Source organism: Lissotriton vulgaris, chromosome 5, assembly GCF_964263255.1.
Source record: "Lissotriton vulgaris chromosome 5, aLisVul1.2, whole genome shotgun sequence".
NCBI classification, from domain to species: domain Eukaryota; kingdom Metazoa; phylum Chordata; class Amphibia; order Caudata; family Salamandridae; genus Lissotriton; species Lissotriton vulgaris.
In genome coordinates, this window is record NC_141693.1 from 1421802188 (window position 1) to 1422045980 (window position 243793).

Here is a 243793-nt window from a genome sequence, read left to right on the forward strand (position 1 = left end):
CGAAAAGGGGTATAAGAGGAGGACCCCTGAACTAGGAAATCAGATCACTTCTGACAAGGAACCCTGTAACCAAGGACAAGAGGCCTGCTGATCTAAAGGACTGCCTACCCCTTCTGCCAGTGTGCTGTTGTTGGGGGAATCCTGCAGTGCTTCTTTATTTTTGCCAAGGAACCAGGAGAGAGGAACTGTGTGTGTACTCTCACGCTTGCTAAGAAAATCTCCAAGGACTGGAAGAGTGCCAGTCTCCTGCTGAAGTCACTGGGCTAAAGGACTTCACCTGCCAAAAGTGCTATTTGCTGGAAGTGTGAATCCAGCACCTCTGAAAGGACCAGCAATCACGACGATCGGACGCTGGGCCCGACCGACGCCAGCAGCAACGCCAGTGAGTGGGAGTACGGCTCTAACTCCAGAGGACTTTGTGTCTGCCCCGCTGCTGATCGCATCAACCGTGTGCCCTTCGACGCCGTGAGCGCTGCTCACTCTGTGCAACTGCATCATCGACAACGCCTGCTGAGGCCTGATCGACACCGAAGACGTGACGCCGGATTGCTCGACGCCGCTGATCATCGTGTGCTTCATTTTCCTAAGGTACTGTGTTGTTGGGGGTCCATGTGACTCCAGGCCCGACGTAGCGCTCCTCGCGGTCGACGCCGAACCTGTGGATTATCTTTGCCTCGACGTTGTGTAGCTCCCGTGTGAGTTACCCTGTTGCTAAGAACTGTGTTTCCAAGAAGAAGATTTGCTTGTTACTAAAAGACTTTTGTGCTACAGAAGAAACTACCTTTGAACTATCCTTTTTCCTTCCCGAACGTATTTATTCCGATTGTGTACAGTTTTGCCGTTATGTTGGTCTTGTGCTAAGCCTTATATAAAAATACTTATTTTTATAATACTACGGTGTTGTGTCCATTCGTAGCGTATTCACTGTATTACTGTATGTGGTCATAATTGCTTAACGCACAGCCTCTGAGATAGGCCTGTTCTGCTCTGCCAAGCTACCGAGGGGGTGAGCAGGGGTTATCGAAGGGTGTGATCCCCTTGCCCTGACTAGAAAAGGAGGGTCCCTATTTGTCAGAAGTGCATACCTCTGCCAACTAGAGACCGCCGGTTCTAACAGCCATACATTAAATATGATGCATCAGGAAGGAGTGCGCACTGAGAAGTGACGCATCGCTGCTTTCACGCAGCGGTGCATCAGTTCTCAAAAATGAGGCCTTAGGGGCGTAACAAAGGCCCCCAAAGCCCCCACAGTGCAGGGGGCCCCCTCAGCACAGTACTCTCGTCTGAGAGCTCCTGATATAATCTGGAGCGGGGGCCCTACATGCACCTTGCAGGCGGTCCCCCTCAAATTTCGTTATGCCACTGCACCACTTGACCTCGACCTTGTGCCGTGTCGTCGGGTGCAGGCTGTTACAGTATAGTGGAGTCTGAACTCTGATGGTTTAGTCTTTGGCTTGTGCAAATCCGGTGCTCACGGGAGACAGAGTCTGTTAGTTGAGGGCAGGGCATCTCCTCCGGACTCTGGGGTCTGCTGTGCGGGACATGCTGGTTTCTTCGCTGTAGGCCGGTTGTGTTTGGGACAGGCCGGGAGGGCGGGGGTCAAGTCAGTTTATGTCCTCTGTTTCTTCCTGGGTCTGCAAGGCTCTTTGGTCCTTCTTCCTTGAATCTCCCTTCCATGTTCAGGGCTGGACCCTAAATATTATATTTAGGGAGCATTTTAGGGGCTTTCAGGTAGTAGCCAATGGGCTACTGGCCTTAGGGTGACTACACCCTTGGTGTGCTCACCCCACGTGGGGGACTGGGTGCAAATCTTTATCCTGATGTGAGAGTGCTTGCCATCTGTAAGATGGCGGGCACTGAAGAGTGGGCATCACCTTGCCTCCCCTACCGGAGGGGTGGGGTTGGCAGAGGTGGCCAACCTTCTGGACTGATCTAATTGTTTCTGCCTCTCCTCCTGCTAAAAAGGAAGTGAGACAGTAAGGGAATCTGCTCCTGATAGCAGGGGAGGCTGGGGGACGCATTTCGAAGGCAGCAAGGCCTTTGAAGCTCCCCTGCCACAAATGGCTCTTCCTGACCTGAAAAGACACCTCTTCTTAGGAAAGGCTTTGTTTCTGGGCTAAGGGAGCAAAGGCTCCCATGCCAGGGTTCCAGAAAAATGTCTCGTGGTGGCAGGCTGGTGTTTACCAGTCAGGGAACCCACCAGAGGCTGGACGGTTTTCAGGGAGCATCTCTAAGATGCCCTTTTAGTGCATTGTATAATAAATCCCACACTGGCATTAGTGTGGGTTCATTATGCTGAGGAGTTTGCTACCAAACTTCCCTGAAAACAGTAAAGCCACTATAGTGCTGTAGAGTTCATAAGGACAAAGTCCTAGACCATATAATCTTTACGGCTTTACTGCACTTACAATGTCTAAGAATGGACTTAGAGACAGTAGGGGTACAGTGTTCATGCAACTGTATCCTCACCAGTGGTATAGTGCATCCAGCTAGAGGGGTGTCTTACATATACCATAGGCAGTGGGTTGCAAGTATGGCACCAGGTATGTGTGCCTTGTCTCTTCACTTTCCTCTGCACCAAAACACGCTGCCTTCAATGGCAGTGTGTGTGTGTGTGTTAAGGTACAGGACCTCTAAGGCCGGCATAATATGTGCTGCAGCCCTTAGAGACCTTCCCTGGTCCCAGTGACCATGGTACCCATTGAACCTTTTTACAAGGGACTTACATTTGGCCAGAGAGGTGTGAGTTGGGGGTTCAAATGTACAGTTTTGCAAAAGAACACAGGCCCTGGGAACCTAATTGGCAGGGTCCCAGGGCACATCAAACCAAAGTGTATCAGAAATCTGGCAGAAAGTGAGGGGGGTTACTGCAACACAAACTCACTTTCCTACACAAGTCTCCCCAGCCCAAAGGCCAGAAGACTCAGCCAAACCTAGGAGAGTCTTCCTAGTCAGAGTAGATGAAGTGGTTTGAAAGTTGCAGGGCCTACTCTGAATTAAACATCCTTCTGTCCAGGTCAGTCCCTTTGGGGAGCTGGGCTACCTCAACAGTTTCAGGACCTAATTCCCAATGCTCCTTTGCTTGCTCTTTAGTGTCTTTCACCCATCTTTTTAGTTTGGGTTCAGAGGTGCCTACCTTTGCCAATTCTAACTTATATAGGGCATTTCCCAGCTTACCCACAGAGGTTACCCACTTCTTGAGTAACCCCACCAGTACCAACAGGGTCAGGGGTCTAACTTGCTATTTAGCAAGGGGCTAGACCTCCATGCCAATGACAGTGCTGCCATGAAAGCTAACACCCAGCAAAGGCCACTGACAGCTGTCAGTGCCCAGAACCACACCTTTAGCTCTTCACTGGTAGGTGAAGTGGCTAACTTACAGGTATATGTGGGCTCTTCTGGCCTGTCTGCTGTTTTAGGGTAGGGGGCACTACACTTTGCAGTGAACACCCTTCTTCCACCCTCCGTTCTGTCAGTGGTGGAGCCACTAACTCAGGCTGGACAGTTGACTGACTAGTCAGGTATTTTTGTGGGCTAGGGAGGACTTCTCCAGTGCCAATTCTAGAGTTCTCCCTTAACTCCATGCGCGCTAGCGGAATTCCGCTCCTGCGCTGAGTTCTTATAAATCGCACTTTACGTGACGAGCTGGACTCGTCATCAGCGTGTGAGGAGGCTACGCCATGACGAGCCCAGCTCGTCATCAGCGTCGAAGGGGTTAATCGGGATAGAATCTCCGTGTCCCACTGGGACTGTGGCTAACTGCTGTCCACCTTTCCTATATAGTATCTTCTTTTTCTTTGGGGGCTTATCTGCACTAACTGCAGGGTCAGCCCTACGCTGATCCTTAGGTGGGACTGGCCTTGGGCCAGTACCCAACTTTGGTTCAAACCAACCTCTGGGGGTCATTACCAAGGAGACAATCACGTGGAAGGTCTTTCTTGACTACCATCTTTATTCATCTAAGGGACCTAGATATTTCTAAGGGCACTACAGCCACCGGCCTAACAGCGACCTTCCCTGGGATAGCCCTTACTCTTTTTGTCTCTCCTGGGGCATACTAGTATGAGAGTACCAACCTAATAAGCACCACAGTGTGACTGGCACGTATTCCTCACAGGGCAGTGGCTGGGATTCCATTCACCTGTATGTGGTGGAAGTGTCTACTCTGGAATCTCCAACTCACCTTTTGGGCCCATTTTCTATTTGAAGGCTAGGAAGACTTCCTCATTTGAGCAACCACCCTCAAAGATTACACAGGCAACACCTGGAGCTACACTAGGGGCTGTTTTTAGGACAGCTAGGGTCCTGTGATACTTTGATGAATATATAAATCAATGTCGACTAGCTAGTTTAGGGGGGAGGTTTTTAATGACTCAGGTACGTCAGACAATAATAAATAAGGAAAAAACACTGTTTTTCCTTATAAAGCCCTCACCCACCGACCTAGTCGGTGGCATGCTTCATCATCGGGCCCACCACAGTGGCACCGAATGTGCCCCGGGTGTGCTACAACGCCAGGTGACTGCGGAGCTGGTATATTGCTGAGTGTGCAGTGAAGGGGTGAGATAAGTGAAGTTTAAAAAGCTATACAGGAGGTCCCAGCACCCGAGGGTTAACAATATTTAATAAACTGGGCCTCTGTTAGCAAGTTAAAAAGGCAAGAGGACGTTAAAGGAGTGTTATGATGACCTCCGGCGTCCAGTGTGGTCTTCACTGCACACTCAGCAATATACCAGCTCCGCAGTCACCTGGCGTTGTAGCACACCCGGGGCACATTCGGTGCCACTGTGGTGGGCCCGATGATGAAGCATGCCACCGACTAGGTCGGTGGGTGAGGGCTTTATAAGGAAAAACAGTGTTTTTTCCTTATTTATTATTGTCTGACGTACCTGAGTCATTAAAAACCTCCCCCCTAAACTAGCTAGTCCACATTGATTTATATATATAACATTGGGGATACGGGCTAGCTTACCTAGTCCTCTCTCTCTCTTTGATCTGCATAATACTTTGATGAATGACAAGAGGAAATGGGCAGGGTTAAACAGAAAGTGTAATTCCTTTTATATCCCACAAGCTTTTCAGTCCGTCTTCCCGACAGCTGGTTGTCCTCTCCTCTGTGAGGGTTGACATCTCGTGGCTGGAGTTACCTTCGGGGAAGAGAAAGTCTTGATTGAGGTTAAAGGGTTCTGAATAACTAAATCAGGGAATGGGCAGGGAGGGGTTTCTGAAAATATGGTTATCCGTCACCAGTGATGCGCTAGTAGTAGAAAGCAACGCATTGAGCATTTTATTTTCATGCACCATGCACAATGCTAGCCTTTCTGCACTCTGTTCACCCCCTTCATCCCTTTGTCTTCTCCAAGCCCTTAGAGTTGGTGTGGTCCCATTTAAATAACCCTCTGAGGTGGCCACATACCTCCGTAAGCCATGGTCCTCCTGGAACGCTGCTGGCGAGCTCGTGTTGGCAGGTTGGATCCGGCTCCTGTCTTGACTCTGCCCACCGGATCCTCCGCTTTGGCTCCTGTGTTGCCTCTTCAGACCCTGGACATCAGACGCCATCCTCCACAATGCTCCTGCTCCTCGTGCTCCTTTCCTTGTTGGAGCTCCTCGCTGTACTCGGCAGCAACTCCCCCTCCTGATCCAGGACACCAGTGAAAAAGCAGCTTGACTGTCCTGCGGGGATTGTGATGGCCCCATATGACGGGGTCACATGCGTCGGGGTTGACGACAGGAAGTGCTCTGTCGGATTGGAGTCCTCCTCCTGAAATACAGCCACATCCAAGGGAGGCTAAAAATAGAGGAGAAGAGAGACCTAAGGGGGGAATACATATTCACTGTCTCCCTCACCCTCGGTCCGATCAGGTAAGTCGGGACAGGTCCTTGGTCGGGTGCCGTGTCTTTTGACTCTTGGGAAACCACACCTTGTTGGGATCCTAATTCTTACCTTGATACACACTTTTAGGTTGTAAGGTGTCTTTGGGCCCATTCTCCTGGACAGGTTTTTGGGGGACTTTAGAAGACTCTTGTGTTTTATTTTGGTGTTTCTCACCCTCGTTCACTTGAGGAGGTTTTGTGACCCCTTTCTTTTGGTCACCCCCAGTGGTTGTCTTGGTTACCCTTGTCATAACCCAGTTGTCTGCTTTCTTTCCCTATTCTTGGGGAGAATTGGACCTAGGTCTACCAGATGGTGATGTAACTTTTCATTTATGCGATTACTTAAAATGTGTTCTTTCATAAACAAATTATAAAGACTATCATAATCTTGCACTTTACTTCCAGTCAGTCTACGATTTCCACCCAGGACTGACTCTGGGGATTTCCGAACCCCCTGAACTTTATTCTGTACTCCTCAGTAGTGAGTCCAAATCCGTCAATCAGGGTGCCCTTCATGAGTTCATAGGAATCTGCTTCTTTCCCAGTAAGGATCAGAAGTCTGTCTCTGCACTTACCAGAGAACAGTTCCCATAGAAGTGCCACTCGGTGAGATTGCCTCAATTTTCTGGCTTCACAATCTCTCTCAAAGGCTGTGAAGCACTTGGTGATGTTATCACCAGGGAATTTTGCCACAAGATCAGTGATGTGGTACTTTGCAAAACAGTAGCAATGCATCATGGTACATGAAGTCATTTAATGAAAGACCATGTAATACAGTTAGGCAAATGATTGCAGACAAGGGCAGGCAGCATATAATAAGGGCATTTTCGCAAGTTTAATTGCAGTGGCAGTGAGACATTTGCACCTAGCTGACATGTGCTCGTATGTCCACAGGTCACACTTCAAGAAGGCAGTCACAGGAGGCAGAGGACACGGCACCCGAGAGGGATGACAGTAATGAGCCAGGTCCCAATGCAGCAGAGGACACAGGTGTACCGAGTGGGCAGCCACCTTCCCCAGCACCTGACAACAAAGAAGAACTGCAGACATCCCCAAGACCATCACAGTCACCACTATTGGTCTCCTTGCCAGAAATGGCAGCATCACAGGATAGCCAAACACCTGCAGCACAACGTAGCAGGAGGCATGTAGTGTCCCCACTGGTGAAAATGGAGACAGCTGATGGTGAAATGGTGGGTCAAGATTCACAGAACTTGCCTGGAGCTGACATCTTTGCCACACTGCAGCCCAGCGCAGAGCCTGTACCTACTGCCAGTAGACGCCGCACAGTTCCAGGAAGGAGTGTAGGTGCACGTGGGGAGGGGTCCAGTGTCTTCCAAGGCATGGAGGGATCCATGGTCAGGATTCAGAGGATGCAGGGGAAGGGCATCATGGCCTGCCAAAGACAAATGTGTAACCTCAACATTAACATGCAGGACATTGGTCAGGGCATCAGGGAACTGGTGGAAGTTAACAAGAGCATGGCCACGGGGATACACGACATGGCCCAAACCATGCAGCAACTGTGCACTAAACTGGACTCAGAAATGACATCAAGGCGCAGGGAGAAACAGCGTGCAGTGAGAACCGAGAAAGCCATACACCGGCTGGCAGCAGCCACATCCCTGCTATGTAGGCGCAGCATGACCAGTCAGGAAGTCCTGACTCAAAACAGTGATCAGCTGACGAGGGGCATAGCCGGAATGACCGGTGCGCTAGAGGCTCTAGTCAATGCACAGACAGCACAAACTGCAGCTATTTAAGTGCCGGAGAGTGAAGCTAGCACCAGTAGGAGCAGCACGGCAAGCCACCCTGTTGTAGAGACCAGGAGGAGCAGCAGGCGACTGGAGGTTACAGGCCAAATGCCAAGTGATCAGAGTGAGCCACATACACCTGGCAGTGCAAAGCGTGGCCGCAGATGAACAGTTATTACCATGGGCTACTGCCATTGGACAGGAATTGTTATTTTGAAAGTTAGTGTTGCACATTTGTGCCATTTCAACCTGCGTAGTGACAAACTACAACTACGGTGGTTGCATTCTACACCTGTCTGTGTGTTTAATCATTGTGAGCATTGCAGTGAAATGCTCACTGGTGCACTTTTGTTCTTTACCGTAACAGGATAGTTACTAGATTAAAACATAATTTTGTGCACTCAACATAGGTCTCAGTCTCATTACTTACTCAGAAATAGTTGCGTGTAATCTCCTCACGTCTGTATCTGCCATCACTTGGTGTTGACACTCCAGCAGGTTGTGTTTCAGGCACAGCAATGTCGTCGTCATGATCCTCATAGCCTGACAACTCCACCTCAGATCCCTTCTTCACTGCAAGGTTGTGCAACATCGCACAGGCAGCGATGATCTTACAGCAGGTGATGGGGGTATACTGCCTTGCACCTCCACTCATGTGCAAGCACCTAAATCTGCTTTTCCAGATCCCAAACGTACGCTCAACAACATTTCTTGTGCTCTTGTGGGCCCTGTTATATCTCCTTTGGCAGGGTGTTGAGGGGTTGATCAGGGGGTGAATATGAAGGAGCGGAGGGCATGTGCGCTGTCTCCTGAAATGATATGGGAATACATCACTCAAATGCATACATGTACTTCTGGCAGCTATAGGCGTTATGGGTGTCACAGACTGTGTCTTACCTAGCAGCTATCCTTCACCAAATTCCCCTGCAGTCAGCCGTGCATAGATGCCGCTGTTTTGAAATATGTATGAGTCGTGGGTACTCCCAGGGAATTTTGCCACAAGATCAGTGATGTGGTACTTTGCATTGCAGATCACCTGCACATTGATGGTGTGCGTAGACTTCCTATTCCTGTATATATATTCGGTGGCAGCAGGGGGACAAATGGGAATGTGCATGCCATCAATGCAGCCAATGATATTGGGGAATCGTGCCATCTGGTAAAAGTCTGATTTTGTTTGGACCAGTTCAGCATGGGTTGCAGGACATGATATGTAATGGTCCATCCTCTGTAACATGGCGTCAAGGAATTTGTGGAAAAACCTTGACAGGCTGCTCTGAATTACACCACCTACCACAGCAACCACACTCTGGTAGCTACCAGACGCAAGCAGGTGTAGGCTGCACAGCACCTTGACGTGGGGGGGAATAGTGTGTGCCCTTGGGGTAGTGTGCTCCAACAGTGTTTGGAGGTCCCTGATGAGGTCCAAGATGGTGTCTGAGTCCAACCTGTACCTCTGGAGTATCTCTGCCTCTGTGAGCATGAACAGGGTGATCCTCTGTCTGTACACCTGCTTCTCTCTCTGCCATTCCCTCTCTCCTTCCTCCTGTAGCCGTAGCCGTCTTGCAATGACATAAAATGCCGCCATTGTGCAAGAAGAATTGCATTTTGGGTCCATTTTTATTGGTTGCACCTGGTTACCACCTGATTCCAATCTTTGGTAAATACTGACTCTTACATACCGAATTTGAGGCAAATTCGGTATTTCAGTGCTTACCTACATCTCATTCTTCATTTTTACCAATTTTTATTTACCGATTCGGTAAATTTACCGATTCGTTAAATTTACAGAGTCGATAAATTTATCGATTAGGTATATTTTCCGATTCGGTAACTTACCGAATCGCTAATTTTTCCGATTCCGTATATTTACCGATTCGGTAATTTACCGATTCGGTAACTTTACCGATTCGGTATATTTACCGATTCGGACCATTTTCGGACTCCTACATCCCGTTCACTCTATACCGGTCGGTAACGGCCGAAAATCTGTATTTTCGGCCGTTACCGACCGGTATTGGGCCACCTACATCTGGCCCTAGGTCTCAAGCTCTAGTCTCGTGGCCTTCCTTACTAAAAGGAGATCCTCCTCAGTGAGGCTGTCCTCACTGTCTAATAGGGAGTTGGTCCTACCTCTGTAGGAGCCAGCCCCCAATCTTCTTGTCTATGGAAATTAAGACACACAGTTCCCTTCCTCCCTAAGTAGTTGAGAGGGTGGGTTTAAGACCTCATCCTCCTCATTACCTTCCCCATATTCCTGAAGGTCTTCACCTTCTTCAGTGGGGTGGTCCCTTACATGCCCTACCAGGAATTCCAGGAGTTGTAGTCTAGTAGGGTTTCACCCAGTTCTTATTTGGTTAGCTTTGCAGAGAAACTACCACTCTCTAACCTTTAGGTTGGACTAAGGGGTGAGTTCGAGCTCCTCAGCCATATTCCTTGGATTGCTCTTTATTTTTCTAAATAGAAGTTATTTTTTGGAAACTAATAGTTCTAGGTACTCCCCCCTAACTTTAGTGACTTTTACTTTTCTAAAAATTAAATGCTACAGAGACTTGACACAAGCCCCTAACAAGACTTTTAGAGTTTTTGAGAAACAATAGTCAAAAAGTGATTTGTACTAAAGACAATTTTTGGATTCTTGTCATGTGATCAGACGTCAACTAAGTTACTCCAATACATGCAAGGCTTTACATCCCACCACTGATCCACCAATGTAGGAAGCTGGCTCTAAATATACTATACCAAAGTAAGGTATAGTGTGCACAGTGTCCAGCGGATCCCCAGAGGTATAGCTAAAGCTAAATTAGACAATCACTAACAGCTCTATTTGAGGTAATGTGGTTGAGCAGTTAGGCTTATCAGGAGGGTGTATTAAGCATTTATTGTATTCACTCAATCAAAGCTAATGTCATACACTCAGAGACAAAATCCAGGCTAATTAGGTAAGTATAAATTTTTTTATCCTTATGGTTTATTTGTGGAACCAAGCAGGACTTGCTACAGATAAGTAAGAAATACTTTCAAGTGCACGACTGCCAAGGAAATGCAGTCGTTCTTGTAACAGATACAGGTAGATATCACTTTACAGAATACTTGGCATTACACATTGAATACTCCTTGTTTACTTTCGATTACGTTACAATAGTGCTCACTACTCCCCAAGCATTAGCAGTTCTATAATCAACACAATCTAGACCCAAACTCTCATACTATGAGTACCTGTGGGAGGAAAAATGGTTATCGATCTCTGAGGTAAGTATTGGACTTATGTTGGGAGGCCCTACGTTAGGCAATGGGCTAAGGGCATTTGGTTGGGGGCTGCGTTCAAGCAGGCCACGTGGGTGTGGGAGCAAAGCTCCCAAGTTTGCGGTTGGCACTGAAGGGGCCAACAACCGTCACAAGAACAGCACTGCTAGCGTCACTGTAGCAGCCGGACGTAGGAGGTAAAGCTGACATTGTGCTCCCTGGGCTTCTCAGTGGGGACCGTCGGTTTTGGAAAGGTGCAGCTCGGATTAGAGGACTTCTGAGAGGTGACCAAGGACTAGGAAGGTGACTGGGAATCTGGGTGGATGCCCGGAAACTGTGGGTTGGGCCATCCAAATCCAGGAAGGCGTTAAGGGCTGAGGTGTGTTAGGCATCGGTTTCCTTAGTCGAACAGATGTAGTCTGACTTCCTGGACCGCTTCGGTCAAGGGAGTAGTGTTCTTACCTCTTTCGTTTGCCTTCAGGGGGACCCTTCAAGCAAAGGCTGCAGGTTTAGCATCAAAGCTTGTTGGAGGTCAGGGGTCACCGGATCCCAACTTAAGATTGCTGGTAGGACCTCTTTGGAGTATGGGGCTATTCCACCTCTGGCTATGGCGGGCGAGTGCAGAGTGGGGCAGAATCGTGAAGCCCAGACTCTGACGGTTTAGTCTTTGGCTTGAGCAAATCCGGTGCTCACGGGAGGCAGAGTCTGTTAGTTGAGTGCAGGGCAGGTCCTTTGGGATCTGGGGGTCTGCTGCTGCGAGACAAGACAGTTTCTTTGCTGTAGGCAGGTTGTGGTTGGGACAGGCTGATAGGGCTTGGGCCAAGTCAGTTGGTGTCCTTTTCTTTTTTTTCTTTTTTATATTTCTGTTTATTGAAACAAACATCAGCAGAAAATCCACATTACAGAGGGTCAATCATCGAAGCCGTGCATACATCGTGGGGACACAGGATTAACAAAATTCAAAACACATAGCAGAACTTCACGGAGAGGGGGAATCATCAGGGACAACATTCATAGGCGGTGTACATATTTCTCCTCTGTAACTGTTCCAAGGCCCCTAAATCAAAGACCATTTCCGAGGGCGTCCCCTCACAAGGTACGTAGTTTTCTCCCTGAACATACACCAATCTAGATCGTTTTCCCATCTTTCCAAGGAGGGGGGCTGTTCCACTCCCCACAGCTGGGCAATATTCCGCTTGGCAATCATATAGCTCAGAGTGACCCATTGCATCTGCGAAGTGTTTAAGTCAGTCAGTTCCCATATATTAAGTAAGCATCTCCTTGCCTCTGGAGACAGGGAAATTCCTAGAACTCTGTGTAAAGTGTTGTGTATATTGCGCTAGTAAGTATTGATATACTCGCACTCCCAGATAATATGCATAAAGGTACCAATCAGACCACATTGTCTCTTGCATTGCCGCGCTGGGATTGCCACCTCTCTGGGAGAGGAGACAGCTGCCTGGCAATCTTCCTCATCCAGTTCTATACTGTCCTGCGTCCACTTAATTTTCAGTGCCTCCAAGGAATCAGTCCTATGGTTAATCAGTTTTTTGTATATAAGAGAAATCGTCTTGTCAGGAAGGTGTCCATCTAACACTCTGTCTTCCAAAGGGGAAGTTTCCAAAGGTTCCATCCTGTCGGGCAGTAATGAAAGAAGGGAATGCCGAATCTGCCCATACCGAAAAAATTCAGATTGTGCGAGTTTGTATTCCCCCTGCATTTCTTCAAATGATTTAATCTTCCCCTTATCCCAGATGTCTACGACCGTGGAAATGCCTATAAGTTCCCATCTGTCAAAGCCTTTCATCTTCCAGAGCTTACCAAGCCGTTCAGAGTCCCACAAGGGGGTAGTTTTGTAAAGAAGAGTCCTAGAAAGTTTGCAGTTATCTTGAAGTTTATTTGTAGGAAAGGACCCCAAGATGTCACCAGATGAACAGCATAACTCCAACTGCCTAACTACATTCTGATGCTGACCATGGATGTGCCAACATTCCACATGAATTAAAGGAGCAGTATATAATATGATATAAGAATGTAACACATCTTCCTTTCTATAAAAAAAACTAAAAAAAAAACTATATACAATCATGGTTACAACATGTAATCATTAAGCTTAACAGGTTTCACAATAATACGTCCTGATAATCTTCTTGGCCTAGGGACATCTTCTTTAAGAAGGGCAGACGACATCGGTTGAACTTGGGTGGGAAGAACAGGATTTGGAAACACCTCATCTAATTTGGAAGTCAGAACACGTGACTTTGGAACAGAAATGTCACGCTTCTCATTCAACCAAAGGTCACGCTCCAAATCATTGCATAGAACAATATTGCAAAGATTCCATTTGCGTCCATCATCTAATAATACACAATTACCCCTTACCTCTAGTACTTTCTTGGGATGGGACCATTTGGAAGAACCATCTTTTGACAACCCAAAACGTGAAGATCTCACCAAATCACCAACATGAAAATTGCTCACACCTTTCTTGATTTTATTATTGTGTCTATCCACATACTTTTGCTGGTAAGTATTCATCCTATTGATAAGATTTTCTTTATGGGTGTGACAAGAAGAAGTTTTAAGCATCCATGCAGGAGTTACCTTATTGCCAGCAGAACGCCCTTTGAGAAGATGGAATGGAGACACCAAAGTCGCAGAATGTGGAGTATTCCTATAGCTCCAAACCATATTTTTAACAGCAACCTTGCAATCATCTCCACCTACCACAGCTAACTGTATGCATTCTTTAAAGACACGGTTGAATCTTTCTACCATACCATTCTCCCTTGGACAATAAACAGCGGTGGTAACATGTTTTATTCCACACAAACGCAAATAACCTTGAAATTCTGAAGCGACAAATTGTGGGCCATTATCAGTAGTAATACTCTCAGGAAAACCTTCTCTATGGAAAAGCTCTTCACAAAAATTTACAATATTGGAAGCTTTAACCTCTCTAACAAACGCAACTTCTGGCCACTTACTGTAATAATCTATTAGGACAATGGCAAACTTTCCAGCAATATTACCAATGCTAAACGGATCACAGATATCCATAGCCAATTTCTGCCACGGTTTGTCTGGAAACGGAACAGAACTCATAGTAGATTCTTGGTAAATATGAGATTTATCCCTACAAGTGCACGCAGCACAATTCCTCACACACCTTTCAACATCCTTATCCATGCCCGGCCACCAGAAATCACATCTACACCTTCTCTTCATGCCGGACATGCCTGAATGCCCCTCATGCATAAGATCTAATAGCCTATTACGTAGAGTAGATGGTACTACAAGTTTATCAGCTCTTCTAACTATACCAACTGCAAGATCGTAAGAAAGTTCAGGCCACACTGTTTTATATTCAGATAGATCGGAATCACTCCAAGAAAAGTTATGGCACGGTGAGGTTAAACATACAATCACTTCCTTTAATACAACATCTTCCTGAACAGCTTGTTTCCACTCTTCCAAACTAATAGCACCATTACAAGCCTCATCCACTGTAGCTATTGACCAGTCTTCATCCTGGTCCACCACATTGTCATTATCACAAACCGGAAGACGAGATAAACAATCAGCATTAACATTTTTGATGCCTGGTACATATTCCATTGAAAAATCATATTCCTGTAATTTGTAAATCCATTTAGCAATTCTAGGGGTAGCTTTCCCTGCACCTTTAGTTGAAAAAATATCCACAAGGGGTTTATGGTCGGTTCTCAATTCAAAATTAGTGCCCCAGACATAATTCCTAAAATAATTCACACCCCAAAAACAAGCAAGAGCTTCCTTCTCTATGACTGAGTACGAAGGTTCTGCACCTTTCAATGTACGCGAAGCAAAAGCCACAACCCATTCCAACTTGCCTTTGCCTTGCATTAAAACAGCTCCTAAGCCATATGCACTAGCATCCACTACAATGATCGACTTCTTGTTGGGATCAAAAGGTTTAAGTGCAACTGCATTTATGGTCTCCTTTTTCACATCATCAAAAACTGATTGACACTCGGTATTCCACAAGAATTTCGCACCCTTTTTCATTAATGACCTTAAACAAAAAACTTTAGAAGCAAAGTTTGGCACAAATTTGGAATAATACTCCGCAAGTCCTAACAAGGAACGAAGTTGATCTTTATCAGATGGAGATGGAGCATTCTTGATGGCATCTAATAAATTCCTCTTGGGTTTAACACCCTCTGCTGATAAGGTGTGCCCAAGATATTCAATTTCATTAGTAGCAAATTTGCATTTTTCAGCAGCAACAGTTAAACCAGCTCTTTGGAGTTTGCACAATACATCTTTTAAAATTATGTCATGGTCAATTTTATCCTTCCCCCACACAAGTACATCATCTTGAAACACCAACATGTTGGGTATGCCATCCAGAACCTTGCACATGACTCTCTGAAAAACAGCTGATGCAGAGGATAAACCAAAAGGCATTCTTAACAATTGAAACGCCCCCTCAGGAGTGATAAAAGATGTCAAATGGCGAGACTCAGGATGTAATTTTATCTGATGATAAGCATTAGATAAATCAATTGATGAAAAATATTTAGCATCTTTAACAGATGCAACCATTTCATTAATTTTGGGTAAAGGGTAACGATCTACCCAAATATTTTTGTTTAAATCTCTTAAATCAACACACATGCGCAATTTGCCGTTAGGTTTTCGTGCCAAAACCACTGGACTAAGCCAATCAGATGCTTTGATTGGTTCAATGATGTTTTGATGACATAAGCGATCAAGTTCTACTTTAAGTTGAGATCTTAACACTAACGGAACATTGCGCACCTTATGAACAATAGGTACACAACCATGTTTAAGAATTATTCGATGCTCAAATTTTTTGAGACATCCCAATTTTGGGCTAAATAAATCAGGGAATTTTTTATGCCATTCCAAACCTGTATCATTATTTTGCGTTACTAAAACTTCGTCAGAAAGTTTTTTATGCCAATTAGGAGATAATAAAACTTGATCTGGATGATTAGGATCGAGAGTCATCCCTAAATTCCATAGTTCTTTCCATCCTAACAAAGCTCTGCCTTTTTCCACAACATACACAGTTCCAGAAGCATTCCTGTCCTTAAAAATGATTTCGGATGTAAAGCATCCAATTACAGGTAATTTAATGCCTAAGTAACCCACAGGAGTTCTTTGTGAACATATGAGATCTGGCTTACCACAAGTCTCCCACATGTTCTTGTCAATGATAGTATATAATGAACAAGAATCGGCCCAGAGAAATAACTTGTGATTGTTGATCATAACTTCACATTTGGGGGGTTGAATTTCCTCAGAAATTTGGTTAACTTCATTATTCCAAATTGCCATAACTTCAATGTTCACTGTCACTACTGGAATAAACAGATTAATCAATAAGGTTGACAGAATTTTTCCATGCATTAGGATTGTCAGATCTACACATTTTTGCAAAATGACCAGACTTATTACACTTGAAACAAGTAACATTTGATGCAGGACACCAAGAATTTTCAGTAGTATGTCTAGTATTCCCACACCTAAAACAAAATTGTTTGTTAAAATTTGATGTTTTACTAGACAATGGTTTGTTGTATGATACACTGTTTTTATTACTACTAGAAAATGTTCGAGGTTTAACCTTGATATCACGTTTAGCATTGTATCTACTGTCAAAAGATTTTGACTTATTAACCACGGCACATACATCACTGGAATCTTTGCTGTCAGAAAACTTACGGTCTTTACTATGTACACTGTTTAACTCTTTAACAAAACGAGAATTATTTTCAACTCTTCTAGCAATGGAAATAGTTTTATGGAGAGCAGGGTCTTTTAAATCTAATAACTTCTCTTGAATTTTGACATTATTGGTTCTGTTAATGAACTGATCTCGGATAATATCTTCATGTAAATCCTTAAACTTACACGTAACTGCTAACCTTCTTAAAACAGTAACATATTGTTCCACTGTTTCACCGGCTAATTGTGCTCTTGAAAAGAATTTATGTCTTTCTACAACAATACTGTTTTTTTTGCCAAAATTTTCCTCTAAAGCTTTCAGTGCATCAAGATATTCATCAGATGAATATGGTTCAGCTTTTGAACAATCAAATACAACCTCTTCATCACTGAGGTCTTCATCACCGCCTTCACACACTTTGGAAATAATGTTAGGTTGAATCGGTAATGTCTTTAACACTTTCCTACCTTCAACACCAAGGCTATGTTTAAGTAATGCTAATTTACATGAAGCTAAAAACACTTCCCCACCAATAGCTTCTAGGTATGTTTCAAAAGATTTGCGCCAGGTATACCAGGATCTTGTAAAAATTTTGGTGGAGCTAAAATATTATTAGTTTCCATGCTAAATATAAAGTTAATGAAACAATTAATATACAGGAAAAAAAAAAATTAAATAATTAACACAGTAATGTATGTGAGATGGTTAAAAATAAAAAAATTATCAAAAGAAAAGTAGTCACCGTTGTCTGCGTCGAATTCAAGGAAATAGATGAAGTTTTTCACTGTAAAATATAGAGTTAATGGTTGTTCGCCGTAAGATCTTAATAAAGTTTTTTTTTTAAGTAATCACCGTGAAACGCGCCCCAGAATGCATTGCATGTTATCCATAATGCATTGCGCGAGTGACGTACTTCCAGATCCTTGTACAAGGAACAATGGTCGTTTGATGAACGCGCTGCGTTAATCTTGCTGCTTTCACGAGCGTTGACTTGAAAAATGCGGGAGCGAGCGCTGACTCGAAAAATGACGGCAAGACGGGTAATCAATATTCACAGGACGCAGGTAATGCGAACACACACAGCACTTGTGTGAAAATAAATAAAATGACGAAACACACTGCGCTCACCTTTTTGAAGCGGTACAATTGTCTAAAAAAAATTATAACATAACGCTCAGTTTTTGGTTTACGGAAGAGTTAAGGAAACCAAGAGTTTAGAGAAAAGTCGTAAATCTTCTAGATGCACGCAATGTTTTACTCACATGAAGTTGAAGATAATAATAAATATTGGATCTTCTTGCAAGCATTTCTTGGTCTCTTTTTTTTTGTTCCTCTTCTTCTTTTTTTTAAATTCTTGAAATTCGTATGAAAACATCTCAGGGTCAAGATGGGTTGTTTTCTCCCTCGTCGCCACTTTTGTAAAGAAGAGTCCTAGAAAGTTTGTAGTTATCTTGAAGTTTATTTGTAGGAAAGGACCCCAAGATGTCACCAGATGAACAGCATAACTCCAACTGCCTAACTACATTCTGATGCTGACCATGGATGTGCCAACATTCCACATGAATTAAAGGAGCAGTATATAATATGATATAAGAATGTAACAGGTAGCCATAGTCAATTTGTTTCTCCAACCCAATGAGTCCGTGGCCACATGGCAGACATGAACGAAGTGCTTACTGGGACCCGTTAATGTCACCTTGTTATGTCGAGAATACAGGGCTCTGTTATAATTATTGCTGGGGAGAAGCCATTTATCCATGGCATAGCCAGGATCTTCAACCCTTCCGAAAGTGCAATGATTAATTGCCGCTAGATGGGCAGCCCAATAATATCTTTTGATATCAGGGAGGGAAATGCCTCCGTCATACCAAGAAAAAGTAAGTTTGTGTAGTGCGATACGAGGCCTGCCCTCCCACAGCAGACTCCGCTGTAGACTCTGAATTTCAGGGAAATAACTAGGTGGAACTGTCTCCAAGGTATTCTGCAGAGCATAAAGAAACCATCGGAGAGCCATCATTTTAAACAGGGCCGCTCTTCCTAATAATGAAAGAGGAAGTTTCTTCCATCCCAAGACATCGCTCCTAAGTCGATGGATGGGGGGAAGAAGGTTTCGAGAATACCGAACCGAAGGTTCCAGGGATACAAAAATCCCAAGATATTTAAACTCCTCAGCGCTAAACTGTATAGGACAGCCTCTAGGTGGCACCGGGGGGTCACCCTTCAATACAAACAAAACGGATTTCTTCCAATTAATCGAGAGTCCTGAATTCCTTCCGAAAGAGGCCAGGACATCAAACACCACAATAAGAGGTTTACGGGGAGAGGCCAATTAGAGCAAAATGTCATCTGCATAGAGAGATATGCGGTCCTCCCAATCAGGGGACCATCACAGACCCCTGATCGATGGCTCCCAATGTATCCAAGCGGCAAGGGGCTCTATAGCCAGAGAGAAAAGAATGGGGCATAGAGGGCAACCCTGTCTGTTACTCCGCCCCAATAAAAAGGAAGATGAGACTCTGTTGTTTACCACCACTTGAGCAAGCGGCTCCGAATACAGCAGACGTATCCAGCCAATGAATCTGAGCCCAAATCCAAACTTAGTCAATACGGCCCATAAATATGACCATTCAATCGCGTCGAATGCCATTGTTGCGTCAAGTGACGCAATTATAGCCGGTTCCTGCAGTGTATGAGCCCTAGCCAACACTCCGTGCAGCCTACCTAGATTTGAGGCCGTATTTCTGTGGGGCATAAAACCGGACTGGTCGAGGTGTACAAGGTCAGTGATTACCTTAACCAGCCTATTTGCCAATAGTTTGCCCAGAATTTTGGGCTCGGCATTGAGCAAAGAGATAGGACTGTATGAAGCGCAGTATGTTTTAATCTTACCCTCCTTATGTATGATGACTATCGATTCGACCCTCTGATCTCTGGGAAGGGTCCCACTATCTCTGGACTCCAGGAGCATATCCTTCAGAAAGGGGCAAGACGATCTGGCTTAAGCTTGTAAAGTTCTATAGGGAGTCCATTGGGTCCTAATGCCTTGCCGGAATTTAAGGAGCGGATAGCAAGGGCTATCTCATCAGCAGTAATCTCACTATCCATGAATTTCGTATCTTCAAGGGAGAGGCGCGGAAGTTGTATGTCACAAAGCAAGTGATGCGAGTCAGCCTCTGGGGGAGTAGAAACCGAAGTGTAAACGTCTGAAAATGTTTAGCAAACATATCTACAATATCTTGCGGGTCAGTGAGTCTCCCCCCTCCTCCGTCAGAACCTCAGGGATCAGTCGGCAAGCCCACTCCTTTTTATCTAACCATGCGATAAGCTTTCCTGCCTCATCACCCAAATCAAAAAGCCTACCCTGCTGTTCCCTACCAAGAGCTTTGGCCCTTTCCGTAACCATCGCTTTGTAATCATGTTGTTTCAGATGCAACTGGTGAAGCTTACAGTGCGTCACCTCCTGCTCCAATTCTCTCTCTAATCCCTCGATTTCAGTTTCTAACTCCGTCACCTCCCTATGCTTCTCTCTCTTCGAGCCCGCTATCAGTGACAGGGCGTGACCCCTGATGACGGTTTTGAAAGCCTCCCATAGGGACTCCGAAGAGGAAACAGACCCTACATTAGTTACAAAATATTCTTCCAACCTGGCAATAAGGTCCTTTTTAATTTTGGGATTGTGTAGATACCATGGGTTTATCGGGGCTACTCTCCCTGCCGAACCACGGTGTACAACTATATGAATCGATAGTGGAGAGTGATCCGAGATGCCTCTAGCTAAATGTGTGACCCCCACTACATATGAAACCTGTGCTGCTGGGACCAAACAGTAGTCTAGTCACGATGGACTGTTATGTGCTCTGGGATAGAAAGGAAATTGCTTACGATCAGGGTGGAACAGTTTACAGCAGTCAACAAGGCCCATTCCTTCTATAAAGTCAGAAAGCCATTGCGTCGCCCGCCCCATTTCTCTTGGGGGATGCCTGTCCATTGTCCCAGGGATGACTGCATTGAAGTCCTCCCAAGAATAAAAGACCCCCAGGGAGCTAGAGGAGGGCTGTTCCCAAATCCGCAAAAGTCGTGCCCTGCAGTCCGGGAGGGATATAAATGGAAAGGAAGGTTGTCTGGTGACCCTCCCATGTGCCCGTGACTCCAGCATACCTGCCCCTCCCATCTTCCCAAGTGGAGGTGCCTGCAAGGGGAAATGTCTTACGAACCAGCACCCCCACGCCCCTGGATCCCGAGGTACACCCTGAGTGCACAATTCATTTATATCCCATTCTATGTAACGCATGCATGAGTTACCAATTAGATGAGTCTCTTGAAGCAGGACCACGTGTGGTGCTTGCCTTTTGAGAAACTGAAGAACTACATTCCTTTTGATTTTGTCCTCCAACCTGTTAACGTTCCAACTCAATACTTTTATTTCACTACCCCCCATCATATACCCGGTACTGCAAGCTTAACCCTACATGTTGTCTATGAAACAATGCACAGTGCTGATGAAACGAACAAACCTATGACAATAAAGAACAAACATTCCCCCCAAATCCCCCCCTCCCTGCTGCCCTGCCCATTGGGCTCAAAACTACCCACTGATAACTGCGGAGTGCCTGTCGCCCCTAACACTTCAAAGAAAGAAAAAAGAAAAACTGGAGAAGGATTCCGCTCCACCACCCCTGCTTCGAACCTGAGTCACTACAAACGACCCCCCCCCCCGGAGCCCCTGACTTCTTCAACACCAAATTGCCAAAAGGCCACGCAATAGCACACAGTACCATGCTCCCAAGCTCCCACAAATATCAGACTACCCCAAACAATCAGAGACAGTCTCATTCACGTTCCGAAGCTGCCTCCTCATGAAACTGGTCCAGTGACTCTGCTCCGTCGTGAGAGAGTGTCAAGCCAATCAGCAACCACATCTGGATTATCAAAGAACCAAACCTTCCCACACACCTCCACACTCAATCGTGCAGGAAACATCATGGCATAATTCAAACCTCGGTCTCTCAATTTCTTCTTTACTGCCAGAAAGTTAAGTCGCTGCTTCTACACCGCCTGTATGAATTCCGGGGAAAACAAAACTGAACAAGGCCTCCTACTCTTGCGGTTTGGAGGATGATGTCTCTGTCCCTAAAATTTAAGACTATGGCGATCATAGGGCGGGGTGATGCTCCGGGCCTCGGCTTCCCCCCGGGAACTCTATTAGCGCGTTTAACGGTGAAAAATGTACTGAGGCTTTTAGGCTGGAGTCGTTTGAGGATAAGGTCCTCCACAAATAAGTCAGGGGCGGGACCCTCCGATCTCTCCGGTACACCCAGAATACGGACGTTGTTTCGCCGGGCCCTGCTTTCGTAGTCATCCAGCTTGCATTCCGCCAGCTCATGTGAGGCCTTGAGCATGCGCACATCCTGCTGAAGTTGAGCCACATCATCCACCAGGATGGATGTCTTGATGTCCAGCGACTTGACCTTCTCATTTACTTTAGTAAGGTCCACCCGTATGAGGTTGACTTCAATAGACACCGTATCCAATTTGGTATCCAGAGTCACCATTTGTTGTCCCAGGGAGGTTTTAACGCCATCTATAGCTCCCATAACATCATGCAGCGTAATGTCCCCTCCCCGATCCGGAAGTACATCAGAGTCCACAGCAGGAGATCCCGCTCCACCTGGCGAACCTTCATGCAGGGTATATCGGTCCAGCTTGTTGGACTGCACTGGCTTTGGAGTCCTCTGCCCCCTAGAGGAGTGCCGCTCACCGTCCTGCTTGGACGCCATCTCGCGTAGTATGTAGATCACAAATTCAGTTCCCCCGTGAACACACCACAAAGATATTGCTACCCACAGAGATCAGACTCGACGGTCTTCACGTGAGGTCCCAGGGCCGGTTCCATAGCCGGAGAGGCAAGTGGGGGTCTGGCACACCAGTGCCTAGTCAGCCTGGCCGGCCGCGACTCTTCTCACACTCCCCGCTCTTCCAGCATCTCTATACGGGGCCAACCAGCAGGGGAGAACCAGAAGATGCACTGTGCTGTCCTTGATACTCCCGGTGGACAGTCACTCAAGCAGCCAATATACAAAGTCTTCACCTCCGGTCAAGGTGGCCTTCTGTTGATTAATGACAGGGCCTGCCCTGCTGCCCCACTGATTCCCCCAAGCCAGAAACAGCAGCCCCACGAAGAGGACTTGGGGAAGGAAAAGGGGGGATGGGAGGGGGGCCCAGCAACGAAGCCCCCACATACACTCACCCCCAAGCCGGGTTTAGTCAGCAGTCCGGCGCTCCCGCCAGTGCGAGGCGACCCGCAGGTGCGAGGCGACCCGCAGGATAATGGGCTCTCCAGCACCGCGGTGCATCAGCAGGTCAAGAATGGAGAAGTGTAGGGGGTCAAGGTACCTCTGCGATAGCACCGCCCCTCCGCGCCGCCGCCGCTCCAGGAAATTTGCATCCGCGGCAGACCCAGCCGGCGACTTCCGGCCTTGGCCACCGCTGTTGATTAACCACGGTGCAGGTGACACAAGCACTCGAGTCCCCGGCTCCACCACTCCTTAGGCCAAAAACCAAAACGGGCACAGCTGTGGTCTGGGGCGGCCCCCGGTCCCCAGAGTCAGCTGCCGTTACACCGCGCGACCTCTGCCAAAAGATGCAGGGCTCAGGGGACAGGATAACAGCCAGGATAGTTGGGCCGGTGGACGGACTCGGTGGAGCTGAGAGTCTACGCGGCCATTTTAGGTCGCCGCGTAGCTCCTCCCTGGTGTCCTACTTTTCATTTCTGGGTCAGCACAACTCTTCGGTCCTTCCTCTTTCTTCCTCGAATCTCCCGTCCAGGTTGAGTGCTGCCCCCTAAATATTATATATTTAAGGAGCATTTTAGGGGTGTTGAGGTTGTAGTCAATGGGCTACTGATCTTAGGGTGGCTACACCCTTGGTATGCTCACTCCACGTGGGGGAGTGGGCAAAATCCTTCAACCTGATGGGACAGTGCCTGTCATCTGCACTTAAGAGTGTTAAGATGTGCACAAAGCAACACACGTGAAAACAGCAAAAACAAGGAGAAATTAAATATTCCTCCTTGCTTTGCTGAGTTAAGAACAGTTTTTCATGGTCTTAATTCGGGCACTGCCTCATATTTACTCCTCCCTTGTAAATAGGAGGTAGCGTCAGAATCAATGGGTTTTGCGGTGGAACGGCCACCGCAACACCCATTGCCCTCCCCTTTCACACTAAGCTTAGCGTGAAAGTGGGCCTTATTTAGAAGGCAGTGTTAAGCCACATTAAGTGGCTTAACGCTGCATTGTAAATAGGGCGAAGCCCCTATCAAAACAAGAACATCAAAAAAGTGACATTCCAGTGGCAATAGGGGATGTACATATGCCCATGTGTTTAAATGTCCCAGAATGCTGGGCAAGAGTGTTTTGCAGGGGTAGAGTGATGATGTAGTATCAAAATTGGGCAGAGGTTCCTACCTTTCATAACCTTCTACCCCCACTTATAAACCCCTGCACATGGAGAGGCACTTCAGAAGACACTGAACTTGGGAGAAATAAAGGCAAAAGAATGCCTAGCTGAAACGATAAGCCACTTGACCCCACTGAGAAGATGGACTGAAGGACTTTGACCTTAGCTGGGACCCAGGACTAGGATGTGTCTCTCCAGGGCCAATGACCTTGGCCCTGTAATGCCCCCTGAGTACATTTTGGTTGAATGGATCTGCAAGGTACTTGCCCACACCAGCTACCCTGAGTAGACCTTGAACTCCTCTGCTTTGCTACCCCGAGAATGGGGTACGTTTTTCCCAGGTAAGGGAAAGTTGCAGATGTTTTACTTGTGAAGAACTCACATCTTTCACAACTAATAACACACCTTCTTACACTATTACTTGATTCAGAAACTACAACTGATCCAGAATCATGCCATGCAGCCTGTAGCATAAACTACAGGAATGTAAATGCATCTATTTTGGCCATGGAACACATTCTTTTTAAATCAGTTTTCATAAGGAAGAGGTGTGGCGCAGCGGGCAGAGCATCTGATGCCAGAGCACAGGGCTCACAGTTCGATTGCCGATGGCAGCTCAGCATCATGTGACTATGGACAATAGCTCACTTACTTTCCCTGATGACCCCCAGCACCTGGATACCTTGAGGGGTGATAAGTTCATGCCTTACACATGTGGAATTATAATTATTTTTATTGATTTAAAATCTGCAAACCTTTATCTTCTGGTTAATCCAAAGTACGGCCAAAAAGTATGTACAGTAAAGCCTCTTTGATCAAAGTAGTAGGTAGATGGTATATGCTGCCTTTGTCCCACTGCTCTGAATCTGTTTTGATAAAACTCAGAATAGCACTGAAGAACTTGGTATTTCCCCAAATCTAGTGCCACTTGTTGTGTTTCTGTGCATTTCCGTAATTCTTAGTTTTGAGTGATTTGGCACCCTAAAAGGGCAATAGAGCGCAAAAATGCAAATACAAATAACTCTTCCAAATGAATCAGTAGTGAAGAGCATAGAGATGCATGAGGTAGGTAAAGGCAGAGTATTGAAAGAGAACAATAACTTGAGACCACTTGGGCAGGACCTGGTGCTGGGAGATAGGCTGAGCCCTGTGTGATGGACGCATTCAAGTAGAGGGCAGTGGGATTCATGCCGATTTTAGAAGGAAAAAGCACTTTTCGGTGGCACAGTCAGAGGAGTAGAGAGACAGGATCCTGTGTATAGCAATACAAAAACGAACAGTGAAGCTGGTGTACAACAGTCAGGAACAGACTAGCCATAGCGGGCACCGGGCATTTCTCTGGTAGGCTGCCAGGGTTGGGGGCCAGTTTTGGCCCCCTGTGGGCCCATTTTGTTACAGGGCTGCTCTTGCAGCATGGCTGCAATATCGGCTGCTGTTACGAAATCGGCAGAAACCGGCCCTGGTAAACAGCTCGGCCGCACCCACAAACCCCTGGGGGGCTGGCCAAGCACTTTACCAGGGCTGGTTTTGGGTTCCAGTCCGGCCCTGACAACAGTGAAGCTGCTGTATAGTCGATCAGTCAAGATGATTGTTTATTTAGACCACAGGTCCCTAAACATACACAAACCTATCAATCTTCCATTAAAAAAACACATCAAAATATAATCTATATAACAACTGTATAAAACTCCAATTCCATTAAAAATCTTCTATAAATATGATTGGTGTAGAAATTGTTTAAGTTCCAAATCCCATTAATAAAAACATAAACTTCCCTATTGCACATGCTACATCGAATGAGTGCATTTCAGTTAACAAGTCTGTTGCCTGTGCACAATTTCTAATATCATATTTTAACCACATCCATGCTGCTGACAAGCTCAGCTCGTCATGGAGTACAGTGGAGCTACACTCATGACGAGCTGAGCTCGTCACGGCCGTTGGAACGTTCGCACGTGGGCTAATTTCCCCGCTGTGCTGAATGTTCTAAAAACGGGTACGGCCGTGACGAGCTCAGCTCGTCATGAGGACAGCTCCACTGTACTCCATGACGAGCTCAGCTCGTCACCAGCATGGGGGCGCTGCACGTGGCACCCCTCCGCCCGCACAGGAGGTGAAGAACCCCCGCAGCGAAGGGGTTAAGAAGATTGGCCGTAGACAAAGTTTTCATGCATCAAGAACTTTTAGACAGTCTAATAAAATGTGCAAAGAATTGCATTTTGTGCCTAGGTTACAGGTGCACTTCCCTTTGCGGTCTATCATAGCCCTTTTAATCCTATCATTAACAAAACATGGATATTTTTGAATCCATACCTTTAATAGTTCTTTCCTAAGCCAACGATTGGGAAGTATATATGTTGGACTTAGCCCTTTTTGCAGGGTCATCCCTGAACTTTTTGCCTTCCTCCTCTATTTTGTCTGACCTGTTTTTGTTGATTTTATTACTCTGGGCACTTTACTACTGCTGATTAGTGCTAAAGTACATATGCTCTCCCTATAATAAATTAATGTATGAATTAGTGATTCCATGATTGGCTTATGTGGTTTACTGGTCAGACCCTAGCACAGTGTGCTGAGTGTGCACAGGGCGTGTAAACCAAATGCTGCTGGTGGGCTTGCAGCACTTGTTGTGCCACCCACAAAGCAGCCTGTAAAAGTGTGTCTAAGGCCTGCCATTGCAGAGCCTGTGTGTAGTCTGGTACTGTCATGCTGACTGGGCAAGTGCACCCACTTGCCAGTCCCTAAACCTTCCCTTTTCTTCATATCAGACACCCCTATGGTAGGCCCAAGGACAGGGTGAATTGTAAGTATAAGGTAGGACATACCCTGGTGTGTGTGTGGCATGTCCTAATAGTGAATTACAGCCATTTTCGTTTTTCACTATTGCAAGGCTACTTGTTCTCCATAGGCCAGAATGGACTGTTAGGTTATTACATTCTTATAATCCTAACTGACTCAGGGAACATAGTAGAAATTCAAGTTTAGTATGCCTGAACTCAGAATGATAAAATACATATTTTAGTGAACTTGGTTTTAACATTCTGTGTTTGAAAATACCACTTTTATAAAGTAGGTATTTTCTTGCCTAACCTTTCAAGCCTGCCTCTGCTATGTTGTGTTTTCCTTGTCTGGAGTTTGTGAGTGACAGGGCTGAGTCAGCCCAGTGGTGAATAGAGAGATCTCCATCTAGATGGGAGGGAGGAGTTGCACCTGGGACCTGAATATGACTGTGCCCGCCCCCCACAGTGCTGGCTCCACCCCCTGTGGTGCGGCTGATGTCTCTGCCCTGCACAGTAAAAGAAAAGAAGGAATCATGTAAACAAAGTGCTCCAGGGCTGTGCTTTCCCTCCACAATGCTGGATCCACCTCCTGTGGGGTGTCTGATGTTTCTGCCCTGCACTGCGAAAGGAAAGGAGGAGGCATGTAAACAGAGTGCTCCCGAACTGGTTTGGACTGGACAAAGGCCCCTCTCCCCTCAGAGGACAAAGGATTTTGGGGTATAAATAATGGGACCCTGATCCCAAGAAATTAGATCACTTTTGGACTACAAGAAGAAACCTTTTCTGAGGAGAGGAACCTAAAGAAACTGAGGAGATACTATCCCTAAGCTGAAGTGCTGCTTGGGTGATTGGCCTGCAGTGGTTGCCTGACTGCCAAAGAAAGGAGAAATAACTTTGTGTGGTCTTTTTTCAATTTGTGAAGGACCTCCAAGGGCTTGGAACAGATCTTACCTCCTGCGGAAGTCTCAGGGACAACAGACTTCAAACCCCAGCTCCTTAGAGTTCTTTGGCAGTGCCTGCTGCTCTTTTTGGGCCTTCTGAGGGACTGCGTGTCGCAAGGAGCTGGAAGCGCGACTCAAGAGGAAGAAGTGTGTCGATGTCGCAGCCGCTGCAGTAGCAACTCCGAAGGAGGGTGTCGCCGTTCTAGCTGACGCATTGCACCGCATCGAGAGAAGCGTTTTGCAACGAAGAGGACAGCCACGGCCCGTGGAGGGAGTTTTGGTGGGGTGGAGAGGCGGGGTGGGGGAGGGGCAGGGTGGGGGGTGCTAAAAACCGGAGTATGGATAATTGAAGGTAAGTAAACAATTTCATTAATAAAACGAATTTCGTAGCGCGCCCTGCATCGCAAAATGTGATGCAGGGTGCGCTACGAAATTTGTTTTATTAATTAAATTATTGGCCTAATGCAAGGCGCCACCCCCCTTCGGGGAGTGGCGTTGTTAGTGGCAGCCAAAGGGCCGACCCAGCAGAGGTTCATTTCCGGGTCAGCCGGCCCGGAAGTGGAAATGGGCGAAGACCAATGGAATCGAGGCTTATTGACGCCCTGGAAGTAGTTGAAGGGCGCGAGGCTTAAAAGCCTGCGTCCATCTTAGGGGCCCCCTCTTTTGTCCGCTGACCGCCCAGGAGTCGGACGTCGCGTGAAAAAGGCACCCACCCACCCATCCCTAAAATTAGGACTTCAGGCAAGGCAGTAGCGGGGTTCCGGACAAGAATACCACGGGAACTTCTTGTCCAGTGACAGTTTTACCTCTGAACAGGTTTTCTAAATCATCATGGACTCCCAGCTGGCGGGAGAGTTGGGGCTGACCTGCTGGTGGCCTTGGCTTCTCCAGCCCTACCCCGGAAGCCGCTGGTTGCCCAAGTGGTGGCACATTATTCACCTGCGGCTCTGTTGACCGGAAGGGGGTTAACGTAAAGAGAGCAGGCTATCTGGGTTGTGGCCTGCTGGCGCAACCCGAGGTTAAACCAAATGCCCATTGGAGAATGGGCGGTAAAAGAGTGTATATGTATATAAGTGTGAGTTTCTTAATACTGTGATGTAAAAATAATTTGGACTATAAATAAAGAACTGGAGGTCAATGAAGTAATTGACCTGTGAACTTGTTTAATAAACATGCACACTGCAGAAAATCAAGCAAGACTCCCGAGTTTAATTGTTGAAGGGGAGCCTCTCTTTAATGCATGCATTGGGGGGGAGAGTGCACTTTGTATGCCATCTATGCGCTGTACCCCTGACAAAGTGCATTAGTGCATTAGCAGGCAGGTAGCACACGAGTGGGGCAGCCACTGGTCTGTACTCAGTTATCAACATTAGAAAAGTGGGTGGCCGAAACAGCCATATCAGAATTCACATGCATGTGATGCTGGTAGCACCCACACGACTAACTCCCTAGTCTAGCTTACCAGTTGAAATCAAGGGACGGAGGGAGAGGAGATGGGAGGAAGAGGAGGAGTGAGCATGAGTGAGTGTGTTTGTGAGGCGCATACTTTTCCCAATTGCCAGTTATACTTGTCTCCACTAGTTTTATCTGTTGACCTTTTTTTCACCCCGTTTCTCCTTTCTCCAGTCTCCGTTCTGAAGATGCCACTGGTTGACCAGAGCTTGACGTTGATTATATAAATCGCATTTACAAAAGGGCACTCTTGGTTGTGTATAAAAAGATGATGTGAACTTTACTATTTCATGCTCGAAATGCCCCTAGCACAGCAGATTATTGGCCCTCGCGCTTTTCTCATTAGCTCAAAAGAAACGAAAAAGAACCACATCCCTCCCAGTTCCTTAAATTCACTTCCTTCGATGAAAGTTGCTGTCTCAACACCTCGGAGGGGATGTCACAAAGAAGAGATTCAAATTGGTGCTTGGGCCTCAGGTCATATTTTTATCCTGAAATGAAGGTTTTAGCGATCCTTGTGCTTCCAATATTAGCAGGTAAGCTGGACGGATTTAATACTATCTATGACTGTACTATATATAGCACTCTTGTCCTGTGATAGATGACTTGCAGTTACGCCCGTTAATATTACCCAGCACAAAGATATTCAGACTTTTGACCCTCACTACAGTGAAAGGGAAAACCTATAGTAGCCTAAAGGTGTCATGCAGGTGATCTTGCGCGCGCGCATGTGTGTCTCGCTTGTTTACCCTTTTGCAAGATGCCTCAGTCAGTTCTACCTAAACTCCTGACAAAATACGTGACCCATGGCTTCGGTTTAGGCTCTGGCAAGGCAAACTCAGACTTGCATCTTTGTGATGTCGTTTATTAACTACTAGTAAATTGGCCAATAATAACCTCTGTTTATTATATGAAGCGCTATACGAAAAGTATTGTTATATAGCAGGTACATAAGCCTACTGCGTTTCTAAGAAGGAAAGAATATATACATTTAGTAAAAGCATTTTTTAGATTGATCCAGGAACCCTAACGATTATCCCGCGCCTACTAAACGCCGGCTGTAGTGTCATGTATAGGTCACTGTAAAAGCCACGCTACTCAAAAAGAGCGTGAAATCGACATGTTTATTCTACCAAAATAGGAACCAGTGACGGAAGTCAACAGAAATACCAGCAGAGGCACAGAAATGTCACGGGGGAGGTCGCTCACTCCACTCATGGCGCACTTTAGTACCCACCCCCAAGCTGAGTTTAATAACTACACTCACATGTCGGATTCGAGATGTTTCGCCATTTCGGCCTAGGACACGTTTTGAACTATAAAAGTGCACGCACCGTAATTAAACGTGTTGCGAGTTTAAGTTAAAAGTTCGGAACTGATAAGGCACTTTTTAAAATGTCTGCTGAAATCGTGGAGACTGTTTCTAGTTGTTATGCTGTTGTGATGGGTGCCTCAGATCTCACAAAGCCTTGTGATGATCATTTGCCGGATATTTAAAATATGTACTTGTAATAATTGCTAATTTATGGACTCTCTCCAGACATTATTTAATCTGGAGGCGAGCAATTGTAATGTTCTTCTGACATTCCATTTCGTTTGGCTCCAACCACGATGGCCCATTAATTATGTTTTGTTAAAGAATTATGTTATGGGAGTAAAGTGTGATGTTTTCTCCCACGATGAGCAGCTGGAAAAACTTTATGCATATTGTGGGAGCAAAGAGCTCAAAAATGCTGTTTGTGCTTTGAGGAATGTGGAATAACATAACACACAGTATGAGTATTGCTCGAGAATGGAGAATAGTACTCAAAATTACACTCCACAGTTACTCAGTAATATGCATTTTTGAATGTTATTCCTGTAGAGTTTATCAGGGGCAGGGGATGCCTATGCCTCGTAGTGGGGCCTAATGTGCACTGCGCAAACAAATGACACAGACGCCTAGCTAGCTGTTAGGGGCTGAAGACCACAAGACGGTCTCGCGCCCGTTTATTTATACCTGAGGGCTTGACCCGCCCCCAGGCTATGTGCGTGCGTGTGTGGACGGGCCGGGTAGCTCCGTCAGTACATCCCTCCAAACTCACAGTTATTTAGTCCAGGCTACTTAGATGTTTCAGCGGCGTGGAGACCCCATGCTTAGTCCTTGAGTCTCTGACTGGGGGTCGGGTTTGGTCGGAGATGGTACCTTCGGTTTCGCTGCCCTGCGGCCATTTCCTCTCTCACTGGCTCTTCGGCGTTTCGTGCGGGACTTGCCTGGGTGAGACTTGGCTCTGTTTCTGGCCTGGGCGGCGACAGCTCCCGCTCTTGTTGGCTCTCCTGCATCTCAGGGAGAACTGGGTTGTCGTCACCACACTCCATATCTTCCGGCGTTGGTTCCCTCGTGGTCCCTTCTGCGGAGACACGCTTAAACCACGATACATTCCTTGTCACGGCTCTCGTGCCGTGGGAGGCTGACACCATAGTGCCGTGGATGTTCACGATCTCCCACACTTCGGGTTCGAACGTCTTCTGATACTTCCAGTTGCGGTGGCGGGTCTTCAGAACCACATGGTCTCCTACCGCCAGTGGCCTGACCCGGGCTCCTCGCGCTCAGCTTGCTCTTTCGTTAGTGTGTCGCCTTCTGTCTTGGGTGGCCTCGTGGTTCAGCTCTGGGGCTTGCCACGCTGGGATTGTTGGTATACAGTCTCGTGGTGCTCTCCGAAACATGACATGAGCCGGAGCACATTTGGTGGTACAGTGTGGTGTTTGCCGGTAGGCGCTCAGAAACTGCGCCAAACACTCCTCAGGCGCTTCCCCCTGTTCCACGCCGATTTGCAACGCCCGGTTCATTGTCCGCATGAACCTTTCGACCTCTTCGTTGGCTTGAGGCCACTGTGGCGTGATCTTCCGATGATTTATTCCTCGCCTACTTAGATATGCCCTGAAGTCACTGCCCTGAAAGGGTGGCCCATTGTCTGACCTGATCTCATCAGGGAAACCTAGCATGGCAAATGTCCAATCTAACGCTTGTTTAACATGGCTGAATGCCGTGGAAGGTATTACCTCCACCACCGGGAATCTGGAGCACGAGTCGATCAGCACCAGGTCCTGTCGTCCATCAGGAAATGAGCCAAAGTCAATGCTTATCCTCGACCAGGGAATGTCACATAGGTCCTCCGTGATGACGGGGTGCGGCGCTGGCTCCTGGCTTTTGATGACGCACGAGTGGCAGTTGCGGATTTCCTCCTCCACTGCACCGTCGATGCCCGGGAACCACACCCTGCCTCGCAATCGAGCTTTCGTCTTGGCCACTCCCTGGTGACCTTGATGAGCGAGGCGGACCACGTCCCGCTGTAGGCTCGAAGGGATGACAATGGTGGCACCTTGCAGGACCACACCGTGGGGCCCCGTGCAAAGCTCACTTTGGGCCCGCCACATCTGTTGGCGAAAAATTATGCTCCTCCTGCGTTAAAGCGCTGGCTCCATCCAGGAAATGCTTCCAGTTGCGATTCTCGAGCGTGTTCTTCACCCGACGGAGACTGCCCCAATCTCTTCCAGCGTGAGGGCCTTGGGGCAGGCATCTTGCGAACGCACCCTGACAAACTCCTCCACGTCTTCCAGATCGTCCAGCTCCGACGCCAGGGAAGAGTGTCCCGGATGGCGCGACAGGAAGTCCGCCGGGTTGTCTGCTCCTGGGCGGAAAACGACTTAGAATCTGTAAGTTTGAAGCTGGACAGCTCACCTCTCAATCTGGGGCGGCGCAAGCCTGGCCGACCCCGCGAACAGCGGCACCAGCGGTTTGTGGTACGTGACGACTTTGAACTTGTGACCGAAAAGGTACAAATGAAAATGTTGACATGCCCATTTTATGGCGAGCACCTCTCTTTCTATCTGCCCGTAGCGCATCTCCGTCGCTGTCAGCGCCCAGCTGGTGTAGGCCCTGGGTACCCACTCTCGGTCTTCTGTCCTCTGCATCAGGACTGCCCATAGTCCCACCAGGCTCGCATCTACGACAACCTCCGTCTGTCTGTGTGGCCTGAAGTATGCCATGACCTTATCGTCTACGAGGGCGTCTTTTACGGCACGGAATGCCTCGTCCTCCTTTGCGGACCACGTCCATGGGTGGCCCGCCTTGGTGAGTGCGTGCAGGCGTTCTGATAGGGACACCAGATTGGGGATGAAACGGCCACAATACGTGGCCATCCCTAAGAAGCTGCGGACTTCAGTTGCAGACGTCGGCCTGGGGGCCATCCGGATGGTGTCGGCCTTCTTCGGGTCCACTCTCAGGCCGTCGTGGGAAAATATGTACCCAAAGAACTCCACCGACTCATTGTAGAACGGCATTCCTCGCGGTGTAGTGTGAGTCCGTGGTCAGCCAACCGTCGAAGTGTGGCCCGAAGGTGTCCATGATGCTCTTCCAGAGTTTTTGAAAAGACCAGAATATCGTCACTTAAATTGATGACTCCGGGAAGCCCCGACAGCGTCTCCCTGATAGCATTTTGAAACAGTTCGGCGGCCGAGGAGACGCCGAAGCTCAGGCGCTTGTACCTGCCGAGAATAACGTGGGTCGAAAACATTGTGATATTCTGTCGGGGTGTAGCTCAAGCTGGTGGTAGCCCGCATTTAGATCCAGTTTGGAGAACCACCGGGCTCCATTTAAATCCGCCACTATATCGTCCATACTTTATGCATATTGTGGGAGCAAAGAGCTCAAAAATGCTGTTTGTGCTTTGAGGAATGTGGAATAAAATAACACACAGTATGAGTATTGCTCGAGAATGGAGAATAGTACTCAAAATTACACTCCACAGTTACTCAGTAATATGCATTTTTGAATGTTATTCCTGTAGAGTTTATCAGGGGCAGGGGATGCCTATGCCTCGTAGTGGGGCCTAATGTACACTGCGCAAACAAATGACACAGACGCCTAGCTAGCTGTTAGGGGCTGAAGACCACAAGACGGTCTCGCGCCCGTTTATTTATACCTGAGGGCTTGACCCGCCCCCAGGCTGTGTGCGTGCGTGTGTGGACGGGCCGGGTGGCTCCGTCAGCACATCCCTCCAAACTCACAGTTATTTAGTCCAGGCTACTTAGATGTTTCAGCAGCGTGGAGACCCCATGCGTAGTCCTTGAGTCTCTGACTGGGGGTCGGGTTTGGTCGGAGATGGTACCTTCGGTTTCGCTGCCCTGCGGCCATTTCCTCTCTCACTGGCTCTTCCGCGTTTCGTGCGGGACTTGCCTGGGTGACACTTGGCTCTGTTTCTGGCCTGGGCGGCGACAGCTCCCGGTCTTGTTGGCTCTCCTGCATCTCGGGGAGAACTGGGTTGTCGTCACCACACTCCATATCTTCCGGGGTTGGTTCCCTCGTGGTCCCTTCTGCGGAGACACGCTTAAACCACGATACATTCCTTGTCACGCCTCTCGTGCCGTGGGAGGCTGACACCATAGTGCCGTGGATGTTCACGATCTCCCACACTTCGGGTTCGAACGTCTTCTGATACTTCCAGTTGCGGTGGCGGGTCTTCAGAACCACATGGTCTCCTACCGCCAGTGGCCTGACCCGGGCTCCTCGCGCTCAGCTTGCTTTTTCCTTAGTGTGTCGCCTTCTGTCTTGGGTTGCCTCGTGGTTCAGGTCTGGGGCTTGCCACGCTGGGATTGTTGGTGTACAGTCTTGTGGTGCTCTCTGAAACATGACATGAGCCGGAGCACATTTGGTGGTACAGTGTGGTGTTTGCCGGTAGGCGCTCAGAAACTGCGCCAAACACTCCTCAGGCGCTTCCCCCTGTTCCACGCCGATTTGCAACGCCCGGTTCATTGTCCGCATGAACCTTTCGACCTCTTCGTTGGCTTGAGGCCACTGTGGCGTGATCTTCCGATGATTTATTCCTCGCCTACTTAGATATGCCCTGAAGTCACTGCCCTGAAAGGGTGGCCCATTGTCTGACCTGATCTCATCAGGGAAACCTAGCATGGCAAATGTCCAATCTAACGCTTGTTTAACATGGCTGAATGCCGTGGAAGGTATCACCTCCACCACCGGGAATCTGGAGCACGAGTCGATCAGCACCAGGGCATGTCGTCCATCAGGAAATGAGCCAAAGTCAATGCTTATCCTCGACCAGGGAATGTCACATAGGTCCTCCGTGATGACGGGGTGCGGCGCTGGCTCCTGGCTTTTGATGACGCACGAGTGGCAGTTGCGGATTTCCTCCTCCACTGCACCGTCGATGCCCGGGAACCAAACCCTGCCTCGCAATCGAGCTTTCATCTTGGCCACTCCCTGGTGACCTTGATGAGCGAGGCGGACCACCTCCCGCTGTAGGTTCGAAGGGATGACAATGGTGGCACCTTGCAGGACCATACCGTGGGGCCCCGTGCAAAGCTCACTTTGGGCCCGCCACATCTGTTGGCGAAAAATTATGCTCCTCCTGCGTTAAAGCACTGGCTCCATCCAGGAAACGCTTCCAGTTGCGATTCTCGAGCGTGTTCTTCACCCGACGGAGACTGCCCCAATATCTTCCAGCGTGAGGGCCTTGGGGCAGGCATCTTGCGAACGCACCCTGACAAACTCCTTCAGGTCTTCCAGATCGTCCAGCTCCGACGCCAGGGAAGAGTGTCCCGGATGGCGCGACATGAAGTCCGCCGGGTTGTCTGCTCCTGGGCGGAAAACGACTTAGAATCTGTAAGTTTGAAGCTGGACAGCCCATCTCTCAATCCGGGGCGGCGCAAGCCTGGCCGACCCCGCGAACAGCGGCACCAGCGGTTTGTGGTACGTGACGACTTTAAACTCGTGACCGAAAAGGTACAAATGAAAATGTTGACATGCCCATTTTATGGCGAGCGCCTCTCTTTCTATCTGCCCGTAGCGCATCTCCGTCGCTGTCAGCGCCCGGCTGGCGTAGGCCGTGGGTACCCACTCTTGGTCTTCTGTCCTCTGCATCAGGACTCCCCATAGTCCCACCAGGCTCGCATCTACGACAACCTCCGTCTGTCTGTGTGGCCTGAAGTATGCCATGACCTTATCGTCTACGAGGGCGTCTTTTACGGCACGGAATGCCTCGTCCTCCTTTGCGGACCACGTCCATGGGTGGCCCGCCTTGGTGAGTGCATGCAGGGGTTCTGATAGGGACGCCAGGTTGGGGATGAAACGGCCACAATACGTGGCCATCCCTAAGAAGCTGTGAACTTCGGTTGCAGACGTCGGCTTGGGCGCCATCCGGATGGCGTCGGCCTTCTTCGGGTCCACTCTCAGGCCGTTGCGGGAAAATATGTACCCAATGAACTCCACCGACTCATTGTAGAACGGCATTCCTCGCGGTGCAGTGTGAGTCCGTGGTCAGCCAACCGTCGAAGTGTGGCCCGAAGGTGTTCATGATGCTCTTCCAGAGTTTTTGAAAAGACCAGAATATCGTCACTTAAATTGATGACTCCGGGAAGCCCCGACAGCGTTTCCCTGATAGCATTTTGAAACACTTCGGCGGCCGAGGAGATGCCGAAGCTCAGGCGCTTGTACCTGCGGAGACCAACGTGGGTCGAAAACATTGTGATATTCTGTCGGGGTGTAGCTCAAGCTGGTGGTAGCCCGCATTTAGATCCAGTTTGGAGAACCACCGGGCTCCATTTAAATCCGCCACTATATCGTCCATACTTTATGCATATTGTGGGAGCAAAGAGCTCAAAAATGCTGTTTGTGCTTTGAGGAATGTGGAACAACATAACACACAGTATGAGTATTGCTCGAGAATGGAGAATAGTACTCAAAATTACACTCCACAGTTACTCAGTAATATGCATTTTTGAATGTTATTCCTGTAGAGTTTATCAGGGGCAGGGGATGACTATGCCTCGTAGTAGGGCCTAATGTACACTGCGCAAACAAATGACACAGACGCCTAGCTAGCTGTTAGGGGCTGAAGACCACAAGACGGTCTCGCGCCCGTTTATTTATACCTGAGGGCTTGACCCGCCCCCAGGCTGTGTGTGTGCGTGTGTGGACGGGCCGGGTGGCTCCGTCAGTACATCCCTCCAAACTCACAGTTATTTAGTCCAGGCTACTTAGATGTTTCAGCAGCGTGGAGACCCCATGCGTAGTCCTTGAGTCTCTGACTGGGGGTCGGGTTTGGTCGGAGATGGTACCTTCGGTTTCGCTGCCCTGCGGCCATTTCCTCTCTAACTGGCTCTTCGGCGTTTCGTGCAGGACTTGCCTGGGTGACACTTGGCTCTGTTTCTGGCCTGGGCAGCGACAGCTCCCGGTCTTGTTGGCTCTCCTGCATCTCGGGGAGAACTGGGTTGTCGTCACCACACTCCATATCTTCCAGCGTTGGTTCCCTCGTGGTCCCTTCTGCGGAGACACACTTAAACCACGATACATTCCTTGTCACGGCTCTCGTGCCGTGGGAGGCTGACACCATAGTGCCGTGGATGTTCACGATCTCCCACACTCCGGGTTCGAACGTCTTCTGATACTTCCAGTTGCGGTGGCGGGTCTTCAGAACCACATGGTCCCCTACCGCCAGTGGCCTGACCCGGGCTCCTCGCGCTCAGCTTGCTCTTTCGTTAGTGTGTCGCCTTCTGTCTTGGGTTGCCTCGTGGTTCAGCTCTGGGGCATGCCACGCTGGGATTGTTGGTATACAGTCTCGTGGTGCTCTCCGAAACATGACATGAGCCGGAGCACATTTGGTGGTACAGTGTGGTGTTTGCCGGTAGGCGCTCAGAAACTGCTCCAAACACTCCTCAGGCGCTTCCCCCTGTTCCACGCCGATTTGCAACGCCCGGTTCATTGTCCGCATGAACCTTTCGACCTCTTCGTTGGCTTGAGGCCACTGTGGCGTGATCATCCGATGATTTATTCCTCGCCTACTTAGATATGCCCTGAAGTCACTGCCCTGAAAGGGTGGCCCATTGTCTGACCTGATCTCATCAGGGAAACCTAGCATGACAAATGTCCAATCTAACGCTTGTTTAACATGGCTGAATGCCGTGGAAGGTATCACCTCCACCACCGGGAATCTGGAGCACGAGTCGATCAGCACCAGGGCCTGTCGTCCATCAGGAAATGAGCCAAAGTCAATGCTTATCCTCGACCAGGGAATGTCACATAGGTCCTCCGTGATGACGGGGTGCGGCGCTGGCTCCTGGCTTTTGATGACGCACGAGTGGCAGTTGCGGATTTCCTCCTCCACTGCACCGTCGATGCCCGGGAACCACACCCTGCCTCGCAATCAAGCTTTTGTCTTGGCCACTCCCTGGTGACCTTGATGAGCGAGGCGGACCACCTCCCGCTGTAGGCTCGAAGGGATGACAATGGTGGCACCGTGCAGGACCACACCGTGGGGCCCCGTGCAAAGCTCACTTTGGGCTCGCCACATCTGTTGGCGAAAAATTATGCTCCTCCTGCATTAAAGCGCTGGCTCCATCCAGGAAACGCTTCCAGTTGCGATTCTCGAGCGTGTTCTTCACCCGACGGAGACTGCCCCAATCTCTTCCAGCGTGCGGGCCTTGGGGCAGGCATCTTGCGAACGCACCCTGACAAACTCCTCCACGTCTTCCAGATCGTCCAGCTCCGACGCCAGGGAAGAGTGTCCCGGATGGCGCGACAGGAAGTCCGCCGGGTTGTCTGCTCCTGGGCGGAAAACGACTTAGAATCTGTAAGTTTGAAGCTGGACAGCCCACCTCTCAATCCGGGGCGGCGCAAGCCTGGCCGACCCCGCGAACAGCGGCACCAGCGGTTTGTGGTACGTGACGACTTTGAACTTGTGACCGAAAAGGTACAAATGAAAATGTTGACATGCCCATTTTATGGCGAGCGCCTCTCTTTCTATCTGCCCGTAGCGCATCTCCGTCGCTGTCAGCGCCCGGCTGGCGTAGGCCGTGGGTACCCACTCTTGGTCTTCTGTCCTCTGCATCAGGACTGCCCATAGTCCCACCAGGCTCGCATCTACGACAACCTCCGTCTGTCTGTGTGGCCTGAAGTATGCCATGACCTTATCGTCTACGAGGGTGTCTTTTACGGCACGGAATGCCTCGTCCTCCTTTGCGGACCACGTCCATGGGTGGCCCGCCTTGGTGAGTGCGTGCAGGGGTTCTGATAGGGACGCCAGGTTGGGGATGAAACGGCCACAATACGTGGCCATCCCTAAGAAGCTGCGGACTTCGGTTGCAGACGTCGGCTTGGGCGCCATCCGGATGGCGTCGGCCTTCTTCGGGTCCACTCTCAGGCCGTCGCGGGAAAATATGTACCCAAAGAACTCCACCGACTCATTGTAGAACGGCATTCCTCGCGGTGTAGTGTGAGTCCGTGGTCAGCCAACCGTCGAAGTGTGGCCCGAAGGTGTCCATGATGCTCTTCCAGAGTTTTTGAAAAGACCAGAATATCGTCACTTAAATTGATGGCTCCGGGAAGCCCCGACAGCGTCTTCCTGATAGCATTTTGAAACACTTCGGCGGCCGAGAAGACGCCGAAGCTCAGGCACTTGTACCTGCGGAGACCAACGTGGGTCGAACACATTGTGATATTCTGTCGGGGTGTAGCTCAAGCTGGTGGTAGCACGCATTTAGATCCAGTTTGGAGAACCACCGGGCTCCATTTAAATCCGCCACTATATCGTCCATAGTTGGTGTGAGATGTCGCTCCCTCTTGACTGCCTTGTTTGGGAGGCGCATGTCCACACAGAGTCTTATGGCGCCCGGTTGTTTGGGCCTGGGGGCCATCACAAGGGGCGACACCCAGGGTGTTGGGCCCGACACTTTTTCAATTACCCCAAGTTCCTCAAGCTTTTTCAGTTCTTCCTCCACCTGCGGCCGCAGGTGGAAGGGCACTGTCCTGTGTTGCAGTGCTGTCGGCTTCACAGTGTGGTCGATATGTAGCTTGAACACCTTCCCTTTCAGGCGGCCCAGTCCTTGGAAAAGCGCCGGGAAATCACTCAGCATCGCGTCCGCATGCCGTTCGTGTATTTGGTTGGCGAAAAATACTAGCCGGAGGTCTTCCGCCGTGTGGCAGCTGAGGAGCGTGCCACGCTTGCCTCCGGTCACGTGAAACTTCGTATTCACCTTTTTGCCGTTGCATGACACCATCACATCAATTACTCCTCGTAGAGGCAAGGGGTCGTCACTGTCGTACGTGTATATTCTGGCTTTTGAGGGTGACAGCGGCGGGCGAAGACAGCTGTTCATACTGTGAATTGTCCATCACGTTCAGGAACGCCCCGTGTCAATCAACGGTTGTAACTGGGAGCCTCCAATCTGGACTTCGCACATCAGCGGTGGTCATCTCCTCGAGCCATCACGACCCACGAAAGAGACGAAGAATACGTCATCGTCCTCCTCCTCGTCCATGTGGAATGCTGCTTGTGGCGTGTTGCCTCAAGGCCCGGAGTCTTCGAGCGAGATCTGGCGCACTCCTTGGCTAACGCTCCTTCCACTCGGTCCTTCCACTTTGCCACTGGATTCAAGCAAGCCGGGCTGAAGACGGCTGCAATGCCAGAAACCGGTCCTCGGAAGCTTGTTTCCGGTCCAGGGAAGACATGGCTTGGCAGTTCGGGCTGGACTGTTCCCATGAGGCACAGGGTGAGACTGATTTGCATATAGCCATGTCTGAACTGGGGTGGCAGAGTGGGCTAAAGAACGGTGATGGATTAAACCCAGATCTTTTGACTGGGTGTGAGTGTTTGATTGATTCAGATGCTCCGTCCATCACCACCCCCTTTTGTATCGCTTTTGGCCGCCATAAGTGTGGCAGGGTATGCTCAGACGTGAGTCCCTTGCTCACTTTGCCACTGGATTCAAGCAAGCCGGGCTGAAGACGGCTGGAATGCCAGAAACCGGTCCTCGGAAGCTTGTTTCCGGTCCAGGGAAGACATGGCTTGGCAGTTCGGGCTGGACTGTTTCCATGAGGCACAGGGTCAGACTGATTTGCATATAGCCATGTCTGATCTGGAGTGGCAGAGTGGGCTAAAGAACGGTGATAGATTAAACTCAGATCTTTTGACTGGGTGTGAGTGTTTGATTTATTCAGATTCTCCGTCCATCACCACCCCCTTTTGTACCGCTTTTGGCCGCCATAAGTGTGGCAGGGTATGCTCAGACGTGAGTCCCTTGCTCACTTTGCCACTGGATTCAAGCAAGCCGGGCTGAAGACGGCTGGAATGCCAGAAACCGGTCCTCGGAAGCTTGTTTCCGGTCCAGGGAAGACATGGCTTGGCAGTTCGGGCTGGACTGTTCCCATGAGCCACAGGGTCAGACTGATTTGCATATAGCCATGTCTGAACTGGGGTGGCAGAGTGGGCTAAAGAACGGTGATGGATTAAACCCAGATCTTTTGACTGGGTGTGAGTGTTTGATTGATTCAGATGCTCCGTCCATCACCACCCCCTTTTGTACTGCTTTTGGCCGCTATAAGTGTGGCAGGGTATGCTCAGATGTGAGTCCCTTGCTCACTTTGCCACTGGATTCAAGCAAGCTGGACTGAAGACGGCTGGAATGCCAGAAACCGGTCCTCGGAAGCTTGTTTCCGGTCCAGGGAAGACATGCTTGGCAGTTCGGGCTGGACTGATCCCATGAGGCACAGGGTCAGACTGATTTGCATATAGCCATGTCTGAACTGGGGTGGCAGAGTGGGCTAAAGAACGGTGATGGATTAAACCCAGATCTTTTGACTGGGTGTGAGTGTTTGATTGATTCAGATGCTCCGTCCATCACTACCCCCTTTTGTACCGCTTTTGGCCGCAATAAGTGTGGCAGGGTATGCTCAGACATGAGTCCCCTGCTCACTTTGCCACTGGATTCAAGCAAGCCGGGCTGAAGACAGCTGGAATGCCAGAAACCGGTCCTCTGAAGCTTTTTTCCGGTCCAGGGAAGACATGGCTTGGCAGTTCGGGCTGGACTGTTCCCATGAGGCACAGGGTCAGACTGATTTCCACATAGCCATGTCTGAACTGGGGTGGCAGAGTGGGCTAAAGAACGGTGATGGATTAACCCAGATCTTTTGACTGGGTGTGAGTGTTTGATTGATTCAGATGCTCCGTCCATCACCACCCCCTTTTGTACCTCTTCCACTCAGTCCGGCACGGCGACTGCCGCTGCTCCGGCATACTTTCGCAAAGTGATTCATTTTCCCACAGTTAGAGCACGTTTTCCCTCGTGCGAAGCACCGACTATTCGGAGGGTGGTCCATTCCGCAGTTCCAGCATGCGGAGCGCGAGGCTGCTGGCGGCTGGCTTCTCTGAGCGGACGGAAGTGGCCTTCTGCGGATGACGTCGACGTGCTTCTCTTTAACACACGTGTTTGGCTGGCATCGCAGGTCTGTCCAACGCGGCCTGCATCGTTTCTGCTCGGGCATTCGAAAGTTCGTGCGACCTTGCTAACACTAGAATCTCGTCCAGGCTTATTCGGGGCTGTCGTAAGATGAGGCGTCTCAGCTGAACTGACCTACAGCCTTGTATGAGCTGCGCTCTGATTTCCAGTGTTCTCTCCGGCAACTCACAGGAGGTCGCCAGCTTGCGAAGCCTCGCGTAGAAGACGTCGATTGATTCGCTTTCCGCTTGGCGGGCCTGGCGCAGCTTGAACCATTTATAATCCGGGTTTGCGCGGGGATCAAAATGGCGATTGAGCGCCGTGATGGCGGCCGTGTAATCATTGTCGTTCCCTCTGTCTGGTAGGATTTCGAATAGTTCATACAGCTTGTCGCCTCCGTAGCACATGAGCAACGAGCGCTTGACTTTGGCGTCTGGTTCTCAGACTCCCACGAAGTAGTGTTCTAGCCAGCCTAACCTGAGGCGCCACCGCGCAGCAGCCGTGGGGGGGTCCGACAGCTCACTGAATGGCGGGAGCATGGCGTGTCCCTGCTGGATTAGCGTGGCGTTGATGACGGGGACTGGAGCCTTTACATTTTGCGGTACCACTGGCTGTTGTGCTGGAGCTTGCAGGGCCGGGGCAGCTGCTGCATTGCCTGCATCTGCCTGTCGATTCATCGCTGGCACATGGCCACGTGTGGGCTACGTGCTGACGTAGGCCTGTGGTGATGGCACGTGGCTGGCTGCTGTGGCGGCAGTCTGGCAGACCCTCCACCGCCAACTCGGCGGGAGTGCACCCGCGAGGGATTCGGGCCGCAGCCGCGGGCTCAAGCGCAGGCAGCGCGAGCGCTGCACCCAGAACACCGCGGGACACGGCAAGCGCGTCCGCGGGGGCGAGGCGTGGGCAAGGTACCCGCCTCGTCACCAGTGTAGAGTTTATCAGGGGCAGGGGATGCCTAAGCCTCGTAGTGGGGCCTAATGTACACTGCGCAAACAAATGACACAGACGCTTAGCTAGTAGTTAGGGGCCGAAGACCACGAGACGGTCTCGAGCCCGTTTATTTATACCTGAGGGCTTGACCCGCCCCCAGGCTGTGTACGTGCGTGTGTGCGTGTGTGGACGGGCCGGGTGGCTCCGTCAGTACAATTCCCAATTCCATATTCCTGTGTGAATGAGCTACATTTCCACAGAGAAGACCTGATTTATAAAGGAAATTACACTTTTAAGTAATTTACACTTATGAGGAAGTTTACTGCTTTTTACTTATTCACGAATTCCGAGTGTAAGCTGGTACTTAAAAAAAAAGTAGTAAATCCAGTACTACACATTGCCAATTACTGGTACTACAACACTCTCCAGCCACGGACCATAAGGGAACATTCATTTTTCCTTTGCTTTACAATAGCGAGTTAAGGCGCTGATCCTATGCTTTACAATACCGATTTACGGCGGAGAAGTCCGGTAAAAAATAAAAAAGTTTATTTAACTCGAAAATAGATATTACAAATATTGTTATGTGAAATGGTATTCCTAGTTCAGGTAGACTGCTCTATAGCCAAGTACCACGAACAACAAGGCTTTAACCTATAGCTTTCGCCTTAGTGAACCTTGAAACGAAAAACGTTTAAGCCTTTGCCTAACTTCACTCACAGAGGCAGAGATTTTTTTGTTTTGAATCTAAAGAAGGGAGGGCATCCAGCGTTATGAGTAACATAATTTTTAAATGTTATCTTTGAGGAAACAGACATCAAATTCAGTCGTATCTCACAACTGAGAAATACGGGAGATTCTGGGAGTTTGAGCCTTCTTGCAGATATGCCCAAAACGTTTCTCTGTATCAGCATACATAATATTAAAGCCATCCAATTTAGCTCCAAAAATCGTATTAGCAATCGCAACTAGCATTCTCTGAAACAACAAGTCCTCTGGAACAACTTCAGGTAGGTGTTATGCACTACTAGGGTGAACATACAGAGAGAGGAATCGAAGAACACACGCAGGGTTTTCAGTTTGTATGCAGGCATGCTGCCAAAACCATCACATTTACAGCTTGGTAAGTGAGGTTTCCTGTAGCCAGCTTTCAATAGGAGGCACACAGCAAGATTTCTGATGCCACATCATTCTATCAATCCATGCCAATTTACTTTAATCCAGCTCCAAACTTGTACACGAGCATATGTTTGAAAGCACAGTCCAGGGCTCAGAGAAATCACTTGGAGTAACTACATAGACATCTGTAAATATGTAGGCGGCAGGCAGGATGTATGACATTACAAAGCATGCTTTTACCACACATGCTGTTACAACACAGTTTTTACAACGCATGCTGTTACAACGCATAGCGCTTTGGGGTGCTGGATAGTGAATAGTTGAATTTACTATTCCAACTCCAGTCCCCGTGGATAGTAGGGAAGGTGTTGGATAGTAAATTAAAACTATTCCCTATCCTAGAGCGCCCCCCCAGTGCAATGCTTTGTAATGGTTTTCGTTGTAAATCCTGCGTTGTAAAAGCACTGCTTTGTAAAAGTTTTGTTGTAAAGGATGTTTCCCGGCAGGCATGGCCCTATGAACGTCACAGGATGCAGGCAGAGACATTAGTGGAAGATGACTAGTTTCACCCCTATTCACAATCTTCATATCATTTTGGACTTCAACATGAGCCAGCTTTCTACCCTTCATATGCTGTATTACCTTTGTTCCTTCCAGGTGGTATATTTCCCCTCCCTGTTCCCACCTGTAACCCCTCTGACCTTGGAACATTCCATGTATTCAGCCATCAGCTGTCAACCTCAACTGTCACTATACTGCTTGCCTTTGAGTAGCCTAGCAATGGTGAGGATAAGCACTCTGGGATCGCTTTGTTGATGCTGGGTTTAATTATTTTGCAGCAATGGATGTTAAGGTTATTTAATAATGCAACGCCGAGATCTATAGCTGTGTTTTAAATCAACCAAGAGATGATTGTGAGTGCTGAAAATGGTTATTGTATAACATTAGTCAGCAGAACGTCTTCTGTCCAGGAAGTAGCTTTCATGTCATGCACGTGGACTAATATAGTTTCCACAGAAAAAGACTGGAGCTTGGATGGTGTCATTTATTTCAGCACTGCCAAGCTGTGATCCAAATAACAACACAACTGAACAATTGCCAATACCGCTAAATTGTTTGAACCCTCATTTGTAAGACACCATATTGAACATCCAACAATATGTACCTTTTAGCTTCCCATTCTGCCTAGAATAAATCTTTTATTTCTTTATTTTTTTGTTTTCACATAACAAAATTCAACTTCTTTTTACAAATACCTTACATAGTTCTCTTTGTACCTCATAACAAAATCTTTTACATACAAAATTCTAATAAATTACACTCTACATTTCCATACTCACTTCATACTCTCCTTTTTCTTTCATTCACCATTCGACACACTCACACATTCCTTAACTTACAAAATACTAAACCAAAACTTTTTCTAATATTATTTTGTGAACAACACCAGCCCATTGGTTCCTGATAGCGACGTTGCGAGGCCCCTGTCACATGAGAAAGAGGTCCCAGTGTATACCCTCTCTCCTCTATTTGTGGAAACCCTGATGTAAATCGTTATTTGAAATATTTCCCACGCTAAATAGCAACAGAATAAACCTCAGATTGAAACTCTTTGAGTGAAGCATATTTTGAAAAGTCAAACGGGTAAAGCACAGGATATCCGTGGGAGTCACACTACACAGATACCCCCACCCTACCCCCACCCTTGGTGGAGAAGAGTGGAGCCTAATAGCTGGACAAAGAGAAATGGGGTCCAACATCAGTTTAGGCAGAGAATAGCCAGCCCTATACACTGGATTGTAAATGAATGGCTGACAGAACAACATACAAGTCAGCTGCAGTGAACTGCAGGCCAGGGAAGCACTTCCACATGCTGGCATAAAGACAATGTTCAGATTCCCCAATGTTCACTTGTGACATATCAACACGTTATTGTTTATATCACTATATATAATTGAGGCCCTGAAGAAGATGGATAATAATTTCTAGATCCATCGAAACGTGCGTCGGCCAAGAGTGTTTGACATCCCAGAACTCAGCACAAAACTAGAGGAAAGCAATTATCTCCTCTTTACTTGCTTTTTTGAGCTTGATTAGTGGTTCAAGGGGGTGTGTCTGATTGATGAGGTGAGAATGTGGTATGATTGTGGAACGTTTTTGTGGATGGGATATATCTGAAGGGGAAGAGATGTGTTGTATTAATTGCAAATATCAATTAATAGTATCTGTAAAGAACAATTTCTATCATGTTGAGATGACAAGATGTTAAAGTGTTTGATGATATATATCGAGAAATGTACAAGCAAGCAACTATGTTATTGAGAATATTTTTGTATATCATGTGATGTTGAAAGAGGCATAAATATATATTTTGTAACTAATACTTAAAAAAAACCCTTTTATTATTATTAAAAAGCATAAACAAATGAACTAAAAAATTGTCATATGTGTTGAGAGCTAAATTACTTGGTTAGCTTCCCTATATTCTCCAAGTAGAAATGAGAATACGCTAGTAAAAGGAATATAGGTCAGGTGGGAGTTTGTCCTAGTGACTACATTCAACACCAGCCATAGTACATGAATTCACAAAACATAAATCAACAAATTCAATGCACTTCAACTCAATTGTTTAGATAATTTCTATAGCTGGAGGATAAGGTGACCCAAATAACAAGATCATTACTCTCCCACCAAGAGGGAGCATTACCACTGTATCAACATTTTCAGAGATAGTCCTGCAGTCACTGTAATTTGCTCCTAAAATAGACTCCAGCCTTGGAAGAGGAGAGTCTTAAAGAACAAAAAATCAGCCTCTAAGGTGGAAATATCTAAATATGGCACCCCAGCCCACAAAATTTAAATAATGCCCTTTGTCTTTCTTGAATGGCAGACAGCCCCTGTTCGAGATTTGTGTTTGGATCTTCATAATTCCTGATGAATAAAGTGACCATTATTGAGCTTTGTATATTTCGTATTAGTAGTGGCAAAAACTAGTAATCTTTTTTTTCTAAAAACATGTTAAAACAAGCATTTACAATGCAACGGTTTCGCCTTTCAAAAAGTTAGAGCTATTGACAATCTCCATGACAATTTTTTTTTTATGTTTGAAAACTGATGAGTAAATATCATTGTTGCCTGTAATTAATTTAAAAACGTGTCCGACACTGAGGTTCTAAAATGCGGTACATTCCCCCAAAAGTAAACGAACAGCAGTTTCGATGAAAACAGCAAGTCTACGAACTGTGATAAAGATGGCGGTTGCCTGTAATTAATTTAAAAACGTGTCCGACACTGATGTTCTAAAATGCGGTACATTCCCCCAAAAGTAAACGAACAGCAGTTTCGATGAAAACAGCAAGTCTTCAATGTAATAAACACTAAACTAATATGTACACAACAGCCAGGCACTACGGGAATAAACATGGCTTACCTCTAAGACGCGTAATGATACCGGGCAAAGGAATACATGCACGACGGGACACAGAAAGCCTAAAAAACATTAAAAGAAGAGTCAAAATAGCTTAACTCTAAAAAAAAAAGTTACTAAAAATAAATTATAAACACGGTTTATAAGACGCGTAATAAACACCAAAACAAAATGCCGTGACGAAAAAAGGGGCGGGTGATGAAAAAAGGGGGCGGGACTTAAAAAAAGGCATGGGAACGCCCCCGATTCGCGTCCTGAAGGGGAAAGAGTGACGGACAACAATGTCTTCCAATGGCTAGCCTCCATTTATGGAGCTAGCCAATGGTAGACAAAGGCGGGACATAGCCACATAGTGTAGATCAACAGATTTCGCCTGCGCGAACGCTGCTGCGCAGCGGACGCCAGGCGAAACCTAAAAATGTGTCATTTACAATACCAATAGCTCAAACTTTCTTAATGCGAGACCTATTGCATTGCAAATGCTTGTTTAGATTCTTTTTATGAGGAAATTGATCATATCCACCAACTGTGATGTTTTTTAATTGTTTTTACCTTGCTATGGTCATACAATTGATCGAATAAAATTTTACTTACTTTAACCTTTGTTTTTTTCAATGAATATATGTATATTACATAAATATATATCAGTTGTGTGGTAAAGAACCGCATAGTAATAAAACACGTTGTAAAGGTCAAAGTTGTGTATTACACACAGAAAATGCATTCATGGCAACAACTGATACTCCATGGCACCGGACGCAGCACTGAATGAAATACTGGTGAGAGAGGGAGCTTAAAAAATAGCTGTCTTGCAGGAGTAGATTTTTTGACGTGGGAGCTCCTGACTTAGAAAAAAAACTATGACTAGCTTCCGGAGAGGGGTATATGAAACTGATTGGGGTCCCATATTGGCCAATTTATTAGTATAGAAAAGTAACAGGTCCAAGATATCTCAGACCTCTCCGTTTGATTTCAGGAGATGTAATCAAATGTAACTGCAAGCAAGACAAGCGCCTAGGAGGAAAACACTGGCAGAATAAGATGCCACCCAAAGCTAGATGCTGTGTAGGGGAGGGGTGATATATTGGATTGGGAGCGGATTTGTTACTTTGTGTGTTTTCATGTTTCTTTTTCTAAGGCTTTTTGTTCTCTACTCTGTACTATCGCTTTTGTGCTTCAGTAATTTGCAGGTAAACCCTGAAGTACCTCTCGCCTTCCTACGGGTGCAGGCGAGAGTAGGTGCAAACTTAATTTAGTAAAATTTTTAAAAAAAGAGTGACATTTTAACAAAGAAGTGACCCGCTATATATCTGCGGAAAATAGGTTAAGAGGGCCTCGCCATAAACTTGTAACTGACCCCACACATCCAAAATGTCTTTGACAGCCCTGATAAAAGAAGATACCCTCTATACATTAAAACCTACTCTAAGTAGTAAGATACAAGAGACAGAGAGAATAAGAGAAAACAAAGAAACAGCATGTTGTTTTAATTTACAATTTGTTTTGTTCTGATAACAGGTCAGATTTTAAAGGGGCCGCTGCGATAAAATGACCATGCAGGTGTGTACCATTTATCGCTTATGGCTAGAACGTCCGTCATAAGGCCTTGCATGGCACATTTAGTTTTCCCGTTTACTTTAAGTTGTGTTGACACGAGCTAACAAATCCGTTTAAAACCAGCTCGTGTTCCATATAAGCTGCCAGGGGTTCCTGAAGCATGAAATGCAATCGAGCAACTGGCGGGACTCAGGAGGCAATCCGCTTTCCAAACATTCGCGGAGATGTGGAAATGATGTTTTGTTTGACAGCTGTTTGCATGTCAGAGAAGTGTGTGGTTGAACTTCCAGTCTTCAAATGACCGCCCACTGTGGTGTCAAGACCGATTTACATAATTGCTATCTTTAGTGGTTCGGGAAACAGGAGATGGGCTGAAATTGTCTGGGGTGAGTCAACAAAAAGAAAGAAACTTTGTTAACCTTCGTAAAAGTTTATAGTTAGTTAACACATGAGAAATAATTTTCTAAAAAAATCTTTAAAAGAAAGGAAGTGGTGGCAACATGTATGGTTTGCTAGCAAATATATAAAGGGGTACAAACAGAAAAAAATTTCTGTGCACAAACAAACCGGCGTAAGCAAAGACTGAGAGAAAATTCACACGAATTAATTGCAAGTATTTGCAGTGCTACTTCTATTTTTCCATTTCAAGTCCTGAGTATTTGACTAAATTAAGACTGCATCTTTGGCTAGCAGCAAAGAGGCTAGCACTGCTTAAGATGCAACTATTTTGAAATGTAAGTGCGATTCTGTTTAAGTACTTACTTGCTGAAATTGGGGAACTCTGTATTCTCGGAAGCACACAGAACGGAAATGCCAACTATGTGCTTAAATGAGGCAGACATTAAACACGGGACAAGCATCAAAAAATAGAATAATGCGATCAGAAACATCCTAAACGTAGACAGTGCAATAGGACTTACATATCAGTTTTGAGCATACGTTTCTTTCCTATGCTAATTGGCTTTGTGCCTTTGAGCTCCGGAGCACCCGAGTAACACACCAGACCTACAAGACGATTATTTATTTGTTATTTGCAGTTTTATATAGCGCTAACTCGACCAGACGTTAATGGAGCGCTTTACATGAGCACCAGTTACGTAACACAAGGAAGGACACATTCATTTATTTTGGGGGGCGAAGGGGGTGGGGATAGGCGCGGGGAGATTAAGTGATTTGCCCAGAATCACAGGCTGCTCAGGCGACGCCGAGACTCGAAACTGTTTCCCCAGCTCCAAAATCACTAGAATGTTATATTTGATGAATTACCTGTATACACGGCTTATCTGTTGATTTCCATTCTAAACAATTGTATGTATTTTTTAAACGTGTGTTATTGTGTGGCGCTCCGAATGAATAAGTGGCAATATTGCCTGGAGGCTGGAACACGCTTTCATGGACAGTCTCGGGGGGCGGAAGAGCCGAGGTAAATAGAAGTGGAGTGGGTGGGTGTGATGGAGAGAACGGGGCCAGGACGCTGACATTAAAAAGTAAGCATTTATGGTCATCGGAGAGTAGATTTGTACCAACATTTTGGAGCGACCGACTAATGTGATAATATAATTTTTGCACCAGCTGGTTGTTGTAAATGCTATTTTTCACAGAGTGAGCAGTCCAAAAGTTGTTCTTACACATCAGATATCAGTGCAAAACTGACTCACATCTGTGTAAATGATGCAATCTGGTCCCACATTTCCTGGAACCACGCCTGGGTGTGATCCAGTTCTTAAATTACAATTTATGAGGGCAGTAGACCCGAGTTCTCTTTCTCAGCTTCACCTTTAAACCATCTTGTGTGATCCTGGGCAGATGACTCCATCTTTCTGGGCTTCATTGCTTTCATCAACCTCAGTTATAGTGCTTAGAGTCCGCAATCCAAAGAGCGCTACAGAAAAACTGTTCATTTACGTTTACATCTGTGGGCTGGCAGCTGCTGGGGCGGGGTGGGGTGAACCTCCCCCCCCCTCCCCCAGAAGAGCAGGGCAGCACAGACAGGTCAGGCCATGTCCTGTGTGTGCCTCGGGCCCCCTGTGGTTAGGCAGACAGCAGGAGACGGATGTAGCCAGAATCGGTATTTATTTTGATAAAAATTACAAGGAAGCCGTGCATGTGAAGTGCTGGTTCAGCTCGGGACAGGGGTGTTTTTTCAACTCCTTAAAGCCACAGTGTTTCTAAAGAAAGCTATCTCCTGTCTCATTGGCCAACTCGATAATTTTATCTTACTGAAAAGGGAGTCCCTTTTCTTTTGCCAACTCACTTTCTGCCTCTAATTGCACCCAATATTTTTTTTTAAAGTGCTTGTGAACAGCACCGGCGCATCAAATGTATTCGAGCTCGAAATAGCGAGCATCGAGCATTGTGAACAAAATAAACAAGTCAGGTCCCGGGCCGCGCTGTGATTGGCTGACGTCACGGGGGTGTCCCGGGCCGGCAGCCAATCACAGCGCGGCCCGGGAATGACGTCACAGGGGTGTCCCGGGCCGGCAGCCAATCGCAGCGCGGCCCGGGACAAAGGGGCGGGGCTTAAAAAAAGCACCAGAAACGCCCCCGAATCGCGTTTTCAAGAGAAAGCGCGATTGACAGCCTCTGTCTCCCAATGGCTAGCCTCCATTTATGGAGCTAGCCAATGAGAGGCAGAGGCGGGGCCGACATCCCTACTGTAGACAATAGTTTTCGATCTGGGAGGGGCTTTGCCCCTCGCCAGGTCGAAACCTAAAAAGGCAGTCACTGCCCTGAAAATATATGATTTGAATGCACATGTGTGCAATGTAGAGTGGAGACAAGCACAAAGGGTTTGCTATTTGCCTCGGAGCAATAAGCTAAAACATGGCAAAATCTTACGGTACTTTAATGATTTTTTTCAGGTTTTGCACACATACGAGTTTTAAAGAATCTCGCGACCCAAGTACAGATGGGTGGAAGTCTCTTCTCATACTCCGGTGAGAGTTGAACTTCGGTTCCAGCATTTTTATTACCAACAGCTATTGTTGTATTTCATATAGGATCGTCTTTTACCCTTTACCCGTATTACACAGATTATTTACGCAGAGGCCCATGTTGCATATACAAGATGTAAGACTTTGCATCCATTGATTTGGGTAAGAGTCTTTTGAATACGATCAGTCGCACTAACGAGATCACAATAAGGCAAGACTTTATTTTTGAGTTTGTTTTTTTCTAATTTTGCAACTTGCAATTCACCACTGCCCATGGGAGGGTATGTGTTTGCGCCTGACACCCCACTTTAATCTTCACATTTCAACCTTTCATTTTAACATCACTAATTGTTAACAACACATTAGGTACAAACCTGGGTGATCTCTCCTGGGACGAGGCTTTATTTACTTAAAACTTTCTAGTTCATATCACTAAGCACTGGTAGCACGTCAATCTCTACACTTTCAGCTTTCACTGGACTATTTTACATACCGACTCACGTTATAGTCTTTAGAGTGCAAATTCTATATTATGCAGTAGGCTTATATACTGCATTTGTTGTGTTGTCGATTACTGCGGACAAAACCTACATTTGAACAACGCTACATCCGACAGAATTGAATTTTTTTCCCCTGAAGAAGGGTTCAGCCTCGAACCCGAAATGCATTGGGATTGTTAAGTCAAGAATTTCTTGTTCATTTGTATATTTATGTGTAATGTTATGGTATTGATGAATATCATGGTGAAATATTTGCAATGGTGACATTTTACTACTAGTATGTATAGAATACCGGTAGTTGCTGATCTATGTTTCATTGTCAGAATGATGATTCTCATTTGATAAAAAAATTCTTTTTCCTTAGAGCATTCGACTAATTTTTGAATGAATGTGTTCGCAACTTTTACATGAGACATTTTTTTTTCTAAATAGCTGTGCACCGCCTTGGCTGTAGGTACCCCACAGTCTCTTGTGGCAAAACCTTAAGGGAGTCATCACAAGCTACAGTTTATTCTCCAGCTTGGGTCGACATGGGCTGCTGCCATCGAAAAGCATGCTAAAAGTTGCCAACTCCTATTTTCTGTAGTCCAATCTGACGGGCACACCTAAACTTTCTGGTGGCTGTCCTGGAATAGACCACCAGGCGCAAGGGGGAGCTACCACTGATGCCTGCCTTAGAGCCGGGTACAGAGAAGGGGCAACTTTGCACATTATTACAGGACTCTGTAAGTCACAGACCCTCGCATGGATGTGCGAGCTACCACAGCACAATGTGACCTGCCACACAGCCACATCAAATCTGTTTTTATGTCCTTACAGCTACACAAGTGTGCTCAGATCAAATACCAAGTCGGCTACCAATACCTCTCTCCTAATTCCTCCAAACTGCACTACCATCCCATAGGCAGACGTAACCCATACTTTCCCGTCGGACCATCAGCTTTTTCAGAATGCCACCTTGTCCTAGCATTTCACGATCTGCTTTTCCCTGCACTTTCTCAGCGCAGGAAGTTAAAGGCATTTCTCAACCCCTTTTACTTCATTCATAAATAACCCTCCTCTCCTAGATGTCCACATGACATACATAAAACTTTCACCACCTCTCCTTGGAACTTGTTATCCGCTGCCTGTATATTATACCACTTGCTACTTTAATGTTGCTCTAATGATTTTTGTCCAATAAAGTAATTGGAGTCTGTGAGGGACGAAAAATCCTTTACATTGACAATGCCAATAGCTCAGAGCTCGGGCATTGCCGAGACCTATTGGCTTTGTCAATGCTTGTTTTTTTAAGCAATGAGGGAGAATGCCAACATTGTCACTAAAAAATATATCTCATGTGAAATTCTTCATCGTGCCCAAAAATTATGATTAGGCTTTCCTGTTTTCACTTTCTACATTTGGTAAGTTCTGGTGGGGTTTTTCAGTGTTCTCCAACAATTTCAATCCCTTAAAAAACAGTGGTTATCAGTGATTACACATTTGTGCATGATTGAAAACAACAGAAACAGTGATTTTTTCCAGTGTTTATGGAAAGTTTTGCTGTTATTTTTGCTTGCTTTCTGCACTGATTTTGCATGGTATATAGAAAGTGTACGTACTGTGTTTGTGATACTCTTAAGAAATCAAACTTATTGCACATTCACTCTTTCCTTCTCATGGAAACTTTTATCTGTGAAAAGACCCTCTCAGCATTGGCTCTTGAGAAGGGCTATGCCATAACAGCCAGTACACAATTTTCGAACTCTGGCCACTGACACAGCTTTCCTTGCCAATAATGTGCACCTGAAAGATTGCTATTCTATTGGACAGGTTCTGCAACCTATGCGGTGAACTGGGTGAATATAAACTCAGAGTTATTGAAGTAGTCAAAAATGAAGCAGTACTTTTCAAAGTACAGAGAAAATTCCCCTTTACGGAAGGGATCTAGAACTTGTGCAGAGTAACCACAGTGAAGCCTTATTGACTTCAAATGCTATGGTTGGTGATGGGACATTCCTATGCATCATTGCAAGCCATTTCCTATACATTGTAAAATAAAATTCCTGAATTGCTCCTCAACATTTCTCATCTTACCAAGTGGCAAGCACTCAAAAAATGGAACATGGTCTCCATAAGGCCCTTGTTCACAGCAACAGCTGCAAATGGTGACATTGGAATGCTGGACCTCCGGGCTTCTCCATGAAATTTGAAGCCCGGGGCACTCCATTGTTTTCAATGGAGCTTCCAGCATTCCAATGCTCTGATTAATATTCATTTAGGGGATAGTATTAGGTGTTGTTGCGTTTTGTTTTGAATTATGATTCACTGAGCCTATATAACATTTTGTGTACATGCTGACCGTGATTTTTACAGTGTATTTTCTTATTAAAGATGGTGAGTCAGAGATGGCTCACTGATTCTTATAGAACAGACTCACATTGGTCTATTTATTTATTAATTAGGGGCATTTGTAAAGCGCCTGGTGTACGCCTACAGGCGTGTCCCCACGCTATAAAAGTGGGGTAAGCAGTTAACAGCAAGCGCAACCAGCTACCGTCTGAATAGGTAGGTCTTAAGTTTCCTTCTAAACACGGATTCTGATGACTCCAGGCGTATCTCAGACGGAAGGTCATTCCAGTGCTTCGGTGCCAGGAATCTGAACGACCTTCCCCCCATACGCGCTTTCCTAATTCTAGGAATTTTCAGGAGGCCTGTACAGGAGGAGCGCAGAGTCCTTGTGGGCTCATACCTGGTCACCAGACTCTGAAGCGGGGCAGGGGCTTTGCCACCCAGAATCCGGTGACACGTGGCAAGGGCTTTGAATTCCACCCTACTCCTCACAGGCAGCCAGTGCAGAGCCTGAAGTGCTGCCCTAGAGGAAGATCTTCCTGGGAGCCTCAAGATAAGGCGAGCGGCAGCATTTTGCAGTACCTGTAGGCGATTGAGAGCCTTTCCCGTGGCCCCCAGATACAGCAAATTGCCGTAATCTAGGCGTGAGGTGACTAAGGCATGCACCAGCGTCCGACGAGCGGAAGTGGGCAGGAAATCCAAGACCTTTCTCAGAGTTCTTAGGACTCCAAAGCATGTCCCCACCACACGACCAATCTGGGATTCAAAGGCAAGGTTGGTATCTAGCCACATCCCAAGATTCCTGGCTTCCTGGCAGGGAACCGGTGTCTCTCCGAGGCAGGATGGCCACCACGCCGACGTCCACACAGACGGACATCCCCCCACCACGAGCACCTCGGTTTTACTGCCATTAAGTTTCAGGCAGTTGGCGGACATCCAGGCTGCCAGGTCTGTTGCATACTCTGGACTTAAACTAATTTTCAAATTCTTCTTGTTCTTAAGAGAGACCCAATAGGAATGAATTGGAAGCCATACCTTATTTGCGACTCGCAATTTGCGAGTCACAAATAAGGAATATGTAGGAATCGCTATTTTTATAGCGATTCCTACATGCATAGGATTTTGCGAGTCCTTAATTGCAATTCCTTAATATTCACAATTAAGGACTCGCAAAATCCTACCTTGATGCATGTGCCTGTAAGTCCGCTCTACATGGTAATTAGGCCCTATGTACGACCTCAAACCTCTATTTGTTACTATTAATATATGATGAACATAAAAGGTATCTCCAAAGAAAGCAGTGAAGTTCTGAGAGCAGATATTCTAGGCCCTAGTTCCCTGGAGTAGTAACACCTGGCCTTCTGCCATGACATTACGGGTGTTTGGACAAAATGTTTTAAAAAAAATATCAGGATACAGAAATATTGGATATTAAATATTGTGACGTACAAATATCATGATGTGCAAATATAATTGAAAAGAAAATCATTTTTGAGGTAAGTAATATCTTTGTGAATATTATTGATGTTTTTAATAATATTTTTCAACTAGTATGGTGGTTACAATATTGTTATTTTATTATTTTAATGTGTTTAATGTGTTTTAGTTGATATATGAATTTTCTCTGTTACTATTGTCTATGTAAATGTTTAAACTTTTTTCTAAATATAGCTTGTAATTTTAAGACTCTTCAGACTTATCAAGTAAAGAAACCGTAGGGTGAAAAAGTGTGCATGAACTACCGGACAGGCCCATAAGACTAACTACAAAGAGTATGTTGACAGAAGCAAAGAACCATACAGAACGAAAAATGCAGCTCCCTAAAAGTGTAGTGAACACTGAAGAAGTGAATAGGATTAAAACCCATACGGGTCCGGTTATAATTCATTGAGAAACAACCTGCGCGACAAACAAAGGAATAGATGACCGCAAAAGAACGGATATAGGTTTATCAATTCACAAGGAAAATAATGAACCTAGGAAAAATCAACAAGAAGGGGTCTTACAGAAAGGCACTCAAATAAACAGAGGCCCAAGTGACCGGACACTAAGAAGCATAAATTCGTATCTCGCCAACATGATGCAACAATCACCAAGACAATAGCCAGAAAAGACGGAGCCCTGTATGTATCCTCTCCCTCAGTCAAAAACTGAGGAGTAAGCACAACATCTAAATAATTAGATCATACTAACACCACAGTACATATTACAGGGCCTTCAGGATTACCTGAATAGAGGAAAAGTTCTAAGTTTAATGGCAGCAATACCAACTTTAAACCATCTCTCCTGCTCTACTATATATTGTGTTAATCATACAGGGAGATATAAATCAAAATGAACAAACTCTGTCCACCTGGAAGTTACCAGAGACTGTCTCATTAATTTTAAATGTAGCCCAAAGTTCAAAGACTGGGGTATAACACTTTCTAAGCCTGTAAGGCAATGCTACCCCTTACCCTTGTTACCACTGCACAACAATCGATCCTAAACATGCTTTATAACTCCAGTATATTCTGTATTACAAAACACAAGAGGTGACTCAAGAGGCATCGAGTCAGAACTACAAACACAAAGAAAAATCCTGGTTAATTATGGCAGACCCCAGATGGCTTCACATAGGGAATGATTTAATAGAAACAAAGGGAACCAGGTGTCACTAAATCCCTTATCCTGGAACATTGCAGGAGCAAAGCACGAACGCGAGCATAACTCACAACCAGACAAATGGAAAAATTATGACCTAATTGTCCTTCAAGAAACATAGCTGATCACTCCAGTTCAAGTAGCAGGCTACACTCTACACCACGTAAAAGCAACAAGATCCCAACGACATGGCAGGCCAATGGGTGACCTGGCCATTTACATCTCCACAGCATTACATATTACGTCTGTTCAAATGCTGCCACGACATTTGATATTCAATTGATTAACATCAACCTGGGGCACAGTAAAGTAGCAAATACAATCATTCTTATAAATGTTTATGCACATCCAAGGAGTGAGGGAAAAAACGCCCTATTTAACAATCTGACCTCCGTAATAACGGAAATAAGGTTTGAGAATCCATCCTGGCAAATAATAGTAACAGGCGATTTTAATTCTAACCTAATATATACACCAGAGGAAGATAACCACTTAACCGCAGTAAACACAATATGGGCAGTGCAATCCCAAGCACCCCAACCCTTAAATTATATGATTCAAGAGGACGCAAACCAGTGACAGATCTAGAGTACCTAGGCATGAGAGTAATAAATGGTAGAATCCAACAGGACAGACCTCCGAACTTCACATATTATGGTGTGAAGGCACGGTCCATAATGGACAACAGAATACTTACCTTACTGTTGCTCGCATCTAATAAAGGAGTTTTCTATTAAATATACCACTAGAAGTGATCATTCTTATCAGCATCTTAAGCTAATCGCCTCTCCACCAAGTTACATGACGGCCCCTCCAGAGGCCGAACAAATATCAACAACCAATCTGAAGAGCATAAGATGGTCGAGCAACACCCTCCTTTAAATAGCCACCAAAGCAAAGTGACTGATAATAAAACGCGAGCCCCTGTAGGAATCTCTAGTAGCTGCCTGGGTAGCCTTCCTAGCAAACCAGCTAAATGATGCCCCTACACTACTTCACAAGATCAGGTCACACACAGCTTAAATGTCTGGAAAAAAGCTTGGATTATAAGGAATGAATTAAGAGGCACAGTTTGATCCAAAGGGACAATGTTGTGTCTAAACCACTAGGAAAAAAATAAAATCCTCAAGAAGCAGTACAAAAAAGAAATCTGGGAGGACAAGAAAATGCAAACAGATAACTTTTGGTAGAAACTCCTTTTTATTGCAGACCATTCAAATGCCAGAGCTTTGTGGTAGCAGGTAAATAGCCTCACAATATCATTAAAAATATTTAATGTTGCCTGTGTTACAGAGCCAGCCTGGATACTTTACTTAACTAACACCTTTGTGAAAGAGGAACATAGAATGGACGCAGCTACAAGAACCCCTAAACATCCATCAATGATGGATGACAACACAATAACATGCTTAACTACAAGAAGGCCAAGTACCAATATTATCCTTCCGGATTCAAATAGTTCAACTGAATAGGCCGAAACAGTAGGCACATTTATCAAGACAGGGAAAGAGCCATAATATGCCCCGAAAGCAGCAAATTATATAACAACATTTTTTTCAATACAATAAATAGAAGACAAAGTTTTCAAAGTAATAAGTTCAGGCCGAATGGACACTGCCCCAGGTCCAAATGGTATCCTCCAGGTGATTTCTAAATCGGACCCCGATTTTTGAGCATTTCCGTTGTCTCATTTATACAATGAATTGAGCAGTTCAGGCATACTTCCAGAGAGCTGGAGAGGCTCTATAATTAACCATGTATACAAAGGAGGGTCCCGGATAGATCCAGCAAACTACAGAAGGATTGCTTTAATAGACTCGAATCAAAATGCCATGCCTCACTGGTTCTTAAAGACCTGGCAGACTGGTCAGATAATACCAACATAATCATTTTTAACCAGTCTGGATTTCGCAGAGGCTCTGGCCCAATCACAAACATTCTAGCTCTAGGATTAATGGCAGAAAAGATCCTTAGACAGCAGAAAAATCTGCATTTATCTTTCAAGGTGGCATTTGACTGAGTCACTAGAGGAATCTTATGGAACAAACTAAGGCAGTGGGGCCTTCCAGGTCCAACCCTCTGAGCCATAATGCAGCTGTACACAAATACGTGAAAGCAAGTGATTGTAGCAGATGGCACCAGACTCACGAGAAAAATGCACACCGAAGTTGGACTAAAACAAAGTTGCGTTTTAGCCCTCATTTGTGCAGTCTTTTTATCGCTGATCTCTCGTCAAACTTAGACCAGGTAAACTCGCATCCACCATGCCTAGGTCCATTACGACGTACGCACCTATACTATACAGACAATATAGTTCTGTTGAGTTACACAAGAGTAGGTCTTCAAAGAGGGATTAATGAACTGGAACACTTTGCCAAGGAAGACTTATTATAAATAAATATAGCAAAAACAAAAGTCGTGACCATAAGCCATAGTCTCCAAGCACAACAACCACTTAAACTAGGTAACACCAACCTGGAGGCAGTTACAAATTACAAATACCTCGGCTTACATATAGACAACTGACTTAACGTTCAAATACAAAACGATAATCTAACTAAGCTAGGAAATGGGTTGATATATGCCTTTTCCACCATAGCAAAGAGCTTAAATGGTCCATCGTTTAAACCATTATTAGCTGTTATTATAGCAAAACTCTTGCCGACCCTAGCTTACGAAAATGAAGTCCAACATGGTAAAGACGCATTAATCCTTGAAAGACTTCAAATAAAGATATACAAAACAGTATTCAGTTTACCACGGAACTCCTCTCCAGCACAGATCCACCTTCAATTTGGACTACTGCAGCATTATCTATCCAGAAGGTATGCAACAACAAAACTGGAGAGGTGTGGTGCAGCGTCCAGGGCAGCTGACTTGGGAGCACAGGGGTCACGGTTCGATACGCGGCTCCAGTGGCAGCGCAGCTCAGCACCATGTGACTCTGGGCAATAGTTCACTTAATTTCCACAACAGCCCCCAGTGCCCTGAAACCCGTAAGGGTGAATAGTTCGCGCTTTACAAATATGGATTTACAAAATCTGGTCAAATCGTCAGAATCCACTCAATACTTTTATCTGGAAGGCACAGGAAAATGATCTTCGATCAGCCTACAACAAGCACTTGTGTCATAAATAAAGTCAACGAATGACAGATCTTTGGCAACAGAACCTACTGTATTGGACATTTCAACAAACACTGCATAAAGTGACAAAAAGCACTCGCTAATTGAAGATAAAATCATATTTGCCAAGCGCTTCCATGCGTGGATGGTATTGCACTTGTATTCGGTACTACAACTTGAGCATAACAAACTCCCTATATTTAAAAAGAACGCTACTAGCAATACGTCTTGGGTCACTACTGACTAATGCTGATCAACCAGCCTGGGAATATATTGGGCCATTGTCTTGCACCTTTTGTGGTACAGCACAGTAGGACTTTGTTAATTTAATCTGCATATGTCCTGTTTTAAAACCAAATCGACTTTTAGTGCTAAAAAAACTCAAAACGCAAGGGGCATTCACACCTGCAGGTCTGCTATACTAAAGTGTCTTGATCCGAAGGATCCACAGCATAACTGCAAATGGGTAAATTTTTGACTTCTGAACGAGAGACTAAACTGAAAAAATATCTCGCCACACACCAATATGGTGTGAAAAGTACAAAAGCACTTTATGTCAAAAAATGTTTTTTAAATACTGTCTCTTTCTCCTGTGAGCAAGGGTACAGCCGGTGCCCGAAACGCTTTTGACGAGGCTTGCACCCTTTTATCACAAATCACTTTACGATTTCAAGACTGGCTCTGGCGTTTGATTGAGTGGTCCACGTACCTGTCGGCGCTGCACGCGCACTTGGAGACAAGTTGGAGTGTGTATATATATATATATAGATATATATATATATATACACACACACACATACAGACACATACACACACACATATATATATATATATATATATATATATATATATATATATATATATATATATATATATATATATATATATATATATATATATACACAAACACACAAATGTATATATATCGATCTCTGGCTTCGAGAAACAGACTTTTGAGCGAGTAAAGTATAATACAGCAATTGCAAGGGTTCGATGGGCCCGGTGCCACAGTACCAGCTGCACCAATGCCAGCTCCTCACCTGGATTCAGTCAGGTATGGTACATATTCAGATGTAAATGGGGGAGGGGGGGCCCAGCACCTCGCAGCAATGCAATTGCCATGCTGCCCAAGATCAGGCAGTTACCTAGAGTGAACTCTGCGTTTTGATTGGCCGCAGAGCATTAACGTACCATGGCCACTCTCCACTGGATAATAGAGTTGGCAAAACGCTCCAAAAAAAATAGACAAAGGACAATAACTGTCAAATAAGGTGTGCTTCCACGCCAACGAGGCCTCAAATACTGTACCGTTTTATTCTCCAGATGTTATTCGCCATCTTGACCACAAATTACATTATTCTCGGCCCCCTAGAGGAGTCTGCGCGGGGTGGCGGGATCTGACCAGTGAGGTTGGTACAGTTAGGAGACATATTACAAATTAAAGTATCCGGTTTCAAAAAGAGTTTTCTTTCCGCTTGGTGAGTTTACATACTAGCTTGTGTACTCGAAACGAGCGCGGTCTTCCGGTCGAGTTTGTGCTATATAAAACTGGAGGGGTGGGGGGGCATGGGAGTTGCATAATACACATGACAATCCCTGGAGCACATGAGCCACTATGTATGCGACATCTGTTTGGCATGTTTGTGTCCCATCTGTGATGACTGCGCGGTACCTGTCACATGTCTGAGAAGTATGCACACATACTGCCCATGCCAAACTCCCCAATAAAGCCAGAAGTTCTCGAACGTAAGAGGACCTTACCTTAAATTCTTATAGAAGCACAATATACGATCGCTTCTGTCTCTAACCAATTTCAATATCTGAACGCAGAGAAGGTAAAATAATAATGCTGCTTTAAAAGTACGGTCTAGGAGGCTGACCTTCTAAGTATATCTTGCGATTGGTTAGAAAAAACACATAACCGCCCGATAAAGCCGGATCACCAATCCTCAACGCAGTTGCTCCTGCCCCTGATAGACTGCTCGTTTGCTCCGGAAAACAGACAACACACAAACGCGCGTAGGCTGGTGTTTTTGGCTTTTTGTTGTGGCTTTGCACATTGTGTGATCTGAGGATTGGAAGAGCAGTCTAGAGCCGTATGTGCTGAAAAAAAATGTTCTTGGGAAAGCCGGTGGGCTTGTGTTTTCCCAGCCGGCAGCAGTAATGTTAGCAGAACAGCGTGGATTAGATTTACAGCAGGGACAGCGGGTTGGCTGTGTGAGGTGCCAGTGTTGTGTAATCCGTTTCTCTTCACTTTAGGATAGATAGTGGGAGAGAGAGAGAGTTATGCGTGCAGTTTATCTCTTTACTTGGACAGAATTGCTTTGTAATAAAGTGTCTCAGAGTGTCACACATAAGGAAGCTTATATCACTCATACACACACTAGAAATTTAAATCTCACACATGACCATTCTAACAATTAAAACAATGTAAACAAGTTAAATAAGATGACACGGCCTGGCGGCCGTGAAACTGAAAGCACGGCCAGCAGGCCGTGAAAGCCTTTGATGCAGCAGGGGGTGGAGCAGGAAGAGCTGCTGGCGGCACAAGTTAAATAAGGAGACACGGCCTGGCGTCCGTGAAACTGAAAGCACAGCCGGCCGTGAAAGCCTTTGATGCAGCAGGGGGTTTAGCTGGAAGAGCTGCTGGCGGCACCAAGCTGGGCAACAGATGGGTGGCGATTTGATGCTGTGCACGCGCATTTTAACTCATTGCGCTTGCGCATTGAGCTAAAAGCGCACATGCACTGCATCAAATCGCCAGTCTAGTTAAACTCTTGTTTAAGCCCCTATAGTCTCGCTCCGCTCAATGCGCATGCACATTGACAGGCGAGACCTAAAAAGATAGGGTACATAAGGCGCCGGGCTTGGCATCCTAGGAAGGCACTACTAGCCAGGCGGATATCAGGCTCAACATTGTCCTCTACCAACGCAAAGGCTGAGGCCTACCCAAAGTAATGTAACTGCTGACAGCGAGCTGGTCTGCACATGCTTTTGCTGGTAAAATAAGCTGGCCACCATGCTTTGAGGCACATACATGCAAAGCATGCAATATTCCTCACAAATCGGTGCACAGCAAAGGCATCACATGCTAGACTTCCCAGTGGGCCTTCTCCCGCATCAGTGGACACAATGCAATTCACTGAATGGATAGGACGCCAAGCATCGGTGGTTGATAATAAAGCAGGAAGTGTTTTACAATAAGAAAGAGATAGGAATGCTAAAGTGGAATGTGTCTGCCTAGAGCATCTAATTCTTCCTGCTTCTCCATGGGACAAAATATACATGCACCCATTCACCTACGAAATATTCTGAAGTTAGGGAACATTTACTCAAATCAAGTCATGAAGCTTTATTCGGTGCATAAAAAATGACCATAAAAGCACAAAACACACATTGCATAATAATTACAGTGGTTTACAGAATGGGGAGACTATCAAAATATAACAGACACAATAGTTTAAAAACACATACTTTTCCTGGCCTTAATAGGGTGAATTAAAAACGTAGCAGTTAAAAAACAGACATCGACATGTTGCAGGTTAAAAATAAGACTCATAACCTTGAATAACTGTGCGTACACCATATTTAAGAAACATAGGTTTTAAATAGGTTGTACGGAAATTCATATACAGTTTACAGATCAAAAGAAAGTGCAAAGTGCTTTGTTTGGATACACCATCACACATACATGGCCCCTGCGGATATTTCTTAAGAGTTGGCAGAGCTACTAAGTGATGTGCAACACAAAACCTCAGTCTGGTTAGCACAAACTTGTGTGATGGCCTTGTCACCCAGATTAAATAGGTGGGAAAACCTTCAACAATAGTATAACTATTGTAAAATGTGACAGTAGATAAAGATCCGTTAGCAACAGCTCGCTTTCCCACAGAGAAGGCCAAAAATTTGGATTTCAGCTCAGACTTTGAAATTAACATTTACTCATATTAATGATGGCCAATATGCAAACGAAGAATAAAAGAGGTGGTTCTCGACAACAGGACATTACATCAATATGTTCTCTTATGAGGAGCAGACAAGGAAATACCACAAATGGCTCATAATACAAGTGAATCCCCCACGCCACACAGTTCGCATTTTTTCCTCATCCTGGAGCTGTGAGGGGAAGACTCGTGCTGGTACTATTTCCCTCAGCTAGACTATCACCCCCAAGGCGCCAGAATCAGTAGTAGTGGGTTGAAAGCCACGCAGCACAGGCCAGTAGTATAACATGAACAGAAAACTGCACATTCTGAAGACATTTGGTATGAGCTGTGCAGCCTAGTTCACTGGCGCTGATAATTAATGCACCAGGGAATCTTTCCACCAGGGTCAGTATTCTGATCAATGTGTGCCGGCAAGATCAACATTTGTAACCTATCTGCAGAGCCTCTTGTGGCACAACCAGTGATCTCCTCGCCTATGCCGCCTACTGATCTCGGCTCATGCCCGGCTGGATCGCAAGCAGCATCTACCATTTCGTCCCAATTCAATGCCGGCCCATCTCACTCAACCTACGTACCTACCTGTTGATCCATACTTAACTCGAATGTCCTGAACCACTGAGTCACAATTTTTTGTTGGTGGCTGGAAGCCTCCTTTAGGGCCCATCCCAGTGAGGGTTGTTTTATTTAAAAATTATAGTGACAATTTCTTGTCCGTTTGTCCCGCATTAAAAAGTAAGCACTGATGAAAGGAAGTGGGTGAGAAGATAATGGTGCCTTTGCTAAGCACAACACTGATAACAAGTATGTTCTGCAGAGGCCTCAGTTTGCAAATGCACTCCAAATTGCAGTATAGAATACTCTAAAAACCCATGAGCTGGCATTGCGTAGAATTGATGTGCTCCCACTAGACTGACCAACGTCTTTAATGCAAAAATGTTTGGATAATTGTACACGTTTTCCACCTCTATTTTGCACAACACTGCATTCGGTGAAATGTTTAGGAACATTTAAGAACAATAAAGGAACTCACCTGTGCAAATTTAGGAATAATCATGGATGTCGGCAGTATGATGCTCTATGGCTGCTGTGCACTTAAACGTGTCGGATTATTGTCTGTGCAGTCTATAAATACCTATATTGGAGCCGGTGCATTAGAATGGCGGCGTTGGTCTGAACTTTTGGATAGTACAGAAGACAGTTTTTAATCTGACTACCTGAAGAACATTGCCTGTCTTTTTAAAATTCTTCCCTCTTAACTGATTTTGGTTATAATGAGTTTATCTTTTAATGGGGGTCTCTTTTGCAGATGATAATATGGAAAGATTTTCAGGGCTATATAACCTTCTTAAATTTGTCTCCCTTTTTATTAACTATTTACAAGTGATGGTCTCTTTGTTTTTTTTATAAACCATTGTCTGCTTTGAATCTATACCATGTTTTATAAGGTTGTATGGTACTATCTTTTTAAAAAACTCATTATTGTACATGTATTTGTATATTGGTTTTATTTGTAATGTACTTTTATGGTTGTAAAATACAAAATAAAGTATTTTGATGATGATGATGATGATGTAATAATCATGTCGTCTTTTGAATCCACAGATTGCTTAACAATCGAGGAGAAGCAGTACACTGGCAATAAAGGCAGCCCCATCAATGTTAAGTGCGACTATGATCCCGCGTACAAAGAGTATGTCAAATATTGGTGTAAAGGTTACTACCGCGCATCCTGCACGATACTACGTTACACTTCACAAACACCTGGTGGTGACATTATAATAAATGACCAAGCAACAGATGGAAAGATGACTGTCACCATGGAGAAGCTCAGAAGTGAAGACACTGGTTGGTACTGGTGCGGCATTGAAAGGAGCAACCTTCTCGACATCATGGACTACACCTACCTCACCGTGGCTGGTGAGTGACATTAGGAGTGACCCTTCAACCTACCTTTTCAATAGGAAACTGAAAAGACAACATTCTTCTGTCTGAATTCGTCATTCCTTTTGTGTTATGTTTTAGTGCATGCCTCTAGTTTTAGCTCAAGATGTTAAAAAACGGTGGGATATGATGACACAGCTGTTTGCTCAAGAGTTTTCAAAATACATCCAATTTGAGTCAAACTACACCTCTAGGCCACCCACAAATGCCACACACATCTCCAGGGCTAGACCCACAGTGTAGGACACAGTGAAAAGCAGCGGCGGTTGCCACTAACAAAGGGAGGTGAGGCGGGTGGGGAGAGCGCAGGGGTAGGAGCGATCTTGGGTGGGAGATGGTGGAATGACAGGCTAATAATATTTTGTTTTAATTACCTGACACCGGTCCCGCGTTGGGTCGCTACTGCTGACCTCTTCCTGGGTTACAGCAGCCCCTGGGACAGACTCCCAGCCAATCTGAGTGGGCTGAAAGGATGCCCTGCTCAGACTAGGGAGTCTGTGGGGTTTCTCCAGACTGCTGATGAAAGCGGCCGGCTGATGAAACTTAAGTGCACATGTGTGTTTTGGTCAGCCTGAGATGGCCGACTAATCACACATCAGTACTTCGGGAGTTGCACATGCACTCCTCCTGCACTCTTCCATGCCGCCCCTCCATGCACAAGCTGGCAAACAAAAAATAAAACAATGCTAGGGCATAATTTTATTTTTCGTTTCCTGGCTCTGCACCAGGTAGTGGGGCGACGCTCCTCCCCCATTGCAGAGGAGCCACCACTGGCAACAAGCCTCCTTATTTCGAGAACCTAAGGCTTCTTTTAGAGCTCGATGGACAGCGAAACCCTTAGATATTCCGTCAAATCAGCACTCAGGGGATGCATCCAAACTTATTATAGTCACTGGTGTAATTTGTTTCCCCAGGGTTCTTTTGTTGACTCTCTGCACTCACTCATATAATACAAGGCTGGTATGGACACATTTTCCAGGGCTGCTGGTAACTCCCAGTCCACAACTAGCTAGCTCTAGATCACTACTGCATCATTCCTTGACCTTCATACTTCAGTTTCTAGTCATCATTACACTGTTCCTTTTTTATAGAGTTGAACATCCTGTCTTCGTCTCTGAACAATTAGGTGTTTTTATTTCCTGCTTTCCATATTTTCTTCTGAAAATTAATCCACTCCACCCCAGTTCTGTACCCTTTGCCACTGTGCATTTCCCCTCAGTGTGCTACTAAGGGAAGCAAGGCTCTTACTCTCCTGGCCGCTGCCGCATACACCATAGGCTGAAGGGGCAATTGTATGTCATGAATATTAATTAATTCAGTCAGGTCGAATGTTTGGAGTTTGCAGATGAACAATGTCAATCCAGATACGAACAAAGTCTTAAAATTGTATTTATATAGTGCAAATCTGATCCAGTCGAAATTTCCCACTAGTTTGTAACCCAGGTCAATGTGGCAACTTCGTATAAACCAACCTCCGGTTAGCAGTGTCTAGACTGAAATTCATCATGAGCTGTTGGTTTGTACGGGTGTACGAAGATGGCCAACTTTACTAATGCCAATTTTGGGAGTTTTTCTTACAATCTTAAACTTTACAAGCTTCACACAGGTCATAATGCACGTACCATTGATATTATTTTGCTTTAATATTAATTTATATTTTTTTATCTGTTTAACTACTTTAAATATTTTCATTGTATTGTACACTATTTTCTATGTGGAGTTTGTTTAAGCCCCTACCTCCATTTATTTGATATATTTATATATTTTTCATGGGAGAGTGTTGTAATACCAGTGGTTGGCCATGTGTACTACTTGGTGTACAACAAAGTGTATGTTTCTACAAAAGTGTAAGTACTACTACAGTTAAATTATTTAAAAAAGTAAAAATTAGGAACAAGTTTATATAATTGCTAAATCGATATACAAAAATAGTACATATAATGTTTATATTGTCACTATTTAAAAAAATGTCTTTAATTTAACACTATTTCCTAGGGGGGTTTATTTTAAGTCCCTACCAGCATTCCTTTCTAATTGTTTGAAATATGAATACATTTCTAATAATGTCAAATGTTATGTTAGGGTGTCTTATATAGCGCAACAGCTGCCCCAGCAACAGGGCGTCCCGGCGCTCAAAGAAAACCAACAGATTGCAGATTGACACCAGCTAGTCAGTGGGGAAGAGCAGAGTCTTAATGGCCTTCCTGAATTCAAGATAATTCTCAAGGCCACGAATATGCACAGGGAGAGTGTTCCAGAGTGCGGCAGCTCTATCACGAAAAGAGTGGCCACCAGCCCGCACTCTGCGTATTCTGGGGACCACTACCAGGTGCTGACCCTCTGACCGAAGGGGACGTGAAGGGACATACGGTGAAAGCAAATTAGCCAAAATAGGCGGGGAGGCAAATTTCAAGGCCTTAAAAGAGATGCACAAAGCCTTGAATTCAATGCGCCTGGCCACCAGTAGCCAATGAAGGCCACAGATAGCACTCGACACAGAGCAGGACTTGCACAGACCTAACAATGTTCTGACTGCCACATTTTGTGTCCTTTGCAGCCTCTGAACCTCTGCTTTATTGGACCCCAAATAGAGGGAGCAGGGATAATCCAATCTAGACAATACCATAGCCTGAACAGTGATCTGGCTAGTGGAGGCATCAAAGAGGCTCATTAGCGGCCTGAGCCCCCGTAAAAGTCTAAAGCAGGTACCTGCAATATTTTTGGTTTGGACTTGGTAGTTTAAAGAGGTGTCGAGCCAGACCCCCAAGTTCTTAACCACTTGCTTGGGGGCAGGGGGCGTGCCGAGACTAGCTGGCCATCAGAGGTCACTCCACAGACCATGGTCTCTGGCGACCACCAAAACCTCTGATTTGTTGGAATTTAATTGGAGGCAGTGAGCAGTCATCCACTCGGCCACTGCCGCAAGATCGCTCTGAAACTTAAGGGTGTCTTGCTCGATGTTATTGGAGAGCGCCACCACTAACTGAGTGCCGCCGCATACGAGACCATGGTCAGGCCCCTACTCAAGGCTACAGCAGCCAACGGTTGAACATAGATATTAAATAGTAGGGGGCTAAGGGAGGAACCCTGTGGCACCCCTTGCTTGATACCATATTCCCTGGACATAAACAGGGGAGCTGATACTGAGAAAGACCTCTCATGAAGGAATGAGGCAAGCCACTCCAAAGCCTGACCCATAATTCCTACCTCCTCCAGACGACGTAGCAGAATGTCATGGGATACGGTATTGAACGCTGCGCTTAAGTCCAGAAGGATCAGAGCCGTGGTTTGACCACCCTCCAAGGCTGACCAAAGATGTTCTGTCACAGCCAGAAGAGCAGACTCCGTGCTGTGGCCGGGTCTAAAGCCATATTGAGAGGGGTCCAGTATGTTGTTAAGAGTAAGATGGTCTGACAGGAGAGAGTTCACATACGCCTTTGTAATCTTAGCTGCCCAGGGTAGCAGAGAGATAGGCCGATAGTTTTCTGCTTTGGTAGGATCCAGAACAGGCTTTTTGAGCAAAGGTATAACTTTGGCCTGTTTCCATACTCTGGGCACAGTAGCAATACTAAGGGAATTATTGATAACCTGCATCAAAGAGGGTAAAATGGTTGACAATACCTTCCTGAATTGGTCATGTTTAAGAGAGTCAGCAGGAGAGCCCGAGTTAATCCTACCACACAGCAATCGCAGCTGCTCGACTGAAATCGGAGAAAAGGAGTGGAGAGAATTTAGCTGCTGACCACACAATACCGCCGGCGCATTGGCGTGAATGGTCGGGAAGGAGCTGTAAATATCTTCTACCTTTTTAACAAAACAGGTGGCCAGCTCCTCACACTGTTTATTGGACTTGATAGTGGACCCAGTTGCGTTTTGCCGAGATTGCAGACTAGCAAGTATGGCAAACATGCTCTTAGCGTGATTGGTGCTTTCGGGGGTCTGGTTAGAGAGAAAAGCTGCGCAGGTCAAATAAATAGCTTTATGGTATTTTTTAATTGCTGCCCTATAGATATCCTTAGCTGTCTTGCAAAAATCCTTTCTCCAGATCCGCTCCAGCTTCTTACATCCTTTGCGCATGAGAGCGAGGTCCTCATTGTAACAAGGCTTTGTTTCAGTTTCACGACCGCCTGACCATTTCATAGGGATGAGGTTGTCTAATGGGCACCTGATCCATTCAGAGAACAGCCCATAAGCCTCATTAATATCATCCGGCAGATCGGGCCGAGTGGCCAAAAGGCCCACCTCAAATTGATCCCAATCCAATTTGTACCAGGGACGCTTCAATAGAGTCAACCGACCATAGGACTGGGCGGGAATGACTCCATGCAGTGACATAGAGACCAAGAAATGGTCCATCCAACCCATCCTGGCCGGAGCACATGTAGTGATATGGGAGATGTTGATGAAGACTGGGTCCAATAAGTGGCCTGCAGTATGCTTGGCCCCTGTGACCAACTGTCGCAGTTGACATGCTGCCAGGTCGGTTACAAAACTCGCTATTTCGGTGTCCTGAACATTCTCTAAGTGAAGGTTCAGGTCTCCCAACACAGTGAAATTAGCGATATTAACTGCTAGTGTGTTAACCATGTCTACCAGGGCCTCTCTACAACCTAGGGAGGGTCCCAGGGGTCGGTACACAAGAAGTCCCGACATGGTGTAATTAGGGCTCAGGGTAATCTTGAAATAGGCACTGTCGCAGCCAAAAATCAACTGTTTGGTGAAGGAGCAAGGATAGCATGATCTATAGATTATCTCAAACCCCCCCTCTCTAGATGCTCTATTCACTATTAAAATCCTGTAGCCCGCAGGGAGCGCCAATTTGGGTTCAGCTGTAGTGGCATCAGACAGCCATGTTTCTGTAAGAAAGAGAACATCCCGCGATGCCTCCTACAGCAAGTCAAAAATATTGGTGTGATGTTTGACTAGAGAGCGGCAATTCAAACTGAGAAAGCTCGTATGCTGTTTGGGCTTAGGTGGGCAATGGCACATAGGGACAGTGTATAAGGCTTGAAAGCCACATTTCAAGCAACAGAAAGGGCCTTCAGCAGTGAGCCCAACTGCCAGCTTGCATCCTCCTACCGGGATCCTCATCTTAAGCAGGGCTTCCCGAGCATAAGTGATGAGACCCCTCTTAGGGGAGGCAGCATGAATGGCGACTGTCGTTGTCCTGGCGCGGACGGGCGCAGATGGGCTTGCCTTTGGCGAGCCTTCGGTGAGCCGCTGGTGTGCCCGCTGCGTGCGTTCGCTGTGCGGCAGCGCCATGGTGCTCTTTTTATGGGGTGCAGCCGGAATCTGCCCAAGACTAGACCGCCACCCCAAAATGGCCGCCAAACTGGGGCCACAGGAAGAAAATATAATACGCATAGGCAAAGTCCATAGGTCTGGTCTATAACTGTAGAGGGCTTTGGGAGTTGAGTACTGACAAACCTAATCACAGTCCCAGCTGTAAGTGGATGGGAATTATTGATTTTTTGGGTATTGGTGGGTATTGCTAGAGCTAGATGGCAGAGAGGCTGAAAAGAAACTGGTAATACCAAGGGGGGAAGGAGAGAGAAACCTGTTGCAGAAGAGAAGGATGAGAATTGATGTTAAAAGAGGAGATGAAAAGGTGAGACCGGGGAACATCCATTATGAGGCGGTCTTTAAACCGCAATGCCATTACAATGCTGCTTTTACAACGCAAGTCATTACCATGACTTGCGCTGGAGGGCGCTCTACGCTAAGGAATAGTAGATTTACTATTCCAACACCTTCCCTACTGTACGTAGGCTGGAGTTGGAATAGTAAATGATACTATTCCTCAGTCCAGCACACTACAGCGCAAGTTGTGGTAATGACTTGCGTTGTAAAACCAGCGTTGTAATGGTAGTGCAGTGTAAAGACAGCGTAGTAACGTCATACATCCGGTGAGACCTAAGGCAGAAGTGAGTGTGTCAAGTAGGGGCAGGGACAGAGAAGTAGTGGACGGTGCACAGTAGAGTTCACAGTAAAATGAGAATTGGGGTGCAGGAGAGAAAGATGTGTGACACCTTGGGGTGTAGGAGCAGGACCTATGGCATCAGAATAGAAAGAGGCATAAGAGTTGGCGATACACGGTGCGTTGTCTCAAACAGCGCCTCCCTCAGACTGTCTTCCTCTATTTTATGCCAGCTCCATACCGTCCTCCAGATTGGGGGTAGGTACTTTGGTGGACTGGGCACAGGGATCACAAAACTGATCAGATAGAGATCTGACCAGCCGCATGGACTACACTCTATTAGCTGTGCAGCAGGCAGCGTAGTCAAGATTTGATCTAGGGTGTAGCCCTTCTCATGGGTGGGGATCTCCACAATGTGTTTCTGCTCCAGCATGGTCATTACCTCTCCGAGGTTGGTAGTCACGAGCTCTCTGGGTGCTTGGACCCAGCGATAATTAAAGACCTCCAACACTAGAATCTGCTGATATCTAGAGCAAAGATCGCTGACCACCTCGGTGAGCAGATCATTGAACAGAGGGGTTGACCGGGGTGGACGATATACTACCACTACTATCAGGCAAGAAGATGTTAGCCCTAGTCTTATCCCTCGGACCTCTGCTCTATCTAAGTTCTCAGCTACTATCCTCTCTGTGGTCAGGGTCCTTTGGCCAAATATCGCTACCCCAATATTTTTTTTCTGCCCTGTCTTTTATATGTCCGGACATGATAGTCTGGGGAAAGGAGGCAACTATATCGGGACCTGAGGCTTCCTCTAACCACGTTTCTAGCTCTTTCTCCTGGAGTAGTGTAAACATTTCCAGGTTGTGCTTCTAGAGCGACCGAGTGTTCAGCGGCCCTTAGTCTAGAGGGATCATCCGCCCCCATACCTTGTGCTCTTTGAACTTGAGTGCAGCTCCTCGCTGGCCCCTCCTTAGTGTCTAGCAGGTTGCCCATAAGAAGCTTCCCTTCTAGTGCTACCGGAAGAGCAGGTATGCAGAGCGACCCATTCAAATCTCAGAGTTCCTTCATGGAGTAAACCAGCCTTTGACCAGGGGTTCTGCCCCCTGGCCCCGGTGGGACGCGGATGGGTGCAGACAGGCTTGCCGTATGCATGCCTTCGGAGTGCCATCGGCGCACCCGCTCTGCGCGCCCACTGCACGTCCTCTCCATCTTGTTTAAATGCTCCCCCTCCGCCCTCCCAGCAGCCCTGCTGTGCAGCAGCTGATCAAACTAGACGGCTCACCGGCAAAACCACAGCCGGGGACGGAAGTCAGAAAATGCCTAAATGACAAAAAAAGGATCTGGCGGCGGTAAAGCAGTTAAGTATAATGGCAAATAGTAGCCCTCATACACATAAAAAAAAATCAGGCAGTACAATTTAAAAAAAAACATCAATGCACACGGGCACTCGTAACCCAGGTATGGTTACCTTTTCCTCTCTGGCTGCGCGTCCTTTCCAGCCTGTTTAAATGCTCCCCCTCCGCCCTCCCAGCATCCCTGTAATCTGTTTTTTTCCTGTTTATGTATCCCTACTGAATTTCATATGTACTTGAGTGCCCATTTTTCATTTATAAACACATGCTGCATCAGTGTTCATTGGACATGTACAATTTATAACATTTCTTTAGTACTGAATGGTAGCACATCAGTTATTAATGTATATGTATTCATGTTAATCATAATGTGTGATAGAGTTTAGTGAAAGTGCAGCAAGAGTAATTTGTTAATTCTTGCATTTAACATCATTTAATCTGAGCCATGCCATCTTCAAAAGGATCAGAAAAATTGTATTGAAACCCAGTACAGACAAGTATTAGGCAGAGAGGAATCTTCAGCATTCTTCCTGAGAGATGGATTTGCATGAGCTGAGCTACAAACATCACTAGTGACAACATAGGCTACTTGGAGCCTAGCACGGCCCTCCCAGCTCACACACAACACCACCAGCGAGGCAGAGATAGAAAGTGACCTTCTTAAAGAACAGAGCAATAGACTTGTTGCTCAGGCTAATGTACACTGGCCAGAGGTCACTTCAGATGCTCAGATTGACATTTCTGCTTCTAAAATAGCAGAGTTGTTCTGTGTTAATTAACAAAGACTGAGTTCATCATTCAGTGCAGTGAATATTTGAAATACATTAACAATTTAAAAAAAATGTTTTGCTTAGTACTTGTTTTTAGTGCCATTACATTGTTTCTTTTTATAGTTGTATTTATACATTTTATGAGCACTCTCTTAGGATCTCCATTTCAATACAGTCCTAGCAATGTATAGAGTGGCTTCTTGTGTGTGTGCCCATCTGTGGTGAAAGGAGTTTTCAGGATTCACTAACATAAAATAATCCTGTAGTCTCACAGGACTGATAATTGCCTACAACGCACCTTCTTCCAGTAATGAGCGGGTGGTTCGTGGGCTACATGATGGATCGTTGCCTAGAACACACCCTTCTCTTGCGTTGCACAGTTAGTTCGTGGGTTACACTCCTACAGGTTCCATTTCTCAGGTTAGTAGTTTGGCTATGAGCCTGCTCTGGGCCAGAGGGTCTAACGGATGTAAAACTGGTCCATATTTTGGATAAAGCTTCAAATTAATTATGTATCTTTTTGGAAAGTTACCCGATACCTCAATCAATCAATCAGGGGTTTATATAGCGTGGCTACTCACTCGTAGGCGCTGAGGGGGGAGGGGGGGGGGCATGGGGGCTGCTGATCCGCAGAAAATAAGCCTGCGTAACTTCCCCTTAGGGTTGGTGTTTGCAGATTAGTAACAAGAACCAGTTCATGCTCACCGGGCCAGCCTGGTGGATTTGCAGCTTTGTGATAGAAGGAGGCACTTTACTTGAATGGAACAAACTGATCTGTGTATTTATTGCAATAACATCGCTGGTTATTCGAGGAACTATTGAGAGGGTCATAATTTAGATGTGAAAAATGCATCTAACAGCAAATGATGTAAACCGTGCATCATCATGGGCAGTTAGCGAACAAGCTGCAACTTTACCTTGTGATCCAGACTTCTCGTTCCGGCGAATAACCACATATCCTGTCTTGTTCCTCTTACAAAATCTCCAGTCAACAACTAAAGGGTTGTGCCAGACTTCCTCTGAAACTGAAAATATCACAATTTCACCATATCAGGGAGGCTGAAGTGTTTCACAGATGAGCCCTCTTTTTGACTCATCATTTCTTTTATCACCCACTCAAGGTGCAGAATGTGACTATGAACCACTTTTCCATAGAAAAGCACCTTTGTTAAGAACACTTTTTAGGAGTAAAGTGGCTTCTTCAGAACCACCTATCACCACTTGATAATATGCATTGCAATAATTAATTGTTGCTGCAACTCAAATATAAATTATAGTTCTGATTTCACCCTAAAAGGTCAAGAGAAAAATATTATTTCCTTATATTGCTGGCACTTTACGTTTATCACAAATTAGGTATTTGGTCACAAGTACAATGTAGTTTCGTTTTCTATTCAGACCATTGTTGTTATTTGTAAAATTATAAAATGCCATGCTATTTCTATGGACCTCAATATTGGGGTTGGTTACTTGTCACCACTTCCAACTTGAGGAAAAAGTCAAATATGTCATAGGGTCTTTTCTTCTCTCTCTTTCTCTTTCGTTCTCTCTTTGGCATTTTTTTCTCTCCTTCTTTCTTTAAAAAAAAACATTCTTCTCTAATATAATATGCCCTCCCATATTTTTCACAGGTTATTTATGTGCCAGTACGTAGTTTAGTACTTTTTCTAATATGTATTTTTTTATTGGTTACTTTTTTAGGAATATTAATACAAATGTTCTGCATTATACTGTTTTTATATTCATTATCTCAATGATTTTATAGACGTTATTAATGTGTAACTATATACTTGCTTCTTTTTTCTGAACGAAATATTATACATGTATTCCTGTGTTCTTTTCTTTAATAAAAATTTAACTAAATAAATAAAAAAATATGTCAGAGGGAGATATAATGCTGTGCCATTTATTACACAATTTAAAAAAACGATTTGTATATTTAAATTGGGTCATTTGATTCTCAATTTATCTAACTACTATACAACCTATCCTCAACTCACATGTTGGCCGTCTCTCTGTATTACTCCATGATGCCAAAGAAATAGCAAATGTGTCAAAGCGTATCATTGATTAACGAGGAAAGTGAGAAGTCCATAGAAGCCAATTTAAAACAGCACTGTTGGGACATGAATGCCCCTTGCATAATAACACGCATGTACGCTAGCCCTTAGTGCCAACTGCATGTGAAACTGGAATTCTGACTTTTTGTTTGGTCCTGGCATCATACTAATCTAGCATGTAATCAGAGACTTAGGGCCAGATGTATCAAGTATTTTCCCGCTCGCAAACGGGCCGATTCGAGGAATCGGCACGTTTGCTAACGGGAAAGCGCCTTTTGGGATGTATCATCCCAAAAGGCAAATTGCAAAATAGGGAATGATAATTTGTGCGATTACCTATCTTGCGAATGCATTTAAGAAAATAGCAATTTGCTATTCTCTAAATGTAATGCAGGAAGCGCTTATTAAATTGCGACCCTGCTTTAAGGAATCGCAATTTACCACCAACTTCAAGTTGGTGGTCAATTGCAAATCCTTAGAAAAAGGCACAATTTTGCATTTTTCTAAGTGCCATGTGGCGCACATACATGCCTTTAGGGCATGTATATGTGCCACATGTGCACACATGCATATTTCAGGGGTGCAACTGTGTCCTTTTGGCACCATTGCACCCTTGAAATTGCATGCGCAATTTGCGAGTATCTCTTGGGTACTCGCAAATTGCGCATGCAATTTCCATTCATTCCTGTAGGTCTATAGGAATAAATGTGAAGTCCTTCCTTAATACCGAATCGCAATTTGCGACTCGCCATTAAGGAGTATGTAGGAATCGCAAAATATTTGCAGAAACTTACATACATTGCATTTGCGAGTCTATGATAGCTAATCAGTAACATTTGCTATTATAGACTCGCAAAATGTAATCTTAATACATCTGGCCCTTAGGCCTGTCCCTTAAAGAGTCATCTATAACAGGCCCTCTAGTGGGAAATGGACTACTGCCTAAGGCCTGGGTGCATCCTAATAGGAGGTGTTAACAGCATACTGTGGTTTTTAAGTCTTCAACGTGACCAAACCATTTTATCTATGTTATAGAGATTGCGGTCTACTGATCCCTCTTGAGTAAAGTTCTGCTGTTATGTGAACTTACAGAACCTTGGGCTGGCATTCCATGCTCATCTCATGTGCCCAAGTGTGCAGTCAATGTGTAGCTCCTGTATGGTAGTATGACTGTGTGTGTCTGAGTACTTGGACACGTGGGATCCATTTTGAATGGCCCTGATCTAGCATGGTCCAAGATGGAGGGTGAGGTCAGTTTCACAGACAGTGGAAGTGTATTGCCTCCATTTCTATTGCTGTAGGGTGGTGACGCAGGCACTGAAGTGGAGAATGATGGAGACAGGGATTTCTTTAGCTATGTACTGAGGGTCTTGCTGGCAAAAAGGTGCTTATTAATTCTCCCTAAGCACTGTTATTTGGTAGATGACAGGGGTAGAGGACGGGACTCCAGTTTCTGTAAATCTACTTAAAAGCATGTAGTAAAATGTAATTTAAAACACACCACCCCAAACCAACTCTGCAGCCTTTTAAACATTGGATACACCTCGCTTGTTTAAAAAATGTGTATAAAAGTTAGATCCTAGTCGCCTCACTTTGTTTTAGTTCCAAGTTCTTGACTAAGGAAAGGAGTACTCCACAGATTACTCAACAAGCTGATTTGCGACCAAGGCCGATTTCTGCCTGACAGGTAATCTACTAGAGGTGAGAGAACATCACTTGAAGTCCTCACTCTCTGCTGGAGGAGCTGAGGTTCCACATAACGTGCCTAGAACCATGCCAGCTTCTAAGTAATGGAAGGAATCTGTCAGGGTCTGCAGGACGAGTGATTATCCAGAAGCAGAAGCCCAGCATGTACATCAGTGGAATGAGTTCCCATGTCTCTCTGACTGGTTCTAATGTGTACTGCAACAAGACTTTTACAGAACAAGTATCCCTTTCTTGTACTGCAATTTTTCATGAGCCTGAGAGACTTGTGCAGTCACTACTGAAGTAAGGATGAAGAGTGCATTGCTTCCAAAGTCGAGATTCTTGATTGGCCAGGAGGCCACAAGCACTGAAGGCACAACCTCTTGTATGATGTGATCTGCTATACTTGAGCATACTTGAGCACCTGGCAGCACCCAGCCATGGAGGCAGCACCCAGCCATGGAGGCCGCCATTGTTGAAGGCGAGTGCAGGCCTCGAACACAGACTGCTTTCAGCGATCCTGATCCAACTGAGGCTGCTGCTGAGGCCCCAGGTCAGGTGGGGAACAGGAACCAGGCTAAAATATATGTTGAAATTAGTTGCACATTTGATCCATGGGGTATGAAAATCAGTGTGCACCAATGCCTTATCAATGCCTATGCCCACATAATACTGGGACTGTAGTCAGAAGATATCACCCACAGTGCACAGTGACCATAATGAAACGTGAGAATGTGGCTCCTTAATGAAGATCCTATCTGAGATTACTATAGCTGCACGTCCTATAGAACTGTGAAGAATTAGGTTGTGCTGTGATCTTAAAACACTTTCTTTTAACTAAAAGATAATGCCCTGGCTGGGCAACACGTTATGGTGTCTGTTGATTGACTGATGAGTTCTTTGCTCGGTGTGTTCCACCTACCTGTGAAGCCTTGGACTGCTTGCCCTAGCAAATCTGAGAGTCAAGTGCAGAAAGGGTTGTGCTTCACCCAGTTTGCCGAGCCATAGTTGGAAAGAGCACAGGAATCAAATCCTCAATCACTAGATTTGGTGGCCATCATCTCCTGTTTACGCAATATCAACCCCCCTCACTCATCTCATCATATAAACTTTATTCGGCATTAATACAATACCATAAAAGTATCAATAAAAAACCTTCAGTAACATAAATAACACAGTAAAACCAATCCCAGCAAGAAATACATGTACCGGACAGTCCATAAAAGGAATTGGCATCATTAGATAACATTTTAACACTCTTGCAAGAGTTCATATTCCTGACAGGTTGGCCCAATAAGTTTGCATTTCTTTAAAAAGTGCCCTTGCCCACACAATTCATTTGCAAGACTTCTGACCTAACGGTATTGGAGTTAGTATAATTATACCTCTCCTCTGGTATTTCTAAAGCGCATTGCCGACCTAAGGAAGTTAACAGTAGAAAAAAGGGTGAACACCTCTGAAGACAATTGGATGCAATCAAGGTATAGTTTCTAACCTAGGTACTATCATGGACATGAGTCCTTCTAATAAAACTTCACATTTCACAAACTCCACAAACTGCTTCTACAGTTGGGGATGCCACACTAAACCTATTCATTGTGGTTAGAACTCTGCTAACATCTGTTCCATCCACACCATCTTGCTCTCTTGGCTTCTTCCTAAAAATGCAGCTCTCACACCACAAACTCCATGTTCCTAATGTTGACAGTGCTCCTAATCTAGGAACACAAACAATGGTAAATATTACTCAAGGACCCCTTCGGATGAAAGATGATCTAATTGAATCTGCTATTCAGGCAAACATTGTGTAAAACTCTCTCAGTTTTTGCAACAAAATGAAAATTACTCAGAAATGTTCACTAGCAAAGCAAAACGCAAACTTCCTAACTATGCTTAGCAATGGTTAATCTTCCACCCATCATTAATGTACTGTTGGACAAGATGGTACTGTTTGAACAGGAACATTTGAAGGGGCGTATTGAGATGCATATTATTCAAGATTGTGAAAGTATGTTCTTCGCAATCTTTTTCGACTATCCACTCCCTATCAGGAATCCTTATCTATTGTACTGAGGGTCTTGCTGGCAAAAAGGTGCTTATTAATTCTCCCTGAGCACTGTTATTTGGTAGATGACAGGGGTAGAGGACGGGACTCCAGTTTCTGTAAATGTACTTAAAAACATGTAGTAAAATGTAATTTCAAACACACCACCCCAAACCAACTCTGCAGCCTTTTAAACATTGGATACACCTCGCTTGTCTAAAAAATGGTCCTGTGGGCAATTTCCAAAATCCCTTACAGATACAGCTGCTATGCTAGAAAGTGCCTAGCCCAACATTACCCTATTAGGCGACCTTAACCTGCACTAAGAGGACCCTCTTAAATCTGTTGCCTTGGATCGTACCCAAGACTAAATGGCTTTTCAACTAGTTCAAAAAGTCACTAACCCAACACATGGTAAAAGTCACATTTTGGACCCAGTCTTCTCAAATAATGAACAGCTTTTAGTAGGCAATCCAGCCCCGGTGCCATGGTTGGATCATTTTTTAATCCCGATCCAATGGAACACCCCTTCACAGCCCTCTAGCATCCCATCCTTTAAGAGCTGGGAACTTCACCAGAAGCATATGCCATGGCACTGACGAATACTAAACCTCTATGGTACCTTAAACCTATATAGCTACTGACAATTTCAATCATTGGATTGAATCATCCTTGGATGCCACCATACTGATTAAATGGAGCCAGACAGGCCTATGGAGAAAACAACACACTGATATTCACCTAAACTTCGGAAACTTAAAAAAAATTGCAAAAGACTAGAGAACTTGAAGGAAAGAATATAGCACCTTAAAAAACAGAAATATAGAGTCCATCAAAACTTACCAAACAGAAATAAAGAGAGCACAAGCACAGCATTTTGAGGAAAAAATTACATCAGCTGTCAATGCTCCCAGGGAAATCTTCCAAATAGCAAAAAATCTCACAAAGTGCCCTTCGCATGAGATATCGCCTGACTTCTCTCAGTTGCACTGTATTGAACTTGCAGTTTTTTAAACAAGAAAACTTTAGATATATACAACACTTTTCTCGAGGCCCTCTGTCCTGATAACACTGCCCTGGAAGCAGATACTCCATTGGGCAGTACTCCACGACTGGAGGAACTTCCAACTATGAACCTGTCCACCTTATCTCAACTCTTTGCCCAGGTCAAATCTGGTTCCACTTATTCATATGCTTCGCAAGGTAAAGGAAACCATACTTCCAGTTTTACTAGAAGTGTTAAATTCATCTATATCCACCTGTCAAGATTCCTCGTCCTGGAAACATGCCATGATAAGAGCACTGTTAAAAAACCTAATCTTAACTCTGAGGTATGTTATGTTATGTTATGTTATTTTTGTCTTGTATAGCGCACGGCTACTCAAAGAGTGTCCCAGCGCTTTATTGCAAACCTGTATCACAACATAACGGAAAAAAACAGACAGGTGGGAAGATCCCTAACTAACAGTAAGACTGATATCTACAAAGTAAAAAGCCAGGTTTTAAGCCCTTCCTGAACGCCAGTAGATTGGAGGTACTACGCAGTGTCACTGGCAGAGTATTCCAAAGCTGCGGAGCCAACAGTCTGAAAGATCGACCTCCTATACGTGCCCTTTTTATACGAGGGACCACGGCAAGAAACAAAGACCCCGACCTCAGGGACCTAGCAGGATGGTAAAAAGCTAGGGCCTTATTTATGAAGGACTTGCGCCGCCGGTGAGTCACTTTTTCCCATGTTAAAAGTGACGCACCGGCGGCGCAAGTCCTTCATAAATAAGGCCCCTAGCCTTTTTTGTAGATATTTTGCTTCTGAAGCATGTAGAGCTTTATGAGCCAAGGTCAGGGCCTTGAAGACTATCCGCTTCCGGATGGGGAGCCAAAGGAGTGACTGCAGGAGGCCCGAGGTTCTAGCACAGCCGGGTAATCCAAAAAAGGCCCGCGCTGCCGAGTTCTGGACCACCTGCAGTCGTTGCAGCAGATACTCCGGCAGGCCGAGATAGAGGATATTTGAATAATCCATTCTCGAACCGATTATAGCCTGAACGTTATCTTCCTGTGATCCTCCGATAGTATGGGAAGAAACTTGCGGAGCATCCATAGAAGACCAAAACAGGTGCCAGTAATACCAAGAATCTGGGATCGCAGTGTCAGGCCATTATTGATCTTGATCCCCAGGTTCTTGGCTAACTGGGAGGAGCCTGCAGGAGGAAACATATTCGTAGGCCACCATTCCTGCCAGTCTGGATCCGATCTGCAGCCGAAGAAAAGTACCTCCGATTTATCCGAGTTGCACTTGAGGCTGTTAAGCTGGAACCAATTAAAACAGCCCCAAGGCAACCCCGGATACTCTCTCCATCAAAATCCGCTCCTTTCCCGCAAGTAAAGAGGAGCTGGGTGTCATCGGCATAGGAAACGATCTGGGCCCCGAAAGATTCCACCAGTGCCGCCAGAGGGGTCATAAAGATGTTAAAAAGAGTCGGGCTCAGCACTGAGCCCTGAGGGACTCCGACACCCAGTGACGGCATCTCGGCGGAGCTGGAGGAGGCCCAGACCGTTTGTCGACGGCCAGCCAAAAATGATCGAAACCAGCTGAACACCGTCCCCCTCAGATCGATCTCATAAAGTCTGGCGAGGAGACCCTCGTGGGGGACGGTGTCAAAGGCCGCCGACAGATCGAGCATCGCTTTGCCTCCTGAATCCAGCACCTCCTTAATTGCCTCAGAAACTTTCAAAAGCGCTGTTTCGGTGCTTAAGTTGGTGCGGAAGCCGGATTGAGTGGAGTGCAGTAGATCATGGGATTCCAGATAATCGGAGAGCACCTTATGCACGTGCTTCTCGAGGATCTTGGCATAGGCGGGCAGAAGCGAGATAGGCCTGTAATTAGCCAATACCTCCGAGTCCAGCCCGGCTTTTTAAGCAGAGGAATGATCATCGCCTGCTTCCAGGCCTGAGGGAATACCCCCTCACTGAGAGAGCGGTTCAAAAGAGGATTCACAATGGGATTAATTACTTCAGCCATTTTAGCCAAAAATGCAGGGCATGCGTCAAGAGGTGATCCTGATTTAAGGCCATCAGGTCCAAGGACGAGGAAGCTGAAAGTGGTGGATAGTCTGCCAGAATCGGGTCTGCACTAGCTGGTAAAACAGAGACACCCTCTGAATAGTAAGACACTTCAGAGCCCTTCAAGGGAAAAGAGTCCTGAATCAACTTGATCTTGGAGGTGAAGAAATTGGCAAGGGCACTCACCCATGCCTCCGTGGGGGGTACCTGGGTCAAGGAAGCACGAGGGGCCATGAATTCCCTCACGATGGCAAATACCTCCTTAAATGAATTGGAGGCAGTCTCAATTCTCCTTGAAAAATAGCCTCTTTTCTCAGAGAGAATGTCGCGATGGTATGCTTTGACAGAGGCTCTGTAGGCGAGTTTAGCCGCCGGATCATATTGCGAACGCCACGCTCTCTCTGCCACCTTGCACTGCCGTCGTGAGGCCACCAATGCTTTGGTAAACCAGGGGGCGGAGGCCCGTTACAGTATTGCGAGGAGGCCTCACCGGGGCAAGATCATCCAGCCTCTCCGTAAGCCACAATTGCAACAGCTCTGAATCCCTTTCTAGGTCCCCTGTCAAGAGGCAAGGGTGAGCCAGACATGCCTGTGCCAGCAGTTCTGGAGTCACCCGATGGAACACCCTCGATCCTTGGCAAAGCTGCCGGGGAGGAGCACTAGATGGTTTTCTTGCCTCCGACACATAGTACTTGACCAGCCTGTGATCCGACCATAGCACCTGTAAAGGTACTGACATCTCTATAGAAGTCGTCGAGAAGATCAGATCCAGGATATGGCCCTTTTCATGCGTCGGTCCACAATGATATGGAGAAAGGCCGAGAGGCGCCGTCACATCATTTTGATCGTGTCTACATCCGTTTCATCATCCATATGGATATTGAAGTCACCTGCCAATATGCAGTGCTCAGATCTGAGTACCAGTGTCGAAATTATCGACTGGAGCTCTTCAAAAAAGGTGCCTGTCGGCCCCGGGGGCCTATAGACAAGAAGTCCTTTAAAAGATTGGTGTGGGGATAATACTATGGAGAAAGCGAGGGATTCGCATCCCATAATAGCCTTCACAGGAACAGTGGTACAGGTGGCTCGTTTGTTGACCACAAGTGCCACACCCCCCCTCGCCCTTTCAGTCTATCTTGCCTAAGGATATTATAATCAGGGGGGATAGCTACAGCAATATCGGGGTTAGAAAGCTCCCCTAGCCATGTCTCAGTCAACATCAGGCACAGAGGCTTTTCTGTTACCAGCAGATAATAAATATCCAGAGCATGCCGGCTGAGAGATCTGGTATTTAACAGCAAACAGAGATGCTTGACGCTATCTACGTCCCTGTCTAACACGGGAGCCCGATTTTTCTGTGGCAACCATCCACAGTCAGGCCACCGACTCTTACCCTTGTAGCGGGCCCGAAATACCTTACGGCAAGAGCCCCCCATCTTTTGTGAAGACCGGAGCTCCTGCGCCGAATTTTGGAGCATGATGGTAAAAAAGAATAAGGAGGCCGCCAGAGACCAGTTCCGCCCGTCGCCCTAGACGCCTCCGGGACGCTGACGGGCGCAGACGGGCTGGACTCTGGCGTGACTCCGGCGTCACTACGGCGAGAACGCTGCGCGAGAACGCTGCGCGTAAGAGGGATCGCTTTATATGCAGGCCAGCGTGTCCTTGCGACAGCTGGTCTGCTAGCAGAACTGGCGCCGCCAGGCGTCCAGAAAACTACCCCAATATGGCGCCCAAACCTGGAAGAGACCGGGGAAACCAGGGACCCTCCAAGCACGGTGGAAAACCAATTATAGTGCAAGTGAGGGAGAGGCGCTCTGCCTAAAACAAGGTACAACCAACAAAAATTAAATGAAATAGCAAAACGGGATAATTTAAAAAAAACGCTGCTGCGTTATTCCTGGTATGCGCTGCGAAGCAGTCCTGCGTGTCAGGTAGCTGTAAAGTAGCTATAGATGGTAGGAAGGTATGGGGTACCTATCGTCCGGTCTCGCTTCTCCCCAGGACTAGCAAAATATTATAGAAATATGTCAACAGAATTCCCTCTGAGTAATTAGAAACTCTGGGCCCGATTCACAGAACTAACTTAAGACAAAATCCTAAACTTACTACCATTTTGGTATTCACAGAAGTTAGGAGTCCTAACTTTAGGACTCCTAAATGCCTTCTGTGAATGCCAAAAGTCTTAAAATTAGGATTTTTCTCAATTTAGTAGTGGTAAAGTTAGGACTCCTAACTTTAGGACTGCTAGATACCTTCTGTGAATACCGAAAGTTTTAAAATCAGTATTTTTCTCAGTTTAGTAGTAGTAAAGTTAGGAGTCCCAACTTTAGGATTTCTAAACTGAGAACAATCCTAATTTTAAGACTTTCGGTATTCACAGTAGGCATTTAGGAGTCCTAAAGTTAGGAGTCCTAACTTTGCTACTACTAAACTGAGAAAAATCCTGATTTTAAGACTTTCAGTATTCACAGAAGGCATTTAGGAGTCCTAAAGTTAGGAGTCCTAACTCCTGAGAATACCAAAATGAGTAAGTGTCTTCTGTGAATACCAAAATGAGTTAGTGCCTTCTGTGAATACGAAAATGGTAGTAAGTTTAGGATTTAGTCTTAAGTTAGTTCTGTAAATCGGGCCTTCTCTCCCTACTGCATACCTTGCAGACAGGATTCCGGCCACAACAAGGTATGGAAACCGCTCTGTTACCAGTAGTGGAGGAATAGAGGAAAATCCTCGACCAGGGAGGCACGGTGGCCATCATCCTACTTGACCTGAGCTCCGCATTCCACACTGTCAACCACAACATTCTTTTTGACAGACTTAGAATGGATGGAGTCTCAGGTGATGTCATGGCCTGGATTAAGTCCTTTTTACACAATAGATCGTTTCAGGTATTCGAAGGCAACAATACGTCCAAACGTGTGCCACTAACATGTGGAGTCCCCCAGGGTTCTCCGCTAAGCCCCACACTGTTTAATGTCTACCTAAAACCTCTTGCTGAGTTCGTCCTGCCATATGGGATCCATATAGTCACTTACGCTGACAATACACAGCTAGTGGTAGCCTTAAAACATCCAAAGAACCTTCTAGATAAGTTAGAAGTCTGTTTGAAAACTGTGGCCACATGGATGGACCAGTTGTGCCTCAAGCTCAATGGAGACAAGACTGAGTTAATGATAGAAAGACAGCACTCAGCAACGCAGGTTACTATGGAGGTAAGGGAGAGAGCGACCTGAACGATTGGCTGGACACACAAACCAATGAAACAGACCCCGATATGGCACTGCTCGTGGTTAAAGAAATTGTATAAGCTGAGGGGGTTTTAAGGGTGGGATGACATTGGAATTTCCACATTAGGAGACTTGCTGAAGAGGGAAAACCTAAAGTCCTTCCAGACACTGAGGATGGAATATGGATTGCACCGCGCTCAGTATTTGAAATATGCGCAACTGTGCCTTGCATGGAGGGCGGAGACGGCGCTCTCCTCTCCCTTGCCAGAGTATGCCCCGCTTGAGGGTCGCTTACTGCAGGAGCAAATCCCATGCAAAATAGTTTCCCTGACTTATAAAACTCTGATCAATAATATGCCTGATGGACTAGTGAAGCTTAGGGAGACATGGGAAAAAAACCTGGGGGAGATGGACACAGTGGACTGGGAGACTGCCCTGATGCATCCTAGGGAAGTCGCAATTAAGTCCCATCTCCGGCTCATACAATATAAAATTCTGCATAGGGTATATTACGATAGACTGTGGCTGCACCGTATGGGGCGAGCTAGTGACACTAACTGTCTAAGATGTGGTCATGCGTAGGTGGACTTCTATCATAGTATCTGGGAGTGCCATTTCATTCAGGACTACTGGGCTAAGAAACTTAGGGAATTAAGTGAGATACTGGAGACGGCTCTCCCGGTGGACCCCAAACTGGTGCTGTTGGGAATAACAAATGATGTAGATCTGAATCGCCCACTCCTGCTTTTTGTAGCACTAGCTTTAGTGGTGGCTAAGAGGGACTTGACCCGGGCGTGGGGCGCTCCCATACCATCTAGAAGAATGAAGAAGGGGCATGGGTATGTATATGGCAGCAGAGAGGGTCACATACAAAGCTAGGGGATGCCCCAAGAAGTTCACTAGAGTATGGGGGAAGTGGAGACGATATCATAGCCTAAACAGGGGACTGTGAAACGAGGAGGAAGGGATACTCTGTTATCCATGTTGCATGCGGGGAGGCCTATGAATGATTTTTGCACTAGAGAGACTTGTGGGGTACTATTCTATAGATCTGTTGTGTTACTAATGGGATTGCGGGTCTGGCGGGAGAAGGGTGAAGGGTGACGCAGTATGGGAGATGGTTACATGTGACATGCCTGTTATGTTTGTGCACTTTAAAAAAGCAAATAAAAATATAAAAAAAAGACTGAGTTAATGATCTTGGGTAATTACTCCATCTACACATCTGGACTGAGCTGGCTCAACTGCCATGGCCCCCCACCAGTCCCTAAAAGCAAGATCAAAAGCTTGGGAGTCTAGCTGGATAGATCTCTTAAATTTGATCACCAAGCAGTGACGCTAGCAGCCTCCTGCTTTGGTATCATCAGACTGATTCGGAAAATTCTTCGACTTCTTTCGGTACTCGCTCGAAGAGTCATGGTCCTGGCGTTGGTTCTTTCCTGCCTGGTCTATGGAAACTCCCTCTACCTTACTGCCCCAAAATCTACGACAAGGAAACAGCCGGTTATGCAGAACTGTGCAGCCAGGCTGCTACACAATATTCCCAAAACTCACTCTGCCAAGCCTGCTCTTAAACTGCACTGGCTGCCAATAAATGAACGCATAATGTTTAAATTATTATGTATAGCTCATACAACCCTTATTACTTTCTATCGCCCCTTAAGATGCCTCAGTTCAGCCAATGTGTTTCTGGCATCTGTACCCAAAATCAAATGAGCCCGCTCCGGGGGCTGTACTTTCTCTTACTAGTCCTCTAGATTATGGAACACCCTTTCTATTCATCTTTGTTAACAGCCCACCACCTTTTCGTTTCGGAAGCAACTGCAGACCTGGATTTTCCAGAATAAGTCTTAATTCCCCTACTCCATCTGTTCACAGTCACTAGCACTGGGATGCCTGCCGGTAGCTATGCACTCTCAAACGATGGAAGTCATTATATTTCTCGATATATGCAGAATCATTGTCATGTCTGCCATTAAACACAGATGGCACTTGACCTTATATTTCTAAAAACTGTGAAAGTGTCAAGTTGATTGATGACATAGATACAACACTCGTCTAGGTTAAATGTCTACTCTTCACCATGTCAAGGTTTAATAAGAACACAGACAGACATGTAATCAAAACAATGTAGTCTGAATTTCCGTCCTCTCACCTTATATGTATAAAAGGAAAAATCCAGGATGCACACTTTGATGCACAAAATCTGTGTCAGACATTCCTAAACTTATGTTAAAACAATTTCTGATGAGATTTAGTATATGAGGACTGTCACTTGACCACTTTTCAGGACAGGTCCTTCACCCAGATTATCGCGAGATGCTGCCAGAGATAATCACACCTACTGCCAGCATGCTTCGCACTTCGCAAATGCTACATCTCTCCTGAAGCTGACAAAGCCAACTCCTGGAGGTAGACCAACTGACTGCTACTGCAGTGTGTATTTGCTCTTTACAGGGATTACTGTCTTCACACCTCCACTGATAAAGACAGCCTTTGCGGTCAATAAGGTATGGAGTGTGTCTCTTCTCCCTAAGACAAGTATAGCGCTTAGAAATGGCATTTTAAAACATGCTAGCAATGTTCATTATATTCTTGTTAAGGATAATGTGTCAGCTTGCTGTTTTCATAATATTCTATGTAGTTGTTTTAGATGTACTAAGAAACAGATTATTCCTGAAGTAATAATTCTTTTTTACTTAAAAGTGCTTGTTAGACTTGGCATCTATTGGCATGGTCTCCCCTGACCTTTTTGGCTTTCGGACTCCAGTTTGGACCTTGTTTTGCTGGCATAGGACATATACATTCTGTAGTGTAGTTCTTATATTCCCAATAGGCTCTGCGCATTGGAATAATATATCCTGTAGATTAGATGTAGGACTGAGGTCGACTAGGTCTCTATCGAATATACTAGACTTAATTGTGTGTGCCAGCTAGCTCAGAGGTCACTAGAAACTTTCTCGAATTCACAAGAAGGGATTAGTCTCTGACAACTGCATAAACATGACAACTTTGTCTCCCCAAGATAAAGCTTATCTTCAGAGTCGTGAAAACAATAGATAGATATTTCACTTAGGCAATCGTGCATGCTTCGTTTCACTAGAGGTGCAGAGAAAGTAGAAAGACGGGCATTTTCAATAAAAGGTTTTATTGAACAGTCTTCTTTCTCAAGCATAAGAAATGAACTGCTACAATAGTAAAACTGTTTGTAAAATATAATGCGTACAGTATAAATAGTAGAATAAAATAATACTGTAAGAGCATTGTATGGTTCCTAAACCATATATAAATACATACATAAATAACAGAGGCTAAAAGTACTCAACTGGTGCTTCTAAAATACGCCTACCCCCGTGTACCTAACCTAAGCTAAGTACGAGGGAGGAAGTAAGTGAGGAGTAGCATAAATCTAGTATTCTTTTGCCAAGAATCTGTACAAGATTTCTCTAAGGGTCTAATCCGCTCCGTACCTTAGTTTAGAATGGAGAAGGTCGGTCTCGGGACTCGATTTGCCAACAACCCACAAGGGTAGCTTGGATACACTAGAGCTGGATTTCTCGGCAGGAGAAAAGACAGCGTCTCTCTCAGTGCGTCTGCTGGAGGGTCGGCTTCCTTCTGCACTTGCTGTAGCGGGGGGCGCGCCGGGCAAGTAGATAGTCGATCTGCTCCAAACCACCGTGTGTTTGCTTGGGCAAGTGTGGGCATATTTATTCCTTGAAGGTGCCGACTTTGACGTACAGTTGGATATAATAACATCATCAAAGAGTCTCAGTTCTTTGAAAACTCCATGAGTTCTTGGACAAATCCATATTCAAGCAAGGGGAAGTCCCTGACTGCTGAAGGCGGGTTTTTCCAAGAAATCATTGTGGATTTTTGGAACTAGTGGAAGTAGCCCTGCGGTATTTGGACTGCATGAGCTATGCCTAAAGATGGCTATGATTTCTATGCCTATATAAGGATATGGTGATGTATACCTCTATAAGGGCATGAATCGGGAAACTTACAATAGGGTCCTAAAATGATACATAACAATTCTGGTGATTGCTGTATAGATGATTGGCAAATCTGAGTTAGCTTTAAGTCCCATTTCCAGGGGTAATACATATACCTAGAGGGTGTAATTGAAATGCTCCTCTGTGGGTCTGCAGCACTTGTTGTGCCGTCCACAGAGGTAGGTCTTCAAACGTGCCACAGGTTTGCCCTGGCAGGGCCTGTGTGTGCAGATTACTGTTAATCGGTTAGGCATTTGAAAAGCTACTGGCCAAGGTTTGGCATGTCTCTTGCTAAAACGGAGTACTACCTGGGAGCAGGGTGTGGTGTCAGTAAGAGGCAGAGCATGTGCACTACATGCTCTGGCAGTGAATAGCACCGGATTGTGTGTTCGGTATGGTGGGGCTTGCTTCTCGCACTGATTAACATGGGGGACCAGTGGAAAGGCTATTGATTAGTATTTCATATGTGCAGAAGAGTAGCAGTAGAGTGTTTCATATCGATGAGTTAGTAATGGTAAATCCTCTCTCGTAGTGTGAGTTGATTCAACATTATTAATGTGGAAAAGCCACTTTGGGAAGGTGGGCATTTTGGTGCTTATGGCTCCTTGTGCTTGTCATCCTGTCTCCAAACCACATCTGGGTGCTGCGGGGGACAGCTTCATACATGTACATGCCTGAGAGAAGGTCATAAACTTGGAGGTCGAGGGAAACTGTAGAACTCTGACTCTGAGGGGTCTTCCTGGGACAGATACGAGGGGGTGGAATTGGCTTCTGCATTCCAAGGGACAGGGTCTTGGCCCCAATAAAGATATTGATCAAGCCTCCCAGGGTAGGAAGGCAGACAGGACAAAATTTAGAGATGGCCTGTGCGTTTCAAAGGTGGCATTTTGAACTGATCTAATCTTCAAAGGCCATTGTGGGAATAACTACTGGGGCTTTTGGGATTGGATTCATATTACGCTGGTTCGTTGCTGGGACATCGACAAGAGGAACTATTGGGGCAGGAGAGACTGCAGCGGGATTATCAGCAGACTTGTGGTAGCTTGGGGCTTGTGGTGCTCCAGGAAGGGGGTTAAATACAAAGGTGGTTCTGTTGGGTAATGACAATCACTTTGACAAAGGCTTAGTGCGCTCAATACACATTGAAATAACCTATCTGAAAACAATGACCTATAAAGAAATTCCTTATATTTGTAAAGAAGCAAACACGTTACATCAGAATCAATTCATTCAGTAATGCCAATGGTGTCAATAAATGGTAAAACCGTTAGGAACAAGTGTGAGGAATGTGACTGTTGGTGAACAAGGTGCTCAGTGCATTAAATACGGTGACACATATTACAAATTATACACAAGGAATTAGGATGGCCAGAGTGTTAAATGGATCTCCAAGGAGACAGGGGGTACATGTACATGCTCCTGGAGTATCTGGGCCAGTGGTAAGAGTCAACGTTTCGACCCTGTTGCGCCCCAGTTGCGCCCCAGTTGGTGGTCACGGCGGGTCTTTCTCAAGACAGGGGAGGGGACAGTATTGGGATCAGGATGAGGAATCTCTGCCTGGTGGGTAGCCAAAAGGTCAAACCCTGTGTTAGTGGAAAGCAGTCAAAACGAAGGAGCCCGGAGTGACGATCCGCCCGTGTTTGCTAGACGTGCTCTGAGGGACACAGGGTCACCCCTTTTTATGTAAACCGCTCCAGGAAGGGGACTATCACTCTGTAAATTTCGCCTGAATGTGGCTTACCTGCAGCTAACTGCCAACTGTCGTGGCCCGGGTCTCTAAGGACTCTACAAGGGCCAGTTGCCTTCTGTCCACGAGATTCCAAGGAGAGAATTGATCTCCCCATTTCCACAAGATCATAAGGACCACGCAGGGTGTGGCGGAGACGGATGGAAGTGATCGTCGGTTGGGACAAGGACCGACCTGACGTATACCGTAATCACACTGTGTAGAGGATTGTGCTAGTGAAGATTAGCAGCCCACCTGGGGTGCAGTAACATGAGGAGTATGAGGAGTGCTGGGGAAGTTCGCTGAATCCAAGGGACACAACCTTGCAACCGTAAACCTGTGCTAGCTTGCAATGCATATAGTGTGGTGTTCGTGTTGTGTTGAGGGATGTTTGCTGAGTCTGCAGGACCCGAGCAGTAAGCCTAGACTGTCTCCAACCTCCAGATTGGGAGTACGACAGTGCCTGACATCATGCCCTCCATCTGAGGTCCCCGGCTCGCTCTCCCTGGACCCACGCCACAAGGTACTCTGTTGTTGAGACTATCGTGACTGGACCCATGGGGTCCCGTACCTTTTGTGGCACCCACGGCTGGCTGCCTGGAGCAACTGCAGCTCACACCTCTGCCTGGGGGAACCTTTCTCCAATTTGGAAGCGCATCAGCTTCTGGTGGCACAGTCTTTTGCCTATGAGGGGGACAGTGATCCCACACTCGTGAAGGTGCCGTTGGGTGCCTGAAGGCCTAAATAGAATGGATGAAACCACATAACTGATTCCTTCCACTTTAGGTGGTCCGGACAGTCTTATCCAAGTGCTGCTTGTGGATGGAAAATGTATCATTGGCTGGTGCAGATTGGGGTGGCTGAGGGGCTGGATCATGAGGCATAGTCAAAACCGGTAATTTCTTGACCATTACAACTGTACAGGGTATGGGACATTTGGTATATTGTGTTCTACATGTTAATGTGTTAGTGGGAAAGTGGAATACCTCTGAACAGCTTGACATATGTTTCTGTCGCTTTTGATGTAGGAGGGATTGATTTTATCGTGAACACCTCGGGTAGTACGCACATGTGGTTATATTGCTTACCAGGCTGAGGGTATAACGGGACAGGTGATTGCCCATGGTCAGTACATCTATGTTCATGTTGTTCTGCATCTCGTGGGAGTGTTCGACAATTGCATATAACTGTAAAGCACATATCCAATGTGTGTGTCATTTAGATTTCAATGTGTGTGTAATACAAAGACCAGTGTTTTATAGATATGGTCTGGAGCCTTTTTGAAGTGTATGCTGTGTGTTGCAAGGGTGGTGTTGTGTCAGTGCTAATCACTTTGACCCTGAGGATAAGCCAGAAACCTCTGGGTCAAACAGTGGTCATTCTTCTTAGTACAGTGTGTGTGTGTATGATACTGTGAATAATGAAATAAGGTGTGTTACTGTTACCACTATGCCCCTGTTCTCTTTCTGGATTGTTAGAAACCTAAAAGCAATACTTCTACGTCAATTACATATTGAATAGCATTTTGTCAGGCTTAAATAACCTCTTTTTCACATTCATCGCTAGTGGATTTGAACCAAGTTTACTCACAGTAGCCGTGTGTGGGAAAGCACACCTTGTTGAGTTACACAACATTTGTAACTTACACAACAGTCCAAAAATGGCACAATCCCTTCACCCAAATGGGCGTTTTCCCAAATCTAATTTGAAGGGGTTTTGGTGTGGTTTTGAAGAGTGGGAAGGCCATGGTTAATGCTGCCCATAATTATCTACAAGACTGTTGCCAGCTAGGGCTCTAAATGTTCTATACAGGCTGTTGTGTGGGATGCAACAACGTCCTCTGAAGAAATGGGAAAACCTAAAGTATTCACAAAATGTTTGCTTTCTTTGTCTGAATTCGCATGCTGGGTAAGCTAGATACTGTGGGCCTCCTTTACGAAGCCCTAGCAGCTCTTCTGCGTCACTGCAGCATTACTTTTTTGACGCTCCGGTGGTGCAATATGTCGCAGCATATTAACAGCGCCACGAAAGTCACTTTCCATGGCCTTGTAAATATGTGCCATTTCATGCAGAACACTGCGTGAAAGGGGGATTGCATAAGTGTTGCGGAGGGTGTTCCTATGCAAAAACCCATGTAATGTGAAGCATTATCGGTATAACGAGGAATCATAAACCTGGGAATGTGCAGGATTCCTACACCTCCCCAGGGGTGATGTAGAAGTGGCGCCAAGAGGAGAAATACTTTTATTTCCTCTCATTTTTCCTCTTTCTATGCATGCTACAAAATGCAGCATGCATAGAAAGAAGAACATGAAATAAATTATTGTTTTTTTGCAGGAAGGTGTCCTTTCATGCACAAAAACAATCATCCCTGCAACATGACACAAGGGCGTCGGCATTGGCGCATGGGTGCTGTTTGTGTGCAGGGCAGAAGGACAAGAATGCGCCATATCTTGCAGATACGGCGCATTCCTGCCTTTCTCTTTTGATGCAGGGCAGCGCAGCAGTAAGGCCTGTTGCGATGCAGTGTGCCAAAAGTTTGTAAATGAGGCCCTGTGAGTATGCCATTGCACAGCTTTGTTTAAAACTTTATATGGCACAGTTGGCCTTGTCTCGATCAAACGGCAAGCCCATCAAAGTGGTCCTATTGTGTGGCAAAAATCTTTTGGAGCACATTTAGTTGTGCCTATCAATGACAATGTCAGATTCCCTATCATTGGCAAAGAGTCCGCTGAGTGCTGGCCAAATAGTAAGATCAGCTTGGCAGCATCCTGACTACCCTGAACAGTTTATAGAAGAAAAGTATGAAGTCCTTCAGAAGAGCAAGTCATACACCTTTTGCCATCTCCTATTAGAGCAGGTCTGCGCCCCAGCCAGAAGTCGGATGTTGTTCGGTTATTAGGACACACATATCTGGGCCTGGGGTCACCTACCACCTACAGAACCCTACCAACCCCAAACGGTTCCGAATACAAATACCTAGAGGAGTACTGCACAGATGCCACCACTTTATCTTCCCAGCACAGCCCAAACATTGGTTAAAAATATAATTTCCCCGTAATTTTCTGTGATGGTATTTTTCAAACATTTTGCTGAAAAAAAATCCCACCACCCTCTGTTCCTATTCTTTTGCCAATTAAGAGTATCTCACTATGTTCCTCCTTGATGGAGACCGGCGGAAATGTTACTATGTTTTAGAAATTATTAAGCAAATTTGTGGACAAAAAATGAAAATATAATTTGTCTTTAAGCAGGAATGAGATATTGATGTGAGGACTGCACCACTACATAAATCTAAATGTGGTGAAAGGCATATTGGGCTTGACTTAAAGTTTTGCCGGCATTAGGGTCGAATAGGTCTTTATGTCCTCCACTCTGATATATGCTAAGCAGCACCTGGAAAGGTTAAATGACTGGTTAACAGAGAATGACATACTGTCCCCTTACCAGGCTGGGTTCAGAAAAAGAATCAGCACCATAGATCAGGTGTTCAGGTTATTAACCATCGCCTGGAAATATACTAAATTAAGATCGGGTAGTTTGTATGTGGCCTTCATTGATTTTAAGGCCGCATTTGACCTAGTTCCAAGAGGTCTGCTCTGGGTAAATCTGCTAAAACAAGGTGTCCCCAAAAACATCCTGGTGCAATTGATAAGACTCCACGAAAACAACTATGCAAAGGTTTGCTGGGTTCTAGGTGAGGAATTAACTGAGGAGATCCCGATGAGGAGAGGTGTGCGCAAGGGGTGTGTCCTGACGCCAATTCTGTTCCTCCTTTACATCAATGATATTGTAGACTCCCTATTGAATTCAAACCATGATTCGCCCGAGCTAGTTGGTTCCCACGTGTGTGCCCTTACTTTTGCGGATGATACTATTTTGCTTTCGCAAACTCCCAGGGGGCTTCAGAATCTCCTTAAGAAGCTGGATGAGTACTGTATAGAAAAGGGCCTGGAAATAAATCCTTCAAAAACTAAATATATGTGCATCAGGCCCCATAAACGTTTTAAAAACAATATCACACTAAACAGTGCAGCAATAGAGCGGGTTGATATTTTTGTTTATCTAGGAGTGACCCTAGATTCTAAGCTTTCTTGGCGTCCCCATATTAGGAAATCAGGAATGATTTTAACGCAGAACTCAGTGCCCATCCTGAAAAAATCCATGCCACTTACACTAAATCTATTTCTCCGGCACTGGAGTTATATAAATCAAAGGCCCAAACTGCCGCCCTTTATGGGTCTGAATTGTGGGGCGGAGAGCAAATGACCTCAATTACTACGGGGGAAAATAGGATCTTACGAGCTCTGATTCCCTTGCCCCAAAATAACCCGATGATTCCGTACATATATGATCTAGGGCTAAAACATATTGAGGACAGAGCAGTTTTGATGACCCTATTATATTGGATCAGGTTATGGGCTACTGAAAGAACTTTTTATTTACAGACAGGCACTAAAAGAATTAATTGCACTAGACACTCATTTATCCTTCCCTTGGCTGGTTAATGTACGTAGGTGGTTAATAGATCTGGGGCTCAGCGAGTTCTGGCTCCATCCAGAAAAAATGTACTCTTAGTTCAAAAAAGGAACTTAAGAAGATTTATTGGAGCCAGGCTGTATTAAAAGTAGCATTGAATAGTAGCGCTAGTCCACTTACAAATGACTACCTGATGGTTAAACCCGACCCTTGTTTTGAGGTTTTTCTTGATCAAATAGAACTAAAATATTGTATTTAAAATTAAGGTACTCTTTTAGTCAAATCTTTTACAGCCAGGTGGGGAATTCCTCGCAATGGGGTTGAAGATATTAAGTGTACAATGTGCCTGCTGTCTACAAAGGAAAGCATAGCTCATGTTCTTCTATTCTGTCCTATTTACATGAAAGCTAGACAGAAATGGATTGCACTGCTAGGAAGGAAGTTGGGTGTGAGAAGATACATGGAAATGTTGCGTATTTTAAAAAGGGATAATACCCAGCTTGTTGTTTTTGGAGTCTCGAGATTCTTATTGGCTGCTAATTATATTAGAATGAAGAAGGGTCTGAAATCTTAAATAGGACTTTTATTTTAATATTAGTTTTGAAAACATCGAGATAGCACCTTTTTCTAGCTGTAAATTTTTATTGTATATTGTATTTATATTTTATTATAAAACGTACGCTTAGCAATTCTTGGGAAAAATAGTTTACTTAAAGGCATTGCATCTTATATTCTGAATTGTTCAGTTCAATTCAGTTCAATAAGCGTTATTGGGATAAAAATATCTTAACAGCTAGACAATCCAGAATAAAAATATGCAAATGAGCCAATATAATTTTTTTAAAAAAAAATACAATGTACAATAAAAATTTCTGAATAAGAGATTCATTAAAAGCAGAAACATTAAATTGTTAAAAAGTTGCTTATACATTTATAAAAAGAGGAAGAAGGTGCACGTTTTGAGGAACAAAGATCCCATGGGCGTTTTGGTATTTAGGAATTACCGTGCAAATTTCTCGCTATGATGCTTCATGCCCATCTAAGAAATGTTGCTAGTGCACAGGCATGGAGATCCCGTGCGTCAGATCTTAAAATGCGCAATGCTACTTGGTGGCTACGGGTACCCAACTTCTTACAGACTGGTTTCAGCCAGCACTCCCTTGGCAATTTGAAAGCTGGGCAAGTGAACATGAAGTGTGCGACTGAGTCAGTGGTGGCCTCACAGCTTGGGCAAGAGGCTGGAGTTTGGTACGGGGGATTCCACTGGGCAGTCGACTCTCTTAAGAGGAGCATACCAACCCTAAACTCAAAATACAAAGCTCTATCAAATGGTTTTTGTACAAGGTCTAGGTAGGGTTCAAGATAGATGGAATGCTTATGCTGCATGAACTCCTCTGTCAACCTCCCTGCTTTGGGGTTAAGAAGATCATTCTTGGTGACCCACAGCCAGTACGTCTTCTTGATTTCTGGGAGGAGAGGTTCTTTTGACCCATGCTTCCTCAAGATCGAGATCATATAAAAGCTTCTATATGCCTTTTAACCGGACGATCTTGTGCCACCCATCCATGTTCATTACCTCCCTTAGCCCCGCTGCGTAATTAGATAATTCTGGTGTCCGCCACAAGCGGGCCCACAGCAAGAGTGGGCGTAATCTTGCTATGTCTCTAAGCGAGTGGCAGCCTAAGTCGCATAATAGGGGCTTGGTGGGTGTCCTCTGGGGTAACATCATTAGATCTTTTAGGAATTTGTTTTCCGATCTAGAAATTTGGTCTACGTTGGAAAGACCCCAGAGTTCGGCGCCGTACAGTGCCAAACTTACAGCTCTAGTCTTATAAATTGTGAGGGCAGGGGCAATTGGTCTGCTCGATGAAGAGCGGTGTTCTTTTAAGATTGCCCCCACCACCCTTTTATGGTTTAAGAGCATTTTCTGCATATGTGGTTTCCAAGACATAGAGTCGGAAATACGAATACCTAGATAATCAAAGGTCGTGACCCTCTCTAGTGGAATGCTGTTTAGTGAGGGAGGGTTCCTAAATGGTTTAGATGGATTTAAAGTTAGGAACTTTGTTTTCTGTGTGTTAATGTCAACCCTCTAGCGTTACAAAACTGATGGAAGCTGTCTAGGAGAGTCTGCAAGCCCTGCGGGGTTTTTGAGAGGAGGAGGATGTCATCGGCGAACAGGAGAATGGGGATTTCTTCGCCCGCCAGGGCTGGAGCATCAGATGATATTTGTTGTAAGTATTCAACCACCCCATTCAAGTACAAGGAGAATAGGGTGGGAGCTAGCACGCAGCCCTGGCGGACTCCTCTGTTCACTGGTATTTGTAGTGTTTTTTGCCCTTATGATCCCCACCTCACTTGGGCATAGTTGCCCTCATTGAGCCAAATTAGAGCAGAGGAGATCCCCTGGTAGGCCGTCGGGCCCCGCTGCCTTTGCTGGGACTACTCGCCGAATGGCGATTTTCACCTCCAAATCGGAGAAGGGATCTCTGTTTGGCTCCTTTCGGGGGGCCCAGGGGTCGATGGATGGGCCGTCGTGGATAATTTCATCTGCATCAGAGTAGAGGCTCAAGAAGTGATCATACCATCTTTTGCTTGGAATATTGTTGGTAATTAGCTCACTGTCAGGGCGATTCTTTTTTCTGAGCAAGTTCCAAAAAAGACTAGCATCCTTCCCCATGCTGGCTATTTTTAATGCTTTCCAGTGCTGCTCTTTCCAATCTTTCTTTCTTTGCTTTAAGGACTGCCACCTTATTCTCCCTCCTAGCTGACCAAATCCTAAAAGAAGACTTGCTTCTGACAGCCATAATTAAGGTGGATTTTGTATGCCTGCAACTCTTTGTATACCATGTGTCGGTGGTGTTCCTGCTTAGGGTATGTGGCCTATTGCCAGTGGTTGTATAAAAGAAGGTTCCCAGAGTAGTAACCAGTTTCTCGTAAACTAGGGATCTGCTCTGGGTAAGATCTATGACGGTGACAGCCTCTTGCATCTCACTTAGGGCCTCTGCCAGGGTCTCTAATGCCAGATAGTTTTTTTTCATCCATGGCCACCTTGTACCACTTAAGATGCCTTCCAGAGTTCGAGGGAATTACTTCCCTTGAAGACATTTGATCTACTCTGCATGGGTTCCCTGGGTTATAAGGCCATAGGGGTTTTAACGAGAGGGATAATGAGTTGTCGTCACTATCGGTTGTTGGTGTTACCGTTATGTCTAATAAGTACCTCCAAAGCTTGTAATCTAGCAAAATGTAATCAATTCTTGATGAATGGCCGTCCTTATTGTAAGTGCGAGCCCCTAGAGGATCGGAAAGTGTCCTCCCTTTGGTTGCCCTGACCCCATATTCTAGGGATATAGAATTTAGCTGGACAGCTAGCTGGGTCAACCTTTTTATCGGAGGCAGGCTCAGCAGGGGGATTCCCCGTTTTGCGTTATCCTCTTCTAGGCCTAACATATCCTGAGCTGCAAGGGATTCGAATGTGCAATTGAAGTCTCCCGCCACCAGAATGTTCGACTCAAGAGGGCAGCGGGAGAGTTCTGCTTCCAGACATGTGATTATGGAGGATTGGGTTCCACCTTTTGTTCCACGTACATATTCTGAATTGTATTTTTTGTTCCTATGGCGATTGCACATTGGTCCGGATTTTGCGTATTTGCACAAATGATATTCCCTATGAATCAGTCATTTACACTTGGGAATATTATTATAATGGAGTTTATGAATGTGTTCTCTTTTGCACTGATTGGATTGCTTTTTAAATTTGTACTGTATTTACGCACAAATGTAATACTGCACAAACCGGCATTCTATAACTGTAAACATATCTTAAGCTGGAAGTTTTTGAACATTTTACGACTTTTCTCTTTTATGATTCTTTGAATCAAATGAAGATATTTTGATGATGATGCTATAATACTGTCCCCCAATACTCTGTACCTTGATAGGAAACGCCGTCATGGTTATTCCTGTCAACGTACAGAACATGTGGATGATATCCACTGCCAGTTTTGACAGAAATCCACCAAAATGTAACAAACGTTTTATTTTTCAAAAGGCGACTCGCAATTTTATTGAAAAACAAATCCTAATGACTACTACACACAGCCTCCGAATTTCCTCCCCATGGACATTGATTTTACAGTGGATGAAGTTATAGATGCAATCAATGCAAGCGAGTGTGGGAAAGCCCCTGGGCCTGATAGTGTTCCTATGGATTTATATAAATCTAATCCTTTCTTCTGGGGGCACACTTCTAACATCAGTCTTGAAAGCCTGTTGTAGGCACGGATTTATTCCCACGTGTTCTGAGTCTATACCCGTACCTAGTTTAAAAAAAGGAGACCATAATGATCCAGCATGTTACAGGCCAATTTCACTTTTAGATGCATTTGCGAAAGTGGTTGGCCGAATCTTTCTGAATAGACTGCAGACATGGTCTGAGGAGCTGGGTATACTTTCGGAGCTGCAAAATGCTTCCGACAAGGCCTAGGTACCATCGAACAAGGTGTAAACTTGAATTTAATCTGGGGCAAATTTGTACATGCTAAACGTGGGAATCTTTTTCTGGCCTTTGTCAATTTAAGTTCAGCATTTGATTGCATTAGCCACCACAACCTCTGGCACATCTTAGAGGGAATGGGTGTGGATCCGCAACTTATTTATTTTGTAAGGCACTTGTATCACGATTCGCAGGCCAGTGTTCGATATGGTAGAGCAGGGGAGTGCATCAGAGCTTTACGGTTAGAAAGGGGGTTAGGCAGGGATGCGTGCTAGCCCCATTTCTTTTTACCTTGTATGTAAACGGATTGGATGCAGTTTTAAACAAGGAATGTCAGGATACCCCTCTTATTGACGGTTGCCCGAAAGCAGCGTTATTATATGCGGATGAAGCTGTTTTACTCTCCCACACACAAATAGGACTGCAAAAAGTAGTCACTAGTTTTGCTTCTTTTATGTCTAACCTGGATGTTCAGGTCAAAATCACCAAAACATATGTAGTGAAAAGTGGCAAAAATAGTTTAAAGTGTCGAGATGTTTTTATCAATAGCAAAACGTTGGAATTCACAAGCTATTTCTCATATCTGGGAATAGTTTTCGAAAAAAGGGTCTCATGGGCAAATGCCGTAAGAATGAGGAAATTGTGATTCGCAACATCCACGGCAGCTTTGCTGAACTTTTCCAGGAAGCTGGGCAAACGACCGATTGTTGAACTAATCAAAATTTATAAGGCCAAATGCATATAAACAGCCATTTATGGTGCCAGCATCTGGGGTATTGCAGATGTACAATTTTTACAATTAGTGGAGAACCTGTTTAGAAGATATCGTTTAGCGGTTCCCAATAGTGCGGCTACTTACATCTGCCATGCAGAACTTGGAATGCCATACCTATCGAATATTATTAAAGTACAGCCGCGGTCCTTTTATGGCACAAGGTTTGGTCTAGCCCTGCTACTGGCCTTAATCGTGACGTGATCAATGATTGTCTTAACATGGAAGGGGAGTCACAAATACCATGGCTTAATCATGTTAAAAAAAATCTGATTAATCTGGGCTGTGCAGAGGACTTCTTTAACCCATCTAGCATTTCTTCTGTTTCAAGGAAAGTACTAACGACCACCTGCATGTAATTTTTGGCAAATAATAGGCTATCCCTAAAAATTGGTAAAGCAACCGTTAGAGAGTACCAACTGTTACTGTTACAACCAGGGACTCAACCCTATCTTGTAAGTGTGAAGGGGGGTTACAGCAGGATGCTGTTAACTCAATTCCGTTTTGGCAGTTTCTACAGATTGACTGTGTTCCCCAATATGAATGATTGGTCCCGGCTTTTAGACCCTTGTCCTTGTGATGGCATTTCCCCACAATCCACCATTCATGTTCTGAATTTTTGCAAATGTTATGAATTTTTGCGTAGAAGATAGATTCTTCCAATACTGAAAAGGTTGTGCCTGAGACAACGTCGGCGCTCTTTTCTCTGGTTACAACTCCTGGATGAAGAAATGATTATGGAATGTGTATCAATATATTTGAAGGGAGTGATTAGAACTCGTAAATCCATGCTATGGGCCTAGGTTTTAAAATGTTTCATGAATTTCTAACTTGTCTTGTAAATGCACAGTCTTTTAAGACAATATATTAAGATGTGACAAAGTTGACGAGTTATGATTGTGTTATATAAATTATTCTGAGAATTTTGTAAACTAATGGATTCATGGCATATGATCTTATTCTTTTAAGTATTATGCTATTATGATTTAAGTGTTTAAATAGAATAAAGCTTGTTTTCATTTTATTTGATTTGACACCTACCCACAGTGTGTTTTTCCTATTGGTGTGGGGGAGACTTTAGTTTTTTTATGTCCCTCGATGGCGGGTTGGTTTTACCAAGCAGTGAAAACCTAATTAGGATAGGCTAGGTTCAAACAATGCCAGAGGTTTTGGCTCAGCCATCCATATTTCTAACATTAGAAGGTCTGTTGCTGGATAAGGTGTTTATTTAAGCAGCACATGTTCCTGGTTGGAATTTAATGTTGGGTTATTCAATGAAGGTAGCTGGATCCATTGTTCCAGTAAGCGTTAGGGATGGTGCAACTGAGAGCCAATAGAGGTCTTTCAAGGGTGGTTTTGCGTAGTTCTGTTTCTGGAATTTAAGGAAAAGCTTGGCTAAATGATTCTGTAGTGTTTGCAATCAGTAATGAGCACTGTACCGAGCACATTAGATCAATCACCCATTTCATTTCTATGGTTCTGTGTCATTTTCCCTCAATGTATGGTTTGCATGTTTAGCGTGCATTAGATGCAGATGCTTGAACTTCCTGAGCAAGAACAAGATGTGGATGGTGGCAGAGTAGGGCATTTATGAGGCATTAAAATGACTAGATGAACTTCAAACTATTTTCAGAAAAATACTGGCTTATCTTTATGTAATATATGTGAGGAATGAAATACAAAAATGGCAGAACTAGAACCAGATGCAACATTCCAGACATCGAATATTATAGTTTTATCAAACCCAAATGCAATAACATAAATACAAATGTAAATGTTCAACATTTGTGCTGCGACAGAGGAGCCCAGCTTGTCACCCTATATGTAAAAAAGAATCCATTATTCCAATGCACATTGGGCTTCTGATATGGAGATCCTGGACGATTCTTTGAGTCTCTTAAGGATCTACAGGTGCAGAAATGTCAAGAACTAATTAAGATGCTTGCATCTCTTTATCCCTTATGTTCCAAGTGGGATATCCAGTCCCTGCAGAGATGAGAAACTTGTATTAAAGTCAGGAAAATACTATTTGATGCAAAGAGCTTGTGTAGTTAAGTATTAACCTAATTCTCATAATTGTGCCGATAAAAGGAGTGTTGGATTTTGTCGGGTAGCTTCTAGGGTCTTTTACATTTGTTGTGGGTTTTTGTCAGAATGGAGTAATGATTGTGTGTTTAAGTTGATCGCGAGCAGATGCGTATAAAGGGATGCATTTATCCCACTTGTGATCTTGGCCACGTAAGTAGGGAAGAGACGCTTCAAGTGAAATGCATTACACGGCTACACTTCAGCATATGCAGATTAGTCTTACTGAGAACCCAGGGTAGTTCGCACCCTAAGAATTAACCTGGGCAGGACACATCATGTTTTTTATGTATTTGTTAGAAAATGCCTGTATTTGCATGATTACCTTAATTGTTTTTGGACTAATGCTGTTGGTGTTTTGACTCTGTGTACTGGGACTCTGTTAAGCCCACCCCAGAGGAAGTGCTCTGACCTCTCAAGCTTGTTGAAATTGGCTATACTCTTAATTTTCATGTTTAACTTACCTATAAGTCCCTGGTATACGGTACGAAGTGTATCCAGGCCTGTAAGGTAAATGTCACTATAGTGGACTGCAGCACCCATTGTGCCACGTACTACAGTAGCAATGTCAAAATGACTGCACTCCTACTTCTGCTGCCTGTCTGTGAAATTTTAAAACTGCAAATTCGGCCTGCCAAATAACCACTTTGTACAGACCTAAATCCTACTGTAAAATATTATTAGTTAACCTCTAAGTAGATGTAATGCCCGTAAGGCAGGGTGTGTGGTATTTAAAAGCATAATATGTAAAAGTTTACATTTAAACATGTGCCCATAGTGAAACGGCCTTAAAAGCTATTTTCAGTGCAGCAGGGTGAGGTGTTTTTTATTGTTGCACAGTTTCTTAAACCCTTTCGCCGCAGCGCGAATTCCGCCGCGGTGCAGGGGGGGGGGGGTAGGGCATGGCACTGCAGTACTCATGACTGCACCTGGCCGTCATAAATCACGGTGGGCGTGTGCTCATGACGGCCGGGAGCCATCAGAACTCCACCCACTGATTAATTCTCCCGCACAGGTGGGAAATTAACAGCCCATGGGCGGAGCGGCAACGTTCTGACGGCTCCTGGCCGTCATGAGCACGCGCATACCGTGACTCATGACAGACGGGAGCTGTCATCAGCACCGAAAAGGTTAAATATATGCCAGCATCTCATGTCAGTAATGTTAACAGTCTCCATGAAAGTGACGTTCCATTGAATGTCAGTTGGAGACTGGAAACTGTACTGGCATGCTGCACTGTTGGTGGTGTTCGCTTGCTATAAGTAAACTGAGTTTATAAACTGAGTAGGGCCAGTGTTGTAACACTGTTCCACAGGAAAGCAGTGCAATACAATATTACTTTAAATAATGTTATCTTCACCAGGGTACTGCTAAAAAATTAATTCTTGAACTTTTAAAAATATTTATTACAAGTCCAATTCACTGGTAAAGTCGGATTTGTCATAGATAATTTGTTAAAGCTACTTTTAGAAAGTTACCTTTTTCCATCCTAACGCCTCTAGAAGCCAATGTGCAAGAGCTCCCAACTGTCATCCAACCCCCTTGACGAGATGGGAACTTGCTCCCAGAACTGAAACAAAGAACTTGGCAGTGGGTAGTTGCTCTGATCCTATGTCAGGATGACCATCTGGGCTACGCCCAGGGACTGGATTAACTTCAAAGAGGCCTGGCCTGTCACATGCAAATGTTAGCTGTCACCTGAGCAGGCAGGCACTATTCGAAGAGGAATATGCGATTACAACACGGTTGTTACAACGACTGCGTTACTACAACGCAAACCATTACATCGCAAGTTGTTTCTACGACTTGCTGTAGGGGCGCGCTGAATTTAGGAACTGTATTATTTACTATTCCAGCTCCAGCATTTGCAACAGTAGGGAAGGTGTTGGAATTGTAAATTATTTTATTCCTTACTTTAGCGCGCCACCTACAGCAAGTCGTAGAAATGACTTGCGATGTAATGGCTTGCGTTGTAATAACGTGGTCATTGTAACAACTGCACTGCAATCGTCTGCATTGTATACCATTTGATGTAAATGCTGTTACCCATCCAAGTGGTAAAGCAACCAAAACTGGTTTGAAGTGATCACAGACGAGGGGTTGCTAATTTTTCCTGGCCACACCCAGTCGCAGAGTTTCTGTGCCTACTCCTGGGTGGGCACAGAAACTCTGAGCAGGGTAAGAAAGGTTGCACCATCTTGGCTTTATGTAGACAGGACCTCTGGGACTGTTTGCATTAGGGCACACGGGGCTAGGAGTCACCCTCACCAACAGTCTAGTGCCAGGCATAAATATGTAACATATGAGCACCCACTTTGAAACACTAATAGACCTGTGGAAGACCGAAGAGGGAGAGCACATACTGTTGAGACCTGTGAGGAGACCTGAAAGGCTGGAGTCCCTTCCACTTGTACCCAGGACAAAGCAGTTGGCTGAGCTCTTTTTAAGCTACATGGGCTCAAGTAGCTGGCAGACACCTTTTTTCTGAAGAGCCCAGCTAACCAGTTCAAACTGGACCTGCCCAGGGACCTCCAGTGGCTTCTGCTGGAGTTTGTGTTGACCCCGAGTGCTGTTGCTGAGAGCCTAACACCTGTCACTTTGTCAAAGTGTACTCCTCTTAACTTCCTTAAAAACCTGGGACTTAAAAACATTTTGGCTCCATTGACCTCCAGAGGACTGGGACAAACGTGTCAATCCAATGAAGGTGCATTGCCACTGGGCTAAAAATTCAGGTTCCTCCAGCTCCAAGCTTTTCCACAACATCAAATCCGTTTCAGCATGACATTGCAGAGAGGAAATCCGGCATTGTGGACCCCTGTTCGGGTACAGCATGCAACTTGAATCACTGAAGGAAGTTGAGGTCCAAAAAAGAGACTATGGGGCATATTTACAAAAGCATTGTGCCACTGGAACGTCACTTTCAATTATGTTCCTGTGGTGCAATGCCCTGCTCCTTATTTACAACGTGGCATTAAGCCACCTAATGGGCTGAACGCCAACTTGTAAATAGGCTCGTTCCTGCAGCAGTTGGCTGCGGCAATGGGGCAGGCAATGGGTGTTGCTGTGGGCATTCCACCACAACACCTATTGCTTTTTGACGCTGTCCCCCATTTACAAGGGTGGCATAAATATGGGGCAGTGCCAAAAATAAGGCCAGGGAAAGCCTGGTCTTTATCAGGTGCAATGTGAAGAAATGAAACATTTCTCGTAGTTTATACTGTTTCTATGGCTGCTGCATTTTGCAGCACACATAGAAATAGCAAATTGCCATTAGTGATTGTTTATGTGCTGCATTCTGCAACACAAATAGAAGTTACAAATGGCCATGATTGATGTGAAGGAAGTGACACTATGGGACAATTGTGCCTGCGTTGGTGCTAGGCAGCTAAATTTAGCACCATCGCTAGGGAGAACGCAGGGGTCCACCACATTCTTGTAAATGCAGTGCATTTCTCCATTTTGAAACTGTCAGAATGCGGCGTTAGCAACTTTGGCTTACCAGCGCTCTCCAACAGTTTCCTTGTAAATTTGCCCATGAATTAGAATGCAAAAATCTTCACCAGGCAAAGGTGCCAAAAGTCCATTGCCTGCGAGTGATGTTCCTTGCACACAAATTTTGAATTTCACAAGCGTGGTTTCTGTATCCGACCAGTCCCACATCCTTAAATCACACCTAGGGACCGGTCAAGTGCTATTTGGCACTATTTTGATTTTAAACTTCCACTTGGAGTGTGATTTTTATTGTGTTATGTCTTTGACTTTGTACTTCTAAGTGTGTTACACATTTTCTCAAACTAAGCCTGTCTGTTCTGGGCCAACACTACCAGGGGTTGGAGCTCTGATTTAAACTATGAAACCTTTACTGGACCTAACAAGAATAGTGAGATTATTACTTATGGGCGCTACCATCCACCCCAACTAATAAACCACTTTTTCACAGTAGTAACACTGTAGTATTTGTTGAACCTGAAGGTGCTGCCCGGCTGCTGCTGGTAAGAGTAGGCTTGTCTTCTCCATCTGTGGCCCATTTGTCAAATCAATGTTGACTCAGTAATTGCCTCTAATATACCCCTTAGGCCTGTGGGAATATCTTGCTGTTGATGATGATTCCCACTGCTTGTCCACTGTGGGGGCTCAGGTGAGTCCCCACTGCCTGTCCATTGTGGGGCCTCAGGTGAATCCAAAGAAAACCACAGAATGTAGTTGAACCTTTTGAAGAAGCCATGGTTGTGGGGCCGCCTACTTTTTGCCTGACCATGAAATGAAGAAGGGAATGAAATCTGCTTGCGCATTCCACCCAGTTTGAGAATAATTGAAGTCTGCAAATTCCAAACTGTGTATTTTCCTGAGTGGTATTTTGATACCAATTCTGCTACATTGTGGTAAAACGTAGCTACATACAAATTGTCAGGCTCAGAGGATTCCGCTGGTGGTCTGGTGAAGGTTGTAAACAAAGCCAAAGGAATACAGTGCAAGACACAAGACAATTGCAAGGGTAAGGAATTACAATAGACATGGAAGTTAGTATACCCTTTTCTGTGATGAGCTCCATATCAGTGTTGAGCCCCATTATGCCATGGAAACTGTTTCTGAAGAAGGTTTACACACAGAGTAATTCCCGCCTAACCACACTAACCCAAGGGACCTGAAGGGAAGGAAAGCAAGAACGGTGCAAGATAAGTGTTGAGCTCCATGGGAGTTCAGCAAACAGGAAAGATACCAAAGAGCTTAAGTACGCCCTCTACCTCTTTCAATGAAGCTATCTTATTAGATAATCAAGATAAAGTGTCTACGCAAGATCGGGGACGGTGTTGTACCTCAAGCATGTATGAGGCAATGTGGTCTAAAATGTCACCCAAACAAAATGAAAAATTATCATTTGAAAGAACTAAACCTCTGGAGTCAGTAGTAAAATGCAAACCATAAAGGTTTATTAATTAATTCAAGGTGCAATATAAAATACAAAAACAATAGTTCAGCAAAATGCATAATAACATCAATATATTTACACCAAGTAATGAACTAGGACACCACATGATGAACAGGAAAATCTTCTTTATTTGTCTTTTGGCATGTGGTAGAGTCATATTCAAAGTGTCTTTTAAGTTTGGCTCCCGCACCAACGGTTCTTAGCTAACACCATGTTACAATCCCAAGAACAACTACCTTAGGCACTCTATACACATCATAAAGAGTTACAAGAACAGAGTATGAACATACTCACCATTATGAACAAACTTGTTACACTGGCTTTCTTTCTTTCTTTCTTAAATGGGTTGCCTGCAGCTTATAACATACATTTTCCATACATTACTACTGCATAATGCATCTGTGCTTTAGCTTTACCTGTAGGGTTCTGGCAAGGACTGGTGACAGAATAGGCAAAGTGAATAGAATATTGGTAACACAAAAATTCAAAACCCAGAAGGAGCAGGCACTCAAGAGGCAATTCAGCTTCCTGAATATTTAACTTCTAGAATTGGCAAGCTATGCATATCGCAAAATTAATAATAAAGGGAAAGTGGGATAAAGCATTCCAGAGATCAACATGGTTGGCCAGAAGCTCAGTAAGTTCTTCACCCACAATTGCTGTCACAAATACTGACTGCAAAATATCCACATGTAGGACCTCATATAAAGGCAGGATCTGTAGATCTGATAACTATAACTAACAAGTTGAATCCACCCACACAAGTTTGGCGAAAGAAGATAGATGGTCTTGGGTTGGATGTGTTTCCTACATGGGTGGGAAGCACATTGTGTTCTTTAAATACCCCTCACACACCAAAAGGGCCCTTGGTGAAATGCTTCATTATAGGGTTCTTAGCGCCCTGCTACCGAACACGGCGTACTACTAACCAGCGGATACGTGGGAGCACTGATGTAACCACTATGTGTAGTGTGAGATGGGGTGAGTGGTAGGGTCAGGAGTGGATAGTGGGTGAGTGTTAAAAAATACCTAGCATGTGAGGAGTAAAAGGAATTTTATTAAGCCTCCGTGCCGGTATCGTTAAAAAAGTGAGGCAGAAGTTTGATGTATTAATGTACAAAACCTCCTGCTTATGTCAACATGTTTCAAAGCGTGCTGATTCTTCTTCAGGACGGGTACACAGATCCCTACCCTACTCACAAGGACAGTGTAATACCATCTATACACAGGATTTACTTTGTGTAGAATTAATGAATATATGTTGGAAAAATATGCCTATTATGGTCAATTGTACTGCAACAAGGTAATACCGTATTGTCAATCTGAGAAGAAACACAAATGTACAAAAAGAACATTAGATGAGTAGAAATAATCCGGATGTGAAGTTCGTGACCTGTAAAAGTGATATATACAGTGTCTCTTGTTAACCGTGAAAATATCAGTGCTGGTGCAATGTCCTGAAACAAGCATTTACAATGCAATGGTTTTGCCTTTGTTAAAGTTAGAGCTATTGGCATTGCTCTTGACATTATTTTTATTTATGTTTTTTTAAACATAAATAAATGTCATTGTCATTTACAATGCCAATAGCTTATTCTCTCGCAAATGACACACACAAACACCCACAGAGAGCCCCCCCACACACAGAGCCCCCCCCCACACACACACCCACACAGAGCCCCCCCCACACACACACCCACACAGAGCCCCCCACACACACACCCACACAGAGCCCCCCACACACACAGCCACACAGAGCCCCCCCCACACACCCACCCAGAGCCACACACACACCCAGAGCCACACACACTCAGATCCACACACACACACCCAGAGCCACCCACACACCCAGAGCCACACACACACCCACACACCCAGAGCCACACACACACCCAGAGCCACACACCCAGAGCCACACACACCCAGAGCCAGACACACCCAGAGCCACACACACCCAGAGCCACACACACCCAGAGCCACACACACCCAGAGCCACACACACCCAGAGCCACACACACCCAGAGCCACACACACCCACACACCCAGAACAACCAAGGTCAGCCTCTTGTGCTAAAGAAATGGCTAGGAAGGACACAATTTCAGATTCTCGCGTTTGTAACTCATTTACAGAGGTCCCAGCACTTCTAGACATCTGCGTGCTTCGTGCCATAACTTTAAGTGGACTTCTGGTTTGAGGTGCAGGGCAACACCCGTAGTCAGACAGTTTTTACCAGTTTTATTAGACAGACCTTCCTAGCAGGCTGAAAGCCCCATTACAGATCTGTGATGGTCATGTTAGCGCTACACCTTGAACCATGAACCGAAGAACACAGATGCATGGCCTGAGGGTGGGAATACAGAGGACGCTGCCTACGACCTTCCAGATAAGGGGCTCTTGCAGAAAAAACATTGATTGGAAGGTCTGTAGGATGGAACTGTACAAATATAGCACATACTTCCCGGAGAAACAAAGGCCTGTACCATACAGTAAACTCGAGATTCCCTGATTAGACATTACTTCTAAGCTGGTGGTTAAGTAGTGTCAGACTCGTATGTATCAGGCATGGGAAAAGACATGCAGCGGGCTTCCTTGAAAGCAACACAATGTGATGTCCTGCACAGTAGTGCAATCCTTTGACACTGAAAGTTATTGTTTGAACCCACCTTTCATATTAAATACGACAGACTATGCCCATTCAGTTTTTGACCTCGCAGCAGTGACCGTTCTCTCGTACTTGCACTTTCACAATAAATGTACAGTAGCCTTTTTGAACATTGCTAATAATGGGCACTGCAGCACGGAAATAAAGAGACCAGTGCGAAATGGTAGTATGCCCTTACTGAAAGTAATGATTATGTGCATTAAAACCACCGCTATTAGACCTAAACGCACTGGTGCTATAATTATTTCAACCCAAAATAGAATTGGCAACACTTCTCTTAGCTTCCTCCACTAACTACCAGGGTACATCATACTTACTCAGAAACATAAAGCATGGATTGGAGATGTCATGATCATACACTCCTTGGCCTCTCACAATGAGACATCTAACAAGTAATACGAACGGCAACAAAATTATAGCAGTGTACAGTAAAAGGTTGCCCAACAGCGCTGAAAGCACCACCTGCAGGTACGTGCTTGCGACCCTGACACCACCTGAAGCCACGCGGGGGCGCTTGCGCCCTGACACCACGGCGCAGGCACCCCTCTCCCAGCTGCAGGGCCACGCTGCGCCGGACGGGCGCGTGGGCCGCGCTGACCCAACACCAGCTATGCTCGTGCTGTTCTTTACGTGTTTGGCTGGACAGCCGAGACTTTTAATAATAAATCATTCTAACGAAATAATTATTGTGCAAGCTGTGTTCTAGTTTTCTGTCCATTGTTAAAACCGTATTGAGTGTGCGCCGTTCTCTCCCAGCGAGGACGGAACACGATTTGAACAGATTTTTTTTTTACCTGCCCCTCCCTCCCATACGGACATGGAGTAAGGACCTTCCTTCAGAGGGTTCGTGCACATGCCGCAGTACTGTACGCTTCTAGTACAGGCCTCGGGCTCAACCTTTTCCACTCTACCGTCCAAAATGATTTGTGTTCATAGCCGCATCTGCTGCTACCACAGCGCTTAGAAGAAGCCAGGCCGTGTAAGCAAGCGGTGTATATGCACATTGTTTTTCTTGGAGGGGGGGGGTGTTGCCTTAGCGTGAAATCGACCCGAATGTATCAGAGCGCTTTACACAAGTACCAGTTGCTTACCCAAGGACACATTCATTTTTGTTAGGCTCGGGCAGATTAAGTGATTTGCCCAGAATCACAGGATGAAATTGGGCGTATGTCACACTCGAACCTGGTTTCCCCAACACCAAAGTCGGCAACTCTGGCCCTTACGTCACATCCTCCATTAATAATGAAGGCGCTATATTTGCTTCAGGCCGAGTTATTAGCACGAGTTTAACCAAATGCGCGCAAATGTTACAGCGAGTCAGCTTGCTGATATGAAACACACTTGACGTATTAAGATCCTTTGCAGAATTCATTAAAAAAACACAACTTACATTCTCTTATTTCTCGCCTTCTGTGTGTTATACTCCCGTCCTACTTAAACCCAGATAAATTAAATACGAACCACTGAGCTCTGTTGCTCTTACAAGGAATTGTCTTACTCAAAGAGATTCGCAGAGTCATTTTATTACAATTGCAAGTAACTGCCACCACGGTTTGCCAAGTGTCACACAGTTTGGTCAAGAGAGGTAGCCGGGATCACAGTTCGCTTATTTTGGAACCCAAAACTAACTATATATCCAGTACCTGTACATTAGGTTTGGAGATAGTTCTGCATTTCTCGGTGTATTAGAGCTTTTTCTTACACACACACGCATATGTACTTACGCTTTTATTTCCTCAGGTGAAGAATTCTGAACTTGCAATATACAATGTTAGCAAGATCGACCGGAAACGGCCTGACTACATTTAAAACATCAGGTGCGTCAGTATCATCCTCCTCAAATGCCACTAACTCATTTGCATCGACCCCAGGAGGATGAAAGTCGGAGTCAGCGCGCAGGCCCCCCCCCCCCCCGACTTTTTCGCTAAAGTAAATATAATTTTAAAAAATCTGCAAATTCAGATGCAATGCCATCAATTGGGCACGCTGTCTTACCTCTATCAGAATACGTGAGCATAATGTGTTGACACTTAACCGGGCTGACTCCGCCTTTCATCCTTCCACGGTCGATAAAAGGAATAGCCCTGAGTTGGGTCATAATTTGTAAAACTTTAATATCATTTGTTATTACAGGTACTGGGTACACGGGGGGATTAAAATGTACGTCATTGTGCGTTTTAGACATGATAACGACTTTGGGCCTCTTCGGAAGCATTAGAGTACATGTACATCACTGACATTCAAAGGTACGGAGCACTATACTGGCCAGCTGGGGGTGCAGCCTCACCACCTGCATACTCGGCAGGAGAGTAAACACCGTGAAATCTCGGCAGAGATTTAGTGAGGAAAGGCACGAAGAGCGGGAGGGGGGGGTCGGGAACGGCCACACACGAGGTAAACGGAGGAGGGGGGGCGGAAAGGCACGAAGAGCGGGAGGGGGGTCGGGAACGGCCACACACTGACAGCGGGAGGGTGAGGGGCGGGAACAGACACACACACACACGGACAAAGCAACAAACTAAAAAACAAAGCATTCACCTGGACATCTTCCGGCAGATCTCTTGCTTCCTGCTCTCCACTCCTCCTCCCGATGACGTGGTGGAGGCTCGGCCGGCTGGGCCAATCCCAGCGCGGCCCTGGCTGGAGGCGGACGGCTGCTTCCTTCGGCTGGCCGGCCTGAGGAGTGAAACTGAAATGGGGGGAACCCAAAGCACAGTCCAAGCTGGGGAAGAGGTATAATGGCCTGAAGAAAATTCCGGGTGTAAAATGAATACACCCTAACCTCCCAGAGCTACTAAATGGTAACCCAGATTCACAAAATTAGATTTTTTACCAAAATTGGACGATATTGAATATTAAACAGATAAATAATGAAATTATAAAACCATCCCGCCACGCGATGGCGGGAATCGAACACATGCTGCAAGCTGTAGCGACCCCGGCACTAACCACCGTGCAAATGGCCTAGCTCTCATGAGGAACCCGGGAGAGGAATGAGATGGCGGGCCGGTACTGCATGGACTCACTAATTCAGCCCAAGCAAAAGAACTGCTAAAGTCGATCGAACCTTGCCCATAAGATCGAATGTCAAACGCCCAATCAATAGGCCACCCAGACACAAAGAACACACGCGTGCCTGGTGAAGGCTCCGATGGAATCACGCTCGAACCCCTGGGTGGGTGGGGGTAGATGGCCAGCGAAACTCATAACCAGAGCACGACACAACTGTCTACGCCGAGACGGCGAAAACGGGAGATGAAAGAAACGTAGAAAATACAGGGAGGAACTCCATGGCACGACGGAGGAGTGAGTAACGGTGCGGAAGCGGTGCAGCCCCGTGACACTCCACCCTCAGCAATACATTGTAGGCATGAAAGAAACGCTGCCCGACATTGGCCACGCACCCACGCCCCTCCCCCGTAGCACCGAAGGGACAGACTGCCCCCTAAAATGGCCGCTTGGGCGCCCAGACCCATTCAGCCGGACCATGGCGCCCCTAAAGATGGCCACCGCCAAACCCCAAGACACCCAGTTAAAGGGGGGTCCCGAGGCACTGCTAAATTGCAAAAGAGCGTGCGTAGGACTCCTAGGCCCGGAGGGTCTGAGGAGAGGCCACCTAGTAAAGAGAGCGGCCAGCCAAGCCTCTCCTGTGCTGTGCCCGCCGGCTGGCAGACTAACGCATAGCCCCGCCAACTGGGAAGGTAGGGGGCCTCGCTAAGAAAACAAATAAGGAGCGGGACGCTGAAAATAATTTCGAATAATAAACTAATAAATACTAGACACTGATTCTATTATTCAGGTGGTCAAACCGCATGAAAGGGAATCAAACCCTGGTCCGCAGGGCCGGAGGCGAGCGCGCAGAGCCTGAGACACACCCACTGACCATCAGAGAGAAATCCTCCGCATACCCGACCCGCGTGCCAGTAGATGGACACTACGAAAAGGTTGCGCGAGGAAAATACATAATACATACATACACGGCACAAAATAGAAACAGGAGCATAATGGCCGAAGAACGGGCAGCATATTATATTCCCCCATGCGCCGGACCTATCGAATGAAACTGCCCAAGAAAATGGCCGCACCGGGCACCCTAACCACCTGCGCAGGACACCTACGAGGAGTGCCCCAACAATGGCCCTCATGGTCCATATACAAATGCTGAAGAGCGCTTTACATAAGATCCAGTTGAGAAGGGGGGACGGAGATCGTAACAGAAGGACTGAACCACCCTGTGGCGAGATCTCCTCACTGCACGCAGTAAGGACACGGCTGCGCAATCGGTATCTTGGACACCCAATAATGCCATTATACCTTATCCTCCACCTTGAGAAGGGGCGGGTACTCCCTATAAAGCAGGCACAATGGTCACCACCAACAAATTGGTCGAATCCCCAATTCGAGTGCGACAACGCTGATGTTCTGCAAGCCCGAGACATGCGTGCGCCGCTCACCGATGAGTCCTCGCTAACGCTGCATCTCTGCCCGCAAGGCTGCGACAAACCCCGCCACCAGCACTAGCCGGGCACCGTAGGCTATACTACAGAACCTGTTAGGAACTGCTGAAATGCCCCATAATTTTAATACAACAACGCTGGTTTGCCCCGTGAAATATAGCAGTTCCCAATGAAATTGCGAGTACCACACATAACCAGTACCGCATAACTGCTGATCAGTGCTGCAGCTGTAAGCCCCATAAAAGACGTGCCTAAACCGTCCCAATAAAAGTGAATCAACCCTAAGAAGTGCTGGTGTGAAAAGATCCCTTCCGTGAAATGCTAATGCCAATACCATCCCGTGAAAACAGCATCCTACAGACCGCTAAAGTAAAACCTCATGGGAGGGCCGAAGAAAAGTTACAAGTACGAGGCTAATAAAATTGCAACGACTCCCCTCCGAAGGGCAGACACTGTCCAGACGGCAAGGCTCCCGCAACCCTGAATGCCCGCGCTCCGAATGACTGGCAAGTCGAGCGCGGGCCCGCACAAGAGACCTCCCATGCCCCCACGATAGTGTCAAAATTGCCCAAACAAAACGAACCCACATGGGCTGGAGTGCTACGCTCCATGCTAACAGCACCCTGCTAACCACCTCATGTGCCACAGGGAAGTTACAATGCAGATGCCTCGCACCCGTGACCGACCTCCCATGGTGCAGGGCCCCGACTGCACCATAAAAAAGGAAAGAACACATCACTCGGTCCCACGTGGCGGAAAGCTTCTTCACGCCCTCCAAGGCCTCTCCGTGAGATCCCGGACCAGCGCCCACGCACAAACGCAGGCCCAGCACACATGCCCCCGAATACCCGCGACCGGGCACTGGAGCAGGGCATAGGCCTCTGAACCCGCGCTGTCCCCTCACCCTCACCCGAAACGGCAAAATCAACAAAACCTTCACCAAACCGACTCACCGCAAGCTAAGCCAAGCCTTGGCCCGCTGGAAACAGCACTCCGACGCAGCGCCTTCTCGCTGGAGGGGAGGGGCGGGCACCGACGCCCCCTCTCCCTCGAATCACTCACCGGCTCAGTCTCTCCGTAGGCTGCGGGGACGCTGGCAGTCTCCTTCCTCGTCCGGAGCTTGGCTCTCCTCCTTACCGGGCCGCGGGCGGGGCTCTCTCACCCTCGAGAGCCTCGCCGAGGACAAGACGCTGGGCTCCTTCTTCCTCTTGGGCAGTACGTGCGGCCGGCGCCCCAGCCGCGATTAGGCCGCCATTTTCCCCGACGTCCTCGAGGACGCTTCTCCCGTTGCCGGGCAACCCTCCGGCCAGGCTAAAGCTTGATAGGCTGGCGAGACAGCCAATGGCAGCGCGGCCCTGCAGACGAGCCCTCCAGGCTCCGGGTCGCGCTGCTGAGGCCGAGGGGAACTTCTTTTTGCCGCAATCCGGGGTAGCCTCCCGGGAATTCACAAATAAAAGCGAGGTGGCACTCGCTTGGGCGGACAAAGCGCTCCTCAGCGCTAGATGCAAAATACAGCGCTCTCAAGCGCTAGAACAAAATCAAGCGCTCCCAAGCGCTAGAGGACCAAAATAGCAGAGGCAGGTGCCGGCAATGCTGGACCAGATTCGGGGGCGTTCCCGGCTTTCGCCTGACGTCGCGTGACGTCGGCAAAAGCCAAAGAATGTCGGGAACGCCCCCGTGTCTGGTCCGGCATTGACGGACAGGCCCCTCGTCCAATGGCAAGGCTCCGTTTACGGAGCCAGCCAATCAAGGACGAGGGCCGACCCAAAGCCACACACACAACTCAAGAGGTTTTTTTGGCACATGCGCAAAGCGCATGGCCAGTCAAAACCTAAAAAAAGGGGATCAAATACTAGACATACACAACAGGTAACATAAAACACACACTCTATATGGGTCAATTCCTATTGGTTACCTCGGGTTTATATAGGATGGAAAAAGTTGTAAATACAAGAAACTGATCGCATACTTGCAATCCAGATGCCAGAGGCGTCATGAGTATTCAGGACGGTGGGGACCCCGTGCTAATTGCACTCTGTAAGGAGAATGGTTGCCTTAGCGATGTGCGGGCACTCACTTGGTACGAGCAGGAGTGGCCTTGCAGAAGCGGAAATGCCGTACTTACATCAGTCGGGATACTACCTCATTCGATCATCCCCTCCGTGGCTCCTTGGTTATTGTGAAGCTGGGAGCTCTCTGTATATATGCTGTACTTAATTGCCTTAATTTTCCCGCCACATGTGTGGTGTACTTGTGTGATGGGAGCGTTCCCCATTGCAGCTCTGATCTAAAGAGATAAAGTCCTGAAGCGGTGGTTGTACCAGGTCCTGTGTATCTTGCAGATGGTGTATAAATATGGGGTCCCAGCCTGCCCTCCCTTGTCTATTTTTGCTAAGTGTCTAATTACCAACATACTTCCCGCAGCCACCGGGATGCGAGCAATTGTTTTGGCAAAACCAACCTGTAGATCGATACTTCTTTTCCCCTTTTTTATTGTCCTTTTTTTTGTTTTTTTTATTATTGTGATTGTCAATATAATTTTTCATAGCCCAGCGCGATTCCCTCTGGAGCCCAAATGTATTCATTCTTATTCATTCTAAATATCCCCGTATTGTGTAAATAATTTCCCATCAAACTCCCACATATATTTATATTTTTTACAATTATAAACTTGGTGTCCGCATGAACCGGTACACCATCTACGTGCACCATCCCAGGTGCGTGTCACTGCGGCACCCTGTGCACATAATACAGACTTTCATTGCTGAGTGCCCAGATCAGAACAGGGCAGCCGCAGTCAGTTAGAGAGTTAGCGGTCCAGTCTCACTGCGAAGTGCCCCCTTTTTATATTTCCAGAATTAAGTTCACGAACGGAGTAATTCTACTCATCTAATATTCTTTTTGTACATTTGTGTTTCTTTTCAGATTGACATTAAGACATTACCTTGTAGCAGTACAATTGACCATAGTATGCATATTTTGCAACATATATTATTTAATTCACATAGTAAATCATTTTACACATAGTAAATCCTGTGTATAGATGGTATTTAACTCTCCATGTGAGTAGGGTAGGGATCTGTGTACCCGTCCTGAAGATGAAGCAGCATGCTTCGAAACATGTTGACACACGCAGAAGGTTTTTTACATTAATCAAACCTCCACCTCACTTTTCTAACAATACCGGCACGGAGGCTTATTAAAATTCCTTTTACTCCTCACATGCTAGGAATTTTTTAACACTCACCCACTATTCACTCCTGACCCTACCACTCACCTTCTATCACACTACACATAGTGGTTACATCAGTGCTCCCGCGTATCCACTGGTTAGTAGTACGCCGCGTTCCATAGAGGGGCGCGAAAACCCCTATGATGAAGCATGACACCAAGGGCACTTTTGGTGTGTGAGGGGTATTTAAAGAACACAATGTGCTTCCAACCCATGTAGGAAACACATCCAACGCAAGGCCATCTATCTTCTTTCGCCAAACTTTTGTGGGTGGATTTAACTTGTTTATTAGTTATAGCTAGGGGAGATCAAATCCACTCCCTGTGTCTGCCCGGACACACTCTCTCTCCACTCCCTCCTTTGGTATTTATGATCTGATACCTATAGCCATATCATAAAAGATAGCAAAGACGATACTCACAGTGGACAAGAAATGGCACGAGGTTTGTCAGCTGTGCCCATGTAGCCTGGTGATCTCACAGGAACACAGAAAGCAATAAAAGCAAGATTGGAGAGGTAAATACGCAGCTAGGAGTGGCAAGTAACTAAAGAGGAATAGTGCTTAACAGGAAAGAAGGAAAATAGAACAAATATTTGCTGGAGTAAAAGCAAATAAATCACACCAGTTAGCTGGATAATAAGGCAGCAGGGATAAGAGGGTAACACACTGGAAATTAGGAAGGAAGAAAGGAAGACAGGGATTGGAATAAGGAAAACGAAGGAAATAGTGAAAGTTCAAGAAACAAGGATGTGCTGCGATAGTCTAGCTCAGTAAAAAAGAAAAATACTCTTCTAAGCCTTGTCAGGGGTAGTAAGTACTATATAAATGAAATTCCAATACAATACAAGGAAAGCCTGCAGAAGAGTGTTAAAAATGTTGCTATAACTGAGGAATCAGGAAACTCTGCAAAAAAAACCAGAAAAAAAACAGATGGTCGCGCCCATGCGAACTGCGTGGTGTCGTTTGCGCATGATTTCCAATGCGTAGACACACCTTGTGTTGCGTTTGATGAGGAAATGCAATGTGAGCGGGCATGCTGGGAAACTCTGCCCATTTGCGGAACTGCGCATAGCACTGGGGAGTTCTGTGACCCCTTTGCACAGTACCGCCTATCACAACTCTACAAACTCTGCTAAGGCCTACAAAAAAGGATTAGAAATAGTTCAAAAAGTTGGAAATCTGGAAACAAAGACTCGGCCAAAAAGGAACACTGCTACAGCTGCACCAAAGAAATCAGAAGCTTAAATGCATTCACTAATGATCACCTGCATCTGGCGTGATCAAGTTAACATCTGCCTGCAGCAGGTGTACTGATTCCTCCACCCTGGCCTGCAAGGGTGGAGATGAAGCAGTGAGCAGGTGATTCTAGGGATTCAAGACTTTGGCTGGAAAAGTATACAGTCTGCACAAAATCCAGGATGGACCTGAATATAAATCCAGAATGTTTTCCAAGAAGCTGTGAATCAATACTCGTATATGTCACAAGTTCAAGGGTTCTAAAAAATATAGTATTTGTAATGCATAGCCTAACATTGATATGAAATTAATGGGAATTTCAGAATATTGCCCAATAAGGTGGAAATCAGTACATGCACTGGAATGACAAGACTTCTGAGTCGTGATATGACATTATGCCTCCTTACTCCACCATAGAACAAGCCGATCGCCTTTTTCTCAATCTTGCAGGTTCTTTTCCATCCCTGCTTTCTTCCTTTCTCATGTTTGTTTTCCATTTTTCACTTCCCCTTTCTTCTTCCTTTTCTGTTTTTCTCTCTCTTTGTCTGGTTCCATGTCTGATGAGGAAAAATAAGTGCTGGTCTCCAAAAATGAGTGCAGGTGGACCCCTCCTGCACCCACTGGCTCAAATTAGGCACTGAGCAAACGGACATAGCAGAAGGTCAGGAGGCTTAGTTACACAGGGAGCAAATCATGGGCTAGATTTATGGAGCATTTTTGAGTTTGTAAACGGCCTGATTCGCAGAATTGGGCCGTTCGGGAATACAAAAAGGCATTTCCCAATGTACAAACCCAAACTGCGATTTCATAACCTGTTACAGAATCGCAATTTGGTTTTGTAAATCAGTATATTTGAAGGGGCTTGTTTAGAGTATCCCTTCTAAACACCGATTTGCATTGGTATACATAAATGTTTTGCTATCAAAATGCAGTAGCAAAACATTCACAATTTAGCCTAATTTGGAAACTGCTGGTAATCCATTTGCACATGGGAAGGGACCCCTTATCCTATAGGAATGGCCGGCAAACTCTTTTTCAAGAGCAGGCAGTGGTCCCAAGGACTAATGCCTATTCTTAAAAAAGCATTTGCAATGCAATAGGTCTCGCATTATTAAAGTTTGAGCTATTGACATTGCTAAATAATCCAACACCAATAGCTCAAACGTTAATAATGCGTGACCTATTGCATTGCAAATGCTTGTTATGAACTTTGTAGGGGGGGGACGGTGGATGAAAGTTTGTAAATAAGGAGGGGGCGCGGGTGCCTAAATCCTCACCTCCAGGACTGGATGTACATAAAAGCCCATCTGTGCGCCTCACAAAGGGCCCATTAGGACTATCTGATTCAAGGGGTGCTGAGGGCGGAGCCCCCCACACAGGATGCGCCCATGGTCACTTATTGTTGCAATAAAATCTTCAGCTCTGCCCGCTCGAGCCGGCGGACCGGGAACTCCCTGTCTGTGTTGTTTGAAGCACGGAGAACTTGGGCCTAGAGTAAGGGGCCATGGCTTGAAGAGAATTGTGTTGTCTCTATGAAGCCCCTCGTCTCAGCCTTCTTGCTTTTTATTAAGGGTAGAAATTATGTGGGTTTTTTTGTGCAGGGAAGACACCCTTAGAGGTGATGGGGAGTCTGTAGGATGAGAAAGACAGTGGCCCAGGAAGTACATGTCATCCGAAACCTGGAGGAGAAAACGGGGTGCACCCCGTCTGCCTTCCAGTGTCCGTTTCATACTTCTTCATGGGGGTGCTGTGCATTTGTTGGTCGGGGACCCTCTGTACCAGCCTGACAGGGGAACCCCAAACAGAGCACGGTGGCAGCTCTCCAGGGCATGGCTATGGGAGACGTCGATAACCGTCCCTTGTAACTTTCTAAGCCGAGGATGTTAGGAAAGCTTCTCGTTTCCGTGGTGCCGATCCTTCACAAATGAACGAAGATCGAAAGATGGAGTGAAACACGTGAAACAGGGGTCCCCACGTCCCACGTGGAACTGAGCTAACCTGTGCCAGAGCGAGGTGGTCGCCTGTTGCGTGCTTCTTATTTTTCATCTCTATTTATCTCTGGCGATTTGAAACAAATCTTACTTAGGTCGTGGCACCTGCCTGCCATCTTTTTGTTGACGCTTGTTTTTTCTTATGTTAACTTCTACTTCGCTTTTATTATTTTTTTTTTCTGTTTTCTTTCCTGGACACGCATTGCTTCTTCACGCGGTCTCCAAGCGCATCTCTTTGCCCCTTGCCCTGATAGTGCAGCGGTGCCATGTGAGGCTGTGCTCAACAGGCGGGGGAGGAAGCAAACCTCGGCCGGAGAACAGCTAGCCTAAAATATAAACCAGGCAGACAACGCGGAATCCTGCCTTCTAGAGAGAATTGAAAGCGCAGTTTTATGTATTCCTTGCTATAAGTAGATGTAAGCAGCCAAGTAAGTGATTCTTTCTAAAGTGTGTGTAGGTGTGGTGGAGAGGGACTTAAACACTAGCTCGATTCTTAGCTTTTATTGTCACCTCCCTTTTCCTTATCTGTTTTTCGGTACTTTTCTTCACTCCAAATCAGCATGCTTGCTACAGTTTGTTATTTACTGATTTTTGTTTTTTATAGATTCGGGTTAAACATTGTTTCCCTGGCCTGTCTCCGGCCGCTCACTTGACTAGCAGACAAGACACATTGTCATGGCACTAGTTCGTGTTTAACTCCATAAATCCGTCCCTGCGTTCTCCAGCGTGCTGCATCCTTGTGGACTCCACCTGCGTCTACGGACTGCAGCCACAGCTTGTTCGAACTTCATCAGTTTGTCCTTCAAGCCAGCCCCAGGGTGATCCTCCTCCCGAAGCCAGATCCGCCTCCAATTCCAGCAGATGAAATCAGTTTTCAAACGTTACTGCCTATAAATGATTTTTTGTCATTTTAACTTCATTTTGGTTACTACAGTCCGCTGCACTAAAAGCGATCACGAAAGCGATCGCTCTTTATAAAAAAAACAAAAAAACACGCCCACGAGTGGTGCGCGAATGCGCGCCACATGTGCTTTCAATTATTCCGCCCGTGTCTGGGCACGATCATTGAAATCACATGAGCTTTGGTGCGCGTAACAGTCACCAATAAGCCGTGGGCGGAGCAATGTGCCCCCGTTTGGACTATGTGTGCTCTGTTGAAACAAAGCACACACTCAAACCCCAATTACAGACCCCAAAACAGAAAACACACAAGCGTGTGTGATTCCAGGGTCCATTTCTGAACCCCGAACAAAAGGACTCTCGCCTGCGCAAGTACTGCTGCGCAGTGCAACGCAGGTCGCGAGAACTAAAAATAAAACTCCAAAGGGTAATTTTTTTATTTTTAAAAGCATCCCGTTTCCCTTAAAGGAAAACGAGATGCGTTCAAAAAACAAAAGGCTGATTTATTACAAGCAATCACAGACTTGGTGGTCTGCGGACTCCAGCAGGCCACCATCCCTGTGATGGCTGCGATTCCGAATGTGTCGCAAATTGTGATCTACCTCATTAATAATCATGCAACCCACTACGCTAATTGAAACTCAATGACTATCATACATTAGGAGTGACGATTTCCTAATTGCGATATTCGAAAAATCGCAATCAGCCCCTAGTCACTTACTATTTTGTGATAATGAAGGAAGGCCATCCTAGAATATTGTTGGGAAAGGGGAAGGTGCGCAATTTTTGATTTAAAGGTGAAATTGTGGCGAGTAAGAGGGGATAGTGTACTAAAGGGAAAATCACTGTGAATGGAAAGCAACAGCTTTTGTGATATAGCAAAATAGAACAGCCAGAAATGGTAATGGCAGGCTGCATTATGTTGCAGTGTACTTTGGTAAAATAAGTAATTAGCTAATAAATGATGTCTTATTGCAAACTGAAATGTGTTTAACTCTGGATTTATTATGAATTTAAATTTCTTCTGATTAATCGCTGCTTACTGAAATACCCGTTAGCCCAAAGAGCTTCTGAGTCACTGAGGGGAACAGTAAAAACAAGATATACCTGGCCGCACACCTAGAACAAGCTTGAACTCCTGGCTTTGCCAATGCTTGCTTTAACTTTGGTGTTCCCCTTCCCCTTGTGGATCCGTATGTCATAGTCAATGTAATGAAATTCAAATTGATTGAACCCTTTCTATTCATCACACCAGGAGATTGCCCCAAAATGTGACTAAGTCCGACAATAGCATTCTTCAGCAGGCTTAACCCACCATTATCATCCAACTCTGTGCACTATTGGCTTAAACTGATCTTCTCTATCTCCTCCATAATGATCCACAGAGACAGGAAGGTCCTGATTTTGAGTTAAGTGATAACACAGACTTCTTTTTTTGAAAGAAATACTAATTTGGTGGAGATGCCATGGGCTGACTGCCTTTGAACATACTACTCAGGGGTGGAGCCTATGCCACTGAGGTCTTTCCTCTAGATTTAGCACTTCTGACATAAATCATAGAACAGTGGAATTTCCTGCTGACAAGGACTTCTAGCACAAGCCGATAGCCTCTAGTTGCTCCCACTGACATTTATTGCAACTAGACGATTGTATTTCCGACACCTTCACATTACTGTCTTCAATCAAACTTTTAATATTAGTTTGGATCTCAAATTATTCATTGTGCCAACATCCCTGCACCCATTCCCTCAGACAATTTCAAATAGTAAACCTTTAACCTTAGCACATAATGCCACAAGGCATTGTAAGTAATATCCGGTTGTTGTGGGTATCTGACTTACAACATTATTGCATTTGCCAACTCTCATACCCTGAGTTCGCCAAGTAGAAAAATTACAAGGGGGAATACTAAAGCAGCAGGAAAAACAAGCCAAGGCAGGGAGGGAGGAAAGGGCAGACATAAAGACATAAAGCTTGCTTGAGGAGAATCAGAGATTAGGCCAGGAGCAGCCATAGAGAGGCAGGCAATAGGCAGGAAAGAAAACACAGGTGTATGGGTTGCAACAGTCAAAGAATCATCTAGTCGAGCACTGGACCAGAGGAAATTTGGACTCTCACCGCTGTCTGAGTCATGAGGAAAAATTAAGCTGGTACCAGGGGCTGGAGCAGAGCACTGACTGTGGATGATCAAGAAAGAGAAACGTAAGTTTTGTATGGTTTGAGGGGCAGCAGCAAAGGGAGAAGCAAATGGAGATTTAGCTCTCTTTGTAATTAAAATTGACCGCAATGGCATTGATGCAGTAGCCGTATCCGCATGGAAACCACAGCTTCTATGCCACTGAGAACATTCAAGAGAGGGGAAAGACCTGTGCAGAGGGGAGTGTAGTTGCTGTGTACCTTCTTCGTATCAATTCCTCTGTTTCTTTGATAATCAACCAACATTGATTAACCAAATCATTACAGATTCATCCTGTCCCTCTGCAGGGACACAGCACTGGGAAACCATGAACCAATGCAGATCAGTAGGTCTCAAAGACCTGAAAATTGAAACGTGAGGCTCTATCACTCCGGATTCGGTTTGTCCATGATAAACACCCAGGGCCTGATTACGATGACGGTTGGACCACAACTAATGGCTTGTCGGTTGCGATCCGACCGCCATCTGCTCCTGCGGTCCGACCAACACATTACAATGTGTGCGTTCGGAGGCAGCTGTCGGGGGGACCATCCATCGCTTTCCGACAGGCTCAAGGAGCCTGTCGGGGCATCAGAAGCAGTTCATAATCCCCTTAAAACAGAGCCTCCACCATCGGGATTATGATGCCGGTTTCCGACTGCCATTCCATGACGGTTCTTCTGACATGGAAAGGCTGTTGAAAAACAACATTGGGAGACCACGAGCAGGGCCCCCTTCCCTACTGGCCATATGGGCCTGGGGGCACCTAAATATACCACCACTGTGTCACGGTGTCTGCCACACGGTGCAGGGATGTTTGAAAACATCAATTTTTCAATGGAAGCTTGTGCTGCGGACCTTTTACGCCCATCGCACAAGCTTCCATTGAAACATTTATATTTCCGTCCGACTTGGGATGTCAGAACCGCCGACCTATGGTCGTGCGGTTCCGTTCCCACAACGGTGTTGGGCGGACGCAAGTCCACCCGACATCGACATCATAATAAGGCCCCAGTGCTTCATTTGAGCCATTGGTTTCTGATGATCAGCAACAGCACTTAATTGTCAACACAGGCACTTAAACAAACAGCACCACAATGTGGCAGACTGCCCTAATTTAGAGATCATCACAACATTTGTTTATTAATTCAATATACATTAAAAATGTCTAAAACATGTGGCACAAACCATTGGTATGGCTATGGGGCCTATAATAGTCTGAATTGTTACACTGCTAGGTGTGTGGTGGTTACGAGTTGTGTTGACAGCGCTGGTAGGAGCAATTAGTGGTGCAAGCAGTGTGATCACCTGAGAGGGCCCTGGGATATATTATTTTACAAATCAAGCACTAACAGTTCTAGCTTTCATATGGATCGGTAACGGAGTAGCTGATTATAACTGGGCAACTGCCACACAGTTCATTAACATTTCCCTCTATGATGGGGGTGAAGTCTGCCAGAAGAATCAGTCATCCGGTACAGTATTTGCAGTGAGGGTGCACTGCGTAAGGTATCGAAACAGATTAATTAGTAGCGTTTGTTCGTTTACATTTTTGCTTCGGGTGCATTTTTAGACTGCGTTTGAAAAATATACTTAAACACGTACGTGTTCATGCAATAAATTGTCTCTTTTTTTATTTTACAGAACAAGCACCCGAGAAGAATATGTAAGTATTTTAATACGATTCAGATTGATTTTGTTTAGTTTTACTGTTACAGTAATTTGTGGGAAAATAGCCTTGTCAATCAAACCTTTAATGAGATCTATAAAAAACATTGGGGCTTATATACCCGCCCATTGCGCCGCCTGTACGTCACTTTTTCCCGTATTAAAAGTGACGCAACGGCTGCTCAAGGGGCTTGAAAATGACCCCCCTTATTATTAACCAATTTAAAATAGTTCATTATGCCCCTCCTATCACAAAGGGTTTGCTGTTTCGGGTGGTAACTTCATTTTATTTATTTATACTATTTACGGGTATTTATAAAGCTCACTGACACTCATAAACAGAGGGGCAGATTTACAAGCTCCTTGCACCACTTTTAACGTGGGTAAAGTGACGCAAAATTGGCGCAAGGGGCTTGCAAATAAGCCCCAGAGTCTCCTGGAGCTATAGGGGAACGCTGGTTCATACTGCAGAAAGAACTCATGCGAAACTGCAAATTATTGAGTAAAAAGGGTTTTTTAAGGAGTTTCTTGACTATGAGGAAGTTTAGTTTGGTTCTGATGGGCAGGTGTTCCGTAATATCTCTCCCTGCAACTTCAAGGAATTCCTCCCTGTGTAGTGAACTTGCAGTGCTTTATGGTGAAGTACATCTTACCTGTGGGTTTAAGTCTTCGGGTAGGATTGTATTTCAGGAATGTGTCAGACAGGAATTTTGGGCTAGTTCTCTACTTTATCGGTCATGCAAGCAGATTTGAGCTGAATTATTTTGCTAATGACGAGCCAGTGCAGTTGTCTGAGAGATTCTGGTTGAATTTTCTCTGGCTGAACAAAATCTTGACAGTGGCTTTATAAAGTGTTTGCAAACGGGCTATGATTCTCTTTGGGAGACCAAGGTGCACGGAGTTGACTTATTCCATTCTGGAGTGAATTTAAGCATGGTTTTCTGTATTCCTGTGAGTGAAGATAGGAAGAGAAAGTCAAAAGTAGAGGTTTCAAATAAAAATAAATGGTTTAGTAACTGTGCAGTATGGTTTTCTAGGGATAACTGGGAGTCAGAGATAATGCTAAGATTTTGAGCTGCGCCAACTGGTTTATGGCTATCGCCCAATGTAAGTCTTGTAAAGCGCACTGCTACCCGCACCGCAGGCCTCGTAGCGCTATAGACCGCTGGGGAACCCGTCCTGGCTTTCCCTGTGAGATAGTCCCTCCTGGGAGTCTCCAAGGTGAAACCAGGCATCCCCGGCGTTTGTGAGGGGCCGTTGTGGAGATGAGGCAAGCTTAATGCCCAGAGTTGCCGAGTGTGATCCCTGATTAGAGTAGGCACCGAGAATTATCGAGTCTGCTGACCCTGGTCCACGACCCTGCCGCGTCGGGAATCGAACCCTGGTCCCAGGCTGTTCTCTGCTCTCGGGTCTGCCGCCTCCAACCAGTGAGCCACACCACTCCACTTCACATGGCCATACTTCAGTACCACTCGTTTTAAGTTTATTGTGGATGAACAGTACTTCTGAGTCTGTGGGGTTCAGATTTCGAAGGAATTCTTGCCATCCAATTTAGAGTAGTCTCAAGGGATAGTGAAAGTGAGAGGGAAAGTCATCAACTTTGTCATCTGCTCTGTTAGATTTGGGGGTCTCTAGTTGGTAAAGGTAGGTACTTGTGACAAAAAGGGACCCTTGCCTCTAGTCAGGGTAAGGGGGTACACTCCTAAAATAACCCCGCTCACCCCCTTGGTAGCTTGGCGCGAGCAGACAGGCTTATCTCAAAGGCAGTGTGTAAAGCATTTGTGAACACATACAGTAATCAAGTGAAAACACTACAGATGGACACCACACAGGTTTTATATCAAAAATAAGTATTGTTTAATAAAGACCTCAAATGACAAAAATCAACAATACTGTACTTAAAGTGGTAGTTTTTGCTTCGTTTTCTTTAGTTCTTAAAATGCGACACGTTGAGTCAATGTACCTTAAGATGCGACACTCAGGGCAACAAAAGTGTTGCAAAGATGGAAATGTGGCAAAATCCGGTGCAAATCAATAAAGACGTCAAGTTCTTCCTGATGCGGCACGCTTCTCTGATGTTGCGAGTAGTCTCCGTTTGATGCGTCAACTGCAGCGGTGACACCCTTGTGCAGAGATGCGACGCCAGCGGCTTTGGCAGCAACACTCTTCTCCCTCGATGCAAGACGCTTCCTCTTGATGCGACAGCTGCAGTGGCGACACCCTTGTTCAGAGATGCGGCAACAGCGGCTCCGGCGGCAGCACGCTTCTCCGTGGATGTTAGGTGCTTTTCTCGATGCGGTGCAATGCGTCAGCTACAGCGGCGACCTCCTTGTTCAGAGATGCGACGACAGCGGCTACGACGGCGACACGCTTCTTCTTCGGTGCGAGACGCTTCTCTTGATGCAGTGCAATGCTTCAGATACAGCGGCTACCCCCTTGTTTAGAGATGCGACGGGAGCCAATACGACAGAGATACGCTTCTTCTTCGGTGCAAGACTCTTCTCTCGATGCGGTGCAATGTGTCAGCTACAGCGGCGACACCCTTGTTCAGAGATGCGAAGGCAGCGGCTGCGATGGTAACACGCTTCTTCCTCATGAATCGCGTTTCCAGCTCCTTGCAACACGCAGTCCCTAAGAAGGCCCAAAACAGCAGCAGGCACTTCCAAAGAACTCTTGGGGAGCTGGGGGTTGAAGTCTGTTGTCCCTGAGACTTCAGCAGGAATCAAGCTCTTTTTTCAAGCTCATGGAGATCCTTCACACATTGAATAAAGTGCACACAAAGTCCTTTCTCCTTTCTTTGGCAGTCAGGCATACACTTCAGGCCAATCCCGAAACAGCACTTCAGCTTAGGGTTAGTCTCTCCTCAGTTTCTTCAGGTTCCCCTCCTCAGCAATGGTTTCTTCTTGTAGTCCAAAACTGATCTAAATTCTTGGGATCAGGGTCCCAATACTTGTACCCTTTGCCTAGTCCTAACCAGTTCTGGAGCACACTATTTACATGACTCCTTCTTTCCTTCACTGTGCAGGACAGAAACATCAGACACCCCACAGGAGGTGGAGCCAGCATTGTGGAGGGAAGGCACAGCCCTGGAGCACTCTGTTGATATGACTCCTTCTCTCCTTTGACAGTGCAGGGCAGAGACATCAGACGCCCCACAGGAGGTGGAGCCAGTATTGTGGAGGGAAGGCACAGCCCTGGAGCACTCTGTTGATATGACTCCTTCTCTCCTTTCACAGTGCAGGGCAGAGACATCAGACGCACCACAGGGGGTGGAGCCGGCATTGTGGAAGGCTGGCACAGCCCTATTCAGGTCCCAGGTGCAACCCCTCCCACTCATCTACATGCAGATAGCTCTATTCAGCCCTGTGCTGACTAACCCTGTCTCCTGGAATCCCCCAGCCCTGTCACTCAACCTCCAGACAAGGAATACACAACCTAGGAGAGGCAGGCTTGGATAGTCAGACAAGAAAATACCTACTTTCTAAAAGTGGTATTTTCAAACACAGAATGTTAAAATCAACTTCACTAAAAGATGTATTTTATCATTCTGAGTGCAGGCATACTAAACTCGAATTTCCACCATGTTCCCTGAGTCAGTTAGGATTATAAAATGTAATAATCTAACTGCCCATTCTGGCCTATGAAGAACAAGTAGCGTTGCAATAGTGAAAAACGAAAAGGGCTGTAATTCAATATTAGGACATGCCACACACACCAAGGCATGTCCCACCTTATACTTACAATGCACCCTGTCCTTGGGTCTACAATAGGGGTGTCTGATATGAAGAAAAGGGAAGGTTTAGGGACTGGCAAGTGGGTGCACTTGCCTAGTCAGCATGGCAGTACCAGACTGCACACAGGCTTTGCAATGGCAGGCCTTAGACACACTTTTACAGGCTGCTTCTGTGGGTGGCACAACCAGTGTTGCAAGCCCACCAACAGCATTTGGTTTACAATCCCTGGCACACACAATGCACTGTACTGGGGTCTGACCAGTAAATCAAGTCAGGCAATCAAGGAGTCACTAATCCATACATCAATTTACAATATGAGAGCATATGCACTTTAGCACTGACCAGCAGTGTTAAAGTGCCCAGAGTCATAAAACCTACAAAAACAGATCAGACAAAATACAGGAGGAAGGCAAAAAGTTCAGGGATGACCCTGCAAAAAGGGTCAAGTCCAGCCTGCTCTGAAAATGAATTGGGCATTGTCTACGCAGAAGTATGTTTTAACATTCAATGTCTTTAACAGATAAGTTAGGGGACAGAGGGGAAGAGTAAACAGAAAGAGATAAAATATATAACCTTGTAGAACTTCTTCTTGTAGGGTTTTAAGTGATGAGTGGAAAGCCCACATTTGTATAGTTTGGGTCTTACCCTCTAGATAGGAGAAAGCCCATGACAGGACAGGGCTACTGTTAGACCTGTCAGCCTTAGGGTAGTCTTCCAACAAACCTTTTGCCTACTTGCTTCCATTTTTTACTGAAATTCCATTTTATTGACTCTAAGACTCTGTGTACAACCAGTGCTCACTCCCAAAAGCATGGTTCGATTGGCATATACCCAGGGCTTTAAGTGGGCTGGGTCTCACTATTGCTGATCACCAGCAGTTTTTTTAAAGAAGGCCTTGAAACTGGTCTCTGTCGGGCCCTGTTTTGTGCCCCGGCACAGGCAGTCCATTTTTTCCGGACTGCAGTGACAGTGGCACATCGATATGCACGTGCTCAAACTGCTCACTGCTCAATTCTCATTAGTGGAGAAGTTACGGCATGACTTCATGCCAGGTGAGCCTGTTAGGGTGAAAGGAAATCCTTTAAAGAGAGTCATTTTCTCTCTGGATTTCCCATCTCTTTTTGAAACTCAGGAGCAACAACATTGTCGTTGTGTCACCAGGGCTTTATGTGGTAGCTTTTTCAATATTATATACAAGCCATAGGTGCTGCTTATTTATCTTATGTAACTAACAACCATCAACAAAGCCAATAGTCCTGACTTGTTGTAGGTATGATGTTACTTGTTGTATCATAAATCTAGATGCAATGACATAAACAGCAAAATACATGTTGGACGGTACACTCAATCAATCAATCACGACATTTGTATAGCGCGCTACTCACCCGTAAGGGTCTCAAGGCGCTGGGGAGAGGGGTACGTTACTGCTCGAACAGCCAGGTCTTGAGCTGCTTCCTGGGTTAGCCGAAGGTGGATGGGGAGGGAGTTCCACGTCTTGACTGCCAGGTAGCAGAAGGATTTTCCTCCGGCGGTGGCTTTGCGGAAGCGTGGTACGGTGACGAGGGCATGGCTGGTTGATCGTAGCTGGCGGGTGGGCGTGTAGAAGGTCATGCGGTCGTTGAGGTACTCGGGGCCCAGGTCGTGGAGAGCCTTGTGTGCATGGGTGAGGAGTCTGAAGGTGATTCTTTTGCTGACGGGGAGCTAGTGCAGGTCTCTCAGGTGTCCGGTAATGTGGCTTTGTCGGGGGGTGTCCAGTATGAGTCGTGCGGAGGCGTTCTGGATGCGTTGGAGTCTTTTTTGAAGTTTGGCTGTGGTTCCGGCATAGAGGGTGTTCCCGTAGTCCAGCCGGCTGGTGACGAGTGCCTGGGTAACGGTCTTCCTGGTTTCTGTGGGGATCCATCTAAAGATCTTGCGAAGCATGCGCAGGGTGTTGAAGCATGATGAGGAGACGGCGTTGACTTGTCTGGTCATCAAGAGGGAGGAGTCCAGGATGAAGCTCAGGTTTCGTGCGTGGTCCGTTGGTTTGTACACTATGCTAAGCATCGATTTTTAGTTAACGTGTTTATAAGCCATGCCCTTAATTACATTGGCCATGCCCCTTTGAGAGACCCCCCCCAGTTTTTTCATCCAGCTTAAAGCCTTGCAAATGCCTAATTGGCACATTTAATTGACTTATTATAAGTTCTTTGAAGAGTGGTATACTATATACCCAGGGCCAGTATATTAAATGCTACCAGTGGACCTGCAGTACTTGTTGTGCCACCAATTTAAGTGGCACCATAAAACATGTCCCAGGCCTGCCCTTGCAGCCTGAAGGAAGTTTTAAACTGCCATATCTACTTGGCATTAAAACCTCTCTGCCCAGCCTAAACTCCTCTTTGATTACATATAAGTCACCCCGACGGTAGGCCCTAGGTAGCCCATAGGGAAGGGTGCTCTGTAATTGAAAGGTTGGACATGTACTTGTAAGCTTTACATGTCCGATTAGTGAAAAACTCATAAATTCGCTTTTTACTACTGTGAGTCCTACCCCTTCCAATAGGATAGCACTGGGGATTCCTTATTACATTTAATAGGCTATAATTCTTTACTAGGAGCAGTTAGCTATCTCATGCTGAGAACAAATGGAGTGGTGCACTACCCCAGTGGTTTGGTTCCGTAACAATAAATGGTCGATTTTCTTTTTTTCATGTGAAAAACGTTCTTTATTTGGTAATCCAATAAATATGTGCAACAATCCTTATGGTATTGGGTTATGTTAACAGTCTAGTCTCTTTCTATGTTATTTTCTGCTCTGCCTAGACAATGACCCCACGAGGGGTGTGCAGGATCTTTTATCTGTGGTCAAATGTAGTAGCTGTACGTTGGTTTCAAAGAATTGTGTGCTGGTCAAACATGTCTATTGAGTCACTTTCTGTGCTCTTGTGTTTATATGTGTGTATTACCAAATAAAGAATGTTTTTCACATAAAAAAGAGAAAAACCACCATTTATTGTTGCGGAACCAAACCACTGGGGTAGTGCACCACTCCATTTGTTCTCAACGTTTACATATCTGCCTGGCAGTTTGCATCTCCCAACCGCAGGTGCAGGAGCAGTTTGTGCAAACTAATTGTGACTTCATTAAGAATCACCAACAATGGGAACGTAACGAAGAGGTGCAGCCATTGGAGTCCGCCGTTGACCCCTGTCTTCCACAGCTATCTCATGTTTGCCACCTATGAAATTGTAATGGTAAACCCTCTTTACAGGCATAGTCAGATTATTTTGAAATTGTCGCTTTTAAAAAGATTACATTTTCCTACCCTTAGCCCTTTGTGCCAGGAGCCTGTCTTGGGTAACATAACTGGGTGTAGCTGACAATTTGACTTTGTAAATTCCTCCAAGATAGTCAAATAATAGAGGGATTAGGTGTGCGTCAATGGGCCATCTGCTGGCAGGATGCGGGGCGGAGCCGAGCGTAGCCCCACTTACATCTGTATAGGCTGTGCTCTACCTTCAGGCAAAGGGCCTAACTGTCCTGTATTGTCACTACAGCCAGTAAAGGGCCTAACTGTTCTATATTGTCACTGCAGCCAGCTTGAAGTCAGGGCAAGGGTGTCAGGAAATTCCATACACTTCAAATAACCTTTCCAGAAGCTTCTCCTACCATCAACAAGGAGGGCACCAGAGTATAAACATAGTACCTTCAGACCCATTCTTCAGTTCACTACTGTACCTGCGGAAGGACTCTTAGAGGACTGCCTGCTGCTGTGACCTCTTGTGCACCTGCCAGACTGCTGCTGTACCTGGAAGAACTGCTTTGCTGCATGAACCCTCAGAGGCCAGCCTTGCTTATTCACCTGCACCCAGGACTACCAGAAGTGACTTCAAGGGCCACAGGGACCTAAAAGGCTCCCATCATCTTACCCGCACCTGAACCCAGACTCAGTGAGTTGTGTGCCCCAAGAGGTACCCCTCTACCCCTAGGCCCTTGGTTGTGGTGCTAAAGGTGCCCAGAAGGCCAAACACCAAAACTGAGGACTTAGACATATTTTGGCCCAAAGGCGCTCTGAGAACAAGGATACCAGAACCAACTTGCTTACCTATCCACCTGAGGCGTATTGTCAGTCGGATTGACTTTTCAGCTTCTTACGCTATGTTCTTCTCTGCAGCTGCAAATCCTTTTCAGTAGTCCTTTGCCAAAGGGGTATCCAACCTTGTGGAACTGTCTGTGGCTACAGACCTCTGCCCTGTCCCTCTGGAGATTTCCGATTTCGATTTCGGGGACAAAGCCCAAACTAAGAAATCTTCACAGCAGCTTCAACCCAACGTCGTCCAACACCCAAGTTCCTCCTTGAACTCCCTCCTCTGACACCTCCTGCAGCCATGCCTCGATGAACTGTACCCTCTCATACACATTTCCCAGAATTTCTTCTAAGTCTAAAGGTAAGCTCTTATTGGGCCAATCAAATTCTTGGATCTGAACTGTGTTCCATCATGGTCAGCCATATTTTTTTATTTTGACCTGGTCTCGCATTACTAGATGTTCATGTTTGGAGTTTTAAACCTTCAGGCGTTAGTTTTTACTAAAAACTTTAAAAAATCATAACTCTGGTTCTACTGATTGGATTTTTGTCATTTTGGTGTCAAATAATGTATTAAAATGTCCTATATTCTTCAAAACTGGTTTAAGATTTTTCTTGTATTGTGTTTTTACTTTAAACTGCTTGTGTGCTGAATAAATACTTTACACATTGCCTCTAAGTTAAGCCCGACTGCTTTTGTGCCAAGCTACGCGGGGATAAGCACAAGTTAATTTAGTAACTTTTTGTAGTTCACCCTGCAAGGAATTGTGGTTGTTGCTTGACCAAGGCTCATACCCTAGTCAATTAATAACCCAATTTCTCACATCTACCATTCATAGACGTGAACAGTCAGCATAGTGGAGTTGTGTAGCTGATGGTACAGAAGACAGGAGAGAGATCCAAAAGTAAAGTTCCACCCTGGGGACACACCTTCTCCAACCTGTTTTTGGAGTGTGTTTACCTGTGCTTCCAGAGTGGGAAGGCCAATGCAAAATCGTTGAGAAAAACACACACTTTGCAGAGTTCCTTGCTTTTAGCATAGTCAACCCCACACCATAACAAACTGCTTCCTTCAACTAAAAATCTATTAGGTATGTCAGAAATGCTACATATTTCTGCCACCATTTGTATTATAAAGTACTGCAGATCTTGAACCTGAATCTGAATCTTTTTTGAATAAAATTTTGAACTGCAGTGGACTTCGTGGTGCACATAAGTAGCACAAAATAGTGTGTCAACCGTCTCTATCGTGATGGATACAGAGAGAAGAAACAATGGAGATGGAGATTGGTTTGTGGGACATATTCCTACAAAAATACATTCACATGGTACATTGATTGGGTAGAGTTGACAAGCAGTCAGCCTCCTCAAGGGCTCAGCGCATTAATAAAACTATTCTACACTAATGGTTGGCAAATAATGAAGTGTGCATTTAATGGTTATTTTATTTTCTAGGAACAACGACGAGTTTACATGGTTGTATTACATTTTGACACCACTTTTTGGCTTTGTGCTTCTACTGTTCGTGGTCGCTGTGATTTCCAGAAGAACCAAGAAAAAGAATAAAGCTTTAGGTGAGTATTGACAACAAATAGAAGGACATTTTAAAGTGTGAATGAAAGACTCAGTCAGCAAGTTGGAAGATACTGTCTACAATTCTACAATCATAGTTTGTTATAGAACAAACAAAGTTCCAGCCGCAAATGAATGTTTTTCTTTATTCTTCATCTCATCAAACATAAGAGAGTTGGCTGTGTAAAAAGGACGACCTACAGTGTGCCTTTCCCCAACTGGATGTATAGTTAGCGAGGTTGAGATCCTTGCCAGGTTTCCATGAGACGAATAATCCACCTTTCTGTTCTTAATGATCTATGACTATGGTTAATGATTTGATGAGCAGAAAGTGATAATGTTTGCAAGCTCAGGCAACAGCAAGGCTTTCTTTTTTCCACTTGAGTGTATGCCTGTTGTATTGCAGTCAAGCTTTGACTGGCCTATGCCATTATTAGTCTTGACAAATCTTTAACTGGTTTATTTTGTGTTCATAATTGCCATTTGATGCAAATGCATTAACTTCCACAATTATTTCAGTCCATAATATTGTATCAAAGTAACCTATATTTTCCACTAATGTTACTTTTATTTTCATCATATTGTAAGATAGATCGCATTCTTGAGTTGAGCAGAAATGTTGCTGTTTCTTAATTAGCTTTCTTAGAATTGCAGTGATAGCTGCAAATTGAGAAATGTAGTTTGAACAAGGACTCACCATGCAAGAGATCTCACTTTTGAGACATCAGTCGGTATACTGCATATGGATTCTACTTTTGATCAATCAGGTCACATTCCTTGCTTTGAAAATATATGCCCAATAAATGTCAACTCTGTTTCATTCAGGTCACATTTGATTTTATTGAATGTCAAGCCTGCTTTAAATAGACACTTGCCCCCACATGCATCAACCTATTTAGGAAGTGCAAACGGTGCGAATCGGTAAATTCGACCGTTTGCACTTCCTAAATAAGTTTTTGGGATGCATCATGCATTTTTGTGAAATTCGCTATTTTTAGCGATTTCCAAAAATGCAATTGCTTTTAAGGAATCGCAAATTTGCGATTCCTTAAAAGCAATGCATGATTGTTTTTCTAATTGCGAATTAGCAATTATGAGGTGCAAATTACCACGAGGTTGAACCTCCTGGTAATTTGTGAAAAGTTTTGAAAATGATCAAAAATGCATTTTTTAAACTTTCATGTTTTGTGTGTGAAACATGCACTTCAAATTACATTTCTGGGGTGCAGGGGGGGTCCTTTGGACCCCCCTCTGCACCCTTGGAATGCATTAACAAATTGCGATTTTCAAAAAGAAAATTGCAATTTGTTAAAGCCTACCCATTGATCCCTATGGGCCTTTTGGCCCATAGGAATCAATGGGAATTGCGAATTCGCACTTTGGAATTCGTATAATATTTGCGATTCGGTAAAAATTGCGATTTTTACCGAATCGCAAATATTTTGCGAAAATATACATGCATCCCATTTTGCGAATTCCAAATTGCGATTCCTTGTTTTTCGCAATTTGGAATTCGCAAAAGGCCGGGATGATGCATGTGGCCGTTGGATACTTCTCTAAGCCCATGATCATGTTCCTTTTGACCATTGCCATTTACAAGAAAAAACTATCTTTTACTGATCGAATTATTTGCCTCGCATAGATTATTTTCCTCACAACAATCTGCAGCAGAATATCCTAAATTGCAGTTATTTGTATTGAAACAGCCCTACTTGTGTTACATAAGTGGTGATGTAATGAGATTGTTTATCTAATTCGAGCTGATGACATTCTTTACATAAATTCAGTTTGGAGAATATTGTAGTTTCATTTAAGCAACTGATCATTTCGCCAAAAAGTGGGCTCGGATGGCATTGTCACACAAACGCAATTTTTTCACTTCGTTTTGGGTAACACTACAATAGGAGAATCTTAAGGAGTTGGTCCACACATTGGTTCAGTAATTTCTTTTTTTAGTAGACTTAGGATTTCTTCCTCTGCAATCATTTGAAACTACTGGACATATTTCCTCATTTATCCGTAGTGTAATCTGGGTGCTTCATAACTTGCCTTGTCCTGCACATAATTTTGGAAATTCTTTATGTCTTACATGTTGTATGTCATTGCTATGAGTCCCGATTACATTTGATGTTGTAAGTGCCGGCTTGATTGTCATGCTATTATACTCAGACACACTATATTGTTATACCTGCTGCTCAGCCAGTGTGACTGGAGTATGGAATGTTGGTGAGTGGTGAGGCTGTGGAATGTTGGATGAGTGAGAGAGTCAGTCGGAGAATGGGCTAAGCAGCAGGAAGGCTACAACATATTTTGGCGACAAAAGAAGAATCTACGTGTGCAAATGGATTGAGAGAAGAAAGAATGGAAACAAAATCCACAAGAAAGTAGAGCTAAAAGAACCTACAGATGGAAGAACTGTTCATGAAATCAAGAGTTTAGCATTCAAGTTCTGCAGCCCTGTGCCCCACCAGTGACCTCAAGATCGGTCGACCCCAACCAGGGTGTGCCTGAATTATCTGCACCATTATTGAGACACAAGGAGACAGAATATGGCACTAGTTTGAAATTGCTGTGGTGGACCTGGCAGCAGAAAATCAGAGACATCATGGAGTGTGCCTGTGTGATTCACAGTGAAGAAAATGGCCTTATTACGTGTTCTCGGATGAGTGACAATTACCAAGAATTTGACTCGATCTTGTGCCGCCCTGAAAAATAGTGAGAAAATAGTGGGTGTTACTAGATCCAGCATTTGAAAGGGCCACAAGATGAAGTTAAGGTGACTTGTGCACAGCCTACCTTGTCAATGGTGTCATGTGAAGGTGCTGCAGAGAAACTGTTTATGGTGAAAACTACAGTGACCACTGTATTTGTTCATTTATTATTGTGTGCCATTTCGAGGGGTGATTTTCCCTTTCATTGCTTAATGTTAACTGTTTGCTGAGGACCCTTGGAGCACGCCGGGTTGTGTGTTACTGTGAATTTTGCCTACCTCTCACGGAACCCGCTTTGCGGTTGCCTGCCGATATCCATGGACTTTTGCCTGCTGTCTGGGAGGTGGGTTGCTGGACAAAGCAGGGCTGCGAGCAGAGTGCAAGAGCGGGCCTGGGACTACCTTTCCCAGAAGTGCCCGCCGCCCGGATTAACAGCACCTGGGCTGCTCTCCCTGCCTGCCCCTCCCCATCCGCTTCAAAAACCCCAGCCTTTGGATTATCTTTGGGACGCTTTGCTGAGGACCCTTGGAGCTCGCCGGGTTGTGTGTTACTGTGAATTTTGCCTACCTCTCACGGAACCCGCTTCGCGGGTCCCGCATCGCTGGGTTGCCTGCTGATATCCACGGACTTTTGCCTGCTGTCTGGGAGGTGCGTTGCTGGACAAGCAGGGCTGCGAGCAGAGTTCGAGCGCGGGCCTGGGACTACCTTTCCCAGAAGCGCCCGCCGCCCGTATTAACAGCACCTGGCCTGCTCTCCCTGCCTGCCCCTCCCCTTTACCCATAGACCTACAAATTGGCTAGACAAGTCCCGCTGCGCGGGAGCGCGCGGGAGCGACCGGGAGAAGCCCGGGACAAGGGCGGGCCGTCTGTGGCCGTCCGTGGTCGGACGTGGTTGGGTTGGGCCAATCCCCCTGGGCCCTGGTCACGGTTATTTGTTTGCTTACTCTTCACTTTGTCACTAGGTATAGTTGGTAGGTGTCTAAGTACCCTCCTTATTCAAACTACATTATCTATTTCCCTGTATAGATCGTTTCATAGACAGTATGCCTCTACGTTCGGGTAAAGACCGTTCTGTTACCCTGCAGACGTCTAAAGGGGTGGTTTCCGGTCCTTTGGATGCCTTTATCACCAAGGCTACAGGAATACTGGAGAAAGAGATAGCCTTCGTAGAGAAAAGGCTATCAATAGATCTTGTTAATGGGAAACGCTCATTTTTGGGGCCTCTTGCTTCTGTCACCAGTCCATTACCCCCATCTTTACCTGCTTTGAGTTCCAATATTATTCCTGTCTTAGTTGATGTTCATTGTGGAGTCAAAGGACCTTCTTTGCCACATTGTAGCATTGACTTCGACAATATTGATACACTAGGGAGTGGGGGGGAAGATAGTGTGCTGTCTAATAGCCCATCCCTATTAGTCTCTTCCACTGAAGAGGAATCCCCGCATAATAATCTTCCTGGTAAAAGGAAGGGAAACAAGGAATGTCAGAGAGGGGGTGTGTCTAAAATACCTAAAATGGTTAGCCATCCATCGACAGCTAATAATCATGACGTAACTAGTGGCTCTAAAAACACCTTGCCTCCTAGTGACCATGATACTTCTCTCTTTGCTCCAACAGGGGTCCCGAACCTTTGCCCTATAAGCATGGGTAGCAGTAACATTGATATACTTGCTAAAATGGAGGTTCTCTTCAAGACACTTTTGCTACCGGTCCTGGAAAGAACCAGGTTGATGAACTTAAAATTAGATGGTCTTGAGAATCTTGTAACCACCAATTCCTGCTTACTTAAAAAATTGGTGGAAGACTAAGCTACACCACAGGTCTCTGCTACTGCTAGGAATACTAAGACCCAGGGGAATAAACCTTGTTCCACCCAGGCTCCCTCTTCTGCTAGGCAGTTCCATAGTAATCCTTCTGGGGAGGGTCCTAACATCAGTGCTGTTCCCAAACCATCCATTACCACCGTGGCTCGCCCACTAATACATAAGAAGGCTAGCTCTAAATCTAATGACTCGCCGCAGCCAAGTTCCTCTAAAATAACACCTAACATGCAGGTCCAGACATCAAACAAGGGAGTACCCAAACCTCCCCCCAACCTACAGGGATCTCTGGTGTTGCAGCCGGGCGTGTAAATACTAATTCAACCCAACCTCCAAGGAAAGTATTGAAAAGGGGACCACCACCAGCGGACTTACCTATAGATGCTACGCCCTATACTATTGTTCTTACAGGCGTCGCACCTCTTAGGGAGGGCCATTCTGAATCCCATGGTGACCTTATGAATAAAGTCGCCTTTTGGTTAAATAAAAATCGTCCCCTTCCACCCTCTTCTTCAACCAAGATCCTGACTGTTCGCAGAGTAGATTGGGTGGGCTATTGTAAGAAGGACTTAGAAGGCGATTGCATTCTCATAAACTTTCGGGATCCATGGGTGGTAGACAACATTCATAGAGAGGCAAGGTTTGGGAGGCTGGGGGATGTGCAATCCGCGGGTTTGAACTATTTTTATCCTAAAAGACCCGGTGTTCCTCGCCCCAATTGCATTCCAATGCATAGATATGTAGGGAGGAACATGGTAGAGAGGATACCCAACTCCCCTTTCTACCCTTGTTTGTCCAATCGGTTCGAATCCTTGTCTGGTCTTGAGGGCATTGACTGACTGCATCCTGACAAAGGGTTAGTAAACTCATGTACTGAAGCCAAAAGTACCAACTTGGCGGTTTACGATTTAGATCAGGGTACTGATGAGGGTGTTCCAGGGAGAGAAAATGACACCGCAATTCCAAATACACCTAAAGAGTTACCTGACATTCCATTGAGACTGGTTACATCCACCGAGGAGGAATTGTGTGCCCTGGAGTCTACTCTATCCCCTAGCCTAATTGGATCGCTTAAGGTTGCCTCCTGGAACATATCGGGATTAAAGGGTCGAATTGATTCAGAGGATTGGGCAGCTTTTATAGATTCCTTTGATATCATTATCTTCCAGGAGAGTTGGGCCCCTGACCCCATATATCGAGCAGGGTATCTGAATTTTTTCAAACCGGCGATCCAGGGCCCCAAAGGGAGAGCCTCCGGAGGACTAGTGGTCTGGGTAAGACAGTCCATTGGGTATAGACCGATCGAACTTACAGTGGCTAATCCTGACCTATTAGGAATCAAGCTTAGTAGGGCAGACAAACAGGATATAGTAATTATAAATATCTACGCCCGTGGACACCCAGGTGGTCGTAGGCCGATCATCATGGATGATTTAGACCTGCTTCTTGATGATATAGGAAGGGATAAATTCATTTTTTTAGCCGGGGATCTAAATTGCTCATTTGAACCACTGCTTAGTGTGGGCAAGGACTTGGGAGTAGTGGAAGATGCTGTTTGGGACGTTCCGCCTTTATTTTTAGATAAGGGTGTGAAGGCCACCGAAGCGGCACTTCTCTGGCTAGGGCTGTGTCTGGAACGAGGTTTCCGAGCAGTAAATGGGCGCACGCAATCTGACAAGGCAGGACATCCCACTTTTAATAATGGGGTCAGTACGAGCAGAATAGACTACATTTTGATTAAAATAGAATTCTGGTCATTGGTGATTGACATGGAGGTTGTGGCTCGACCAGAGAGCGACCACAACCCCCTTTCGTTAACCTTGAAGTTTGAAGGGGATAGAGGCGAACCTACTAAAAATCTCTGTCTAACGTCTGAGGCCATTTTGACAAATGACAGAAGAAGAGTTAGATGGTCTAGGGTATTTGAAGACCCCTCCATAGAAAAGGAAGCCTCGGTTACACTAAAACACATGAAAGCTCTCCAACACCCCTCGGGGGGCACTTCTCAGATTAGCGACCTCCATGACCAGTGCTTTTAAAAACCCCAAATTCTTCTAACGCAACCATTTAACCCAAAGAAAGAAAAGGTATCAGGTCAAAAAAACACATGGTACAATAAGAGCTGCAGGGAAGCACATAGCAGTTTGATTAAGGCGATTAAAAGTCGAGTTACTAGCGACATTAAAATAGATGGCAATTATATAAAAGAGCCCAATGGGCCGCCAAGAAAGAATGGGATGAGCAGCTCTGGTCAGAGCTCCTCATGGCGTGCCAATCATCCAATCAAATCAGGTTTTGGGAAACCGTTAAGTGGGGCCTGGATCCTGACTCCAGAATTCCTGTTAATCATGTTCCTCCTGCCGAGTGGGAGGCTTTTTATTCCTCCCAGTTCAGGGCTTCAAACACAGAGCATTACATAGAGCAGACGAAGGTAGTATCTCCATCTTCCAACTCTTGCCCTTCCCTAGTTTTTACCTTTTCTGAGGCAGAGCTAGCTCTCAGTGCGGTACAATCTGGAAAAGCTCCAGGAATGGATGCAATACCGGCAGACCTTTTTAAAATTAATTTACACATCTGGATTCCCTATATAACTATGCTCATTATTGCCATTGCTAAAGGGGCAAGGATCCCAGTCTCTTGGAAAGGGGCGGAGATCTTACCCATTTTCAAAAAAGGTGACCGATCGGTTCCGGGTAATAACCGCCCGATCAGCTTAATTGACACAACCCAAAGAATAACTGCTAGGATGGTCCTTGTAAGAATCCAGGGGTGGATGGAACACGTTAACATTTTATCACCAATGCAAGCCGGATTTAGATCTGGAACTAGTACAATAGATCAGGCCTTCAGACTAACTATGTTGTACTGGAAGGTTGTCCTGTTAGGTGGAGGAGCAATTTATGCCGCCTTTGTGGATCTCAAGTCGGCTTGCGACCTTGTGCCCAGGGAGAAAATGTGGAACGCTTTTAATTCAATGGGCATGCCGCCAGAACTCTTGAACTTAGTAATTAGATTACATGAGGACAATTTCGCCAGGGTGAGAGGGGGAAAGCAAGGGCAGGTGACGGACAGCTTCCCAGTAACACGTGGCGTCCGTCAGGGATGTGTGCTGGCCCCTACCCTCTTCCTCTTGTTTATTAATCAAGTAGTTGAGTTCTTTGTTGACACCCCGACAGATGCTCCAACTTTGGGAGGAACTAAGTATTCAATGCTAATTTTTGCTGACGATACGTTGCTCCTCTCAAAAACTCGAAAAGGGCTACAGACTGCACTCAAAAGATTTGATGAGTTCTGCAGGGTTAACGATTTACAAATTAATATTAGCAAGACTAAATTTATGGTCTTTAGCAAAAATCGCCCCATCAAAAGCTCAGTTAGTTTAAATGGTGCCTGCATTGAACAAGTAGAGGTAATGACTTATTTGGGTGTGACACTAGACTATCGCCTCAGTTGGAAACCCCAGATTGAGGCATTATACCTTAAATGTGCAGGCCGCACTGGTTGCTTAATTCAGGAGCATAAGAAGTCCTATACCAAACGTATTGCTCCAGTACTTAAGATCTACGAAGCTAAAATTAATGCAGCCACTCTGTACGGTGCTGACCTTTGGGGTTTTAAAGATCTAACCCTTCTGGTCAAAGCCCAAAATAAATTCTTGCGGAATTTGACAGGTCTCCCCCAATCTACACCTATCAAACCCCTGTTGTTAGATCTGGGCGTCAAGCCCATTAATGAGTTGGCCCGGTATCGTTTGGTGGCCTTGTGGCGACGGATTTGGACTTCCCCAGATCTTGGCCTATTTGCCAGCGAACTAGCTGAGATAAAAGCAACATGGGGCGCTTCAAAAATTGCATGGTTGAGGGAAGTGAAAATGGTTTTAGAAGAGATGGGTCTTAACCAGCTTTGGGTCTCTCCGGGGACCTCTTTGTTCCCTTCTAAACAGGATCTTAAAGATCTGTATTGGGCCTCAGTTAAACACTCATCTGTAGTCCAGTCAGATGATACCACTAGTTTAACAGGCCTCTTCTTGACCCACAAAGTGACCCCCTCTTTGGAAACTTATTGGGATGTGATCACTAAGACCCTCGACCGGAAACTATACCATCAGCTCTGAGTCGGGTCTCTACCCATTAACTCCTTTACTATTAAGTGGTCCGCCAATTCATGTGATTCTTGCTCTTTCTGTTTAATCCATCCGGAGAGTGTGGGCCACTTTCTCTTCGCATGCCCCGCTTACCATGTACCTAGATTGAAATGGATTAGGCCCATTTGTTGTAGGCTAGGAATTAAAGGGAGTGCTGAAGCCCTGAAGATATTCCGCACTAATACTTCTGAGCTGGTAGTGGTTGGCCTTGCTAAATTTCTTGGGTGGGCATGGGTCATTCGTACCAGGAACCCAAATGTATTTTAATCTTGAAATGATTTTAATATAAAAATGATTGTTATTGTATTTTTGTATTTCTAAAAGTTTTACCATACTATTTAATATTCCTTTTAAAAGATGATTGTATTGATGGGCTTTTTGTCAAAAAATGTATCTTCGATGTTCTTGATATTCCTGTCTTTTATGATTTTATTATCAAAATAAAGACTTATGAACTGAACTGAACTGAAGCATTAACTTGATTATGTGGAGTGTGGGCGCAGGAACATCCTTGCTTTTGGGGTGATCTCTGCTGGACTCGTTTGGAGGTTAACCACTGTACTTCAGAGGTACTGTCAGAGTGCCTCCTGGGAAACCGGACAACCCCCTAGACCATGACTATGCTACCCAAAGTTAATGCAACATCCATACTTCAATTTGAATGGGTTATGAGTGGGGAAAAAATGTGAATCTCATGGCTGTTGTGCTTTAGATTATGTGTATGGGTATAGTGTATGGGGTAAGAGGGTCTTTGGTGTTCTAAGGTCCTCGAATTGTCAGTGGGGTTTTGTGCCCTATCGTCTTGTTTAGGGATTAATAGAGTGGGTGTGTGACTGTACTCTGTATTAGGGCTGGTGTTGTGGCAGTGGATACATGTTTTTCTTATTTTGGTTAGATCTAGAGTGTATAGGTGTCTTTGAACACTCACAATACAGAGATTAGGTTGAGTGCTTCAGAGGCATGAGATCAAGAGTTGATCTTGTGTGTTACTGGTGACTAGTGTTTTAGATTTAGATACAACTTGGGTGTTTGTTCTTTAAGAGTCATTGTGGTTGACGTTTTGTGCCACCCTTACTTTGGGTTAGGGTGAAGGGCAGTGTGTTAGCCAAATAACTGGTGTTTGAAGTGTGGAGTTTTTGTTCCACCCTTCCTACGAGGTAAGGATGAAGGACAGGGTTAAGCCAAAGAACTGGTATTCGTAGTGTGGTGTTTTTGTTACACCCTTCCTACGGGGTAAGGTTGAAGGGCAGGGTTTAACCAAATGACTTGCAGTTGAAGTTTATTGTTCCACCCTACCTACGTGGTATGGAAGAAGGGCAGGCTTCAAGCCAAATGACTTGTGGGTGAAGTTTGTTCTTCCACTCTACCTACGGGGTAAGGGTAAGGGGCACAGTTTAAGCCATAAAAAGTGTGAATGGAGCGCTGTTCCGCCCTTACTTTGGGTTAGGGTGTAGGGCAGGGGACATGACAAGGTGTTTCACCTTTACTGATGTTTTGTTCATTCACTATGGGCGGTTCCCGACTGCGCCTCCGGTGGTCTGTTCCCTGCGTGCTGTTTTTATGTCAACCTGGCCAGCTGGCATGTTTGTGGCATTAGGGGGTTAGTAGAGATTTTGTGTGGTTTTTTTTTGCATATTTATATAGCGCGAACTCAACCCGAAGGTATTTGAGCACTTTACATGAGCACCTGTTACTTACACATTCAGGCATGGGGAGATGCAGTGATTTGCCCAGAATCACAGGATGTGGATGCGACCTGAGGCTCGAACCATGGTTTCCAGCACCAAGGTCGGCAGTCTAGCCGTGGTCTGTTAGAGTTTATATTGTTTTCTGGTTAGGGCGGGAGACGATGAGTGTATTCTTATTATATGGTTATCTTTATTTTCTTTATTTGCTGTGGTAACATGCATGGTCCTTTACAATTCATATGTAATGACATGTTGCTTATTCAGTTATGAATCATGTGTGCAATGTTTTCCACCTGCTATTCCCATGCACTTTGATACCTTTATTTTCTTTATTTGCTGTGGCAACATGCATGGTCCTTTGCAATTAATATGTAATGACATGTTGCTTATTCAGTTAAACATCATGTGTGCAATGTTTTCCACCTATTATTTCCATGCACCTTTATTGCCTCTTGTTTGCTTTAGTGTAAACATGCATCCAAGAGTTTCTAATGTTATTCTTTGTAAAGAAGGGGGATGCGTTGTACATGCTGCTCCGCCAGTGTGACTGGAGTGTGGAATGTTGGTTTGTGGTGATATGTGGAATGTTGGATGAGTGAAAGAGTCAGTTTCAGAATGGGTTGAACTGTAGGAAGTCTGCTTCTGATGTGCCTCTTAATACTATCTACTTAAATAAACATTTTACATAATCTACCCTGGACCACTGGACATCATTGTAATACCCCAATTATGTCACATGTTGCTCCACTATCTAATGCAAATGTGACTGTGTTGTGATCTACTTTTCATTGAGTTGAAGCTGTTTATTTTATTCATTTATGATCTATGAAATGTACTTGTTCATAATATTCACTTTTTGCGGAGTTATATTTGTCTTCTATTAGAAAGTGTCTTTCTTCTACACTTTTGGTAGGAGATACGTCAACTTCTTCTTTGTTTCAACTTTCCATTTGTAGTACATAATGTGTCATTTTCTTTCCTAGTCAGTCAATCAATCAATCAATCAATCAATCAATCATAGTATTTATCAAGCACACTACTTACCCGTGAGGGTCTCAAGGCGCTGCGGGGGTAGGTGAATGCTGCTACTCCTCGAAAAGCCAGGTCTTGAGGAGTCTTCTGAAGGTCAGCAGGTCTTGGGTCTGTTGTAGGTGGATGGGGAGGGTGTTCCAGGTCTTGGCGGCGAGGTGGGAGAACGATATGCCGCCGGAAGTCGCTCTTCCGATGCGGGGGACTGTGGCGAGGGCGATGTTGGCGGGTTGGAGCTGGCGCGTTGGGGTGTAGAAGCGGAGTCGTCTGTTGAGGTAAGCTGGTCCGGTGTTGATGAGTGCCTTGTTTCATGAACTTATCTGACCTTGTTATTTGGTGATTGACATTTGTGCCTTATAGCTGGGCTGATTCCTGAGTGCAGAAACACCATTTCACATGTATTACATATCTTTAGTTCTTTAGTTTCCCCTATTTATATAATTGTTTGACTTTCCTTAAATACTCATGTGTCTGATTTGATCTGTTATCTTACTTTGTCCAAGTTCCATGTTACTTATGTGAGACTCTGCTCTTGCTTTGGAGCGAGCCATTTGTAATATCTTTGGTAAGTCAAATTATTATTTTACAAATGTTATCCTAATTGCAATAAACTGACATCTCCCAATAACATGTCGACATATTGGTTCCTCATAAGTGTATTTTGTCAAAAGTCACAGCGTCACCAATTTTCTTAGCCATGTTTCACCAGCTAGCGATCATTGCTAGAAATGAACTTCAGATGAAGGGCTGAGAATTAGGTAGCACACCTGATTGCGAAACATTGTTCTTCAATATAAAATAACACATAATTATACTTTCAACGGCCTATTAATTTATAGACCACCAAAAGCTAAAACCAACTTGCCGGCCACACTAAACCCCTTTCTAGGAACCAGTGTACAATACCCTGACTTCACGGTTTTGGGGGATTTTAATTTCCACCTGGAAAAGTATGACGATCCAGGGACACCAACGCTGAACGAAGCAATGAACAATATGGCCCTCGTACAAGTAGTGCATCAAGACACGCACAAAGCAGGCCATACCCTAGACAGCATATTCTCATCTAACAAAGACATTAAAGTCATAGACTGCCTCCCCGTCCCATGGTCAGACCACAAAGTCATAATTTTCTCTATAACTTTGGATCATATAGAGGAAACAAAGACCTCCCAAAATCATGATAAACCTACCACTTACTTGGATTGGTCAAAATTAGATACTTCTAAACTACGAGGACATCTTGTAACTCACGTTCCTACTTTGGACCTAGATAGTAACAAAGCAACTGATCAAATATCAAAATGGATAACAGCAGCAGTAAATATAGCTGCACCACTGAAAAAAGCTACATTCAGAAAAAAACAACCGTCCCAACCCTGGTTCTCAGAAACTCTAAGGACCCAGAAACGAGTTTGCAGAAAACTAGAAAGGACATGGAGATTAAGCTACGATCCAGATAGTAAAACCGAATATAAAATCGCCCTGAACATCTATAAAAAAAATGATATTTACAGCTAAAAGTCAGTATTTCACCGTAAAAATAGAGGAGGCAAAAGACTCTAGCTGAGAACTATTCTCCACGGTAAAAAAATTATCAAAAATAAACGTAAACAAGAACCTGCCAGCCAGTATGGAGTTCTGCAATACGCTGAGCCAGTTCTTTGTCGACAAAGTGACGGGTCTATGAATCCTTTAATGCAACTAATCCGCAGACCCTCGCCCTAGACAAAATAAACCAAAACGGAAACTCGATCCCCACAAAAACACCTAAACCTCCACCATTCAAGTTCTACATTCCTGAGAGAGAACAGGTCCATCAATTAATTATGAGTACTAATTCCGGGGCATGTTCAGATCCTTGTCCACCAAAAATGTTCCACCTCTTCCCTGAACTGCTCAGCAAGAAATTGATAGAACTTCTGGGACACATAGTGAACTCAGGTACCTACCCCGACCTCTGGAAATTAACATCAGTCTTACCGCTGTTAAAAAAAACCTAACCTAGACCCAGAAGAACCGGGAAACTACAGGCCAATAGCCAGGATTCCCTTTTGTGCCAAGGTAGTCGAAAAACTCTTGAAAAAACAACTTGCCCAGTTTATCACAGAAGGCAGACATCCTAGACCCGTCCCAGTACGGTTTCCGTGAGGGGCACGGTACTGAGACAGCCCTGCTGATGGCGGTGAAGAACTCAGGGGTGTGCTGGACGCCGGGGGGAAGGCCGCTTTGATTTTATTAGATCTCTCGGCGGCCTTCGACACGGTTAACCACAGCACGCTCCTAAACTGACTAGCATCAGCAGGAGCACACAAGGATGCATGAAATTTACTGGCATCTTTCCTAGACAGTAGAACCTTCACGGTAGAACTTGGAGGGATAAGATCTAAACCCTTCAACTCACCCTGTGGGGTTCCGCAGGGATCATCATTAAGCCCTACGCTTTTTAATCTATATGTAGCACCACTGGCTGGAATTATCAGGGCAGCAGGATTCCTGCCAGTGTCATACGCGGACGACACACAAATTGTTGTGTCAATCAAAAATGACAGCTCTAATACCGCAGACAAGTTTCAAAGCTGCATGACACAGGTCAGCCAGTGGATGGAGCAGAATTGCTTGAAACTGAATGGGGACAAGAGTGAGGTCATGCTGCTAGGAACAAATGCAGAAATTTGGGCACCAGATTGGTGGCGGCGGATTTGGGAAACTGTCCGTCACCCGTAACGAAAGTCAAAAACTTAGGCGTCATGCTAGATAACAGGCTTACCTTTGATGCCCAAACCAACAAACTGGCATCTACTATGTGGTTCATCCTAAAAATGATTAGGAAACTAATTCTGTACATTCCTCTGGATTCCCGCAAAACCGTAGTGACCACCTTAGCCTTGTCAAGACTCAATTACGGGAACGCAGTATACGCTGGGATGCCTGCACAGTGCTTAAACAAACTACAACGCCTGCAGAACTCGGCAGCACGCCTAATCCTAGACATCCCTAGAACAGAACACATATCACACCATCTAGATACATTACATTGGCTCCCCCTGGCAAAACGAATTAGGTTCAAATCTCTATGTCTAACATATAAGGCACTCCAGGACAAGAGACCCTTGTTCCTCAGAACCCACCTAAAGCCAAATACCCCGTCAAGAGAACTAAGATCAAGCCAGGCTAAGCTGATACAAGTTCCCAGGTTCAAACAAGCAAGATGGGGAGGCAGAAGCTTTATACTGCATGCTGCTAAAGATTGGAATCGTCTTCCCCTTGCTATCAAAAATAGTACCTCCCTAATGTCATTTAGGAAATCAGTAAAGACATGGCTCTTCAACCTCCGCTAAATCCACCTCCCGCATCATCAGGACAAGGTCTCTTTCCCCAGCCCCAAGACGCCCAAGGGCATACGCGCGCTTTACAAAACTACAAATCAAATCAAATCAAGCTGCTTGGCAGTTCATAAAACATGTATATCACACAAAATCATTATCTTTGTGGTTCGATTCGCTCATTCAAGCCTTGTGGTCTTCCCTCATAAGTTTGAATTAGTAACACATTTCCTAAAGTAACACTAACTTGCGCCCCTCCATGCACTGTGTTGTCATAAATGATATTATTTCAGATATTGTAGTGATTTTATCAATGTCATGAGTGATTATCATATAAGGTCATTAGCAGTGAAAGGAAACAGCATGAGTAATAGTGTGAGAGGGGGACAGCCGGTTACTGGTGTAACAATGACGGAAGACCACCTTAATAGGATGGAATAGGTGTTTATTTCTTAATGTCGTAACACCACTCAAAAAAAATAAGGAATGCCTGTCTCTAGAGGGGGAAAAGTCCTCTCAATCCAAACCAAAAGTTCATATGGGGAGGATAAACAACCAAGGAAAATCATCGGGTCTACAAGTTTTGCAGACAGTCTTGTGGCTTGGATTCTTCCAGCATCGCCATTTGAAAAAGAAAGAAGAAACAATCCCGAGATTACTATTAGGTTCTAGGGTTCTGATCTAGAGGAGGGGGTAATGGGGAGTGAAGGAGTCATCAGGGCCCTACACCAGGAAACATGTTACGTCCAACACGAATTGTAGTAACTGGGGAGCGTGTTCGGGGGTGAGGATTTCACACACACACACTCGTGATCCCGTGACCTCCCTCAAACCTTTCCTACCCCTTCCCACCCTGTGAAGAGAAGAGTCCCTTTAAACGACCCTGTACCTTGTCCAGCCACACTTCTCCAGAATTGTGACAGGGCGGCTCGTGGTGTCGGTGGCCTCGAGGCATGTTCGTTCTCCTGGCCTGCCCTTCTGCTTCCTCTCCCGGGTACTCCTCCTGAATGTAGCTCATCTCCGGCATCTTCTCTCGTGTTCCTCCTCCGGCTTTCATGCTGTTTGGTTCCGGCCAGGTTTCCTTATCCGCCTCCTCTGACTCTGGTTGGTCAGAAGCGTGCGACACCAGGACTGTCGGCTCCGCCTCCGCTGGTGACGTCCATGCCGCATCAAAGGGACCGTAGGCATCCTGAGGATGGGGCGGAAAGGAACAGCTGTTAAAGTCCTTGCCCCGTCCACCGACGCCATCAGAGGCTCCCTGACACAACCCACCCCCAGGATTTCCACGATCGGGGGAAACAGGAAAGCGGGACAGAAAGTCAACATTCCCCTGATCTGTTCCCTTCCGATGGTGAACCTCAATCTGAAAGGGCTGCAGGGCTAAGAACCATCTCAGAATACGCTCATTGTGTCCCCGATTACGTTGCAGCCAGGTGAGTGGAGCGTGATCCATAAACAAAATGAAGGGGCGACCTTCCAGATAGTACCGGAGCTTACCCACCCCCCAATCGAACCGCAAGGCACTCCTTTTCGATGGTAGAATAGGCTTGTTCACGGGGAAACAGTTTCCTGCTGATGAACAAGATTGGCTTCTCGTGTCCTTCCTCATCCAGTTGAGAAAGAATGGCACCGATACCCACCCCTGAGGCATCGGTCTGTAGAAGAAATGGTTTACTGAAGTCCCGAGACACCAATACAGGAGAGGAGGTGATAGCGGCTTTCAAGGCCTGGAAGGCTAAGATTTCTTTTGAGGTGGGAACAGGCAATTTAGAAGGGGAATGAGATTTACGCAGGAGGTCAGTGAGGGGTCCTGCTAAGTCAGCAAACTGTGATATAAACGTACGATAATACCCCACCAACCCTAAAAAGGCCCTCAGCTCTCTTTTAGTGGTAGGGTAGGGAATGGCTTGTATGGCCTCCACTTCCTCAGATTGGGGTTGAATCAGGCCATTCCCCAGGACATAACCAAGATATTTCACTGTCCTAAAGGCGACTCTGGATTTCTTTGCCTTAATATGGAGGTCTGCTTTATGTAGACTGGAGAGGATTTTGTCTAAATGAGAGAGGTGCTCTTCCCACGTTTTACTGAAGACGACAAAGTCGTCAAGGTAGGCTGAAGCGTACGCCAGATGGGGCATTAACAAGGTGTCCATGGCCCTCTGAAAAGTTGCCGGGGCTCCGTGCAACCCAAAAGGGAGGACGGTAAAATGGTAATGGCCGGATGGGGTGGAAAAGGCGGTCTTCTCCCTATCTGCGGGGGCTAGCCGGATTTGCCAATATCCCTTGGTGAGGTCGATAGTTGTGATATATCTGGCCTCACCAAGACGTTCCAACAGCTCATCTACCCTGGGGAGGGGATATGCATCTTGTTTAGACACTCGGTTAACGGCTCGGAAGTCTATGCAAAACCGGATGCTGCTATCCGAGTTTGGCACGAGGACCACCGGTGAACACCAGTCGCTATGCAACGGGACAATTACACCAGATCGTAGCATGTTGTTCTCTTCGTTGGTAAAGGCGAGACGCCTAGCCTCAGGGATTTGATAGGGCTTTTGCTTCACCACAACACCTGGAGTGGTAGGAATGGTGTGTTTTGATTAGTGGGTCCTACATGGTTTGTCTGAGAATACACTATTGTGGTGGAGGAGCAGGGAGAGAACCTTGTTCTTTTGTTTCAGGGTAAGTTCCTGATTGATTGGAGTGTCATGTAGAGTATGGTGAGGTGGAGAACCGGGCCTTATGGGATTTGCGGCGCAGGGCACACCTTAAATCCCCGAGTTCACCTGCCTTGTCGAACAGAGACACGAGACACTCTGTTGGGCGTAGAAAACCAGGTTTATTAGCTGCAGCTAAGCACAGTTGTCCCAGAAGTACAGGGTATATTCTGAGGAGACTGCCACTTTAGTCCGTGGCGCACAATCTTTTATAGCACACATATTTACAACGTTTACTCCCAGTACATACAAAGCAAGCCAATAGGAAAAGTTGGAAAACAAGCTATCAGGTGTCCCAAATACGCCCCTCTCTCAAACTCTGTGTGTCACCCCTCCCCACAAATTAATCAGTGCTAGTACCGACAATCCAATTTGCAGGTGGCAGGACGTATTTGTGTGCCTCAAAGGATAGTTGTGTAACAAGAGAATACAAGGAGAGAATAGCGAAGGCCAGTCGGATAAGATAATTTAAGGAAAGAATAGGAGAAGCCAAATAGTCAGTCGAGACAGGGATCAATCAACCCAGACATGGATTAGTGAACTCGGCCAGACCCTGACATCGGTTTCGTAAACAAGGGCAGGGGGTTACTTTTTAACAGAAGAGACACGTAGCAGCTGGAAAAAGCAAAAACACTCTGTTCGCCATGCTGCCTGAGTGAGGGCAACACAAAATGGCGACGGGACACTAAATGGTGGCTAAATACGGGACGAAGTCAGAAAACGAAGAACCTCAGAGGGGGAGAGACGAGAGCGACCGTGGGGGCAGTTTGTGGGGGTTTACCTATTCACTTCTTTAATAGATTTATGTGGTACATTTGGGTTTTATGGCCAGACAATTGTAATAGGTAGGTGGTACGCCCTATCTTTTTGAAGATTTTAAAGGGTCCCTGCAACTCTTTTTTCAGTTTGTGTGTGGAAGTGGGCAGCAGTACTAAAGCCCACTCCCCTACGCTCAGTTCCCTCCATTTTTTCCTCGGTCATAAAAGGTTTTCTGCTTAGTTTGAGCAATGGCAAGATGGTCATGAGCAAGGGTTCTCAGCTTGTAGAGGCGGGTTTGTAATTGGCGGGTATAATCCAAAAGCGCCTCTTCTTCTTGTGCTCCTTTCCTTTCCCAGCTATCTTTGGTGATCTCTAGTAGAGTCCTTGGTTTACGTCCGAACAGTAGCTCGAACGGGGAGGTACCCAAACTGGCTTGGGTATGGCTACGTAGTACAAAAAGGGCAAGAGGCAGCAACTGATCCCAGTTTTTCCCATCCCCAGACAGTAGTTTCTTCAGTGTGAGTTTTAGGGAGCTGTTGTAACGCTCAACCAAACCATCCTTCTGGGGATGGTAGACAGACGTCTTTATATGTTTTATTCTCAGTTTATTTCATAAGGCAGGACACGAAAGGGGTACCCTGATCGGTAACGATCTCCCGGGGGAATCCCATTCGCGAAAACACCTCCACCAGTCTTTGTGCTATGGCAGCGGAGTTGGCCACCCGAAGGGGGAAGGCCTCCGGGTAGCGGGTGGCGTAATCCACCAACACTAGGGCGTATTGGTGTCCCCTTCCTGACTTGGGCAAAGGGCCAATGAGATCCATACCTAGTCTGTCAAATGGAGTGCCTATGATGGGTAAGGGATTCAATGGTACAGGGGGAGGAATGTATGGATTCCGTCTTTGGCATATCCTGCACTCTTGACAATATTTCTGAACCTGAGCATTAACCCCTGGCCAAAAAAAATGCTGGAGTATGGCTTGTCCAGTTTTTTCAGCCCCAGAATGACCGGCCAAAAGATGGGCATGTGCAAAAAAAAGAATTTGCTCTCTAAAACTTGTGGGTACTAACAACTGTGGTGTTGCATCTGATTTTGCCACTCTATATAGCAGACCGTTTTTTTCGATAAAGGTGGGATATACCCGGGTGAGGGGGTGCTGATCCTCACAGGCTTTTTGCCAGGCATTAGTGAGGCTGGCGTCATTCAACTGTGCGGTACGGAAGTGGGTATCCCTCGCCCAAGTCTCTGGTAGAAGTAGGGTGTTGTATGTTTTCCCCAGGGGTTTAAGGGCGTCTAACATAAGGGAGTGAAAAGATGGATTATCGGTCCCGATGATAACGGGTTCTGGGAGACTGGATAAGACACCCACCATTACTTTGGTTCCTTTCCCTGATCCACTGTAGAGGGTGATCTAAGCTAGGGGATATTCCCTGACATCCCCGTAAAAACACCTGATGTGGACGGTCCACCTGGGGATAAGATTGGAATGGATGATTAATTCCTGTTTTACCACTGAGTGCTTGCACCCAGAATCAAGTTATGCTCTTATATGTGCCCAGTTGATAGTCACACTTACATAGAATGCTGTCCCGGTTTCTTGTGCAAAAAGGATGGAGCGTGGTGCATAGCTCACGTCCATTGGCTCTTCCTCCTTTTCTTTCTTTTTTCAGCAATATCGGGCTATATGGCCCCACTCCCCACAATCATAACATTGGGGTCCCTAGATGATTGGAAGATCTGGTCTGGGGAAACGAGGACGTATAGGCTCTGGTACCCCTTTTAGTGGTTTCTTTTCTGCCTTTACAGGAGGAACGTTTCGGGGTGTTTCTCTGGTTCTCTGATATATGGACGACCTTGTGCCATGGCATAACACATGGCCATTTCTATGGCGTGTTCCAGTGTGAGACCCGCATGCTGCTTCAACCAACGCTGGGTGCAATAAGGTAGAGCCTTTAAGAACTTCTCCAGGTAGACTTTATTCATAACGTCTTCCAAGCTTGCCTCGTGAGGTTTAAGCCAAAGATCGGCTGCTTCTTTCAGTTTGTAGAACAGTATCTTGGGGAGATCCCCTGGGGCCCCTCGTTCCTGGTGGAACCTCAACCGGTGAGTTTCCTCATCCAGTGCTAAGCGATCCAAGATATATTGTTTGACCACAGCGTATGCACAAGTTCCTTGTTAACCGTTTGGTAGGCCCCTTGTGCCTCTCCCGTCAAAAGGGGGGCGAGGTAAAACAGCCATCTAGCCCCAGGCCATGCACTTGCACGGGCTGCCCTTTCGAAATTCAAAAAGAAAGCTAGGGGTTCATACCCCGGGGCGTATTTTTGTAAAAGGTCCACCGTACCAGGGGGGTTGGGGGGGGCACGGTTGACCTTCCCTGTCCCAAAGTAGCCATAAGCTGGGTATGTCCTTCTGCCAACCTAAGTAGACTATTCGATTGGTTCTGTATCGCCTGGGTGAAAGCTGTCCAATCCGCCTCTGCTTGGGTGGAGAATTGTTCAATAGCCCACTCCAGTTTTGCCTTTCCATCCTTCATTTGTTGTATAAGGTTTTCCATCCTGTAGTGGACGGCGGTTCATACACTGTACTCCTATCTGGCTCGCCACTTGTGAGAGGGGGACATCCGGTTACTGGTGTAACAATGACGGAGGACCACTTTAATAGGATGGAATATGTGTTTATTTCTTAATGTCGTAACACCACTCAAAAAGAAATAAGGAATGCGTGTCTCTAGAGGAGGAAAAGTCTTCTCAATCCAAACCAAAAGTTCATATGGGGAGGATAAACAACCAAGGAAAATCGTCGGGGTCTTCAAGTCCTTCCTGACTCCAATAACTCAGTTTTGCAGACAATCTTGCGGCTTGGATTCTTCCAGCATCGTCATTCGAAAAAGAAAGAAGAAACAATCCAGAGATTACTATTAGGTTCTGGCGTTCCGATCTAGAGGAGGGGGTAATGGGGAGTGAAGGAGTCACCAGGGCCCTACACCAGGAAACATGTTACGTCCAACACGAACTGTATTGACTGGGGAGCGTGTTCGGGGGTGAGGATTTCACACACACACTCATGGTCCCGTGACCTCCCTCAAACCTTCCCTACCCCTTCCCACCCTGTGAAGAGACGAGGCCCTTTAAACGACCCCATACCTTGTCCAGCCACACTTCTCCAGAAGTGTGGCAGGGCGGCTCGTGGTGTCGGTGGCCTCCAGGCGTGTTTGTTCTCCTGGCCTGCCCGTCTGCTTCCTCTCCCGGGTACTCCTCCCGAATGTAGCTCGTCTCCGGCGTCTTCTCTCGTGTTCCTCCTACGGCTTTCGCGCTGTTTGGTTCCGGCCAGGTTTCCTTATCCGCCTCCACTGACTCTGGTTGGTCAGACGCTTGCGACGTCAGGACTGTCGGCTCCGTCTCCGCTGGTGACGTCCATGCCGCATTAAAGGGCCCGTAGGCATCCTGAGGACGGGACGGAAAGGAACAGCTGTTAAAGTCCTCGCCCGGTCCACCGATGTCATCAGAGGCTCCGTGACACATAGTTACTTACAACATAAGTTATAGATACTTGAATAACTGTACCTGTTGAATTTCAGTAGTTTTGTTCATTTAAAGTGCATGCCTTAATTTATATTTTCACATAACTAACACTACTCTCTAACCTTTATATTTCAGTAAATTTTTAAAGTTTCTTTAAAGCAAAGTAACATATTATTACCATACCTAACTATAACGTCACTTTAACCTTTATATTTTTTTCAGTGAATTTCACTTTTTTTTATTTAAGTAAGATGTCCATTGCCATGTGTTGCATGGGGTTGGTATCAGGGCCTGGCCTGTGGCCAGACCCTATGCCCAATCCCGCTTGTGCCCAAACCCTACATTCTGCATGGTCTTCAGCCGAGCGTAGCATGGAGTTGGGTGCCAGGCGTGCCCAACCCCATGCTGGTGAAAGTGCACGGCATGGAGTTGGGTGCAAAGCGGAAAACCCCTGTGGGAACCCACAGCGGACAATCTAATGTTACAATTTAAAGGGAGTCCTTTTAAATAAACAAAACCTACTGAGTTTGTAAAAGGGACAGAACCCAAAATTTAAATGGTTGGCCTATTTCATCAAGGGGTCAACATATATATAAAGCAAATATATTGTTTTTTGTTGTTGTTGCTGGGGTGCTGCTGCACTCTCTGCAACATTTCACAACATTAAATGAAAATGGTGGTGGCACCCCTACCCATTCAAGGGGCACCACCATGATCCACATAGTGTAAGTAAAAAGACCTCAAAAGCCATTGTGCTCTGGAGCTGTGAATAATAAATGAGCGGCTCATGCCACTTAGTCAATTTCTAAATTACATTTTTGGGTGCTCCAATTCCCATCCTGGGCACCAACACCTGTATGTTTTAAACTTGGGGGCATCTGTGGAAGCCACAAAGTCCCCACAGCCCATGCTGTCTCCCTAACCACCTCCGTGATAGGAGCCTGACATTTCTGTTTTTATTTTAGGTTAAGTCGGTGCCCTAATGCCCAACTAGGGTATCCACAATGCCACTTTCGTTGAGAGCAGTGAGGGGAGCCCCATATCCCCGGCGGCTTCTGCCTGCTCCCTGGACATCACCATACTGGGTGCTGCAGGAGCCAGCTCCATTATTTTGCTCTCGCCCAGGCAGGATCAGCTTTTTGCATTGCTCCTGCCCTGGTGAGAACAAATTTGTATTTCCTGTCATGAGAAGAGTACGGCAGGGTACTTTCCTGGGCAGGGAACTCTAGTGTCCTGGTGTATGAGGTCAAGAGGAGGGACACTTCTGTACCATGCTCCTGGTGATGGAGCCCCCGGAGCTGGTGTATGGGCTAGATCTGGGAGGGTACCTGACACCCCCATGCCCACCAACTAACTGATCCCAGGGGATGGGGGTAGCCCGGACTCTGCAATGACTCAATGAGATGGGCACATTGCCCCTCTCCCCTTTACTTTAGATTCGGCCCTGGGGTATGGGTTCCCTTGGGCCCAAAATTGGCATCTGGAGGGAGGTTGCAGGCCCTCTCCCCTTTATTTGACATCAGGCCCAGAGAGATGGGGACCCTGGGGCCTCTCTGACACTCATGGAAGGGGCTGAATGCCCCCTCTCCTTTTTTACTACATATGAACCTGTGGGGATGTGGTCCCTGTGTCCTCTCTGAGACTCAGGAAGTAGGCCCACCCACAAAAAAAACGGAAAATGTGCCACCCCTCCGAGCTCTGGCCCATCCCAGAGTTTTTTAAATTAAAGGTACAAGACTGCCATATTTTTTATCAGATCTGTAGATCCTATGCGCCGATAAGGGAACATTTATATTTTTTGCCACTGGGGAGTTCCAGTCTCTACCCTGCCAGCTATTTTTTTAAAAACTTTTATCTAGGACCGGAGTCTGAGTCCCAGAGTCCTGGTCGGAGTCACTGCTCTCCCCCCGTGCTCCTCCATTGTTAAGGCTCTGATCTTAGCACCAACTTGGTGCTTCTCTTAGGTGTTCGAGGCCCTCCTCCACCCGCAGGCTCCTGGTTTATTGGAACCGCCTTCTCTTCTGCTAGTCTGCTCTGTGTGTATCTTCCTTTTCTGTTTACCTTTTCTCTGTCTATGCCTTTTCTGTGTTTGCCTGTTTTGTTTGCCTTCTCTGTCTGCCTTTTCTGTTTTCTGTTTGCTCCCCACCGCTGCTGCCCCCGCGGCTCCTTATCCTCCAGTGGGTCGCTCCCGCTCCCACCTCCCAGCAGCTCATCCTCCCCCTGACCCCTACTTGATGGTGGCTGCTGTGCAGCTGCCCAGGCACTCACTGGGGTGCCAAAAGCATGCCCGGCGGCACCCACGAATGACCAGCACCAGGGACCTCCTTCCACTATGACCCCAGCAATTCCCACGCCCTCAACTCTGAATGCAACAACTGCCAGCTCTCGACGGCGAGCAACACCCAGGGCCCAATCTCCTGCTGACACTGCCACCACACCTTCACCCAACTCTGAACCCAGGCAGCCACCCCAACACACCGGACGCCACCGCACACAAGCCACTGAACTGCATCCTCCTCAACGTATACTCCCTGAACAGACACGCTATAGAAATCCATGGAAAGCTGGACCTTCTCAACACTTACTTGCCCAACGTCGCCTTCCTCACAGAGACCTGGACCAATGCCAGCTCTGCACCAGACATCGCAACCGCAAGCCCTGACAGATACAAGATCCTGAGGAAAGACTGCCCCAAATGCCCAGAAGGAGCCTTCGCCATCGTCCACAAAGGCATCCCTCCGACTAACAACCACCAACTCGGACGATGCCTCGTCCCTCAAGGAACACATCCACTTCCAGATCCAGCCCAAACCTAGAACAACACTCAGTGGAACACTCGCCTACAGACCTCTGTGACCCACAACCCCTTCACTAAAGTCATTGCAGACCATATCACACCCCACGCCCCCGCCTCTAAAGACTACATACTACTCGGAGACCTGAACTTCTACCTAGACAACCACAGTGATCCCAACACCACCCTTTCTCCTTCTCGAAACCCACTGCACAGAAGTGCATGCTCTGCCCCACGCAGAAGATGGAACAAAGTCTCCAAAGAACACCTCACCTCTGCCCTCACCTGCACTCCCCCAACTATGACAGACGCAGCGAGAAAACACAACAAGAAAGCCACCTGGTTCACCACAGACCTCTGAGAAGCCAAGCGCTCCTGCTGATGACTGAAAAAGACATGGAGAAACAGCAAAATCCTGAAAGCACACTCCACCTACAAAGCAGCCATCACGGCACACCACCAACTCATCTTATCACCAAAGAGAAACTTTATCCAAGACAGAGTCCCCTCCAAAACCGACAATTCCAAGAACTCTTCACCATCATGCAAAAATTTGCCAGACCCAACAACAAAACAGCCAACGTCCCTCCCTCCCAAGACCCCTGCAAAAAACTCAGCTCTTTCTTTCACCTCAAAATCAAGACTAAGTCTGGGCAGTGAACTCCGCTCCGCTCACGGAGTTTGCGGAGTTCCAAAAAATTCCTCTTCGCGTAGCAGAGTTTTCTTCCTTGCTCGTGTTCGTCAACGTCAAGTTAGCGTGCACAAGCAAGGAAAATCCACCTCCTAGCGAGATTTTTCCTCGTTTGTAATCATCAATGTCAAGTTGGCAAGCGTGAGCATGTAAAATCACTATCCCCGCAAGATTTCTCAACGCAGGCGTTCAGATTTCTCATTGCGAGTGGTCGTGTATGCTCGTGACCGCTCGTGTTGAGAAACCATCTGTTGGCGTTGAGAAAGCTGCTGCTCAAGTAAAAATCTACTAGAGTGGCAGAAAGGAAGCAGCGCCCGCTTGTGCTGTGGATGGTGCCATTCGCGATGATTGCACAATGCAGACAAGCACCAGGTCTGCGGATGGGCACCAGCTCGAGCTTTTCCATCTGCTCGACTCACGCCAGCCTGACCTGTTATTCCTCACGGAAACATGGTTTAGGGACGACTCGCTTCCCAGCCTGCTGTCCATTTTGCCCCCTACTTACGCGGCCATTAGGAAGGACCGCCCAGGAGGGAAGACTGGGGGGGGTGTGGCCCTGATCACCCGCACGGACTTCCTCTTCCAAACCCTACCGTCTCCCGTGATCCCTGCAGTAGACTGCTTAGTAGTCCGTTCCACTTCCTTTGGGATCCCATTAACCTGTGTTCTTATATACCGCCCGCCCCAGTCTACCCCTGGTTTCCTACCCGCTCTAGAGGACCTTCTGGCCACCCTTGTGGTAAACAACTCTGCCATCCTTCTATTGGGAGACTTAAATTATTGGCCGAATGACCCAGCTGAAGATATGAGATCTAAGGAGTTCACGGCTCTGCTCACCAGCCTAAACTTCCTCCCTCAGCTGAGTTCGGCCACCCATATCAAAGGTCATCAACTTGACCAAATTTGGTCCCTTAACATCCCTATGGGCCCTCCAATCATTTCCCCTTGTTGTTGGTCAGACCATTCCCTCATTTCCTTCGCAGCTAACCTCGGACGACCACCTAAACCCCCTCTGCCCAAAAACATCTGGGCCAGAAAGTGGGATAAGGCGGCCCTCCCGGCGGTCTGCTCCTCCCTAGAGGCTACTAGCCCGGAGCTTAATGATTTATCTCCTCCCTCCCAGCTCTCAGCCATTAACAACTGGCTGCTAAAGGCGTGTAATTCCATCGTTCCCCTTAAGAGAGTGACTGTCAAGCGTGCCCATGGGGCCAACCGATGGTTTACTCCCGCCCTCAGGGGGAAAAAACTTGCGACCCGCAGAGCGGAACGTGCCTGGCGGCGCACTTACTGCCCTCTCCTTAAGGCCAATTACTGCCTGTCCCTAAAAGATTACAAACGCGACATTCTAAAAGCCAAAACTGAGTATTTCTCTGGCAGAATTTTGGCTGCAGAAAACCAACCGAAAGAGATATTCAACACCATTCATGAGTTGGCGGCCTCCGATAGGGCGGTCTCTAAAATTCCCCCGTCCCAAACACTTTGTAACTCCCTTAACTCTTTGAGAAGATTGCCCTCATTAGGGCCAACATTCCTCCCCCACCCACGGTACCCTCTGCTATCCCTCCACCCCTCCCTCCCCCCTCCTTCACTCGAGACTCTCTGCTTCCTCTTCTAGCTCGGATCAAATCAGGTTCCCCTCGGGACATTGGTCCTGCTTTTGTCCTAAAAGAGCTCTTTTCTAACTGCTATTCTCCACCACTTACTTTTATCAATCATTCCCTCAACTCGGGCATTGTTCCCCTTGCCCACAAATCAGCAGTCATCATTCCTATTTTGAAAAAGCCTGGCATCGATCCCTCTGCGCCCGCCAATTACCGCCCGATCTCTCTCCTCCCATACCTCGCAAAGGTCTCAGAGGCTCATATCACCAGGTCCCTGAGCTCCTTTGTGGAATCCACAGGCTGCCTGGCCGCCCGCCAAGCGGGCTTTCGCCCGCTGCACTCTACCGAGAAGGTAGTCGTGTCGGTGATGGATCAATTAAGAGAGGGGATCGATATTGGCCGGCCACAGGCTCTAGTCCTGTTAGACCTGTCCGCCGCGTTCGTGGCGGCGGGCATTGGGGGCTCGGCCTATGCTTGGCTCCGTTCCTTTTTGACGGACAGGGAACAGGCTGTCCAGCTTGCCAACTTCACCGCTCCTCCTAGGAGGGTGACTTGTGGAGTTCCCCAAGGCTCTTCCCTGTCCCCTTTGCTTTTCAATCTATACATTTCACCTCTCATTTTTACTTTACAGCAGATGGAGGTCTCGGTGTTTAACTACGCCGACGACCTCCAACTTGTTTTCAACCTTTCCTCTTCTCCTTCCTCGGCTTCTAATTTCCAGAAGGTTATGCTTTTTATCCAAGGGTGGATGAACTGCAACCACCTCAAACTGAACCCGGACAAGACCGAGTTGGTCCTGACGGGGGGTGGTTGCAGTCCCTGGTCTCCTTCCTTCTGGCCCTCTACCCTTGGCCCTTCCCCTCTTCCTGTTTCCAAGGTTAAAACCTTGGGTATTTTCATTAATCCCATGCTTACCCTTCATACGCAGATCAATGCAGTTGTATCTGCTTTTTTTTTCTCTCTGCGGATTATTCGAAGGGTTGCCCGCTTCTTCTCAACTGCTGCACTCAAGCTCATCCTCATGGCCATGGTGCTTTCGCGCCTTGACTATGGGAACGTCATCTACAATGGTGCGCCGGCTTATCTGCTCCGCCGGCTTCAACAGATTCAGAATCAGGCGGCCCGCCTGATCTACGGTCTCCCCAGGTTTAATCATACGACCCCTCTGTTGCAATCTCTCCATTGGCTCCCAGTGAGGGAGAGGGCCCTTTTTAAGCTTGGGTGTATCACCTACCAGGCCAGATCAGGGACCGCTCCCGTCTTCCTGTGGGAAGCCATTTCCCCTTACCTTCCTTCCCGAGAACTCCGTTCCACTCATTTGGCTTTTCTGTCAGTCCCTCGTTTCAGAAAACAGAAGTCCGGTGGGGCCAGATTTGCAGTGCTGGCTCCTTCCTTCTGGAACTCACTTCCATTTACTCTCAGGTCGTCATCTTCCTACCTGGAATTTCGCAAACATCTTAAAACATTCTTGTTCTCCAGATCTGTAGCTTTATAACCCTTCCTCCGCACCCACTGGTTTTCTGCCATCTAGCGCCATGAAACCGATTCTGGTATAAGTGCGCTCTATAAATATTTTAAAAATAAAAAAAAATAAAAAAGCACCTGGCACTGAGAATCACCGCAAACAGCATTTATCTACTGCACACCGCTGCTCGCGGAGCCCCGTGTAGCATGGCACAATTGTCTTGCACTTAGCGGAGTTCCGCGTACTCCGTGAACTCTGCCCAGGTTCGACGACCAAGACTACGGCACCGCCTCAACTCCCACCCCCAACAATGCCATCGAACAGACCCTCTTCATCTGGACTCCTCTCACCACAGAAGACAACGTAATGTCAATGAAGAGGCATCCACTATGGAGCACCTGCTGACCGCTGCCCACCACACATCTTCCACAGGGCCGCTACTGCACCCAAATTGCACTGAACTATCAACTGCTGCCTCAAGACTTTCACATTCCGACAACAACCGGAAACACGCCAAAGTCAACCCCCTCTTTAAAAAGCCCTCCAAGGACCCGACGGATGTCAAGAACCTCAGGCCCCTCTCACTGCTCCCTTTTGCCACCAAAGTAATGAAAACACCCGAATGATATTTTACTGGGTTAGGGAGCACTCCGTTCAACCTGTTTTTCCTATTATTCACAATGGTGCTACGGTTACAGGGTTTGTCAGTCCCTTGTGAGTATTAGCTTGTTTATGTTGGGTATGTTAGCCCAACGAACCATGCACTGTTCACTTGGTGCTATGGACCTAAACTTATTTCATTTATTCAACAGAAAATAAACCTTATATGATTTCAGTTTCTTCTTTTTTATTTTAACTTCTTTTATCTCTTTTTATCATATGTGTGCTTTACCACATGATATTATTAGCAATTGTTCATATTCCATATACAATCAAAATAACAGCCAAAATTACATTAACATTTCTTATTCATGTTATAATTTACAGTGCCATAATATACATTTTTTGAAAGAGCCCAATGCATTTCGGCACTGCCAAAGTGCCTTCATCAGGGGTGAACCTGTAAAAATAAACAAAGTAACCTTGTAATTACAATTATTGGGTGCCCATGTGTGTTGTTGAGTATATACTGTGATTGTTGTCATACCTTGGTACGTTGTACTCAATGCTCTAACCTGCGTAAACAAAATTATAATATTTATAAAAACCTGCTGTCCAACTTATTACAAATAAATGATCCATGCCAATATGAAATCCAACTAATTGAAATCCAAACAGTCAGCTTACCGCTAATGTTGTAGCTTCAAAAAAACTCCCTAAGTAATAAACAAGAAACAAATTCAGTGTCCTGCTCGCTACTACTACTTTACTGCAAACGCTTCAAAAGCTCGTAAAATGTGCATACCTGATTGTCCAGCACTATGACTTTCTGTAAAACAAAACATACAAAACCACATGTTCGATATTTAAAAAATCCAACCTTATAATCAGCTAATCAGAACTTCTCATCTTCAGTTGTGCGCTCCCACATACCTGTGAAATCCAACTGTCGCGCTCTCTCTATGAGGGATACACAAACAAAAAACCATTCTCAATATCTCTCCTTACTGCCAGTAACCGGCTCAATGATGTATTTCTCTCTGCACTGCTCAAATACCAGCTTACCTTGATCAAAAATCTTCCACACCGTCTTGCTCTAACCTGCTGTTACTCCCATAAGTAATTCAACCGCTACCAGCGTTCCCGGTTCACAAATGTATTCTCCCGCGGGTCGGCTACAGTCAATAACACTAAAGACGGACTCCTCTATCCCTAACCGAAAACTTCATGGGCGCCATCTTTGAACGGCTATCTCATCCAGAGTCTCCATACTCATCAACAAAAACTCGTGTTCGGAACCGCTGTTTAATTTCTATATGTGGTGTGTGATCTGAGTGTTGATACTTTATTATTTTATGGTATGTAGACAAAACATAAGTAATCAAAGTTGAAAATTATAATTCGACCCTTTGCGTTATGTTTTCTCATATCTTAAGCATGAACAAAATAGTACAGCCTCTTATCAACATACTCAACTGATTACTTAATTTTATGATCACAATTTTCACCTCTAATTGGGTGTGATATTTTAAATTTTGGTTATATATTTCTCCCATTATTTATTGCTGTCACTCTTTTTTATCAGGTATATTAAGTATGTACTGCTTGTTCTATATGCAATTTTCAAATTGCCTAAGGCCATAACTATACCATCTTGTCACGTTAATGTGTTGGAGGACCTACTGTAACTAGATTTTTGTTGCTTCACCATAGAGGTGTGGTGAAATGCAGATTTCAATATTATATATTTTTTAGTTATTATTGAACTCTTTGAGATTAGGAGGTGCCTTGATGTTGTATCCTTAGTATGTATTCTTCGTTTTATACTTATAAGTAACACGATAAGTCGTATTTATCATTAAGACCAATTGGAATTAACGTTTGCAGGTATTTGATCCAGAATAATTCTCTCTGCAATAGTCTTTGCTGGTTGTTGATTCCTTGCTTCATTTGTACCTGTTCTATGATAGTGAATCGTAGTTGAGAGATAGTATGCGAATTATCCTTCCAATGAGCTGCTAAAGGTGATGTCATGTTCAGGTTACGAATTCTGCTCTTATGTTCTGTGATTCGAACCTTTATTTTGCGTTCCGTCTTGCCCACATATAGTTTACTGCATGGACATTTTATGCCATACACTACGTTTGCTGTGTTGCAGTCACTGTTATGTCTCAGGTTTATGGCTTTTCCTGTAGTTGGATGGGTGATAGTGTTGCCTGTTGTCACATTATTGCAATTCGTGCAATTCAAACATTTACTCATTCCTTTATAAGGTACTGTTGAGGGTGTTGATGGTTTCTGCTTCAATCTTTCCCGCAAGTTTTGCCCTCTGGTGTATGCATGCACCGGTAAGTCCCTGAATAATCCTTTGAAGTCTGGTTCATTCATTACAAGTTCCCACCTGGTGTTAATTATCCTTTTGATCTCTTTTGATTGGGTGGTATACTTTGTTACAAAAACTATTTTTTCTTTAGTGGTTCTCTCTTTAGGTTTCAATAGATCTGTTCTGTCTAATTCCATCACTTTTGCCATGCTGTCCTCAAGTTCCTTACGAGGGTACCCTCTGGCTTCGTATTTGATGGCATGTTGCTGGATTGTACTTATGGATACATGGTTGTCTGAACATATTCTCTTGATTCTTATAAATTGGGATTTTGGTAGATTTCTGATCAAGCTCCTGGGATGGAAACTAGTATATCCCAAAGCATTGTTTTTATCCGTTGGTTTTGTGTACAATTGAGTTGAAAAGCCTGATGCGTCCTTGACAATTCTGACATCCAAAAAATCTATTGTATGTGAATCTATCTTGTGTGTAAATTTAATTCTCGGATTGATTGAATTCATATCTTGAATTAATGATTCCAAGTGTTTCTTAGTGCTGTCCCAAATCAAAAAAATATCGTCAATGAAACGACAGTACATTTTCACATATTTCCAATCCACTTTGCACATGATGTTCTCAGATTCGAAGTGGGCCATGAATATATTAGCATAGGCAGGCGCTCCCGCAAATCCCATAGACGTGCCAGTCAACTGGGCATAGTGATGTTCTTTCCACAGGAAATAACTGTTATGTAAACGGAACTTTAATAGTTGTAACAAAAATACCTTGTGTGTTGCCAGTTCTCCCATTTTCAAAAGGGCCCATTCAATTGATTCCAGTCCCGCTTCATGGGGGATTGACGTATAAAGAGCCACTACGTCTATGGTGCATAAGATCCACTCTGGCTGAAAGTCCTGTTCTGTCCATGTTAGTTTATTCAGGAAATCCGTGGTGTCACGTACGTATGAGCCCCAGTTCTGTACGAATTGTTGTAAAAAGTGATCAAGGAATCGGCCGAGGGGATCAAATAATGATCCACACCCCGACACGATTGGTCTAAAAGGTGGGTTAGTGAGATGTTTATGCACTTTAGGAATCATGTATAACCTCGGTGTTCTGGGATACTTAGTTGTCAAATATGCTCTCACTCTTTGGTCAATCCAATGATTGTCTTCTGCTGCTTGTAGTATATCATCTAACATTCTTTGTAGTTTGATGATAGGATCAGATGGCAAACGTAAATATGTGCCTTGGTCAGAAACATGTTGGTCAACTTTGGAATCATAGAACTGCGCATCCATCACCACTAGGGCTCCCCCTTTATCTGCTGGTTGAATCATTATTTCTCTGTTGTTGGATAAATTCTGCAAAGTGACTCGTTCTTTTTTTGTCATATTGCAGTGCTTAGGTTTGTTGTAGTCCAATTTTTGCAAGTCCTTTTTAACCATTACTTCGAAGGTGTCTAACATCTTGTGTGTGATAGGAGGTTGAAACACACTTTTTGGTTTGAATTTCTCTAATTGACTTGTTGAAGTTGTATCTGTCAGTTCAAGTGGTTCCATTACGTTAGTAAAATAATGTCGTAGCCTGAGTGTCCTCATAAATCTGAAAAAAGCTCCCTCAGTTTCCATTTCGTTAGTTTGTGTGGTAGGTACATATGTGAGTCCTTTGTTCAGCACTGCAATTTGTTGATTGGTGAGCTCCATCGATGATATATTGATTATCAGATCACTTTCCTTCCGCTCCATAAGGCCTTTCCCGCCTCTTCCTCTCCTGGTTTTGCGTTTGCTGATGTTAATGGCTGCGTGGGTGGTCGATCTTGATGTGGTACCTGTAACAAAAAAGGTGCGCTGTCACTACTTGTGGATTGTTCCGCTATTTCCAGTGTAACTGATGCTCCTTCTGTGGAGACCCAGATCGGACCCCTTCGTATTGATGTCTCTTTATCCGTAACAATGCTCTCTTCAGATGATTAACCTTGTTATTACAATTATTGGGTGCCCATGTTAATGTGGTTTTTTTGGGGACAAATTGTCTTCGAGCATAGATGTCGGCCCAGGTATAAACTTCATTTAGCTTGTAATCTATGGTGTCCCGTTTATACTTGCGCAATTTGCCCTCTTGTAATTCCTTTTCATACTTATCCAGTTTCTGATTGATTCCTTCTAAATTGATTCTCCAAGTATCCGCCTCAAGTCTCATCTCTAATTCTGCTTTTAGATTAAAGATTTCCTCCTCTAATTCACGGATCGTCTTTGCCAGTTCTTCGATGATGAGCAATATAAGGTCTAGTGAGCACTTATTCAAAATGCTATACCATTTTTCCAAGAACTTTGCGTTCAGATTGAAGCGGAAAAGCATTGGTTTGATTGCTAAACGTAGTCCCCTTAGTATTCTCTTGGCTTTGTGGTATTGGATCAGCGTTGACGCATGCATCCTTTGGTTTAGTTGTCTTCGCGTCAGATATTCTAATTGTTTCAACTGCTGGCTGATTGAGCCACCATGGGCATCCATGTTCCGTACTTCCTTGATTAAAGAATATATTTTGTCTGCTTGTTCGGCAGTGTAAGCCATAACTGTGGCCCTATTTTCCGTTATGCCAGTAATGTTCTCAAATTGCATCTTGATCTTTTTCTTGGGTGCCTCCCTGGGTTTGACAGTGTATATAAATGATATTTTACTGGGTTAGGGAGCACTCCGTTCAACCTGTTTTTCCTATTATTCACAATGGTGCTACGGTTACTGGGTTTGTCAGTCCCTTGTGAGTATTAGCTTGTTTATGTTGGGTATGTTAGACCAACCAACCATGCACTGTTCACTTGGTGCTATGCACCTAAACTTATTTCATTTATTCAACAGAAAATAAACCTTATATGATTTCAGTTTCTTCTTTTTTATTTTAACTTCTTTTATCTCTTTTTATCATATGTGTGCTTTACCACATGATATTATTAGCAATTGTTCATATTCCATATACAATCAAAATAACAGCCAAAATTACATTAACATTTCTTATTCATGTTATAATTTACAGTGCCATAATATACATTTTTTGAAAGAGCCCAATGCATTTCGGCACTGCCAAAGTGCCTTCATCAGGGGAAAACCTGTAAAAATAAACAAAGTAACCTTGTAATTACAATTATTGGGTGCCCATGTGTGTTGTTGAGTATATACTGTGATTGTTGTCATACCTTGGTACGTTGTACTTAATGCTCTAACCTGCGTAAACAAAATTATAATATTTATAAAAACCTGCTGTCCAACTTATTACAAATAAATGATCCATGCCAATATGAAATCCAACTAATTGAAATCCAAACAGTCAGCTTACCGCTAATGTTGTAGCTTAAAAAAAACTCCCTAAGTAATAAACAAGAAACAAATTCAGTGTCCTGCTCGCTACTACTACTTTACTGCAAACGCTTCAAAAGCTCGTAAAATGTGCATACCTGATTGTCCAGCACTATGACTTTCTGTAAAACAAAACATACAAAACCACATGTTCGATATTTAAAAAATCCAACCTTATAATCAGCTAATCAGAACTTCTCATCTTCAGTTGTGCGCTCCCACATACCTGTGAAATCCAACTGTCGCGCTCTCTCTATGAGGGATACACAAAAAAAAAACCATTCTCAATATCTCTCCTTACTGCCAGTAACCGGCTCAATGATGTATTTCTCTCTGCACTGCTCGAATACCAGCTTACCTTGATCAAAAATCTTCCACACCGTCTTGCTCTAACCTGCTGTTACTCCCATAAGTAATTCAACCGCTACCAGCGTTCCCGGTTCACAAATGTATTCTCCCGCGGGTCGGCTACAGTCAATAACACTAAAGATAGACTCCTCTATCCCTAACCGAAAACTTCATGGGCGCCATCTTTGAACGGCTATCTCATCCAGAGTCTCATACTCTCAGGTTTATGACTTTTCCTGTAGTTGGATGGGTGATAGTGTTGCCTGTTGTCACATTATTGTAATTCGTGCAATTCAAACATTTACAACAAGGCTGTACTATTTTGTTCATGCTTAAGATATGAGAAAACATAACGCAAAGGGTCGAATTATAATTTTCAACTTTGATTACTTATGTTTTGTCTACATACCATAAAATAATAAAGTATCGACACTCAGATCACACACCACATATAGAAATTAAACAGCGGTTCCGAACACGAGTTTTTGTTGATGAGTATGGAGAATCTGGATGAGATAGCCGTTCAAAGATGGCGCCCATGAAGTTTTCGAAGTTTCAGGTATGCACATTTTACGAGCTTTTGAAGCGTTTGCAGTAAATTAGTAGTAGTAGCGAGCAGGACACTGAATTTGTTTCTTGTTTATTACTTAGGGAGTTTTTTTGAAGCTACAACATTAGCGGTAAGCTGACTGTTTGGATTTCAATTAGTTGGATTTCATATTGGCATGGATCATTTATTTGTAATAAGTTGGACAGCAGGTTTTTATAAATATTATAATTTTGTTTACGCAGGTTAGAGCATTGAGTACAACGTACCAAGGTATGACAACAATCACAGTATATACTCAACAACACACATGGGCACCCAATAATTGTAATTACAAGGTTACTTTGTTTATTTTTACAGGTTCACCCCTGATGAAGGCACTTTGGCAGTGCCAAAATGCATTGGGCTCTTTCAAAAAATGTATATTATGGCACTGTAAATTATAACATGAATAAGAAATGTTAATGTAATTTTGGCTGTTATTTTGATTGTATATGGAATATGAACAATTGCTAATAATATCATGTGGTAAAGCACACATATGATAAAAAGAGATAAAAAGAAGTTAAAATAAAAAAGAAGAAACTGAAATCATATAAGGTTTATTTTCTGTTGAATAAATGAAATAAGTTTAGGTGCATAGCACCAAGTGAACAGTGCATGGTTCGTTGGGCTAACATACCCAACATAAACAAGCATTAACACCCGAAAGCACACATCATTGAAACCAACAACACCCTAGACACCTCTCAATCCAGATTTTGCAGCAACCACACCACCGAGACTGCCTTCATAGCCGCCCCCAAAAACATTGGCGCCCTCCTTGACGAAGGCCACGTGGTAGCCTTCATCCTCCTGGACCTTTCAGCAGCTTTCCACACCATCTCCCACCGCACACTAGCCACCAAGCTCCAAGAAACCGGCATCCAAGGAACAGCCTGGGACTGGAAATAATCTTTTCTCTCAGGCAGAACACAGAGAATAAGACTTCTGCCCTTCCTCTCAGAACTGACAAAGATCCTCCCTCAGCCCCACACTCGTCAACGTCGGCATGCCCCCCCTCGCAATTATCTTCATAAACCACGGGTTCAACATTGTCTCCTATGCCAAGGACCAAGGACACTCAGCTCACCTTCTCCCTCACCAAGGAACCCAACATCACCAGGAGCAATTTCTAAGAAGGGAGGAAAGAAGTTGCAACCTATATGAGCAGCAGCTGCCTGAAGCTCAATACAGAGAAAACAGAAGACCTCATCCTCGGCTCCACCCCCTCCCCATGGGAAAATACCAGGTGGCCCCCAACCCTTCGAAACCCACCCACCCCAATGGACCACGCACGCAACCTCTGCATCATACTCGATGCTTCACTCACCAAGAATCAGCAGGTCAGCCCTGTGTCCTCCACATGCTTTAACACCCTCCGCATACTTTGCAAGACCTTTAAGTGGATCCCCCCCAACTCCTGGAAGACCATCACCCACACACTCATCACCAGCAGACTGGACTACGGAAACGCTCTCTATGCCAGAATCAACAAAAAACTCCTCCGCAAACTCCAGACCGTCCAGAACATCGTAGTCAGACATATCCTGACATCCCACAACATGACCACATCAACCAACACCTCCGCGACCTCCACTGGCTCCCTGTCAAAAGAAGAATAACCTTCACACTGCTCACACATGCCTACAAAGCCCTGCACAACACTGTTATTGTTATTGTTATTGTTATTGTTATTTTTGATTTGTAGCGCGCTCAATCACCTACAGGCCTCTAAGCGCTCGGGAATCGATGGTAAACAACAACTTTGACAGTACAGAGGGCATCCACTGGCCTACGTGGCTCACAGGGCTCTCCTGAACAACAGCGTTTTCAGCCCCTTTCTGAAACGTAGGAGGTTTCCTTCCTTTCGTAGTGGCTCAGGTAGTGTGTTCCATAAATGCGGAACCAGCACCGAAAAGGCTCTACCGCCCTTGGTGGCAAGTTTGTACCGAGGGCAGACTAATAGCTGAGAGTCTGAGGACCTAAGAGCTCTCTTTGGGCTATACATTGCCAGGCGATCTTTGATGTAAGCAGGTGCCATGCCATAGATGGCTTTATGGGCGATGCACAGATTTTTAAATTCCACTCGCTCCTTAATAGGGAGCCAGTGGAGGCTTTGTAGCAGGGGGGATGCTTTAGTGTGTCTTGGCTGTCTGAAGATAAGACGAGCGGCATCATTCATCACCACCTGTAGCCTATTTATCAAGGTTTTTGGTAGGCCAAGGTAGAGGGCATTTCCATAATCTATGCGTAAAATCACAGTAGCTGCGACGATGGAACGTAGCATAGATTGGGAAATGATAGGCACTAATTTCCGTAGCTGTCGGATGATATTAGTACAGCTGCCCACCACTGAAGAGATTTGGCTGACCATAGAGAGGTCACAATCCAGTTTGATCCCCAGGCTCTTCACGTTCAAACTGGGTTTTGGGGCTGGACCTAACTCTGCGGGCCAGTAGAGGTCACACCATGGTGAGGTGGTAGCTGAAATAACCAAGACCTCAGTCTTGTCTGGATTGATTTTTAGGAGGTTTCCTGTCATTCACTGGACCGTGTGTCTCAAAATATTCTGAGTGTGGAGTTGGGCGGTGTTTGTATTGTCAACACTCAGCAGCAGCTGCGTGTCGTCTGCGTAGTTATATACTGTGCAGCCCATACTCGCCAGGGAGGCAATCAGAGGCTGCAGATATAGGTTAAACAGCAGTGGGGATAGGGCCGAGCCCTGAGGTACCCCACATTCTATTTCTCCCACTGCGGAGATTTCTTCTCCGAGTTGTATTCTTTGTGTCCTTCCTGACACTGGACCCCAATACCTCAATGAACGAATCTCCTTCCATGCCCCAAGAGAAACCTCTGCTCAGCCGACCTCGCCCTAGCCACCGTCCCTCGTTTCCACAGGGCCAGAGGAGGTGGTAGATCCTTTTCCTGCCTAAAAATGAATGAGGAAAATGTGTTTTTGGACCCCTCCATTTTTTGGACCACTGCTTGATGGACCACTTCAGAACTATCCAGGTAGGATTAGAGGTGGATTAGACTTTTTTAGGAAAGTTTTGTGAAGATTCGTCAAATGGTGCTGAAAGTATTAGCACAGCAATAAATGCTTTTCCTATGGAAATGTGGTCCTAACTGTAATTACCCACTAAAGATAGATAAACAGAGACATAAATAAATAGATAGAAATTTGTATATTTATCTCTATATATATAAAAAATTCCTAACTATAACTGGTGAGAAACCTATGGTTTGTTTTTTCAGTGAATTCATAGGTTTTTTAAATGCTAATTCCTAACTATATATAAGGCCTCAAACCTATGAAATGTAATATTTTTTATAATGAATCCTATATTGTATATTTATATAATATATATATAGATATATATTTTTTTTTTTTTTGCCCTGGTGCGCTCCTGATGCGCGCCCCGGTGTACGCACTGGAAAGCGCAGTTTTCTGGAGCGCCCCGGGTTGCGCACCGGTGAGCGTCCCGTTAGTGCTAATGCCGCGAACGAAAACATTGTGACGTATCGCGTAGCCGCGTCCGCGTGATACGCATGGCGTAAGCGCACCCGCAAGTACTCGAGCGAATACGATCGCGCAACGTAAGCTTCTGACGCGCTTACGCGACGCGCCCCGTGGCGCGCCCGGGGGCGCGTCGCGTAAGTGCGTCGGGTCATGTGACCTGAAAATAACACTTTTTATTGGTGCAGAACAGTTTTGGTTTCCAAATGATGAAAGCCCGGGTCATGTGACCTGAAAATAACACTTTTCATTGGTTCAGGACAGTTTTTTTTCCAAATGATGAAAGCCCCCACCTTTTTTCCTTATTCTGACTTTGTCCTTTGACTGAGGAAGACCTGTTTGGAGATATAAGAGAAATATTTTGTACTTTAAAATGGCTACAGTAGCAGCAGCAGCTGGAGCATCTGCACCACCACCACCACCACCAAGAGGACCATCACAACATCACATTGGTGGTCAAGAAGAAGAGGAGGAGGAGGAGGAGGAGGAGGAGGAGGAGGAGGAGGAGGAGGGGAGAAGGTGGCTGCCAGAAGACAATACCCCATACAGGCCAAGGCAGCACATTGTATGGGAGTTTTTTTCTATCCCAGAGGGCAAGAAGAAAGTCAATGCGCCAAAGGTGACTTGCCAAATCTGTGGCATTGAACTTTCAAGGGGGAACCCTAACAAAAAATATTCATTTGGTAATAATACCATGATTAGGCACATGTAGCGCAAGCATCCGAACAACTATGCTGCCGCAGAGGTGAGAGAACTGGCCAGTAACCCTCCCCAATCTTCAACCAGCACCTCCAAAAGAAAGCAACCCACTCAATCGGGACCAGAAACAAGGGAGACGATCCCTTGCATACAACCACGGTATGGTGAATTCAGGATCACATGTATTTTTTGTGGTAAGACCATCTCCTATGGTGAGCAGAGCATAAAGCTCATCCTCCTTGCTGGTGACAACCACAATTGCCCCAAAAAAACCCTCATTTTTTCCTGATTTTTTTTGCTCCATTTGAGCCATTTTCAATTCCCTGTTTTTTGTTTCTCCGAATACAAATAACAAAAAAAATATAAAATAGTTCATAAAAGCCAAAAAAAGTACAAAATGTTCAAAAAACATTAAAAAAATATAAAACAACAAAAAGAAGAAAAAAAACAGTTCTTTTTAGAACTACCTCCAAATTATAAAAAAGGTTACATTTTTTATAAACTCTATCATTCTTTTTTCCCCATGGAGCGCTCCCCGGTACGCTCCGCGGTGCGCGTACCGGGCGCTCCCCCCGCGCAAATCAAAAAAAATATATATTTTTTTATAGCCCCCACATCAAACCTAGGGGGTCAGGGGGAGTCTACTCTGCCCCCTTATGGTCATTTCCCCCTTTGTTTTTGCCACCTCTTGTGTCTCGATCCTACCGAGACACAAGATGGCGGCCGCTCCGGACTGTTTGGAATGTTGACAGACACCCGAGAGCCAATTAGCTTTCCGCGCGCGAACTCGCGTAGCGCGCTGGTTAGCGCCCCGGTACGCGTACCGGGGAGCGCTTATAGATATATATATTTATTTGAACCTAAATTACTCAAAATCCACTGGAGCACATATCTTAAGACATAGCAAAGGAACATCGGACTACCAGTCCCTACAATTTTGCCAAGTTTGGTGGAAATCCATTCAGCCGTTTGGGCTAAAAGTGAGGTTGACCGCCCTATGGAAATTAACATGGGGAAAACATGTTTTGGGACCCCCCTTTTATCTCGGCCCCCGCTTGACAAATCCCCCCCAAACTTTCAGGGAAGGACCGGGGTGCCGCGAGGCAAATTTGAGGTAATTTTCAGGCAGATTCCTCAACCGGCGCCAAAGTTATTCACAATAGAATGTTGAGATTTTGTATTGAAAATAATCCTAACTATAACTACCTACTGGCGACCCCCAGTAGGTAATATATATATATATATATATATATAAATATATATATATGGAAGAAAGAGTTGCCCCATGGTGGGAATGCACTTACGGGTAGGGATTAATGCCGCCGCAAGGGCGCGAGCCGCGAACAAAGTCCTTTTCCTGCCAGACGCGTTTCGGGCCAACGCCCTCTTCAGTGGCAGACCATGTGATAAGACGGCAAGCGGCAAACACCAGTAAATACCCACAGTTATTATACGCAGGTGTGGCACCTGAAGCAATGCTTTCTGGGACTGGTAGTTTATAAGTAGAACCCAAGTGGGTCGCCGCCGCCATTCACATGTAAAAAAGTATTAAAAGGATTGCCAATGTCCCCGCAAGCACCCACACGTTCCCTCGTACGCTCGCAGCACTTGTTTCCCACTGCTTCTGCGACAAAAAAGAATCACAAACCACTGGAATTGCAGGCAAGTTCAAATTTTTATTCTTGCTTCCTAGTTACGCGTTTCGGGCACCACTTGCCCTTGTTCAAATTTATAACCAGTAGTAATAGTTGTCATTGATTTACTTTGTTTCTCTGTGCACAGACTTGGTTTGTCACTCCAGTGTGGCCGTCTCATTTGCCTTTGGTTGGTTGAATATTTTAAGTTAGTCCCTTTTCTATTTTGCTCCTATTCCTGGATACTCATGTGAGTGTAACTGACACACATGTGCAATTATTGTATGCAGGTGTGAATAGAAGATACTTATATGACAATCTCTTTTCAGCGCGTGAGTCACTCGTGGTCCTGTGCTTAAGTCTTTAGTTTCTTGTGCTGCTTATATAAATATATACACATGTGAGGCACATTCAAATTTTGCCTTTTATTTACTTGTGGTACTCCTTTCTGTTTGGTGTGCTCTGCAGCAGTCCTGAGCAGCTACAGAATCCATCCTCCTAGATTCTGAGGTCTCAAAAAGCATTTCTTGTTTTCAGATAACTTCAAGATGTTTGGCAGACATCTGACAAGGTTTTACAGGTGTGTTGCTATTTTCCCCCACTCGTCAACTAAGTGCTTCAGGCAATAATAGTTTAGATAAATATAATTCATTGAACATGACAAGTTGGGCAAGCGTCCTCTTCTTTCCTTGTCATTTTTCTTCTCACCAATCCCCTGGATTCCAGAATGCAATCCCTTACTTGAATGCAGAGTACCTGTATGCGGCATGGGTAACTTCTCATAACATTGCGGTCCCAACCTAGCCAGATTGTGAGCAGCACGTCTCTATGAATAAGATTGCTTTCAATGTCTGTTCTGATTTGGTTAAGCAGAAGAGTGTGCTTGAATGATTGTCCAAGGAGTTCCAAAGCGATGTGCCCTGAAATGTAATCAATTTTTCAAAATGTTGCTTACTCTTGTATTTATATTGGCTGATCAGATGAATGTGAAGGAATTAGGGTTTCTGAGCAAAGCTGAAGATATGGGGACCTTTTAAAACTCATAGTGAAGTTTTTTGTTGTTTTTCTTTGGGTCTTGACGTATGCAAGGTGTCCTACAGAGTAGTGCCTTACTTATGCTGGTAGTCGCAGGAGTTAGGCACTCACGTTTGGGGACCAGAACCTATTTCGTTTTTCAAACTTTGGCTTAGACTAAAAGACAGAAAAGTAGCGATAAAGAGACAGGAATCTCAGGGTGAAGTACGAAAGAGGCATGATATGAAATCGACAATAGGCAGCATTGATGTGCCATACCTGCAGCATAGCAGCAAGCTCCTAAGAAACATTTTGGGCCCCTGTAGTTATTTATTTATTACAAATTGAGTGCAGCTTTGAAGGCAACCTACAAATCCCACCAAAGCCATGGGCCCTCTCCCACAATGGCTAGAATTGCAGGGTTGGTGAGGTTCTGTGAGTTTCCAGGCTTGCCAAGCAGCACTTAATCCTACTCAGGGACACTTGCTCTCCCTCAAAGGGTGTCAGAACAGGTGGTGACTGTAACGTCTTCCCAGATGGAATGCCCATAAATGACTACACCACACACGGAGCTTAGTATCATATGTCTTTATTCATCTGAGTGTAACTGCGAAATCAAAATTCTAAAGCAACCTTCACTGCAAAACAGCCTATTTATTACATCCTAGCTCTATGGAGTTAATCAGGAGCCAAAAAATGTTCTGTCATTATTCATGTGCAAGACCCTACATATTCCTCTTTGTTAAACAAAAACTTGCTAATTTTACAAAAGATATACAAATACATACATTTAAATCTCTTTGGTTCTTCAGATTTGGTCGGGAGACGTACTTCAAATTTCGTGCGGGAGACTTCACCAGCTGCTTCACCGGATCGGGTGACCAGCAGCAACACACTCAAAGCTGGCTGACAGCCATAACCCTACGAATAGGGTTTCACAATAATTAGTATCTGCATATTATGAATACTCATCTGTAACACACAAAATAGAATCCGCTCCATGAAGAAACTTTAATTAAATGGAATTCTGGTCTCTGTTACTCTTTAGACCATCTACTACTATTTACCGTCGGGACGGAAGTACAACCGACAATAAGGACCGTAATCATAGGAATTTAGCCCTGAAGAAGGTATTGTGTACTTCATGGTAGCGACGAAACACGTGTTGGCTAGGCTATGATTCTGTACCAAGGAATGCACAACAAGGACAATAAATCCTGGAACCACACAAAGCAGTGGATGAACAGTGTTTCTTTCTTTCCTACACTTATTACTGTACTAGCTTAAATCTATGTACCACTAGCATGTGCAGGGGACCTTGGAGTTCTTTGTCTGCGGTTTACCACAATACAGGGAGAGGGGTGGTTCTCCCTACCCTTTTGCACAGCACTTGCGCTTAAGTTCACCTTATAATATTTGCCTACTGCCTTAGAGCGCCATTAGTGTGCCATCACCCCACTAGAACAACCACAGGGTGTGCAGTGTCTTTACCTCTCTGTTCACCTCCTCATTTCCCCCAGACCCAGCTGGTACTGCCCAGCAGAACTGGGGATCACCGTCTAACTAGAATAATGCACACAAAGAAAGGGGCGGCAAGACAAGGTGGAAAAAGATACTTACATTTAGGGAAAAGTGCGGGAGCTAAATATAATTTCTTTTGAATGTTTTGCCAAATGTCTTTATGGCTGATATGCAAAATGTATTTCTTTACTGTTTGTCATTAGAGGTTCTATTCTCCAAGGTAGAGGTTCAGAGCTGCTCTTAGTCTTACTTTTGTTGTTACATGTTCTATTCCCAGAGATTCCTATCTTACCCTTTCCCCTTAACTCTGTACTAGATTTCTGATTTATGTGATGATCAGAGACAAGGATATTGCCGGTTGGGAAAGAGTATCTAACTACATTGTGCAAGGCGTTAAGAATGCAAGTAAATATTCAGTTTTTAGAACTGCAGTGCTCCTAGTCTTTACCAATGTTACTGGCCCTGTAAGCTTTAAAATGCCTAATTCACCAACCATTTCTCTACAAATGAGACATCTGAGAGTAACCAAATAGTGTTTCATGAAAGTGCACGTCCCGCAAAAGTGGGCCACTTTTTTTTGGCAGTGCCCGGGCCAAATTGCGATCCCAATCCGACCCTGACTCTCAGTGGACAATTGACAGTGCTCTGGGATGAGGACAACAACTCCTGCGTCTGCCGAGGTCCGTGGTTCGCTCTCAGCCTGGCCACCGGTGAAGGGGTTCAATACATTTATCAGAGTCCATTGAATTCGCAGTGAAAAGGAGAATATGTTGGACAAATGAACTGCTGGTGTCTTTACTCACATATAGGACAACAACCCGTTCCATGACATAAAAAGTGCTGCTTGAATTTTTTCGAGAGGTTGAAAATTAGGATCTGAGTTCATTACATGGTGCCTTCAAGAGGGTGATAGTAAGGAAAGGGAGGTGCATTTCATCAGGGAACATCTGAGAAGGTGAAAATAAAATACAGAGGTACATGAATCGTGGCGAGGTAAAGAAAGTAATCATTAGTTCAAAATTGGAGAGTCGGTCCGCATAAAGCTACTCTTTTTTTTTTAGACCTTATTTTTATTGAGCAGGAAACAAAAAGAATAAGAATAATTCATTACATCATTACGTCATAAATATTAAACGATGGATAATAATAATAATTCTGATACAATAGAGTAGAATTCATACTGCATATGATACAAGTAAGGGACGCGCTCTTAAATAAATATAAAGTGCATTATAACTGGAGTAGATTGCGCTTTGTGACTTTACATAAAACAGAGAAAAATAGTAAACATCTATCGCCTGGATCCCAACCTGCTGTTACTCCCATAAGTAATTCAACCGCTACCAGCGTTCCCGGTTCACAAATGTATTCTCCCGCGGGTCGGCTACAGTCAATAACACTAAAGATGGACTCCTCTATCCCTAACCGAAAACTTCATGGGCGCCATCTTTGAACGGCTATCTCATCCAGAGTCTCATACTCTCAGGTTTATGACTTTTCCTGTAGTTGGATGGGTGATAGTGTTGCCTGTTGTCACATTATTGCAATTCGTGCAATTCAAACATTTACAACAAGGCTGTACTATTTTGTTCATGCTTAAGATATGAGAAAACATAACGCAAAGGGTTGAATTATAATTTTCAACTTTCATTACTTATGTTTTGTCTACATACCATAAAATAATAAAGTACCAACACTCAGATCACACACCACATATAGAAATTAAACAGCGGTTCCGAACACGAGTTTTTGTTGATGAGTATGGAGACTCTGGATGAGATAGCCGTTCAAAGATGGCGCCCATGAAGTTTTTGGTTAGGGATAGAGGAGTCCGTCTTTAGTGTTATTGACTGTAGCCGACCCGCGGGAGAATACATTTGTGAACCGGGAACGCTGGTAGCGGTTGAATTACTTATGGGAGTAACAGCAGGTTAGAGCAAGACGGTGTGGAAGATTTTTGATCAAGGTAAGCTGGTATTCGAGCAGTGCAGAGAGAAATACATCATTGAGCCAGTTACTGGCAGTAAGGAGAGATATTGAGAGAGGTTTTTTGTTTGTGTATCCCTCATAGAGAGAGCGCGACAGTTGGATTTCACAGGTATGTGGGAGCGCACAACTGAAGATGAGAAGTTCTGATTAGCTGATTATAAGGTTGGATTTTTTAAATATCAAACATGTGGTTTTGTTTGTTTTGTTTCACAGAAAGTCATAGTGCTGGACAATCAGGTATGCACATTTTACGAGCTTTTGAAGCGTTTGCAGTAAAGTAGCAGTAGCGAGCAGGACACTGAATTTGTTTCTTGTTTATTACTTAGGGAGTTTTTTTGAAGCTACAACATTAGCGGTAAGCTGACTGTTTGGATTTCAATTAGTTGGATTTCATATTGGCATGGATCATTTATTTGTAATAAGTTGGACAGCAGGTTTTTATAAATATTATAATTTTGTTTACGCAGGTTAGAGCATTGAGTACAACGTACCAAGGTATGACAACAATCGCAGTATATACTCAACAACACACATGGGCACCGAATAATTGTAATTACAAGGTTACTTTGTTTATTTTTACAGGTTCACCCCTGATGAAGGCACTTTGGCAGTGCCAAAATGCATTGGGCTCTTTCAAAAAATGTATATTATGGCACTGTAAATTATAACATGAATAAGAAATGTTAATGTAATTTTGGCTGTTATTTTGATTGTATATGGAATATGAACAATTGCTAATAATATCATGTGGTAAAGCACACATATGATAAAAAGAGATAAAAGAAGTTAAAATAAAAAAGAAGAAACTGAAATCATATAAGGTTTATTTTCTGTTGAATAAATGAAATAAGTTTAGGTGCATAGCACCAAGTGAACAGTGCATGGTTCGTTGGGCTAACATACCCAACATAAACAAGCATTAACACCCGAAAGCACACATCATTGAAACCAACAAAACCCTAGACACCTCTCAATCCAGATTTTGCAGCAACCACACCACCGAGACTGCCCTCATAGCCGCCCCCAAAAACATTGGCGCCCTCCTTGACCAAGGCCACATGGTAGCCTTCATCCTCCTGGACCTTTCAGCAGCTTTCTACACCATCTCCCACCGCACACTAGCCACCAAGCTCCAAGAAACCGGCATCCAAGGAACAGCCTGGGACTGGAGATAATCTTTTCTCTCAGGCAGAACACAGAGAATAAGACTTCTGCCCTTCCTCTCAGAACCGACAAAGATCCTCCCTCAGCCCCACACTCGTCAACGTCGACATGCCCCCCCTCGCAATTATCTTCATAAACCACAGGTTCAACATCGTCTCCTATGCCAAGGACCAAGGACACTCAGCTCATCTTCTCCCTCACCAAGGAACCCAACATCACCAGGAGCAATTTCCAAGAAGGGAGGAAAGAAGTTGCAACCTATATGAGCAGCAGCTGCCTAAAGCTCAATACAGAGAAAACAGAAGACCTCATCCTCGGCTCCACCCCCTCCCCATGGGAAAATACCAGGTGGCCCCCAACCCTTCGAAACCCACCCACCCCAATGGACCACGCACAAAACCTCTGCATCATACTCAATGCTTCACTCACCAAGAATCAGCAGGTCAGCCCTGTGTCCTCCACATGCTTTAACACCCTCCGCATACTTTGCAAGACCTTTAAGTGGATCCCCCCAACTCCTGGAAGACCATCACCCACACACTCATCACCAGCAGACTGGACTACGGACTCGCTCTCTATGCCAGAATCAACAAAAAACTCCTCCGCAAACTCCAGACCGTCCAGAACATCGTAGTCAGACTTATCCTGACATCCCACAACATGACCACATCAACCAACACCTCCGCGACCTCCACTGGCTCCCTGTCAAAAGAAGAATAACTTTCAAACTGCTCGCACATGCCTACAAAGCCCTGCACAACACTGGACCCCAATACCTCAATGAACGAATCTCCTTCCATGCCCCAAGAGAAACCTCTGCTCAGCCGACCTCGCCCTAGCCACCGTCCCTCGTTTCCACAGGGCCAGAGGAGGTGGTAGATCCTTTTCCGGCCTAAAAATGAATGAGGAAAATGTGTTTTTGGACCCCTCCATTTTTTGGACCACTGCTTGATGGACCACTTCAGAACTATCCAGGTAGGATTAGAGGTGGATTAGACTTTTTTAGGAAAGTTTTGTGAAGATTCGTCAAATGGTGCTGAAAGTATTAGCACACCAATAAATGCTTTTCCTATGGAAATGTGGTCCTTATTGTAATTACCCACTAAAGATAGATAAACCGAGACATAAATAAATAGATAGAAATTTGTATATTTATCTCTATATATATAAAAAATTCCTAACTATAACTGGTGAGAAACCTATGGTTTGTTTTTTCAGTGAATTCATAGGTTTTTTAAATGCTAATTCCTAACTATATATAAGGCCTCAAACCTATGAAATGAAATATTTTTTATAATGAATCCTATATTGTATATTTATATAATATATATATATATATATATATTTTTTTTTTTTTGCCCTGGTGCGCTCCTGATGCGCGCCCCGGTGTACGCACTGGAAAGCGCAGTTTTCTGGAGCGCCCCGGGTTGCGCACCGGTGAGCGTCCCGTTAGTGCTAATGCCGCGAACGAAAACATTGTGACGTATCGCGTAGCCGCGTCCGCGTGATACGCATGGCGTAAGCGCACCCGCAAGTACTCGAGCGAATACGATCGCGCAACGTAAGCTTCTGACGCGCTTACGCGACGCGCCCCGTGGCGCGCCCGGGGGCGCGTCGCGTAAGTGCGTCGGGTCATGTGACCTGAAAATAACACTTTTTATTGGTGCAGAACAGTTTTGGCTTCCAAATGATGAAAGCCCGGGTCATGTGACCTGAAAATAACACTTTTCATTGGTTCAGGACAGTTTTTTTTCCAAATGATGAAAGCCCCCACCTTTTTTCCTTATTCTGACTTTGTCCTTTGACTGAGGAAGACCTGTTTGGAGATATAAGAGAAATATTTTGTACTTTAAAATGGCTACAGTAGCAGCAGCAGCTGGAGCATCTGCACCACCACCACCAACACCAAGAGGACCACCACAACATCACATTGGTGGTCAAGAAGAAGAGGAGGAGGAGGAGGAGGAGGAGGAGGAGGAGGAGGAGGGGAGAAGGTGGCTGCCAGAAGACAATACCCCATACAGGCCAAGGCAGCACATTGTATGGGAGTTTTTTTCTATCCCAGAGGGCAAGAAGAAAGTCAATGCGCTAAAGGTGACTTGCCAAATCTGTGGCATTGAACTTTCAAGGGGGAACCCTAACAAAAAATATTCATTTGGTAATAATACCATGATTAGGCACATGCAGCGCAAGCATCCGAACAACTATGCTGCCGCAGAGGTGAGAGAACTGGCCAGTAACCCTCCCCAATCTTCAACCAGCACCTCCAAAAGAAAGCAACCCACTCAATCGGGACCAGAAACAAGGGAGACGATCCCTTGCATACAACCACGGTTTGGTGAATTCAGGATCACATGTATTTTTTGTGGTAAGACCATCTCCTATGGTGAGCAGAGCATAAAGCTCATCCTCCTTGCTGGTGACAACCACAATTGCCCCAAAAAAACCCTCATTTTTTCCTGATTTTTTTTTGCTCCATTTGAGCCATTTTCAATTCCCTGTTTTTTGTTTCTCCGAATAAAAATAACAAAAAAAATATAAAATAGTTCATAAAAGCCAAAAAAAGTACAAAATGTTCAAAAAACATTAAAAAAATATAAAACAACAAAAAGAAGAAAAAAAACAGTTCTTTTTAGAACTACCTCCAAATTATAAAAAAGGTAAAATTTTTTATAAACTCTATCATTCTTTTTTCCCCATGGAGCGCTCCCCGGTACGCTCCGCGGTGCGCGTACCGGGCGCTCCCCCCGCGCAAATCAAAAAAATATATATTTTTTTTATAGCCCCCACATCAAACCTAGGGGGTCAGGGGGAGTCTACTCTGCCCCCTTATGATCATTTCCCCCTTTGTTTTTGCCACCTCTTGTGTCTCGATCCTACCGAGACACAAGATGGCGGCTGCTCCGGACTGTTTGGAATGTTGACAGACACCCGAGAGCCAATCAGCTTTCCGCGTGCGAACTCGCGTAGCGCGCTGGTTAGCGTCCCGGTACGCGTACCGGGGAGCGCTTATAGATATATATATTTTTTTGAACCTAAATTACTCAAAATCCACTGGAGCACATATCTTAAGACATAGCAAAAGCACATCGGACTACCGGTCCCTACAATTTTGCCAAGTTTGGTGGAAATCCATTCAGCCGTTTGGGCTAAAAGTGAGGTTGACCGCCCTATGGAAATTAACATGGGGAAAACACGTTTTGGGACCCCCTTTTATCTCGGCCCCCGCTTGACAAATCCCCCCCAAACTTTCAGGGAAGGACCGGGGGGCGCCGCAAGGCAAATTTGAGGTCATTTTCAGGCAGATTCCTCAACCGGCGCCATTCACAATAGAATGTTGAGATTTTGTATTGAAAATAATCCTAACTATAACTACCTACTGGCGACCCCCAGTAGGTAATATATATATATATATATATATATATATATATATATATATATATGGAAGAAAGAGTTGCCCCATGGTGGGAATGCACTTACGGGTAGGAATTAATGCCGCCGCAAGGGCGCGAGCCGCGAACAAAGTCCTTTTCCTGCCAGAGGCGTTTCGGGCCAACGCCATCTTCAGTGGCAGACCATGTGATAAGACGGCAAGCGGCAAACACCAGTAAATACCCACAGTAATTATACACATGTGTGGCACCTGAAGCAATGCTTTCTGGGAGTGGTAGTTTATAAGTAGAACCCAAGTGGGTCGCAGCCGCCATTCACATGTAAAAAAGTATTAGAAGGATTGCCAATGTCCCCGCAAGCACTCCGCAAGTAAAAGGCACCTCCCGTTCCACAGTACGCTGCCCAAATGAGGCAGCTGTGGACCCGCAGTTTGTCCGTGGTAGTGCAAACCCGCGACCGGGCTGGCCGCTAACAAATGGAAGAAAGAGTTGCCCCATGGTGGGAATGCACTTACGGGTAGGAATTAATGCCGCCGCAAGGGCGCGAGCCGCGAACAAAGTCCTTTTCCTGCCAGACGCGTTTCGGGCCAACGCCCTCTTCAGTGGCAGACCATGTGATAAGACGGCAAGCGGCAAACACCAGTAAATACCCACAGTAATTATACGCAGGTGTGGCACCTGAAGCAATGCTTTCTGGGACTGGTAGTTTATAAGTAGAACCCAAGTGGGTCGCCGCCGCCATTCACATGTAAAAAAGTATTAAAAGGATTGCCAATGTCCCCGCAAGCACCCACACGTTCCCTCGTACGCTCGCAGCACTTGTTTCCCACTGCTTCTGCGACAAAAAAGAATCACGAACCTCTGGAATTGCAGGCAAGTTCAAAATTTTTATTCTTGCTTCCTAGTTACGCGTTTCGGGCACCACTTGCCCTTGTTCAAATATATAACCAGTAGTAATAGTTGTCATTGATTTACTTTGTTTCTCTGTGCACAGACTTGGTTTGTCACTCCAGTGTGGCCGTCTCATTTGCCTTTGGTTGGTTGAATATTTTAAGTTAGTCCCTTTTCTATTTTGCTCCTATTCCTGGATACTCATGTGAGTGTAACAGACACACATGTGCAATTATTGTATGCAGGTGTGAATAGAAGATACTTATATGACAATCTCTTTTCAGCGCGTGAGTCACTCGTGGTCCTGTGCTTAAGTCTTTAGTTTCTTGTGCTGCTTATATAAATATATACACATGTGAGGCACATTCAAATGTTGCCTTTTATTTACTTGTGGTACTCCTTTCTGTTTGGTGTGCTCTGCAGCAGTCCTGAGCAGCTACAGAATCCATCCTCCTAGATTCTGAGGTCTCAAAAAGCATTTCTTGTTTTCAGGTAACTTCAAGATGTTTGGCAGACATCTGACAAGGTTTTACAGGTGTGTTGCTATTTTCCCCCACTCGTCAACTAAGTGCTTGAGGCAATAATAGTTTAGATAAATATAATTCATTGAACATGACAAGTTGGGCAAGCGTCCTCTTCTTTCCTTGTCATTTTTCTTCTCACCAATCCCCTGGATTCCAGAATGCAATCCCTTACTTGAATGCAGAGTACCTGTATGCGGCATGGGTAACTTCTCATAACATTGCGGTCCCAACCTAGCCAGATTGTGAGCAGCACGTCTCTATGAATAAGATTGCTTTCAATGTCTGTTCTGATTTGGTTAAGCAGAAGAGTGTGCTTGAATGATTGTCCAAGGAGTTCCAAAGCGATGTGCCCTGAAATGTAATCAATTTTTCAAAATGTTGCTTACTCTTGTATTTGTATTGGCTGATCAGATGAATGTGAAGGAATTAGGGTTTCTGAGCAAAGCTGAAGATATGGGGACCTTTTAAAACTCATAGTGAAGTTTTTTGTTGTTTTTCTTTGGGTCTTGACGTATGCAAGGTGTCCTACAGAGTAGTGCCTTACTTATGCTGGTAGTCGCAGGAGTTAGGCACTCACGTTTGGGGACCAGAACCTATTTCGTTTTTCAAACTTTGGCTTAGACTAAAAGACAGAAAAGTAGCGATAAAGAGACAGGAATCTCAGGGTGAAGTACGAAAGAGGCATGATATGAAATCGACAATAGGCAGCATTGATGTGCCATACCTGCAGCATAGCAGCAAGCTCCTAAGAAACATTTTGGGCCCCTGTAGTTATTTATTTATTACAAATTGAGTGCAGCTTTGAAGGCAACCTACAAATCCCACCAAAGCCATGGGCCCTCTCCCACAATGGCTAGAATTGCAGGGTTGATGAGGTTCTGTGAGTTTCCAGGCTTGCCAAGCAGCACTTAATCCTACTCAGGGACACTTGCTCTCCCTCAAAGGGTGTCAGAACAGGTGGTGACTGTAACGTCTTCCCAGATGGAATGCCCATAAATGACTACACCACACACGGAGCTTAGTATCATATGTCTTTATTCATCTGAGTGTAACTGCGAAATCAAAATTCTAAAGCAACCTTCACTGCAAAACAGCCTATTTATTACATCCTAGCTCTATGGAGTTAATCAGGAGCCAAAAAATGTTCTGTCATTATTCATGTGCAAGACCCTACATATTCCTCTTTGTTAAACAAAAACTTGCTAATTTTACAAAAGATATACAAATATATACATTTAAATCTCTTTGGTTCTTCAGATTTGGTCGGGAGACGTACTTCAAATTTCGTGCGGGAGACTTCACCAGCTGCTTCACCGGATCGGGTGACCAGCAGCAACACACTCAAAGCTGGCTGACAGCCATAACCCTACGAATAGGGTTTCACAATAATTAGTATCTGCATATTATGAATACTCATCTGTAACACACAAAATAGAATCCGCTCCATGAAGAAACTTTAATTAAATGGAATTCTGGTCTCTGTTACTCTTTAGACCATCTACTACTTTTACCTTCGGGACGGAAGTACAACCGACAATAAGGACCGTAATCATAGGAATTTAGCCCTGAAGAAGGTATTGTGTCCTTCATGGTAGCGACGAATCACGTGTTGGCTAGGCTATGATTCTGTACCAAGGAATGCACAACAAGGACAATAAATCCTGGAACCACACAAAGCAGTGGATGAACAGTGTTTCTTTCTTTCCTACACTCATTACTGTACTAGCTTAAATCTATGTACCACTAGCATGTGCAGGGGACCTTGGAGTTCTTTGTCTGCTGTTTACCACAATATAGGGAGAGGGGTGGTTCTCCCTACCCTTTTGCACAGCACTTGCGCCTAAGTTCACCGTATAATATTTGCCTACTGCCTTAGAGCGCCATTAGTGTGCCATCACCCCACTAGAACAACCACAGGGTGTGCAGTGTCTTTACCTCTCTGTTCACCTCCTCATTTCCCCCAGGCCCAGCTGGTACTGCCCAGCAGAACTGGGGATCAACGTCTAACTAGAATAATGCACACAAAGAAAGGGGCGGCAAGACAAGGTGGAAAAAGATACTTACATTTAGGGAAAAGTGCGGGAGCTAAATATAATTTCTTTTGAATGTTTTGCCAAATGTCTTTATGGCTGATATGCAAAATGTATTTCTTTACTGTTTGTCATTTGAGGTTCTATTCTCCAAGGTAGAGGTTCAGAGCTGCTCTTAGTCTTACTTTTGTTGTTACATGTTCTATTCCCAGAGATTCCTATCTTACCCTTTCCCCTTAACTCTGTACTAGATTTCTGATTTATGTGATGATCAGAGACAAGGATATTGCCGGTTGGGAAAGAGTATCTAACTACATTGTGCAAGGCGTTAAGAATGCAAGTAAATATTCAGTTTTTAGAACTGCAGTGCTCCTAGTCTTTACCAATGTTACTGGCCCTGTAAGCTTTAAAATGCCTAATTCACCAACCATTTCTCTACAAATGAGACCTCTGAGAGTAACCAAATAGTGTTTCATGAAAGTGCACGTCCCGCAAAAGTGGGCCACTTTTTTTTGGCAGTGCCCGGGCCAAATTGCGATCCCAATCCGACCCTGACTCTCAGTGGACAATTGACAGTGCTCTGGGATGAGGACAACAACTCCTGCGTCTGCCGAGGTCCATGGTTCGCTCTCAGCCTGGCCACCGGTGAAGGGGTTCAATACATTTATCAGAGTCCATTGAATTCGCAGTGAAAAGGAGAATATGTTGGACAAATGAACTGCTGGTGTCTTTACTCACATATAGGACAACAACCCGTTCCATGACATAAAAAGTGCTGCTTGAATTTTTTCGAGAGGTTGAAAATTAGGATCTGAGTTCATTACATGGTGCCTTTAAGAGGGTGATAGTAAGGAAAGGGAGGTGCATTTCATCAGGGAACATCTGAGAAGGTGAAAATAAAATACAGAGGTACATGAATCGTAGGCGAGGTAAAGAAAGTAATCATTAGTTCAAAATTGGAGAGTCGGTCCGCATAAAGCTACTCTTTTTATTTATTTATTTATTTATTTAATGGTTTTATAAAGCGCGTAGTAACTCAAAGAGCATCCCAGCGCTGACCTGCTTCTCCAAGGGTTTCAGCCGTCTGATAAAATTATGTCTGCGGGAAAAGGAGGGTCTTTAAGATTTTTCTGAACTGGAGGTAGTTCGGTTCTGTCCTGAGTCTTCGTGGTAGATGGTTCCAACATTTGGCCGTGTGAACCGAGAAGCGACGGCCACCGGTCTTGGCTTTTCTGACTCTAGGGACTACGATAAGATTTTCTACGTTAGACCGGAGGTCTCTCTCCGCTTTGTATGGGATTAGAAGTTCTTTAAGAAGGGGGGGGCCGTTATTGTTGAGGGTTTTATGGGCCAGACAAAGTGCCTTTCTGCAGCGAGTTCAGGGTGGCTTCAGGGGCTCCCAAGTAGATGGCGTTACAATAGTCTAATCTTGCCAGGATTAGACCCTGAATGAGGAGCCTCCTTGCGGTATCGGGGAGCAGGGGGAAGATCTTCCTGCAGGCTCTGAGTAGCCCAAACATGTCCCTGCCGTTCTTTTAGCCTGGGTTTTAAAGCTCATGTCCTTCTCAATCCACACACCAAGGCTCTTGACCTCTTCCTTGGGTGCGGGAGGGTCACCTAGGCAACTAGGCCAAAGGTGAGGTGGCAGAGAGGGCCCCTTGTGGCCCATCAAGAGGATCTCAGTCTTGGACCCATTCAGTTTCAGTGAGGAGAGATTCATCCATCGGTGGACTTCGGAGAGGCAGCTGTGGAGATCGGATGGGGCGTGGTGGGGGTGTGAAAGGGTTACGACCAGCTGAGTGTCGTCGGTGTAGTTAATAACTGACACGCCGAACGAGCTGACCCTCTTCTCCAGTGGGGCCATGTACACGTTGAATAACGTAGGGCTCAAGGATGAGCCCTGCAGTACTCCACACCGGAGGGGGATGGTGGATGAGCAGCTGTCGTTTTCCCGCACCTGGAAGGAGCGTCCTGATAAGAAGGATTCTAGCCATTTCAAGGCCATACCCTTTAGTCCGATCTCTCCCAGTCGGTGGATTAGGGTGGGATGGTCTACAGTGTCGAAGGCCGCACTGAGATCTAGGAGGATCACTGCCACTGATCCTCCTGTGTCCAGAATGCTTCTGCCTTCTCCACCGCTGCCAGGAGGGCGATGTCCGTGCCCTGACCTGGACGGAACCCTGTCTGGGAGACCGCTAAGAGGTTGTTGCTTTCTAGGTAAAGCGATAATTGCTTGTTTACCAGCTTCTCTGCGATCTTGCTGTTTCCAGGGAGAAGGGATATGGGCCTATAGTTGGCGAAGTCCTGCGGGTCTAAGGAGGGTTTTTTCAATAGACCTTTGACTGCTGCCGCTTTCCAGCTGGGGGGGACTATGCCCTCCGAGAAAGAGTATTTGATCAGGGCCGTGAGGGGAGGGATGATGGTACTCAACACTTTTTTTAGGAAGCGGAGGGGTGCAGGGTCGAGGGGGGAGCCACTTTTGATTGAGGCCAGCGTTGCTCCTACTTCTTCCGTTGTTACGGGGCCAAAAGCGTCCAGGGAGGGTTGGGGGAGGGCTGGCAGCAGAGGAGGATTGGTGGTGATGGTGGTGGGATCCTGCTGTGTGTGGGCCTGTTCGGGGGGGGGTATGGTAAGAAGAATTTTTTGAATCTTCTCGTCAAAGAAGGAGGCTAATTTGTTACATTTAATTTCAGCTTCTTTGGGATCGAGGGGTTTGAGTGGGGGATCAGGGGCGTGGAGGAGTTCTTTAAGAACTGAATAGGTTTCATGGGCCGAGCAGGCAGCGTTTTTAATTCTGTTCTCGTAGAAGCTAGTTTTGATGTTGCGGAGCTCTTTTTTGTAGGATTTTACAGAGGTGCGGAATGATTCTTTTTGTTCCTCGGTTTTTTCCTTCCTCCAGATACGTTCATTCCTTTTGCAAGCCTTACGCAGCAAGTTGAGTTCCGGGGTATACCAGGGTGAGGGATTGACTCTCTTGGTGTGTCTCAGAGAGTGGGTTTTAGGCAGAATGGCGTTGAGCGATTGGGTAATCCAGCTACTGACTTCTTTGTCCCCTACTAAGGTGTCGTGGGGGGGGGGGTGGGGAACGTTTTCTCTGAGTTTGGCTGCCCAGACGTCTGGTTCCAGTTTCTGCCATCGTCTGGTATACGTTCTGGTTTTTGGGGGTGGAGGGGGCGGAGTGATGATGTCCCATACTAGGGGGACCAAAAAGTGGTCCGTCCAGGGAAGGGGGATATGGTCAAGGGTTCTCAGGTTGGGGATGTTGGAGAGAATAGGATCAAGCAGTTGCCCTCTTTAATGAGTGGCCTGTGGATTTTTAAGGTCAAGGCCCATTGAGGTGAAATCCTGGAGTAGTTCCCTGGCCTGCTTGTCATCCGGGTCCAAGAAATGTACATTTAGGTCTCCTAGTAGTAGGTAGTTAGTAGTGGACGTGCATTTGATGGAGGTCTGGTCAATAATTTTGTTCGGAAAGTCTCCTAGATTGCCTGGCGGACGATATACCAGCGTTCCTGACAACGAGGTGACAACGAGGTGACAGGGGAGATTTGTATTGTATAGTATTTGTATTGTATAGTGGCAGCTTTCGTATCCCTTGATGTTGCCATCGGATGTTCTACAGGTGAGGGTGTCTTTTTTTTTTAGACCTTATTTTTATTGAGCAGGAAACAAAAAGAATAAGAATAATTCATTACATCATTACGTCATAAATATTAAAAGATGGATAATAATAATAATTCTGATACAATAGAGTAGAATTCATACTGCATATGATACAAGTAAGGGACGCGCTCTTAAATAAATATAAAGTGCATTATAACTGGAGTAGATTGCGCTTTGTGACTTTACATAAAACAGAGAAAAATGGTAAACATCTATCGCCTGGATCCCACCTGGGATAAATCATCAAGTGTTTCCATTTATCTCCAATGCCATCCTCCCTCCATTCTCTATATTAAGAAGTAGGCTCCATCAAAGCAGCCCTAAAAGTCCTTCTCTAGTTGTTCCATGAAAATCCAAACTTGCATAAACCTTTTAGTTGCACCAACCCTTTTAGCACTGGCTTCTTCAAATTTCCTGGTACGGATCATTTTCTTCTGCCATTCTTGATATATAGGGACTCTATTTGTCTTCCAGTTCTGCAGAATCAAAGATCAAGCCACTAGAGATGAAATTAAAAAAAAAAACGTCCTTGTCTTTTTATATTTGAGTAAATTTGCCTCTGTTTTGCCTGTTTTGACAGGACGAAAAGTGCCACTGCTGCCTCCGGGTCTATTTTAATCTGTAAACCTCTACAAAGAGCACAAAATATTTTTTGCCAAAATTGGGTCAAAAATGGGCAGGTGAAAAACGTCTATCTTCCAATTCCGGATACATCCTATGGAGGGCCTTAGGTGTATAAGACGCCATCCATCGTGACAAAAAAGATATACGCTTAAAATTAGAAGGCTTTATGTCCAAATTCCGAGATCGTCTGCCACTCGACCTCAGAAAGACAGCATTGCGTTGTCTCTGCAATTTTTATTTTTATAATGACATTTTTACAAGAATTTAATAGTGGCAAAACATAGTGACACATTTCCCACTGTGTTTTATTACAAAGCAACTGAAAATGCTCAGCAGTTTTGTCAATATAGCCATATTATCCTCATAACTGCTAGTCATATTTTGTTCCAAACAATGCACCAGTGCTTCCCTAATGAGGCACCTGAAAATTACTAGAACCACTAGGGGTGTGGCTCCGCACTCCGTAAATGTTTGTAAAGTTCCAAATTTTTGATATAGATTTCAACAATGTAGTTGGTGCCTCATGCGATGCTCCCACTGAGCATGGGAGGTTTAGATACTAATTAGACACGCGTTACTTGAACCCAAGCTCCACAATCACATGGCACTCAAAATTATCTCTTCATACACCGTAAAATAATTTTCTTCACATATTGTTCATGATTACTTCTTCTTTAATTTCCATATGGCTGAGATACCCGCCACCCCCTCTCAACACAATCCCCAAGGATGGGAAACCGGAAACAGTTCTGAACTTTTTGGAAGACGGGAGGGAGTGACCCTCCCGGCCGTATTTATTAAAATATGAAACAAAATTAAAACATTAAATAAACAGTTTCATATTATGTACAATTTCATTACCACATTGCGATGTTTGGCTAACCTTAACAGATTCCCTAATACAAAGGTTCTCCTAGCCGAACTAACATCCTACAAAACATTTACTTGAAATTTTGAAATTGTACATCCTAACGTTTAAGGGCCAACGGCAAGGTCGTAACCGGTGTCAAGATCCCTAACCCAGAAATATCGCCCTCACTTGTGAGGGGCGGCCCAGAGGCGTACCTCAAGTGCAATTACCAATTTCCCTTGACTTGACGGGGGCCCCAATAAAACTCGACGCCACTTAGAGGTCGTACGAGGACTCGTGTGAGGTATCTAGAAGGTAGCGTAGACCCCCCCCCAAACCCCACACAACTTACCACATCTGCCGTCGCAGACGTCCTGGCCCCGGGAAATTCCCCAGGAGGGGGCTGTAACCCCTCCTACCCAGGAAGGGGCCTTGACCGCCTTTCCTTTTCTTTCGGCGACCCATCCTTAGAAGGGACCGCCTCCCCGTTGAGGGGCCAATGGCCACCTCCCCCGAGCGCTCCCATCCGTGCTGGGTGACGCCCACTCATAGGGATCTTCCAATTAGTGCTCACCGATCATGACCTTACCGCCCGACCAAAAATAAATACGACAATGCTAACTAAATGACTAAACTAAAAAAGACAGTAGCAACTACAATTTTATTAAAAGCATGCTTACCAATGAACACTAAAGCAGAATTTCTTTATTTGCGAAACGTAACACAAATCGACCATTCTTTATTACATACTCAAAATCATCACGATAATACCACAACCTGTAAACGAAAATCAGAGTTATCCATCAATTTTATTCAAAAAACCACTTGCTGTCCTCAGGGGCTGGTGGGTGGGTCAAAATTGGCTCTTCGTTCCGTCTCGAGCTCACGTGCAGCGAGGAGGTGCAGCTTCAGAGCACAGGAACAAGCGGATGCCTTCTGATCTTGCTTCTCCTTTTATCCGTCTTCAGGGCGGGCGTAAACCCGCCCCTGCCTGCCCCAAGGGCGTGGCCAGCCGCGTCAGTGTCTAGGCCAACCCACTCTAGGGCGGGAAAAGGCGCGCCCCGGCTACGCCGCTTCGGGCATACCAGCCGAGACTCGCCTCCCGCCCAAGATGGCTTCCCGGGGGGATCGTGGTACTCCGCCATACGTTCGGGGGGACCGAGTGGTCGCCCCTTTCCATATGGCTGAGATACCCGCCACCCCCTCTCAACACAATCCCCAAGGATGGGAAACCGGAAACAGTTCTGAACTTTTTGGAAGACGGGAGGGAGTGACCCTCCCGGCCGTATTTATTAAAATATGAAACAAAATTAAAACATTAAATAAACAGTTTCATATTATGTACAATTTCATTACCACATTGCGATGTTTGGCTAACCTTAACAGATTCTCTAATACAAAGGTTCTCCTAGCCGAACTAACATCCTACAAAACATTTACTTGAAATTTTGAAATTGTACATCCTAACGTTTAAGGGCCAACGGCAAGGTCGTAACCGGTGTCAAGATCCCTAACCCAGAAATATCGCCCTCACTTGTGAGGGGCGGCCCAGAGGCGTACCTCAAGTGCAATTACCAATTTCCCTTGACTTGACGGGGGCCCCAATTAAACTCGACGCCACTTAGAGGTCGTACGAGGACTCGTGTGAGGTATCTAGAAGGTAGCGTAGACCCCCCCCAAACCCCACACAACTTACCACATCTGCCGTCGCAGACGTCCTGGCCCCGGGAAATTCCCCAGGAGGGGGCTGTAACCCCTCCTACCCAGGAAGGGGCCTTGACCGCCTTTCCTTTTCTTTCGGCGACCCATCCTTAGAAGGGACCGCCTCCCCGTTGAGGGGCCAATGGCCACCTCCCCCGAGCGCTCCCATCCGTGCTGGGTGACGCCCACTCATAGGGATCTTCCAATTAGTGCTCACCGATCATGACCTTACCGCCACAGGCCGGATAGTTGACCGGCTATCCGGACCCCCCACAACACTCCTACCTAAAGGTCATGGTATAACGTTTTTAGCCATGCTAAGAAGTCTCCTATGAGTAACTCATTCCCCACCCGAGACAAATGCACTCCATCCCCCAAATACATACTGTCATCATTAATACACCCATGCGAAATAGAATGCAGTGTCTTGGAACGGAACAACCTACTCACTTTGTTATTAAGCTTTCTAACAGAATGATTTAAAGCAGGAACCGAAATAGCCCCCCGCCACACTTTTCGTGGGATCATATGGGACCACGCAATTGTGCACCCTGGAACTCTCCTCGCTAACCAACTTACAGTGGAAAGCATCGCCTCAAGAAGAAGTCGTCTACCAGTGGTGACCAAATCATTACCCCCAAGATGTACTATGACTACAGACGGCGGTGACCTCGTCCGCCCTAGCAAACCCTCAAAAAATGATTGAAACTGGTCAATACAGAGACCGCCTCTTCCGTAGAAGGACACACTGTACCCGTATTCCCCAGCTACGTGAATCATGTCACCTGCCTTGAATGCGTCTGCGGCACGTCTCACGTATGAGTGGCCCACGACCCACACCTCCTTTTTCACAGCCGGTGATGTCTGACCGCTGGCCCGGTGTTGGGTCGACTGCAAAGTCCGCCCCGCCTCGTAGGCTTGCGCAACTGAAAACCAAACAAAAACAAGAAGCGTGAGTACATCGTTACAGCTTCACAACATGTGCAACCGCACATACCTTTTATAACAATTGGAGGACCAACGCCCCACCCGTTTAACTTGTTCCACATTCAGACCCCTGGCTGTAGCTTCTGTAGCAGCCCCTATCCGAAAGGAATGGGTCCCAAACTCGCCCGGGTTCAAGCCCGCAGCGGCAATCGACATCGCAAGCACCCGCTGAAACTGAAACTTTGTCAGTGGGGTGGCGTCAGCGTGTCTCAACAAGGTCCCCCCCCATGATGCCACCCTTCGTGCTAAATAATCTTCTAAACACTTTACCGGGCACATGGCGGACCCGGGAATCCTGCGTATGATTACGCAGTCACCCATCCCACTTTGATCGGTCTTGGACCTGACAAATGAGACCGTCATTGTCTCCCCTCTGATCTGGACGTGCTCCTGGCACAATCCTCCTGTCACATCCTGCTTGTTCCTCGCCACTAGTTCGCTTACCCGCATAGCCCCATGGAATGCCAGCGTAAAAGCGGCTCGGAATAACACTGTCTCAAACTGAGATGAACACGTAGCAGGGAGTCTGGATAATAACTGGGCCAGCCTATCCAAACCTATCGGGCGCCTCTCGTCTACTCTGCGACCCTCAAGGCGTTGCCACCCCCGTAGCGCTTTCTGTACAACGAAAGACGCTGTCGGGTCATGGATCCCATGAGCCCTAGCAACAAAGGAAATGGCAGCCCGATGCCTCTGAGCCGTGGCCACCGATTTCCCGACCAGATGTAAGGACATCAGAAAATTTACCACCCACTCCTCCTGGCCCCAAAGCTCCTCTCTATCAGTCCCCAAAAAGGCTAAATAGGACCGGAACGCCCCTTCATATGCCTTCCTCGTCGTGGGTGCTAAACTCTCTCCCACGAGGTTACGAAGTTCGGGGCACCGAGAGACCAGAGAGCTTCGGGAAAGGGTGCCGGCTCCGGGTCCGCTGTGGGAAGAAAACCCCAGAAAGCCTGCATACGAAAACGAGACAGTGCATCAGCCGCCTGGTTCATTACCCCTGGGACATGTCTTGCTCTGAATAGCACATTCAATTGCATACACAGTAAAACAATTTCCTTGAGCAGTCTCAAAATCCATTTGCATCGTGCTGCCTGGCTATTGATACACTCGACCACGGTCATATTGTCAGACCAAAATACCACAGAGTGATCTTTGAACCCTTCGGGCCAAGTTCTCAGGGCCACTAAAATGGGGAAAAGTTCCAGGAAAGCAATGTTACTTGTCAGTCCACTGTCATGCCACCATGTCGGCCACTTTTGTGCAGACCATCTTGTGCCGAAGATGGCACCAAAACCTATGCTCCCTGCCGAATCTGTCCACAGCCCCAGCTCCTCAGAGGACACGGCCGGTTTGTTCCAGACGACTCGACCATTGAAATCCGCCAGAAATGCCAACCAAATGCGCATGTCCTGGCGGACCTCTGCCGAGAGCCTTGTGCGATGATGGCCCTCCTTCAGGCCGACCATGGCTTGAGCAATCGAACGGGAAAAGGGGCGGGCCATTGGGATAACCCTCAGGGCAAAATTCAACTGGCCAACTAACTGCTGTAATTGATGCAGCTTAACCTTAGGTCCACTTATACACATTTGCAGGGATGTCCTGAACTTTGACACTTTGTCAGCTGGTAAACGAAAACAACCTTCTCCGGAGTCTAACTCGATCCCCAGAAACTCGAGGCAAGTGGAAGGCCCCACAGTCTTACCTGGTGCCAATGGCACGCCAAACTGATTCATCAAGACACAAAATTGCGCCAAAGCCTGCCCACATTCCGGATCCCCGGCTGCCCCCAGGAACAAAAAATCATCAAGGTAATGCATCACATGTTGAAAACCCGTCTTCCTTGTGAAGACCCATTGTAGAAAACTACTGAATTTTTCGAAATAGGCACAAGATATAGAGCACCCCATCGGCATACACCTATCCATGTAATAATGACCCTGAAACATGAAACCTAGGAGACGCTGATCGTCTGGATGTACCGGGAGCAACCGGAACGCTGACTCGATATCAGATTTTGCCATCAGCGCCCCAGGCGATTCAAAATGGCTACGGCCTCATCGAAGGATGCGTACCGCACCGAACACACTTCCGGGTCTATCGCTTCGTTTACGGAAAGACCACGTGGGGCTGATAAATTATGTATCAGCCGAAACTCACCCGGGTCCTTCTTTGGGACCACACCTAAAGGGGAACAAACAAAGTTACGAACCGGTGGTACACTAAACGGACCGGCGACTCGACCTCGAGTAACCTCCTTCCTGATCTTATCCTGTACCACGGTCGTATGCTGGAAGACCGATAGCTGATTTTTACATTTCTCTACACCTTGAAAGTCCCCCACTGGGATGCGGAAACCATAAGAAAACCTGTTCCGCAACACCCCAGCAGAAGTACGATCCGGGTATTCACTGAGCCAGGGAATCATTGCCAAGGTATCAATCGGGGTAGGTAAAGGCGCCCCTCGGACTATGTTAGACCTGTTTGGCGCCTCCTCTACCCCCGTTATCACCCGTTTTGGCTCTGCACGTGGACTCAGGATGGGATGATTGCCCACACCCACTACATTTGTGTCTAAATTTGCACGATCCCTGGGGCCTAGTACATTTACCCCTGTTGAAGTTCCAACAAACCCCCCTTTTTCCTGTATTGCCGGCAGGCCTCGAGTAATTGTCGGTACCCGCACCTGATCGAAAGGGCGTCCCCGCATACTGGCGGGAGGATTCGCCAACGTTACTCCCTACTAATGGCAATTTTAACATACCAGTATCCTCCATTTTGGACCATGACACAGAATCATAACAATCCCACGTTAAGTTTTTATCATGTTCTTTAGCCTTTCTAAACAGATTATCATAGCAGAACCAATGATTACCCTCGTGTGATACCGAGTACCCCATGATTCGTGACTGATAAATCGGCAATTCGGGTAACAGATCGGGCCTTCGTTCCCCCAAAATCGATGTAAAAACCCCCCACGCTTTGCCCCAATTGCCAATGTTTTCATTTACCTTAAAGGCGGCCATTTTTGCGCGCCAAACACTCGGATGCATGAGATCCTTCTGGCCCTTAACATGCTCCATCTCATAGTGATCAGTAAGCAACGAGAAGATGTTTATGTACTCTCCTGCCCATATCTTCTCTTTAATAGCCAAAGGAACATGCTGACCCAACTTTTCCCTACGAGAGGGTGCTGACTCATCCCTCGCAATCGGCAATGGCCGCTTACCTGAACCGGACGCTGCCTCTGCTACTGAACCCGTCCCTTGTGGCTTCTCTACTGCTGCAGCCGGCGTGGACACCTTCGCTGCTTCCCGTGACTCACGCAGTTGCTTCATCAGCACCTGTGCGTCGACAGCCGTGGCGCCCTCGCTACCTTTACCCAACCACGCTGCTAATTGTGCTGCCAGCTCGGGCGGCATATCTTCCCCGGACACGGGGGTGACCACAACGGGAATCGGATTCCCTTCCTCCGGCACGGGAGTGGGTGCCTCGAGCGGGGTACTGGGACCCGGGATGTCTTCCCCAGCTGCTCCCCTCCTGGGCCTCTTGTTTTTCCCTCCCGGGGCTGCTCCCGCCAAAGGACGTTTCGGTCCCCCTTCCTCGTCTTTATCCATTCGCCTCTTTAGTTCGGTCACCTCTTTCATGAGAACGCGCAGCATCTGGTCAGTAGTCATGCGCTTTCCCGCCTTCTTCGGCATTCTCCAACAGAGTATCTGAAAAACAAACAAGAACGATTACAACGCTCAAAATTGGCTCTTCGTTCCGTCTCGAGCTCACGTGCAGCGAGGAGGTGCAGCTTCAGAGCACAGGAACAAGCGGATGCCTTCTGATCTTGCTTCTCCTTTTATCCGTCTTCAGGGCGGGCGTAAACCCGCCCCTGCCTGCCCCAAGGGCGTGGCCAGCCGCGTCAGTGTCTAGGCCAACCCACTCTAGGGCGGGAAAAGGCGCGCCCCGGCTACGCCGCTTCGGGCATACCAGCCGAGACTCGCCTCCCGCCCAAGATGGCTTCCCGGGGGGATCGTGGTACTCCGCCATACGTTCGGGGGGACCGAGTGGTCGCCCCTTTCCATTATCCTGTTAATTGTTTCATCATTAACTTTTCAGTGATTCACATATTAATTTCAAATTTCTTAACTGCCCAATGCATTTCAAGCACAAATGCTCTTCCTCAGGGGACTTTGTTCTGAAAAATTATAGCAATATGTCGGTACATTTTCATATAAGTATGCAAACAGGTATTAACTAATCATAATCGCAATTCAGAATACAATACAAAAAATTCTCAACCACAAAATTCTCAACAAAATTCTCAACAAAAAATTGACCATAGAACAATTCACGTTCCTATTAAGTTCTGGTACATGTTACACCTTATAACCCTTTTGTGAGGAAATAAAACGTATTGCTTGATCTTATATCGTATCGCATGCACTTTAAGCATGTGTGTACTCACTAGAATGTATTCTGTCACTGGCCTTGCTCGAGGTTTCTCTAGGTTTCTCTATTTTTGTTCAGAACTGTAAACAATAAACAGGGCACTAGTTTACTCAAAATGTCATGGTTATGTTATTCTAATCCGTGATCTCCTTATTGCTAGTTTTGGTCCTACCGGGTAACTTGTGCAACAACGTCTATAGCAGTTCATCCTCCTTTCCAAGTGTTTCGTAAAGTTTAGCGTGCGTCGCTCTATCCTAGTTATACTCTATCATTATTTCGGTCCGATCACGTGGTGTGTGTTAGGGGAAACGAGCCCAAAAACGGACTACCGTTTAATGTGATTCCTTACGTGTCTATCTACCTCTGTGTAGTCACTTGTGAATGGTAATTTACAATGTTAACCTGCATTAGCCTGTGGAAAAATGTGCAATACGTAAAGTAACTATCACCTAAGTATCGTGAACGTTCTAGATAAATACATAAAATAATTGGCATGTATAAAAAACATAAATGAATGAATGAACATATATAAATGTAAATAAATGCTCGAAATGTGTTAAATCATTCCTGAACAATTATTCTCTACATGTCATCAAATCTCATTGCATCCATAATCTTGAGTACTTGTCACTTTATGAGTTTATAAAAAGCAGCTAAGTTCCATCCGCTCATTTAACCCTTTAGGGTACAGGGTGCATAAAAAGTTCATCCAGAATGTCTCTCTCCGTAGCAATAAATTGTTGTTGTCCATTCCTGGCCGGGTTGTCACCAATTCCAGTATACAAAATTTTAATTGTGAAGGATTGTGTTTCGCTTCATTGAAATGAACTGCCACTGTGGATTTAAGATTTTTTAATCTGATATTACTCTTATGTTCTGTAAGTCTGGTTTTTATCTTTCTTTGGGTTTTGCCCACATAGGACAATCCACATGGACATCTTAACATGTATATCAGATTGCTGCTATCACAAGTTCCTGATACCTTTAACTTTACTGGTGTACCTTTAGTGGGGTGATTGATCACGTTCCCTTTGATGATAGCCAAGCAGTTACCACAATTATGGCATGGCATTGTGCCTTTGTATTTCTCTTTATCTGTCTTTTTTGGAATTTTGATGAGTTCTTTGATATTGTTTGTTCTCTCATATGCAAATATTGGAGAGTTTGAAAAAATGCCTTTGAAATCTTCTTCCAGCGCCAGTAGTGGCCAATGTTTAATGATTGTCTTTTTGATACTGTAACTGCGTGTGGAGAATTTTGACACGAATACAGATCTTTGTTCTTCCATTTTTGTTTTTGCGGATAACAGATGTTGTCTTCAAATTTGTCTGCTCTTTCTGCGGCGGCATTCAGAATGGGTTCCGGATATCCTCTGTTTTTTAATTTGTTTAACGTCTCCAGTTTGTGTTTGTTGTATAATTCTTCTGTTGAGGCGATCCTCTTTATTCTGACCAGTTGTGAAAATGGAAGGTGTCTCTTGAGTGGTGGTTGGTGAAAGCTTCTGTAATGTAAAAGATTATTTCTGTCAGTGCTTTTTGTGTACACACTGGTAGTTATTTCCCCCTCCACATTAGATATTGCCACATCCAAAAATGTAATTGTGTTTTTGTTGATTGTGAACGTAAATGGAATTTGTTCATTGATTTCATTCAGATGTTGTAATGCTTCCTCTAGACTTTCCATAGTTCCTCTCCATAAAACAAAGATATCGTCAATATAACGCTTGTAAAGAATCAAGTTGTTCTGCCATGTTTGTTGATTCAATATGTGGTCCAATTCAAATCTGTACATGAATGTATTTGCGTACATGGGTGCCGCACAATTGCCCATGGAAGTTTCAGAGGATTGTACATAGTACATGTCTTTCCACACAAAGTAACTGTGAAACAAAGTAAAATGAATGAGTTCCATGATGAACATTTTTAGCTCTTCACTCTTTTCTTCGTTTACCAAAAAACTTTCCACTGCTGTCATTCCCAAATCATGTGGAATGGATGTATATAAGGATTTTACATCCACTGTTGCCATGATCATGTCTTTTGTAAAGTTGGTCTTTTCTTCCTCCAGAATATTTAGAAAATGAGTAGTGTCTTTTATGTATGTGGAAGATTTTTGAACGATGTTTTGTAAATGTTTATCTATGAACTTCCCTATAGGTTCATGAATAGATCCTATGGTAGATACTATTGGACGTAACGGTGGTCTTGTAGCGTGTTTATGAATCTTAGGTGTCATATAGATATATGGTATAGAAGGATTGCTGTTCAGTAAATACTCTTTGTCTTTTTGGTTGATTGTGCCTTGTTCCAATGCGTTGTCAATAATTTTGTCAATATTTTTAGAAATTCTTTGGTGGGGTCAATTTCCATTTTTAAGTATGTGTCTTGATCTCTAATATGGATTTCCACCTGATTTTGGTAGTATTCTGTGTCCATGATAATGAGAGCACCTCCTTTATCTGCTTGTCTGATTGTAATTTCCTGATTGTTTGCTAATTTTTGTAGAGTTTGTCTGTCTTTCTCAGTAAGGTTTGTTTGTTTGGATTTCGGTTTTTTGAAAGTTTCTTCAATTTCTTTCATTACGACCTTTTCAAACGCATCTAATACTTTATGGCTCACTGGAGCGATGAATTTGCTTTTCGATTTTAGTCCCATCATTATATCCTCTTTTGGTTCCGTAGATATTGGTTTTTCTATGATGTTTGTGAAAAAATGGCGTAATCTTAGTGATCTTAAGAATTTGTATAAACATACTCTTGTCTCTAGTAAGTTTGAGTGGTATGTGGGTACATATGATGATCCTTTTTGTAACACTTGAATTTCGTTAGAGGTCATGGTATATTTGGATATGTTGATTACTAAGGTTTCTGACTCCTTGTATTTTTGACTACAGTTTCTACTGGTGTTTGTTTTTTTGCCCCTCCTGGTTCTGTTTGGGGTCCAGTGGCCTTCTCTAAAAAAGGAGATGGTGTAGTTGAGGTTGTTTCAATTTCTATGTTTGATGTTGTGGGTATTGATTTATCTGGAATGTTTGTCTGTTTACTTTGTGGAGCTGTACGTTGTCTCCTGTTCTCAAACGGTGCCCTTCTTTGTTGTGTGTCATCTTTACGAAACACTTGGAAAGGAGGATGGACTGCTATAGACGTTGTTGCACAAGTTACCCGGTAAGACCAAAACTAGCAATAAGGAGATCACGGATTAGAATATCATAACCATGACATTTTGAGTAAACTAGTGCCCTGTTTATTGTTTACAGTTCTGAACAACAATAGAGAAACCTAGAGAAACCTCGAGCAAGGCCAGTGACAGAATACATTCTAGTGAGTACACACATGCTTAAAGTGCATGCGATACGATATAAGATCATGCAATATATTTTATTTCCTCACAAAAGGGTTATAAGGTGTAACATGTACCAGAACTTAATAGGAACGTGAATTGTTCTATGGTCAATTTTTTGTTGAGAATTTTGTGGTTGAGAATTTTTTGTATTGTATTCTGAATTGCGATTATGATTAGTTAATACCTGTTTGCATACTTATATGAAAATGTACCGACATATTGCTATATTTTTTCAGAACAAAGTCCCCTGAGGAAGAGCATTTGTGCTTGAAATGCATTGGGCAGTTAAGAAATGTGAAATTAATATGTGAATCACTGAAAAGTTAATGATGAAACAATTAACAGGATAATGGAAATTAAAGAAGTAATCATGAACAATATGTGAAGAAAATTATTTTACGGTGTATGAAGAGATAATTTTGAGTGCCATGTGATTGTGGAGCTTGGGTTCAAGTAACGCGTGTCTAATTAGTATCTAAACATCCCATGCTCAGTGGGAGCATCGCATGAGGCACCAACTACATTGTTGAAATCTATATCAAAAATTTGGAACTTTACAAACATTTACGGAGTGCGGAGCCACACCCCTAGTGGTTCTAGTGTTTATTCATTACTGAGCAAGTGGTCTCTATGCACCGCAAATATGCTATTTGAAGATATAGCACACACCACCGAACAACGAGCTGAAACGCTAGCTTTTAATGAAGCTGACACAGACAGAATATATGCATTGATTGAGGATTCTGATGAAATATGTCAAGGTACAGGATCAAAAGAGGCAAACATAAAACAATTACTTTACGTGTCAAAAAAGATCATCAACCAAAAATTACATGCGAGCACATTGATTAAATACCACAAAACACAACGGATTCCGCGTGGTTTAAGGATATCACTGAAATCAGCATTATGTAAAAACAATGCCAGGTTCACTGAAAGATGGTTTGCAATCCTAAACAAATGTTTGTTAGACTTAATTTTGTTAATAGTGGAAGAATTGGCAAAGCTTTTGGGAGACTTAACGAAAGAAATAAACATATTGAAAGACGATCTCACTAAAATGACAACCAAGGAGGAATGGGACCAAATTCTTATAGACACTAACAAAAAAGTGGAGGAATATACTAAAGAAATGAATGACCGAAAATTAAGGAAATTCAAAAGAGACACACAGATTACCGTCTAGGAGAGGTGTACACATGGGCTGACATTTATGCCAAAAGGAGACAACAGAAACCAAACTATGACAGATCCTCGGACGAAACATCATCAGATGCCACACAACAAAGAAGGGCACCGTTTGAGAACAGGAGACAACGTACAGCTCCACAAAGTAAACAGACAAACATTCCAGATAAATCAATACCCACAACATCAAACATAGAAATTGAAACAACCTCAACTACACCATCTCCTTTTTTAGAGAAGGCCACTGGACCCCAAACAGAACCAGGAGGGGCAAAAAAACAAACACCAGTAGAAACTGTAGCCAAAAATACAAGGAGTCAGAAACCTTAGTAATCAACATATCCAAATATACCATGACCTCTAACGAAATTCAAGTGTTACAAAAAGGATCATCATATGTACCCACATACCACTCAAACTTACTAGAGACAAGAGTATGTTTATACAAATTCTTAAGGTCACTAAGATTACGCCATTTTTTCACAAACATCATAGAAAAACCAATATCTACGGAACCAAAAGAGGATATAATGATGGGACTAAAAATCGAAAAGCAAATTCATCGCTCCAGTGAGCCATAAAGTATTAGATGCGTTTGAAAAGGTCGTAATGAAAGAAATTGAAGAAACTTTCAAAAAACCGAAATCCAAACAAACAAACCTTACTGAGAAAGACAGACAAACTCTACAAAAATTAGCAAACAATCAGGAAATTACAATCAGACAAGCAGATAAAGGAGGTGCTCTCATTATCATGGACACATAATACTACCAAAATCAGGTGGAAATCCATATTAGAGATCAAGACACATACTTAAAAATGGAAATTGACCCCACCAAAGAATTTCTAAAAATATTGACAAAAATTATTGACAACGCATTGGAACGAGGCACAATCAACCAAAAAGACAAAGAGTATTTACTGAACACCAATCCTTCTATACCATATATCTATATGACACCTAAGATTCATAAACACGCTACAAGACCACCGTTACGTCCAATAGTATCTACCATAGGATCTATTCATGAACCTATAGGGAAGTTCATAGATAAACATTTACAAAACATCGTTCAAAAATCTTCCACATACATAAAAGACACTACTCATTTTCTAAATATTCTGGAGGAAGAAAAGACCAACTTTACAAAAGACATGATCATGGCAACAGTGGATGTAAAATCCTTATATACATCCATTCCACATGATTTGGGAATGACAGCAGTGGAAAGTTTATTGGTAAACGAAGAAAAGAGTGAAGAGCTAAAAATTTTCATCATGGAACTCATTCATTTTACTTTGTTTCACAGTTACTTTGTGTGGAAAGACAAGTACTATGTACAATCCTCTGGAACGTCCATGGGCAATTGTGCGGCACCCACGTACGCAAATACATTCATGTACAGATTTGAATTGGACCACATATTGAATCAACAAACATGGCAGAACAACTTGATTCTTTACAAGCGTTATATTGACGATATCTTTGTTTTATGGAGAGGAACTATGGAAAGTCTAGAGGAAGCATTACAACATCTGAATGAAATCAATGAACGAATTCAATTTACGTTCACAATCAACAAAAACACAATTACACTTTTGGATGTGGCAATATCTAATGTGGAGGGGGAAATAACTACCAGTGTGTACACAAAAAGCACTGACAGAAATAATCTTTTACATTACAGAAGCTTTCACCAACCACCACTCAAGAGACACCTTCCATTTTCACAACTGGTCAGAATAAAGAGGATCGCCTCAACAGAAGAATTATACAACAAACACAAACTGGAGACCTTAAACAAATTCAAAAACAGAGGATATCCGGAACCCATTCTGAATGCCGCCGCAGAAAGAGCAGACAAATTACAAAGACAACATCTGTTATCCGCAAAAACAAAAATGGAAGAACAAAGATCTGTATTCGTGTCAAAATTCTCCACACGCAGTTACAGTATCAAAAAGACAATCATTAAACATTGGCCACTACTGGCGCTGGAAGAAGATTTCAAAGGCATTTTTTCAAACTCTCCAATATTTGCATATGAGAGAACAAACAATATCAAAGAACTCATCAAAATTCCAAAAAAGACAGATAAAGATAAATACAAAGGCACAATGCCATGCCATAATTGTGGTAACTGCTCGGCTATCATCAAAGGGAACGTGATCAATCACCCCACTAAAGGTACACCAGTAAAGTTAAAGGTATCAGGAACTTGTGATAGCAGCAATCTGATATACATGTTAAGATGTCCATGTGGATTGTCCTATGTGGGCAAAACCCAAAGAAAGATAAAAACCAGACTTACAGAACATAAGAGTAATATCAGATTAAAAAATCTTAAATCCACAGTGGCAGTTCATTTCAATGAAGCGAAACACAATCCTTCACAATTAAAATTTTGTATACTGGAATTGGTGACAACCCGGCCAGGAATGGACAACAACAGTTTATTGCTAAGGAGAGAGACATTCTGGATGAACTTGTTATGCACCCTGTACCCTAAAGGGTTAAATGAGCGGATGGAACTTAGCTGCTTTTTATAAACTCATAAAGTGACAAGTACTCAAGATTATGGATGCGATGAGATTTGATGACATGTAGAGAATAATTGTTCAGGAATGATTTAACACATTTCGAGCATTTATTTACATTTATATATGTTCATTCATTCATTTATGTTTTTTATACATGCCAATTATTTTATGTATTTATCTAGAACGTTCACGATACTTAGGTGATAGTTACTTTACGTATTGCACATTTTTCCACAGGCTAATGCAGGTTAACATTGTAAATTACCATTCACAAGTGACTACACAGAGGTAGATAGACACGTAAGGAATCACATTAAACGGTAGTTTGTTTTTGGGCTCGTTTCCCCTAACACACACCACGTGATCGGACCAAAATAATGATAGAGTATAACTAGGATAGAGCGACGCACGCTAAACTTTACGAAACACTTGGAAAGGAGGATGAACTGCTATAGACGTTGTTGCACAAGTTACCCGGTAAGACCAAAACTAGCAATAAGGAGATCACGGATTAGAATAACATAACTATGACATTTTGAGTAAACTAGTGCCCTGTTTATTGTTTACAGTTCTGAACCACAATAGAGAAACCTAGAGAAACCTCGAGCAAGGCCAGTGACAGAATACATTCTAGTGAGTACACACATGCTTAAAGTGCATGCGATACGATATAAGATCAAGCAATACGTTTTATTTCCTCACAAAAGGGTTATAAGGTGTAACATGTACCAGAACTTAATAGGAACGTGAATTGTTCTATGGTCAATTTTTTGTTGAGAATTTTGTTGAGAATTTTGTGGTTGAGAATTTTTTGTATTGTATTCTGAATTGCGATTATGATTAGTTAATACCTGTTTGCATACTTATATGAAAATGTACCGACATATTGCTATATTTTTTCAGAACAAAGTCCCCTGAGGAAGAGCATTTGTGCTTGAAATGCATTGGGCAGTTAAGAAATGTGAAATTAATATGTGAATCACTGAAAAGTTAATGATGAAACAATTAACAGGATAATGGAAATTAAAGAAGAAGTAATCATGAACAATATGTGAAGAAAATTATTTTACGGTGTATGAAGAGATAATTTTGAGTGCCATGTGATTGTGGAGCTTGGGTTCAAGTAACGCGTGTCTAATTAGCACCTGAAAATTAGCCAGACTCCTAAGATGAGTTCCTATACACCTCTATTATACTCTGGAAGTCTGAAACTCTGAGGAACCTCCAGGCAAACATTTGAAGTCTGTTCTGCAAATGTACGGCCATATTATCAAGAACAGCGATAACATTATCACTGCTTTAGCTGCAGGAAACTGCTGCTAAAGCGGCGATAAGGGGCTTGATAATATGCCCTCGAGAATTCCAGTAGAAGCCCAGGTTCAGGAGTGAAGGACCACAAACCTGGGCGTCTATTGGAATTCTCTAGGGCATATTATCAAGCCCCTAATCGCCACTTTAGTGGCAGTTTCCTGCCGCTAAAGCGGAGATAATGTTAATGCCGTTCTTGATAATAGGGCCCGTAATTGTTAAGAGGCAAGTGATCACAAAATCAATTCGTGTTTGAGATTTTGTTTCAAATAAAAGTGAATGAGATCATGGACGTCAGTTCACCAAAATGCCAGAGGTAGCGGAAGTGACATCCCACACCCTTTCACTTTAATGACGTCACAGGAAGTGACATCATGTGACATTTGACCCTAAATGTCTCCCGGAAATGGTGTCATATGACCTTAACTCGGCAGACATTATAAAAATTGACACCACTGAAGTTCTGTAATAACGGCCTGATTGGTATAACACAAGACAGCCAAATAGCCATTTTAGAAATCAACTATATTAGAGTGATGAATTGACCTTTGGAAATGGTGGGATGTAATACTTACCCTGAATTGTAATGACCAGACGTCTTCCTGGTGGGTTCGTTGAGGGGGGAAATTTGTCCACTGAGAATTTTTTTTTTTTAAATGTGAGCAAATAGTGTCTTAAAAAGCACAATTTGATAAAAAGCCATAGGGTTTGAAAGAGCAGATTCAAGTCCTTCATTGTGCCCGGGCCAGCTTTTAATCAGGGGTGCCCCTCATTGCCAAAGCTGTTCCTGATGGCAAAAAATCCTGTTTCCCACCCGACAACTCAGAGAGAGGACAGGAGTTACCCGCTGGGTGTGATAAGTAGCTGGTATTAAAATATGTTTACGCTCCAGTTAGTTGTTAGTGCAAAGCAGCAATTTCTGTCTGTGGGACAGAAAGTCATTGCTGTAGTAATCCTCAGCTGAAAATAGTGATCGCGGCTGGTGTTCGATGACAACAGGTCTAGGCCATTGCGGTGTGTTCAAGACGGAGGACACAAGGACAGTCACCACTAGGAAGAGAAAACTGAAATTCAGGCTGGCAGCACTTGCTCCTAAGAAATGAGGCTCCTTTTGCAGCAGCATTCAACAAGATGACCATGCTTAAACTTTACAGGTGATATCTGCCTTTGACAAGAATGCTCACAGCTAGTAACTGGCGATTCTCAACATATTCTTAGCAGGTCTTTGTAGATTAAACTTTTAAACTATAGTGAAACTAAGCGTTTTGGCAGCAGTGGGAATTTTATAATGATCAATAAATCAATCAGAGTTTCATAAAGCGCGCTACTGACTCGTGAGGGTCTCAAGGTGCTGGGGGGAAGGGGTGGTGGGTAGCTTGGCATCAGTCAAAGAGCAAGGTCTTGAGGTCCTTCCTGAAGATGTGTAGGTTGGGGCATCGTCTGATGTTTACCGGGAGTTTGTTCCAGGTTTTGGCTGTGAGGTTGGAGAAGGCCCTTTCACCTGTTCTGCTTCTGCGGATGTGGGGTGTCTCTGCTAGGGCGAGGTCTGCCCATCGGAGAGTTCTTTTGGGTGCATGGAAACTGACTCTATCGTTGAGGTATTTGGGTCCGATGTTGTGGAGGGATTTGTAGGTGAGGGTGAGAAGCTCGTAGGTTATTCTCTCGGGAAACAACCTTTACAACGACTCATTCACAACGAAGGGCCTGAACCAAGACTCCGTAACAACGACTGAACCTGAATCACACGTCTTTTAACCACTAATGCATTTACAACTACCTCTGGCCAGTAGATGGCACTCTTGGATTGTATATGAAAGATGTATTACTATTGCGCTAAAATGATGGATGGCTGTATTTTATATGGTTTTGTAGAGTGGATGTTTTGTTTTTTAAGAGAATCTGTTTAGGAAACCTTTTTCTAAAATAGTGTTTACTATGTGAAAACGTGTTTGAATTTTGTTGTAAATGCATTAAAGGTAAAGGAATACTCCCCTTAAAAAAAAAAAAGTAAGTATTTTGGTAAGTATTACTTGTAAAATATATATGTGTATATATATATATATATATATATATATTTATATATATATATATATATGAGGTACGTGGCGCTCCTTAGGCAACACACAGCAAATCAGCCGATCAGTGGACACAGGAACCAGCAAGACCCGTAGTTTGGTGCAAATATTTTTATTTTAGTTTGTAGCCCAGCACCAGTCCGCCATGACGCGTTTCGGCTAGAGATAGCCTTGATCACATGACGTTAAAAATACAGTTGTAACCCTATATATATATATATAGGGTTACAACTGTATTTTTAACGGTTTAGGGTGAGTATGGGTTTTTGGGTGGCAAGGGTAATATTGGGATTTAAGGTGGGTATGGGTTTTTGGGTGGCAAAGGTACTTTTTACGGTTTTGGTGGGCACGGATATTTTTAGGGTTTAAGGTGGGTATGGTTTTTGGGTGGGAAAGATAATTTTAGGATTTAGGGTGGGTGTCGGTTTTTGGGATTACAAGGGTAATTTTAGGGTTTAGGATGGACATGGTTTTTGGGTGGCAAGGTTAATTTTAGGATTTAGGGTGGGTATGAGTTTTTGAGATTGTAAGAGTATTTTTAGGGTTTAGAGTAGGGATGGGTTTTTGGGTGGAGAGGGATTTTTTAAGGCTTCGGATGGGTGTGGGTTTTTGGGTGGCAAGGATAATTTTAGGGTTTTGAGTGGGTATGGGTTTTTGGGTGGTAAGGGTAATTTTAGGGTGGGTATGGGTTTTTGGGTGATAACTATATTTTTAGGGTTACGGGTGGGTATGGGCTTTTGGGTGACAAGGGTAATTTTAGGGTGGGTATGGCTTTTGGGTGGCAAGGGTAATTTTAGGGTTTAGGGTTGGTATGGGTTTTTGGGATTGCAAGGGTATTGTTAGGGTTTATGGTGGGTATGGGTTTTTGGGTTGGAAAAGGAATTTGTAGGGTTTAGGGTAGGTATAGGTTTTTGGGTGGAAAGGGAATTTTAAAGGTGTGGGGTGAGTGTAGGTTTTTTGGGTGGTAAGGAATTTTATAACATTAATAGTGAGTATAGGTGTGTGTGTTTGTGTGTGTGTATATATAGTGTTAATACTTACCAATATTCACTTTACAACACATATGTCTTTAGCATGCATGCCTTTACCACGAAATTCAAGTGTTTTACAAGTACATACAAACCCATTACCCATACATAAATGAAAATATATATATATATAATTATGGGTTTATACTTACCAGTAAAATAGATACATTAATGGGGTAAAGGCAAGCGAGGTAAAGGCAAAGTAGTTGTAAAAGATAGTTGTTGTTAAAACTTTAGGGGTTTAGACTAAGGAGTGGTTAAGGAGTAGTTGTTCAGACTGTAGTTGTTCAAGTGGTAGTTGTTCAATCATACAACCTATTCTCTCATCTCATCTGGGAGCCAGTGTAGGTCTCGAAGGTGTTGCGTCATGCGTTCATGTCGTGGGTTCCCCGAGGACGAGCCTGACCGCTGCCTTCTTGATGATTTAGAGCTTGTGCAGGAGGGTCCTGTTGATGCCATCGTACAGGGCGTTTCCGTGGTCCTGTCTGCTGGTTATGAGTGCGTGGGTGACGGTTGTAAGAACGTGATCTAGCATTCTAGTATTCGGGTGGATGTGGGTTTTTGGGTGGCATGGATATTTTAGGGTTTTGGGTGGATATGGGTTTTGGGTGGTAAGGGTAATTTAAGGGTGGGTGTGGGTTTTTGGGTGATAACTATATTTTTAGGGTTAAGGGTGGGTATAGGCTTTTGGGTGACACGGGTAATTTTAGGGTGGGTATGGCTTTTGGGTGGCAAGGGTAATTGTAGGGTTTAGGGTTGGTATGGGTGTTTGGGATTGAAAGGATATTATTAGGGTTTATGGTGGGTATGGGTTTTTGGGTTGGAAAAGGAATTTGTAGGGTTTATGGTGGGTATAGGTGTGGGTCTGGCTTGTCACGGTGAGGCAGGAGTCAAGGATGATGCCGAGGTTCCTGGCGTGGTCTGCCGGGGTGGGAGGATCCACAAGGGTGGAGGGTCACCACGTGCCGTCCCATGCCCAGGTCGAGGGTCCCAGGATGAGGACCTCAGTCTTCTCCGTGTTGTGCTTCAGGCAGCTTTCCTTCATCCATGTTGCAACGTCCTTCATTTCTTCCTGGAAGCTGAGCTTGGTGTCTTTGGGATCTTTCGTGTGTCCACTTGTCCACTTGGTCAAAGGAAAGAGTTCTGTTTTCTGTAGGTTTCCTAGTACCTTCGCTTGAGTTATACATGACTCTATCGCGATGATGCAAGTGACCAAGGTGTTCAAGCTGTTAGTGCAGTTGATTTTGAAGATAAAGATGAGTGCCTTTGGCGCACCAATGGAAAGAAATGTCATACAGGTGTAGATCGTCCAGATTGAAAATTATGGGGACAATAATGAATCCCTGGAGCACACTAAAATGAACAGGGAGAGGTTGGAGATGGAATGTCATACTTTACTCACTGGCATCTGTTTAAGAAACAGACAGGAGGATACCAGACTGCCTTGTGATAATCCTACTACAGATTATGGCTATAGGAATGGAGCAGAGTAGCACACATAAATACAAACACACTCAAATACATAGAGGTACCTGTAAATGCAAGAACGGACCACATACTGCAATAATGGAGAGGGTGTGTGTGTGTGTGTGTGTGTGTGTGAGTGTGTGTGCGTGTGCGTGCGTGTGTGTGTGTGTTGTTTTTAGGAAAATGAGGGCTAGGACAGGATCAGGCATCACTGCATGCTGCACACATAGCGCTCTATCCAGGATTACACCTCCTCTTCTCATTGGCTGATTCGCTGTACCCTATAGCATAATTATAATCTGCAATCCTTGTCTTCGGCATACTCATGGCCTTTATGAAAAAATGATATGTCTGACAAAAAGATGGCCAATACTGGCATATATTGGCCATGTTTGGCTTCTCGCAGGCTTTCCGATGCATACGGTCAGCTCTTCTGTTAACTGGTTGATATGTGTCACTCATGGTGGGCATTTCTGCCATGTGATAATGATACATGACACATGAGGCAGAATCAGTCTTATCGATATCGTAGAACTTTTGGTCATAGTTAGGCAGTCCGGAATTTGGTTAAAACCGACTCTGCACGATAATACCCTACAGGATGAAAATCAGCTGACCTGGTTTAAACTGAGTGTCACTGATTTTCAGAGTTGTTGCGCCTCTTGGCCACTTGATGGAGCCAAAGCATTAGAAACCATTGGCCTGCCTTTTGTGGCCTGGCGCGGAGGTGTCAGGAGAGCCGAGGTGTGAATGGCCCGAGGGCCGGACAACACCAGGCCCCCTGTCTGGCTCACATGGGGGGAGAGGAGCTGTTGTTGTATGCCGTCTGTCTTACTGCGGCCGCACCCGAGTATTTCACAGGTCTTTAAAAAGACCATTTACTTAACAAGGCTACCTTTGAAAATCGCTTGGGGAAGCACAGGCTAATTGTTGTAGGCGCTGCGTAGTGATTAGATGGCCAGTCATAGGTTTAGGGTAGCTGAATTGTAATCCTGGCTCCTCGACAATGTGTGATCCTGGCCTTTGCCTCGTCCTTATGCACTGAAACAATAGACGCCTAGGAGTATGCATGCACTCAACATCATAAGGTAGAGAAGGGCTGTACCAGTGATGTCCAAAAACGTTATTAATACGGCGTACCTGCCTGCGGAGATGAGGGCTCTCCTTGCTGTCCCAGCAGAGAGGCCTCCTCCTGCCCCCTACCGTCCGCCATGGCCCATCAGTACAATCAGTGAGTGGCGGCTTCGGGGAGCTTTGGACCCTCAGTGCAGAATGGCAGTACTGGGCATCTCTCACTGCGCCCAGCACTGCCTTCTCTACTTGCATCCCTGCCCCCCTCCTCCCACCAGGGACAGCGCTCAAAACATGGCGAGCAGCTGCGCTGGTCTAGGGGTGTCCAATTGTTGATGGATTTACACCAGGAGCGCGCGCAGGTGAGAGATGTCAGAGAGCGCACAGAGGCCGGGTCTGGGAGTCAAAGATTCATTCCCTACCACAAGGGTAATGGTGAAAAGTGCAATAATGTGCTCTACTTCCTCCCCACCCCGAAACCAAACTTCTAAAATATGTACGAATTCGAGTGTTATTTAAAATAACATTTTAATGTGTTTTTAGACTACCAACTCTTCCTTGGATAACTGGTCTCATTAAAAATAGTTCAACGCTTTTTCAATGGCTTTTTTCATACAATTTGGGATGACCACTTACACCATTGCATTTCAGAGGAAGTGCTCTTGCCGCTCATTTGGAATGCGGTTTGGTTGACAAGGTCTTGAGCAAGGGTTGTTCCTTTTCTAGTAGTTAACAAAAGTCTAAGACAAAAACTTTTTATGGCACCCCTGTAGACCAAGATGGTTGCATTGTATGGCAGGGAGAATGTCTGGGTCACGACTCACACCAGTGCTTTAGCCTGACTATCATGAAGAAGGCAGCACATGCGATAGCAGCTGAAACACGTGGCACGAGTGACTGATTACTAGGGCAAATGGCATGCAGCGAAAAGGACTTGCAAGTCAGACAACTTGGGGAGCTGAACTACTGCATCCCCTGCCGAGCCGATGGCTGAAGTTCACGGGCAGCAGTGCCTAAATTTGCCAAAGTGACGCAAAATGGAGGACATCCTGTGACAGAACAAATGGGACAATCTTGGCCCCCAATTAGAGAACTTGGAACAAGAACCGGAAGACCCACCCGATCTGGCAAGGTAAGGCCACTTTCGTGGAACTCATGCCTCCCTAGTGAATAGAGACCAGCATCAAGACCCTGATGGCACAGCACTGAGGGGTGGGCACTGTGGGGTGCTGAGGAGCATAAAACACAGCTACTGTAACAGTCGGATGGGAGCTATGGGTCCATGGATTTACAAAGCTACAGAGATTAACAGAGATAGTATATAGGCCCGAGGCCTACCAGTTGAAAGACTCAAACTCACCACTATTATCAATAGGAATCATTTGCTAGATGGCTTCCACTACAGCTTAGGACCGAGCATTGCACAGAGCTGGCTCTTATTAATGCAACAGAGGATATCAGATGCACAGTGGACAGAGGTGGCAAGGCCATACTGATCCTGTTGGACTTCTCAGTGGCATTCGATGCGGTTAATCACCATCTGCTGATCAGCCGTCTTCAGGATTTGGGGTATGGGGACTCTGCTCTATCCCTCCTCAAATACTTTTTAACATATCGAGAGCAAGTGGTGTAAATCGGCAAATCAGTATCCACTGTTTTATAGCTTCCTTGTGGGTTGCCCATGACTCCTCCCTTAGTCCTTCTCTTTTTAACTTGTATATCACCCCATTGGCACAATTCATCAAATCCTTTCGGTTTGCGATGGTGCCATATGCTGATGACACACAGATTATTGTTTCAATATTAAAAAATATTCAGGACACGACGTCTAGGTGTCACCAGTGCATGCATCAGATCTGCAAATGGATGCTGGAAAACTGCCTGAGGTTGAACTTGGGAAAGATTGAGGTCCTGCTTTTCTAATCCAATGTTGCATTAATAAGAGCCAGCTTGGTGCAATGCTTGGACCTAAAGCAGTAGTGGAAGTCATCAAGCAAATGATTCTTATTGATAAAAGAGGTGAGTTCAAGACTAATGATTTTTTCGATAATCTTTGCTGGTATAGATAAGCTAGCAATAGACAGACAGCTGCCAGGTTCCAAGGTGTCTAAAATTGCCTTTTTTTTTTAAAAAGGTAAAAGGAGGTGCCTTTTTTAAAAGAGGTAAAAGGAGGCTTTTTCCAATGAGTTGGAAAGACCCCTATGAGAAAGAATAAATTAATAAAACCTCAGACAGGTGGGATCCTCTCATTTCTGGGACTAGACCAATTTTATTGGTGGGAAAAGGATCTGTAGGGGAGCCAGATTTAGTTGTCCTAAGCTGACCACCTGACCTGTGATGGTGGTGGCAGACAAAGAATTAAGATAAGAGGTATTGCTAGGAAGTTGGTCAGGAAAGTGAAGATGACTATTACCCTTGAGATCACTGGGAGGATTGACCTGTGCTCCTTTTTTCCCATACATTGAAAAAGTTTAGTAAAAGTCATGAACCTTCTATTGAAAGAATGATGCTAAAGTGTTCTAGAAGGTTTGATCAATGGCAGAGTTCTTTTCCTCTGGGAGTCTAAAATAATTTTGTAAGGTGGCAAATAATTCTTTGGGGCAATTACTCGCAGTGATTATTTTATAAATAAAGTAGCTCAATTTGGCAGAAAATATTTTTTCTTATACTTCACAATCATCTTTCTATAAGTTTCCTTCTCCACATTCTCATAGTCTCGCCTCCAACAGTCTTCACCCGCCGAAACTGCAGGTACACATGCCAGCGCACACCTGCACGTCCTTCCCACCCCACCAAAGGAGACCACAACCATCTCAGATGCATTCTGCTCAACACCCGCTCAGTCCACAAGCACGGCATCAAAGTCTGGGACCTGCTCGATTCATCCTCCCCAGGTGTCGCCTTCCTGATGGAGACCTGGATGAATGCCTCCTCGTCGCCCGACATAGCCTTAGCCATCCCGGATGTCTACAAGATCACCCGCAGTGACCGAAACAACAGGCCAGGAGGAGGAATTGCCATTGTCCACTGGAACACCAATAGAATCTCGACCAACACCGAGGACACCCTCAGCATGGCCAAACACCTACACTTCCAGATCCACATCAATTACAACACCCCCCTCAGAGGAACCCTTGTCTACCGACCCCCGGGACCCCGACCGCAGTTCAGCGACTTTATCACTGACCTCATCAGCACACATGCCCTAGCCTCCACAGACTACATTCTCCTCAGAGACCTGAACTTCCACCTCGAGAACGCAAACGACAGCAACTCCACAACCTTGATCGACAACCATGCCAACCTCGGACTCAAACAGCTCATCATGACATCCACCCACTCTGCTGGACACACCTCATCTTCTCCCCCAGCAACCACGTCACCTTCAGCCACACCACCGAACTCCATTGGACTGACAACCACTGCATCCACTTCTCCTTTGAGGAACCCACCATGGGCACAACAAACCACAACGAATCCCACGCTGCAGCTGGAACAAAGTCACCAAAGACCAGCTTATCACCACCCTCACCTGAGGCCCTCCAACTGAGCCCTCCGAAACCAACGCAGGGGCCCACAACTTCAGACAATGGATCGACGACTGCGCCAACACCCTCGCCCCGATCAGAAAACCCACAATCTGGTGCACCGACACGAGAGCCATCTGGTTCAACGCCGACCTTCAGACTTCCAAGCAAGCCTGCAGAAGACTCGAGAAACAGTGGCGCCACAACCAGACACCAGATAACCACGCAGTCCTCAAGAACGCGAGACGCAAGCACCACCAACTCATCCAATCCACCAAAAGGACCTCCTTCAAGGAGCGCATCGACAACAGCGCACACAACTTAAAGAGCTCTTCAACATTATGAAAGAACTCGCCACCCCCAGCTCCAGCTCCAATGACATCCCAGCATCACAAGAACTCTGCAACTCCCGGGCCACTGCAAGATCACAGACATCCACTTCAGCTTCGACACCCAGACACCTACGACAGATGTCGACACCCCTGACTCAACGCCCACCAAACACACCGACCTCCTGCTCTCCTGGAACAATGTCAACGATGTAGACACCATCAAAATCATGAACACCTCCACTCCGGCTCACCCTTAGACACCTGCCCCCACCACATCTTCAACAAAGCAAGCTCCATCATCGCACCCCAACTCCAGAAGATCATCAACAGCTCCATCGAGACCGCTACCTTCCTGGAGAGCTGGTAACACACCGCAATCATCACCTTACTCAAGAATCCCAAGGTGGATCCAAAGGACCTCAAGAACTTTCGAACCATCTCCCTGCTCACGCTCACAGTGAGGTCATTGAGAAGACCGCCAACAGACAACTGACCCACTTCCTTGAGGTGAACAACATCCTGGACTCCTCCCAATCCGGCTTCTGAAGCAATCACAGCACCGAAACCGCCCTCATCGCCACCACCGATGACAAAAGGGCCCTGCTGACAACGACGAAACTGCAGCCCTCATCCTCCTGGACCTCTCTGCCGCCTTCGACACCATCTGCCACCAGACCCTACGCACACACCTGCACGACGCAGGGATCCATGAAAAAACCCTGAGCTGGATCACCTCCTTCCTCACAAACAGAACCCAGAGAGTCTGCCTCCCCCATTCCGATCCGTAGCCACTACGATCACCTGCAGCGTACCCCAAGAATAATTCCTCAGCCCGACCCTTTTCAACATCTCCATAGCACCTCTCACCAACATCGTCCGAGAGCACCACCTCAACATCGTCTCGTATGCCGACGACCCCCAGCATATCCTCTCCCTCACCAAGGACCTGGCCACCGCCAAATCCAACCTCCACGAGGGAATGAAGGCCGTCGCAGAGTGGATGAAGACCAGCCGCCTGATACTGAACTCGGACAAGACGGTGGTCCTCATCCTCGACTCCACCCCCTCCGCATGGGACAACTCCTGTTGACCAACCACGCTGGGAATGGCCCGTCACCCACCAACCACGCTCGCAAACTGGGGTTCATCCTGGACTCGACGTTCTCTATGACCCAGCAAGTCAACTGGGTCTCCTCCTCCTGCTTCAACACTCTCTGCATGCGCCGCAAGATCTACGGAAGGATTCCCACCGAAACCAGAAGGACAGTCACCCAGGCTCTCGTCAGCAGCAGTCTGGACTACGGCAACACCCTCTACGCAGGAACCACAGCAAAACTCCAGAAAAGACTTCAACACATACAAAATGCCTCTGCACGCCTCATCCATGGAATCCCTCGCCACAGCCATATCACCGCCCACCTGAAAAACCTGCACCGGCTCCCGGTCAACAAGAGGATCACCTTCAAGCTCATCACCCACGCTCACAAAGCACTCCACAACGCCAGACCAGCGTACCTCAACAAACGACTCTCCATCTACACCCCGAAACGCCAGCTTCGCTCCACAGACCTCAGCCTCACCACCGTCCCACGCATCTGCCGAACGACCACCGGCGGAAGATCATTCTCCGACCTCGCTGCCAAGACATGGAACACCCTGCCCACCCACCTGCAGACAAACCCAGGACTTGCTGATCTCAGGAAACTTCTCAAGACCTGGCTATCGGATCAGTAGCTGCTGCTCCCCCCCACCCCTCTAGCACCTTGAGACCCTCACGGGTGAGAGCGCTTCACAAATTTTTGATTGATTGATTGATTGATTGTTCTTGCCTATGGCATAGCCATTTTTCCTGTTGGAGGTCTTCAGAAAACCAAGGCTCCAAAGGGATTTCTCTACAGCTCCAGCCATCTTTTAGAGGAGCTAGTGCGCTAACTGCTAAATGGTTCCAGTCATGGTAGTCTGCAGAGGCCGACTCCTGATTGTTAGCTAGCAGGGGCCTGCTATTGGAGAGGAGTACCTTTAGTTCGTTCGGGTCAATAAAGTGCCAACACTGTCGCTTATATTATGCAAAGGGATATTCCCCGTATACGAGGCCTTGGGAAAGTTAAGATCGAAAAGAATGGCAGAATGGTCTGACCAAATGAGCTCAAGTGAACCAATGGGTAAGAGATAGGAGTTGTCTGTAAAGATCTCATCAAGCAAATGCCCACCCGAATGAGCGGTCCAGGTAATGACTTGTTCTAGGCCAAGGCGGGTCATTAGTTTCAAAAGATCACTTGTGTCACTATCTCCCAAGTTCTCCAAATGAAAATTAAAATCACCCAGTACTGAAATATCCTGAAAGTTAAAATTATGTGCTAGTAGCTGGCAAAGCCCATGGGTGGTTCAGGAAGGTGGTATAAGAGAATACCATTAAAGGTATAGTTATAGGTCAGTTCAATTTTAAATATAAGTGCTTTGCTATCTGTTGCTGATAAAAACCTTTCTGAGATCTTCTTACTATCTTGAGTGACTATGACTAGCCCATCCCCTTTTCTTCGCTCACGATCCAACCTGGTCAAAGAAAAGCCAGCAAGAATAGCATCTATCAAATCTGGGTCTGATGCTGCATCAGCTCATGTTTCCAGCAATGTTGGGCACATGGCCCCTCAATACACTCTGCAAGTCATGATTGTGCTTTATCTGTGACCAGGCATTAATAAGGGTGCAATGCTTGGATGTAAAATTAAGGGTAGTTAAGTCAGTATCAGGTGAGGTGAGTTTCATAAACTTAACATGGTCCTGGGAGAGGAAAGGTGGCAACTGGGACACTTCTGAGGGGAAACTATGCCAGCAAGGCTGAACGTAGGACCAGGACATTTGTGGCTTAAGCACTTGATTTTATGAAGCTCTTACCTTGAGTGTGGTCTCTGCATCTAGGGGTCTGGTAACACACCAGCAGAGGAGCTATATCTGTGCGCGGGCTGAACGCGGATGGGTGCACATAAACTTTCCTTTGGGACACCAGCGGTGCGGATGCACCATTAGTGTGTTTAAGTGGTCCTCCCACTAAAGGGAGCGTGCCCCCGCTCCTGTGTCTGAGAGTAAACATTGGGGAAAATAAAAGTGGCTTCTCACAGGGGTCACTCGTCTGTCCTCACAGGCTCCCCTAGGAGTAGATGAGTACTGGCAAAGTGAAAGCAAATAACACAATAGGGTGAAACTGGTAACACATAAAGTGATTAAAGCTGCCAAGCAGGATATTCCAAGCTGGCGCCGCCAGCAACTCGGAGCCAGGCACCTCCAGAATTACAAGGAAATTAAAAAGATATCCTCCAAGTGCTCAGTGTGAGCTGTGCAGACGTGCCACTGCTGTGTTTAAGTCGACCGCCCACTAAAGGGGCTACTGTGTCAGAGCACGATCAGAGAGTATAGGTTGGCAAAAATAAAAGTGTGCTTCTTTTTTTTAGTTCAGTAAGTTTTTATTGAATTTTTTAAGAAGGAAGTAGTACATAAAGACATACAAAAAAGCGATGAAAATTCATTAAAATACAAAGAAGCGAAAAAGAATAATCATAAAAATACAGTCATCAATAAAATGTATCGCAACATAACAAAATTTGTCATTCAATAAAAGTGTGCTTCTAACAGGGTTCCAGCACCCCCATCAGCGCTCACATGCGAGTAGCTGAGTACTGGCAAATTAAAAGCAAATAAAACAATAGGGTCAAACAGGTAACAAATAAATGATTAAAACTGGCAAGCAGGATATACCAAGATGGCGCCTGCAGAGACTCAGAGCCAGGTACCTCCGGAATTACAAGGAAATGAAAAAGATATGCTCCAAGTGCTCAGTGTGAGATAACCAGATAGAAAATATGCTGCTTTCCCAAGCCCAGTTATCCTCTATTAAGACCTAGTAGAATTGTTAGTCAATCTCCTGGCATAGTGACAGGTAAAATAGTTGTCCTGCGGAGAACCTTAATGCGGGAAGCTGTTCCATTGAATGCAGCTTTCTCATAGAATTGGAGTCGGTCTGCACGAACTTCAAAGAGAAGTGTCAGTGAGCAAGATTTGTGTACACTACAGGGCAACAATGGTGAACTCACCTTTTTGCTCAATTACCAGCCTTCCCTCACTCTTTAGGTTTCTGTTGAAATGGTCGAAGACTAAGGCAGAGAAGTACTAGGGCCTTTATGCCCACACACTAGCAGGACTACCGCTTTGGGAAATGCCTTGGGTGGAACCAAAAGACAGACCAGTAAATATGCACAAATCTCCAATAACTAGAGCAACAAGGAAGGATGGGGACCACAAGGGTGGAAGGCAACTATTTTCCCCTCAACCCCGTTTTTGGGAACCCAGAGTTCAGAAGTAGTGCCACGTGTTTGTAAATGGGACCATCAAATGTTTCAAAAAGAGCAAGAAAGACTACGGTTGTGGGAAGAGGAACTCTTCAGATTACATTGATAGATTACACTTAGTCTTTGATCTACAAGCAACAGTTAACAAATGTCTCTCCAGTCAGATGTACAATTCAGACCAAATAGGAAGAAGAAATTGGCCAACACTTTGCTGACTAAATTTCAGACCAAATAGGAAGAGGAAGTTGGCCAACATTTTTCTGACTAAATTTCAGACCAAATAAGAAGAGGAAATTGACTAACGTTTTGCTGACGAACAATGTGAAATGCATATAGGGGTATACTGCATGTCGGGAAACAGCCAGGAAAATTCTACTTCGATGACACTAGACTCCAGAGCCTCTACATACAGTGGATAGCAGTAAGATGAGAAATGTTGGAGGGGCGATTCCAAACCGGAGCAATTTCTGAGTAGTTTTCACACAACCAATGATTCCGGGAGACAGGACATGAGGCAGTAGAGTCCATAGTGAGAGTCAAATTGCCCCAAAAAAACCAACGCATAATGCTGGGTTGGATTCCAGATGCGACATGGGATTTGAAGGAAATGGCTAGATCACTGACAAATCTACTTCTCTTAGCTGCGAAATAGGGGCTTTTGGCTACAGTTGGTAGCGGTTCCCTTACAACTCGTACCAATGACTGCTTTTACGGATTGTGGTTCATGCTGAGAATGGATATATAGTGCATTTTCTTTTGATTGCAGTCTGCTGTTTTCATTTTTTGCAACGGACTTTAGGGGACCTTTCCTGTCTGAGAATGCTTTGTGGTCGGTAGATTTTACAAGGCTCAGTGCCAGGGAGCTTATAACCTGTAATGGTGATACATCCAGGTCGTTAATACAGGACCCTCAGTTAGGATGATCTAGGCCTCTTTGCCCGTGCAGGACAAGTGGGAAGAGAGGGGGAAATGGGTGGTATCTAGTGTGAAAGAAGAAGAAAGTACTTGTGTTATTTTGATATTGATGTCTCTGTTTGAAACTCAATAAAATGCTATTGAAACCTGATGAGTAATAACTTATGCTGAGTTTGGGACTTTTGTTGCACAAAATGTTTCCTCGTTGTTAGTGTTCCTGCTACTGAATTTGATGTGACATGGCTCATGGGAAATCATTTTCCAATCTTGCAATTTTTTCTTGTATTTTGCAAACTATATTGATGAGATGTATTGCATTATTTAATTATTTATCATCACTTCTGCAAAAAGAGGCATATGTGTTTAGAATTTGAGTTATAAATGTTGTCTGAATTTGGAAGATCTCGATAATCCCTGATTCTAGTATAACAGCCTGTAAAATATGTCCAAAGTAATGGATAACTAAACAGTCTATGCCCTGGGATTGTTAGATCTGTTTAGGTTTTCCGACCTCGCTTTACTTTAACCCCTTCCATGCTCATGACGGAACGGTTCCGTCATGAGCATCGGTTGAGCTGTGCTCATGACGGAACCGTTCCGTCATGAGCCGATAGGCTCATTAGAACCTTCAGCACAGCGCGAAAATTCGCGCCGCGCTGAAGGGGTTAATGAAAGTAAACGTGGAATACATTGGATGTAAACATAAATGGAAGTGAAGGTAGAAGTGAAGGAAGAAGATATTTACATTTTTGAGATCATGTCAAAATGAATGCCCTGATTTGTGAACTGTCTATAAATGTTTGGCTTTTGTACCAATTTTTAGGGAATCTTATAGAAAAATCCAACCTTTTTCCACCATTTTTTAAACTGAGCATGTTACAAAGAAGGGGGGGGGGTATGCCCAATTGACCCTCCTATACATGGGCATGAACCATCAAAAAGATGAAAAGCAAAAAAGTGTGGAGGGATGAATCTCTCATTTATTTCAGTCCAAGGTACCAATAATTACCCTGACATTATCAATAATTTTTATAGCAACAAGTATATATATATATATATATATATATATATATATATATATATATATATATATATATATATATATATATATATATATTCACTGAAAAAACCATAGGTTTCACACCAGTTATAGTTAGGAATTAGCATTTAAAAAACCTATGAAATTCACTGAAAAAACCATAGGTTTCACACCAGTTATAGTTAGGAATTAGCATTTAAAAAACCTATTAAATTCACTGAAAAAACCATAGGTTTCACACCAGTTATAGTTAGCTGGAAATTTTACTGATATAAAACCATTGAAATTCCCACGTTATAGTTAGTCGGACTCACTATAACTTGCGCGTGTAATGCACTGCTGATGACATCACATATTACATCACTCATGAGATCACTGATAACACCATCTAGTGAATGTCTGTCTTTTTAAAAAATAAATATGTTTTATATATGTATATGTAGAGGTCGATGTAAAAATAAATGTTTAAATAAGTGTCTTAATGGATGTGGAGGACTGTATGGATGGCTGAGTGTGTATATGTGTGTGTTAGTGAGTGAATGCCTGCCTCACTAGTGTGTTTATCAGTAACGATATATGTTTTAATCTAGTTTATGTAAGTATTGATATATATAAGTGAGTATATGTGACAGTGAGAGATTGAAAGAGTTCCTCTTTAAATAAGTATGTGTTTCTATAAGTGATTGTTTAAAAGAGTAAGTAAGTGTAAGTTTACTTAGAAGTAAGGTGCTACTGTGTGTATATCTGTCTATGTAAATAAATGGATGTTTATTAGTTTATTTGCAAGTGTGAATATGTGTGTGATTTACTTTTGGATGTCTGTCGGTATATAACAGGATGTATAGCTGTATCACTATATATAATCAGTGAGTATATATACGAGTGACTATATAGAACTGTTAGTGAATTATTGGATGTGTATATACATGTTGGAATTACTGAATTGGTTGTTGTAACTGGTATAGGTATGTCCACTTTTTTTTATATGTTAGTTTTTTTTTTCAAAATGTGTTTTAAGGGTTACTTTAGAGTGCAAGTAGGTTAGTCTCTCTGTCACAAGGATGGTATCATCAGTGATCTCATTAGTGACGTCACTGACCATGTCATGAGTAATGTAATATGTGATGTCATCAGCAGTGCATTACACGCGCAAGTTATAGTGAGTCCGACTAACTATAACGTGGGAATTTCAATGGTTTTATATCAGTAAAATTTCCAGCTAACTATAACTGGTGTGAAACCTATGGTTTTTTCAGTGAATTTAATAGGTTTTTTAAATGCTAATTCCTAACTATAACTGGTGTGAAACCTATGGTTTTTTCAGTGAATTTCATAGGTTTTTTAAATGCTAATTCCTAACTATAACTGGTGTGAAACCTATGGTTTTTTCAGTGAATTTCATAGGTTTTTTTAATGCTAATTCCTAACTATAAGTCTCACTTATAAATAAGACTGTCAGCACTCTAGTTGTTCTTTAGAACACTCTGGTACATTCTGTCATTGGGCTACAGTTGGGCTACATCTAGTTGAAATTTGGGCTACATTTACATTTTTTGGTCTCTGGTGGCCATCTTTGGGCTACATTGGGCTACATTGGACTACATTTGGGTTACATTTTGGCATTTTGGCATATATATATAGCCCAATGTAGCACAATATATATTTTATCAAAGTTAATTTTTGTAAAAACCACTTAAGAATAGGGCTACCAGTCCCTACAATTTTTCCCATTTTTTATTTTTTTTATTTTTTGCTTTGGAGCGCTCCCGGTGCGCTTCCCGGGGAGCGCCCCGAAAAGCGTACTTTTATAAAGCGCCCCCGGGCGCGCTCCGAGGAGCGTCCCGTAAGCGCCGATATCGCGAACGAAAACATGATCATGACGTATCGCGTAGCCGCGTCCGCGTGATACGCACGGCGTAAGCGCACCCGGAAGTACTCGAGCGAATGCGATCGCGCAACGTAAACATCCGACGCGCTTACGCTACGCGACCCGAAGCGCCCCCGGGCGCGCCCCGGGGCGCGTAGCGTAAGCGCGTCGGGTCATGTGACCTGAAAATAACACTTTTCATTGGTTCATAACAGTTTTAGTTTCATAATGATGAAGCCCCTGGTCTTGTGACCTGAAAATAACACTTCTCATTGGTTCAGGACAGTTTTTTTTCTAAATGATGAAAGACCCCACCTTTTTTCCTTATTCTGACTTTGTCCTTTGACTGAGGAAGACCTGTTTGTACATCTCTGTACCTTTTTGATATTAATAATGGCTTCAGTAGCAGCAGCAGCTGGTGCATCTGCCCCACCACCACCACCACAACCACCAAGAGGACCACCTCAAGATTATATTGGTGGTCAAGAACAGGAGGAGGAGGAAGAGGAAGAGGAGGAGGGGAGGAGAAGATGGCTGCCTGAAGAAAATACTCCATACAAACCCAAGCCACACATTATATGGGAGTTTTTTTCAATCCCAGAGGGCAAGAAAAAAGTTAATGCGCCCAAGGTAACTTGCCTAATCTGCAATGATGAACTTTCACGGGGCAACCCAAACAAAAAATATTCATTTGGTAACTATACCATGATTCGTCATATGACCAGAAAGCACCCAAACAACTACTCTCGTGCTGAGTTCAGGGAACTGGCCAGTAACCTCCCCAAGTCGTCAAGGACCACCTCCCAAACAAACCAACCCACTTCATCAGGACCAGAAACATCCGAGATGATGCCTTGCATTCAGCCAAGATTTGCTGATTTTAAAATCACTTGTTCTGCATGTGGCAAGCTTATCGCCTATGGTGAAAAAAGCGTTAAGCTCATCGTCCTTGCAGGTGATAATCACAAGTGCCCCAAAAAGAAGTAATTTTTTGGGTTTTTTATTTTTTTGCTCCAGTTGAGCCAGTTTCAATTCCCTTTTTTTGTTTCTCCCCCTAAAAAAATACAAAAAAATATAAAACTGTTTTGAAAAGCCAAAAAAAGTTCAAAAAGTTCAAAAAACACAAAAAAAATATAAAACAACAAAAAGAAGAAAAAAAAAGTTCTTTTTAGAACTACCTCCAATTTCTAAATAAAAACTTCATTTTTGAAAAACTCTGTCATCTTTTTCCCTCATTTTACGCTCCCCGGTGCGCTACCTGGTGCGCGTACCGGGCGCTTCCCCCGCGCAAAACGAAAAAAAAAAATATTTTAAATGCCCCGCGGGGCCCTTTTATAGCCCCCACATCAAACCTAGGGGGTCAAGGGGGGGTCTACCCTGCCCCCTTATGGTCATTTCCCTCTTTGTTTTGCCCACCTCTCGTGTCTCGATCCTACCGAGACACAAGATGGCGGCCGCTCCGGACTGTTTAGAATGTTTACAGACAACTGAGAGCCAATCAGCTTTCTGCGCGCAAGTCGCGTGGCGCGCCTGGAGCGCACTCCGGTGCGCGCACCGGAGAGCGCCTATAGATATATATATTTTTTTGAACCTAAATTACTCAAAATCCAATGGAGCACATATCTTGAGACATAGCAAAGGCACATCGGGCTACCAGTCCCTACAATTTTGCCAAGTTTGGTGGAAATCCATTCAGCCGTTCGGGCTAAAAGTGAAATCGACCGCCCTATGGAAATTAACATGGGGAAAACGCGTTTTGGGACCCCCCTTTTATCTCGGCCCCCGCTTGACGTATCCCCCCCAAACTTTCAAGGAAGAACCGGAGCTCGACGAGGCCATTTTCAGGAAATTTTCAGGCAGATTCGTCAACCGGTGCCAAAGTTATTCCAAATAGAATTTTGAGATTTAACATTGAAAAAAATCCTAACTATAACTACCTACTGGCGACCGCCAGTAGGTAATATATATATATATATATATATATATATATATATATATATATATATATATATATATATATATATATATATATATATATATATATATATATATGAATCACTGGTACTTGTTGCTATAAAAATTATTGATAATGTCAGGGTAATTACTGGTACCTTGGACTGAAATAAATGAGAGATTCATCCCTCCATACTTTTTTGATTTTCATCTTTTTAAACTAAGCATGTGGCAGGGCTAAGAGGCCCCAACGTTCCTAACAAGGGCCAAGCTTGCTTGGCACACTATTCAATTATTGTACCCTTTCAAAACTAAAAGCTTCCAACAAATTTATTTGAGCATTTTACAGTAAAATGCACTACTTTGTCACAGTTTTTTACCGAAGGTTCTTGGAGGAGGCTGCTGCCCAGAGCCATTTTACCACCTACAACCCCCTGCTTTCAAAGTTCACTAGCCACGGTTGGTAGTCATACATTAGATTACTTAAGCACATGTCACCTATGCAGCCTTTCATCTTCCTGTGGTCATTATATATTAACCCTTTACCCCATCATAGCCTCGGTGGCCAGTACTGGTTCCCTCTTAGCTCACCCTTCATGAAAAGAGATCAGTTTGGAATGCACCAGCATATGAGAGCCTGAATTGAATCCAGGCGTGCAATGACACTTACTGTTTCTAGTACGTATTAATGTTTGTAGGTTGAGTCTCATTGCCAAGGTACAATCAAGGTTTGAAGTAACAAGAAGAAAGAAACAGTTCAATCAGACACACCGGGAAGCTCAAGCAAAATGCTGAGGATTGAATTTGGTTTAGATATTCAGAAGTGATGTCACACAATGTGCAATGTGCAAAGGAGGGTCAGCAGTGTTGTAGGTCAACTTGGTTTTATAAGTGTAGACCCCTTAAAGACTATTAAGTGTAAGTATAAGCTGTTGCCAACCTATAATACAAAGAGGTTTGTCCTGCAGGGGGAAGAGGATTAGCACTGGTCTTAGCCTTTCTACGAGTTCTTAGAATATGAACAAAGCCATCTGCATGCTGAGCACCATGTACTAACTCTGCTCTCCTTCAATCATTTTAGGAAAAAGCTCATTTCAACCAAGGCTAGAAGGAACATCTCCTCACATTGTTATCACCCCGGTAAGATCAAGATTCAGAGTTTGAAAATTACTGAGCTGAAAAATGTGAATTCGTTTTACCAAAGGTGTAGAAACTCAAAGGTATACTGCATTTAAAACTGTGGATATGGTATTTCTTATTAATCTAAGTTTTGTAAGGTAGGTTAAATGAAAAAAACAACATGCAAATGATCTCCTCTTGATCACACCAATTTGTCAAGTAGAAAGTCAGGGAATATAGTCTGATTCTACAATCAATAATGTTGATCAATAAACAACATCATACATGATGTACAGTAAAAAAATGTTTTTCCGTTACTCCCTCATGTTTCACCCTCCCAAACTCGAAATCAATAAATAATGTATAATTGTCCAGTTTGTCGTCATATCAAAGTAAATTCAGCCAGCTAAACTACAAATGTATGTGATCAGCACCTAAAATGGTCTGAATTTTGAATTTATAAAAAATATTAGTGCAATATTTTATGTTAAAATCAGCGTTATCGAAAAATCATAAAAGGTGTTTAGCACATTGCTCAAAATCCTTCATGTCTCATTTTATGATCAGCAAAATGGAACAAATACATATGGTAAAGGGGGATTTAGAGTTTGGTAATCCATTCCATTTCTGGTGCAGCTCTTCAATTAATGCAGATTGGGAGATATAAAGGACAGCAAGTCTGAGGGTTTTCAGATATTGTTCCAAAGGAAATAAATTAAACTGCTCTAAAACACGTTATGGTTATGAGGTAACCCGTGAGTACCTAGGAATGCCGACTGTTACAGTAATGTAGAGAAAATGGTCCACTGTTTTGCTTTCCCCCTAAAACCTTGCTATTAAATTGGAGCACTTCCATCAGCTGTAAAACTATGTTGATTGATTATTAATGGCATGCCAGCTATGTAGACCCCATCCGTTGGCAACAGTATGGAGCATCAACCAAAAGCTGGTAGTCGTGATTAAAAATTGGAAACCTATTGTTGCATAATAGCCAGTAAGAGTATTACGCAGAAGATGTTCTACTTATTTCCCTTTACTGTGGTCATTGAGGCTAATTTAGTGATTGGTTAGACCCTAACTTACACTGCAGAGAAACATGTGAGGTGCAGGGTACTCACAAACCAAATCATCTGAACTAGGCAGCCCCTGCCTTGTTCGTTGCTGTACATATCTGGAGGGAGGTCAAGCGACATGGGGAAGGCTGACAGACTTGGAGTCTTCCACCCCCCCAGGGTTAGCGGAGAGACTCTTTATCATGGCAGTAACCCTCCCACTCCATTTTCTCCATGCATCTGCTCCTGTGCTGCAGATCAGGGGCCACCCATCTTTGCACCCCTCTCTGGCAGGGTGCTTGGCTCTGCCTTAAGGTGCAATCAGCGATGGCTTTTGGATCCCCGAAACTCTCTTCAGGGGCATCTCTTACCCAGGTTGCATATTGCTGAGATTGTATCACAGTTTTATTTGGGGAATTGAGGGGTGGGGAGCAGTACCTAAATCTGCTTACTGTTGTTGGATTTCTGACCAGGTGCCCTCTTGCAGCTCCAAATTCGCGTGTGGCACTAGTTTGAACCGGAGGGGCCAGCTGCTTCACCAAATGTCAGGGCCCCATTTTCTGCCCCATCCACTACTGTTGCCTCCACAAAGTTAATTGAGCCCCTGTCCCCTAAGGTCTCTGGGATCTGTCCTGTGGGCTCGTTCTCTGTAGTGGTCCTTTAAGCCTCCACCTACTTCTTCATTTAAGACTGCAGCCTCAGGGACTAGAGACCCTAGAACATTTTCCCAGACCTCTTGCTGCAAGCGTGGGTTGGGACAGAGCCCCCAGGAACTTATCTCCATCCCTCCGCAGGGGGCGCTGTTAGGATTGTGCATCACTGCTACCAGCGCCTTAGGCCTTGTTCTGCAACTTGTTCTCTCTCATGCAGTCGGGGACAGGGCTGACGTGTTTAGCCACTGCGGCAAGGCCCAGCAGGCTTCAGTGGTCCTTCAGATCTGTTTCGATGGGGAGTGGGTTCCAGCCCCTCGCAGGCCCTTGGGACAAGAGGAGAGTGCAAACGAAGCAGCCTACTGTTCTTTTGTTTTGTGGCCTCTTTTAATCCTGGCATTATTTTAACTCATACCCGATACATTGGGAGTGTTCCTCGCCGAGGCGGCTCTCCTGGGGGCGGTGTTTGTGACGTGCGCCATTTTGGATGAGTCACGCGCCACGTGCGGTCAGCGCTCTAGTTGTTTGACGCTGACCGCCAGCTTCAGCAACACCTATGTAAGCGAATGCTGACCCGGAAGCGCAGCGGGCGCGCCGATTGGCGCGCCGATTGGCGCGCCGAAGGCCCGCCAAAGGCAAGCCCGTCTGCGCCCGTCCGCGCTAAATCAGCGCACAGGGAGATTCACTCTGTTCAACAAGGTGCAGTCACTCCCAGTAAAAGTTTCACTCATTTTACTAGTGAGGAGTTGAAAGCCCTTAGACACTCGAGCTGCTCTCTCCATAGTTCTTGGGCCACTGGACTCTCCAGTGATTTCGCTTGCGCTGAGTGTGGCTACACTTTCTCTTTCGATTCGTGCACTTCGACCTTACCAGCACTTACTACTACGGTGGGGTCTATCAGGGCCTGCCTTATCAACGCTAGGTCAGTAAGAAGGCACCACGTCGACGTGGCGGACCTTATCTCAGATAATTAATTGGACATGTTGTTTGTCACCGAAACGTGGTTTGATGCTTATTCCAATCCGATTGTTGCGCTGGTCACTCCCGCTGGTTATAAAGTCCATCGGCTTGATCGCCAGTCGGGTAGGGGTGGGGGTCTCGTCATCTGGCTTAGGGACAGTTGGACTCTGCTCTGTGAATCCTCCTTGCTCTTACGTGACTGCGAGGTTCTTAACTTCTGCATTCAATTCTCAGCGCACTTCACGCTCGGGGGCTCTTTAGTCTATTGACTGCCTGGCCCGTCCAAGCACTTTTTGGACTCTTGTGGGGATGCCCTAGTTGAGCGAGCTCTGCGTTTCTCCAGGTTCATTTTTCTTGGCAATGTCAATATCCACCTAGACCATGCGGAAGCCTTGGATGCCTCTGCCCTGTTGGATGCCTTCCACCTGGCAAACCTCTCTCAAAGAGTTTTGTTTCCCACCCATCTTGGCGGGCACACCCGAGATATTATAGGGGCCAATTTCATTTATTGGTGAAGAAACCAAGCCTGGTCGCCTGGTCTGACCTCTTTCCCATCTTTTTCTCCTGGTCTCTGTTGAATTCCTCTCGCCCGGCACTTTGCTCTCGCCCCCCGGCCTTTAGGAGACCGGATTTAGGGACCCTGAGCATCGCTCTGGGTGCTTCTCATCCCTCCTTCTGTGGGGAGCTTGAGGACAATGTTGCCCAGTTCGCAGAGTGGATCTCAGTGTCAGTCGCGGCACAATCTGCCTCGTGCCAGGCCAAGCTGAGGAGAGAATCCCCCTCTAAGCCCTGGTTTTCTCCTAAACTAAGGACTCTGAAGCAGGAGTTTTAAGCTGCCGAGAGAGCCTGGCGTGCCAGAGGCTACTGTCCTGCTGATAAGAACATTCTCAGAGCAAGACAGAGGCTCTACTATACAGCCATCGGAGAAGCTAAGGGTCTCTATTTTGCTACGCGTATTGAGCGGGCCAAAAACAACTCCAAAGAGATCTTCTCCATTGTTCAAAGCTTTCTGGCCCCTTGTGCACAGTCAGCGGCCACTCCTGTCTCTGACTCTTGGTGTAATTCCTTGGCGACTTTCTTCAAGGATAAAATAGTTAATATGCAAGCTTCGCTTTCCATCTCTTCAGGGCCCCATGATAAGGGGTTACTTCCATCTATCAGTTGGGCAGAGCCCCTCTTTTCTTTTTCGGAATTTGACCTATTGGATTTGGCGAGCTCTCTTAAAATTCTGAAAGCTCTTAAGTCCGGCTCTCCCAATGATCCCTGTGCTGCTAGGCTACTGTCGGACTTGGACGACATTGTCAACCCAGAGGTGAACTTCTTGATTAATAAGTCACTCTGCTCGGCCTCCGTGCCTAGAGCCTGGAAACTCGCCCTGATCCTTCCGTTGCTGAAGAAGCTGTCCTTGGACCCTTTAGTGCCTGAGAACTATCGCCCTATTTCGCTTCTGCCTAGTTTGGCGAAAGTGTGCGAGAATGCCGTCACCTTTCAACTCACTAAGTTCATTGAGGAGTCCAAGGGGCTTCACCCGGCCCAGTCAGGCTTCCGTGCTGCTCACAGCACGGAATCGGCTTTGCTGAAGGTCGCGGAGGCTATCAGGGAGTGTCTGGACACCGGAAGGAGGGCAGCATTGGTCATGCTGGATCTCTCGGCGGCATTCGACATGGTTCCCCAAGCCATGCTCTTCAACCGCCTGTCTGCTATTGGCATTGTTGGCAACGCTTGGCGTTGGATTAGTTCCTTCCATGAGGGCCGGCAGCAGCAAGTTTGGCTCCCCCCGAGTGCCTCTGCGCCTCTACCGGTGTCGGCGGGTGTGCCTCAGGGTTCATCACTTAGCCCCCTCCTTTTTAACATCTATGTGACCCCGCTTGGTTATCTGGCGGAGTCACTGGGGGCTAAGGTGATGGCCTACGACGATGACACCCAGCTGCTGTTTACCTGGCCCAAGGAAGTGGACTTGGTCGAGTTGGCCCAAAATTGCCTTTCCTCTGTCTTCCACTGGCTATCTAATGCCCAGTTGAAATGCAATGAAGGGAAGTCTGAGGTGCTGTTGTTGTGGCTCCTTTCCTTCCGACTTCAGAGAAAGGCTTTGACCTCCGGGCTTTTCTCGGCCCTCTGAAAGAATGGGCACGGTAAAAAACCTGGGTGTCTGGTTCGACCAAAACCTGCATTTTGTGATGCACGTGAAAAAGCTGGCCGGGACCTGCTTCGGCATACTGAAGAGCTTGAGGAGGTTTCTTCCCCTCCTGCCGAGTGCCTCCAGAGAAACCGTGGTCCCTGCGTTGATTCTTTCCCACCTGGACTACGCCAATGCGCTCCTGATAAGCTGCTCTGGTCCCTGGTCAAAAAGCTACAGGCCGTGCAGAACTCGGCGGTCAGACTCCCTATGGGGCTTTCTCCTCGAGATAGTGTGCAGACACACTTGCATGCCTTGCATTGGCTGCCAGTTGAGTCCTGCCTGAAATTCAAAATGCTAACCATCGCGCACCGGCCCTTGTATGATACCGACCCTCTATACCTACAAAGGAGATTTGCCTTTTATGTGCCTGGCAGAGTGCTTCGGTCCTCTGCCCAATGGCTGATGCAGATTCTGAAGTTCAAGCACCAGCGACTTGGTGGAAACTCTTTTGTGCGTAGGGCCGGTTTGGCCTGGAATCTACTGCCTTTGGCCCTAAGGACTACTCAAGACCCAGTGCTGTTTAAAAAAACCTTGCTGTTTTAATCTGATACACGCTCATCCTTTCTTCAGGAGCTAGCGCCGGGACACTTTGAGTAGCTGCGCGCTTTACAAGCTCAATATAATATAACGTAACATATAACATTTAGTCGAACCAGACAAGACCAAAACTACATAAATCAAACATACATGCATCAAGATATGACTTTTAACCCCTTCCATGCTGATGACGGCCCCCGGCCGTCATGCATCACAGTGGGCGTGTGCTGATGACGGCTGGTGGCCGTCATGACCACGCCCATGATCGGAATATGCCGCACAGGTGCAGAATTCCGGCCGCGGCGGAGGAGTTATAACGGTTACTTCAAAAATAGAACTTGTAGAAGCAAATAGCTCCACCTGGGGCTACTACGACATTGTAACAGGCACAAATCCAAAGTACTGCTCCAACCCCGAGGTGTGCAAGACGGGCATGGAGCAAAACCAAAGGGGATGATGGACGGAGTGTTGAACATTACAAGCACTTATCCCGAGTCAACTGATCTGGGATTAATCCATCATCATTCTTAAACTCACTCCACCACCCCAGTTCAGACATGGCCATATGCAAATCAGTCTGACCCTGTACCTCATGGGAACATTCCAGCCCGAACTGCCAAGCCATGTCTTCCCTGGACCAGAAACAAGCATCCTGGGGCCAGTTTCTGGCTAATCAGCCGTCATCAGCCAGGCTAGCTTGAATCCAGTGGCAAAGTGAGCAAGGGACCCACATCTGGGCATACCCTTCCAAGTTAGGGAGAATAAAGAAAAACCAAAGGGGGTGAGCCGTCATCAGCCAGGCTAGCTTGAATCCAGTGGCAAAGTGAGCAAGGGACCCACGTCTGGGCATATCCTGCCAACTTAGGGCGAACAAAGCAAACCAAAGGATCCCCTTTGGTTTTGCCAAGACGGGCATGGAGTCACACAGGCCCACAAACAACAGTACATTGAAAATAAAGTCAACAGACAATGTATGGCATCGTGGAGGTGAGGCGTCAGTACCGAGGTGAAGCTGGTTTCTTTCTGCCACAGTGGAGGTGAGGCATTGAGTCTGTGTGGAGGCAAGGCATCGAATCCTGGACAGGGGAAGTTAGGCAGCGCTCGTGATGAGGCGTGGATTCTGGTGAGGCGATCCGACAAAGCGTTTGTGGAGTCACCCTTGTCAGTGATCGGCTCTGCGATAACATGGTGCTGGCGGTGACGGCGTTGGTGCAAGTGCTGGCGTAGGGAAGGCCGATAACTGCAGGCATTGGAGCTGGGGTACAGGTGGGGCGGTGCGTCGTGCACTTCACAAGCAGGTCCTACTTCCATGGAGCAGGTGGCTGTGTCACTGGTGGCATTTCTGACTGCGTTGGAGTTGGTTTCCTTGCTTTGCAGCACAAAACACTCAATTCTCAGGGCCCAGGAACTGGAATTGGTGCCCTTTTAAATACAGGAGTCCCCAGAGGATTTCAAGTGCTGGTCATTGGGTTGCAGGTGAAATCTTTGTGGCCCTGAGTCTTCACAACAGGAGGCAAGCACACACAAGTCCTTTTAGATTCTTCTTCAAGCAGGTTCACACCAAAGTTCCAGTCTTTATGCTCTCTTTGGCAGAAGCATCAACTGCAGGCCAACCCACCAAAGCACTCATAGCAAAGGGGCAGTATTCCTCCTTACAGCTCTCCAGCTCTTCTCCTTGGCAGAGGTTCCTCTTCAGTCCAGATGTGATCTAATTATCTGGGGTTTGGGGTCCAAAATACTTATACCCCATTTTCTCTTTGTCACAGCCTATTCAGGTGCTAGTGAAACTTCTCCCACAATTCTAAATGCAGACCAAGTCTATTCAACCCAGCTATGAGTCACCCAGGAAGGGCTGTGTAAACCTCAGCCACCCCTCCCTTTGGACTGTCCAGAATCAATGCACATCTCCAGCTCTTGTCACTCCAAACCCAGACGCTGAATACACAACCAGTCAAAGGCACACAGACTGGTAAAGCAAGAAAATGCCCACTTTATTATAGTGGCATGTTCAAACACACAATTTAAAAACCACCTTTACTCAAAGGTATGCTATTAAATTCTGAGTTCAGACAGCCTAAACTCCAGTTCTCCATCTTGTCCCAATGGAAAGGTACACTTGAAAAAATGTTACAGTGCAGCTCCCATGTTAACCTAGGGGACAGATAGCATCTCAATAGTGAAAAACAAAATATACATTATTTCACGATCAGGCCATGTAACACACACCAGCATGTCCTACCTTTCACATACAATGCACCCTGCCCATGGGGGTACCTTGGGCCTACTGTAGGGGTGACTTTTATAATAGAAAAGGGAAGGTTAGGGCCAGGCAAGTAAGGGTGGGCGTAGTGGGGCTACGCAGAGCATCATGAAGTGGGGGGTAATCTACGCACACCAGCACACTTCGCGTAGCCACAGTGCGTGCCGCCTGCCTCCCTCTCGCCCTCTTTTAAATGGCCTTATAATCTCTAAAAGCAAAAAGACTTACCAGAGATGCGGCATCCCGGGGCTCCCTCTTCCTGCTTTATCCTGCTATTTCGCGCGAGAAATGCGCATGCGCGAGTGCCCGCTCATGCGATTTGTCAGGAAGAAGTTGCGATGAAGCAGGAAGAGGGAGCCCCGGGATGCCTCATCTCTGGTAAGTATTTTTAATTACTTTTATTATTCTTTTAGACATTATACGGCCACTTCAAAGAGGGCGGGCGGGAGGCGGGTGGCGGGCAACTACGCTTCTCCACGGCATGTGCGTAGCCTGCCTACTACGCCTACTTTGCGGATCGCGGAGTAGGCAGCACTACGCACACTCCGTGGATGACGCGGAGCACTGCGCCCACGGTTACTGGCAAGTGGGTGCACTTGCTAGGTCAAAATGGCAGCTGGCAACTGCGCACACAGACACTGCAGTGGCAGGTCTGAAACACATTTACAGGGCTACTCATGTGGGTGGCACAACCAGTGCTGCAAGCCCAGTGGTAGAATTTGATTTACAGGCCATGGCACACTTTGTGCACTTCTCTAGGGACTTTCCATTAAATCAAATATGCCAAGCATGGATAAAAATCCAAAATCATAATTTGCACAGAGAGCATATGCAGTTTAGTACCAATCAGCAGTGGTAAAGTGCCCAGAGTCCAATGTCAAACAAAAACAGGTCAGGAAATATAGGAGGAAGATGCAAACAGTTTGGGGATATCTCTGCAAAAAGGGCCAATTCCAGCATCTGGTAAGAGAGGAGACCAAGAAGTCAGGAAGAAAAAGGGACCCCAACAGCTGCAGATGAGGCTAAGAGCCTGCCCATATAATAAGTCTGCCTAATAGTTTACAAATGCAGTGTAATAGGCATTGCCATACACCAGTCCAGTGAAGTGATATAGCTTGGATACAATACAAGTTATGCAGGGCTTAAAGTGTGCAACCATTCCGGAGGAATCCCTGTAGATGACCGACATTTCTATCAGTAAAACATTTCCACCAGTAACTCAGGCACTGAAGGAAACTCACTCTGTACTCCTACTTTGTATCAATAGCTCCTACTGATGATATTGCACTGACAGTGGAACGAGACTTTTAGACCCGTGTGTTATTAGTTCTCTCAGTGAACCGCGCACTGGCAGCCATCACATCTCTTGTATCAACTCAAAGGCACAGTGATTGGTGGAACTATTCTAACACTGAGTTAGCCCTTAGGACACGTTCCACTCTGCAACACTCTGCTAAAGGGAGCATCTGATTCCAGGAGTTTCCACCGGGTTTTCATAGCTGCCAAATTGGTTGGTTCTTTAATAGCTAAGAACGCACGAGTCTGTCACATTTCTTAAGGACCAGAAGTGTATTTGTGGTGTAAGAAATTCAACATAATATAAGTACTACAGAGCTTAAATCTTCATTAGACGTGGATATGCCTCGCTGCTCGTGTGACCAAGACCTCTGCAAATGAAGGAATAGTAATAGCTATAAATCTGCTAATTGCTTGTAATTGTTTCAGTCTGATTGAGTTATAATTTCGAAAAGAAAGTTGTAATAAGACGATCGCTCGAGAGACATAGAAAGCATTCTTTAATTCCAATTTACAAATGACTGCTAACCAGAAGCCGCAGCCTCTCAATATCGGCAGATGTCTGTAAAATGGATACAGAAGGTGATGTCTCTCCTGTCATCTGTAGGGCTAGTAATCACATTAGCATTTATTCTATAAATAACCAGTGCCTAAATCTTTATATATGTCTGTTTACAGCCATCAGACAACAGTGAATCTTCCATTACATATGCTGACATCATTCTGAGTTCGAAGGAGCAGCCCCAACATTTGAAACAGGTGGATACCAACGGAAAGGGCCAGGATGGGCCGCAAGATGCCGCATATTCAGAAGTCGTTTTCCGACAGTGATGGTTCTCGGAGGACTGTCCCGTGTGAGCCTCGGTGTCACAATCATCACTTGCTTTTAATATAGCACAATTTTGTGGTTTAGAGGCGCTGTAAATTATTGGTGTTAATATTATCAAGATAGAAGCACCCAGTTTCCCAAACTCCGAAGGACAGAAGCCTTACCATGTCTTACTACAATTCGTAATGGTGGCTGCACAATGGCCCTGGCTCTACCCATTGAAAGAGTGTTCCTGGGTGTTTAAAGGACTTTTATTTGGAACTTATAAATAATGTAAAGTGAGACCATGAGGGGATTGTATTGTTTTTGCCACTATAGTATGCCTGGTATTTATCGTTTTGTCAAATAAAAGTCGTTTTGTTTGCAAGTAGATTGCTAGGTTGGTTAGGCATTTTTGGATTGTCCAGAAAACCTACTTTGAACATCAGCATCAAACGTACTGCTTCCTGAATACTAACTTCCTAATGTTTGAAGATTCTGTTTGTTTGTTTTTCCCTGTATGGTCCTTTGCTACATTTTATTAAGCTTATGTTTGGCAAAACAACATTAGTTTCTTAGGTTTGGTCTTTGTATAGCATTACGACTGAACTTTGATTGGTTGCAACAGCTTTTGCCAATTCTTCAATAAAAGATAAAAGCAAACATTTGATTCCACTGCCATACATTTCAATATGAGCATACCCTTATGAGACGTCAAAGTGAAACGGTAATTGTATATGCTTTGAATTAAGCTTATTGAAGCGTCAATGCCAAATTACGTTTATAAGTCTGTCTCTCTTTCTCTCTCTTTCGAGACCCACAACCACAGTACGTTCTGTCACTTTACCGCAGTTTAAGGCATTCACTAATGTTGACTTTATATCTCTGCGCTCTAAAAAAAGGTGTGTTCTATCTTTGAGTTTCAAAATAGAACGACTGTATAATAAGTTTGTTATGATTTCTTTCCACGAAGTTTTATATAGCACGAACTTGACCTGAAGGGTTCGGGTATCAGAGCGCTTTACAGGAGCACCAGTTGCGTTATGTGAGAACACATTCCTGTTTTTGTTAGGCATGGGGAGATTAAGGGCCTCATTTATGAGGCCTTGCGTCAGTAGTTTTACACTCCCGATGCGTCACTTTTTGTAACGCATCGGCGGTGTAAAACATGTCTCCTATTGCGCCCTATTTACAAAGTGACGCATCTAAGCAGCTGCGTCACTTTGTAAACCCCTGAGCTAAATTATAACTATGTCAGGTATAATGTATTCAGGGGGGGGTGGGGGAGGGGGGTGTTGAACCGCAAAAAGCCTTTTTAGAAGTGACACAGTGATATCTATGAGATGTCACTTCTAGGATGCCGTTGCGTCAAAATCCTGCGTCAGTCTCAGGCGTAAGACTGACGCAGGCCCTTTCACATGGGGCTTGCCCCATGTGAAAGGACGCATTGCTGGAGCTGCATAAGTTTTATGACGCACTCCAGCAATGCGCCACATTTGCGCTTACTGACATATCTGTAACTCCTTGTGACATGATGCGTCATACATTAAATATGACACATCAGGTATGTCG

General features: G+C 45.2%; 1 protein-coding gene across 1 annotated transcript; it reads left to right on the forward strand.

Annotated features, from left to right (window-relative positions):
- The first annotated feature begins 29646 nt into the window (after nucleotides 1–29646).
- On the forward strand, nucleotides 29647–242902 carry LOC147712679 (CMRF35-like molecule 1). The gene is made up of 6 exons (XM_086923353.1): nucleotides 29647–29775; nucleotides 66622–66936; nucleotides 127856–127877; nucleotides 137135–137253; nucleotides 232442–232500; nucleotides 242092–242902. The coding sequence occupies exons 1-6, from the start codon at nucleotides 29676–29678 to the stop codon at nucleotides 242242–242244; spliced, it is 768 nt and encodes a 255-aa protein (XP_086779479.1). The 5' UTR covers nucleotides 29647–29675; the 3' UTR covers nucleotides 242245–242902.
- The last annotated feature ends 891 nt before the right edge of the window (nucleotides 242903–243793 follow it).

Excerpts from the sequence above, each read along its gene's own strand:
- LOC147712679 (XM_086923353.1), top strand. The coding sequence starts at position 29,676 with ATGTCACAAAGAAGAGATTCAAATTGGTGCTTGGGCCTCAGGTCATAT. Across the intron at positions 29,776-66,621 it reads TGTGCTTCCAATATTAGCAG|ATTGCTTAACAATCGAGGAG; the intron begins GTAAGCTGGACG and ends TTGAATCCACAG. Across the intron at positions 66,937-127,855 it reads CACCTACCTCACCGTGGCTG|AACAAGCACCCGAGAAGAAT; the intron begins GTGAGTGACATT and ends TTTATTTTACAG.